The sequence below is a fragment of the Monodelphis domestica genome, chromosome 4 (assembly GCF_027887165.1).
Source record: "Monodelphis domestica isolate mMonDom1 chromosome 4, mMonDom1.pri, whole genome shotgun sequence".
NCBI classification, from domain to species: domain Eukaryota; kingdom Metazoa; phylum Chordata; class Mammalia; order Didelphimorphia; family Didelphidae; genus Monodelphis; species Monodelphis domestica.
Window position 1 is genome coordinate 392,928,708 of NC_077230.1, and position 276,847 is coordinate 393,205,554.

Sequence of the window (276,847 nt, forward strand, 5' to 3'; positions counted from 1 at the left end):
AGGGTTTAGGAGAAAAGAACAAATTTCTTTGTTTGGGGCATGTCTATCTATAGGACATCCTATTCAAGTTGCTGTCTGATAGACAATTGGAAATTTAGAGGCTGGAGGACAACAAAGAGGTTAGGACTGGAGAAGTAGATCTGAGAATCATCAACATAGAGATTCAACATTGAGATTATCTCAGTGAATATATCTAACTGCCCCTAAAGTATTATAAAATTTAATTTATAAAATGTCTAATTTTTTCAAAGTTCTCAAAATGTTTTATGTATTCATTCAAGATGATAAAATAAATTTGTCAGTGATGCCTAAAATATTCTGTGTGACACTGGGCAAGTCAATGAACCTTTTAATAGGAGGATCGAGGGAGCACAGTAGATAGAGAGTCAGGTCTAAAGATAGGACATCCTGGGTTCAAATTTAGCCTCAGACATGTCCTAATTGTGTGATCCTGGTCAAGTCCTTTAGCCCCCATTGCCTAGCCCTTGCCCTTCTGTCTTAGAGTTGTTACTAAAACATTACAATCATTACAACAGAAAGTAACAGGTTTTTTGTTTGTTTTTTTTAATGGAGGCAGCTAAGTGGCACAGTGGATAGAAAGCCAGATATGGAATGAGAGGAAGACCTAGGTTCAAATGTGACCTCAGATACTACGCAGCTATGTGACCCTGGGCCAGTCACTTAACCCCAATTTACCACTCTTCTGCCTTATCATCAATACTTAATATTGATTTTAAGACAGAGGTTGAGTGTTTTTTTTAATTGACCTTTTATTGGCTCAAGCAACTCTATAAGATTAGAAATTGCATCATCATCATTAATATTTACACAGTTCTTTAAGACTTGCAAATTGTTTTACTAATATTACCTCATTTTAGCTTCTTAGCAACCCTGTGAAGTAGGTGCTGTTGTTAATCTCATTTTACAGATGAGGAAACTAAGGCAGAAGTAGAGTGATTTGCCCAAGATCACATAGCTAATAAGTATCTGAGACTGGATTTGAACTTTGGTCTTCCTGACTCCAGGTTCAGGGCTGTTCTAACAAACTGTCTCAACGGTTGTCAAACTAGGTTAACATAGAAGGAATTTCCTTCCTGGGGATTCTCTACATTAACAGAATGACAGAGGACAATGACAACAAAGATGGAGACCCTGCTCATACAACTAGTCCCTGTCAGAGCTAGGATTCCAGCCCATGTCTTTGGACATCATGTCCACATGGTTGCACTACTTTGGGACTTTTCTGACTTCTCCAGGACCCCAAAAGCATCTTCAAAGGGAAATCTCATTAGCCTAAAAGGTCTCATCAGCCTTTGTACTCACACCTCACCACTACCTTCTGCCCCTGTGATTGGAGGGCTGAGCCATGAGCTCAAACCTGCCAACTCCTCATCTCACATGGCTGAACTTCTTTGGGACTTCTCTGACTTTTCCACCATGTTTCCTGCCTTCTGTGTTCTGTACTTTCCACTTCACTCCCCATCCCTCTTCAACTTCCCTTTGTGCATTTTCTTGCCCCATTAGATTACAAGCTAATAGGAGTCAGAGACTATCTCTTTTTCTTATTTGTATGCTAAGCACCTAGCACATTTATCTGACAAATAAGACCCACTAAATGTTTCTTGACTAACCATGCCCAGAAATCTCTGTTCTACATCACACTTTCAATCCTGGAATTACTGATAGTCAACATTTACTAAGTTCCTACCATGGGCACAGCTAGGCAGTTCAGTACATAGAATGCCAGGTCTGAAGTAGAAAGGTCCTGGGTTCAAATCTATGTTCAGATATTTTCTAACTGTATCATCTTGGACAAGTCATTTAATCCCCATAGCCTAACCCTTACTGCTCTTCTGCCCTGGAATGAATACACCATATTGATTCTAAGAAAGAAGGTAAGGATTCCCCATTAGAGTGAGTAACCTTATTAATCTTCTACCTTGGAGCTGATACTTAGCATCAATTCTAAGATAGAAGGTAAGGTATTTTTTTTTAAGTTCCTACTAACTGCAAACTCATTGTAGGAGAGAGCACTTAGCCACTAGGGTTCTCAGATGGAGCCTCAAGCAAGTGGCAAAAGCCAGAGATTCCAGGAGCTGTAAGTGTGGAAAAAGCAAATTCCAGACAACAAAAGACAGCTGAAGTAAAGACAAAAAGTCATACTGAGTTTGGGGAGCAGGCAAAGGGGCCAGTTTAGCTGGAGCATACATATGAAGGGGAATAACAAGAAAGAAACTTGGAAAAGTAAATAGGAGCAAGATCGGTTTTAATAACCAACTGAAAAGTTTGTATGAAATCCTAGAAGCAGCAGGAAGCCACTGAAGGTTTTTGAGTAGGGAAGTAACCTGGTCCAGATGAAATGTTTGGGGAATATTTGGTGTTGTTGACTTGGAAAAACATAGAACTACTAAAATAGTCAGGAAAAAAAACAAATCTTTAATCGGGAAGGAGACAGGTCCTTAATATTCAGCCCCACATAGAGCTGTGTAAAGGGAACCCCTTCCTCCCAGGGTCATGAACTTTCTTCTCAACTGACCTATCACATTAGTGTGGCTGGAGCACTCTAAACAGAAGTCACAGGTTAAGAGTCCTAGGAACATGACCCAGAACCAAGGGTTAGGGCCTGGGGCAGAGAGTCTTTGATTGGTTCCTGAGATGGGATAGACTAGCTCAGAGAGACAGGAAGGGACATGGAGAAAAGGGCTATAAAAGATGAAACCTTAGAGGAGACAGAGGGCTTTTGATGTGTTTGCTGGGATTGAGTCTTCTACTCTATTCACTGTTTGTAGCTCAGGCAGAAGACACCATCAAGGGCTGGGTAAGATTCTTGTTTTGAAGAAATTATCCAACTTCCATGTGGAGATAGGAACCTTGTTGGAGATCCAGCTGAAATTCTATGGACCAGAGGTTAGAGTGGTAGGCTAGGAAATAAATTTTCTACTTCTATCCTTCCTTATTTCTTTCTTATACTATATTTATACTAAATTAAATTGTTAAAAGCTACTATCATCCATCCTCGTGACTTAAGAGTTAATTTTATAAATGGCGACCACAACAAATTTTTTTACTAATATTATTTAACAAAACCAATTTCTAAATATTACATTAGCATATTAATTATTACATATTACATTTATTTTCATTATTACAAAGCCCAGAGCTAAATACAGAGTCAGAACTCTGGGGCTCTAAGGACAGTGTCTCTGAGAGAATCACCACTAGATGATACTCTAAGGAACAATAGAAGTTTGGGACTTACATAACTTTTGGGGAATTAAGTACAGCAAACATACTCCCATACACGGACAGTTTACAAGCAGGCTTGGGAAAGAAGATAGGGTATCAGGGAATGGCCTAACTTAAAATAGGTACAAAAAGGATGGTACCTGCCAGGTGTTGGCCTTCTTAGGAACTGATCTCTGATACAATGGGGGAAACTTCTAAGACAAAAAAGGTAATTGAGGATTTGAGCATTTCTTTTACTCCTATTCAGGACACTTAATGGAAATTTAGAGATCCCTGGTTCAGTCTAAGACAAAAATCAGTTTGGGACTTCCCTTAAAATCAAGTTCCCAAAAAATCAAGCCATTCTCCAATTGATAAATGGGCAAGGGAAATGGATAGACAGTTCTCAGATAAAGAAATCAAAACTATTAACAAGCACATGAAGAAGTGCTCTACATCTCTTATAATCAGAGAGATGAAAATCAAAACAACTCTGAGGTATCACCTCACACCTAGCAGATTGGCTAACATAACAGCAAAGGAAAGTAATGAATGCTGGAGGGGATGTGGCAAAGTAGGGACATTAATTCATTGCTGGTGGAGCTGTGAACTGATCCAACCATTCTGGAGGGCAATTTGGAACTATGCCCAAAGGGCAACAAAAGAATATCTACCCTTTGACCCAGCCATAACACTGCTGGGTCTGTACCCCAAAGAGATAATGGACACAAAGACTTGTACAAAAATATTCATAGCTGCGCTCTTTGTGGTGGCCAAAAACTGGAAAACGAGGGGATGCCCATCAATTGGGGAATGGCTGAACAAACTGTGGTATATGTTGGTGATGGAATACTATTGTGCTAAAAGGAATAATCAAGTGGAGGAGTTCCATGGAGACTGGAACAACCTCCAGGAAGTGTTGCAGAGCGAGAGGAGCAGAACCAGGAGAACATTGTACACAGAGACTAATACACTGTGGTATAATCGAACGTAATGGATGTCTCCATTAATGGCGGTGTAATGTCCCTGAACAACTTGCAGGGATCCAGGAGAAAAAAACACCATTCATAAGCAAAGGATAAACTATGGGAGTGGAAACACCAAGAAAAAGCAACTGCCTGAATACAGCGGTTGAGGGGACATGACAGAGGATAGACTCTAAATGAACACTCTAATGCAAATACTATCAACAAAGCAATGGGTTCAAATCAAGAAAACATCTAATGCCCAGTGGACTTACGCGTCGGCTATGGGGGGTGGGGGAGAGGAAAAGAAAATGATCTATGTCTTTAACGAATAATGCTTGGAAATGATCAAATAAAATATATTTTTAAAAAAAATCAAGTTCCCAAGGGAAATGGACAAATGTGGGGCTCCCAGAATTTACATTGACACTGTCTATGTGGAAGCTAGATTAAAAGGAAAAGTGGCTAGAAACAGGAAGATAAGAAGCCACAACAGGGAGGTGACCATGTCAGAGACAAAGGAACAGATGTGATAGTTATGGAGGTAATACAGAATTGGCAAGACTTTTTTTTAACAATAAAAGCCCCTACTTTCCATCTTAAAATCAATATTATTATGTACTGGTTCCAAAGTAGAAGAACAGAAAGAACTAAGCAATGGGAGTTAAGTGACTTGTCCAGGGTCACACAGCTAGGAAGTGTCTTAGATCAAATTCAAACTCAAAATTTTTTAATGTTTACAATGCCCTTCAAAATGTTTTATTGATGTTATTTTCTCTTTTTGTATCACCAATGCTTCTCAGGGACTTGCCTGCTCATAAGAAAACCCTCCCTTGTAACAAATAAGCACCATCAAGCAAAACAGATCAAAACATTAATATATCTGAAAATGGGTGACTCATTTTGCACTCTGCCAAGAGGCAGAAAGTATATATTTCACCTTCAGGCTTCTGACCTCATGCTTGGTCATTGCATATATTACAGGTGAGGCAGCAAAGCTCAGATAGGTGATGATTTGCTTGGTGTCACAAGCTAGGAAGTAGAAGAAATGAGATTTTTCACTCTGGTAAATTACACTCAGTGGAAATTTGATTATTTATTTTAGTCCAAGAAATAAGGTTCTTTTAGGGGGTGGGGGAAAGAATGTATTCTGAATAAGGGACTGCATCATTTAATGGAAAGGGGAGAGAATGACTCTAAAGGCATTCAAAATGTCTCCTAGGGCCTCTAATTTTGAGACCCTGAAATATATTGGTTGGCCTAGACCTGTGTTGGTGAAGATATGGCACTCATAACCTGCATGCTGGTGAGGGCTGCTCCATTACCCCTTCTCCATAGCACCTGAGGACATTTTTCACATGTCCTGCCCCTCTGCCCAGCAGTCCAAAGGGAGCACTACCTCCCTCCACTGTCTAGGGTAATGGGGAGGCAGGGCTTGTAGGCAGCTTGAAGGTGCAGTTTGGGCACATGATCTCTATAAGGTTTGCCAATGCTGGCCACAAGGAGTTGACTTGCATCATTCAGCATAGAGACAATAAACTCTTTTTAAAAAAGTTACCTTGGGGGCAGCTGGGTAGCTCAGTGGATTGAGAGCCAGGCCTAGAGACAGGAGGTCCTAGGTTCAAATCTTGCCTCAGACAATTCCCAGCTGTGTGACTCTGGGCAAGTCACTTCGCCCCATTGCCTAGCCCTTACCACTCTTCTGCCTTGGAGCCAATACACAGTATTGACTCCAAGACAGACGGAAGGTAAGGGTTTAAAAAAAAAATTATCTTCCATCTTGGAATCAATACTAAATGTTATTTCCTTTAAGAGAGATCAGTAAAGAAATCAATTCTACCTTTACAGAAAATGGTGACTTGAACTAGCTTTCCAAAGCCTTTCTCATACTGAAATCTTGTGGTTATCATTACAGATTTAAAAAAAACAACCCTTACCTTCCATCTTAGAATCAATACTCTGTATTGGTTTCAAAGCAGAAAAGCAGTAAGAGTTAGGCAATGGGAATTAAGTAACTGGTTTAGGGTCACATAGGTTATAAGTGTCTGGGGTCAAATTTGAATCCAGGACCCATCTCTGGGTCTGGCTCTCTATCCATTGCCCCTATTTGATAAACTCTAATGTCTCCCAGTATCTTCCAGGACCAAATGTAAATTCTCTGACTTTTAGAACCCTTCATAACCTGGCCCCTTCTTCCTTTTGTAGTCTTCACCCCCTTTTTTCCCCTACACATATTCTATAATCCAGCAAAAATTATCTTCTTGCTGTTCTATTTACAGGATGTTTCATCTCCTGGTTCTAGGCATTATCACTGACTGTCTCCATGCTTGGAATTGTTCCTTTCCTCACTTATATCTTACTAAAATCTCATCTTCTGCAAGAAACCATCCCCTGTCCTCTTTAATCTTAGTGCCATCCCTGTGAGAGTAGCTCCAATTTTCCTGGCCACATATTCTTTCTACTGTTGAAGAATTCCCTCAACCTCTTGGGACAGTCATGACCATCAGTGATGAGAAAAAAAAAGGTTCATTAGCAACCTAAGGAGTCTGTTCTTGATAAGATTCAGATTCCTTGGATAGATATTTGGTCTTTATAGGCTTTCAGGTCCACTTAGCTTACATAGCCAATTAGCAATATTCTGCAGCAATTTAGGATAAAGAATGACATTTTACAGGTTAGGGAGGGGTAGAGAATGAGCTTCTTGAGAGCAGGGAATCTATCTTTTCCTTTATATTCCTTGCTCTTAGCACATTGTTGTTCAATCTTTTTCAATCATGTTGAATTAATCGTGACCTCATTTAGGGTTTTCTTGATACTTGATACTGGAGTGATTTGACATTTCCTTCTCCAGCTCATTTAAAGACAAGAAACTGAGGCACACAGGGTCACACAGCTAGTAGAAAGTGTCTAAAGCTAGATTTGAACACAAGAGTCTCCTGATTCTAAGCCTCATGTCTACCCTCTGTACCACCTAGTGGCCATTTAGCATATGTACTGCTTGTATGTAATGCCAGTATATTAAAGGCACTTAATACATGTTTACTGACTTGACCAGAGACACTTAATATCGGCTAGAACCAGAGAAAGAGAGAGATTCGTTTGATTTTCAATGTGATATTTACAACTTGGAAATCAGCAAACTTTACAAATTGGGGCTTCATTTATTTTTTACTGATTATTTAGGCTTAGGTGAAGGAGAAAATGTTAATATCACAAGTTCAAAAGAAAAGTGTGTTGTGCGTTTTTTTTTTTCTGAGAGTTGTTAACTTGGAAATAACACAGAACTACCAAAGAAGTCAGAACAACCACTGTTTAATCAGGAAAGGGATAAGCCCAATATTTGGCCCTTTACTCAGAGTCTGGCACCACAACTTTTACAGGGTTTACACCCTGGACTCTGAGGACATTATCCCTGGGAGTACTCCCAGGAACAAAAGAATTTGGGGAACCTGTATACCATTTGGGGGACCCAGGGGCAGGGAAAGATGATTGATTGGCATTACTATGCTTACAAGGAAATAGGACTGAGTACAATCAAGCTTGGGAAAGGAATCATAGCCAGAGCCTTAGTACTTACAAAGGATAACAAAAGCATGGTCCCTGCCCTAGGGTGGGGCTTCTTGGGGAAAGGGTCTCTGATAAGGTGGGGAAGTCTACCTAAGACAAAAAGAGTACTTAGCATATGCTCAGCCCCACCTAACTGGGATTGTCTTTTACCTTAGAGTCCATTATTTAGTCTGAGCCTGCTAGCCTGAGATTCCCTCAATGGAAAAGGGAACCAGGACAAGCTTTGGGGTCACCAACTTACAAGCTAGTCCTAAAACTTGGGGTTCATCAGAGCATACTAGGCTACAAGTTTGGGGGCTTCTAGATTCCATGTTGACTGAGTTCATTGCTAAACATTTTCTGGAACATCCCTGCTTGATTCAAAGGAATCTGACCTGCCTGTCCACAATGGAAAGGCTCCTGAAAGCATATTTAAAAAACACAAATAAACAACCCCAAACAACCTTCCTTTTAGTTCACCTAAAAACAATAACAATTAAACAAAATATTTCTCATTTCTCCAGTCTTAAATCCTTGCCTGAAGAAAATAAATCTTATTAATTAATCTAATTAAATAAATTTAACAATCTAAATTAATTAATCAGACATCTCAGGGAAAAAAAAAAGTCTGCTACTAAAATCCTTCCTCTTAGATCTAAGTCCTTTCTTTTTAGGCAAGAATGTAATGAGTCAAGAATGAAAGCTCCCTAGAAAAGGAATTAAGGATAAAACTTGGATTTAGGAGAAATATCTCCAGTCTAGTTATAGTGGTTGCCTTCCTCTCTTTCTTCTGAAGGAACAAGAGTTATAACCCTCTCTAAAGCAATGCACTCTTTCCTCATTTCTTGAAGAGACCAGGGTATTTATCTAAAGAGAGAGGTCCTTTTGATTGCTTCTAGTCACTTGAGGGGAAATTACAAAAACAAAACAAAACTGAAATTGAGTGTTTTGGGAGAGTGATACTCTAGCCCTGTTCCTAAAAGATTAATTATTGTTCCTTTAGAAGAAATAAAAAGGAAACTGAGTTGTATTTTATTATAGTGAGATATTTTACTTTTCAAGATTCCTCTGTTATTTCAAAATGGTTTATGTTAGAAAGACATCTGTGAGAGCCTGAGAAGACTCTACCAAGTTTGGATAGTTCCTTCTCTAAATTAGAGATGCCTGGATTAAGAATCATGATAAATTAATCAAAATTGTTTGAGGCAAACTTATACTTAAAACTCAGATGCAGCATTAATGGCTTTTCCCTACTTTTCCCCTACATCTACCAAGTAGATGAGGCATGTCTATGTCTCAGATTTCAACATGTTTCTCTATGGATACTCTAGAGCTTGTCCTACAGTAGGTTTATCTGGGAAAGACAGTACTAAAGGACAATGAGCTGAGCCCAGAGTTGACAATGAATTGAGTGGGCTTGATTGCTTTTGGGAAATTGCAAAGCACTTTTATTGACCCCCAGCTTCCCAGAACAGCAAAGGCCCATCTTTACAACACAACTTACTGGAACTGTTATATGGCTAAAGAATAACCTCTGAAATGACCATCTCTGAAGAACTAAAGAAGAGCATCACCCAGAGGGCAATGGAAAGGTTCATGGTGGGTGAAAGATAAGAGTGAGTAGGCAGCAACATATAAACAATGAAGAATTCTTAAGAATAGGAGTAAAAGGGGGCAGTTGGTGACTATTGGATTGAGAACCAGGCCCAAAAGATGAGAGGTCCTGAGTTCAAATGTGGCCCCTAGCTGTGTGACTCTGGGCAAGTCATTTCACCCCCATGGCCTATCCCTTACCATTCTTCTGCCTTAGAACCAATACACAGTATTGATTCTAAGATGGAAGTCAAGGGATTAAAAAAAAAAAGAATAGGAGTAAAGGATTGTATGTTAGAAAGAGATGACAGCTCCAGTGCTCCCCTAATAACCTCATAAGATCTGAAAAAGGTGTCAACATGGAATTTAGGAATCCCAAACTTGTGGCCTAGTGGGATCTGATGAACCCCAAGTTTCAGGACTAGCTTGTAGAATGGAGACTCCAAAGCTTGTACATGTTACCTGTTCCCCCAGATGGGGTCTACCTCCCACTTGAGGTGGATGTCCATTGTCTGGTGAAGTGGGATCTTCCCTCAGAGGGAAAACTCTCATGTGACAAGGTCAAAACCTGGGGTTTATACCTCCCAACTAAATAAACTGAGGATTTCTATATTTCCATGTTGAAAAGACTTCCAAAATGAAATAAAGATGAACTAATATTGGATCCTAGAATCATTAGAAAGCCATTGGAATTTACTGAGTAAGGGAGTTAATGCTATCAGATCCACATTTAAGGAAACATATATTATTTTTTTTAGCTGCAATACTTCATATGATATTCATCATTTATTTATTTATTTGAATTAATTTAGTCAATAAAATCTATTCTTTTTAAGGCATGGGAACCAAGTAGGATGATACTGCAATGGTCCAGGAAAGAGATGATAAAGGTCTGAACCAAAGTATTGTAAATCTTAAAATTTCTTAGACTTATGAATGCTGGAAATTTCCCCATTGGGAAATTTCATACTTGAAAAAATTTCCTACTGATAGTAAGAACTCTATTGGAATATGAAACTCCTTGGCTTGGGAGGATCCTTCTCCTCCCTACTTAAGACTACTTTAGGACAGAAACCTTTTGCTAAACAATGGAAAGGGCTTTAACCTATGCTTAAGCATAGAACAGGAAGTTCTTTGAGTCATGATTGATTTTAGAATTGATACAATAGAGATACTTGGAATGACAGAACCAGGTCTTGGAAACTACAATCTCCACCCTACTCAGAGTAACAGGATTTAGGAAGGGCTGCAGCAAAGATCAAGATTTAATTATTTGAGAATATGACCTTCAACAGACATGTGCAAAGGGGCAGACCTCTGGGCAGTCCTGGGTTAAGCTAGAGCCACCATTGGCACAGGGGAGACATCGACAGTTATTGGTAGATGTGAGAACTGAGGGAAGGGAACTTAGGTTGTTTGCTTAAAGATATCGGGGTCTGAGGACTGGAGGAGGGTGATGTTCTGAAGGAGGTCTGGGAGGAGAGAGGTCCTGGAGGGAGAGCTCCTGGAGAGGTCTTGAAGGAGGCTGTGGAAGGAGAACTCAGGAGTCAGGAGGAGAATTCTCTGGAAACATTTCTTGAAAGGAGGCTCTCTTGAAGGTGGAGTCTGAGGTTGGCATGAGAAGCCTTACCTAGAGAGATCTTGGGTGAGTGATAAAACCAACTGACTGATTTATCTCTTAGGACTGAGGTCTAGGCCTTATTGGCTTGAGGTCCTTCATTCTTATTCCTTTCTTCCTTTCTCTCTTTTTCTATTGATTAATCAGTGTATTATAAATTAAATTTCTCTATAAAACCCAGTTGGCTCGGGCATATTCATAAATTGGGAATATATTCCCTGGCGACCATCTTATATTTATATAAAACCAAGACACAGTAGAAACCATATTTCAGCAGTCATAATTGTTATATATTTCCCTTGCTCCCAAACATTTTAATTATCACAGTTTATGGCTCCCACTCTCTTATCTACAACTATTTAACGCTCAAAACTATTATAAATCTGACAGTATTGGCTGTATGAGAAGAGAAGAGAGAAGGTCTTAGATACAAGAAATGTAGACACAAAAACAAGATTTAGCAACTGATTAGGTATATGGGTGTGTGATAAGGGATATGGGTATGCTGGGCGGAGCTTGTACTGAAGAACCAGCTCCTATGCCCTTTCCTGACCCCCTCACCCTGTAGACCCCCTGCAGACAAGTCACCACAACCTGTATACCTCTTCCCTGACCCCCTAGAGCCCCCACAGTCAAGTTACTGAAGAACCAGTAACCATACCCTGGAATGTGCTAGGAACTGATAAGGACCCCAGCCCCAGAAATTCCTGTGCACTCCACTACTACAAAAGTGTATAAAAAGCCTGCAAGCCCCAAACTGCAGTTTGTTTAATAAAACTCCCTTTTGTGTGTTACATTGTTGGTTATCTTTTCATCTTTGGGGTCATAATCCAGCACTACAGTACCTGTGAAAGCTGATTATTTTTCATTATGAGCATGTACACCTTAGAAATTGGCAAATGCTACACATTAGGGCTTGGTTTATTGTTTTATTGACTCTATAGCTTGAAGAAAGTGATGGAAAAAATGCTAACAATGCAGATTAAACTTAATGTGTCATTTGTATGGTTGTTAGTTATGTATAAATATTTTTCTTCTCAGAGATCCAGTTTTTAAACATTTACCTCCTAGTTAGAGATGTGAGCTGGAGATAAGGTTTCCAGGCTGCATGATTGGATGAATGGTGGTGTTCTAAGCAATAGTAGCAATTTAGGTGGCTAATGGATTAATAGCCAGGTCCAGAAAATGATAAGTCCTGGGTTTAAATCTGGCCTCAGACACTTCCCAGCTGTGTGACCCTGGGAAATTACTTAACCTGCATTGCCTAACCCTTACCACTCTTCTGCCTTGGAACCAATACACAGAATAGATTCCAAGATGGAAGGTATCAACTAGAAAAAACGCAGAACTATTAAATAGTCAAAATCACTCTTTTAATCAAGGGAAAAGGGGTTAGTGCTACTCAATAGGACAACAGAGCTGCTTCCCAAGACTGCACAGAGTCTAGACGCCCTGGTCTCTGATCCCTGGGAGTGCCACTGACTTGGGATGGACTCCAGGGAACAAAAGAACTTGGGGAACCTATATACCACTCTAGATGGCCTGGGGGGGTTTGGAGTGAGAGGGACAGTTGACTGACTTTACAATGGTAAGAAAGGAAAATGAGGAGTTCCAGATAGGAATAACAGTGAGGGGCTAATGATGCCCTATAATGGACACAAAAGGGAAAGACCAAACCCAGGGCTGGGCCACCTTGGTAATGGACCTTAGCCTAGGGGGAGAAACCAATGGGACAAAAGGGATGCTTAATATTGGGTGGGATTAGCTGTTCCCACCCAAACTACCAGGAAGTCCATTGTCTGGTGAAGTGGGACCTTCCCGCAGGGGGAAACTTCTCCTGTGACAAGGTCAAAACCTGGGGTTTCTACACTCAAACTAAATAAACTGGGGATCTCTAGATTTCCATGTTGACACAGGTAAGGGTTAAAAAAAAAGCACTAGTAGGGAAGTTTGGAAGATGAGTGGGTTTCAGAACAAAATAATGAAATGAGATCTGCCATTCAGATCACACCCACCCATGCTTGTTCACTACAATCTGTAACATCCAAAATGAAAAAGGGGGAGGTAGGGTGTTTACAATGTTCCCTGGCTTCAAGCTCAGATCTGAGCCTCTGAGAGGTGCCAAGGGATGCAAGGAAGTTTTCGATTTTCCCATCAGCACCTGTGTAGCTGCTGTGGGTGGTAGCAATTTAGGTTATAATCTACATAAAGGACCAACACTCAGTTCACTGGGGTGGAGGGAGGAGGGAGGAAGGTTCTATGACTTAACACAGTAAAGGGAGTGTCAGTGCTAGGGGATAAAGGCAGTTGTGGTTTGATTGTAGCCAAGTCCCATGATAATCTGTATCAGTAAAGAGGAAGGGGGAATGTGACCTGTTTTCCCATACTCTGACTGGTAGTTCATATACCTCTAGATATCAAGCCACACATCACCTGGGGTTACAGTGAGACTCCAGGCCTACCTAAAGGCCATTGATCTAATCAATCAATCAAGGCACTCCTATGCACTAGGAACCCAAGGGAGACTTAAGGCAGGAGCACAAAGATAAAGGAAAACCCAAAGACAAAAATGAAAAAATCCCTGCCCTTGAGGGTCTTACCTTATCTCAGGGGAGACCATGAGGACAAATATAAAAATAGATAGAATGTCATTTGGGGAGCTGGGGCACTGGCCTGTGGAAGGGTCAGCAAAGCTTTAATGTGGAAAGTAGTACTTTCCATCCCAAATGTTTACCTGGGCTATTTGTGCCCTACCTGTGACCTGGGATCCTTCTGAGCTCCTCATATTGGTTTGGTCAACCACAGTCTGGCACCCTGTATATTGACCCCAACGTGGTGATGCCATTTTGGTCCATTTGAGTACAAAGGACAATAACCAATCAACTGACTCAGCAACTAACCAGTACTTTACCTGAATGTCAAAAGAAAGAAAGCATTCTAAGGGGCAGGGGTGAAGATGGAGTGTATTCTAGGCATGGAGAATGGATAACCAAAGCTTTACTAGAGCTGTCTAATGGTAAATCTAGTTAAGATTATTAGTATTTACCAGTAAAAATCTAGTATAACTCCCTCATTCTAAGAGACTAGGAAACAGGTCCAGGAAAGGGAAATGACTTGTCCAGGGTCATACAGGGAGTAAATGACAAAGCCCATATATCTAAGGTCCCTTCCAGCTCTAAGAATGTTCAGTTCTGTTGTTCTTTCTAATATATTATATAGGAACCGCCTGCAGTTCCTATATAATGAACTTGTGGGTGGTGACCTGAGGAGGAGAATGGCGACTAGAGGAAAATGGATGAATAGATAATGAAGATAGAGGGAGAATCACTGGAATAAAGACTCAGAGAAAACAAGTTAAAACACGTGGGGTGCAGGGAACTCTGTTAATATCTCTCTTGATCATGATAACAAGAGGAGTAATTAGAAGTATGAGAAACAAGAGAATAGGTGGGGAGCTGGGAGCTCCGTAATTCTTCTCATGGGCCTGTGAGCCAAAAGATTAATGGGGAGCATGTGTGGCAACAGCGTCGCAAGAATCGAGCGGACATGAGGAGCAATATAGGCAAGACCAAGAGATGTAAGAATAAGAGGTGCAAGAGGCAAGAGCAAGAGAGCGGCAAGATAAGGCTCACACATGTTCCCCAACTTTTATTGGAGATTTTAGGAATGTAAAGTGGGAGGTGATTAATGAATATGTGATATGACATTGGTTTTAACATTGGTTGAATTGACAATCAGGAAATCAAAGAGGAGGAGATTAATCCAACATGTGCTTTGGAAAGGAATGTGGTCCGACAAGGCATGAGCCAGGACCTTTTGGCCAGTAACTCCCTGCTCAGGAATTCTCTTGTCCTTTGGACTGAAGATTTAGAAATGCAATAATCAACACTTAACATGGCCGTGAGTCTGGCATATGAATGCATAAAACACAATATCAATACATCAATCATACTTCCAAGATGCTAACATGCCTGATATGCTACATCTTAGAAAATGAAGGTTCCTAGGATACCTAGAAGACCATTTCATTTACTAGAGTCCCTTCTCTTTGCATGACTTCTTAGATGTTTCAGTGTGATGTCCTATAGTGGAAAAAGAGATGAACTTGGAGTTAAGAAGACCTCTGTTCACATCCTAACTTTGACACTTGATAGCTGTATAAATCGCTTATTTCTCTGAACATTAGTTTCCTTATCACTAAAATGGGGACAATAATACCTGCAGCATCACAACCTTAATACGGTTGTTATAAGATACAAATGAGAGAGTATATGTGTAATGAATTCATTTTAAGACTGGTGGTAGTGGAGGGAATATAATAGCTTCTAAAGTCCTTTTGGTTCCATCCTCTTTGAATTTAAATATTTTATTTTAAATGAAAAGTTCTGAATTCAATCAAAATTACTCTGAGCCTCTAGTTAGAAAAAATTCCAAACATTTGGCAGATCTCTGCCAAATCTTACATTTATATCTATCTCTAGTTTGATGCCTAACCTCTTTACAATTACTGTTGAATTCAATTTATTGGAAGCTAATTTATTGGAAGATAATGAATCCCAGATTGTATTAAGGTGAAATTGTGAAAAGACCTGATTTTTTCATGGATTATCCCTTAGCCTAAGGCCTCTGTTTCAGCAGAGGTATCTGTTGAATCAACATCTCTTGATATCTCTCTTCTCTTTTGGAGCTCCATCCTCTCTTTGATTCTCAAAAGATGTATAAGAAATTCCATCTTCTCTCCATTCTTGAATCCAGATTTCTCATAAAATGGCATTAATTAAATCTCTGGGTTGTATATGCCCAGTTCTGATTGATTAATTCAAAGAAATGTTTTTAGATTTGAAATAGGTCATTTCAACCCTATCCTTACATCCATAAGAGTAACCCATTGGAAAGAGTGCTGTATCTGGTATCAGAAGATCTGGATTCAAATTCTACCTCTCTACCTGTGTGACCTGGCACAAGTCATTTAACTTCTCAGGATCTTGCTTTGTTGTTTGTTTTTTTCCCCCACTGTAAAATTAAAGGGTTGTGACAGAGAATAGTAAGGGCAAACCTTTTAGAGACCAAGTGTCCAAACTGCAACCCCCACACCATATGAGAGCCCCCCCTCCAACCCTCCTTAACCCAGACAAGGGAGAGAGGAAGGGCTTCCATTGGGCTGCTGGGCAGAAGAGTAGCTCATGTGAGAAATGCCCTCAGGTGCTCATGGAGGGGGGGAAGGGAGCAGCCTCCTCTGTCATGCTCCAGCATGCGTGTCATAGATTCACCAGCATGGACCTAGGAGATTCTTTCCATCTATAAATCTGTGATTTGAAATATTAATTATTATTATCACTATTTATATGTCTCAAATAAAAATGTCTTGGAAAAACTTCCATTGTGTTCAGTTTAGGTTAAAATAGCTTGAAACTTCCTATATCTAGCAAACTGAAAAAGATGATAAAAGACAAGAAGACAGAAATATTGTGGGACTTGTGGAAAGGGAGGCACACTAATGCATTGTTAGTGGAGCTGTGAATCAATACAGACTTTCTGGAAAATAATTTGGAATTACAAAGATAAAGTAACTAAAATATCCATACCTTTTAATTCAAAGATTCCATTCCTAAGCATCTATATATCCCAAGAAGATTACTGATAAAAATAAAGGCTCAGCTACATCAAAATATTTATAGAATCTCTTTTTTGCAATACCAAAGAACTAGAAATAAATTAGATGCTCATAGGATAGGGAATGGAAACACTTTGTGATACATCTGTCTAATGGAATATTGTTATGCTATAAGAAATAATAAAGAAGATGAATATAGAGAATCATAGAAAAATTCTACATGAACCCATTGCAAAATGAAGTCAGCAGAGCTGGGAAAACAATGTACACAATGACTGAAACCTTTTGAATCAAAAGAACAACAAGAAAACAAGCCAACAATGAATGCTTCCAGATTATAAAGAATGATTAGGGGTCCCAAAGAAGAGATAGAAGAAGGCTACCTCTCCCCACTTCTTTGTAGAGCTGGGGAAAGTGTGTGTGGGTAAGGGAACGGTCCAGAGATATGGAACATTGTATATGATTGACAAATTTTTTTCTATGAACAGTTGATTTTGTGAATTTTTCCCCAAATTTTTAGCTTTCTTTTTTTTTTAAACCCTTACCTTCATCTTGGAGTCAATACTGTGTATTGGTAGCCAATACACAGTATTGACTCCAAGGCAGAAGAGTGGTAAGGGCTAGGCAATGGGGGTCAAGTGACTTGCCCAGGGTCACACAGCTGGGAAGTGTCTGAGGCAAGATTTGAACCTAGGACCTCCTGTCTCTAGGCCTGGCTCTCAATCCACTGAGCTACCCAGCTGCCCCCTTTAGCTTTCTTTAAAAAAAAAGTTCCTGGGAGCAGCTAGATGTCTCAGTGATTTGACAGCCAGGCCTAGAGACAGGAGGTCCTGGGTTCAAAGGCGGTCTCAAACATTTCCTAGTTGTGTGACCCTGGGCAAGTCACTTAACTCCCATTGCCTAGCCTTTACTGATCTTCTGTCTTGGAACCAATACACAGTATTGATTTTAAGCTGGAAGGTAAGGGTTTAGAAAAAATTTTTCTTTGCTATAAGTTTAAAGAATACAGTAGATTCCCAGACAGACTAGAGGCAGTTAAGTGATACAATGGACTGAAGGAGACAAGAAGATCTAAATTTAAATCTGGACTCTGGCACTTCCTAGCTGTATGAGCCTAGGCAAGCCACTTAAGCTTTGTTTGCCTCAGTTTCCTCAACTGAAAAATGGAGATACTAAGATTGCTGTGAGGCTTACATGAGATAATATTTGTAACATGCTTAGCCCAGTGCCTGGAACATGGTTGTTTGTTCTTCATTTTCAAAGAGGATTGGCAATTTGACTTGTGTACGAATTGGATTTAAGTGAGGCAGAGTTGCATGAACCTTGCTCTCTCTTCCAGCGTTCATTGTGGCAAGACAAAAGTCATGGCAGTGGCCCAGGATGCAGTGGATGGCCTTGGCGTCTTCCATGTCTGACCATGCTCTAAGCGCAGCACACCACCCACTTCAGCCACCCTCATGGCCATTGGAATAACTTGTTCTCATCTGCCTATCCTCCTGGGGGAGTCTTCACATCCCTACGTAAACAATCCCTTAACTCACTGCCAGGGCTGAAGCCTGTCAGTTACCTGGTTTAGCTTGTTGGCCAAGATGGCTTTGCCAAGGTGTGGCTAGAGCTTCTTGGAGCCACAGGTGAGAGCTAGGTGGAAAGGGGACCCCAAGGGTGGAAGAGCAGCCCTGAAAAAGGCTCGCAAGCCCACCCACTAGAGATGCTGATCTTCCTTGAAGCCCATTCAACACTCAAATATGTTTGTTTTTCTTACTGTCCCAACCCCAAGATTTGGCAGGGTGGGGTGGGAGAGGGGACACTAGGGGACCTATTAGAGAGCCAGGGGGAGCTATGGGAAGTTACTGGGTGCTTGCCAGACACTCTAGTACCTTTGTCAAGAAATGACCCCCCAAAATAGGACCCTGAAGAGTTGGACATGACTGAAAAGGCTGGGCAACAATCTAATCCAGTGGCAGTGTAGCTATTATATAAATGTTTATTCCCTTCCTTGGTTCCCTCCACTAAATGAAGAAGCCCCCTGGAAGTTAAAAAACCCCAACCCTGGGGCATCCTATGAGTAAGATCAGTAGTAAGAGCCCCAAATCCTTTTTCCCCAGGTGGGGGATTTGAATTTCACCTAGTCTCTCCTTCCTTAGGAGTCTTTCTTCTTGGCCAGGATCACAAATCAAGCTCCTTGGTCTAGGCAATTTGTCCTGGGGGGGGCGGGGCAGGCCCACAAGTGCTCTAAAAGCCCATTGGACATTACTGGTAGGGAAGACAACCCCTCATTCTCCTCCCAAAGGCCCCTATTTAGGAATATACATAGGATCAATAGGAAAGAATCAACATAAAAAAGGCATTGGAATTCAGAAGAGCTGGGGAAAGCTTCCTGTAAAAGGTGATTCTTAAAGGAGGCCAGAGGTATCAGTAGTCACTATGGAGGAGGAAGAAGAACATTCCAGGCATGGGAGACCATCCCTGAGCAAAGAGATGGAGAGTCTTGTTCATGGAACAGCCACAAGGCCAGGGTTTCTGGATCAAAGACTATGTGTTGGAGAGTAGGTATATGAAGCCTGGAATGATGGGAGGATGCTAGGTTATGAAGGGCTTTGAATGCCAAACAGAGCTTTTGTATTTGCTCATGGAGGAAATAGGGAGCCACTGGAGTTGGGGGGAGGGGGCAGGGAGAGAGACAGGATTGGACACCAGCTTTAGAAAAATCCCCCTGAGGGTTGAATGAAGAATAGATTGGTGTGGAGAGAGGCTTCAGGCAGGCAGATCCTAGTCCAGGCATGAGGTGATATGGGCTTACTCCAGAGTGATGTTAGTGTCAGAAAAGAGAAGGGGCATGAAATTGACAGGCCTTGGCAACAGATTGGATATGGGGAAGGAGGAAGGTGACAGGTGTGAGAAGTCAGCATGGGATGCCTGAGGGACTGAGAGGAAACTTTGTAAACATCTAATAAGATATATGGCATCATTGTTGTTATTCAGTCAAGTCCTACTCTTAGGAAACCATTTGGGATTTTCTTGGCAAAGATACTGAAGTGGTTTACCATTTCTTTCTCTGGTCCATTTTACAGATGAGGAAACTGAGGGCAAGCAGGGTGAAGTGACTTGCCCAGGGTCACACAGCTACTAAGTATCTGAGGCTATATTTGAACTCAGATTCTGTCTCCCTGACACCAGGCCCAGCATTCTTTTCACTCTACTAACTAGCTGGCCCTCAATATATATATATATATATATATATATATATATATATACAAAGTATACATAAGCAATATGAAATTTGAAAGCAGTAGGTAACAATTATCAGGTGGTAAATCCAGGAAAGGCTGCTTGTAGCAGATGGTATTTGAACTGAGTCTTTTTTTTAAAACTCTTCCATCTTAAATCAATTCTAAGTATTGATTTCAAAGCAGAAGAGCAGTGAGGGCTAGGCAATAGGTGTAAATGACTTATCCAGCTAGGACTTGAATCCAGAAGCTCTCACACCTCTCAGCTCTGAGCTTGGCTCTCAATCCACTGAGCCACTTAGCTGCCCTGGATAAAGGGATTTAAAAGCCAAACAAGGAATTCTGGGTGTTAGCAGGATGCCAGTGGATCTCCTCAAGCTGTCCCATAGTCAACAGTTCATCCTCAGGCTTCCTTTAATTCTAAGTATCTTTAATTTTCTCCATATTTCAAAATCATAAAAATAGGTAAGAATAACATGTTTCCCAATATGACTTTCCCAGCTTCTTAATATTGGAATGTGTGCTCTTCAGCAGTGTTGTATTTGGCCTTTTTGTTCTTTGGAGTTTAGCTCTAGCTGTGTGGCTTTCAGATTTAACTTTCCAAAGTTCAGTGCTTGAGATTCCCCCAAATTCCCATCATTCCATTAATCTTCCTTCGGTGATGAGGAGGAGGTAGTTTCCCGTTATGAAATTCTGCCATTTCAGTCAAGCCTATCATAATTATTACAAATCAGCGTCCTGCAGGCAGCTAGGTGACTCAGCAGATAGAAAGTTAGACCTGGAGGTGGGAGAACCTGGGTTCAAATCTGGACTCAAATATGTCCTAGTTTTATAACCCTGGGCAAATCACTTAATTGCTTAACACTTAGCCACTCTTCTTGGTTGGATGTTTGGTTGATGGAATGGTTGATGTATTAAATACTTGATCAGATCAGTTAATGATCAATGTATAGGCAGTTCTAAGGGCAAGAGAATTACTGGGCCTAAGCCACAAAGGCTTAGCCCTCACCTTGTCAAACCTCATTCCTCTGAAAGGGGCATGTCAGGTGAATCCCCACCTACTTTGATCTTGTCATTGACTATGGAACCAATGTGAATCAACTATGCTTTGTTACCTATTCATTGATCCTGGCAATCCACAATAAAGCCTGGGGTGAGGCTCTGGTTCTCTCTCTTGTTTCCTGCAACCTTGGAATTCTCCCTGCTGTCTCTTTTTGTCTTTCCTAAGAGCCACTCTTGGCCACCTGCTTTCTATCTCTGAATTCTTACTTCTATCTGTTCTCCTATTTCTCCTATTTTCCTTTAATTATTTTTCTAAGGAAAATATTATCAGGGACCAGTGCCACTCCCCATTTCAATTAACTTGTCTGTGTCTTTTATTTATCACCCATTTTCTCCGACTCCTTTCTCCTTCTCAAGCCCAAACCCACTAAGCAAATACTTTATGTAGCAGCCACTGGTCGGACTATTATACTTCTTCCTTGGAACTAATACTTAGTTGCTGGGAGCCATCAGTCCACTACACCTTAACAGAGTCATGAGTGGTAGCCGGGGAGATCACAGAGTGATCCTTGGTGAGATGTGATTGCCCACCCAACTCCCTTTACATGACCTCTTTCATCAATGCCCCTTACCTATGAATTGGCATGATTATTATTCCCCCTAGTCTCAAAAGAAATAGTGCAAGAGCAAAACACCTGTACCCTTTAATTCTCGAAAACATCACCAAAAGATCAGACCCTCAAACCCAATCCCCAAAAGACTATCATGGGTTAACTTTTAGTTAGGTACATAATTCCCAGCAAAACCATAGCTACAGGCCAAGCCCAAGAACTTTCCCACTCACAGATGCCTATTCTCATGAAGTCAGCACACAAATCAATCATAGAGGCCCAAGCGATAAGTACAAGTACATCAAGCTTCAGTATGCCTCAGTGACTCGATTTCACAAACCAGTAACTTGCCAGTGGGTAACTCCCTAGTAAGAACCCTGAGAAATGACCAGTCTAAATTTGAATTGTGTTTCCAGACCCCTCAGCCTGGATGATATGATTGTTGAATTGTCTTCCAAGAACTGCTGATTAATTATTCCATTTTATTAAAAGCAATACGTAATTTTCCTTGATCATTTGTAAGTTCAAAACTTCTCACAGGGTAATGAGAAAATTAAGCCACCTGTGATGAAATCATTTATCTTGTGTGCAAACTTTATTCTGTCTTTAATCACTACAAAAATATAGACTGTTAATCAAGTGATTTGTTAAAAGTTAATGTATCACTTTTCCAATTATCTCTCTGATTTTGTATACCTGCATGCCAAGAAAAGGGGTATAAAAATAAATCCCAGGCCTAGGAATGTCACCGCAAAGCAATCCCATGACTGTAATGATTAAGCTGTCTTCTGTTTGTTATTTTTGTTGACACCTGTAGGGATACCCTGGAGTCATGAGCAAGGATGGACTTTGCCCAGGGCACTCAGTATCCATTTAAATATAGAAGATAAGTGTCTGAAAAACAAAAAATCTTATGCCACTTATAAGGGCAGTTAGGGGGCTCAGTAAATTAAGAGCTAGGTCCACAGATAGGAAGTGCTGGGTTCAAATGTGGCTTCAGACACTTCCTAGCTGGGTAACCCTGGACAAGTCATTTAACCTCCATTGTCTAAGTCTTACTGTTCTTCTGCCTCAAAGGTAAGGGTTAAAAAACAAACAAATCAATATCATAGCAGAGCCTGTAATCTCAGGTAGGGAGGTGGCTGAGATTAGCAGATCTATTCTGAGCTGCAATGGGCCAGTTCAAACAGGGGTCTGTGGCAGTTAAAATTAGTTTTTCTGCTAGAAGTATTATATTTTATGAGGTTTATTAAAGATTAAGAATTTAAGAAAATACAAGTAAGAAAGCACGTGTCTAGGCCTAGAGAGCCCATTCACAACCACTCCCATCTTGCCTGCTAGGTAGAGAGCCATGTGTGCTCCGAAGCGGAAATAGGAAGAGCCATCAGTAGGCTTTTACAGCCAGTTAAATTGAAATTTTGATCTCACCCAGGTGAGGATCTCAGTGAGATTACAAAGCATTCTGGGAAGTGGCCAAGGACTTCTGGGGAATGAAGTCCGGGGTTCACATCTCCATTTTTACAGGTTTACACTAAGCATGTCACTAAGAGAATGAACCACAAAGCTAGAAGAGACCTTAGATCCTGGAATGTCAACGGCAAAAATGATTCTGCTTCTCCTTAGCCAAAATTGATCCATGTTCATGTAAGATCATAGAATGGGCCATTGGGCTATATATGATCATCCATTTTTTCTTTTAAACCCTTACCTTCCACCTTAGAAGCAATAATACTATGTTGTAGAACCAATAATACTATTGGTTCTAAGGCAGAAGAGTGGTAAGGGGTAGGCAATGGGGGTGAAGTGACTTGCCCAGGGTCATACAGGTAGGAAGTGTCTGGAGGTAAAATTTGAATCCAGGACCTCCCATCTCTAGGCCTGGCTCTCAATCCACTGAGTCGATGAGCTGCCCCGTGATCATCCATTTTTAGAGAGCTTCCAAGTTACTCCATTTGCTCCATCTTGGCTCTCTTTGTGAAGTTCTGCACTGTGACCAGTAGGGGGAGATGCGCTTCTTGCAACTGTTTTAGATTTAGTCTCAAAAGAAATTCAATGCATCTTTGATCTTACCAATATGAGCCTTCCAATAGGTCAGATTATTATTATTATTTTTAAAACTCTTTCCTTCTGTCTTAGTATCAATTCTAAGACAGAAGAGCAGCAAGGGCTAGACAATAGGGGTCAAATGACTTGCCCAAGGTCACACAGCTAGGCAGTGTCCAAGGCCATATTTGAACCCAGATCCTCTCACCTTCAGGTCTGGTGATCTATCCACTATGCTACCTAGCTATCCCCAAGTGTAGAGATTGTAATGCATTCATGCCAGCCGTTCCTATACCACTCTGTGATTTCCTAGAAAGCCTAGAATTATAAACTTAGATCTAGAAGTGACCTCATTCAGAAGACATTTGGTTGAATCCCCTCATTTTACTAATGAGAAAACTGAGGCTCACGGAGTTTAAGGGACTTGCCCAAGGTCATATAACTAGTAGGTTTCAGAGGAAGGATTTGAACCCAGTTCCTCTGACTCTAGAGGTAATAATATTCTTTCTACTGTATCATGAACTCACGGGTCCACCCAACATGCTTAGAGAATAGCCTGCATTCTCTTGATTTTATTTAGAATATATGGAACACACATTTGTATCTCTCAAACAGGATAGACCCATCTTTTTTTTGTGTGGGACCTTCTGTGTTTCTGAGACCAGGCCTTATTTCCATTCTACTGAAAAATTTCTTCTACCCACCTTTTGCACCTCTGCATTGTCCTTTAGGTAACCCTCAACTTGAGTCCTTTGGCATGATCAGAATATTGTTGCCCAAAATATGACTTTAGAACTTAACTCTATAATTTTTTAAAAAATTTATTTGGTCAATTTCAAACATTATTCCCTGCTTACAAAAATCATTTTCTATTCCTCCCTCCCCTCCTCCCACCCCTCCCATAGCTGACACTCAATTCCACTGGGTATTGCATGTGTCCTTGATCACAACCCATTCCCATGTTGTTGGTGTTTGCACTAGGATGTTCATTTAGAATCTACATCCCCAGCCATATCCCCTTGACCCATGTAATCAAGCAGTTGTTTTACTTCTCTGTTTCTTCTCCCACAGTTCTTCCTCTGAATGTGGATACTGTTCTTTCTCCTAGATCCCTCTGGGTTGTTCAGGATCACTGCATTGCCACTAGTGGAGAAATCCATTACATTCAATTGTGCCACAGTGTATCAGTCTCTTTGTACAATGTTTTTCTGGTTCTGCTCCTTTCACTCTGTATCACTTCCTGGAGGTTGTTCCAGTAGCTCTATAAGTTTTAAGATAGCTTTTGAGGGTTGTGGTAGCTGAAAAATTCAATAATCTGCAGCTAAATTAGTGGTTAATCAGTCAACCAACATGCATTTATTAAAAATCTACTCTGTGCCAGGCACTATGTGATGTCATATAAATTCAAAAATAAGAATGAAAGTCTGCCTTGTAGGAGCTAGATGGTGTCTTGGTCTAGGAGTGTATATTCTATAATTAATGTCATAGACAATGAGAGAGGATGACCAGACCTCAGGCATAGACTGAAATGTCCTGTTCCACATGCACATGGGTTGGAAGGCTGGCCTTTAATCTTTGGACCTGAGATCCAAGTTCTCTCTAGAATGTGAGCTCCTTGAGAGTAGGAACCATTTCAATTTTTTTGCTTTTGTATTGATGGGTTCTAGCACAGTAGCTAACATATAGGAGCTGCTGTTGTGTAATTGTTTCAGTTAAATCCTACTTTCCATGACCTCATTTGGGGTTTTCTGGGCATATACTGGAGGAAGTTGCTATTTTCTTCTCCAGTTCACAGATGAAGAAACTGAGAAAAATGAGATTAAATGACTTGCCTAGGGTCACACATCTAGGAAGTATCTGAGGCCAGATTTAAAATTAGCTAGAGGAGTCTTCTTGATCCAGGCTTGGCACTCTATCCACTGTGCCACCCAACTGCCCAGCACCCAGTAGTTATTTCATAAGTGTTTGTGGTTGGATTGATGCTTTTATTGACAAACATAGCTGTAATAACATTCTTAGAGGTGATACAAGGGTGAGAGCAAAGCTCATAGAGAAATAAATATATCCTGTATTGGTTTTATCATTGCAGGAGCTTTTGCTTTACCTATGTACCCTCCCTAGAGCAGAGAAGGTGCTAAACAGAAAGCTGTTGAACTATTGTTAACAGTAACTATCATTTATATAATATCTAAAAGTCGGTTATACATTTCACACATCTCACATCCTCACAACACCCTATGACATTGGCCCTATAGACACTGCTGTTGGCCTTTGACCAATGAGCAAATTGTGTCTTTGGCAGGATGACTCCCTCAGCTCAGAGATATCGGAGGCAGGATTGAAAGCCCTCAGTCTAAGCTGCTTCATCCAAAGACTTAATAAATGCAAGAAGGGGAAAGTTGGAGATAGCTTGGTGGTTCAGTGGATAGAAAGCCAGACCTGGAGATAGGAGTAGACTTCCTAGCAATAGGACCCTGGGCAAGTCACTTGACCCCCATTGTCTAGCCCTTACCACTCTTCTGCCTTGGAACTAGTATTTAGTATCGATTATAAAACAGAAGGTAAGGGTTTAAAAAAAAGAAGAAATGGAAAGTAGAGCTTCAAAAGAGGGGAAATTTCATGGCTATGAGAATTCCTATAGATTCCCCCCAACTTTTGGACAGTTCCAATTGTTAGGAAGTTTCCTTGCAACTCTAGACTTAAATCACTTTCTCCTTAAATCTGAAATTCCTTCCATTGCTCCCAGTTTTGCCCTCTGAGGATAAGTAGAACCAGTGTAGTTCCCTTTTCATGGGACAGACCTTCAAATACTAGAAGGCAGATAATGATAGTGATGATGATGGCTTGTATTTATATAGGGCTTTTAGGTTTGCAAAAGTACTTTACCTTTGTTAATGCATTTGATGCCCCCAATAGCCTTGGGAAGTAGGTTCTATTAATATCCATATTTTACAGATGAAGCAATTCAGGAACAGAGAATTACTTGCCTAGAGTCACATAGCTAGTATGTGTCAAAGGCAGTAGTTGAATTCAGGTCTCCCTGACTCCAAGGCCAGGACTCTATCCACTTCACTAACTAGCTACCCCAGATATTATATCATTTCTGTCTTTTTTTGTTCAGGCTTAATACCCCTATTCTTTTCAGTGAGTTTTAGATGGCATGGCTCTCAGGCTCTCCATGGCCTTCAATGCTTTTGTCTGGACACTGTTCAACTTAACCATGTCCTTTCCAAAAATCAGTCCCTTGAATTGAACATAATTCAAAGGGAAGATGGTCTGATGAATACTAAAAAGGCCAGAATTGCTCAGTTCTATCAAGACCTAAAAATAACATTAAAAAATGATATCACATTCAACAGAAAAGCTTGGAATGCTAAAGTAGGAAATCAAGATAATTGGAACAATAGGCAAATTTAGCTTTGGAGTATAAAACAAGCAGGGAAGAGACTAATAAAGGGTTAAAAAAGCCCCTTACCTTCTGCCTTAGAATTGATACTGATTTTTCCCCCCAGGGCATAAAAACAATAAGGTCTAGGCCCCTATTGGCAAACCTATGGCACATGTGCCAGAGAATACCAGAGGGGGCTTCTCCCATCTCCCTCTTCATGTATGCCTGAGGACATTTCTTAGATGACCCACCCTTCTTCCCAGAAGCCCATTGGTAGTGTTTCCTCCCTCCCCTGTCTGGGGGTAAGGTGGGAAGGCTCATGCAATATGATGGTTGCAGTTTGTGCACTTGGTCTCTAAAAGGTTTGCCATCTCTGGGCTAGGCAATGGGGGTTTAGTGACTGGTCCAGATTCACATAGGAGAAAGTGCCTGAGGCCAGATTTGAGTCTAGGACCTTTATCTCTGAGCCTGGCTTTCCACTGAGACACCTAGCTGCCCCACTCATGAGAGTTTTGTTGATATAACTTGCTAGTTATAACAAACATTCTTTTTCAACAATTTAGAAGATGACTCACAGACATCACCAGATAGCCAATATTAAAATCAGATTGATTATATAATTTGTAGTCAAAGGTAGAGAAGATAGTCAGAACAAGGCATGGAGTCAACTGAGGCTCAGATCATGAGCTTCTTATTGGAAAATTCAGACTTATATGTGTAACTGCAAAAATGTGGGTTTTCAAGACTGTGAAATGCCAAAACTGTAAAGATAATTTTTAGTGTCTTATTTTAAATAAAAAATAAGTGGTCGCCATGGGAAAAATTCCCAAATATGAAAATACCCAAGTCAGCTGGGTTTTATGGAGATTTTAATGAATACAAATGAAGGAATTAAGGGAAGGAGGAGAGAGAGAGTTAAGAGGAAATAGAAGGAAGGCCTGAGCCTTAAGAGAGACTAGTCAGTCTTTAATCACTCACCACAAGATCGTCCTAAAGCAAACTCCAGTCCTTCACTGAAATCCTCAACTCCTGAACTGAGTTCAGAGACCCAGCTCCTCCAAACTAACTCCAAACTCCAACTAAATTCAGAGAGCCAGCTCCTCCAAACTAACTCCAAACTACAACCTCCACGGCAAACTCCAACTAGTCTGAACTCCAACTAACTCAATTTTGAACTCTCCTTCCTTTTAAAGAAAATTTCTCTTGTGTCACCTCTCCTAAATTTTCACATCTACCAATCACAGTAGACGTTTTCCCCAGGACTAACCATTCTTAGTTCACATCTTTTCTTCTCACCTTCTCTGGTTAAACTAAAACTTCACACCTCTTTTGTTAAACTTGCCTTCTGTAAGTTGCTTGACCTTTTAGTGATTAATTTAACCTTTATAGGTACTTAGCATTCTTTTGTATTAGATCTAAAAATAGACCTAGCTTGGAGTTTTTGCTTCACTATAAGTATGAGTTGGGAACTTTTCATGTTCAGTAAGGAGTTTACAACTTTACTTTCCCCTAAAGTATGCCTAAGTTTGGGTAGAATAATTTTAAAGTACTCAATACATTCCTGACCAAGTACCTACATTATTACAATAGGGGAATAGCTTAACCAAATCTTCTAAGGTATAATCTGAGCAGTTTTAAGATTCACATATGGGAGAAAGTAGGAAAAACCATTACTCCATATAGGTATGAACTAAATAATATCCTTTGCTAATATGAAGTGCAAGCAATAAAAGAACTTAAAGGATTAGTTATGATATGTAGAGTGCCTGAATCCCTGTGGCCAGAGGTTTATAATTCTGTATAGGAGGCAGCAACAAAAAAACATCCCAATGAAAAAGATCAAGAAAGCAAAATGGCTATCTGTTGCAGCTTTACAAAAAGCCCAGGAAAGAAGAAAAGGGAAAGGGAAAGATATACCCAACTGAATGCAGAATTGCAGGGAACAACCAAGAGAGATAAGGTTTTCTCAAATGAGCAATGCAAAGAAATAAAGGGAAAAAATACAGAATGAGAAAGACAAGGAGATTCAAGAAAATTAGAGGTATCAGGGGAATGTTTCATGCAAAAATGGGCATAATAAAAGACAAAAATAATAGGGACTCAAGAGAAGTAGAAGAGATTAGGAAATCTATAGGAAAACTGTATAAGAAAGATCTAAAGAGCCACACTGGTGTGGTTATTCATCCAGAGTCAGACATCCTGCAGAATGAAGTCAAATGGGCTTCCTAAGAGAATCATTGCTAACAATAAGGCTAGTAGAAGGGATGCAGATAATTCCAACTGAACTATTTAGAATCCTAAAAGATGATGCTGTTAAAGTGCTGCACTCAATATATCAGCAAATTTGGAAAACTCAACAGTGGTCATTGGTTTGTGTTACTTTTATGGTTTGACTGAATATATTTAATTGGTTACAAGGGATTTAATTTCTAAATCCTAAAAATTAATTTCTAAAGTAAAATAGAATTTATGGTAGTTTATTTTACAATAGAGGAAAAATATTAAGGAAGAGAGAAAAGAGGAGTGAGAGAGAGAGGGAAAGCTCCAGCTTCCTCTAAGTCAGATAGCAATTGTAAGGCCCCAGTCAGGGGAAAGGAGTCTAAAGATGATGGACCTTTCCCAGAGGCTGAATCCTCCAAAAGGCCAAGGAAGGAAGTCAGCCTTTACACTCACCACGTGTCAGTTCAATTAGCAAGATTCTTTATCAGCCATCAACTCTAGCAGGCTCCACTCCAAGTGTGTCTCTTTCAAACTCCAACTGTCCCTCTTTACTCCAGGTCTCTTCACTCCAAGTGACTCTCTTCACTCTAAGTGACCCTCTTCACTCCAAGTGACCCTCTTCACTCCAAGTGTCTCTCTTTACTCCTCACTCTTCACTGTGTGTGTGTCTCTGTTTCCACTTTTAAAGACCTTTTTCTCTTGTGTCACTTTCCCTAAATTTTTACATCTATCAATCATAGCCAAGCTCCACTCCAGGACTGCCCACTCTTCCACATGTGGGTCACAGACCTCCCACTCAGTGTATGAAATGGGTGTTCATACCTTTTTGTGGTTAAAATCCAAAGTGGGTAGATCTCCATACTCAACTTTTAAATACTGTGCTTATATTTTGGGGGATTAAAATCTAAAAAATAGGCAGGGGATTACAATTTAATCTTCACAAGCAAGGAAGAGCTAAGTACCTTCATTGTTACAATCAGGGGAGAGCCAAATCCAATCTTCACATTTGGAAAAATTAGTTTATGTCCCAATTCTAAAGAAGGACAATGCCAAAAACTGTGTAAATTATTGAACTGTGCTCATTTCATGCACCAGCAAGGTTATGCTTATGATTCTGCAAGCTAGGCTTCAGCAATATGTGAACTGAGAATTACCAATAGAACAGACTAGTTTTCAAAGAGGCAAAGGAAATAGAGACCAAATTGTTAACATTCACTGGGTTACAAAAAAGACAAGGGAGTTCAGAAAAACATCACTGACTACACTAAAGTCTTTGACTGTGTGTATCACAACAAAATGTGGCAAGTCCTTAAAGAGACAGAAGTATCAGATCATGTCTGTATGCCAAAAGGCAACAGTTAGAGGAGAACATGGTTTGAAATCAGGAAATAAGTATAACAAAGCTATATATTGTTACCTTATTTATGTCTCTTATATGCAGAGTACATCATGTGAAATGCCAGGATGGATGAATCAAAAGCCAGTTGCTGGGAGAAATATCACCAATCTTAGATTTGTAGATGATACCACTTTGATGTTAGAAAGTAAAGAATTAATGTCTCTTGCAGGTGAAAGAAGAGAATGTAAAAGCCTGATTGAAGTTTAGCTTTAAAAACAACAACAACAACAAACTAGTATCATGGCAATTGGCCCTTTCCCTTCCTAGAAAATAGAGGGAGACGATATGGAAGAAATGCCAAATTTTATATTCTTCGGCTCAAAGAACACTGTAGATGGTGACTGCAGTCATGAAGTTAAAGGATGCATGTTTCTTAGAAGGAAAGCTGTGGCAAATCTGGAAAGCATACTAAAAAGTCGAGACATCACCTTGCCAAAAAAAGGTACATAAAGTCAAAGATGTGGTTTTTCTGTTGTGGGGGTGAAGAGGTGTACCTAGGGTTCGGGAAGGATATCTTTTTCAAGAATGCAAGACTCCAAAACTTAGCTTAAAAACAAAAAGAGAAATTTATTAAATTAGGAAGTAATATTGAGAATGGCCAGGAGGATAGCAAGGTGGAACAGCAAAATGGGGAGCAGTTCCTTGGGAGGATAGCATGAATGGAAAAGCTGTTCCCCCGTGAGGACAGCATGGATGGAAAGGCTATCCTCCAGAAGACATCAGTTCTGGGGATTTTATACTTTTTACAACAGAGAGTGTTAGTCACCCAGGCATTTGGTGAGGTGGGGTGATCATCTGTCTGGGGACATAAAGATTCCTTAGTTTTAGGGAACAAACAGATGTCTGAGATGTAGCCTGATAGGATCGACATGTAGCCTGGAGGTGCATCTCTGTCCATCTCAAATCTAGAGGACAATCAAAGGAGGACGAACATCTCAGAACCCTACAGGGGTCATTGGATGTTTTTAGGGTCAGAGTTATGAGGATGTAAGGGAGCAAGGGAGTTTCCCTGATAATAGTTTGCTTGAGTTTCTGGGGGTACAATGTCCATGTCATTTCCAGTAGTAATATATGACTATGAGAGTTGTACTCCATGGGAAGTTGAGTGCCGCAGAATGAATGCTTTTGAATTATGGTACTGGAGAAGACTAGTCCCTTGAACAAACAGTAAGGATCAGATCAGTCAATACTTTGAAATGAATTCAAATAATTCATTGGAAGGACAAATACTGATGCAGAAACTTAAAAACTTTAGTCACATCATGAGAAGACAAGATTCATTTGGAAAAGATTGATGTTGGGAAAGATTGAATGCAAAAGGAGGTTGGGATGGCAGAGGATGAGATGGATAGATAGTGTCATAGAAACAAGAAAATGAGAGGATTGAAGGACCTGGTGGGCTATGGAGTCACAAAGAGTTAGACATGAGTGAATGAATGAACAGCTATATATATAGTAGATCAGAGAGGATTATATATATGAAATTGTGAATCTGTTACATATGAAATTGTGAATCTGTTACAGAGAACTCTTTAAAAGTATGTAATATCATATTTTATATATGTTAAATACATAATAAATTCAATTTTGAGAATATTCCTGATTTTTTAATTTTTTAATTTTTTAAATTTTATTTGGTCATTTTCAAACATTATTTTTTGGAAACAAAGATCATTTTCTTTTCCTCCCCCCTCCCACCACCCCTCCCATAGTCGACACGCGATTCCACTGGGTATCACATGTGTCCTTGATTCGAACTCATTTCCATGTTGTTGGTATTTGCATTAGGGTGTTCATTTAGAGCAGTGGTTCTCAACCTTTCTAATGCCATGACCCCACAATACAGTTCCTCATGTTGCAGTGACCCCAAACCAAAAAATTACTTTGGTGGCTACTTCAAAACTGTAATTTTGCTACAGTTATGATTCGGAATGTAAATACCTGATATGCATTATGTATTCTCATTGCTACAAATTGAGGGTTGAGAACCGCTGATTTAGAGTCTCTCCTCAATCATATCCCCTCAACCCCTGTAGTCAAGCAGTTGCTTTTCCTCAGTGTTTTTATTCCCACAGTTTGTCCTCTGCTTGTCGATAGTGTTTTTTTTCTCATAGATCCCTGCGGATTGTACAGGGACCTTGCATTGACACTAATGGAGAAGTCCATTACGTATGATTGAACCACAGTGTATCAGTCTCTGTGTACAATGTTTTCCTGGTTCTGCTTCTTTCGCTCTGCATCACTTCCTGGAGGTCGTTCCAGTCTCCACGGAATTCCTCCACTTTATTATTCCTTTTAGCACTATTCCTGATTTTTTGAGATTCCTTCTAGGAAAGAGAGACACACACAGAGAGAGGGACAGAGAGAGCTTGAAAGTTTGATCCTGCAACAGTTTTGTGAGGAGTTGTTAAACCTGTTTTATAGAGGAGAAAACTGAGGCTGAGAGAGATAAAGTTACTTGCCTAGGGTCACATAACTAGTAAGTGTTTGAGAAAGGGTTGGGATATAATTAGCAACCTATCAGTAATCATTTATTAATCCCCTGGTATTTGTCAGACACTATTCCAGACACTAGGGATTCAAAGATGAAAAAAAGAGTCTCTACCATTAAGGTGCTTACATTCTAAAGGGAAAGATAATACCTACATATAAAAGAATATACAAATATAAAGTAATTTTTTGGTGGAGAGCATGAGAAGGAAATCAGGTAAGGTTTCACAAAGAAGATATCACAAGGGATTCTTAGAGGAGGAAGGGAAGAGAGAGGGTATGCTAGGCACAGAGATGAGATACAGAGGACCTTGTGTGAGGGACAGCAAGAAGGCCAGTTTGACAAGACTATACAGTTCAAAAAGGGGAATAATGTATAATGAGGTTGCAAATGTGGGTTTGATAATTGTGAAAAGCTTTAAATGTGAAAAAGAAAAATTTATATTTCAATCTGGATGCAATAGAGAGCCTTTGAAATTATTAAGTGACATGATTAGACCCAGATCTTTCTGACTCTCAGGTTGCACTCTTTCTTCTATGTCATGCCATACTTAGAGAGTATACTAAAGTCAGTAGTTCTGGGTTTGTATCCTGGTTCAGACATTTACTATTTTTGTGATTGCTCTGAAGATAGTGGAGCTTAGAGGCAGCTAAGTAAGATATAGAATATTGGGCTTGCAATCAGGAAGATCTAAGTTAAAATCTATCCACAGACACTTGCTACCTTCTGACCCTGGGTAGGCCCATCTACCTGCTTCTGTTTCCTTTTCTATAAAATGAAGGGTTTGGACTCCCAACTGTAAATCAACTGTCCTGATTTGTTTGTTTAACTTTCATCTTGTCTTAGAATCTATACTAAGTATCCATTTCAATGCAGAGGAGGGTTAAGGGTTAGGTAATTGGGGTTAAATGATTTGCCCAGGGTCACACAGGTAGGAAATGTTTGAGGCTAAATTTGAATCCAGGTCCTCCTTTCTCCAGGGTTTTATCCACTGAGCCAACTAACTACTCCATTCCTATGCTTAATCATTCAGTCTGGAAGTATTTATTAAGAATCCAGCAGATTCCTAGAACCCAGTTAAGTGCCAGGGACAAATATAAAGATCGAAACAATTTCTACTCTTAAGGAGTTTATAAATATATACAGTGTATAAATATAAAAGGAATAATTAAAATAGATACAAAGTAGTTAAATAGAAGGCAGTTTGGGAGGGAGGGCACTAGCAGTTGAAGGGGAGGATCAGAAAAGGCATCATCTGGAAGCCTTGTTCTGTGCCTTAAAAGGCTCATTATTGGTGGGCAGCTCATGGGTGCAAATGAATTGAGCACAGGGCCTAGAGTCATGAAGACCCGAGTCCATATCCTGCTTCAGACACTAGTTAGCAAGTCATTTAACCTCTGCCTCCCTCAGTTTCTTCATCTGAAAAAGGGGGATAACAGCACCTTCTTCCTAGGGTTGTTGTGGAAATCAAATGGGACAATAAATATAAATATAAAGGGGGCAGCTGGGTAGCTCAGTGGATTGAGAGTCAGGCCTAGAGATGGGAGGTCCTGGGTTCCAATATGACCTCAGACACTTCCCAGCTGTGTGACCCTGGGCAAGTCACTTGACCCCCATTGCCTAGCCCTTACCACTTTTCTGCCTTGGAGCCAATACACAGTATTGACTCCAAAAGGGAAGGGAAGGGTTTAAAAAATATATATATAAATATAAAGCTTGGTCCATGCTGTGTCATATAAATGTTTGCTATTATCATTGTTATTAACTGGGATAATAACTGCAAAGTGCTTAGCACAGTGACTGCCACATGATAAGGGTCATATAAATGTTAGCTATTATTACTATTCCATGTGAATAATGGCTATCATTATTAATTGGAAGGCAGTGTGGTTGGTGTATGTTGTTATGAACAGGCATGAAGGTCAATGCCTCAGGTGTTCCCATTTCAGGGTCTGGAATATACCCACAAGGCAACTTATTTCTTAGGCTTCTAACTCTAGAGGTGGACGAGGCCTTAAGGTCATCTGGAGACGTCTCACTCATTGTTTTGCAGCTGAGTAAACAGAACCACAAAGGAGTTAGGGATTTTTCGGATTTCCCGGGCTAGCTCTTCTCTCTATTCCTCCGGAGAGTCACTCTTCTTCCTAAATAAAGAACAATAACATAAGCAAGGGACGACGGGAAGAAGGTCTCAGGCCCCTCTTTCCTTCCTCTTGACCTCACCCTCCCTCTCTATTCCCTTCTCCACATGGCTCCTCTTTTGGAGCCCCGCCTCTCCACGCGAGGCAGTCTAACTTGGACCTCGTGTCTCCGTACGTATGTCCGTGCGTGCGTGCGTGCGCGCGCTGCGCCGTGCCAGTCCGGCCTTCCCCGGGCGGCCCGTGACGCATGCGCAGTCTCGCTGTCTTCCCCGGGCCGGAGCGGCGGCGGCGGTGGCGAAACTGGTGGCAGCGGCGGCGGCAGTAGCGGCGTTGAGCGGAGGAAGATGGCGGCTACGGGGAGCTCGGGAATCCGGTGGCCGTGAGGAGGGGACAGCGGGAGCGGCCTGGCCCGAGGCGCGGAGCAGCGCGGCGCCCTCCTCCCCTCCTGCCCTCCCCGGGTCCGTCGGTCCGTCGGTCCGTCCGTCCGTCCATCCGCGCGGCCGCGGCCGCGGAGCGAAGGCAAGAGCGGGCGGTGGCCGGGCCAGGTGAGGCCGCTCCCCGAGCGGGGGACTCGCCAGCACCCTGGGGCCCGTTCGGCTGGCGAGAGCAGAGCGAATCTCGGGCTAGTGGACCCTCCCCCCACCTCCTAGTGGGGAGACCCTGCCCAGTCTCCCCCGAGGTATGGGGCTCCTGGGCTCGCACGCTCCCATCCCCTGCCAGTCTCCCTCTTGGGGTGCGGCCCATCTCCCTGGACTCTCTTTCGGGGTTGGGAGCCCCTCTGCTCAACCTCCTTAGCCTCCCCTTGGAGGCTTCCCTCTCAAGGTGCACCTTCCTCCAGACTCTCCCCTTTGAGGACGCAATGTCTCTTTCTTTTCTCAAGTTTCTCCTTTGAAAGTGCAAACCCCTTCCCAGCCCCTCTTCTGAGGGTGCAAACCTTCTTCCTAGCCTTCGCTAGGTACAGTCCCCCTACCCACTCCTTCCTAGTGTCCTCTTTGAAGGCACAAATCCTTTCCTGCCTCCCCTTGATGGTCTTAACTGACCCCTCCCCCCCCCCCCCGCCCCGTGTCTCTAGCCTTCCTTCTGAAGGCGGTAGCACCCCTGTATTCTCACATTAGTGTCCCTCCCCTTCAAAGGTGTTGAGGCTCTCTAAGCCCAGCCCCTCCCTTTCCTTTTTGAAGATGTCTTGCCTACAACCCCCCTCCTTTGGCTTCTCCTTCTAAAGGTGTAAATGTCTGTCTTATGGGGACGACTCTTCGGTATCAGGGATCATTCTCTTCCCTCTCCCTCCCAAATTTCTGGACAAAATGAATGAAGGAAAAGAGGGAATGCAGTCAGAGAAAGAAAAAAATGGCTAGCCAGCACCGGGACACAGTATCACCAGCTATGCCCAAGAGGATGAAGGCCACCCCTGACTTTGATATCCCTGATTTTTCCCATATCCCGTTGGCTCTAGGACGAAGGGCTACCACTCCAAAAGGGTTCGAAAGATTCTGAAAGCTCTTTAAAAGACTTTTGACCTCTGAAGTCCCCCAGCTCTAAACCTACGATCCTAGGAACCTTTTTAGTTAGCCCCTTCAAAGTATTGTTCTTATTTGAAAGCGATGGGAGCTAGAGCTCTCCTTGGTTGAAGAAAGGAAAAGGGCTTGGGTGATGGAAAGCTTGTTTCTGTGAGGTGGTGTCAACTAATTAGGGAAATAAAGAAATAACAGTTGAAAGGTCTTGCTAGTTCTTGTCTCTAGGAATGTTGAGATCTTGTGTTTTAACTGAAGTTCACATTTGTGAGTGTCCTTTGATGCTGTTCAAGGATTAACCCCTTGCTTTGTCTGCTAAGTCTTTAGATTTACTTGATGTTTGGGGATTTTCTTTAATTGGGATGGTGTTTGGATTTAACTTTTCCCTTGTAAAATACTGGCCCCTGCAGTTGGAGATAAACTTAAGAGTGTGTCAGGATAGTTTTCACTTATTTTTGTAGCAATATTGTGTTATGTTTTTATACTGTTTTCCCCCCACCCCCCCCCCCCCCCATTGATTCTGGAGTTTTTATCTGACATTTAACTTGAAAGTGGTGCTTTGAGCTGGAATTATGCTGTGGGAAAATGTTAGTTAAAATGTTAGTACTGAATATTGAGCCTCCTCTAAATAATTTAAATAAAGTTAGATTGTAAGTTTTCCAAGAATGAGAAAATCATTTATTAAAAGGGGCAAAAGATTATTTGAAAAATATAGATTATTTAGAATTAACATTGAAAAATCTGACAGTGCAGGTTTCTATTTAGCACTGGTGACTTCTGTGTTAAATTCTTAACTTTGGTATAGTCATTTATATAAACTGATTAAATTTCTGGATCTTATATATTGTATCATTTTATACTTTATTTTCTATTTAAAGTATAGCTTTATTATAAGACCGTTATATAATAATTTATATTAATAGATGAATTTATTGTTTATTTCATCATATTTTTGATTGTCAAAATGAAGTTTTGGGTTGAATACCATTTAACATCAGGATATTTGCAACTCTGTTTATTTCTTTATTTCTTTCAAAAGCTGAAGTCTTTCCCATAGAGATTAGAGATTCTTAGGGGTTTATTGTTGTTTGCTATTGCTACGAGAATACCTGAATGCAGCAAAACACACCAATGTGGTTGTTTTAACATTATGCTGACTTGCTGAGAATATTGCATTGTTGTGCTGAAATATCAGGTTCTGGTGCAACTTCATGTCATCCATAGTTTCATTCCTTCTTTAGCATTCTGGTTTTGGGAGGAAATGTTTCCCAGACTCCAAGTCAGGAAAAGAAAATAAGCAGGAAAATTTATTTTAAGGGGTCTTCTCTATTTGTTATTTCTATTAGAAGGTAAAATCTTTGTTTATATAGAACAAAAGGCATTGTTTCCGTACAGCTCAGTTTGTAGTCCATAACCCAGGGTAAAAGAAAGGAGAATGCTGACAGAGCCTGTGGATTTGATGAGCTTTTTGAAGCAGCAGATGCAATGGCAGGTCTGGCCTGGGGAGGCTGGAAGATTCTGATATATTTTAGTTGTATGATCAAGGGCCAGACTTTTAACGCAGAAGATTGCTTTCTGAGACCCTTTTAAGTTATAGATGAATAGCTGATCTGTATCTTTTCATTCAGTTCATTTAATAAGTATTTATTAAGAGCCTATTATGTAAGGATAACTAGGTATCTCAATGGATAGAGTGCCAGGCCTGGAGTTCAGAGGTTCTGGGTTCAGATATGATCTGACATTTACTAGTTGTGTGACCCCAGGCAATTGCTTAATTGCCTAGCACTTACCACTCTTCGGCTTTGGAACTACTTCTTAGCATTGATTCTAAGAGAGAAGGTAAGAGTTAAAAAACATAAACAAACCTATTATGTGCCAGGCACTCTATTAAGATGTTGGGATACAAAAAAGGCAAAAGTCAGCTCTTGTCTTCAAGGAATTTACAGTCTGATGGGGAAGACGGTGTACAAATAAAGATGTACAAAGCAAGCTATGCATAGCACAGGTTAAATAGGAAATAATTCAGAGGGAAAGTATTGGAATTACAAGGGTTTAGTGAAAGGAGCAGAACCAGGAGAACCTTATACACAGAGATTGATACACTGGTACAATCGAATGTAATGAACTTCTTTCTACTAGCAGCAATGTAATGATCCAGGACAATTCTGAGGGACTTATGAGAAATTCAGAGGAAGAACTGTGGGAGCAGAAACACAGAAGAAAAACAACTGCTTGATCACATGGGTTGATGGGGATATGGTTATATATTTCCAAATGATTACTCTAGCTAGTGCAGTTATCAATAATATGGAAATAAGTCTTGATCAATGACACATGTAAAATCCAGTGGAATTGTACGTCGGCTATGGGGGGGGGGAGGAAAAGTACATGAATCATGTAGCCATGGAAAAACATTCTAAATTAATTAAATAAAAATTTTCTATAAAAAGGAATTACAAGGTTTGAGGAAGGCTTCCTGGAGATGGTGGGATTTTAGTTGGGTCTAAAGGAAGTCAGTGAGGAGGGGAGAACATTCCAGACATTGGATATGAAAATACCCAGAACTGAGAGATGGAGGGTCTTATTTGTAGAATAGGCAGAAAGTCTCCTATACTGGCAGTTCTCTACAAGGGATGAATACACAAGTCTGTACCAAAAATTTTGAGGTTCCAAAGACATTACACTTAAGAGCTAGGAGAGACTATAGAGACTATTGGAGCCAATCTTCCAATCTTCATTTAATGAACAAGAAAATTCATCTGTGTTTTAACAGGTTAAATGATTTGTCCCAGGTCATACAGGCAGAATGGGGAGTAGAACTCAGATCTTCAGACTTTAAGTCTAGTATTCTTGCCCCCAGACCATGATGTGTAGATTTTTGCAATTTTGTCCCTATTTTAAATCAGTCAACAATTATAAAAGTGCTTTATAAATTGAGTTAATTTGTAGTCTTACCCTAAATGCAGATTTAGGGGTCAGTTTGCAGGCAGTAAATATTTAAGTTCTTAGTGGAAATATCGATTTTTCAGGGGGTATATAATTTCTTTAAGAATAAAAGAAGTTAACATTGTCTTGCCCTTTGGGATTATATCATAGGATTTCTTTTCTCTTATTATATTCACTCATTGTTGTGACCTTTCTTAACTTAAGACTTTTAGCCTCTCAAAGTACAAGGGAGTCTTAGAATGTTTCTAAGAGTGAGTCTTATACAAAGCCAGCAAACACAAACATTACAATTGTTAACATGTCTTGGATTACCGAGGATTGAATGGTATCCTTAGGATAAAAATGACTTGAAGTAGTAATCCAGAACAAGAAGCTGATCATGTATGTTTATTTGATCACGTTCATTTATTTATTGAAATTTTTATTTAATTAGATGATTTAGAATTTTTTCCCCATGGTTACAAGATTCATGCCCCCCCTACCCCCCCATCTGACCCTCAATTTCACTGGGTTTTACATGTGTCCTTGATCAAAACCTATTTCCATATTGTTATGTTTGCACTAGGATCATGATCTTTTAGAGTCTACTTCCCCAGTCATAGCCCCATCTACCCATGTGATCAAGCAGTTGTTTTTCTTCTGTGTTTCTTTTCCCACAGTTCTTCCTCTAGATGTGGATAGAGTTCTTTCTCATATGTCCCTCCGAATAGTTCTGGATTTGATCACATTTATTAAAGAGTGGAATGTAGTTCTTCTTCAATTAGAAATATTAAGTATGTGTCTTTATCTAAAGTCTCTTCTCGATGTGTAATAGAGAGTAGAAATATATTTCTATAATATGGTCAAAGATTCTTTTGTGCTAAGAAAGAACTTTTGAACTTAAATAGCTGAGTGAAAAGTTTCCAGCTTATTAAGTAGCTGCTTAATTGACTTTAGCCTTCTGTGATATCAGTTGCAGAACAGATATTTATTTACAAAGATACTTTATGCATTTTAGAGTTAAGTAAAGTAATATGTTCATTAAGCACTCAGAATTTATAACCTAACAGTGAATACTTTTTTTAGGGTTTGGTGTGGTATTGTTCTTGATTGAGAAAGGACAATTTTCTTAAAAAAAAAAAAGTGACAGTCTATAACTACGTGTAGAGGGAAGTGAATTGCAGACCATAGTCATACTTTAAAATTGCTTAGTATTAGCTCACATTTCAACCTATTTTTAAATAATTTCTTGTGACATTCCTCCATGTCTTGTAAAATTTATGTTATTGGTGCCCCATAGCTTTGATTTTGCATTTTATGACTCATACGCTTAATGGAAAGCTGTCAAATTTGATTTAATTTAAAAATTTCCCCTGAATTAAATTTCTTCTGGAGCTTCATTAGTGAAAATTTTTTTTCTCCTACATTTCTTTTCATTTTGTGCCACTCTGTTCTGCTTTAGAGGTGGATGATTGTCTTTATCATCTAGTTTAAGAAGCTTTAGAGCTTTTTTTAGTGAGAAACTTGAAATTAACCATTATTTTTGAAAAACAAACCATTCGTAAGATTTTTTACTTTTCTGGAGTTTAGATGAAATATTAATTCATCTGCTAACTTTGTCTAGTCATAAAAAGAATTGACAATTCTAATTTCTATAAAAGTATGCAATTTTTTTAGATTTAAAGAAGAATGCATTCTTTGAGTGTATAGTATTTTGCATGTTTTCATTTAAAAATGTGTTAAGAAACTCAGTGTAGCATTATAGTCTAAATTTTTGTATTTCCTTCTTGATCTTAATTAACTCTAGCTTTTGAGGGTTTGATTTTTTTTTTCATGCTATATGCAAAGCAATTTTCCTATTGAAATAAATACTTGGAAAATAGCCTGGAGAATGATTAATCTTGAGATATTGTCAATAACATTTAATTTTTATTTTAAAAATAACCTGCTAGATTTGCAGGATAATAATTTCTCTGATTGAATATCATTTTAAAGTTTTTGTCAGTAATCTGTTTCTTTCCAAGAAACACAGTACTACGATCATTGTGTGTTCTTGTTGGATTGCCTCTTTAGTTTTCACTTGAAGATTATAGCTTCTTTCTACATAGATTCTTTCTGTATCTGAGTTTAAGAGAGCAAGTGTGTAGCTTATTGTGATGCCTACTAATTTTTGTTTTTCCTTTGAACTTTGCTTTATCAACTCTTTTCAGTGACCCATTCCTTACTCCAGTTCTGTATACTCTTTTGCTACAGATAGTGACCAGTTAAAAACAGATTATCATTATGTTTCCAGAATCATAGTCAGAAGTGACTTTAGAGTTTTTCCATTATAGAAATCTCTTGCATCATCTCTGACAAATATTATCCATTCTCACTTAGAAGAGCTCTAGGAATGGGGAAACCATTTCTTCTGAGATAGCCCATTTAACTTTTAGATAATCCTAAGTAGTAAGTTTTCTTTTAAATTAAGGTGGAATTCCATCTCTTTGCAACTTCCCTCATTACTTTTGGAGCCAAACAGAACAAATTGATTTCTTTTTCATGTGATAACCCTTCATATACTTGAGATTTTCACATCCCTCTGAGTTTTCTCCAGGTTAAAACTTCCCAGTTCCTTTATCTTCATGGACCTCTTCCATTGGTCTCCTTGACATCCCATTCTCTTCTCTGTATTCTCTCTCTCTCTCTTGTCATTGCCTTCCTGTAATGGGTGCCAAGTGTATAGTTCCTTCCTCTTTGGGTCTCTGTACATGGGCTATGCAACCATATATCACTCCATGTTGATTGTGACTGCTGTGTTACAACTCTTATGGAGCTCGCAGTTCACTTACGCCCCCCTCCCCCTATCTTTTGTTGTTTTTTTTGTAAATATAGCTTATTTAAAGCTATATCTATCCAACTTGAGTCTTGTACCACTGATTTTTTTTAACTTAAATTTAGAATTTTATACTTAATCCTATACTTTAAATCTTGTTAGATTTGGCCCATCTTTCTAGTTTATCAAAATCTTTTTGATTCTTATTTTGACAATCAGAGCTTTAACTATTTCTCCCATTTTTGTGTCTTCTGAAAATTCTGTTAACATTCTGTCTGTACTTTCCTATAGGTCAGTGATAGTGTTGAATAGCACAGGGCCAAGGGTAAAGATCCCTTTCCAAGTTGACATTGACTCATTAAACTGTTTTTTTTTTTTGGGGGGGTCTGATTATTCTATTAGTTCTTAATTCATATGATTATTGTCAGTTATTCCACATTTCATTTTTATGAGTCACATGAGAGACTTTAAAAAAATACTTAGCTAAAATCCATAAATACCATGTCTATTGCATTCATCTGATCCTGTCGAAAAGGGAAATCAGGTTAGTTTAGAAGTTAGAATATCAATTAGTTCTTTGGAATTCTTGAATCGTTTTGGTAGGAAAATTTAGTGTTTCAGTGAAGATTTGGTACCCAGGTCAGGCAGTACCTAGTTAATATATGAACTAGGAAAAAAATACATACACACACACACACACACACACACACACACACACACACACACACACACATATATACACACACACACACACATATATATATGTATATTTTTTTTAAACCCTTACCTTCCGTCTTGGAGTCAATACTGTGTATTGGCTCCAAGGCAGAAAAGTGGTAAGGGCTAGGCAATGGGGGTTAAGTGACTTGCCCAGGGTCACACAGCTGGGAAGTGTCTGAGGTCATATTTGAACCTAGGACTTCCCGTCTCTAGGCCTGGCTCTCAATCCACTGAGCTACCCAACTGTCCCCAATATATATATATTTTTGCCTAGTTTATAAACAGCATGTTTTCTGGAAAGAAATGCCAATATTTCTGGAAAATGTGGCTAAGGAAGGAATAGTAGTAAAGCATCTATTGAAGGTAGCTGGCAGAAATGTGTGGAGATGGAATATCTTGGTCAAGGAATAGCAAGGAGGCCAGTGTTACTGGATTGAGTACATGGGGTTAAATGTATAAAGGTATAAGAAAACTGGAAAGGTAGGAGGGAATCAGGTTCTGAAGAACTTTAAATGCCAAGCTGGAATTTCTATTTGTTCATAGAGGTGATAGGAAGCTATTAGCATTTATTAAGTAGGGATCAGACCTGTGTTTATGAAGATCATTTTAAGCAGCTGAATAGAGAATGAACTGGAATGAGGAGAGACTTGAGGCAAAGAGACCAATGAGTATTGCAGTTTTCGAGGCAGGATGTTATAAAGATGTGGAGCAGGATGGGAGCAGCGTTAGAGAAGAGAAGGGGCTGTATATAAGAGAAGTTGTTGTTAAGGTAAAAAGCAACAAACTTTGGTCAAACTTTGGGGAGGTGAGAGAGAAGTTGAGAATCTAGGTTGTGAGTTTAGGTAACTGGGAAGATGGTGGCACCATTGACAGTAAGAGACATGTTAGAAAGAAGGGAAGGTTTGGGGGAAAGGCATATTCAGTTTTGAGGAACATGTTCACTACAAGATGTCTATGGGATATACAATTTGAGATAAATAATAGATGGAGATTTGAGTTTAGAGATTATGAAAGAGGACTGGATGAATATGTCTGAGAATTTTTGGAATAGAGAAAATAATTAAATGTATGGGAGGTGATGAGATCACCAAATGATATAGTATAGGAGAAGAAGGCCCAGGACAGAGCCCTGAGGGACATCCCCAATTAGAGTGTGTGACCTGGACAGAGATCCAGCAAAGGATGGTGGTAGTCTCTCGGTAACCGAGTATGACGATTGTCTTTGTGCATGAAGATTTAAGTGGAAAAGTCGATGCACAGAGACAGTCCCACTCTCTTGGCGTTGGAAACCTGGGTCCAGTGGCACGAAAAGTCGTTACACCTGGAGACTTCCCCAGCTGCATTGGATGGCCATGTTGTCTTTTGTGCTCCAACAGGCCCTAAGCACTCCACAGTGCTTTGCTGCGTCGCCATCTCAGCCGTTGAACCTTCTTGTTGGTTTCTTCCGCCTGTTCCCCTGAAACAGTCTTCACATACTGGGTGAGCAAAGCCCTGGTTCACCATGACCAGATGGCTACCCTCACAAGTTTTAGCTGGCCTGTGGAAGCCATTGCCCGGGGTTTGGCCACTGCCGCATGCTAGCAGCTACTGGGAGCCACAAGTGAGAGCTGGGTGTCAGGTGGGGGTCAGAGGCCGGAGAGCTGCCCTAGGAGGGCATGACAAGCTCTCCATACCAGAGATATTACTCCTCCCTGAACACCCCATACACCCCCCAGCAAAGGATACTGAGAAGGATTGGTCAGTCTGTGCACAAGTATCAAGACAGGAGGTGGAGTGCCATGTATGGGAAATTGCAAATGGGCCAGTTGGAAGAGTGTGAAGGAACTGTGAAATGAACCTGGTAAGCCAGGTTGAAGCCAGATTATAAAGGGTTTTCAGTGCCAAGCAGAGAATCCCATATTCTCTCCTACAGATAAGAGCCACTGAAGTTCTAGGGAATGGACCCTGTCAGAGCTGAATTTAGGGGGATTCTTGGGGCAGCTATTGGGGATGGGGTGGGACAGAATTGGAGGGAGAGAGACTGGATGGAAAGCTGGGCTTTTAGAAGCTGTTGAAATAGTTCAAGTGCAAGGTGGTGAAGACTTAAACCAGAAAGAGGACTTGGAGTGGGTTGTGGGGAATGGTGTTGGAGGTAGATTTGCTCTCTAGGTCAGTTACTGTCTAGCTGTTCTAAATTAGGAATTATAGGATTACCCCCTGGCAAATGGATAGAGGAGTGAAGTTACTGTGCAGTCCAGTGATAACTAGTTTCCCTGCTGTGATTTGCCCAAGTTATTCAAGTTGTTTTCTGATGTAACTGCATTTTCACTTGCTGTTCCCCAGGTTAGGAATGCTCTCCTGATTCTGCTTCTTGGCTTCTTTCAAGTCTCATCCGAAATTCCACCTACAAGAAACCCTTTCCCCTTGTCCTTAATGCTAGTGTTTCCCCTCTAAGATTATCTTCATTTTGTCTTCTCTACCATAAGACCTCATTTTACTCAAGCAGTATGTTCTTTTTTTTTTAACATAACCAAGTCTATAGTTTAATAATGTGTAATTTTTGTATGTATATATAATTTGTAAGGAAAAACCTTGGAGGTAATGCTTTTCTTCACACAATCAGGTTTTTTGTTGTTGTTCTATTTAAAACATAAAGAGAAAAAAGATAACTAGGGTTTTTTCCCTCTCTCCTTCATGTTTTCATTCTTCAAGCCACTCCATTTCATTTATTTATTCATTCATTCATTCATTCATTTATTTGTTCATTTATTTATTTATTTTTTGTTTTTCGATTTGAACATTATTTGGTCATTTTCAAACATTATTCCTTGGAAACAAAGATCATTTTTTTTCCTCCCCCCCTCCAACTACCCCTCCCATAGCCGACGTGCGATTCCACTGGGTATCACATCTGTCCTTGATTGGAACCCATTTCCATGTTGTTGGTATTTGTATTAGGGCATTCATTTAACCAGTATGTTCTTAAGCTGAAAATTGAACATAGTAGCAAACACCAATATTTATTATTTCTTACACAAACATACCTAGGTACTTTAAAACTTTTCTTAGGCTTATCAGAGGCATTACTACTCTTGTATTTTGGGGCCATTATTAATAACTAAGTAGTGGTAATGAAACAAAGAGAAACATTGCTCTGACTTGGACACGACCTGTTACAAGGGAGAACTACAGACTAAGACTGATGCTAGAGCCAGTGTTTGGCACAAAACAATGTAGTGACTCACTAATGCTTCTCAAAGGGAGAATGAGCATGGTTGAGTGAACTGCTTCAAGGCTTTTTGCCTGGGAAAATGGCACTGATTTAGTAGGCAGTTAATTTTAATTTATGTATTCATTTTTTTTGATCCGTCAGTCATATATACCTGAACTTATGTGTGTTGAATTTACGTAAAAGGAAGTACTGCTCTACCTTAGTTTAGGTCATACACAGCCTCCCCAGCACACTGCAGTGGCTTTCTGATTGGTCTCTTTTTCAAGTCCCTCTTTTCCTATTCATCTACTATCCAGCTGCCAAAGGGCTTTCCATGTCATCTTCTCCCAACTGAGGAGAACTCCAGTGGCTCCCTGTTATTTCTAAGATCTAATGGAAGCTCCTCTGGAATTCAAACCTGATCCCTTTCCTAACCTTCCAGTCTAGAGTTATATACCTATATTTTCCCATAATATTTAAATATGAAAAGTCTTTTGTGTTTTGGAAAATTCAGGTGCTGATTACATTAAATCCAGAGTGCTGAATTATTCTTTCTCTAGAGGATATCCATTTATTCAGAATTTCCCATGAAAGATACCATATCTGGAGTGTCTAAGCCATACACATTTTGATTGTTCAGAGCTAAATGTACCAAGACTGCTAATTTCATAGCATTTTTCATCAGGAAAATTGCTGATGCCCAGGGGATTCTTTTTTTTTTTAATTAGACCATAAAAAATTATTGTCTTAAAGCTTTGTTAACAATAGAGAAAGTGGAAATAAAAAGGTTGAATTGGTGAGATTTTTAGTAGTTAACTGAGCAAATTGCCTTGTCTGACTTAGGCCTTAACCTGGAATTTACAATGTCTGTCATTAGAACAGCCTGCAAATTGTTTTAATCATGTACCCATATCAGTAGTAAAATTTTTAAGCATTATTTTCCTATAGATTTATAAATTATATATGTACTATCATACTAATATGTGTATAAAACATATATATATAGAATCTAAATTAAGAAAGAATGCAATAAAGATGATGTAATGGTTTAAATTTTATTTATAAATAATGCAAAAATTATTTTTTGTTTAGAGTGATGTGACTGGATATACTTCATTATTAAAACGAATTCCTGGGGAAAGCTGTGTGGCTCAGTGGATTGAGAGCCAGGCCCAGAGACTTGAGGTCTTAGGTTCAAATTTGGCCTCAGACACTTCCCAGCTGTGTGACCCCTTTGGCAAGTTTCTGAGCCTTCATTGCCTAGCTCCTACCACTCCTCTGCTTTGGAATTAATACACAGTATTGATTCTAAGACAGAAGGTAAGAGTTAAAAAAAATTCTGTACCTGGCTTTGGCAGAAAGATCAAGCTTATAAAATCATAACTGTTAGTAATTTAGTTAATTTGGTCATGTGGGAAAGTTTTCTTTTGGGAGGGGGCACTTTTATTTATTTTAAAAGAAAACCTTAACTTCCGCTTTAGAATCAATACTCTGTATTGGTTCTAAGACACTAGGCAATGGGGGTTGTGACATGCCCAGGGTCACACAGCTAGGAATTGTCCAAGATCAAATTTGAACCTAGGACTTCCTGTCTCTAGGCCTGGCTCTCAATCCACTGAACTATCCAGCTGTCCCTGGGGGTACTTTTAAATTGAAAGATGCACAATATAACAGTCACATGATAGTAATAGTTTTAGTAATATATTTATATCTATATATTCACTACACAAGATGCAAAAATAGGCAAAAAGTGAATTATTTCTGATTTTAGCCGAGCCAGAAAGCTTTTAATATAAATAATAGGAATCTATTTTTTTAAATGAAGTTCTGCTTAATGGGAAACATCTGTGATAGCTAAAATTTAGAATAGCTTAGGAAACAAAGGTTTGAGCTTTTGAATGTATCAATTTATTAAGTAATGGATGTCAATTGCATAATAAATTGGGACCAGGCCTCCTGTTTCTTTAAATTAAAATTTTTTGCTTGTTTGCTTTTTAGAAATTAAAATATATTTTATTTTCCCAATCACATGTAATATACATTTTCTGATAGAAGATCCAAATTGCCACCTTACTCCCTTTGCTTTGAGATAGTAAGAAATTTGATCTGGATTATACATGTATTATGCAAAACATATTTCCATATTGGTCATTATTCTAGGAAAACATTAATGTAAAACCCAAATCCCAAAATAAAATGTAAATGAACTAATGCTGAAGATAAAGTGCTTTGATCTGCATCTGACTCCAATAGTTCTTTCTCTGGAGGTGGATAGCATTCTTTGTCATAACTCCTTCAAAATTGTCCCAGATCATTGTTTTGCTGAGAGTAGCTAAGTTTTTCACAGTTGATCATTGTACAATATTGCTGTTTATGTGTACAATGTGGGAGATAGGTTTTTATGCATTAAAAGAAAACAATTAGCAGGACATAAACCAAGATATAAGATTGGGTAATCTGATTTGTAATTGGAGGAAAGATTCTAAACAAACTTTCCAGGTTGTGAGGGGGAGAGTAAAAAGATACAGTCCCTTATGTTCAGAAAAAGAGGTGTTCCACTTCCCTCAAGTATCTGTATTCAAAGGAACAAGGAAACTGACCAATACATGGCCAGTTTTCAGATAAGACACATATCGGTTGCTTGAGATGTACAATTGTTTCGTCTCACTGTGTTTCTGGTTGGTGTAACTCAGGTCTTTGGTTAAGGATCTTGAGACAAAAACCAGTTTTCTTCTTGCTAGCTATGTTTCTCTGGAATGATTTCCTGATTATATCTTTGCAATTCCAGTATTCTGTTCATAGTAGGTATTTTATAAATATTTGTTGAATTGCAGTCATGTTGTATATTTGTTCTTTGTTTTTGAAGATTAGTGACACCAATGAAGACCAGAGGGATGGCTTGATTTTCATCTGAATTGTATTTAAGTGAGGCAGAGTTGCACAAAATTGTCAACCTCCCTCTGTCTTCCAGAATTATTGAAGTCCAGTGTGTCAAGACAAAAATCAGGATGATTAGTGATGGCCTGGGAAGCAGATGGCATCTTGCATATCTGACCAAATTGTTAGCTGCCTTCATGGTTTTTGGAACGAATTGTTTCATATGCTCATTCCATAGGGGGAAGTATTCACATGCTTGGAGTAGACATCTAACTAACTGGTGGGTTTGAGACCTGTTGGCTACCCAATCTGGTTTAGCTCCTTTTGCTGGGACAGTTTTTACTGGCATGTGGCTGCTGCATAAACTACAACTTCATGGAGACACAGGTGAGAATTGGGTGACAGGTGGACACCAAATGTGGATGAACAGCCCTGAAAAGCTTATATACTTATATATTAGCTAAGATTTAATTTTAAAATTTTGCTGTAGTCTTGCAGAATAACTTAAGTTGAAGACTTGTCACTCAGAATTTTTGTTCGTGCTTTTATTTAGAATTCCAAATGAACTCTTCTTCATATTTCATTGGCATGTTTTAGTTTTCATTTCATGATTGCTTCATTGCTTTTTTAAAATTTGACTTTCCTTATTGGCAATTGCCTTGACCCTTGTTTTTATTTTTACTTTCCCAAAGGAGATCAATTTGTTTGCTTAATTCCATTGTAATAATTGACTTTCTTCCTTGATACAAATAGCAAAAATTTGATTGTGGTATGTATTTTGCTGAATAATGAAGCTTAAAACAATTTTATTTTTCTACTCTCTCAGCAAATATTTGAATGGTAGACAACAAAGCCCATTCTTTCAAAAAACTGTCTTGGGGGAACCTGAGCCAAGATGGTGGAGAAGGTACACAGATGCCATCTGATCTCTACCAAATTGCCCTCCCCAAAACTATGATATAATGTCTCAAAATGAATTCTGGAGCAGCTTAACCCACAAGAAGATGAGGTGAAATAATTTCTCAACCCAAAACAATTTAGAAGGCTGGCATGAAAGATCTATTATGCTGATGTAGAAGTAGAGCACAGTGCAGCATGCCAAGGCAGGCCCCCACCCTGGCCATAGGCCTTTTGGATGGTGAATCATCAACAAAGGCTTCTGGAGCTCTCCGCCACGGACAGTAAGAGGCATTGGACAAGTGTTTGGAAGATTGCAGGGGACCCTTTGCTGGCTCTGGGTACAAGATTTGTCACATTGCCTATATGCAGATCCAGGTTGCAGTACTGGATTGAGTTCCCAAGCAGGGGAAGGAGGAACACCAGCACACACCAGTGTTTGCAGCCACAGGGGAGCAGTGGACCTTGGTCACTGTTTCAAGGCAGAAAAGAAGGTTTGTGGTTACTTTCAGACAAGAGCACAGGCAGGTAGAGTATTAAAACACACTTCTCATTACATCATACCACCTTGGAAGAACTGAAAGCAGATAGATTTCTAGAGCCAGCTCTAAAGGTATTTGCACAAAGAGTCTGAAGTTTAGAATAGTGCTCCCTTTGCCATAGTTAGAGAGGCCAACTTTAACAGTATTTTAAGTTAAAAGAAAGATGCTTAAAAATGAGCAAACAAAAAATAGGAAACTCAACATGGAAAAGTTATTTTGGTGATAGGGAAGACGAAAACACAAACTCAGGAGAAGATAACAAAGTCAATACTGCTGTATCCAAAGCCTCCAAGAAAAATATGAATTGCTCTCAGGCCCAAAAAGAATTAATGGAGCAGTCTCAAAAAGGATTTAAAAGAGCCAATTAAGAGAGAAGAAAAAATTTGGAAAAGAAATGAGAATAATACAGGAAAATCTTGAAAAAAAAAAAGTCAACAGCTTGGACAAAGAGGCACACACACAAAAAAGCCCTGAAGAAATTAATATTTTTAAAACAGAATAGGCCACTTGGTAAAAGAGGCACAAAAATTCACCAAAGAGAACTACTTAAAAAGTAGAATTGGTGAAGTGGAAAAGGAGGCACAAAAGCTCACTCTAGAAAATCATGCTTTAGAAGTTAGAATTGGGCAAGTGGAAGCTAATGACTCCATGAGACATTAAGAAACAATTTTTTTTTCTTTTTTCTCCATGATGGAGCTATTCGACTTAAAAGAGAAAGCAGGAAGTCCCAGGACTATGCTTCTTGGAAGACTAGTCTTAAGAAATGCTCTTAACAGTCAAAAGAATATTACTTGGAGAGAAATTAAAAATTTAAATAAGCAAAATAAAATTTAAAAATGCCTTCATTTCTTAGTGTTTACTTTTAAAAGGGAAGGCAGAACATACAATTTTGAGATCCATCCAGTGGTCTCTCTGAGGGTCTGGGCTTACTCTATCCAGGTGTGGAGATTTTGGTCGAATAATGGAGTGAGAAGCACTCTGTGTTCAGTCCTACATGCGGAGGCATTACATAGTGTTCTGTCATGGCATGGAGGTTCGTTTATTATATAGGCTTAGTGAGTACATAGTTCTTTGGCACACAGTCAATTTTTCTACATATATATGTTTCCATTGAACTTAACAACAGACGTGTAGCCTAAGGAGATAGTCAATGAAACATTGTTGCTATAGATGAATGACATAAACAGGGTGATCTAGAGGTTAGTTTTCCCTAACCTGGAAGTTGACCAGTTAGGAGGATCATTGTTACTTTTGGTCAGCTTTCACAATCAATCACAGTTACTTAGGAGATGGGTAACAAAACAGCTAGGTACATGGTTAGAGGGCAATTTAATGACAGAGGAGATTTGGGCTTTTCCTCAATTTCCAAGTCACATTTTTCTTGTTTTTCACTCTGGTACTTGGAGCTGTTGCTCTGGTTATTTATTGTAACATAACAAACCAGCAAAGTGTGTCCTGTCGACTTGGCTTGAAGGTGATTGATGTTCTTGGCTTGTAATAGGAGTGAATGTGACTCCGTGGAGAGGGAAAGGAATGGGGTAATGGGTAGTGATCTTTAGGTTTTAATTCTGTGAATGTAATCTTTTAAGGTAATAATCTGGGAGGGGGATTAAAGTGGGATATATGTGTGTTAACTGTATAAGTATTTGCTCTCATATTATTTCTCCTGTATTGGTGAGAGAACAATAATCATAACAATTCCATTAGAGAAGTCACACGGGGGAGTGGGTGGGTGGGGAGGTTCCATGGGTGCCCTATTTTTCCAGAAAGTCGCTCTGGAACTCTGGAACTCACATGTGACCATGTCAGACAGTGTGGGATTGATAGTTTCCCACAGTACAATGAACTTGCAACATTATTTTTTAAATTTAAAATGATTATTTTTTTTTAAAACAAAAGACACTAATCAATTCTCAAACAATCTTCCTTAAAGGTATATTCACCAGGGCAGCTAGATGGATAAAGTGCCAGGCCTAGAGTCAGAAGACTTGTGTTCAAATTTGACCTCAGATACTTCCTAGCTGTATTATCCTAGAAGTCACTTAACCCTGTTCTCCTACTCCCATGTTGGTGAAGCTGTGTCATGGATGCTGGGGCAGTACTGACAGGGCTTCTCCTCTCTGTTCCCTTTCTCCATAGCATCCCAGGACATTTTTTGCATGCTTCACCCCTCTGTCTAGCAGCCCAATGCGGCCACTTCCTCTGTTGTCTGGAATAATGCAGGGGCTCACAGGCAGCTTGAAGTTGCTGTTTGGGCATGCGATCTCGAAAGTGTTTGCCAACGCTGTCCTAGCCTTTGCCCTTCTGTCTTAGAATTATTACTAAGACAGAAAATAAGAGTTTTTTAAAAAGTGTGTTCACCAGATATGTCTTCTTTACAGAAAGGAGTGATGTCTTTTAACTTTTGATAGTGGGCTGAATTGCTTTTTAAAGGAAAATTGTTAGTACCCTAATACCTACTCTTCTGATATTTGTTCTAATTTTGCGGTTTGTTTGTTGGAGATAAATTTAAATGTAGGGAAGGATTTAAGAACTTTTAAAATCATTGTTGAGTCATACACTATTTTTTAGAAGGTCTGAAGCTTATTAGTGTTTTACATGGAAAAGTATGCATACTATTTTAATAGTGTTCATCAATTTTGTAGCTAACAGCTCTCTAATTGATTTTGGAGTTAGTATAGCTGCAAAACCAGCAGAGGGGACTCAGAAATTCCTCAAATTCAGTGTCAGTAGTGCTTATAGAACTATTAAAAAAATTTGACCCCCAAAATTATGAATTTGTTGACTGGATTTTTAATGCTGTCTTCTTAGCATATGGAAGATTGTGCTTATTTTAATCTTAACGTAAGAAGCCTGTTGGATTGGTTCTTTATCTTAATATATGTAATACTTAACTTGTTTTGTTTTAAAAATCATTCTAGTTTGCAGGAGATATTTGGAAGTGTTTGTTTCATTCTTTGGTTTTAGTTTACTGAAAGCCTAATAAAGTATTGTTTTCCTAATTTCCTTAAAAAATAATATTTTATTTTTGTCCTCAGTCTTTCAAAGTTTGAATCAAATTTTCACCCTTCCTCTCCTCATCTCTTCCTGAGATAGCAAGCAATTTAGTATAGATTTCACATGTGTAATAGTGTAAAACATTTTTCTTTACTAGTCTGCATTCACATTTCTTCAGTTTTTTATCCAGAGGTGGATGGCATTTTTCATCATGAGTCCTTGAGTATTGTCATAGCTCATTGTTAAGAATTAGTTGTCTTTCATAAATGTTCCCTATATAATATTGTTACTGTGTATAATGTTTTTGTTCTGCTCATTTCAGTTTGCACTAGTTCAGGTAAGTCTTCCCAGGTTTTTCTGAAATCAGTCTTACCATTTCTTTCTAGTGCAGCACTATTACAGTCACATAACTCTAGTTTTCCTTATTTCCAGAAATCTTTAGGCATATGTCAAGTAAGACCATATAATTCTTTGAGTAAGGAAATAGCAATTTGTTAAGATAACTGGCAAATATTTTGTTAGAATGGTTTCCCTTTACTCCTAAAAAAACCAAAACCAAAACAAATCACTCATCCTGAAGTACTACATAGGTTAGGTAGACATCATGAAAGCCAGTGTATAGAAGGAGTTGACATGTTCTCTTTCTCCTTTGATTGTGGTGGTTTGCTGTGGAGAAAATTAAGAAAAAGAAAATGTTCCTCCAGTGAAACAAAAACAGATAAGAATTAGCATAGTGTGATTTCAAGTTTTGCTGTGATGACTTTATGAGCACTTCTGCTTGATGGGGGCATTTTCTCCACTACTGATACAGATTGCAGCTTGTTTTTACATATTCTTATTCTGTACAATTCTTATGTTTTTCATAAAACCTCCACTGAGCAACCAACCAGTGTGCTATTAGCTTTTTAATACTCAGTGGATACCAATGTGTTCTTTTTATTTAGTGTGATCAGCCTTGCCTGCTTTTAACACAGTGTAAAGAGCCTTGGCCTCCTGAGTTAGAGACCTGGATACAGATGTCACCTCTGGTGCTTGCTTACTGCTTTAGTGACCCTGGGTCATTTTCTTCATTTTGGTAAATGAGAGAGTTGGACTAGGTGGTATCTGAGCTCTGTTCTGCTCTAGATCTATGAACCTATGTTCTAGAGGTCTTTTACACTACTTTGCACACATAGTAACCATTATTGGTTACCAGTAGTTTCTATCCAGTGTGCCTTTCCTTATATCTTTGGTCTCTTGCAGTTTTGTTTCTTCTCAGGTTGCAGTGTGCCATGATTTGTATCTTGATAGCATTATGTTGATAATCTTGTGGGAGAAAGATGAAATTTTATAGCAGAGGCAGCTTAGGATCAGTAAAAGCACTGTACAGTTTCCTGAATGTGAAGTAGCTGATTCATTCCAATTCTGGTCCCAGTTCACTCTCTGTAGTGCTTTCCCAAGTTCTGTGCTCTCATGGGCATGTTGTTATCTGGGGATTATTATGTATTTGTTTTTTTTTCCTCTGTATGGAGTAAAGCTGGTCTATTTTGTTTGGCTGCTGCTTTTACTAAGGCCCAGTAGTATAGAATTTGATGAAGACATTATGTCATCTGCAACTAATAGGAGCATAAGGAGAGTTTTTCCAACTACTGGACTTTTCATTTTGCTTGAACTTTATGTAGGGCTTTGGTAACTCTATCTCTCCTCATTTAATGGCTTGCTTGATATTTATATGCAGAGGATTGTTGACTAAAGTTATGTTTGTGATTGCATTGTCAACTAGATGATGTGTTATCTATCAAGGAGTCTTATGGAATCTTGACATATATATGGGAGTCATAGGACCGTACATTCATAGATATAGATTTGGATGGACTTTGGAGACCATCTAGTTCACCTCCTCATTTTACAAATAAGGAAACTTAGGAGCGAGAATTTTTTTGGCCCTTTTGGGGATTTATTGAATCAAAAGCATTTTTTATATCAAATGGTGGAGTTTTATATTTTGTATACCTGTTAATCATTTCTATTAAGTACTCTGTTAAAGTGTCAGGTTTATAAATTAAAAAAATGAAAATGAGACAGTGTTTTCAAAGAGCTCACACTAGAATGGGAGAGATAGCACATGGCAAAATGAGAAAGTAGGCAATATCTGTCAGCATTTTCTGATGTTATAGGCATGCCATATAGTGATGGTGAACCTTTTAGAGATGGAGTGCCATCTCTGTACCCCCCTCCCCCAACCAAGTGCCATTTCCTCCTCCCCAGTGCTACTCCATGTTCCCCCCAACCCCTAACCCCCTTCCTAGACCAGGGAGGGAGGAAGTACTCCCATTATGCTGCTGGGCTGAGGTGTGGGGAAAGTGAGGAATGTTCTTAGGTGCATGGAGAAGGGGAAGGGCAACAGTTCTGTCCTGAAATCCCTCTGGCTTTCTAGTGATAAACTTTGGTTGGCAACTGCAGGAATGCCCACAGAGAGGGCTCTTTGTGCCCTTTTTGGCATATGTGCCATAGGTTTGACATCAATGCCATATAGTGTTTTGGGGGGCAAATAGAAAAAAATTCATTGATCCCCCCCCCCCCCTTCCCTCTTGGAGTCGGCATTGTGTATTGGCTCCAAGGCAGAAGAGTGGTAAGGGCTAGGCAATGGGGGTTAAGTGACTTGCCCAGGGTCACACATCTGGGAAAAGTCTGAGGTCAAATTTGAACCCAGGACCTCTGGTCTCTGGGCCTGACTCTTAATCCACTGGGCCACCCAGCTGCCTCCATTCTTTCTTTTTACATATCATTTAAAAATAGCTTCTTTTCCTTAGTCTTATCTAAGGTACTCCTTCAGATGTGACAAAGAGGGGAAAAACAACTGGCATATCAATTGCTTCTGGCATTTTCTGTAGCATTTCACATCCATAGCCTATCTATCTCTGACAAGAGGAAGTTGGTGTATACCTTTGTATATTTTTCAGGACCATGATTGTTAATGATACTTTCCCGTTTATGGGAAAAAAAGATTTTTATTGATACCATTTGTTTTTGTCACTTAAATTTCCCCTCTGTCTCCCTATCCCAAAAAGTTATTCCTTAAAACAAAAACCTTTTTAGTAAAAGAAAAATAACAAAAGAAAACATTAGCAAAATCAATTGATACATTGAATAAATTGTTATTGTTTTACCTATGAACACCCCTCTACGCAGACTTCTGCAAAAAAGAGATAATTTTTCATCTCTACTTCATGACAAAGTTGGTTTCTGGTAATGCTGTAGCATTCATTTTTGATTATATTGTGATGGTTCTTTCCATTTATATTGTAGTTGTGTATATTGTTTTCCTGTCTCTGCCAACCTCACTTTGTATTAGGCCATGTAAGTCTTTCTATGCTTCTCTGTATTCATTATGTTTTTCATTAAAAAAAAAACACAGTAATATTCCATTACATTCATGTACCATGATTTGTTTAGCTGTTTCCCATTTGATAGGCCAAATGCTTTTTTTGTTTATTTATTTAATTAATTGATTTAGAATATTTTTCAATGGCTATATGATTCATGTTCTTTTCTTCCCCTCCTCCCACCCTCCTCCCATAGCCAATGAACAATTCCACTGGGTTTTACATGTATCATTAATTAAGACTTATTTCCATATTATTAATATTTGCATTAGGGTGATTGTTTAGTGTCTACATCCTCAATCATATCTCCATCCAACCATGTAATCAAGGAGTTGTTTTTCTTCTGTGTTTCTGCTCCCACAGTTCTTCCTCTGGATGTGGATAGTGTTCTTTCTCATAAGTCCCTCAGAATTGTCCTGGATCTTTGCATTGCTGCTAGCAGAGAAGTCAACTACATTCGATTGTGCCACAGTGTATCAGTCTCTGTGTATAATGTTCTCCTGGTTCTGCTCCTTTCACTCTGCATCAATTCCTGGAGGTCTTTCCAGTTCACATGGAATTCCTCCAGTTCATCATTCCTTTTAGCACAATAATATTCCATCACCAACAGATACCACAATTTTTTAGCCCTTTGGGCATCCCCTTGTTTTCCTATTTTTTGCCACCATAAAGAGCGCAGCTATAAATATTTTTGTACAAGTCTTATTCCTTATTATCTCTTTGGGGTATAAATCCAGCAGTGATAGGGCTGGATCAGAGGGCAGGCAGTTTTTTTAACACCCTTTGGGCATAGTTCCAAATTTAGGCCAAATGTTTTGAGTTGTCCAAGATTCTAAAATGATTTGTGTGAAACATTTGCGTCAATGAGACTAAAAGTATAGTCCATAAAATTATCTTTGAAGTATTTTTATTTGCTACAGAATGAGAGGAGATAAAATTCAAAAAAGGAACCAATAGTAAAAACCCATAACTTCAAATATCTATACATAAATTCCTGATATTTAGGTAATATGCAAGAGTAGCCAGAAGTCCTAATGCAAAAGGGCAAATGTGAAAAAATCTAGTAACTTTGGGGAGGAAGTATGATAGAGAGCCTTTGAATGAAAGTCAGCATGATAATATAGCAATGTAATATATTCTGATTGAAAAAAAGGATGCAGTGTAGTTGGAATATATTGCACATTCCCAGGAGTTTCCAAAAGCCCTCATCTGTAAGTAGATGAAGAGTTCAGTTCTACAAAAAGAGTATAATTCCACAAGGGGAATGATACAGTAATGATGGGGGAATCTCAATTATTCAGATATTTGTTGGAGTTGTCTCTTTGCCAAAGGCAAAATAACCTTCAGCTTCTTGACTTGCCCAAGTGAAAATGTCTTTCAGAGGGTAGAGGTACCAGTAAAGGGAATCTTGTTTTGGATCTGATTATCCTTAGTAGGGAGAAACTGATTTTTGGAATCAATATTCACTGGACCCTCATCAAACTTGCATCCAGGTTTATTAAACGCCAAGTAGTGTGCAGAGCACTGCTAGCGCATTTTATGTCCTACTGACTTGTTCAGAATAACAGATAGTACTTAATTTAGTATTTAGAAAGTGTTATGATGCTTCTCATTTAAATTTTCAGACTTTGTTACTATTCTTTAATAAATAAAAGGACTTAATGAACCTTATTATTTCCTGCTGTGAAATTGATAAACATTGTCAAACAAACACATTTTCATTTGCCAGTGGCTATATCAAAAGGATTTATTTTAACAATGATAAGAATAGAAGGAATAGAATCTATTTTTGTCTTAGCATAACCTTGATTTTTTTCATAAAGGTTGCAGCAATTGAATACTACTTTTCTACTTTACTACTACTTTTTCATAGTGAAGTAATCTCAAAAATGTAACTTGGAATCATAGCTTTTTATGTGTTAATTAAAAACAATAATTTTATATTTTTAAACAGCTTTTTAAAAAATAGCTTATTAGAAGAGGTGTTAACTATTTCCAATGACTGTAACTGCAGCACTTCCATTTCTTTAGAACCATATTTCCCATGTTAGGTTCAATTCAAGTTTTTGTTAAGGACTTACTTCATTTGGTCCATGAGCTAGGTTCTGGGGGAACAAGAATTTAAAATGACATATTGGGGGACAGCTAGGTGGTTCAGTGGATTGAGAGTCAGGCCCAGAGATGAGAAGTCTTAGGTTCAAATCTGGCCTCAGACACTTCCTAGCTTTGTGATCCTGGGCAAGTCACTTAACCCCCATTGCCCAGCCCTTACTGCTCTTCTGCCTTAGAACCCATACCCAGAATTGATTCTAAAACAGAAGGTAAGGGTTTTAAAAAAATGACATGTTGGCTGCTCTTGGAGCTTCATATTAATGTGGATTCTTGTAGCAGCAGTTTTTAAAAGGTATTTTTAGTGTTTTTTTTGAAGTCTTATCCTTGATAAATGCAACACAATTGGCCAAATGTGTTTTCTTTTGTCATAATATCTGTTGAAACAGGATTTATTTTATCAGGATTTTTTTTTGTTATGTTTTGTTTTTTGAGCAGCATGCTTATGAATATTTATTCAGTTACCAGAGTGAGAATGAACTGGAAAGGCAGACATACAATTTGACTGACTCCAGGACCCCACAGAACGTATTGGAATATATTAAGAACATTTCTGTTTTTCAGTGCCTGAGGGATCTTGACTTGCTTCATATGAAGCCATGTATGTCTGTTTTTGTCCAAAGAGGCATCATAGTGTTTCTAATGCATATGTTCTTGCTTCTGAGGGCTTTCTGACATGTAGTATTCTTGAGTGGTACTTCACACAATCTTTTCTAATAGCCTTTTGATCTCTATTGCTTCAGGTTCTGATTAACCCCTCATCATTGCAACTTGATAGTAGTTACAAAGGAAAAGACAGTTCCTAAAAACCTAGGGATAGTCGTCTTATATATTTACTGTGTCCAAATTGGTGAGGAATTTTGTGTCAGTTTTGGTTTTGGTATTGAAGAGGACTTAATTTTAGAGTTCATTAAATTGTAACCTAGAATAGCAATATGGAACACAGTGGTATGATGGGGGAGGGCAACTTATTTTTATCTGGTGCTGTTCTTATATGTGGGTTGCTATAAAGGTTATATTAAAATAGATTGTTTAGAATAGCCTACACTAATGGCTTTTTCTTCCAAATTACCAACAAAAGCTTGGAAGGATATTAGTCATAACTTTAGGGTCAATTTTAAAGGGATACTGATTTTTTCCTATTCCCAGTTCTTTCTTTCAGCTTGGCTGCAGCATCTAATTAGATCATCTCTCTTTTCCTGCCCTTTCAGGCTTGATGTTAGTTTTTGCTCATTAGTAGAGATGAACAGAAATATGGAAATTTATTCCCGAGATTTCTGGTTTATTTTCATCACATGGTTCAGAGGTTGTCACATTTCCCATTGAAATTTAGCAGTTTTGATGGAGATCAGAACTTGAGTTTATGACTCCTGACAGACTTCCCTTAAATATCAACTTGTCAAATTTGAGCTAAGGTGTTGATAAGTAACCACACTGTGGTGCAGTACAAAGAATTTTGAATCCGGACTTAAATCTGTCTGTCATTTACTCTTGTGACCTTGGGCAAATCAGTCCCCATTTCTGGACCTTGATTGAGGTTAGACTAGATGAACTTTTCTGTTCTAAGTCTGGACCTGTGAATTGACCTCCTAACCTAAGTGTAACTTGCAAAATATGTTTCTTATGAATAAATTAACATAGAAGGTTATTGGTAAAGATAGTATTCAATCAATTGAACAGAGATTTATGAAGTGTTTGCTATGTGTAAGACACTGTGATATATGCTGGAGATAAAAACAAAAGTAATCACTACAGGGGAATGTACTACTGGGGAAGTGAACCCAGATGGAGATAGGGAGATAGCATATGATTATACCCAATTTAAGAGGCACTGACCATGGCAAAGATCAGGAAAAGCTTCCTGTTTTTCATGAAGTACCACCTAAGCTGGGCTACATCATCCACTTTACTGGTCCCAGCAATTCTGTAAGAAGGGAGAGGAGTATTCTGAACTGTTCCTGATATGGGTCAGTTCTCTAGTGGTTTAAGTACAATATCAGAACAAAATGGATTGCTCATAGATCATCCAACAGTTAATAAAAGTATACTTAGTTAGTTATAGCAGAAGAAGGCTATTCAACAAGGAAAGGCATTGAGGACACCTCAAAACTTGATTCAAATGAGAGGGGAGGGTTCCCTTGCTCCAGTTTTTCCCCAGCTCAGTATCATAGTACACCTAGAGCTAGCTTCTCTTTTGTTTTTTGTTCTAGACAAGAGGGAACTGATAGCAACAGTCTGAGCTTTTAAAACCCTAGAACCAACCAAGTCAATAGCATAAAAAGAAAAACTAGCTCAATTTGAATGGAAAGGAAAGGATTAGGATAATGCTCCTCTACCCCTTGGAAGTTTTAAAAAGTCTTCCAAGGACCTTCTACCAATTAAAAGACTTTAGGATTGCTACTGGTCAACCCTGACCTTCAGTAGGAAAGCGAAGAGAAAGGAATAAGCTTATATATAGCAATTTCTATGTCCTGGGCACTGTGCTAAGTGTTTTACAAATATCTCATTTGATCCTCAAGAAGCCTGATAGAGAAAGCAACAAGAAAAAAAGAGAAAAACCAAAACATAGCAAAAACAAAACAAAGTAACGGCTCCTCAATGGAGTGCTTAAATCTGGGAGAGTTCCTGGAAAGATTGAGGCTTGAGTATGAATAGTCTGGTCCTTGTGGTGGTTGATGGCAAGTTTTTCTAGTTCTCAATGTAAAAAGGTGACCAAAAGTAGGTGAACTACCAAGTATACTAGGGTTTTAACAAAGAGCACATAGAGATGTAGACTAAACACACATAGATATAAAAAGACACATATAAAGTTTACTTTGGAAAGCACTAAGCAGTTGGCAGAAGTGAATAGAGGAGAAGGAGGAGATGACCTTTAAAGAATTCATGCAGAAGATGGTGCTTGAGCTGAATCTTTCAGAAAACCAGGGATTTCAAGAGGTGGAGGTGAGGAGGAAGAACATGCTAGGCTTGGGCAACAGCCAGTGCTAAGGCACAAGGAGAGCAGATGCTGTGGGAAGCCCTGCACAAAGGTCAGTGTCACGAAATCATTGAATACATGGGAGAGAACAGGTGAGAAGACTGGAAGTTTAGGGAAGGGGTCAGATTTGAATTCTAGAGGAGCTTCCAATTGGATCTTAGAAGTAATAGGGAGCCACTAGAGTTCTCCTTAGTTGGGGGAGGATGACATGGTCAGACCTGCCCTTAGGAAAGCCCTTTGGCAGCTGGATGGTAGAGGAATTGGAGAGAAGAGGGACTTGAGACAGGGAGACCAATCAGAAAGCCACTGCAGTGTGTTGGGTGGGAGGCTGTGTATGACCTGAACTAAAGGAGAGTAGTGTGAACAGAGACAAGGAAATCTTGTAAGAAACTTGGCAGAGATCGGAATGACTAGATTTGGCAACTGATTGGTGAGTTGGGCTAGAGTGCAGAGTTGAGTTCACAATACCGGTTGTGATTGAAGGATGCTGATGCCCATCACTTCAGAAATAGGGAAACTTTGAAAAGGAATAGTTTTAGGGGAAAGAAAGAGTCTGTTCTGAACTTGTGGGTGATAGTGGGACTGGAGTTCTGGAGAGAGGATGTAGATATAGATGTAGTTCTGGGAGTCATCTGCCTAGAGATAGTATTGCATCTGCTACTATTGCTAGGAGGATCAAATATGAAATCCTCAAACAAACATTTAAAGACCTCCACAATCTGGGTCCCACCTACCTTTCTGTTTTTTTTCTTTATCATTCCAAACTCCCCTCCCTAGGGAACCTCCCCCCACCCCCATCTCTTGCTTCAGTCATTCTGACTTGCTTTATGTTCCCATTATATGACAATTATATCAGTTCCTTCTCTTTTACAAGTAGTCCTTCCCTTCACCTCATAGATACCCTAACTATAACTGACTGATGGTAGAAAAAAATGAAAAGGCTCAAGACCATACCCCACAATTCGTGAGCATAATATTGAAGAGGATTCAGCAAAGAAGACTCAGAATCTTTATCATTATCATAAATAGGCATTTATTAAGTTCTTACTATGACTCGGGCACTCAGTGCTAAGTGGTCGGGATGCGAAGAAAAGCCAAAACCCAAAACGTGATCTTAGCCCTCAGGGGAGCTCCCAATTCTATTAGGTGAGACAACATGCAAAACTAGGAAAAGCAGGCCCAGAAGAAAGGCTATTATTAAAAAGCTCGAAAGGAGAAAGTATTCAAGAAGGGTAGCCAGCAGGATCAAGTGCTCCAGAAAAGTAAGGAAGAATGAAAGTGCCTGACTGACTTGTGAATTCCTCCCCATCTCTATTTCGTGGCCTTTGCATCTGCTTTTTAACACAGTGCTTCCTGTCTTAGATATGGCATCTTAACGGGATATCCTGATTGGCATTTGCCCTATCTTGTAGGCCCAAGTTGTAGTTGCCTTTTGTTTGGACATCTGCTGAAAGTATTGAAAGAACATCATAGTTGAGCATGATATGCAGCTAAGGACTTTATAGTATTATTGTATTACCTTTTTATTATCCTAACATAAGTAGTTGTGGATCATTTCTTACAACAAACATCTCATTTTTTTTGGTATAAAGAATTTATTGTTTTTGGTATTTTCCTCCTGTCCTGATTTCTGACAATGTGTTTTTAAAGAATTAATTTTGACAGACTTTAAGTTAATGTGTTTAAGAATTCATTTTAGCAAAGTTTTACTAGGTAGCTTTAGTAGTTTGGCACTGTGCCAGGTGCTGGGGATACAAAGAAGAAAAAACCAATTTCTATTGCCATGGAGTTTACATTCTTACTGGGTAATATAGTATGTACGCAGAATAAATCCAAGAGCAGGAAGCACTTACAGTTGAGAGGATCAGGAAAGGTATCCTGTAGGAGGGGATACCTGAGCTATAGTTAGGGTATATGTGGAGGAAAGGAGAGAATATATTCTAGATAAAGGGAACTTTTTGTGAAAAAGAGGGAATTGATATGTAATGTCATACAGTGGGAACATCCAGTAGGTCAGATTGACCTGAAGCAGGAGATTGTGGGAAATTGAGTAATATGAAATAAAACCAGAAAGATAGATGGGACCCAGATTGTGGAGAAAGTCTTTAAATGTTTGGTTGAGGATTTTGTAGTTTATCCTTGATGCAATTAAAAATCATTGAAAGATTTTTTTAATAAGTGAATAAGGTAACATGATCAGATCTGTATTTTATAATGATCAGTTTGACTACTGCATTGAGAATGGATTGAGGAGAAAATGCACTAAGAGGCTTTGCAGTAGTCCAGGTGAAGAAGAAATGAGGGTCTGAACAAGGGTAGAAGGCTGTCTTCATTGGGAAAAGACACAGATTCAAGGTAGCAGGAGAATCAACAAGATTTGGCAATTGATTAGAGGCAGGAGATGAGGGAAAAGGAGTAGTCAGGAATGATGCCAAGATTATGAAGTGAGGCCACTGGAAGGTCGGTGCCATTAAAAAAATGGACATTTTGATCATCATTATCAATTTGAGATACCAGCAGTGACATCAAGGTAAACAATTGACAATGCTCTGGAGTTGAGGAGAAAGATGTTATCAAAATTTGTTTGCCACTTGCATAGAGAAAATTAAATTCTTGATAGCTGATGAGCTTACCAGTAAAGAGAGAAGGAAGAGGGCCAAAGAGGGGGAATTATCAGTGAGTGTGCAAGAGGAGAAAGATAATGCGGCAAAGGAGTCTGACTTGGAGCAAAGAGGTTGAATAGAACATGGAAGCCCAAAGAGGAGGGTATCTTTAAGGGTTTAAGGAGGATGAGGATTAGAAAAGGCCAATGGATTTAGCAGTTATGATAGTTGGTAACTTTGGGCATAGCAATTTAAGAGCAGTGATGGTTGGGAAAATGGATTGAATGAGATGGAGAAATGAATGGGAGGAAAAGAAATTAAAGCAGTGGAGTGGTGACCACCACTAATAGTTTGGTTTCTAATTTCTAGTTTCTAGTTTCTAATAGTTTGGTTGTGAAAGGGAGAGGAGATAGAGTATAATAACTTCAGGGAATGATAGAGACAAGGAAGAGGGAGACCTGTAGGTTTCAGAGGATAAAAGTTTAGGCTTCTTGAAAGAACTGGCTTTCTTAGCACTTCCTGATTTAAGAATAATATAGCTGACATATATACATCTTTTTTTTTTTTAGTGATCTTTTTTTTTTTTTAGTGATCTACATAGATTTTATTATTAGTTTCTCCTTACCATCTACAGTAAAGTAGTCCATTAGAACCAGTATTATAATCATCACTCCTTTACAGTGAGGCCCTGGGAGGTCTCACCTTAGATTACACATCTAGGAAGAGATTGAACTAGGATTTAAATCCAAGCTTTCTAAGTCCAAACTAAGTCTTTTATCCTTCATACCACAGCTAGGTCTCATGAGAAAATGAAGAATTCTTATAGGAGGACCTTTTTGAAATTAACTTGACAATTTGGTATCATTTAGAACCAAGCGAAGAAACAAGTTTGATTTACTGCAGCATACTGGTGGACAGTATGAGAGAAACCAAATTTCCATTTGAAGAATGTTGTATGAATGGTAGGGAGAGGTGAATGTTGTCATTCAAACTGGAAAATTAAAGTTATGATCTGTCAAGTAGAATGAATCCAAATCACTTTGTGCAGTTAAAACTATTATAGGCCAAAGATCTCTTGATTGGCTTAGGATAGTTGAGGGTCTGCTACCACAACAGTTTTGGATTTTTGATATTTTTGTTTGGAAATTTTGTCTTAGTGATATGGATCATAAGATCAAAAGATTTTAGAAGTTAAAGGGACACTGGAAGAATAATTTTTTAAAATTCCTGTACTGACCAAATTTCCCAAAATTTGTGTTCACTGGTCTTGGTTTCTCTCTTGCTTGATTTCTCTCAGTGACCAGCCATGTTAAGGAAGTTTTCCATTTAGCCAGCTGGCAATTTGCAAATTCTCATGAAGAAATAATTGAAATTATCTATGGATTTTGGGTCTTGTCAGTTATGTGAGATCACAATTTTCATTGTCTGGCTTTTTCTTCAGGAATGCTTAGAAATCTATTTTATTAAATGACCACATTTTCCCCAAATAAATACAGTCAGTTTTGATGGGTAGGTGATTCTTGGTTGTAAATTCAGTTCCCTTGCCTTCCAGAATATCATATTCCATGCTTTTCAGTCCTTCAATTTCGAAGCTGCCAGATCTTGTGTAATATGGACTGGGGCCCCATGCTATTTGAATTGCTTCTTTTTGGCTATTTGCAGTATTTTCTCCTTGGCCTGATAGCTCTTGAACTTGGCTATAACATTCTTGGGAATTGTCATTTGGGTATATATTGCAGAATCTGTGGATTCTTTCAATTTCTATTATCCTCTTGTTCAAGAATATCAGGCCATTTTTTCTTGGATAATTTCTTGTAATATGTCTAGGCTTTTTTTTTTTTGGTCATGACTTTCAAGCAGTCCAGTAATTCTTAAATTGTCTCTCTGTGATCTATTTTCCAGGTCATTTTTCCCCCCCAATGAGATATTTCCTATTTTCTTCTATTTTTTTTCCATTTTTTTAAAATTTTGTTTTATTATTTCTTGATGTCTCATGAAGTCATTAACTTCTATTTGCCCCATTCTAATTTTTAAAGACTGAATTTCTTCTATGACCTTTTGATCCTTTTCCATTTGGTCCATTCTAGTTCTCATGATACTCTTTTCTTCATTGGATTTTTGTGCCTCGTTTTTTTCCAGTTGTCCAATTTTGCTTTTTAAGCTGTTATTTTCTTTTTGTATTACTATAATTTCTTTTTCCCATTTTTCTCTGACCTATCCTATTTGATTTTGTAATTTCTTTTTGAGTTCTTCCAGAGCTTGAGACCAATTCCCCCCCCTTTTTTTTTTTTAAGTTTTGCATGTGATTGTTTGGATTTCACCATCTCCTATTGGTTCTGGGCTTTGCTCTTTATCCCCATAGAAATTTTTGAAGGTTAAATGTTACTTTTGCTGTTTGCTCATTTTTCTAGCCTCCTTATTTTTGGCCTATGGGCTGGGAATTCTGAAAGATGGTTGCTGGCTAGTAGGGATTGGCATGGTGAGCTATTTTTTCCCTGGGGCTAAGTCTTCACCATAGCAGCAGTGCAGACTTCTGGGCTTTATTACAGGCTGATGCCAGGGCCTGAGACTTAACTCTTTTTTTTTTAAAATAATATTTTATTTGATCATTTCCAAGCATTATTCATTAAAGACAAAGATCATTTTCTTTTCCTCCCCTCCACCCCCCATAGCCGACGCGTGATTCCACTGGGTGTCACATGTGTTTTTGATTTGAACCCATTGCCATGTTGTTAATATTTGCATTAGAGTTTCGTTTAGAGTCTCTCCTCTGTCATGTCCCCTCAACCGCTGTAGTCAGGCAGTTGCTTTTCCTCAGTGTTTCTACTCCCACAGTTTGTCCTCTGCTTATGGATAGTGTTTTTTCTCCTAGGTCCCTGCAGATTGTTCAGGGATATTACACCGCCGCTAATGGAGGAGTCCATTACGTTCGATTATACCACAGTGTATTAGTCTCTGTGTACAATGTTCTCCTGGTTCTGCTCCTCTCGCTCTGCATCACTTCCTGGAGGTTGTTCCAGTCTCCATGGAATTCCTCCACTTTATTATTCCTTTTAGCACAATAGTATTCCATCACCAACATATACCACAATTTGGTCAGCCATTCCCCAATTGATGGGCATCCCCTCGTTTTCCAGTTTTTGGCCACCACAAAGAGCGCAGCTATGAATATTTTTGTACAAGTCTTTTTGTCCATTATCTCTTTGGGGTACAGACCCAGCAGTGCTATGGCTGGATCAAAGGGTAGACATTCTTTTGTCACCCTTTGGGCATAGTTCCAAATTGCCCTCCAGAATGGTTGGATCAGTTCACAACTCCACCAGCAATGAATTAATGTCCCTACTTTGCCACATCCCCTCCAGCATTCATTACTTTCCTTTGCTATCATGCTAGCCAATCTGCTTGGTGTGAGGTGATACCTCAGAGTTGTTTTGATTTGCATCTCTCTGATTATAAGAGATTTAGAACATCAATATATTGATTAGAGTAGCCAAATCTTTTACAGATGATCGTCATTATAATATTGCTGTTACTGCGCACAGTGATCTCTTGATTCTGTTTACTTCACTTTCAATCAATTCATATAAGTCCTGGAATGTTTTTCTGAAAACACTTTCTTTGTCATTTATAACATAGTATTATGTTATATAATATAAGATAGTATTGCTATAGTTATAGTAATATAAGATAGTATTGCTATAGTTATAGTAATATAAGATAGTATTGCATCACAATCATACGTCACAAGTTGTTCAGCCATTCCCAAGTTGATGAATATCTCCTTGTTTTCAATTCTTTGCCACAACAAAAGAGCTTTTATAAGTATTTTTTTACATATAGGTCCTTTTTTTTTTCTTTGATCTCTTTGGGATATAGACCAAATAGTGGTATTGCTGGGTCAATGGGTATACATTATTTTAGAGCATAATTCTAAATTGCTCTCCAGAATGGTTGGACAAGTTCACAATGCTACTAATCATTTATTAGTGTACCTATTTTCCTCTCATACCCTCTAGCATTTTTTGTTTCTAATAGTTAGAGGTGGTACCTTGGAATTATTCTAATTTGCATTTCTCCAGTAAGTAGTGATTTAGAGTATTTTTTCATATGATTATAAATAACTTTGATTCCTTCTGAAAACTGCCTTTATAAGTCTTCAATTATTTATCAATTGAGGAATGACTTGTATTCTTACAAATTTGACTTTGTTCTGTACTCAGTATATTTTTGAGAAATCAGGTCTCTATCAGAGAAACTTGTTAAACTTTTGATTCTTGATCATTGTCTTGCTACCTTTTATTTTTATTTATTTTTAAATTTTTAATTAAAATATTTTTCCATAGTTACATGACTCATGATCCCCCCTCCTTGCTTTCTTCTCCCCTCTCCCAGAGCCAACAAGCAGTTCCACTGATACATGTATCATTGTTCAAAATCTATTTCCATTTATTCATATTTCCAGTAGAGTGATTCTTTAACATCAAAACCCTAATCACATCTCTATGGCACAATGTGGTTAATTATATTTTTCTAATGCATTTCTGGTTACACATTTCTTTCTCTATGTAGATATAGATAGCATTCTTTCTCCTAAGTTCCACTGGATTGTCCTGGGTCATTGCATTGCTAATGGTAGAAAAGTCCATTACTTTCAATTGTGCCATAATGTATCAGTCTCTGTGTATAATGTTCTCCTGGTTCTGCTCCTTTTGCTCTGCCTCAGTTCCTGAAGGTCGTTTCAGTTCACATGGAATTCCTCCATTTCTTTATTCCTTTGAACATAATAATACTCCATCACCAACATATACCACAATTTATTCAGCCATTCCCCAATCGATGGATACCCCCTCATTTTTGTCTTGATACCTTTAGCAAAATGCAGTTTCCCTGATTTTCTTTTTAATTATTTTTTTAATCCACTTTTGATTTTTCTGGATTATGATTATTATACTTGCCTTTTTTTACTTTGGCTGAAACATATTAGATTCTACTCTAGCTCTTTATTTTAACTCTATGTTATGTTGTACATGATTGTACATTTTAATTTCATATCAAATTGCTTACCTTCTCAAGGAGGGAAAAGGGATGGGAGAGAAAATTTTAAACAGAATTAAAATTTTTTTTATGTCAGATTTTTTTTACATGTAATTTGGAAAAATAAAATATTTTAATTCTATATTTTTTTGTCTCAAACAGCATATTGTTGGATTCTGGTTTCTAATCCATTTTGCTATCTGCTTTTGTGTTATGGGTGAGTGCCTCCCAGTCACATTGACAGTTATGATTACTAACTGTATTTCTCTCCATCCCATTATCTTCTGACTTTTTCTCTTTCTCTCTTTTTCTCCTGTTTCTTCTCAAAAGTTTTATTTTGCTTTTAACCACTGTCTCCCTCACTTTGTCTTCCTTATCCCCTTCCCTCAACTGAATGTGTATGCATATTTTTCTTTTGAACTGATTCTGATCAGTTTCAAGCACTGCCTGCCACCCTCCCAATCCCCATTTCCCCCTTCACTGTAAAAACTATTCCTTGCAGACTTCTTTTATGTGAGAAAAATTTTCCCATTCTACTCTTCCCCTGTTTCCCAATGCATTCCTTTTCCCTCTTAATTTATTTTTTTGGAGATAATTTCCAACATTTTCAACTTATACCTATTCCTCTTGTCTACATAAACTCCTTTTTAACTACCCTAGCTAGAAATGGGAGGTCCTGGGTTCAAATGTGACCATAGACACTTTCTAGCTGGGTGACCCTGGGCAAGTCACTTAATCCTCATTCTGGGGTGTGTGTGAAGATGGAGTATAGGAGGCCTAGCTGCATTGAAGGCTTTGTTGAAGTTGGATCAACATGAATTTCACCCAGGTGGCGAAACTGAGAAATTTCTTCCTCCTCCATTCAACTTGTGAGTAGCAGTGGAGGAGTTGAATAGGAGAGTCATCAGGGCTAAGGTTTGGGAAGTCAGGAGTTGTGATAAGAGGGAGGCAAAGGACTAAAAAACAGAGGGCAGTATAGAATTTGAAATGGAAAGCTATTAAGTTGAGACTGGAGAAGGAGGAAGTGGAATCAGCATGGGGAATATCAATGTTGAATACTTGTGTGACTTCTGTCCAAAAGCACTCTTTACCTTGTAGCAACAAAGACCCAAGCAGCTTTGATCCATAGCTGTGGGAAAATAACAATAGCCCTTTGTGTAAAATGTGATCTAGTTAATAAGTAAACCAATAACCAGATCAAGTAGTTTGGGGGGGGGAGGGCATACATTCTGCTTTTCATTTAGTACTGCCTACCAGAGACTGCAAATTGGAGTTTTAACTATTTTTAAGTGCTCAACTAAAGTTAATTTCTGTTATTAAAAATGAAAAGCTAAAAGATGCACCAATGCCAAATTGTTCTTTTTCCAGACTTCCTTTGTCATAATATTGACTGCTAGGAGCTTAGCAACCTCCAGATTTTGAGCACTTCTGTTAATGTAGATGATATATGAAATGGGCTGAAACACCTGCTAAGTGAATGTGTTTCTTACCCTTTACTACTACTTCTTTTTTTTTTTTAAACCCTTACCTTCCCTTTTGGAGTCAATACTGTGTATTGGCTCCAAGGCAGAAGAGTGATAAGGGCTAGGCCATGGGGGTCAAGTGACTTGCCCAGGGTCACCCAACTGGGAAGTGTCTGAGGCCAGATTTGAACCTAGGACCTCCCATCTCTAGGCCTGGCTCTCAATCCACTGAGCTATCCAGCTGCCTTCCCCCCCCCCCCCCCCCTTTACTGCTTGAGGAATAGCTGTGCTCTAAATGGCAGAGGTTTCATACCAGAGTAGTTAGTGGTTTGCAATATAGAGCCTTTGAAATGTCCTCTTTTTGGAAAATTGGTTTTACTCTCCTCTTCTAGCTGTTTCTGAAATTTTATCTCTTCTTCAAAATCCTGCTTAGATGTCATCTTCTTGGAGTATTTTCTTGATCTTTCCAGATGTAAGTAACCTCTTTTTCTTTTGAACTACATTAACTTAGAGAATTTCTTTGTTGAAATTATTTTTCTCTCCTTTAAGGTTCGCTTCAGATAGCACTTTGTTTGTGAAGCCTTTCCTCTGAGGACCTTATATGAATATATATGAAAGTGATATCACATATATAAATATATAAAAGTGATCACTTCAAATTTTCTTAGACTATTTTTTCTGGATTTCACCTTTGCCTTCATCTTATGTTACTTTGAAACATGCATTTGAAACATATGGGGTATCTTTTACCTACCTCTCTTCAGAGAGGGCCTTTCTATAATTCTAATGTTTGTAGATATTCTATAAGCAGCATTGTATAATGCAAAGAAATCCAGATTCTGAATTTAGGCTTGATATAACAATTTAGAACTATTCCAAAGTTGCATTGATGTTATGGTTTATATTAATGTTTAGTTCTGTGTACTTGTTTGTATGAATTAATAGGTAATTTCCTATACTCCGTATTTGTATTCCTTGTTATTTAGAAAAGCAAATGCTCACATTTATATATCTTTAAGGTTTGCAATACTATACCTAGGTTTTCTCATTTGATCTTCACAGTAACTCTGAGAGGGAGGTTCTTATCCCCATTTTATTTTATTTTTTTATTATCCCCATTTTAAAGGTGGGAGAAATTGAGGCTGAGAGATGAAGTGCTCAGGGTCACACAACTAGTAAGTGTCTGAGGCAGAATCTGAACCAAGATCTTCCTTACTCCAAGCCTAACACTATTGATATAGTAATATTTCATTACATCGATTTATTAATATTTTTCACCATTCCCTCCTAAATAGATAGGACTCTATTTTGTTTCTAATTTTTTTCTATGACCAGAAATACTGCCATAAATGTTTTGGTGCATATGAGATAGAAAGTTGTCTTTGATCTCTTTGACATATATGCTTCATAGTGTTTTGGGTCAGAGGGTACACAGATATTTTTATTTTTTTAGCATAATTTCAAATTGTTTCAAGAATTATTGGATCGATTAACAGAGCCATCATCAGCTTGTTACTTTTAGCAATGAAATGCATCTGTTCCCATTCTGAAAGTCTATAAATCTAATAATTCCTTGAATTTGTCCCTTCTTTTCCAAAGAATTAAAAATGTCTTCAATACAGTTGATATTTAATTTATATTAAGTTATTTGCTAGGAAAGAAATTATTTAGCAGAGTTTTAAGTGGAGATCTGTAGCTGCCTAGTATGAGGTCATGGGGTAGGTGTTAGATTTAAAATAGTTTTGAGCGTTAAATAGTTGTAGATAAGAGAGTGGGAGCCATAAACTGTGATAATTAAAATGTTTGGGAGCAAGGGAAATATATAACAATTATGACCGCTGAAATATGTTTTCTACTGTGTCTTGGTTTTATATAAATATAAGATGGTCGCCAGGGAATATATTCCCAATTTATGAATATGCCCGAGCCAACTGGGTTTTATAGAGAAATTTAATTTATAATACACTGATTAATCAATAGAAAAAGAGAGAAAGGAAGAAAGGAATAAGAATGAAGGACCTCAAGCCAATAAGGCCTGGACCTCAGTCCTAAGAGATAAATCAGTCAGTTGGTTTTATCACTCACCCAAGATCTCTCTAGGTAAGGCTTCTCATGCCAACCTCAGACTCCACCTTCAAGAGAGCCTCCTTTCAAGAAATGTTTCCAGAGAATTCTCCTCCTGACTCCTCCTGAGTTCTCCTTCCACAGCCTCCTTCAAGACCTCTCCAGGAGCTCTCCCTCCAGGACCTCTCTCCTCCCAGACCTCCTTCAGAACATCACCCTCCTCCAGTCCTCAGACCCCGCTATCTTTAAGCAAACAACCTAAGTTCCCTTCCCTCAGTTCTCACATCTACCAATCACTGTCGATGTCTCCCCTGTGCCAATGGTGGCTCTAGCTTAACCCAGGAGCGCCCAGAGGTCTGTCCCCTTTGCACATGTCTGTTGAAGGTCATATTCTCAAATAATTAAATCTTGATCTTTGCTGCAGCCCTTCCTAAATCCTGTTACTCTGAGTAGGGTGGAGATTGTAGTTTCTAAGACCTGGTTCTGTCATTCCAAGTATCTCTATTGTATCAATTCTAAAATCAATCATGACTCAAAGAACTTCCTGTTCTATGCTTAAGCATAGGTCAAAGCCCTTTCCATTGTTTAGCAAAAGATTTCTGTCCTAAAGTAGTCTTAAGTAGGGAGGATCCTCCCAAGCCAAGGAGTTTCATATTCCAATAGAGTTCTTACTATCAGTAGGAAATTTTTTCAAGTATGAAATTTCCCAATGGGGAAATTTCCAACATTCATAAGTCTAAGAAATTTTAAGGTTTACATAGGAGAGGCTGAATCTGGATTGTGGGGTCCTAGGACAGAACTTTGTCTATTTGTCTCTGCCTCGGAAGGGAGAGAACAAGAGACTCAGACAAGGAAACCTTTAAATTTGGCATGAAAATCACATGATTACATGCATCAAATGTAAAGATCTAAGATGCAATGATATTCTTCGTTAGTTACTTTTTGTACAATTTGTCTAAGTTAATATCTCAAAATATCAAAATGTCTATGTATTTTATAGGAGTAACTGATATTTTCATGGCTGAATCATTGGAATCAAAATGGAGCACTGTGCAAATTAGTGGTGAGCATATAAATTTCAGAGTAAAGCATTTGGGCTCATCCCAGGGTTCTTCCTATGACAGCTATGTGTAAAACTGTTATTAAAACATTTTTTATGTAAATGGAGAAAAAAATTGCACTTTCAAAGTAGGAGTTCTTATGGATTCCATGAACTTAACATTTTAAAAAATAAATTATTTAAGAAATATAATTAGTTTTCACTGTAATGCTTATTTTATGTATTTGAAAACTTTTTCCACAAAGGGTGTCCATATGTATTTCACCAGACTGTCAAAGAATCCATGACTCAAAAAAGATTAAGAACCCCTCTTCTAGAGACTTGACTGATATCTTTGAGGTTTACTTAAAACTCTAGAGCTTGTGAGATTGAATTCATTAAAGTTCACCATTGATATATAGTACAATTCCAATTGTGTTAGAGCCTTGCATTAATTGATAAATGGTTTAGTCATTCAGAATTGATCATCATACAATATTGGTGTTATTGTGTACAATGTTCTCCTCATTCTATTCATTTCACTTTGCCTCAGTTCATATAAGTCTTTTGAGGTTTTTCTAAAATTGTCCTGTTTATCATTTCTTAGGGAACAATAGTATCCATTACAATCATATTCCATAACTTCTTTAGCCATTCCCCACTTGATTGCCACCATAAAAAGAGCTGCTAAAAATATTTTTGTACAAATAAGTCCTTTTCCTCCTTTGATCTCTTTTGGATACATATCTAGTAGTGGTATTGCTGGGTCAAAGGGCACGCACAATTTTATGGCTCTTTGGGTGTGGTTTCAAATTGCTCTCCAGAATGGTTGTATTAATTCGTAGAAACTACCATTCTTAAATGCTATAAAAATTCCCTACCAATTTTTTGTTATTTCCCTTGGTTGTATTTCTAACTTTGTATTAGTTTTTTTCCTTGTACAAGAACTTTTAAAATTTGATGTAATCAAAATTATCCATTTAATTTTTCCTCATGTCCTCTGTTATTCATAAAGTCTTCCCTTATTTATAATAAGTCTGACAGGTAAACATTTTTGTGTTTCCCTAATTTATTTCCTTCCTTCCTTCCTTCCTTCCTTCCTTCCTTCCTTCCTTCCTTCCTTCCTTCCTTCCTTCCTTCCTTCCTTCCTTCCTTCCTTCCTTCCTTCCTTCCTTCCTTCCTTCCTTCCTTCCTTCCTTCCTTCCTTCCTTCCTTCCTTCCTTCCTTCCTTCCTTCCTTCCTTCCTCCCTCCCTCCCTCCCTCCCTCCCTCCCTCCCTCCCTCCCTCCCTCCCTCCCTCCCTCCCTCCCTCCCTCCCTCCCTCCCTCCCTCCCTTCCTTCCTTCCTTCCTCCCTCCCTCCCTCCCTCCTCTCTTTCTTTCCTCCCTCCCTTCCTTCCTTCCTTCCTCCCACACTCCCTCCCTCTCTCCTTCCTTCCCTCCCTCCCTCCCTCCCTTCCTTCCTCCCACACTCCCTCCTTCCCTCCTTCATCTTTTTCTTTCCTTCCTCCTTCCCTCCCTCCTTCCCTTTACCTTCCGATTGGTTCCAAGGAAGAAGAGTGGTAAGGGCTAGACAATGGGGGTTAAGTGACTTGCCCAAGGTCACACAGCTGGGAAATGTCTGAGACCAGATTTGAATGTAGGACCTCTCATTTCTAGGCCTGGCTCTCAATCCAGTGAGCTACTCAGCTGCCTCCCTCCTTTATTTCTAAATCAAATATTCATTTATTTTGGTATATGGTGTGAGATGTTGGTTTATGCCTAGTTTCTATCACATAGTTTTCCAGTTTTCCCAGCAGTTTTTGTCAAATAGTGTGCTCTTTCCCCCAAAGTTTGGATTTTTGGGTTTCTTGTACAGTAAAGTTGCAGTGGTCATTTATCTGTATGTTGATTACCATTGAGATGCTTCTTTATTTCTTAGCCAGTATCAGATTGTTTTGATGATTACTACTTTATAGTAAGTATATAGTAAGGTTAGGTCTCCTTTGGTTTTTTCTTCATTAATTCCCTTGATATTCTTGACCTTTTGATCTTCCAGATTAATTTTGTTATTATTTTTATCTAGTTCTTTGAAATAATTTTTGGATAGTTTGATTGGTATGGCACTAAATGGATAAATTAATTTAGGTAGGATTGACATTTTTATCATATTGACTTGGCCTATCCATGAGAAATTAATATTTTTCCAATTGTTTAGGTCTGACTTTATTTGTGATAAAAGTGTTTTGTTATCCTGTTCACTTTCCTGTATTCTCATGCACTCTGTTCATTTTAAGAGTATGTGAACAAAGTAAAAAAATTACCGGAAATACTGTTGTACTAAAAGTCTCAATTTCGCTTCAGTAATTAATATTGAGACCTAGTATGGTGTAATGGAAAGAGAATTAGATTCGGAGTTGAATCTTCCCTCTCTAAGTGGGATTGGGTTTTAATTCTAACTTTATAATTGATGTGATAGATGTATATGTGTGTGTGTGTGTGTGTGTGTGTGTGTGTGTGTATGAATATGAATTTTTCTGGGCTTCATTTTCCTCATCTGTCCTAAAGATGAGGAATGTACTAGAGGATTTACTCGATGATCTCAAAGTTCTCTTTAACTCTAATCCTGTGAGCTTATGATTGGAATATTTTGTGTTTGACATAATTGTATTTTTATTAGAGGCAGTAATACACGTTGCTATACTTAGTGTGCTTTTATAATGTGCAGAATTGTGGGCAAAAGTCAGAATGCTGCCACCCCTATTTCCTCTCCCCACATAGGCTTGTGGTACTGTGTATGGGATACTTATTGATCTTTCTCAGCATAAGACCATAGATCATTATGATGCCTCTATATAAGGAAAGGTAAAGGATGATTCCTCTGCTGCTTTCTTCTTTAGTCCTTTCTTAAGAAATGTCAGTGGTTAACTGGGACAGGTATTAAAGTGTTATTTGACCACATTAACTGAGTTTAAGTAGAGAAAAGTCCATTCATGAGACATCAGTGATTCTTCAATTCTTAGGATAGATTTTAAATTCCAGTTGCATATGGCAAACAAGCTGCCCACAGGCTGGGTGAGAAAAGATATAAAAGTGGTTTTAAATCTGTGACTGGGCCCTTCATCAGAGCCATGCCAGAGTGCTTCTGTGTTCCATTGACTTCTCTGTCTCCTTCTGCAGCCATCAAGGGGAATGCCATGGCCAGCTCCTCAGACAGTGAAGATGACAGCTTCATGGCCGTGGACCAAGAAGAAGCTGGGGTGGAGGGGACAATGGAGCAAGATGATGAGCCCCGCCCTGAACTGGAGTTTGAGGAGACTAGACATAACAGGTCTATGTCTGAGCTGCCTGAAGAGGTTCTGGAATACATCTTGTCCTTTCTCTCACCATATCAGGAGCACAAAACCTCAGCCCTTGTCTGCAAACAGTGGTACCGACTCATCAAAGGTATGGTTTGTGTCATGAAAATCTGCTCATCACACCTTTGAAGATCTGCTTTCATTTCACACCTTCAGCTTCAACTGCTTACACTCCTTGACTCTTATTCATTTGGCCTCTTTAGGTTCATTGTTATTTTTTTCATTGGGAGATAAGCAAGGTCAAACACTTTCCTTCGATCCATAGACTGGACCGGTGACCAGTTCACTCAGTTTCTTTGGGTGGCCCCAGAGATCAAAGGATCATAGATTGGGAGCTCGAAGAGACCTTAGAGGTCATTGAATCCAACTGCCTTATTTTATAAATGAGGAACAGGAGACCCAGAAGGAGAAGAGCCTTGATTGGTATGATAAATTGCCCATTTCTGCAATAAGGAAAGTTAGGGAGAAATCTGACATTGGCTGATCAAACTTAGATGGTTCTTAGCAGTGTGAAAGAGAAATTCTGTTCCCTAGGTCATGATTGCTATGAATGAGTGCTGTTTCTTTTACCTCCTCCCAGGCTCCTGCTCACTTTTCCACTAGCCAGCCTGTTTGTATCATTTAGTTCTTGTATAAGTTGGCTATCAAGTCAGGTTGCCAATTGTCTATCAGATGAGTTAGCATTGAGCCAAGTTAGTGTCATGTATCAAAGTACTCCTTTCACATGTGAACATTGAACACAGCAGCTAATACTGGCATGGGAGTTATATTCTTAAATGGGTGTTAGATAGTTCTAAGATGTATTCTTTGTCCTGTCCAGGGGTTACAAGCATTCTGTCAGAGCTCTTATACAACTCTAAATGGAGAGCCAAGGACTGAGTGTGTTGAAACTTCCTGGGTTGGCTGAGAGTGAAACTGGCATGACCCACTCACTTCTTTGAATTAATAGGCATGAAAGGATGATGGATATTGGTTTAAAGCTTTCTTCAAAAGCTGAGGAACGTGAAAAATAATGAGAGAGGTGAGACAGAAATATGTCGATTCATTTGTGTGCAATAATTTGGCATTCTTTTCATTTTTATAGAGAGTGAGAGGCCCTAACTATACTTAAAGGTCTCAGAGCTTTCAGATAGCATGTCTGTCAAACTCACCTTCTTAGAATAATAGGAAGCCTTGAAGTCCTGGTATCAATTGCAGCTATTTGTCTCCCTCTTTGAAGTGGTAAAATTGCTGTGAGATGCATCATCTTAATAGCCATTTTATCTTACTACTAAAGAGCCACATCAGCTATCTTCTTTTTCCGTTTTGAGTTTAGTAGGGCATCATAGTTTTTGATTCAGTCCCCTTCTTGTATACATAGATCATAGAAGCTCAGAGTTGGAAAGGCCCTTAGAGGTTCTAGTCCCTAACCTTTGTCTTGAATATCAAACTTGTGTTTCTGAAATCTCAACCTTCTTGAGCCATCTTCTCTTTTAGATTTGCAGATGAGGGATCATACCTTTCATTTTGAAATCTACTGTCTTAAAGTTTAGGGTTTACATTCTCATCTAACAAGTCTAGATTAAACATATTTTCTCTAAATTCATGCTCAGAAATGGATGGAAAATGTGGGCTACCTAAAAAGGCACTCCCTTACAAACGTGTTGCTCTTCAACCTTAATGATAAAGGTCAGGATATTTTGAAACTAGTCTCTTCTCTCCTTAACTAACTTTGAACTTGGGAAATCACAAAAAGAAAGGGTCATTAAGTTTCCTATTCACTCTAAAATGCTATTATTCATTATGACTTTTGATTTCTAAGGCAAATTAAGCATACACTGAAGTATTTCTCTTAATTTTTCTACAGGTGTGGCCCACCAGTGTTATCATGGCTTTATTAAGGCTGTCCAGGAAGGAAACATTCAGTGGGAGAGTCGAACTTATCCCTACCCTGGAACTCCAATCACTCAGCGGTTCTCACATAGTAAGTCCTTGATCAAAAAATAGAGGCTAGCGCTTCCTTTCTTAGAATTCAGTGCATCACAGTTCCAGAGGCTACCTTCAGGTTATATGTCTTATTTATCGTAAGGCGCACATTGAGGGAGAATTTGTCATTTTTGTTGAGATTAAAAAAACAAGTGCTTGAGTTTCTCTTCTTTTACTTTATTCCAGTGATGTGTTACATTTGCTCATGTACTTGGCTTCTGAAGAGTGTAAGGTTCTATTGTTGAAAATTCTAAACATCTATCATTATAAACATTAAAAAAATAAAGAGCTTTTTTATGTAAATAAGACTCAATATAGACCCTGTGGCATTTTTAGACACAGAAACTGAACATAACTGGATCAACATTAAAGTTTTGGCAACAAAGAAAAGACATGGGTGATTTCCAAAAATTGCTCAAAACAAATCTGAACTAGATAGACTCTAAATATGGAGTGATCTAGGATTGGTACTTTCTGTAGATCTTAGCTGATTAGTTAGTAGCTGTTCCAAACTCTCTTGTCTGTTACTAGAGTCTCAGTAGTACTTATAATACAAATTAGGCAGGAATACAGAATTGTTAGGAAATCTCAAGTTGTGTTAGTGTTCCCTTCTGGCAGAGGAACATGGTGGAAACAACAGAATTTAAATCCTTACCATTTCCTAAGCATTTTTTTCTAAGCATTTGTTAAATACCCACATGGTCTCCATTATTTTTATGAGTGATAACTGTATTCTTCCTTTTTAGGACTTTCAGTGCTGTATTATACTTTGGGAAAAGAGATCATTTTGTGTGAATGTGTGTATTTATCAAACTTTGAATGCAATTGTAGTTAAGTCTAATGAACCTTTCTATACCCACTTTTGTTGATATTTATTTTTTCTTCAGAAGAGATGGAACTACATTACTATTTTGAATAAATATTTAAGTATTGAATCTCTTGGCAAAGGAGTAAGTGAGCAAACTTAGATTCTGAAGTAAAAAAATTGTCAATTTTCTGTGGAATCAAATAGGACAGAGAGAAAGATGGCCCTCTCAAGGCACATCATATGTGTTCAATAAAAACTTTAATAACAATAGACTGACTTTCTCGTCCTTGATCAAGTAAGACTACTTTTGGTGCCTCTTAAGCAAACAATGGGTTGTATATATAAATTATTTAAGAAGGATGAGATTTAATTACTGTTCTTATTATCCATACTTTGGAAACAATTGGAAAACCAGGTGAAGCTGCTAAAAGAAATGGAGTCAAGTCCCATTCTGTTTTTGGCTTATTTACTTAGTGATTCTCCTGGGAACCATATCTGTCTTGAGTGTGTAAATAAGCTCTTAGTGTATATTAGGTTATGAGACTCCTGGAATCCTTAAGTCATTATTTATTAAGTGAATATAGAACACAGAAATATTTGGCAAGGAAAACTTGGGAGATGCTATGTGACATAGGTCTTTGAGTTCTAAATGAAAGTATGTGAGTTTTATTATGTAGGTATTATTTTGCAGATGAGCCACATAAGACTAGGAATTTTTCATCATTTCTCCTGAGGTCCCATTGTGAAATTTATCACATTCTACAACAAAAACTAATGACTATAGGTATTGTTGGCCTTTTCTTAAAGTACCCTTCCTTCTCCATGCCATAAGTTTGATGCTCCTTTGGGAGAAGGCCTGTTAAATATGGAATGAGCATAAGGTCTGTGGTCTTCGCATACTCTCAAAACTGAAAGGACTTCAGAGCAGTAATAACCTTTATAACACTCTGGACTAGAACTGATCATTCCATTTTTGCTTGAAAATGTCTGGTATTGAGGTACTTACTACCTCCAGCCATAGTCCATTTTGCTTTTGGACAATTAGGACATTTCCCCTTATGTTGGGCTGAAATTTTCCTCTCCATAGCTTCATCCATTGTTCTTAGTTATGTTGGGCTGAAATTTTCCTCTCCATAGCTTCATCCATTGTTCTTAGTTCTGCCCTCTTGAGAATAGCAGATTCTCTCTTTTATCTGACAGCTTTTCAGATGCATGAAGATAACTCCTGTGTTCTCTATAAGTCTTCTTCAGTCTTGATACCCAAAGTTCCTTCAGTTAGCTCTTATGTCACTTAACTGCCAATACCCCTAGTGGCTTGGATACATTCCTCTAGCAATAATCTATTTTGTTGATGCTTCAGACTATCGCATATATTGGTTCGAAAGGAAATAGAATGGAATTAATTAAGAGTAGAATCATAAATTTAGAGCTAAAATGAACCTTACAGGTCATTGAGTTCCACTTAGTCATTTTACAAATGAGGAGCCTTACTTACCAGAAAGGTGGTGAAGTGACTCTCCCATGGTCCTGCAGAGTTTGCGTATGAGGTAGGATCTGATTCCAGATGTCCTTACTTCAAGGCCAGCATTTTATTTACTAATAGAAGAAGTATGTATGGATACACTCCATGAAGTAGCTGTTATAATGTACAGTTTTATTGTGGGAGGTGGGGAAAGAAGAGCTACATTAGGCTGTTGCACAAATATTTTTGAAATGGAAGTGATTATATTGTAGTATGTAGGTATTATGAAATGTTGAAAGTATACCTTAATATTTTCCCTAGTTCACAGTGTGCTTGCTGTTTTTTCCTAACAACAAGAAGACAAAAGTTGAAGATGGAAATGAATATTTTGAAAAATTTTAGTTACAGTAAAAGAGTGTTTAGAAGTGCTGGTAGGATGAGAGAGGAAATAAGTGGTCTCATGTTCCCATGTTTCTCAGGATTACAAAGTATTTTCCTTTCAACAAACTTTTGAGGGAGCTAATACAGGTTTTATTGAGCCTGATTTACAGATGAGAAGGTGAAGCTAGCAGGAGAATGCTTATGCAGCAAGAATCTGAGTTTTCATTTGACCTCAGGTACCCTGATTCTCTTCTGGTTCCTTCATGGCAGCTGGGTTGAGCTTGAAATGAGGAGGGAAGAATGCATATATGAAGAGTACTTTCCAAGGGTTCCCCAAACCCCACATAAGATGTTCTTAGGGAAAGCAAAGATGGGAATCCAGTTAGGGAACCAAAGATGACTTGGACAAGACATTTCATAGGTGATGAAAAAGTCAGGGACAAAAATCAGGGTCTTTTCTTCAATCTTCAGTCAACTAGGTGACTTTGAGCAGATTGTTGGACTTGAAGTCAGGAAGCTGTGAAGCCTCAGGAACTCATTAATTGTGTGACCCTGGGATTTATTTTACTTCTGTCTGCCTCATTTTTTGCATCTGTAAAATGAGAATAAAAACAGCCTTGTACATCCCAGGACTATTGTGAGATTCAGATGGAATAACAGAAAGTGTTTGCAAAACTTAAAGAGCTCTATAAATACTATCTAGTTTTATTTTTGTCATTAACTATCTAGTGTTATTTTTGTGCTGGAGAGTCCCAATCCTAAATTGTCTTTTGAGATGAATCTATTAGAGTGTTGAAACAGTGGTGAATATACAACATGTGATGGACTTGATAAATTTATTAGATATAAAGAAATTACTAGGACAGATTGTCTTCCATTTATGCATTTTGAAGGAACTTATTCAGAAAGTCATAATTTTGTTGTTGTGCGTACTTATTTCAACAATGCACATCACACTTCACAAATCACTGGCTGAAGTCAAGCTGATGAGCTTATTTTCACTTAGCTAAGACAGTCTTTTGTGGTGCCCATACTTAAGTCTTTCCAGCTTGGTAGGATATACCAGGACTTACATTTCATTGGCATAATCTTTGGGAGGCCAGAATCCCTTACATGCCATCGTCTAGCATTCAGTGAAGCTAGAAGACCTAGAAGGGACAATTGGGAGAATTACAACCATGATTTGTTAGTTTTACAAAATGACCATTGATTAATGGATAGGAAGTGTGTATCTCTCTTTTCAGAGAAGGGCTTCAGGGGGATCCTGGGATCTTTAAATTAGTGGATCTCACTTTTTATATTGAAGAAACTACTAGAACCTATAATTAAAAAAAATAGTGATTGCTTAACCATATCCTAGGGAACACAGTTTTTGTAAGATAAGTGTTGTATTAATCTAGAGTCTGTAAATAATCATGTAACTAAAGGGGAATCTAATAGAGTTTAGACTTTTCAGAATCCCTTTGACAAGATTCTCTATCTATAAGGCTTCTTTAAACAAACTCACAGAGGCAGTAAAACGCAGATTATAATCAATCAACTGGGAATTAACTTAGAGACAGCTGGGTACTTCGTTAGGTGGGGAAATACTGGCTCGAATCATCTAGGGATTTGTGCTGGAACCAGTATCATTTGAAATTTTTACATATGATTTGGAAGATAAGATATGCAATGAAATATTCTGCCTTGCAAATTACATTATTGAAATAAAATGCCAAGAAGATGTCTAGAACCTATCTTGTAGGCTGACCAAAACCTAGTCCTTGAGTTTGACTCTAAATGAATATCAGAAAATCAAACTATTTTGGATCAGGGTGAACCTTAGAAATCCTCAGCTAGCCTCCTCATTTTATAGATTTAGAAACTGAGACCCCTAGAAGGAAAGTGACTTAGCTAAAGTCAAATACACTTTAAAATATAGCAGTTTGCTGGTACATTTTATTTGGACACGACAATTCTTCCAAGCAATACCTCCCCTCTTCAAAAAATACATTACACAAAAAAACAAAATACCTCACCCCGAAACATTGATAAAGTATAATCCTTGAGAGAAGTTTGTTATTGATGACTAAAGAAAAGTGTTCTATAACGTTGGTTATTAAATGTTGGCTCTTGGGTGCAATTGTTGCTTCTTCATATTTACTTTATTTACCTTGTAGCAAGCATTTTATAGCATCGTCTATTGGCTCTACTTTGCTCAGCATTGCTTCATTAAAATTTTTTAAAAATTTTTCATGTTTATCATTCATTATAGCCCAACAATATTCCATTATACTCACATACCATAATTTGTACAGCCATTCCCAAATTGTTTTTTATCAAAAATAATGTGATATGAACATTTTTGGGCATAGAGGTTTTTCCTTGTCATTAATTTCCTTGAATTTTTCTTGTATAATTCCAACTTGTTTTTAGAATAATTGGATCAATGTATAGCCTCTCCAGCAATCCATTATAAATGTCACATATATTCAGAGGGAAATAACTATGCTTTCATCACTGTTTGTTTTGATACTTATAAACTAGAAAAGATATTTAGGAGTTAGACATTATACAGCAGCTGGGTAAGCTTTGACACATCTGTTCTCAGTCTCTGAGCCCCAGTTTTGTCATCTTTAAAAGTGATGGGGTTGGACTAGACATTCTTTAAATCTTCTATTCCTTTTTTAAAAAAATTTTTAGTTAGTCAATTTAGAACATTATTCCTTGGTTACAAGAATCATATTCTTTCCCTCCCTCCCCTCCCCCCATCCTTCCGGTAGCTGATGAGCAATTCCACTGGGTTTTACATGTGTCCTTGATCAGAACTTATTTCTATGTTGTTGGTGTTTGCACTAGGATGTTCATTCAGAGTCTACATCCCCAACCATATCCCCTTGACTCATGTAATCAAGCAGTTGTTTTTCTTCTGTGTTTCTACTCCCACAGTTTTTCCTCTGAAAGTGGATAGTGTTCTTTCTCATAGATCCCTCAGGGTTGTTCAGGATAACTGTATTACCACTAATGGAGAAGTCCATTACATTCGATTGTACCACAGTGTATCAGTCTCTGTGTATAATGTTCTCCTCGTTCTGCTCCTTTCATTCTGCATCAATTCCTGGAGGTTGTTCCAGTCCCCATGGAATTCCTCCAGTTTATTATTCCTTTGAGCACAATATTATTCCATCACCAACATTTACCACAAATTTGTTCAGCCATTCCCCAATTGAAGGGCATCCCCTCATTTTCCAATTTTTTGCCACCACAAAGAGCGCAGCTATAAATATTCTTGTATATGTCTTTTTCCTTATTATCTCTTTGGGGTACAAACCCAGCAGTTCTATGGCTAGATCAAAGGGCACACAATCTTTTAGTGCCCTTTGGACATAGTTCCAAATTGCCCTCCAGAATGGTTGTATCAATTCACAACTCCACCAGCAATGCATTAATGTCCCAAGTTTGCCACATCCCCTCCAACACTCATTACTTTCCTTTGCTGTCATGTTAGCCAATCTGCTAGGTGTGAGGTGATACCTCAGAGTTAATTTGATTTACATTTCTCTGATTATAAGAGATTTAGAACACTTTTTCATGTGCTCATTAATAGTTTTGATTTCTTTAACTGAAAATTGCCTATTCATGTCCCTTGCCCATTTATCAATTGGAGAATGGCTTGATTTTTTTTTTCGTACAATTGATTTAGTTCTTTATAAATTTGAGTAATTAGACCTTTGTCAGAGGTTTTTGTTATGAAGATGGTTTCCCAGTTTGTTGCTTCCCTTCTAATTTTGGTTGCATTGGTTTTGTTTGTACAAAAAACATTTTAATTTGATGTAATAAAAATAAATTTATTTTACATTTTTTTATTTGAATAAGTTTATTTAGTCCATTTATAACATTATTCCTTGGTTACAATAATCACATTATTTCCCTTTCCACCCCTCCACCCACTCTTCCCGCAGCCAACAGGCAATTTCATTGGGTATTACTTGTATCCTTGATCAGAACCTATATTTCCATGTTGTTTACACTAGGATGTTCATTTAGAGTCTACATCCTCAACCACATCCCTTCGATCCATGTATTCAAGCAGTTGTTTTTCTTCTGTGTTTTTACTTCTACAGTGCTTCCTCTGGGTGTGGATAGTGGTTTTTCTCATAGATTCCTCCTAGTTGTTCAGGATCATTGCATTACCACTAATGGAGAAGTCCATTACATTCGATTGTACCACAGTGTATCAGTCTCTGTGTTCAATGTTCTCCTGGTTCTGTTCCTCTCACTCTGCATTCCTGGAGGTTGTTCCAGTACCCATGGAATTCCTCCAGTTTATTATTCCTTTGAGCACAATAGTATTCCATCAGCAACATAGACCACAATTTGTTCAGCCATTCCCCAATTGATGGGCATCCCCTCATTTTCCAATTTTTTGCCACCACAAAGAGCGCAGCTATGAATATTCTTGTACATGTCTTTTTCCTTTTGATCTCTTTGGGGTACAAACCCATCAGTGCTATGGCTGGATCAAAGGGCAGACAGTCTTTTAGTGCTCTTTGGACATAGTTCCAAATTGCCCTCCAGAATGGTTGGATCAATTCACAGCTCTACCAGCAATGAATTAATGTCCCAAGTTTGCCACAACCCCTCCAACATTAATTACTTTTCTTTGCTGTCATGTTAGCCAATCTGCTAGGTGTGAGGTGATATCTCAAAGTTGTTTTGATTTGCATTTCTCTGATTATAAGAGATTTAGAACACTTTTTCATGTGCTTATTAATAGTTTTGATTTCATTAACTGAAAATTGCATATTCATGTCCCTTGCCCATTTTTCAATTGGAGACTGGCTTGATTTTTTGTACAACTGGTTTAGTTCTTTATAAATTTGAGTAATTAGACCTTTGTCAGAGGTTTTTGTAATGAAGATTGTTTCCCAATTTGTTGTTTCCCTTCTAATTTTGGATGCATTAGTTTTGTTTGTACAAAAACTTTTTAATTTGATGTAATCCAAATTATTGATTTTACATTTTGTGATTTTTTCCCCCCTAACTCTTGCTTGGTTTTAAAATCTTTACTTTCCCAAAGATCTGATGTGTATACTATTCTGTGTTCACCTAATTTACTTATAGTTTCCTTCTTTATGTTCAAGTCATTCACCCATTCTGAGTTTCTCTTGGTGTAGGGTGTGAGATGTTGATCGAAACCTAATCTCTCCCATACTATTTTCCAATTTTCCTAGCAGTTTTTATCAAATAGTGGATTTTTGTCCCAAAAGCTGGGATCTTTGGACTTATCATAGACTATCTTGCTGAGGTCACTTCCCCCAAGTCTTCCACTGATCCTCCTTTCTGTCTCTTAGCCAGTACCAAATTGTTTTGATGACCACTGCTTTATAGTATAGTTTGAGATCTGGAACTAAAAGGCCACCTTCCTTAGCATTTTTTTCATTATTTCCCTGGATATCCTTGATCTTTTGTTCTCCCAGATGAACTTTGTTATGTTTTTTTGGTTGTTCAATTGGTATGGCACTAAATAAATAAATTAGTTTGGGTAGGATTGTCATTTTTATTATGTTAGCTGGTCCTACCCATGAGCAATCGATGTTTTTCCAATTGTTTAGATCTAGTTTTAATTGTGTGGAGAGTGTTTTGTAGTTGTGTTCATATAGTTCCTGTGTTTGTCTCGGCAGATAGATTTTTAAGTGTTTTATATTGTCTAGGGTGATTTTAAATGGAAATTCTCTTCCTAATTCTTGCTGCTGAGATGTGTTGGAGATATATAGAAATGCTGATGACTTAATGTGGGTTTATTTTGTATCCTGCAACTTTGCTAAAGTTGTTGATTATTTCCACTAGCTTTTTAGTTGATTCTCTAGGATTCTTTAAGTAGACCATAATATCATCCACAAAGAGTGATAGCTTGATCTCCTACTTTCTTTTGCTTCTCTAATTGCTACTGCTAGTGTTTATAGTACAATGTTAAATAATAGAGGTGATAATGGGCATCCTAAATCTTCTATTTCTTAAAGGTACACAGCTTATTGTGTTGCCTCAGTTGCTTCCTGGGTATCTTCCTGGGTATTTCACAAAGTGTGAAACCTAAAAAGTGTCCTTTGTAGTTACATTGATTCTGTACCAGAAGGGATTTTAAAAGGTCTCTTGTCTAACCCTTTCAGTGTACAGATGAGGAAGCTGAGGCCTAAGGGAATTAAATGACTTGTCCGAAGTATCTCAGGTAGTACTAAAACCTGGACCCTCTGCAGATCCATCATTTTTTCCATTGCATCATGCTAAATTATACACACATTGTATTGCCATGTGGAAATTCTTTAGCATATGGGTCAGAAGTCTGACCTTGGATGAGGAAAAATGTTCCATTTAGGTTCCACACTTTTTAGGTTTCACACTTTATTTTTTGACAAATAAGTAGGTGATGATTTTTGCTCCGAAAATTGTAAGTAGATTTTGCAGGTCTTTTTCTTTCAAAACATAACATTTTCATTTTTTGAAGAATCATAACACTATTAATATTTCCTAAAAATAGTTAAGCTTGCTATTGATGCTTATCAAATTCTCATTCTATTTGAATTCTAAACATAGTTATTTCAAATTACTTTCTTCTTAAAATTCTGTTGATGGGTGACTTCTGGTCATTGGAAACACAGTATGCAAACTTGCTATTTCAGTTTCATTAATCCTTAGATTCATTGGGCTGTTCCTTCTTCTTCCAGAAATCTTTCTTCAAAGGAAAATGTTGGTTGCTTTATTTTCATATAGGATTAAAAATACATGCTCTAAGGATGTTGTAGGGCCTGGCTGGCTCCAAAAAGAGGAGAGAATGTTTGCCACCTCTTGTAAAAATAAAGGTTCTGTGTTTTATTGCTGTTTGAAGGAAGTATCAAGTTTAAGAGTTGCTCTTTAAGGTGGGAAAGGAGGCCAAAAAAAATTTTTTTTTGTCTGAGAAATTATGAGTTCATGCAAATGGTGTTAATATTGAAGATACTGATTAGTTTCACAGGCTATGAAAGACTACTAAGCCATTTGGGAGTGCTATATTAAAATTCCATTAGAATTACCATGGGAAAGCATGTCTTTTGTTCAAGATACTAATTAGTCTTAAGTTAAAACTATCTTACCTGATTGTCAGGCTTAGTCATAGGTATAAAGGTTCATAGCCAGTAGGATCCCTGTCCTTTTAGTAGAGATTGAAATGTATCTATTGAAAAGGATCTTTTTAATTTTGACGAATTCATTACTACTGCTAATGATGAACAATTCTATAATGAGTTGAAGAACTACTATTAAGATTTTAATTTTTTATAGTAATTACATGGGGTGCACAGGGAGGGGTAGTATCTCTGGTATGGAGGGCTTGTTGTGCCCTTCTAGGGCAGCTCTCCGGCCTCTGACACCCAGCTCTCACTTGTGGCTCCCAGTAGCTGCTAGCATGTGGCAGCGGCCACACCCCGGGCAACGGCTTCGACAGGCCGGCTAAACCTTGTGAGGGTAGCCATCGGGTCGTCGACCCCTGGTGAACTAGGGCTTTCCTCACCCAGCATGTGAAGACTGCTTCAGCCGAACAGACGGAAGAAACCAATAAGAAGGTTCAACGGCTGAGAGGGCGACGCAGCAAAGCACTGTGGAGTGCTCAGGGTGTGTTGGAGCACAAAAGACAACACGGCCATCCATTGCAGCTGAGGAAGTCTCCAGGTGTAACGACTTTTCGTGCCACTGGACCCAGGCTTCCAACGCCGAGAGAGTGGGACTGTCTCTGTGCATCGACTTTTCCACTTAAATCTCTTTCACGCACAAGTGTCTTTGTGCACAAAAACCACAAAGTCAATTGTCATCCTCGGTTACCGAGAGACTACTACTACTACAGTCATTACTGTTGCATTCAGTAGAGTAAACATTTAAGACCTGTTGTATTCAGATTGCACTGGACTAAGTGCTCAAGGAGGTAGAAAAGTGAACAGGGCCTGGAACTGTGCTCTTTGTGGAGCTTACAGTTTAGATAGGTTATAACACATGAAGAGGAGGGTGTTGATAGTGATAATGAACATTTATATAGCTTCTACTATGTGCCAGTCAGTAATGAACACTTATACAGATATTTCATTTGAGCCACACAATAGCCCTGGGAAGTAAGTGCTATTATTATTCTCTTTATTGTATAGATGAAGAAACTAAACTCAACAATGGCCAAGTGACTTGTCCAGGGTCACACAGTCTGAGACCAGATTTGAACTTGGGTCTTCCTGACTTCAGGACACCTAGCTGCCAATATATAGAAATATGTAATAAATAGTATATAAATATTACATGTAATAGAAAACATGTATAGAATCAATATAAATTATATATGTGTACTTTATGTATAAACAGATATAAATAACTAATACAAAGTAGAACATTAGTGTATTAGCAGGTGTGAGGAAGTTTACATGATAGTAAGGCTGGGTAGTGTTGTAGAAAGTTTCTTGATTTTGAATTCTGGACTTGGCTCTACCTTTGCTACTCATTACCTTGGTGACCATGGCTAGAAAATGTCTCCTCTCCCCCTGTTTTCTTTTTTCTTAATCCCTTGCATTCTGTCTTAGAATTGATACTAAATATAGGTTCCAAGGCAGAAGAGCAGCAAGGGTTAAGCAGTTGGGTGAAGTGACTTTCTCAGGGTCACATAGCGAGGAAATGTCTGAGGCCAGATTTGAACCCAGGACCTCCTGACTAACCACTAAGCCACAGAGCTCTGCCCTCTTAATTTTCTTTACTAAAATATGAATGGGATAGGCTTAATCATCTCTAAGTTTCCTTCTAGCTCTTCAGCCTATTTTTGAACTTGCTGCTTTGAAACTTTAATAAAAAGGATTAAGAACATATTGGGGAAGATGTGGAGATATTTAATTTTATTTGCAGATATTTGGTACTGAGCCAGCCATTCAACAAATATTTAGTAAGTGCTCCTCTCCTGGAGATGTTAAAATTAAATTAATATCCAATAACTCCAAGTATTATCTTTTATAAGATTTATTAATAATCACTTGAAGTAGAAGAAACAAAAGGACAAAAGTAAAAACCTGAGTAAAATTTTCCTGCTTGGCACTCACCCCACTGCCACAGCCACATTTCTGAGAGGAGAGAGTGAGGGCAGAGCTACCTAAAATTTATATCTTCTCTAAGTTAGTAGTAGTAGTGGTAGTCTCTCGGTGATTGGGAATGACTATTGTCTTTGTGCAGTTTCATCTACGGTGTACCCTCATGTGGCTTTGGAGTCCAAAGGCTGAGGCGCACAGTTTGTGGCACATGGGGCATGGGACGCCAGTTGTTACGGGAGGTGCGGTTGTGGCCTGGTGTCGGCGTTCACGCGCAGCGGCAAGACGTCGACGTCGCTCATCTTCAAAGATGGTGGCGGCATGGTTAATGTGGGTCGCCAGCTGCTTCTGTCAGAGGCAGCGAGTTCTAGTTGCTTTGGTGTCATGCCAGCCCACTTCAAGTTGGACTTTAGCTGATCCTTGAATCTTTTCTTTGGTCGGCCTTGTTTCCTGAGTCTAGCTGACAGTTCACCATAGAATACCTGTCTTGGTATTCGCTGTGGATCCATGCGGATGATGTGTCCAGACCATCGTAGCTGGGTTTGGAGGACCATGACTTTGATGCTGGTGGAGTTGGCTCTGTCGAGGACTTCCTGGTTGGTGATTTGGTCCTGCCATCGGATCCTCATGATTGACTGGAGGGAGCGTTGGTGGAATTGCTCCAGCTGTTTCATGTGTTTCCGGTACAGTGTCCATGTCTCGCAACCGTACAGGAGCGAGCTGAGGACCACTGCGTTGTACACTTTGAGCTTCGTCGCAGTGCTTACACCGCTGTGTTGGAGGACTTTGTAGTGCAGCCGCCCAAGTGCCTGGCTGGCCTTTTGGATCCTGGCATTAATCTCGTGGTCTAGGGACCCATCGTTGGTGATGGTGCTGCCCAGGTACTTGAGAGGGTTGATGTTAGAAAGCTGCGTGCCGTCGATTGTAATGCACGGCTGGTTAGTTGGCCTCCCTGGTGCAGGTTGGAACAGCACCTCTATTTTGCTGAGGCTGATAGTCAGGCCAAACAGTTTTGTTGCGGTGGAGAACCTGTCCACAATGGTTTGGAGATGATTTTCTTGGTGGGCCATGAGAGCACAGTCATCTGCAAAGAGAGCTTCCAGGATGAGTCTCTCTGTTGTCTTTGTTTTTGCAGTCAGGCGGTGACGGTCGAATAGTGAGCCATCCAGTCGGTATTTGATGTAGACGCCCAGGTCTAGATCCATCACAGCATGTTGTAATATTTGGGTGAAAAATAGGTTGAATAGTACCGGAGCGATGACAGAGCCTTGTTTCACACCATTGGAGATGTTGAAGCGATCGGAAGTCTCTCCACCAGATAGCACTTCTAAGTTAGTACATTACATAGAAACACAAATGGGATACTGGGAAAGGGAGTCCTGGGGAGCAAAATTCTAATTACACAGCATCCTGTGTTAGGTGCTAAAGCGGTTGTTCTCAAACATGTTTTGAAGAGTGTCTGAGACTCTTTCAAGGGGACTGCTAGATCACAACTTTTTTCATAATAATACTAAAATATATCGATAGATAAGATCACCATAAATCAAAGCTCTTTGACAAGGAATTCTCTTTGAGAATGTAAAGGAGTCCTTAAACTAAAAAGTTTTAGAATTTGTGGGTGAGATAGAGTTTATATACAGAATACCAACTATCTCAAGGAACTTTTTTGTTTTAAACTCTTGCCTTCTGTCTTAGAATCAATACTATGAATTGGTTCTAAGGCAGAAGAGCAGATAAGGGCTAGGCAAAGGGGGCCAAATGACTTGCCCAGGGTCACCCAGCTTGGAAGGGTCTTGAGACCAGATTTGAACCTAGGACCTCCCATCTTTGGACTGGGCTCTCCATCCTCTGAGCCACCCAGCTGACCCCTTCATGGAACTTATAATCGAAGGCAAAATGACCTAAATGCCAATAACTTTCGTCTACAGTATTTCACAATAAGAACATCTAGCGGTAAATGTGTAAAACAGGATGCTGCTTGAGGAGTGAAGAGTGAGGCTGTGGTCATAAGAGTGGCTTAGGGAAGGACTCTCTTAGAGCAAGTGGCATCTGTGTTGGCTTTTCTGTAGGATAAGTAGGAATTTAGCAGCGGAAGGACTCTAAGCTAGAGGGTCCTTACTTTTGGGTCCAGGAGAACTATTTAGTTAATATTGTGATAACTGTATTTCAGTATAATTACTTTTCTTTGGAGTCCTCTATTTTATTCTATGCATTTGAAAACATGATTCAGGGAAGGGATTTATAGACTTCACCAGAGTGCCCAAGAGGCCTCTTTTTGCCAGACAAGGTTGCGAACAACTGCTCTGGATAGGGGACAGTGTGAACAGAAGCCCTGAGGAGAGCACATGCAGTCAGGGGACAGAAGATCTTCCCCTTGGCTTGGTTCATAGTTGTAGAGAGGAGAGTATTGAGATAAGGCAAGAGAGAGGGTAGAACCACCAGATTGCCAAAGGCTTTGAATGTTAGATAGAGGAGGGTAAACTTTTCTCTGCAGCTAGAAGGGAGCCAGTGATGAATTTTGATCAGAATGACATCCATAATCAAGATTTTTCTGTCACCAGCTGCATATAGTGGCAGGAGTGCAGGGATGAGCAAAGAAGGGGACCAGATGGATGGACAGATAGATAGCCATTTATTGGAAAAGAGATTTAGAGGTGGGAAAGACTTCTTAATAGACTAGGTTCATGGTAAAAAGGATTATACATTGTTGGTGGCATTGGGAGGAGATTAGAATAGAAGGTTGCTCAAGATGTTGTGGAGCACCTCCCTTTTTTTCTTCACATATCTTAATTTCCTGGACCAAAGTGTGTCCTGGACAATTTAACATTTTAGTTCTGGCATTCCTGCACTGGACCTCCTGAGCCCCTGATTGTTAAGTGCCTCATGTATTGAGCCTGTTGTATCAGGATACTCACTTTACTCTCCTACTACCCCTACCCCCACTCTAGCCACTCACTGCCCCTTTCCACTACTGGAACCGTAATGAAATCAATACTGGACTATACTGCCACTGCTCTAGGAATAGGATGTATCTTTCTGCTTCTTTATGAGTGGTTGATAATTCTTGTAGTTTTCCAACTCAAAACACCCTTCCTGACCTACTCCCCTATATATGATGTCTCCTTTATTAGAGGAAGTACTTGAGGTCAGATTTGAACCTGGTCCTCCTTACTCTAGGTACTCTATCCATTCTGTGTCTAGCTGCCTGGAACATTTGTTTTTGTATTCTGTAACTTAGCACTATGCTTAGCACATATTTAACAAATGTTGATTCATTCCTCAGTAGACCCTGGTAACTAGTAAAGAAACGAGAAGACTGACCCCAAAGTTTCTGAGGGTAGAAAACTGTGACTGAATGGTGTTGCTAAAGGGAGAAATGGTCAAGGAAGGTTTAGGGAGAAAATGATGATTTGTTGAGTGTAGGGTGTCTGTGCGATATCTAGATTGAAATACTGAGACAGCTAAATGGTCCAGTGGTTAGAGAGACAGGAAGTCCTAAGTTCAAGTTGAGGCTCAGATCCGTCCTAGTTTTGTGACCCTGGGCAAGTCACTTAACTCCCATTATCTAGCCCTTATTGCTTTTCTGCCTTCGAACCAATACTTAGTATTGATTCTAAGACAGATGGTAAAAAAAAAAGAACTACCCAAAGGCAGTTGGAAATGTGGGTCTAGGGTTCAGAAGATAGATCAAGAATGGAGGTATATCCAGAACTGAGCAATGGTTTTTGATACCTATAAATCTGTATGGTTCACTGAAGAGCCATCTGCTCTAATTACCCTTACAGTATAATTGATCTACAGGACAAGTTACAGACCAGACAATAGGAGGTTTCTCAAATAAGTTTTAACTACTTCCCCTATAGAATGAGGTTATTGTATATATGACTAAACACATTGCTTTATTGCCTCTAATTCATCCTGCAATACTGGCTTGCCTTAATAGTTATTCTTGTCAGTAAAGAATTGTGGCAGTGACATTTGGTATGTAACCAGTGGAATGCTTTTTCATTTTCTAAAATTTAATAAATGGTGCAAGAGTTTCAAATAAGCCTCAGAAGCAGTGACTTGCTAAATAGATTCTGACTAGATTTCTCTTTGGCCATTGAAGCCATAGTCCTAGCTCATTAAATCTCCTGGTTTCTTCTCTTCCTCCTTTTTATTTAACCCCTGGTTGTTCTGATCTATTTATATCCTACAGTTTTTATTCTTCTGTGTTTGTGTGAAAATAAGAAAGGAAGAGGTTTATGTTCTATATACTCTTCTTGAGATTTTAGAGTTTGATTATAGACTTGATGTTGACATTGCAAAGGATAATGAATAAATCAGTCTTAGAGCAAGAAGCATCTACAAAGCTTTACTCCCATACTTATTAAGTAACTAGGGCCAAACTTCCTTCTTTTTGCTTAGTTGGAGTTTAAATTTTTCCTGAGCTATTGCCCTTTTCCTGTTATGTGTAGCTTATCATTATAGTTGGGGCTTAATATCTACCATAAAGATTTTTTTCTTTATTTTTTAGTGGTAATGAAAATAATAGTTGTCATTTCTGTAGTACATTAAAGTTTATGTAGTACTTGTAGCTAAGTAAGGAAAGCAGCAGATGGTTTAAAGAAAAAGTTTCTGTTGATATCATTTGTTTTTTACATTATTGTAGCTATTCCTAATATTTCTCTCCATCTTTCCTTCCAGAGAGCCCTATCTCATATAGAAAAGAGGGGGGAAAATCTGTACAACTGATTAATACTTTGAAAAAGGCTGAAATCATATTCAGTGTGCAACACCCTTATAGTTTTAGAAAATGCCTGGGCCAATGAAAAATTATGTTTTTATAGACTGTATATTTCAGAAATAGGACTTGAAGCCAAGTATTCTAGACTTCTAAAGCTGGTCCTCTGTTCATTATGCTATGCTATCTCTTATGCAAATATTATTAGCCCTGTTTAATATAAGGAGAAATAAGTTTAGAAATGCCATGGTCATTTAGCTAGTTAGTGGGAATCTGAGATTCAAATCTAGGTCTTTTATTGCTAAGTCCTCACTACATCATTTTTTTTATTAAGGATTAGTAAATATGCCGGTGTGACTGTAGAATTTTCCTAGTGCATTTGTGACTTTCTTAACCCTTCTACCACCTTTTTAGAGATTAGTCACACACTTTACTATGATTTATATTGGGCTAATGTGGAACAACTTTGTAGGACTGGTTTTTTATTTTTTTAAAAATATAAAAATCCTTACCTTCCAACTTGGAACTGTGTATTGGTTCCAATGCAGAAGAGTTTTAAGGGCTGTAGAAATTTTAAAATGGTCATGTTCCTTTCCTTAATAACTTATGCAATCAGTGTATATATTTTTCAGAAGAGTATTTAAAAGTATATTTTATTATTTTGCAATTACATGTAAGAACAACTTTTACTTTTTCCATTTTATTTATTTGTTTATTCATTCAGTCATTTATTTACTTGTTTATTTTTAAGCCCTTATCTTCTGTCTTGAACTGTGTATTGGTTCCAAGGCAGAAGAGTGGTAAGGGCTAGGCAATGGGGGTCAAGTGACTTGCTCAGGGTCACACAGCTAGGAAGTGTCTGAGGCCAGATTTGAACCTCGGACCTCCCGTCTCTAGACCTGGCTCTCAATCCACTGAATCACCCAGATTTCCCCAAGAACAACTTTTAAAATTCATTAAAAAAAATTCTGAGTTCCAAATTATTTTCCCTACTCTCCAGAAAGCAAATAATCTGATATAGACCATACATGTACTGTTAGGTAAAACACATTTGCATATTAGTCATGTGAAACAAAATAAACAAAAAAAAGACCACAACTTTCAAAACCAAGAAAAATATATTTTTTTAAAAGTATGCTTTGATCTGCATTCAAACTCAAACAGTTATATCTCATTTTTCATCATTAGTCCTTTGGAATTGTCTTAGATTATTATTTTACTGAGAATAGCTAAGACATTCACAGTTGACCATCATTACAACATTGCTGTTACTGTGTACAATGTAATTTTGATTCTGCTTGCTTCACTTTATATCAGTTCATGTAAATCCAGGTTTTTTCACTATTATTGTTTGTCATTTCTTGTGGCATAGTCCTTCACAATTGCATTCCTCGGTTGATGGGTATGCCCATAATTTCCAATTCTATGACAGCACAAAAAGAGCTGCTATAAAAAGTTTTGTACCTGTAGGCTCTTTTCTGTTTGGTCAAAGGGTATGCACAGTTTTATAGACCTTTGGGCATAGTTCTAAATTGTTCTCTAGAATGGTTGGATCAGTTCATATTATATCATGAGAGTACTAATTTTCCTACATCCCCTTCCAATGTTTCTCATTTCTGTTTTCCATGTTATTAACTAATCTGATAGGTACCTTTGAGTAGTTTTAATTTTCATTTTTCTAATTAGTGATTTAGAGCATTTTTTCATATGACTATAGATAGCTTTGATTTCTTTTTTCTTGAGCATTTCTCATTTGAGGAATGACTTATATTCTTATAAATTTGACCTAGTTCTTTATGTATTTGAGAAATGGTACCTGGCAGACCCAGGTTTAAAAATCAGGTACAAATTATGCCCAACAGGCTTTAAAAGAATACATGCCTTTTGATCCAGCAATACCACTACTAGATCTATATTCCAAAGAGACCTAAAAAAACTGAGAAAGGACCTGTTTATACAAAAATATTTATAGCTGCATTTTTTTTTATAATTGGAAACTAAAGGAATGTCCTTCAATTGGAGAATGGCTAAACAAAATGTGGTATATGATGGTGATGTAATACTATTGTGCTATGTAAAAATTAATTTAGTCTTTAGTAATAGAAATATTATATTTTATGAGGTTTATTAAAAGTCAAGGAATAAAGAAAATACAAAATAATACGTGCCTAGGGCTGATTAGCCCATTCAACGTTTACTTAATACATCTTGCAAAAAGCAGGAAGGAGAAGAGGGCGAGGTAATGCCTACCGCTAGTTTAAATACTAATTGTGATCTCGCCCAGATGGGGACTCAGGTGAGATTATAGGGAATTCTGGGAACTACCAAGGACTTCTGGGGATTGAAGTCTAGGGTTCAAAATCTTCATTTTATAGCTATAAGGCATGATGAACAAGATGATTTCAGAAAGAACTGGAAGATCTATGTGAAATGATGCAGAGTGAAATGAGCAGAACCAGGAAAAGAGTATACACAGTAACTGGAAATACTGTAAGGTGATCAAATATAATAAACTTTGCTATTAACAGCAATACATTGATCTAGGACAATTCTGAGGGACTTGTGAAAAGAATGCTATCCCCCTCTAAAGAAAGAACTGTTGGAGCAGAAATACAGATGGAAATATATGATTTAGCACTCATTTATTTGGGTATGTGATTTGGGGTTTTGGTTTTATAAGATTATTCAGTTACAAAAATGAATAATATGGAAATATGTTTTGTGTGATAATACTTGTATAATCCAGTTGAATTGCTTGTCAACTTTGGGAGGAGGGAAGTAGACAGGAATCATGTAACTTTGGAAAACTTATGTGTAAATTTGTTATTGGAATAAAATAAAGATAAAACTAAAAAAAAAAGTCATATCCAAGTTCTGTGTTGTTGTCACTTTACCTTGTGACCATCTTCTTACAGTTGATGAAATAGGCTCTAGAAAGAAAAGTAGCTTCTTGAAAGTGTGACAGAGTTGGGAGCCAACCCAGGACCTTTTTTTTTTTTTTATAAGGCATATCCTTCATTTCTTTTTTGAAAATTTTATTTAATTAGTCAATTTAGAATATTTTTCTCCCCACCACCTCTTGTAGCTGACACGCAATTCCACTGGGTTTTGTATGTGTCCTTGATCAAAACCATTTTCATATTGTTGATGTTTGCACTAGGGTGTTCATTTAGAGCAGCAGTTCTCAACCTCTCAATTTGTAACAATGAGAATACATAATGCATATCAGGTATTTACATTCCGAATCATAACTGTAGCAAAATTACAGTTTTGAAGTAGCCACCAAAATAAGTTTTTGGTTTGGGGTCACTGCAACATGAGGAACTGTATTGTGGGGTCATGGCATTAGAAAGGTTGAGAACCACTGATTTAGAGTCTACATCCCCAATCATATCCCCATCAACCAATGTGGTCAAGCAGTTGTTTTTCTTCTGTGTTTCTGCTCCCACAGTTCTTCCTTTGGATGTGGATAGTGTTCTTTCTCATAAGTCCCTCCGGATTGTCCTGGATCATTGCATTGCTGCTAGTAAAGAAGTCCATTACATTCGATTGTACCACAGTGTATCCGTCTCTGTGTACAATGTTCTCCTGATTCTGCTCCTTTCACTCTGCATCAGTTCCTGGAGGTCATTCCAGTTCACATGGAATTCCTCCAGTTCATTATTCCTTTGAGCACAATAGTATTCCATCACTAACATATGCACAATTTGTTCACCCATTCCCCAATTGAAGGACATCCCCTCATTTTCCAATTTTTTGCCACCACAAAGAGCAAACTCCAGGTTCTTAGTTTCCATAGTATTTATTAATAATCACTTGAAATAGAGAAAGTAGATAAATTGAGATTAAAACCTAATCTAATCTAACTCTGACCACGTGTTTTTCCACATTGCTGTCTCTTTCAGCCGTGGTCCTCCACCGCTGCTGTCCAAGGGAATAGATAGAGACTGCTCCCTCACACCCCTTCCTTTAATCCTCTCTTAATGCCCACATGCATCACCTCTGCATTTATGTGACATTCAATCACACAGCATAGGCACAGCAGATGAGATGAGCTGGGTCAGACTGGCAGGAAGTCCACAATCCTTGGGGGGCGGATATCTATTTACACACCTGTCTTTCCTCCTGGTTTATCTTCTCACAATCCTCATTTTAACAATAAGAATATTGGGCTAGATGAGATGTTTTGACTCTTTCTAATCTGCCATTATTGAACTCTCATCTTCTTGAACTTTTTCCTGACCAGTCAAAAGGTGCATACTGTGTGGGGAGTGTGGGGAGAAAAGAATTAATTTGTTCTTCTCAAGGTGGGATTTCATTAGAGAAGGAAAATCTGTTGAATAACATCTCAAGGACATTTTGTTATTGCCATAGGCCTGTGGATTGAGAATTTTCTTATCTCAAAGAAAGCAAACCATTAGACTATTCTACCTCCTTATCTCCTCTGACCTTTAGAAGTCAGAAGAATCCCTCCTGAAGACAGCTACCTCTTCATCCACACACCCCCAATCCCCCCCCCTTCCTGGGGAACTTGTGATAGAACTCGTGCTTGGTGGGGTGGGGATGGCAGGGGCGGTGCTCACATTCATAACTTTTTGCTTTCTGATTGGGTAGTCTTTTGCACCCAGATTGTAAGTTCAGCCCCCAGACCATGGGTATCAAACAAAGTGAGTGGGGGTTTGCTTCAGACATCTATAAAATACTTGTATCTGCATCCATGTGTTGGGCATCCATTAGGGCATGTCCCCTTAGTCATGAGGAAGATTAAACCTTGTTTCTGTTCACTTAAATGGTCTATTTTTTTAAGCCATATCATCTCATACACATATAAAATGTTGTATTTGGAAGCCACTGCTCATGTGTAAGCTTGCTCTAAAAACCTATCACAGCTCTCTACATTGCTAGTCAATACCAACATACCTAAAAAGTTCTGTTCTGGTACTCCCTCCTTGGTAGTAATTTTTATTTCAGGAATCACTATGTAGGTTTGCTTGATAAAGTTTAATAAATCTGATGAGTTTTCAGTAGTGGGGAATCATTAGAATTCATGTGGTCTGAATAACAGACCCTCAGCTGGAGGTTCCTTCTGGGTTTTTATCTACTTTCCCCAACAATTTGTATGTAGATTTGTATCCTCACTCAAGATAGAATAGAAGGATGTCTTTTCTCTTTTTCTGAACTCAATTTTAAAATAGAGTTAAACATTCCAATCCTGTCCTTGAACCCCATCCCAAGGCTGGCTTTGTATGAGGTTTAAGAGAGAAGCAGCATTTTCTTATCTTTGTTCTTTCTTCTCTTTTTCTAGGTGCTTGTTACTATGATGCTAATCAGTCCATGTATGTCTTTGGAGGCTGCACCCAGAGCAGCTGCAATGCTGCCTTCAATGACCTCTGGAGACTGGATCTCAATAGTAAAGAGTGGATCCGACCTCTGGCTTCAGGTGAGAGACAACACAGTGACTTTTCTATCATTTATTGTGACCTCTTTTAGCACTCTTGGTGTGTTGAATCTCTCAAGTTTTTTCATATAACTGGTTTTGACAAGGGAAGAATACTTGCTGAGGTTTTTATATCGATAAGTCTATAATTTTATCATTAACACTGGTGCTTTCTTGGGATTTGCTGTGTGAGGACAGTCTTGTTTTCTCCAGGTCTCTTATAGGTGTGTAATGCTGCTTTGTGCTGGGCTTAAAACAAGGACAAAACAGAAACAACATCGTGAGAACCCTAGCTGACTGACAGGTGTTATTGTCCTGGGGCTAAGATCTTTTGTTGTTACTAGCCCAGATATTTGGGGAGTGTATTGGGATTTGTCTCTGCTTGTCTCTCTAAGAGCTGAGTGTGGGAATATTTCACAGTAAGTATATTCCTACCTACATGCCCCCTCTGTGCCAGAGTTCCCCCTCTTGGCTTGAAGATCAGTTATTTTTAATGTTTTCTTCAGTAATCACTTTTCAGAAGAATCCTATAAGTAAGGCTCTGGGAAGACAAAGATGAAAAGGACCTAGTCCCTTCCCTTAAGGCTCATGTGATCAGAGGAACGTAAGGCATAAGGGAGAATAAGTGACTTTTTCAAATCACTCCATAAGTGGTCATTGGCAGAGGTGGAATTTGGACCCAGATCCTCTAACTCTAAACCTGACACTTTGTCCATTACATTGCCACTATGATCACTAAAAAACAAAACAAAACATGAGAATGGCGAATATGAGAGGGCATGTGAAAGGAGAGTTCCAAGTAAAGTATTGTAGGAAATTTGAGGAGAGAGTATACTTTTAGATAAGGAAGTCAGGAAAGGAGACTGTGGATAATGTGTATATTATCTTTTATTTACAAAAACCTTATATTAGAGACTTTGTTTTGAGGTGGGGTGTGACACACACAAGTCTGGGCATTGGAAAACTGTATGGATCAAGGAAGAGAGATACCTGGGGCAGGGAGACACTGATGGACCTGATAAGAGGTGATAAAGACCTGAACTAGAGTGATAGTAATGTATTGTAGACAGAGTGGGATGCTTTTATGGGAGGAAAATCAACAGAACTTGATAATGGATTGTAAGTTTCTGTGGGAGGTGAATGAAAAGAAAGAGTCCAAGATGATCCCAGGGTTTTGAGTCTAGGGGACTGGGTATCTGGATGATGTTGACATTAATTGAAGTGTGAAGGTTTATGAGTAGTGGTAGGTTGGAGGGGGAGGGGGGAACATGGGCTTTCCTGCCTATTATTTAGAAATTTTGGGAATCATTAGAAAAGGGTGGTATAGAACCATCCTATTTCCGCTCTGGTGCTCTTCTAAATTGAGGCCAAAACGCCCAACAAATGAGTCCTTAGAGAGGGGTTTTTAAGGTGATTTGATTTTCTGATAAGTAACACTGGACTGTCTTCTGCCACTAATTTATATGCCTGGATGGAAAAACTTCTGTTTTTCACTTTGATTTCTAGACTGGATTGAAAATAGATCTAGGTTCTGGGTCAACTATGTTAACAGTTATCTTTATGATGTTGGACAATGAGTGTAATACAATCAAAACTTTAAAAGCCAGTTATGGTATAAGTAAGAAATAGCTAGCATCTGTGATAAAATACTGGCCAGGCTACTCAAATACTCCATCATTCAGCTGTGCTCCCCACCCCATTTCCAATCTTAATAGGAAACCATGGGAAGAGATTTCTGCCTTCTGGACTATATAGTCCAGTTATATTTCAAAAGAAATTTGTTCAGGATCCTTTTCTAGGCAATCATTTAGTAAATAGCTTAGAATTAATACAGTGGTTTTCTCTGTATGACCCTAGGCAAGTAATTTGATTCTTGGCTGCCTTTCTTTGCTTAACTGTAAAATGGGGGTTCATAATAACACCTACCTCCCAGGATTATTGTGAAGATCAAGTGAGATATTTGTAAAGTGCTTTGCACAGTGACTGGCACATAGTAAGGGCTTAATAATTCTTATTCCCTCCCTCCCTTTCTTCCTTCTTGTAGCTTTTTGATTGCTGCCATCTCTACATTCACTTTTAGACCCTCCATTGCCTAAATATACCTTTGACATTTCTTCTCCTTTATTAATCAGTAGCACTGTTAGAAGATAGGTCCTGTGAGAATATCATTTAGTCAGTAATCCCATGGGAAGATTCCCTGAGGAAATGTTTCTGCATGCTGTCATGAGAGCTGACCAAAATCAATTCTGACCTGAGACGTCAGTGACTGAACAAAAGATGGTTGTTGATCTGCTCTTGGTGAGTGTGACTCACTGGGTTTGGTGTTGAGGGTGGGGAGGGGACTCCCACAGGTCTTCTTGTGCTGATTATTTGTGTAGCTCTTTCTCTGTGTTTGTTAGGAGAGATAATACAGACTTGGTCTTCAGAAGCACAGTTTATTTAGTGGAGTAGACATGCTAGTAGATAAGTAGTATCCTTTGTAGATCCTTTGATGGGAAACAAAAAGTCTGAGTGGAGACATGGCTTTGGTGGTATTTTCTTTAATTAGCTCATAAATTCATGGAATGTTAAAGCTAGAGGGGATCATAGTTTTATCATCTGTCAAATGAAAGAGTTGGACCAGGTAATCTTTGAGACCTGATAGGGCAATTAAGTTGGTGTTAGATATGTAGAAGGGCAAGAAGAATGATAATATAATTATAATAATCTTGTCAGAATCCTATTGAAAAAGATGAGAATGAGGTAATAATGCAATATTTTTATTGCAGTATACAATATACAATATAATACAGTATACAATATACAAAATAATGTAATATATACAATATAATATACAATATAACTGTGGAAATTATGTAACACATTGTAGGTTGAAAAAATTTAGTATATTGGATATATAAAAAGACATGCAATAGCTAAAATTATGTATCAGGAGCTTTCTAGCTTTAATAAATTTCCATATTACAAATAAAAACTACATTATATCTTTGAGAATTCATTGAATTAACTATTTTGGAAATGGAATATCATAATCAGAACAGTTGTCCCAAATGCTTCAACAAACACTGATGCATAAAAATTTTAAGAAAAAAATTTTTTTTAATAATAATCCAAATATTTATATAGAATATGTATGGAATGAAAAGTTTTCAAATTGTAGAGACCTAGCAGACATGACGACTATGTGGGAACAGGACAAGGTTCATTTAATTCTTGTTGCCCTACTTGAGTTTACCTCAAAAGTGCTTTTGGTGAGGCTAGAAATGATGAGATTACATCCTAAAACTTTTATTCAGGTACAAAAAAAGTAATTTTTTCTCAAGTGTACAGCCATTGAAATAACACTAAATATGAAATCACAGATAAGTGATTTGTCCTCAAATTCTTTATTTCTAAACTTCATAAAAAAGATAATGAAATTTATTTTTTATAACACATTTAAAATATAACTTAAAATTTTATGGCATGTTTCCACATATGGAACATGTTGTCACTTGATTCTCAAAATCAGAAGCAAACGGTTTTCTTCCAGTAATATTGTATTGTATTTTTTTCCCTAATTACATGTAGAAATAATTTTTAACAATTGTTTTCTGACATTTTGCAATCCAGATTCTCTGGGAGTCCTCTCCTCCCTTCCCCGAGACTGCAATTAATCTGATATAGGTTATACATATGCTTTCATGCAATATGTACTTCTGTATTTGTCATGTTTTGAAAGGAGACACGTCACACATACAAGAAAAAACTCATCAAGGAAATAAAGTGAAAAATGGTGTTTTGTATTCAGTCTCCTGGCAGTTCCTTTTATGGCAGTAAATAGCTTTTTTCATCCTGAGCCTCTTGGAGTTGACTTGCATCCTTGCATTTCTGATAATAGGTCATTCACAGTTGGCCATTGTACAATATTGCCATTGATGTGTACAATATTTTGCTCACTTCACTTTGTATCAGTTCATGTAAATTTTTCCATATTAAAAAAAAATCCGTCTCATTATTCTTGTAGCACAGGTAGTATTCCATTACAATTATATACCACAACTTGTTCAACCATTCCTTAGTTGATGGGCATCTCCCTGATTTCCAATCTTTTTGCCCCTAAAAAAGAGCTGTTATAGATATCTTTGTACAAGTAGGCCCTTTCCCCCTATCTTTGATTTGGGATATAGATATAGTAGTTATATTGCAAGGTCAAGGGGTATGCATGGTTTTATAGACCTTTGGGCATGGTTCCAAATCAGCAAGCATTTTTAAGTGCTTAATATATTCCAGGAGCTGTACTTTATTCTTGGGATTCAAATAAAAACAAAAATAGTTACTGCTATAAAGGAGCTCACATTCTGATAAAGGGAGAGTAACATGCAAATAACTAAAGTTTAAAATATAGAGATGTTGTAAAATGGAAGGTAATTATATAGGAAACAGGCTAATAATAAGGGATACCAGGAAAGATTTCCTTCAGAATGTGGGATGAGTTGAGTCTTGAAGCTAAGAGTTAGGAATGAAGAGTAAGGGCATTTTAGCCAATTAGGATAACCAGTTGAAATGTATGGAATGTCACATTTAAGGAACAACAAGTAGTTGTTCATAACTGGAACATCTATAGCAGAATCATAAGGTATGATGAAGTGAAACATAAGAAAAATGGTAAGGAAAGGAGGAGTCAGGTTGTAAAGTACTTTAAATGTCAGATAAAAGGTTTTATATTTAATCTTGGAGGCAATAGGGAGCTCTTGGATTTTCATTGAGTAGAGGATATTTCACAACAGTTTGGATATGTGGAGTGAGGATGAGTGAAGATGACAAGGTTGTAAATTGGTAGTGCCCTCAGTAATAAGGAAATTGGGAAGAGGGCAAATGATGGGACAAGGGGAAGAAGAGATGAGGGATATTGAATTTGAGATGTCCAAAAGGTAGTTGATGATGAATTTGGAGCTCAGAAGATAGATTAGAATGTATACATCTGGGGCAGTTGGGTGGCTCAGTGGATTGAGAGCCAGCTTCAGATGCTTCCTAGCCGTGACCCTGGGCAAGTCACTTAACCTCCATTGCCCAGCCCTTACTGCTCTTCTGCCTTGGAACCAATACATGGTATTAATTCTAAGACAGAAGGCAAGGGTTTAAAAAAATTGTATAGCTCTGGGAACCATCTGCTTAGTTAATTGATAGATAATTAAACCCATGGACGTAGATGACATCACCAATAGAGAACTGAAAGGAAAAGAGAAGAGGGAACTCTTGGCAAATAGTACCAATTTTTTAAACATTTAAAATTGAAATGTGAGCCGAAGTCCTCAGCTAAGAAGGGGAAAGTATCATGTGAAGTAGAACTTTGCTGAAAAGGTTTGAAATGGCTGTTGTGATGAGTTAGCATTTCTACTTTTCCAAACAAATTAATTCAGTAGTTGTAAAAGGACTGCCTTGCTCAAGGGAGGGCCGAATTGAGGTTATGTAGCATAAATTTATAGTGTACCAAATCAGTAAGGTTTCATGTTTTTTGTTTTTTTTTTCTAGTTCCCTTCAGCAAAACATAAACGAAAGAATAGGAGGTGAGTGATGGGAGTAATCCAAAGTTAGGGGTTGGCAAAGTATCTTAAGTGATAGGGCAAAGAATTTGAGTATAGGGAATAGCATAGATTTGAATTCATTTGCCTACGGATAAAGATAGGGAAGAGAGCAGAGTGTAACCAGTGTATGGGGTGAAGGCCTGGGAAAGAACTGAAAGAAAGAGGAATTGGAGGTCATGGTGATGTTGAAGAACAGGTTTAGGGGTTGTTGGGCAAAAGGAAAGATAGAATGTGATGAAAGGTTATGATTAGATAAGGGAATTTCATAGTTGACAACATGAATTAAGGGTATGACTCTCACTATAAAATACAATAGAGAATGGGAAGTGAATAGATTAAGGGACTAGAGTGTTAAAGTAGTTGAGGGAATATAAATGTGTAGATTAAAATCCTTTAATATGAGGGCAGGAATTGTGGTGGAGACAGCTTAGAGCCAGGCATTTAATTTATTGAGTACTGAACAGGATTATTCTGTGCGACAATATGGCTGTGACTGTAAGGATTTGGATTAGGTGATAAAACATTTGGATAGCTTATACCTCAAAGGAAGAGAACATGTTGCTAGTGAAGGTCATGGAGGGAAAGTCTGGAAGTGGTAATGGAAATCCAGGGGTGTAGTAACTTCTTCACCATGACCTGTGAGTCAGGTATGTGAGTGAAAGTGCAGGCAGTACTGGAAACAGGCCAGGGATGCTTTGTTATCAAGTGAAAGGAGTCTTAAGTCTCAAAGATCTGCAGAAGATAGAAGACATGTGTAAGGAAAGGGTTTAGAGAAAAATAAATTTCTGAATTCACCCAGTGTCATGTGACTGATGTGTAAATAGTTGGGACTTTGAGGTCTTATTGGGAAAAAGTGCCATTTGGTATTGTATAAATGGAGATTTTGAGCCTTTGGACTTCATCCCCTAGAAGTCCCTTAGTATTTCCTAAAGTTCCATTTTCCTGCGTCCCCGTGTTTTGAGTGATTATATTTAAGTGGCTATAACTCCTTCCTCTTCCTCTCTTGGACCTGTGACCGAGCTAAAGTCAGGCAGTTCTTTTTAAAATATAATATGTAATTATTCATTATTAATTTTGGCAACCACGAAGGGACTGTGAATTCTCAAAAATTTTTGAGCAGATAGCCTTACAGTAAAGATATTAAGTTTGCCTGGTTGCTGCCCATCATGAGGTCCGTGGCAGGGTGTGCCTGCACTCCTGCCTGGCCCTGCAGCCTGTGCCTGTAGGTGCCTGTAGCTGCCTGTTGTTTCTCCTGTTCATCTGATTGGCCAGCATTCCTCACTGCTCTCCACCCAGCTTGGAGCCTCCTCTTGCTGAGACCAGACCTGCCACAAAGAGTCTGCCAATATCAGCCATTTTTTTTTCCACAGAGGGTGACATATAATAATCTTTCCACCCCAATCCCTTTCCATACTCCACGTGTGTGTTTCTAGTCTGCCGTAGCCATTTTTCAGTGTGGAGAAAAGAACCCCACACCTTCTAATTTTTAAGCAGATTTTTTTTTTAAAGCTGATCCTGGACTCCTAGTTTAGAAGGCTGTTACCAAAAGTTTTTCACAGGGAGGGATTTTCAATCTAAAACAGTAGATTTAAGGGGGCAGCTGGGTAGCACAGTGGATTGAGAACCAGTCCTAGAGACGGGAGGTCCTAGGTTCAAATTTGGCTTCAGCCACTTCCCAGCTGTGTGACCCTGGGCAAGTCACTTGACCCCCATTGCCTAGCCCTTACCACTCTTCTGCCTTGGAGCCAATACACAGTATTGACTCCAAGACGGAAGGTAAGGGTTTAAAAAAAAAAAACAGTAGATTTAAGTTGGTTTTGGGGAATAAGCCTGCTTTTTTTTCCCCTTCTTTGTCTTTCCCCAAATACCTAGAAGTATTTTTTTCTCTCATATGCAAATACACTATTGCATTCCCTTGAATTTTTGTCTCTTTCTGTTTACCCATTAAACAAACCCCATTCAGTGTCTTTCAGGAAAAATGCTATTGCAAAGCATGCTTGAAACTCTCTTTAACAGTTTGAGTTGGTAGAGCAAAAAAGTGCAGTTTGGATCTGCTTAATTCTTATCCTAGGAGTTTCATTTTCATTGGAGATTTCCCACTTTATTTCCTTCTCCTCAAGAATATGCCACAAGCTAGGCTGCTTATGCTACAAACCAATTGAATTGTTTTGACAAAGTCCTAAATGCTCTCAACATGCGGAGTGGAGATTCTGCCCTGTGCTTCTATGAAAAAATTCAGAGCGCTGACAAAAGACATCTAAATGGATAGTAAATACTGATGGAGGGGAAGGAAACTCATTTCATTCATTCATTCATTCATTTATTTATTTTGTCCTTTTTTCCATTTGAATAAGTTTATTTGGTCAATTTAGAATATTATTCCTTGGTTATAATAATCACATTATTTCCCTTTCCACCCCTCCACCTACTCTTCCCGCAGCCAATAGGCAATTTCATTGGGTATTACTTGTGTCCTTGATCAGAACCTATTTCTATATTGCTTTTACACTAGGATGTTCATTTAGAGTCTACATCCCCAACCTTATTCGACCCATGTATTCAAGCAATTGTTTTTTCTTCTGTGTTTTTACTCCCACAGTGTTTCCTCTGAATGTGGATAGTGGTTTTTCTTGTAGGTTCCTCCAAGTTGTTCAGGGTCTTTGCATTGCCACTAATGGAGAAGTCCATTACATTCGATTGTACCTCAGTGTTTCAGTCTCTGTGTACAATGTTTTCCTGGTTCTGCTCCTCTTACTCTGCATCAATTCCTGGAGGTTGTTCCAATACCCATGGAATTCCTCCACTTTTTTATTCCTTTGAGCACAATAGTATTCTATCAGCAACATAGACTACAATTTGTTCAGCCATTCCCCAATTGAAGGACAATTCCCCTCATTTTCCAATTTTTTGCCACCACAAAGAGCGTAGCTATGAATATTCTTGTGTCTTTTTCCTTTTGATCTCTTTGGGGTACAAACCCAGCAGTGCTATGGCTGGATCAAAGGGCAGACAGTCTTTTAGTGCCCTTTGGACATAGTGGATCACAGGGCAGACAGTCTTTTAGTGCCCTTTCGACATAGTTCCAAATTGCCCTCCAGAATGATTGGATCAATTCACAACTCCACCAGCAGTGCATTAATGTCCCCACTTTGCCACATCCCCTCCAACATTCATTACTTTCCTTTGCTGTCATGTTAGCCAATCTGCTAGGTGTGAGGTGATACCTCAGAGTTGTTTTGATTTGAATCTCTCTGATTATAAGAGATTTAGAATACTTTTTCATGTGCTTATTAATAGTTTTGATTTCTTTGGCTGAGAACTGCCTGTTCATGTCCCTTGCCCATTTATCAATTGGAGAATGGCTTGGGAAGGAAACTTTAAGAGGGATCTGGAAGTTTCTTGCTAACTATTTTGAATTTATTCTCCTTTAATAGTGAGCAAGTTTATTGGGATTGGTGAAAAGGATTCTGATTGCACTGCCTGTCTACACCTCCTCATTAGTTTATATTATTGTATTTGCTGATTACTTTAAAGTTTAAATTTTTTTTAAGTTTCTCTGTTTTAATTTAATCAATATCTTTCTGTAATACTGAATCATTTTAAGCTACTCTTTTTTGCCTATATTGTTCTTTAATTTGTACTTTTACCTCTGTTGACGAACAAAATAACACTGTATAAGCCCATGAACATCTTGCCAAAACTCTTATCACTTCATCCATTGAAGATCACATGCTGCCTTTGTTAATTTTCACATAGATGATGGTGGATGAATTTCAACAAAACTGGTTAAATTGTATGCAACCTTTAGAGAATTTAATAAGCTAAGAATTTAATTGTAATTTTAAGGGGTCTTCAGAAATAATTTTACATAACTAGTGGTTTCTGAATGGATGATATTTTATATTTATATATATTATAAAGAATGTTGTATTAAAGGTAGAGAAACAAAGAAATATTCCTACCAAGGTGTTTATATGTAATCAGGAAGCCAGAAAAAGAGCTCCTGCAAAACTCTTCATTTTAATTTACTTCCAGCAGAACAATCTAGATTTCTTGATGGTATTCTAGACCCAAATACGTTTTACTTTGTTTAAAAATATGTTTTCCAAGGTTGAAAGATTTGCTACATCTGTAAAAATTGTGACAAATATCCATCAGTTCATAGGTTTTTTTATGTCATGCAGCAGCTTATGTGAAATATGATACTGGGTTTGTTTTCTATTGTAATTAACTGGGTTATTGTAAATTTTGGGACTTTGGTACTTCTTTGAATATGTATTATCTACTGTGTATACTGTTTCATTCTGAAAGTCATTTTGTACTTGCACATGGCTGACACAATGTCACTGATTTTAAACTATATAGTTTTTGATTTTTAAAACTTTTTTATTGTTTTTTCTTGTATGTGCAATATAGTATCTGAGTTTTATTTTTTCTCTCCTTTTAGTATTTGAAGCACGTGTCAACAGTACTGAGAAGATTTTTTTTTTTATTTTGCAGTAATATAAGTTTTAAATACATTTGTTCTAATTAATGCATGCCTAAAAAGCTTTAGACTATAAAAATGATGCCATTGATTGTTTTAAAAAAAATTGTGGGACTTTGCTTAATGATTCTGTCTGATTCCAGGACAAGAGAATACAAAAAGAGCCATTGCACAGTGCCAAAGAAGCACAAAGCTAAACTTCATAGTGCCAATCGAGCATAAGGTTAAAGAGACCAACCAATCCTGATGGGATTGATGAAAATTTTGAGCCAAGTCAAGAAAACTTGAACTTGTTTGGGGGTTCGAGGTTGCAGCTGTTTAATGTGTTAAAGGCAGGTCTTCCTTGTCCCACATTCTACCAAGTATCTCAAATTTGGCTCCTACTTGGCTCCCATAATCTAGTCCCTTTTTCTATCTTTCATAATGTGGCAAACTTTCTGTAGTCCTGGCTACTGATTGGGTAGTGCATAGTTTCTTAAATCATTTTAATTGGTCCCTGGTTCAAGGACCTGTTTAGGTTTTTTTTTTTTTTTAACTTAGATTGTTTTAGACATAAAACTTTTACATTTTGTCTTATATCCACAAGTTATTTTTCTTTTATTTGGATTTTCTTTTGCAAATTGATTCATATACCTCATAACACAGCCATGCATCCCTGAGTGATCCCTGTGTTTGTTATTATTCACTTCAGGGGGGCCAAGTTATTGTTGTGAATTTTGATTTAAATTTGAGCAATTTTAGGATAAGAAACTTGCTACCTCCCAGAATCCAGAATGCCCCATGAAGATAGATGCCTGCAGAGACCACATGCTGCATCAGAAGATCCAGAGTGAATTTTGGGGTGTGACTTGAACAATGGGGAGTTGAAATGGTTTTGTTTTGAATGTATACTCTTATGCCAGAGGGGACTGCCCCCAAATTGGCTTTTTGTCAACCTACTAATCATTGGTTTTGTTCTCTTTTTCTTTTATCCACAAATTATTGCAATCTTTAAGTTGATTGTGTTTCCATGATCCTTTTGGGGAAACTGGTTTCTCAATAGGATCACAGGGGGAATGTCATGTGTGTAAATGGAGATTTTGAGCCTTTGGACTTCATCCCCCAGAAGTCCCTTAGTATTTCCCAAAATTCCATTTTCCTGTGTCCCCACATTTTGCTAGATTGTATTTAAGTGGCTGCAACTCCTCCCTCTTCCTCTCTTGGACCTGTGACCAGGCTAAAGTTAGGCAGTTCATTTATTTTAGTTATTATTAATAAAACTTTTAAAATATAATACTTAGGGATTGATTATTAATTTTGAAACCCACAGTATCTGTGTCACCATAATCAAGTTCCTTAACTTTCTTGAATGTGCTTTCTTTTTATAAAGTAATGGAGTTGGATTGAATGACCTTCCAATTTCTAGCACCAAATCTGTGATCGATGTTATATCTGGACATTCTTCAAATGTAATATATTTCTTGCTAAGATATAATTGTAATAGATTTACCAAGAAGAATGTGTATTTTAGCTGTTGGTCTGTGATCCAGTTTTCTGCTTTTGAATCATAAAAGTCAGAGATCTCAGAACAGGAATGAGTCCTGAGAAATCACCTGATCTATTTCCTAGATGACTTTATAGATTAGATAACTGAAATTTGGAGAAATTCAGTAATTTGGCTGAGGTTACATAACAAGTAAGTGATGATGAAGGGTAAATGGGACTGGAAGAGATTTTTTGCAAGCAAGTGAAATGTGCTTCAAGATGGACTCAGACTCTATTTGTCCCATTTGACTGTGGCCATGTAGAAATGGGGGGAATTAAGTAATCCACACTGACTCCATCTGTGTATTGTTTCCAAGTAGAAGAGTGGTAAGGGCTAGGCAATGGGGGTTAAGTGACTTGTTCAAGGTGTGATATGGAAATCACTTTAAAAGACTGATATATATTAATTTAAGGTCACCAAGGAATTCAGCTATATAATTCCTAAATGAAAACTCAAGTCAGCAGTCAACCTTTTTATGGTGTTTTAATTACAAACAGGAGGAAGAAAATAATGTGAGAGAGAGAGAGAGAGAGAGAGGGAGAGAGAGGGAGAGAGAGGGAGAGGAGAGAAGGAAATAGGGCTTAAATTAAATACCCACTCTACTTAGGCTGAGCCAAAGGCTCAAGGCCCTGGATAGCCGAGGCAAAGAAAAGAGATCAGTCCCTATCACTCACAAAACAGTTTGTGGGCTCCTCCACTCCAAGCACCAGGCTCCAACCCCCTTCTTCCCTCCACACAGGAAGTCCCCAGAACTCCTGAGCTGTCCTCTACCTCACTTCCTGTCTCTCACATGTGCCAATGGTGGCTCTAGCTTGACCTAGGACCGCCCAGAGGTCTGTCCTTTTTGCACATTTCTGTTGAAGGCCATATTCTCAAAGAATTAAATCTTGAGTTTTGCTGCAGCCCTTCCTGATCTTGTTACCCTGAGTAGGGTGGAGATTGTAATTTCCAAGACCTGATTCTGTTATTCCAAGTATCTCTATTGTTATTGATCAGGAAATAGCTAAATCCCATCTTCTAAAGAATGGTCTGAATAGGGTGGAGTGGTTTTGAAAATTCACAAAAGTCACACATCTGGAAAGTCTCTGAGGCCTGATTTGAACTTAGGACCTCCTGTCTCAAGGCCTGGCTCTCAATCCACTGAGCTACCCAGCTGCCCCCAAGAAATCCTTATTTTAAAAGTTCCTATGTTCCCACTTTTTACAAGTGAGGAGATGGCTAAACATAGTGATTTTTGACCACTTTCACTTTGGGTAAGTAAACCACAAAGCTAGGACTAGAACCTAGATCTTTTGACTCCAGATCCAGGGGACTTGCCAGTATTGTTGTGCGATCTAGGTCTGGAAAGGACTTCAGAAACCATCTAGCACAATGTCCCCTTACTTTCCAGATAATGTACCAGGAACCCAGAGAGGTATGTGCTTGACCACCCAGAGTTAAGAGCTGAGACCCATGACTTCTGCTCCAGGAGACTTTTTTCTACATCAGGTTTTCATTAATAATGGAAGTTTATCATTGTTCAAAGTAAAATGGTGCTGCTGGGCTGTGTGCTGACCCTTTGTTTCACTTGTCCCATGACTCAGAACGCAATTTTGGAAACATCATCTTTTTCAGCTAGTGCTTTATCATGGGTTATTTGGGAGATTGTTTTTCTTTTTTGTTAGAAAAGCAAAGGCCTCCTTACTGTTTGTTACTAATGATCACCACATAGGAGAGAGTAACAAATAAGTGCTTCTTCATCCATGTACTTACAGTCTGAGAGAATGCCCCCTCTATGGATTTCTCCAGAAATTGCATGTCTTTGCTACTTGAAAGAGAGTAGTAGAGGATTCACCTCTGCGAATGTCTCTGTGGTGAAAAAGGCAACTGTAGACTGGAAGAAATCTGAGGGTTAAATGATTACTGTCTGGAGCCTTCCCAGTCCTGTGACTCTTCTATAAGGGTATTGCCCTGAGGCTCCAGAAAAAATGTAAGTGGCCTGTACTTCAGAATAGAGTTTGGACTGGTGATTTTTTTTTCATTGTATATTTCATTAGGTTCTTTTTCAGTATTTTGAAATAGATATCTTTTCAAAATGTTATTTAAAAAGTACTTGATAGATAGCTGTATAAATTACCATCCATGCAAGAAAACACTGTACTGTCAAGTGAATATGATACTGGTGCTGGCTTAGTTGGTGACTTTGATATATATCTAAAGTTTGTTCTAATTGTCCTCTTTTTAAATGTGAATAGCTATCAAAATAATCAAACAAACAAACAAATTTATAAAGGGGCATTTAGGTGACAGAGTGGATAGAGCACCAGGCTTGGAGTAGAGATTCAAATCTGACTGCAGATACTTTCTACCTGTGTGGAAGTCATTCAACCCTGATTGTCTAGTGCTTGCTAATCTTCTATCTTAGAATTGATACTAAGACAGAAGGTAAGGATTATTAAAAAATAATAATAAATTTAGTGAATGGAGCAACTAATTTGATCTAGAGTCTTGTTGGAGAATCTTTCTGTGAACCCCTATTCTGGAGAGATTTGAGGGAGAAAGTACTTGCTTGGGGCTGCTGGACAGAGGGGTGGAGCATGCAAAAAATATCCTCAGGAACTGGGAAGAGAGGGAACTACACAGCATGAGTGTCTTCACCAGTACTGATCAAGACGATTTAAAGTATGTTTCAAGGTAACCTCTTGGCTTTTGAAAGTTGTAAAGTATTACTCAGAACTGGACAAGCTGAGCTTTGTATGTGTCAGATGTAAGGCTCAAACTCAAGCTAATCTCCTATTCCTGATGTCATGCTGCTCTGAGGTGTTTTCACAATTTCAAATGAAGTAAATTTGAATTGGATCTTTTTTAACTCTCACCCTTTAAAGCAAAACACCATGAAATTTTTTTGTTCCTGGGGTAGATTGCCTGGTGGATCACTTCAGTTGATGAGTTCTATACTATAGTAAGGCAGTCTGTTGTTTATGTTAAGTCTGGTGCCAGTGAATTTAGCCTCTGGGACCAGAGACCATTCGTTGCCTAAGGAGGGTCAAGCCCTGACCAGATTGGAAAAATAGAGCAAGTTAAAATTTCTGTGTCCATTAGTAGTGGGTTCAGGCCCATTAGTAGCTGCACTTCTATCCCAGGATAAGATGGGAAGGCTATCAAAATATAATAAAATGATTAAATAGTACCTCCCAGACATCACTGCCCATTGCAGACTCTTTCAGTATTGAATGGCACATGAGGCAATATTCTACTGTTTATGCAAAATTCAAGATAAAGAGATTAATTTTTCTTTATTTTGGATCAAGTGCCATTTTTTTAGCTGCGAAGCCATTTTGGTGGGTTGGAAAGACTTTCCAAAATACATATTGTAAGATAATGTGTAAAATTTAGCCACAGTTAGAAAACCAGGCCCTGAAGACTTGATAACAACCTTCCCTATTAAAAGTTTGTACTTTTAGGATATATGATTTTGTTTATATAAGAAAATATACTTTTTACATTATTAAAAATGAAAATCCCCAGATCTGCCCTTTGAGCATAGGTCCAAATTGCTCTCCAAAATGGATGACTCAGTTCACAACTGCCCCAAAGTGCATTTGTGTTTCAGTTTCCCCACATCCCTTGCAAATTTTGCCATTTTCCTTTTCTGTCTTAATAACTAATCTCTGTGGTGTGTGGTGGTACCTCAAAGTTATTTAATTTGCATTTCTCTAATTAATAGTGATTTAGAACTTTTTTCTTTTCATTCCTGAGTCCATTTTTTAAGTCTGTTCTATCTTTTAGGTGAGATCTGTCAGCATTTGTCCTCCCTTTGTCTTTACCCTGGAGAACCAGATATACTCATGACACCTGTGAACTAAGCAGAGGACTGGTTTTTCTTCAAAGTCATCAGGTCATAGCTTTAGATATGGAAGGGGGCCTCTAAGATCATTTAGCCTAGCCTCTTCATTTTACAGATGAAGACACAAACTTAGAGAGGTTAAGTAAGGTTGTACAAGTAGATGTAAGATTTGAACCCAGGTCTTTGGACTCCAGAGCATTAAAGAACCTGTGAACAGAAGGTGATTCAGCATTCAAGTTACTTGTCTCATAGGAATTTATAACATCTGTTTTGCTCAGTTGATCAATGCTTTGAAGGTCTATAAGGAGGAAAGAATGATGGAATGCGAGTGGTTCCTAGACCTGCAATTGAAAGATTAGGGAAAGAATTTGGTCATTTGTTTGCTTTACAATTCTTGGCTACTGTTTTCTAGTACTCTGGAATTAGAAAAAAGTCTTTCTTTTACATCATGTTTATGGTGCCCCCTGGTGAATATTTCTATGAACTACTGAGACCCCTGGTGGTGGGAACTAAAACTCAGACTGAAGTGAATGACATTTGCACACATTTGACTTTTTGGTTCCTCTTGGATCCTTAATCTAGAGTTGTAACAGACTGCTGAGGCCAGCTCTCTCTGACTTGGCCAAGGTCATGCAGGTAGCAAATATCCAAGGTGAGATTTGTCAGCCAACTAGTATTTAGTTCTTCCTGTGGGCCTGGTACTGTGCATGTGTGCTGGTGGAGCAGAGAAAGGTAGAAGACATTCTTTGCTGTCAGAAAACTCAGAGTCAAATGGGGGGAGGCAGCATCCAAACATCTACTTACAAACAAGATAGAGACAGGAGAATTTGGAGCTAATCAACAAAGGAAAGCTTTAGCACGAAGGGAGACTTTAGCAATGGCAGCCAGAAGGTGGAGAAACCAAGGACAAGAATTGCAAAGAGTTGGAGCATATTGTTTAAGGAACAGCAAGGAGGCCACTAGCACTGGATCTCCCAGGGGAAAGGGAGGGATATAAGGTGTAAAAAGATTGAAAATGTAGAAAGAGTTCTTCAGGTTATGAAGGACTTTAAACCTAAACTGAGGACTTGATATAGGATCCTGGAGCTGAAGGGAAACTATTGGAATTTGCTGAATGGGGATGGGAAGTGGCAGTGTCTGACATGGTCAGACCTGAATGTGTGGAGAGATACTTAAAGCTTAATAAACTGTGAAAGCTAGTAAGCGATCATATTCCTGACATTATCTGCAGAAAAGAATTTGCTTTTCACTGTGGGGACATAACACAGTCCCTAGGACTAAGCTCTAGGAGCTTAGCTTATCAGTAGTTTTTAAAAAATCTTACATTTCTGTAGCATTTAAAATATTTTTTCTCACAAGCCTCCTGGGAAGTGGTAAAGTAAAGCAGTAGCATTTGAGCTTTACAGATGAGGAGGCAAACTCAGAAGTGACATCACTTCCACATGGTCACACAGCTACTGAGAGCCAGAGGTGAGACTGGAAGCTTATGCATGCCACAGGGGTTTCAAAGAGGACTAGCACCTCTGGTTCACCCTTTCGAGGCTGCTTGCTGACTTTGTGTCCACCTGACACTCAACTCTCTCACCTGTGGCTCCAAGAAGCTGAAGCATTCACATTGACCACATCCCAGCAGGTAGACTAAACCAGGTTGAGAGTAGCCCAGGAGCCTCAAACTCTTTGATGAGTCAGGGGATGTCTATCCCAAGCATGTGAAGACTTCTGGGGGAAGGGGCAGATAAGAACAATTCATTCCAAAGACTGTGAAGGCTGCTAAAGCACACTCTGTGGAGCACTCAGAACTTGGTCTGACTCAAGGATGCCAAGGTTCTCCACTGCCTCCGGGGCCATCACCAATTGTCCTGACTTTTGCCTTTCCACTGGACTTTGATGACTAGGGAGAGAGTGAGGCTGATGACTTTGTGGAACTGCCACATATCTGATTCTCAAGCAAGTTTAGACCTCACCCATGATGTCATTGGACTTCTGTGAAAATGAAGAATGAACAATAGCTACCTTTTTAGGGGAGAGTCTGCTGGGAGTCTCATTGAACTGGAAGCCCCAGGGCATGGCCTAATCACCTTTGTTTCCTGCCACCTTTCCTGAGGGAAGAACTGGGGAGCCAGCAAGGTGTGGGGAGGAATTGCGAGGTGTAGGACCCAAGTCTCAGGGCTCCTTTATTCCCTGTGTCTGTACAAGTCACTGTCCCTCTTGAGGCCTCAGTTTCTTCAATAACAAATACTGTTATTACCTGCCTCACAGGGTTTTGTGAGGACCAAATGAGGTAATGTTGGTAAAGTGCTTTTTAATCATTTTGAATTAAATTTAAATTCAAAAGCTAACGTGACCATGTGTAAATAGAACCAAAGCTCTCATTCTCTCATGACTATCTTCAGCTACCACATCCAAAGGACCTTGTGATGCTCTGCACAGTGCTTTGTACAGACTGAGTGTTTCAGATAGACAGTATTGAATCCTGTCCATTGGAACACAAGAAGGAGGGACGATTTGGCCAGCGTGTCTGTCTTGGAATCTAGAGAAAAGTGGCAGCATGGATGATATATGGTGACTTGCTACTTCCTAGGACTACATCAGAGTTTCTAGGCATGTCTTGAGGAATGTGATGTTTTCCCATGTACTGTATGTAGGTAGAATGGTTACAAAATGCTTCTGCTGACAAAGGCTTGGTAACTCCCTCTGCAGTTTCCCTTTCCAAGCTTGGAGTTGTGTCCATAAGTCAGAGCTGCACTTTTAAAGGTTGTTTTAGGTCCTTGAAATCTCTGTAATTGGGAGTTACTGTAAACATGCTTTATAGTTGTTATAGTTGCTCTGGGAGCCATAACTTTTAATTTCCTGTATATTGTATGCACAAACCCCTCCCTGAATGTGGTCTAACATTTTTTGGCATTTATTTTTTCTTTTCTCCTGTGAGAAAATATGCCTTTTAATACTATGAATAAAACAGATCATTAAGTCCAGTATTTCATCAAGCTGCTTGTGGAAGTATAGGCTGAATTGATTTATTCAGGAGTATTCAAAATTCTTTCCTCATAAATCAGTTTTTATGTTAGCATTCATTGTAGCCTACCATTTATTCCTTGTTTCTGGGCTCATACAGCTTTAGGAGGAGTTGCCAGAATGCATAAATTTGGTAACCCCTCCCTTAATTTAAAAGAAAAAAAACTACTTAATTATCCACAGCAGCATTGCTATGTGTAACATTGCCCTGATACTCACATCATTGGAATTCTTTAGGGAGCAGTTACAGCAGGTATAACTGATTAATTAGTTAATATTGCAGTTTGAGATATTGGGACTTCTGAGCGAATTATTATATGTGGAAGAAGGTAGAAGACAGAGAGAGGGGGGTGGAGGGAGAGAGGGAGAGGAGCAGAGGCTATTTTCTTTCATTTTTACTGCCAGAAGAGGAGAACTGCGCAAGTGCAAGTAAACTTTTGCTTCCCTGAAAGTTAGATTAGGAATGACATCTTGTGCGTTTAGAAAGTCTTAAGGAACCCTGAGTTTGTTAAGTTGCATAACTGGAATTAACCTGATCTATGTAGATTTCTGCTGATCAGGATTTGAATAATGCAGTTATTTGGAGTGAGCCGGATCCCTGAGGCAAAAAAAAAAAGAAATAAAAGTTCTCAGTTGTATTGGGGTTCTGCTTTTACTTAATTTTAAAGATAAATAATTTGTTTTCCTTAAGATAGAATATCTTGATTAATGTGAATATGAGCAACTCAGAGTGTTCAAAATCTACATTTCTTGGTACTCAGTGAGGACCTTAGGCTTAGCAAGTGCTTTTGTGCCCTGACATAGCAAAGATATAAGATTTTATTTAAACTAAAAATAATTTAAAAATATTTTTGTTGTGTTATATTAGTACTCTTCTGAAACACATGTTGATTACTTAGCTTTGTCTGAACTAGTTAGTGTTGATATCTCCATTTATTGGAAGTAGTAACAATATGAATTTATGTGAGTGATGTATTAGGATCTTTTCTATGAATAGAAATGAAGCTAAATGATGATGATTGAGAGTATTTATATCTCTCCTTAAGGTTTGTGAAGAATTTTGTAAATATTTTCTCATTTTATCCTCAGAGCAACAGTAGGAGTTTAGTTTTCATTATTATAACTAAGTTAAAGATGAAAAAATGGAGATAGAGATTCAGTGACTGGCCCAGGGTTATATAGCTAGTAAATGTTTGAGGCCAGGCTTGAATTCATTTCAGTTCCAGCCCTTTATCCATTGAAAAGACATTCTTCTCTGTAAATTGACCCTTGGACCTTTCCAACGGGTATGGATTTCTTCTTTTTTTTTGGAGGTAAAAAAAATTACCATGAGGTTTAAAAAAGAAAGTTTATTGATGGCTTCCATTTTTTTTGTTCCAACATGTATCCAATATGTCCTTTGACTCCATGAGATTCTCCCTTGTTACTAAAATAAAATACCATAATCATGCCTAATGGTTTATACTGTATAACATTCTATGCCCATTGATCCCCTCCCCCACCTTTTTCCTGAGAGCAGGCATGATTTTTTCAGTGCAATGAGCATGTCACAGCATGCTTTTATGTGGAAAGTCTGACAGCTGAATAGTTTGGATAAATTGAGGAGAGTCAAATAGGCAGAATCATGAGATTGAACTACATAATGCTTGTCCTAGGTCTTTCTCCATTGAATAGGACACTTGCTTTTTATTCAGCAAACATTTATTAAATGCTTTTTGTGTGTAAGACCTGATGTTAGTCACTGGGGATAGGAAGATGGCAAAAACAACATACTCCCTACCCCTAAGAAACTTTAAACATAAGGGGGGAGGGTGGCATATATACAGATGACTTCTAAAAAGAGAGAGAAATGCAAAAGTGATCTAGGCAGAAAGGCTAAGAAATTTGAGGATGCTACGTAGAGGGGTCAGAGATAGGGAAGGATTCATAGAGGGAATAGCAACTGAGTTGAACTTTTTAGGAAAGAAGAGACTCTTCTTTGAACTCTTCTCTGAAACCCCAAAACAGACCATTTTTTAAACTTCTAAACCATTCTTATTTGAATCTGCAAACTTTTTAAAGTACTTTCTTTGTGTATACATAAAAGCTATAATTAATAAATTATGAGATTAAATTGAGATGAATTAGGGGAAAAACACATTTATCAAGCATTTTATACAAAGCACTGAACATTGGGGATAGAATAGAAAAGCAACCTCTCTGCTCTCAAGTAGGAATCACATTCTAATAAGAGAGACAACATAAAATATATTTAAAGGATTTCCTCTGCAGTCAGATAGAAACGCCCTATCCAATGATTCTTAGACTGAAGCAGTGAATCAGATATTAATTTATCTTCCTTAATGTTGTTTTCATTGATAAAGCCATAGCCATCTACCCCCATTCCCACCCCTTACCTTTTATCCTAATATCAGTTATAAGACAGAAGAGTAGCAAGGGCTATGCATTGACTTCCCCAGGGTTGCACAGCATGGAAGAGTCTGAGGCCAAATTTGAACCCAGGTCCTTCCAACTCTAGGCCTGGTGCTCTATCCACTGTGCTAACTAGCTGCCCTGCCATATCCATTTCTAATACTATGCCATTTGACAGTGCCAAAATTTTTTCTCTTGTATTTTTTCTTGCATTACAGTGTTCATTTTTTTTTTTCTTGTCTTCTGGGAGACCTATAATCCTTAGGTTTTCCCCTGTGCATCCTGTTTTTCAGATTAGTATATTTTACTTGGATAGAAAGTATATTTTCTTTTAATATTATTGGTTTTTTTCTTCTCCTAGTCTAGATTGACTTTTACTTCTTTATATTTGCATTCCCAATCAGTTGTTCTTTCTTTTGTTTCTTTGATGAGACTTCCCCTCAGAGATTTCATTTTTTCTATTCTATCCATTTTTTGATATACAGGCCATAAAATTATGCTCTCATAATTCTCATTTCTCTTTTAAATCACTCAAGAAAAGTGATTTGTGGGTGCCATGTTCTCCTCAAATTCCAGAGGGTTCTTTGTCTCTTCAAGTTTTGGATCACTTTCCTTTGTTTTGTAGTATTTATGTTTGTAAATGCCTACACTCATTTACTAGATCTGGAGCACATATTTCCTCCTGCTGTTAAAAACTTCCCTATTGATTTAGCTGCTTATGTTCAAAGTCTTTTGGGTTTTCTTCTTCCTGAGATCTTTGGTAAATTGTCTTTTTTCTCCCTCACTTTATTTTCCCCTATTGCTTACTTTCTGACTCCCTCTCTTCTTCTTTTTTTTTTTTAAATAAAGTTTTATTTAATTGGTCAATTTAGAACATTATTCCTTGGTTACAAGAATCATATTCTTTCCCTCCCCTTCCTCCACCCCCTCCCATAACTGTCTCAAAATCCCACTGGGTTTTACATGTGTCTTTGGTCAAAAACCCGACTCCCTTTCTTCTGCTGATTATTTCCTTAGGGGCTAGTGTTTCAGCCTCCTCTTGTGCTCATCATTCACCAGACTAGGTCTCTGCTCCAAGTGATCTTTGGGCAGACAGAACTGACTTCAGCTGGATGTTGAGCTTTTTTCTTCAGGCTAGGTAGAGTGCTGCCTAGGCTTCCCACATACAATGTCCTCCTTCTTTTCTGTAGCCCAACTTTTCTTTTTCTGTAGCTTGTGCTACAGATTGGATTGATTTCTGTAGTTTAAATATACAAGGCTTTGGGGGAGGTTCAAGGTATGGGTTGTATCTTTATTTCAAACTCAAACATGTATCCTTCCATTTTCCCTCTGTTCCTCTTCTCTCCTTCAGAGGACTTTTGCAATATAGAACACTGCCATATTGTTGACTGTTTTGCCCCCCTCAAATTTTTTTAACTTGGATCCTAGATCTCCATGGCCCTAGGAAGAAGGGGGGGCGGAACCAGGTTGTGGGGTTGAGATTTTTGTTTCAAGCTGGTGGGTTGGGCCCTTTCTTGAGTCTGCTAGTATAGTCCTGCTGGTGTGGAACATGGAAAGTGGAGCTGAGTCAGATAATGGTATGTATCAATTCATATTATTGGTTGTTGTTGTTTTTTTTTCCCCTCTTTAACCTTCTTTTGGTTCCTCAGAGGTGGAGATGAGGAAGAACATTCTTTGCATGTAGGACATTTAGTACAAAGGCACAATGATAGCATCACATGAGGAAGAGCAAGTAGGCTGAATGACTACATTAAGTGAAGGCGGGAAAGTCATGTGTTAAAAGACTGGAAAGATAGGAAGGGACTAGGCTGTGAGGACTTTGTATTTGATCCTCTTAGGATTAGGGAGCCATTAAAGTTTGAGTATGGGATCTACATTAAGCCAGACACTACACAAGGAAAGTCACTTTGGTGGCTGGGATGAATTAAGAGTGGAAAGAGGCTTGAGGTAGTGAGTCATTAGTAAATTATTGCAATGGTCCAGGTAAGAGCTTTTGAATGGCATGAACTGAAGTGTTGGCTATGTGAATCAAGAGCAAGAAATGTATATGAGACATGAAAAAAGATTTAGCCAGTGAATTAGATATGTGGGATGAAGAGAGAGGAGAATCAGGAATGACACTGAATTTGCCAAACCTAGGTGACAAGTAGTTATCTCTTTAACAGTAATAGGGGACTTCAGAAGAGGGATGGGTTTTGAAAAAAAGGTATTATGTTCTGTTTTGGACATGTTGAGAGGTTCCTGTAGGGCTTCAGTTGGCGTAGGCTTGGAGCACAGGAGAGAGCAATGACTGGACAAATAGATCTCAGAATCTTATGCACAGATATGACAATTGAATCTGTGGAAGCTGATGAAAGTAGCAAGTGTGACAGTGTAGAGGGAAAATAGAAGAGGGCCCAGGACAGAATCTTGGGGGACACCCACAGTTTTTTTTTTTTAACATATTTTATTTGATCATTTCCAAGCATTATTCGTTAAAGACATAGATCATTTTCTTTTCCTACCCCCCACCCCCATAGCTGACGCGTAAATCCACTGGGCATTAGATGTTTTCTTGATTTGAACCCATTGCTTTGTTGATAATATTTGCATTAGAGTGTTCATTTAGAGTCTATCCTCTGTCATGTCCCCTCAACCGCTGTATTCAGGCAGTTGCTTTTCCTTGGTGTTTCCACTCCCATAGTTTATCCTTTGCTTATGAATGGTGTTTTTTTCTCCTGGATCTCTGCAAATTGTTCAGGGACATTACACCGCCATTAATGGAGACGTCCATTACGTTCGATTATACCACAGTGTACACCCACAGTTTTGACATGACTCTGAATGAAGATTCAGCAAAGCATCTGAGAAAGAAAGATAAGTAGGAAGAGGAACCCAAGAGTACAAATTCCCCAAACCTAACTAGGAAAATATCCAAAAGGAGAAAGTGACAATGGTGTCTAATGCTTGGAATGGTTAAGAAGGGTGAGGATGGAGAAAAAGCCACTAGATTGGACAATTATGAGGAAATTGATTCCTTTGGAGAAGAGGACAATTACAGTTGCATGATGAGCTGGGCATCCAGATTGAAAAGGGTTTAGAAGAGAATTCTAAGAGAAGTAGAAGCAGCCACTATAGAGAGTTTTTTTCCTTGTTTTTCAAAGAATTTAATTGAGAAGAGAAGAGGGATACAGGACAAGAATACTCAGTTGCTGTTTATTCTGAGAGCCAAATTTTATTCCTATAGTGTATGTACATTCAGAAGTGAAGCTTCTCTTCATATTCACATACATATACATACACACAGTCACAAGATTTTTCATTTCCTAGTCCCAAAGTTACCACAATTTTGAATTACTGTACCCTGGAATTTTTTAAAAGATAAGAGAGACAGAGGGAAAAGGAGAGGGAGAGGGATGTATATGTATTTCAAAGTTTCTCTTAGATTGTGCATAGTGTGAATAAATCAATAATTGTCGAGCCTTATTACTGCATTATTTCAGATACTGAATCCCTAAAATAAATTGGTTCAGGAAGAAACTTCTAGGTATTTGGACTTGGCATCCAAAGAACAGGGTTCAAATTAGGACTTCTGTACTTATTGACTTTGGACCAGTCACTTGATCTTTTAGAACTTATTTCTTCATCTGTAAAATGTGAGTAATACTTGTATTTCCCAGATGCATTATGAAGAAAATACTTAATAAAATATATGTGTGGATTTTCATTATTACAACTATCAATTTGGTGTTGATACGAATACTGAGCAATATATATATATATATATATATATTTATATTTGTTTTTTTTAATTTTTATTTGGTCATTTCCAAACATTATTCATTGGAAACAAAGATCATTTTCTCCCCCCCCCCCCCCCCCATAGCCCACAAGCAATTCCACTGGGTATCACATGTGTTCTTGATTCAAACCCATTTCCATGTTGTTGGTATCTGCATTAGAGTGTTCATTTAGAGTCTCTCCTCAGTCGTATCCCTTCCACCCCTGTAGTCAAGCAGTTGCTTTTTATCGGTGTTTTTACTTCCACAGTTTATCTTCTGCTTGTGGATAGTGTTTTTTAGATTCCTGCAGATTGTTCAGGGACACTGCATCTCCACTAATGGAGAAGTCCATTACCTTAGATTGTACCACAATGTATCAGTCTCTGTGTTTGGGGTTTTCCTTAATGGACTTCCCTGACCAGCAGGGTCCCACAAGGGAAAGGGGCTCACCTTTGTGATGGGACCCGAGGAGAGGTAGGGACCGAGAACCAGGGTGGAAATGAAAGACAGGGACAAATCAGTGATTGGATAGGGCAGGCAATCCCTATGATTTTCCTTAAGGCGGAAAATGAGGATAATGGAATACAAGGTGGTTGAGGAGATTAAGATAGAGAATGAAGGCCGAGATGGTTACAGCCTCGGGGAAGGAGAAGGTCAAGAAGAGAGAGACATAGTCATCAAGGAGCCCAGTGGAGCTCCATGGAAGGGAGAAAGGCCAAGAGGAAGTTCATGGGATTGCCTCTGAATTTATTCATGTCCTGCTTGGGCGGTACTCCCAAGGACGTAGTAACCACATCACAAAGTATAGACAATTAAGATTGGGTGGCAAGGTAGAGGGAACACCTTTGGGCGTGTAGATTGCAAACCGCGCTTTCCCGGGGAATTGACTCCGAGCATGCTAATGAGTTTGTCTTAGCCAAGGGCCACATGGCCAGTTCAAGGTTACATTCACAAGCCTCATTGGTATAACCTTATGCTTGGAGACACAGTAATCATACAGTCATCTATATTTCATAGATGTGAATATGCTTGGGATGCTACATATCCCCCCCTTTTTTTTTAAATGAAAGGTGGTTGATATAGAAATGTGACCAAAATTAAAAATATAAAAATCATGTAGCATCACCAATTGATGCTTCAAGTGATTAAAAATAGATATTCAAAATATATTGCCAAAGCCTTGGCTGAAAAAAGTAAGTGTGATTATCAACAATAATAAAATCTTCCTCTTTGCTCATAAAGATTATTGCAAAGATAAAATGTGTTCTTAATACTAAACAATCAAAATCAAAGATAAAAATTTTCATAAACGATTGAAAATCATGACAAAAGTATTAAAAAAGTTTTCACTCTGATTAACCTGAATTATTGAGGTAGTAGTCCCTTAGGACATAGGATAGGTGCATTAGATTATCACCCACACACAGTTAGGATTACAAGAAGTTGCCAGTGCTTTTGTGGCAAGATAAAAGATGACTGCATCTGGATATGAAGGGGAATTTCCTTTTTCTCCCTTGTACTGATTATACATTTTAGGGATATAGCCGCCTAGATGCCTGCCACATGGCAATATGGTTGGACTTTGATACCTAAGCCACCTGTGAATGAGGGTGTCAAGCACCGTGTCCCAGGACCTCCAACCTCAGCAGCCCACATATATCCATCTTTTATGGAATATATGCCTGTGTGTGTGGCTTTGGCTATCCGGCCCATTGAGGTGTCTTCTGCATTCCCTTTTTATGCAATCAGTGATGGTTTCCCAGGATAGTCACCTGCAACTTTAACAATTGCTGTCATGTTCTTGTAATCTGATTCTGTTGGGTACATATTAAGAGAAACATTTGCACCTTCATAGCTCAGGATTAGAGTGTTAAAAGTACTTGAAATATTTTTTAAAATATAAGAGAAAAATGAAAACAACATAGTATAATCAAAATATTCAGAGAAAATAAAGTGAGAGCATCAAATCAAAATTGCTCAAAAGGATTAAAATGATATAAAAATGTTCTTAAAAATACTTTCTGTCTTATCCCCTTTTTTTTTAAATAGCATACCAAAGATATTAGCATCTTTTACATTTTTCAAATAGTAGTGCAAACATTAATACAAATATCAATTTTGCCATAAATATAACATTTTGATTTGTTGAAGACGTAACAAAAATGAAGCTAATGAAATGACTTTGTACATTCTGGCTGCATATTTCTTATATGAGCCTTATTTAAATCTCTGCTATAAATGAATTAATCAATATAATAACCAAGAATATAACATAACCGATGTTTGCAAAATTCATTCCACCAAACCAATGTTTGGAGTGATAGAAGCTTGAGTTGCTTTCTCTGTAGAAGCAATTTCTACAGTTACTTGATCATACAGAGTTTGATGTAACTTACTTTTCCTAGTTGTAAATGAGTAATATTCAATGTGCTTTTTCTACAATCTTATTAGTGCCAAAATTTTTCTTATTTTCAATACATACTCCAAAAAAGAAAATCCTTATTGTGTACTTTGCCCTTGCTCCATGTATGTATGTAATAACCTATTCCATCTAGGAGGTTCAACAACTGCGCGTCCACAGAGATTGTCCAACCTAGGCTTTACTGTCATGTACCAGAACGTCTTCCAGTACCTGAAGTGGAAGTTAATATAACCCGAATCCAGCGGCCGTCTGAATTCTGGGACTGGTGTTAGAGAGCAAGAAAGAGTTTCCATTAAGATGGGGTTTCAGGAGTAGTGATCAACAATGATGTTATCCTTTAACTACAGCAATGGCAGTTGGCACATGTCTACATAGATTTTGTCAGGAATATAACCTACACATGGATGTAGATGATCAATTTGGTCATTTCCAAACATTATTCATTGGAAACAAAGATCATTTTCTCCCCCCCCCCCCCCCCCATAGCCCACAAGCAATTCCACTGGGTATCACATGTGTTCTTGATTCAAACCCATTTCCATGTTGTTGGTATCTGCATTAGAGTGTTCATTTAGAGTCTCTCCTCAGTCGTATCCCTTCCACCCCTGTAGTCAAGCAGTTGCTTTTTATCGGTGTTTTTACTTCCACAGTTTATCTTCTGCTTGTGGATAGTGTTTTTTAGATTCCTGCAGATTGTTCAGGGACACTGCATCTCCACTAATGGAGAAGTCCATTACCTTAGATTGTACCACAATGTATCAGTCTCTGTGTACAATGTTTTTTTGGTTCTGCTCCTCTCGCTCTGCATCAATTCCTGGAGGTTGTTCCAGTTTCCATGGAATTCCTCCATTTTATTATTCCTTTTAGCACAGTAGTACTCCATCACCAACACATACCACAATTTGTTCAGCCATTCCCTAATTGAACGGCATCCCCTCGTTTTCCAATTTTTGGCCACCACAAAGAGTGCAGCTATGAATGCTCTTGTACAAGTCTTTTTCCTTATTATCTCTTTGGGTTACAAGCCCAGTAGTGCTATGGCTGGATCAAAGGGCAGACATTTTTTTTTCGCCCTTTGGGCATAGTTCCAAATTGCCCTCCAGAATGGTTGGATTAATTCACAACTCCACCAGCAATGAATTAGTGTCCAGCAATATATATATATATTCATATATTATATTCATATATTCATATTCATATATAATTCATATATTCATATCATATAACATATATGATCACGGTCCTGAAAAATTGATGGTTCTGAGCTAGTTTTTAAAAGCCATTCCTGGGGGCAGCTGGGTAGCTCAGTGGATTGAGAGCCAGGCCTAGAGATGGGAGGTCCTAGGTTCAAATATGGCCTCACCCACTTCCTAGCTGTGTGACCCTGGACAAGTCACTTCACCCCCATTGCCTAGCCCTTACCACTCTTCTGCCTTGGAGCCAATACACAGTATTGACTCCAAGACAGAAGGTAAGGGTTTAAAAATAAAAATTAAAAAAAAAAAGCCATTCCTAGTTATAGTGCCTAAGTGATATAATCATTAGAGAATGCTTATTTTTAAAAAATGGATCCTCTTTTCTTTACACATTTTTAGTGACCAGGTAAATCCACATTTTAGACAGCATGAAATGAAATTCTTCCTTAAAATAAGGTTTGGAAATGAAAAAAAATTTTTTTAGAGTTCTTTGACTTTGGATTTCCTTTGTGCAAAATGAGACTGATAATGTTATTTCATGTGACCTTTGGAAGGTCTTATAAAGTTTATAAAATTTTTCTACCTCTTCACCCTCAACAGCTAATATTGGTATATAAAACTGTAGTTATTTTCATGGTGGTCTTTTTGTAAATACTTGTCATTACTGTAATTCAAAATGACTGATAATTCTGTGACATAACCCCTTTGCCTCTAAAGAATATCTATGATATATAAGATAATACTGGTAAATCTTTAATAACAGATTCTCATGGGTGGAGGAGTGATGTATGCATAACACAATATAAGTTCAATCTGCTATATTAATGTTTTCCTATCGTTTTAAGTCTAGACAGTCAACAGAATAAAACAAGCATTTATTGCTGAGGTGTAAATGCTTACATGGAAAGTTTAACATTTGGCACTTGAGAGCAGATTCAATCTGACTCCAGCATAATCTTGGAGAAACCCTACTATATAACTGAAACTTTTTCTTTCTTCAAGACATTTTGATACCGTGTGACTAATGCAAAAGTAGAAAAAGATGAATATGAAGATAAGCATATGAGAAACACAATTTAATAAAAATAACAGCCAAAGACTTGTAGACTACACAGAAAACTCATGCCTTTATATGATGAATATTTTCTTTGAGAAATGATTAAGTGGGGGCAGCTAGGAGGCTCAGTGGACATAGAGGCAGGCCTGGAGATCAGAGGTCCTGAGTTCAAATGTGACCTCAGACACTTTTTAGCTGTGTGACCTTGGGCAAATCACTTAACCCCAGTTGCCTAGCACTTACTACTCTTTTGCTGTGGAACTGATACCTAGTATCAAATCTAAAACCAAAAATTCAAAATCAAAGAAAAAAGGAAAAAAATGAACCTGTAGGTATAGAGAATAAGGCAGGCACCAAATAACACTAAAACTGAAAATTCTATTTTACAACCAAAAAAAGATTAGTTTTTTAAAATTTATATATTGTTTTATTGTTAACTTGGTATAGGTATATATTTTAATTCATTCATATTAATTTTAGGAACATTTAAATCTGTATGATCTTTATATTTAAATAATTGATGGATTTTTTCTTTTATTAGATACAATAAAAGAAATAATATGAAGGTGATCAAATTAATGAGAACAAATTAAAAGATTAGTTCCTGATTGGACGTTATCCCTGATTTAGTTGTCTTTGTACTGTAAGACCCCAAACTTCTCAGGATAAAGATTAGAATTAGCAAAAAAATAAAAATAAAAAATAAAGATATGGCATAGAATTCTGAATTAATAAAATTTTTTTATGCTCTAATATAAATTTTTCCAATTACATGTAATAACAGTTTTTAGCAATTGTTTTCCAAGATTTTGAGTTCTAAATTCTCTCCTCTTCTTTCTCCCTTCCTCCCTAAGTTGGCAAGCAACTTGATCTAGTTTACACATGTGTGATCATGCAAAACATAATTCTGAACTATATTTAGTAAGCAATCGGAAATGAAAAATTAGACATGTATATCAGAAATGAAATAACACTTATTAAAGTAATTTTATACAGAAAATTAATGCTATAGATGTTGCTACAACAAGAAGACCAGAAGAGTTCAGAAAGTGTTTTAGTTATCAGCCATTTGACTAACTTGCCAAGTAGAGAGAGATGATGGCCAAAGGCAATGTACTTAGAACACAAATTCATTTCTACTGTCTTAAAATAAATGATAAATTATTATGAGCAGTATTAATAAAGCAAAAAGAAATAATGACATGTAAAAGCAGTTTAAGGAAAGCTTGGAAAGCAATCCAGGTAAGAAGTCATTCCAAGAGCATTAGAAACCAAAAAAGCCTTCTCTAATACATCCTCTTCTTTCTCTGACATTGTCATCAACCTGGTGTAGTCCCTCATATCTTCATGCCTGGATCACTACTATAACCTGCTGGTTGGTGGCCATCAAAGTGACTTTTCTAAAGTGCAGGTCTGACCATGGCATTCCCTTTCCCCAGTAGAAGCCCTTAATGTTCTCCTCTATCCTTCCCCTGCCCTTTATTCTGCTATCTAGTGACATGGACCTCCTTGCTGTTCCTTGAATAAGACTCTCCACCTCCCAACTTCATGTATTTTCCCTGGCTTTCTCCCATGTCTAGAATACTCTCTCACTTCATCTCTACCCGTTGCCATATCTTTTTCAATTCTTCTTAATTTTGGGGCATTCTGTTGATTATTTCCTCTTATCCTGTACACAGCACGTATATACATAATTGTCTTCATGTTGTCTCCCCCGTTTGATTATGAACTCCTTAAAGACAGAGCTCTCTTCTGCCTTTCTTTGTATCACTAGTGTTTAATACTGTACCCGGCACATAGTAGGTAGCTAATAAATGTTTATTAGTTGACTGATTAAATGTTCTTTCCATTATAGTCTTTTGGCCTCAGTTTCTTCACTTTTAAAATGAGCATAAACTTAAATGAAATATATAATTTTTTGATTCTCTTCTAGGAGATGATCTTTTGTCTAATAAGTAATTTGTCATGCTTGGGAGTTATATGTATCATGTTAAATAGCTAAATTGTAACTATTAGAATTTTTACTTAAGAGCTTTGTTGTATTCTGAATTGTGTCTCTTAACTAGAATTTATTTCCCTAGGAACTAGAAGCCTTCTCTTATGCTCCAATGAGATGCTTTTTCCACCACATTTTCAAATTCTGATATAAATGTATTTTGGGTAATATTTTTCTCAGAATTATTTGACTTTACTACCTCTGGACTCTTGCTATCCCAGGTCAGCCAATTCAAACTCTGTCATTATTACAATTTTGTAGAATCTTTAATTGGGGGCTGGGGGGTGGTGGTGGCGCGGACACAGGACCCACAACTTCCTGAGACACAGCCTAGGTTCTAACAACATTTTACCTTCATTACTCAACATTATCTCTGGCACATTATTACCACACAAAGGTGACCGTGGATTATCTGGATTTTAGGTGGACTTTTGCTCTAGAAAAGCTTTTACATCTTGGTCTATTTGCATTTGTTTTTAACCCATACCTTCTGTCTTGGAATCAATACTATGTATTGGTTCCAAGGCAGAAGAGTGGTAAGGGCTAGGCAATGGGGGTTAAGTGACTTGCCCAGGGTCACACAGCTAGGAAGTGTCCGAGACCAGATTTGAACCCAGGACCTCCTGTCTCTCGGCCCAACTCTCAATCCACTGAGCTACCTAGCTGCCCCCTCTATTTGCATTTCTCTTAAAATGTAGACATTGACATGGGTTCAAACCCCAAAGAAAGTAGACTTTTTAAAAGTGACCTATACCTCTAGCCTCAGGAAATTTTCAGATCATGGTTATACATATATATAGTGTGAAAACAAGGGACATTTTTGAAGGCTCATAAAGATTTCATCTCTTTCAGGCCAAAGACCAAACCTTTGGAAACACACATATAGTGGTGGAGCAAAGATGGTGGAATGAGGAAGCATTAAAGTCTAGATCTTGTGCCAACTTCCTTGACAATGGTTTAGAGACTTTCCAAGATTGAATCTGATTAGAAAAAAACAAGAAATCCTAGCTATTATTTCTTCAGCTTATGGTGGCTTGGGGAACCAATAGAGAAATCTGTGGACTCTGGAGAAGGTGTTTGACCAGGAATACAAGACTGAGGCAGTAAGCATTCTATTACCAAGAGATTGAGAGAGAATGAAGGCAAAGTACCAGAAAGAGATCTCATGAGATTCCCAAGTAAGCTATAGTAGAGGAATTGGTGCTAATAGGTGCTATCTGGCAGCTCAGGCACCTACCTCCCAATGTTGGATTATAGTTCCAGGTAGGAGAGGGATAATAGCTCTATTTGTGCACTGAGCATAGAACAAGTTCTGGGAATCAAATGGTAGCTGTGTGGGTGGTTCTGATTCCTGGAGGATTACAATGTTGTAGACCATAGGAAAGCTCTGAATCCAGAGGGCTTCTCAGAGAACCAAGTCAAGCAGCAGCTTGCTGAAACTTTTTTAAAAAAATTTTTTAAACATTATTTTATTTGGTCGTTTCCATACATTATTCACTGGAAACACTCATCCCCCCCCCCCCCCCATTTTCCCTCTCCCATAGCCGACGCATGATTCCACTGGTTATCACATGTGTATCGAATCCATTTCCCTGTTGTTGGAATTTGCATTATAGTGTTCATTTAGAGTCTCTCCTCAGTCTTATCCCCTCCAACCCTGTAGTCAAGCAGTTGCTTTTCATCGGTGTTTTTACTTCCACAGTTTATCTTCTGCTTGTGGATAGTATTTTTTAGATTCCTGCAGATTGTTCAGGATCACTGCATCGCCACTAATGGAGAAGTCCATCACCTTCGATTGTACCACAATGTATCAGTCTCTGTGTACAATGTTTTCCTGGTTCTGCTCCTCTCGCTCTGCATCAATTCCTGGAGGTTGTTCCAGTCTCCATGGAATTCCTCTACTTTATTATTCCTTTTAGCACAATAGTATTCCATCACCAACATATACCACAATTTGTTCAGCCATTCCCCAATTGATGGGCATCCCCTCGTTTTCCAGTTTTTGGCCACCACAAAGAGTGCAGCTATGCATATTCTTATACAAGTCTTTTTCCTTATTATCTCTTTGGGGTACAAACCCAGCAGTGCTATGGCTGGATCAAAGGGCAGACATTCTTTTATCATCCTTTGGGCACAGTTCCAAATTGCCCTCCAGAATGGTTGGATCAATTCACAACTCCACCAGCAATGAATTAATGTCCCCACTTTGCCACATCCCCTCCTTGCTGAAACTCTTTAACCAGAAAGAAACCAATATACCCAGGCCTGGGTCCAGAAACTTGCAGAACTCAGACAAGGTCAATGAATTGGCCTTCACCTGAATCACACCACTGGGGGGGTGGTACTGAAAGCTTGAAGATCATCAGCTGGAACTGTAAAAGCAGTGGAAAGATGTAAGAGTATAGAAGCTCAGTTCAGATATTCATACTCCTGCCCCCACCAAGAAGTGTCAGAGCCAAACACTAATATAAAGTCCAGAATCAAGAAGGAGTTTGGAAGAACAAGCTAACAAAAAAGAACCTGACCATAAACAACTATTATAGTGACACTGAAATTCAGGACACAAACATGGAAGAAGGAAATTACTTAAAAACATCTACTAGCAAAGACTCAAAGAAAAATGTCGTTTAGATAAAAGCCAACAAGAAATCCTAAGAGTTAAAGCAAGAGTTAGAGAAGAAGCTAAAAAATGATTTTAAAAACTATTTGAGAGCTGTAAAAGAAAGAATTGCAAAGGAGATGAGTTAGGGAAGAAAGCTATGGAAAGAGAATTAATAGCTTAGAAATAGAGGTACAAAACCTTACTGAAGAAAATAACTCCTTAAAAATTAGAATTGGCCAAATAGAAGCTAATGACTCCATTTAACATCAAGAAATAATAAAGTAAAAAGGCTGAAAAATTGAAGAAAATTTAGAAATGCTAATACTGTGTATTGGTTCCAAGACGGAGGAGCAGTAAGGACCAGGCATTGAGGGTTAAGTGACCCAGGGTCACACAGCTAGGAAGTATCTGGGACCAGATTTTAACTCTGGACCTTCTGTCTTTGGGTCTGACTCTCAATCCTGTGTACCACCTAACTGCCCCTGCCCCAAGATTGGCTTTTTAAAACCTATTGAAGTTTAAGTTTGCAAACACATTCTGTAGAATGTGAATAGTAGTGTTAGATGATTCATTTGGAAAGGTGCATCTTTAAAGATATACCTTTAATATCTCTGGTAAATAATGTGATCAGAAAGCTAAGTTCCACAATTAAGCACATTTGATTAAAAAAAAGGAAGAAAGAAATGAAATGTGCTTCACAGAAAAATCTAGGGAGAAATCTTGCACAAGTGAGTTTATCATAGAGTTATAGAATTGGACAGATCATAGAGGCACTCCCATCTAGCCGTAGCACATGAAGGTCACAAGAGGCAGGAGAGATTATAAACTGTGTAATTTATCCCTGTATGTTCCACTAGTAAACACTGAGCTGATATTTGTTTGATCTGTATGATCAGATAGACATTGCCTGCAGTCGAGGGCAGAGGGTAGAAGGAGAAAAGCTTTTACCAAGTGTTCCTTTGACTGTTACCAGGAGATAAGAGGGCAGTGTTTCTTCTGAGAATCACTTCTCCCAATAATGTATATTGAAGGAATTTTTCTAAAGGTTTAAAGCTTGAAGGGAATTTAGAGATTTTCTAATTCAATTTTGTTATTTTACAAATGGATAAAGGGCTAGAGGGTAAGCACTAATGGTACACATAGTAGCAGATTTAGAATTCAAATCTACGTCCAGTATTTTTATACCTGAGACATTGTCCCACACAATACTCTTAATTGGACCAGATTAAAATGTAATTGGGAAATATTGAACAAAGAAAAAATAAAAATGCAATAAAAGATAAAATTATTTTGTAGTTTTCTAAGTTAGTTTGTAGCTTATGGGGATACTTATGTAGAGGTTAATGGCATTTATTTCTGTTTGAATTTGGTACCCCTGATTACTCTGGACCATATTTTATGTTGTCTTAACCTCAATTTGGAGGCCAGAGAAGCATTGTGTAATGAGATTGGGCTAAACTCATGGCAAATTATGCAGTTTTCAATGACTCTTAGCTGCGTTATGTTACAGAAGCCATTCTCTTTTAACATCTGTTCTAGTGAGGGTAAGTGCTTATGAATCATGTAACAAATTGCTCTCAGGAGAATTAAGATTTCATGGTGATCCATAAATTTGCAGAATGCTTTCTTCACCAAGTTGTTTCCTTTACATTATCTCTTTCCATTCTTATCTCCTGCTTTCTTGCCTTCTTAAGTGTGTTTTTTCCCCTTTATATTAAAAATCCCCTGAGGGCAGGAACTGACTTTTTTTAAAAAAATTAATTGTACCCCCAGCCCTAAACATAGTATCTGGCACTTGATAAATGTTTCTGTATTAAGTTGGTCATCATATGAGTTGTTCTCCCAATTCTGCTTATTTCACTATATCAGTCCACACCGATTTTCCCAGTTTCTCCTAATTCATCATACTTGTCATTTCTTAAGGTATAATAATATTGCATTATATTCATCTGTTGTAGTTTGTTCAGTCATTCTCCAACTGATGGACACCCACTTAGTTTCTGTAACAGGCATTTTGCAGAATGATGCAATTTGTCAATATTCCCCTCCTTGAATTATGCTTCCCAACCTAAATTTGGCACTTGTGTATATGGTACATGGAATATGTAGAAAACTTGAAAAGGCAACTCCAGCTATGTGAATGTTGCACACATCACTGCAGATGGAGGCTTGTTTTAATCTCTCTTCAGATGGTTTTCCATCCTGGGGCCCCAACTGTGCGTCAATGCAGGGTGGTGGAGAGCATGGCAAAAAAGTCAAAGCAGAACATGGCATTGCTTCACAGTTTCAGCAGAATCTAGAAATGTTGCCTAATGCTGCTCCACCACAGTTGTTCATGTGTAAATCCTTTCTCCAATTTCACAGAGGCAGAAATCTTGGGACTTATCTAAACCAATTAGTAGTTTTTCTACAACATTAGTTTTGTGGAGTGCCAATCTGATTGTCAGTTTCCCACATCTTTCTCTTTGACTTTTGTCCTGTTTTGAAATATAATATCTACAGATTCTGTCTGAGATGAGATTAGGACAATGTTGGTTGGATTGAAAAATGAAGGCCATGTAGGTAGACTACTCTTTTGGGAATATGCTCATGTGGCTTGTCTTCTGGAGAACAAGAGTTTTTTTGTACCCATGATCCTCGATTAGAATTAGCATGTCTGTGTGTCTGTCTGTCTCCCCCCCCCCCCCCACACACACACATACAGAGTTCTTTTAAAAAATAAACAAACCAATTTGTTTTGAACTAAAACTTATACTTAAGCCATATTGAAATTACCCTCAGAAGTCCAATGGCTTTATCATTTTGAAGGTTAGCCAATTCCATTTCCCTAATTAGTGCAAGACTTTATAGGATTCTTGGGCATGGGAGTTAAATTTCATCATATTATTATCATGGTTATGCTTTGCTTTTTATTCGACTATGCAGGATCTGCTGTTGCCAAAGTATTTCATGTCTGTCCAAGTGCTCTCATTAAATATCTCATTATGTGTATAGGCCTGAGCTCATAATGTAGTAAGTAATTAGAATTCTTCACGTGGAAGTTGAATAACTACAAGTCTGTAGTAGAGGGAAATCCTGCTCAGGGATGAATTGATTTAGATGTTCTCTGAGGTTCTTAGGACCAGGGGAAAATGACTTATTCAAAATCATAGTCCATAGCATGGCCAGAACTAGAACATAAGTCTTAGGTGCAGTTTAGATTAGATGATCCAAAGCATAGATCTGATCCTGTTTGCGCACCCCACCCCTTTTTTTTATCCCTCATCAAGCTTTCCCTAGCATTGTCTTCCCCTACACTCTTAGCTGATACACACCTAGCCTCATACTACACTGAAAAAAACTTGAGCCATTCACCAAACCCTTTTCTCTCTTCCTCTTCTTTGTCTCACTACCCTCTTCCCCCACTATTTTATTCTTCTCTTCTGTGTCACATAGTTAGTTCTTCTCATTCCCAAGGTAAAGCTCAGATGATCACATTACATCTCATCTTTTTCAGCAGATTGTGCTCTCTCATCCCTGCTCTTACTAGTAGTCTTGCCCTTACCACTGACTTTCCCTTTTGCCTACAAATATATCTTTATCTTCTCTATTCTTTAAAAAAGAAAAGAAAACCTTTACTCCAACCATTCCTGCTAGCTGTCATTTTATATCTTTACTCCCTTTTGTGGCAGACCTCCTTTACAAAGCTATCTACAATTGGTGCCTCCTCTTCCCCTCTTCTCAGTCAGTCCTTTGAAGTCTGGCTTTTAATCTCATCATTCACCTGAAAAATATTCTTCCCAGAGTTACTAAGAATCTTAATTGCCAAATATAATGGCCCTCAATCCTTATTCTTCAGACCTCTCTGCAAGCTTTGCCACTCTCTTGGATAATCTTTCTTTAGATTTGTGTGGCTCTGTTTTCTTCTGATTGTCTTTCTACATATCTGGTGACCCCTTCTTCATCTCCTTTGCAATTTCTTTTTTTTTAATATAATTTTAAATTTTATTTAAAAATATTTTTTCTTATTCTCTTCCTCTCCTCTTCCCTCCCACATCCCAGAGCTGACAAGCAATTTCCCTGGGTTATACATGTTTTATCACTCAAAACTATTTTTTCATTTTTGTAAAACAGTAATCTTTTAAAACCAAAACCCCAAATCATATAACCATATAAACAAGTGATAAATCATATGTTTTCTTATGTATTTCTTCTCCCAGCCATTCTTTCTCTAGATGTGGATAGCATATTTTTTCATAAGTCCCTCAGAGTTGTCCTGGATCATTTCATTGCTTTTAGTATCAGTCTTATTACATTTGATAATCCCACAATGTTTCAGTTACTGTGTATAATGTTTTCCTGGTTCTGTGCATTTCACTCCAGTTTTTATAGAAATCAAGCAGTTCATCATTCCTCATAGCAAAAATAGTATTCCATCACCATCATTCATATACCACAATTTGTTCAGCCATTCCCCAGTTGAGGGACAACCCTTCATTTTCCATTTTTTTTGCCTCTACAAAAAGCACAGCTATAAATACTTTTGTACAAGCAAGTCTGTCCCCATTTTTTTTTATCTCTTTGGGGTACAAACCTAGTAGTGGTATTATTGGATCAAAGGGCATGTACTCTTTTTAAAGCCCATTGGGCAAAATTCCAAATTGCCTTTTAGATTGGTTGGGTTAATTCACAACTCCACCAGCAAAGCATTAGTGTCCCTATTTTGCCACATCCCCTCTAGCATTATTTATTTCCTTAAAATTGTCATATTGGCCAATCTGCTAGGTATGAGGTATGGTACCTCAGAGTTGTTTTCAATTGCATTTTCCTTATCAGGAGGGATTTAGAACACTTTTTCATATGATTATTGATATTTTTGATTTCTTCATATGAAAACTGCCTATTCATATCCCTTGACCATTTGGGAAATGGCTTGATTTCTTGAACATTTGACTTAGTTCCTTATATATTTGAGAAATTAGACCTTTGTCAGAGATCCTTTGTGATATCTTTATCCAGGTCACACTTACTAATCATGGGAGTCCTTCCCAAGGCCCTACCTGGGCCTTCTTTTCTTCCTCTTTAGTGTCTCACTTACTGATCTCACCTACTATGGGTTCAATCATCGTCTCTACAGATGGTGGTCTTGGAGTCAAGAGTTTTAAGAAGTCCAGGCCCAGTCACTAAGTACCTGTGTGACCCTTGCAAATCAGTGAACCTCTCTGTGCTTGTTTTCTTCCTTCTTCTTATAAAATGGTGGTAATAATACCATCTATCTCACAGGGTGGTTGTAAGAATCAAATGAATTAGCATGTAAAGTGTTCTGCAAACCTGATAGAGTCATATAAATGCTAGCTATTATTGGTGTCTTTATCCAACCCTGACCTCTCTCTGACTTCTAGTCTTAAATTATCAACTGGTTTTGACCATCTTAAACTGGGTGACCTAAAGATATTTCAAACTCATCATGTTCAAAGCAAAACTAATTCCCTTCCCTTCTCACCTTCCTAATTACTATGGAGAACACTTCTCTTGTCCCAGTCATCTAGGCTCACAACCTGAGTGTTGACCTTATCTCTTACACCCTCCCCACGTATCCAGTCTGTTACTAATAAGTCTTGTCATTTTTGCCTTTTACAACTTGTCTCCTTTTTTTTTTTAACCCCTTAGCTTCCATCTTGGAGTCAATACTATGTATTGGTTCCAAGGCAGAAGAGTGGTAAAGGGGTAGGCAGTGGGGGTTAAGTGAGTTGCTCAGGGTCACACAGCTAAGTGTCTGAGGCCAGGTTTGAATCTAGGACCTCCCATTTCTAGGCCTGGCTCTCAATTCACTGAGCCACCCAGCTGCCCCCTCTTTGTCCCCTTTTCAACACTCATACCATTCCCACCGTGGGATAAAGCCCTGGTTGCTTCATGTGTAGGCTTGTAGAAACCTTCTGCTAGATCAACCTCCCTCAAGTCTCTTTTCATTCCAATCCATCTTCCATTCAACTGCAAAATCCATCTACACCAGCTGCTCCCTGAAGTCCTTAAGAGCAATTAGAAAATCTACGTTTGGACTTTTAAGGCCCTTCATAGCCTTTTCTCTTCCTACCTTTCCAGTCTTACATTTCACTTACTCCCCTCCCCACATTCCAGCACCATAGGCTTTTTGGCTGTTCTTGGTATATCTGTCTCCCTTCTCTGGACTTTTAATTGGACATCTTCTCTTGCATGGGATGTTCTCTTTCCTCACCTCTGCCTCCCAGTTTCCCTGGCTTCCTTCAAGTGTAGGCTTTTCCTAGTCCATGTATTTCCCTCTCTGATTTCTACCTATCAAATGCCTTCTTCCCTTAGAAATTAGCTCCCATTTATGGTGTATATTATCTTATCTTAAGAGTTTGTGTGTTTGTCTGTCTATCTCATATGTCTATAGTCCTCCATTAAAATGTGAGCGCCTTGAAGGCAGACTATTTTTTTCTTTTTATATCCTCAGTACTAAGCACAGTGCTTGGAATTCAGTAAGCACTTCATAAAATACTTTTTATTGTTATATAGTTGTGGATACTATTTGCCTTTCTCAGAATCCTAATGAAGAAGACTTGTGTTACATAGGCCACTTCTTCACTAGTTAATTTGTGGTCTTTGTCATCCTCTCTCTCTGGAGACATTGTGGAAAGATGTGTGTAGTGTGGCCAGGACATGCTCTTCTTCAAGTGCCTACCTTGAAATCTATTACCTTTGCTTTAAACAAACATGGAGAAGAATTACATTTATACAAGTAATTCTTTGGGAGTATAGTGATTCATAGTAAGATTTCTTTAACAAACACTTAAGAAGACAACTTACAAAGCCCAACCCCCACTCTAATTTTTATGAACTAATCTATTATATAGAATTAAATACACCTGTAGTCTTGTCCTGTGGTTGCCAGAATAAATGTGGGAAATACAACACTAGATGGTGCAGCCGGGTAGAGTGTTAGGCTTGGAGTCAGGGAGACTCATCTTCCTGAATTAAAATCTTACCAAAATCACTTATTAGCTGTGTGACCCTGGGAAAGTCATTTAATCTTTTTTGCCTCAGATCGTCTTCTATAAAGTGAATTGGAGAATTATCAGTATTGGTTAAGTCACTGTTCTAATTAAAAAAAAAAATAGGCTTGATATACCCCACTGTTGCAAATTGCAGTCTTGTCATGAATTTCAAATAGATTTTTTTTTCCCTACAGTTGAAGTTACGAAATAGTTGAATCCCACCGTGGCTAGCATGATGATGAGCCTCTCTTGAACTTAAGCTGGTTTAAAAATAAACTTGGATAAAATACATCATTAGATCCATAATAGGACATTTTTCTAGTTTTATGCACCTTGCCAGAGCTGATGCTTTACCAGCTTAGGCTTAGAAGATTTAAGATAATTTTAATGCCAGATCAGACAAGGACTTAGAATAAAGTAGAATAAGAGTTGTTACTATTCCACTCTTGCAGAATCAGAAGAGACCTTTGGAAATGCAACGAATTTGAGAATATTGCTATTTTGGGGTTGAGTGACTAGGAAGAATTATTACCTATCTTTAATTTCTTCCAAAAAAGTTTTGATGAAAGCTTCATCCTAAAAGTGGATTATTGAGATTGCCATGTGCTGATTATCACATTAGAAGTTTTTGTACAGAGTTTAGAATGTAATTAGACAGACCTAGTTTGAGGGAAGGTGTATTTAATCCCCAAAGGTTACTAAGAAAAACAGATTGGATGGAGCAAGGTCACAGAAAGATAGGGAATGTAAAAACTACCTAGATTTTATCTAATTAAATTTAGTTCTCATTTGTTTTTTTGCTTCTCTGATTTAAGGTTCTTATACTGGAGGATTGGATAATGATTGTTTCAAGTTGACCCTGATATACTGGGTGTCACCAAAATCTTAGAGCTTAAAACTACATGAAGATTTTTGGGACAACTGTATTATCCCTGTTACTAGTCATTCATTAAATATTTTTGCTATTTAGAATTAAAGTGAAACCAAGTGTTGTGTGCATTTTTCTGATTTTGCCATTTTATTATTTTCTCTTAAGTTAATTTAAATATTTTAGAATTTTATTTTTTGGTTCTTTGTTTTTTTTTTTGGACTCTTCACAGTCCTTTTTGGAGTTTTCTTGGCAAATATACTGGAGTACATGTAAGGGTTATTATGGAAAAAATGCTCTTTATGTACAAATTTTACTAAATGACAAATCCAGAGCTATTTTATGTAGAGAACTCTGAGTGTAGCCTCTAGATATTCCTCTAAAGAATCCTTAGTTCCTTTTTAATGTGCTTCAAATGTGGCAGGGTAGGGAGAGAGGGAGAGGGAGGGGAGCATACCTACTTGCCTTTGTGACTATTTAAGCTCAAATGTGAAGAGGAGACATTTTGACCAAAAATTTAGAATTGTCACCCAATAGGCAGATTGCAAGGAAAGCTATTTAGGAAGGGGGCAGTTTCCATTAAACAGCTCAAAGAAGAGATGAGCTTTGAGGTCCTTTCCAATTCTGTGATTCTTCTGAGCTCATCTTCTTTCAAAGGGAACATACTCAAAATGCACTTCTTAGTGCTCTAACTACCAAAAAGGGACCTAAATAGAAACTGAAAATGAGTGGTAGTAATGCTACCCCCTGAAACTCTACTGGTTTTCACCTAAAATCTAGAGAAGCTGTTTCTCTGGAGACTTCATTAGGCCAGGGGACACAAGAGTATCTACCCATGTGGCTTCCTGGTTGCCCCACATTACAGAAGGACCAGATGATGGCAGATGTTCAATTTCTATATAAGTCAACACACTTCTAATCAAATGAGGGAAACTGCATTTAACCGAACCAGTGCTGCATTCTTGCTAAATATAATACCCCTTGTGTAATATGGTTAAATCAATTTTATTAAATGTTTGACAGTCTATTATGAGTACCTCATTTTATTTCAGTTCTGAACTTGAAACAACAGACTAGCCTGAGTTGGTACTGCTCTGGAAAATATGGGAAAAACAGAAAACAATTAGGATGTACTAACTTATTAAAATTGCTAAGACTTTTTCTTAATTTAAAATGTTTCCCATATAATATTTTTTAACACACAGTACAGAATTAGACTGGTAGAAGAACATTTAAGCATTTAAGAACATCAAGAATTTTAGGCTACTGTAAGAGGAAAGATCATAAAACCATGAAAAGGCTCAAAAAGAAAGTTCCTTTAAAAAAAAAAAGTGGTGGAGAAGGAAATTGCAAATCACTCCAGTATCTTTGCCAGGAAAATCCAAAGTAAGGTCACAAAGAGTCTGGCAGAACTGAAAAACAACTGAAAGATAACAAATTCTAAAATATTTAAATCAATTTGGAGAAAGATTAAGAATAATTACTGTCTAGAACCAGAAGGTAATAATTCATGTGAAATCTATTAATAGTTGATAAAATATTTTAAAATGAAATTTTGATAATTTTTAATACAGGGGTTGGAGCCGCATTCTGGTGAATATTGTATTACATAAGTGTGCTTTAAAGCATTTCCATTTATTCCCAATGGCAACAACAAATTACTTTGTGACTGCTGGTTGCTTTCTCTTTGTTTTATACGCTACTTTTTTTCTCTCAGTTCTCTAATCTTCCAGAATTTAGTATGGAATACTTACATCCGAGAATTTCAGAATTGGAGGGGACTTCTAATACACACTTGATTAGAAACCTTTGCATCATCTTGCCTTTGCTTGAACACCTCTAGGGAAGTGAAGCCCCATTACTTGTTCTTACCAGATCTGTCCTCTAGGATCAAATAGAGTAAATCTAATTCTGACTGTTCACTGCCTTCTTACATGGTTCCAGTCCAGTCATTCTGGCATCTTTCGTTTTTGCTTTTCACTAGTTGTTCTCCATGCATGGAATATACTATAATAGTTAAAATTAAATTATGAGGGGACAGCTGGGTGGTTCAGTGGATTGAGAGCCAAACCTAGAGACAAGAGGTCCTGGGTTCAAATCTGGTCTCAGATACTTCCCAGCTGTGTGACCCTGGGCAAATCACTTCACCCCATTGCCTAGCCCTGGCAACTCTTCTGCCTTGGAACCAATATACAGTATTGATTCTAACATGGAAGGTAAGGGTTTAACAAAAAATTAAATTTATAAGGTTGCTAGTAGCTTTAGTAGCTGTATTATATCAAAGTAATGATAGCAAAGAGAGGAAAGAGGCAAAGAGTTGATTAGCTTATTGCCCTATATGCTGTTTGATGCATTGAAATTCATCACTGACAGGGTTCCTTCAGGTTCCAAGCTCCAGCCAGAAGAGTGTGATCTAGTGGGAGCAGTGCTTTGGTCTTGCCTTATAAGCCATTTTCTCCACCCACTAGCTCTCTCAGGTCACATCTCAGGAACCAGTCATAGTTCCTCAATTTGTCTGGCACCACCCAGGGGGCAGTGCATGTGGGATCAGTTTCCTATCTCTTTCATTTCAACTTCCTTTCTCTGAGGGTTTGTCTATACTTGCACATCTCAGTGGTAAAGAATCTTCAGGTCACTGGTTAATGATGTCAAACAAAGTGACAATGGGGAGGGGAATTCCCTTCCCACAATACTTTCCCCTCAACTCATGAAATTCTTGGTTTCTAAAGATTCAATTCAAATTTTACCTTCCAAGTGAAGTCTTTCATGACTTCCACTTTCCACAACTATTAGTTAGTGCCCTTCTTCCCAACTGCCAAACTACTTAGTGTTCATTTTGTATGTATTCCATATGTACTAAAACATGTATGTGCTGCCTTCTTTATTATAATGTGAAGCACTTGAGGACAGGGACCTTCATTCTTGTCTTTCTATTATTAGCACACAGTACTTACTGAATGCTTGTTGAGTGACTGCAAAAGACAGTCTATGGAATATTAAAGGCAATTATTACACGCCTCTTCATGCTAGTCATCCTTGCTTCCTCCAACTGATTCTTCCATGGCATCTCCTCCAGTCCCTTCCCTGAACAGGCTTCCCTTTGACAAAGATGGTCCAGATTCAACGGCCTTCTTAGATGTTATGTCCAGACTTAGATATAGTATATCATACATTACTGTGCTATTACCATGATTTTGATTTTGCAAGAGTTTTTACAATATGTAAGAATTCATGTTAGTTGTGAAAACATGAGTAGTAAGGCTAGTCTTCTTAATAATTCAGAAATTCAATCTTTTGATATAGAATCATAATAACTAGATCTATTGGTTGGGTTTTCCAGGGATGTTGGGAAAGCCATATCTGGTAAGGTTTAAAGAAAAAAATCAGTTCTCAGGAGCCTTCCCAGACGGATGCCAGAAGAACATTAATAAGCATGTTGGACAATTCCTTCATAGGAAATAGGCATTGGAGACTCTTGCTTATTAATACCTCATCCATTCCTTTTAGAACTGTTGTTTGACATGGGACCAGTGGATTGGAATCAATAATTACCATGAGAAATCTTGTCTGGAACAGTATTTGTTCAGTAAAGGCTCCAAAATAGCAGTAGCATATAATATTCTTAGGAAGCTCACTTGGTAGTACACAATACTACTGCTTTTCCAGCACACCTTGTTGATAGCAATCCTGGACTGTATGAAGAGTTGCATCTCTTGGAATTATGTAGCAAGAAGAATGTCCTCTTTCTACCATATAGAGCCCCTTCCCATTTTTCCATAAGTCATCTGATTTTTTGAAGGCAGCTTAACTGAAGTATTAATTTAGAGGATTCTTAACTGGTTAGTTATGGCAAATTTAGGCAGTTACTTACATTGTGAACAAAGACAAAAATAGTTTAGATCAGTGGTGCCAAATTCATATAGAACTTTTAGCTTCATCAAAAACCACAAGTTAACATTATCTGTGTTGTATTTAATTTTTATTTACTTTCCCAATTACATTTTAATCTGACTTCTGAAGTTTGATCCCTTTGCCTTCCTTGTTACTGCTTACAGATTATTACAAAGAAAGACAAATCTGGATGATTATTTCAAGTAGAAAAACCCCAGCAAGATTTCTAAAAATTTTTTTTTAAAATATTTTCCCATGTTTATATGATTCATTTTCTCTTCCTCCCCTATTTTCTCCCCCCTCCCAGAATTGATAAGCAGTTCTATTGGGTTGTATAAATGTTATCACTTGATACCTATTTTCATATTAATTTTTTTTGCTACTGAGCAATCTTTTAAAGCCAAAACCCCAAACAAGATTTTGTTTTTAAGGGATAGTCTTTATACCAAAAGTTTGGAGAAATAAATCATTTTGGTATTTGTTGTGAATACCACACTGGGAGATAGATTAATTACAAATAAAGAGAACCTAATTTATTACAAATAAAGAAAACCTAATTTATCCCTGAGTTCTCAGACCAAAAAGTATCATTAGGAACCATTGAAGATTTGCCCCATTGCTGCTGGTTCAGGAATAGATATCTGTCTTTATAACCTATACATATATATATATACACACACACACACACACACACACACACACACACACTAAGGTTTCATGGTTTGGGGATTAATGTTGATTTATGAAGTAATTTGCACAAAATTCTCCCTTATTTTTGAGGTCAGGCAGTGACTACCCTGAAATCATGTAAGATGTAAGTGTCCCTGGTCTGTTCCATCCTGGATACCCATCACATTCCTTCTTAATCATCTTTATTCTATACTGAACACAAAGATATATTTATACATTTTCTATTTCTTGAAAATTAAGTATGTAATGTGTTTACCTCCTATGCTTCCAACTCAAGAATAAAGATAGTTATATTGGCATTTTACTCCAAGCTCTGTAGATAAAAATTTACTAGATATTTTGAGGTAATTATTGCTTTTTACTTAGTACCAAAGCAGTAATTTAAAGAGCTATGTTAGAAAGCTAGTAATTTCCTGTCACTGACTGACAGATGTTTTGCCCACAAATGAAAAATGCTTTCAAGCTTTGGATAATTATGAAGATATGCAGTTTGATTTTTCTCTTGTCACTTCAAAACTTGGTTTCATATTCCTGTTTTCTGGGCTTTGTGGCATAATTTTCTCTCTTCAGGGAAAAGATGATCCATGAACATCATGAGTACTATTTATGAGAAGACATCATCCTCTAATTATTAATGTCTTTGACTCCTTCTAGGTTCTTATCCCTCCCCTAAAGCTGGAGCCACTCTAGTCGTATACAAGGACTTACTTGTGTTGTTTGGAGGCTGGACACGGCCAAGCCCTTATCCTCTACACCAACCTGAGAGGTTCTTTGATGAGATACACACTTATTCACCCTCCAAAAACTGGTAAGCATTGCAGAAAAGATTCTTTGATTCTTAGGTCGGGAACCCTTTCCTCTGAAAGCAGTGAGGAAGGGCTAAGCACATTTTGATCTCTGAATAATGGAATATTAATTTTACTATAAGGAATTATGAATAGGAAGAATTCTGAGAAGGTTGGGAATACTTACATGAACTGATTCAGTAAAACATCCAGAAACAGGAAAACAACAGACATAATGAGAACAATCATGTACATGGCCAGAATAAAAGCCATTAACTTTAAGACCCAAACTTGTCTCCAAAAAGAGATGAGATTCATCCCTCCTTGGTAGAAGTGAAAGACTTGGCATATGGAACATTGCAGTGAATTGTCAGCTGATATATTGGTTAGTTTGTTAAATTCCTCTCTCCTTACCCCTTTTAAAAAATTCTGTTATAGTATTAGTTTGGTAGGGAGAGGAAGAAATATATTCAGAAATGAGATGATATAAAATAGAACTTAATAAAATTAAAAAAAAAAAAAACCAAAAACCAGTGACTTGTGTACTTGCCTTTTGAGATTAAATCAAAATTTCTTTTATGGAAAAAGTAAGAGTAATTGCTACCTCTAGTCCCCAAATAAGTGATAACAACCCTGTTGGTGCCCCAAAACCATGACTGCTCTTGTTCTTGGAGTGCCTTGTACCTTGAGACTCTGGCAATTTACAAAGCAGATGAGTCCTTATCCTCTCCTGTATTTTCCCAGTCTCCTTAATAGCTTGGAAGGTTTTTTTCTTACAAAATAAAAACAGTCTCCTTTCTCTGTAATAAAACAAAATGCTGAATATAGGAATGCTTGCTAAATGTCATATGAGTGGCTCATATGTATAAATGAGGAAAAATTGCTCTCTGTTCATTGTAGGGCTTATTCAGCAAATCAGTTTGGGGATATTGGGAGCCATGTGGTCATTTCATATTAACTACCTACAGAAAGAATGTAGATTTAGGGTTATGGATGTGGCATGGTAAAAAGGTGAACAGATACTCTGCTATTAAGATGAATGACTTCTGCTGTTTAAACTAGATATCCTCATTTATTTCTGTCATCTTTCAATAGGTGGAATTGCATAGTGACAACACATGGGCCACCTCCTATGGCAGGCCACTCCTCCTGTGTGATAGAAGACAAGATGATTGTCTTTGGGGGTTCCTTAGGATCCCGGCAAATGTAAGTATATGCAGCTTCTTTCTTCAGCTGAATTTTCATGTTCATTGCAGTGATGGGAACTGAGAGGTAGTCAAGAACCAATTTTCCCATGCATGCTTACCTCTATCCCTCCCCAGGTATCACTGAGTACTTTGTCTTTTAATTTGTTGATACATTTATCCTGTATTACTGTACATCATAAAAATCTGTACTGGGAATTTTCTCTTTGCACTCTCCTGAAAATAGCTTCATGTCAGAGGCCTTGCCTAGTTTCAGCACAGTATATAGAGGCAGTGGGGTGGGTAGATATTAGGCAGAGCTTTGGTCTTAGAGTTAAGAAGAATGGACCAGAAGTCCTTTAGACATTTACTAGCTGGATGACTTCGCCCTTCCTTTCCTGATCCTCAGTGCCCTCAGCTGTAAAAGGAGGAGATTAGACTCAAGGTCTCCAAGGTCACATCTAGCTCTCAATCTAGAATGCTCTGACTTTGTTCTGTAAGTAGCAGAGGGCTATAGGGCAGAGATCATGGGCAATTCAGCTCCTTTACAGAGTGCTCACTGGGTCTAGAGAGAGCACTGTGCTAGCCACTTGGGGAGAAGCACAGTTTAGAGGAGATGGGGTCTGAAGCGGGGATGAAAGGGGGATAAGAAGACTGACCTAGATATCATCATGTCCTTTTAGGTAGTCTAGGTAAATCCATTTGTTTTGTGAGGTGGGGACTGGGGAGGCTTCATAGAAATAGGTGGAGTTTGAGTAGGATTTAAAGAATAAGTAGGAATTCATCTTTTGACCAAGGAGGTCAGGGAGGCTAATTGGGAAAGATAATGGGAAGAAAAGGAGCAAGAGCAGTGTTGGATGTGACCATCTTTATCAAACGTTTTCAGTGTCTCTTACCTATTACTATGTCTAGGACATAGCCTAAGAGTAAGACAGAGTAGAATCCAACCATACCATTGTTTATGCCAGTGGGGATCAACCACAGGCACACTCAAGTAACTTTGCCCATTATTCTCAGAAACAGCTGTGGAATTTCCAGGAGTAAACCATTTTAGAAAAGGCACTTTCTCCAGGCCCCTAGAAATGTTGCCTGAGTCAGACATGTTCTGATCTTTACCTATAGAACCAACCCATGGTGGGATTATCCATTTAATCCTTATATATTCAGGAAGGTTATTTAAGTTTATTGAAAGTTGAGTTGAGTAGGAAGTCCTGAGTTCAAATTCCATCCCTGCCACTGATTATCTCTGTAATCTTGGGCAAGTCACTTACCTTTTTTCTGGACCTCAGTTTCCTTAATAGTAAAACAAAAGGGTTAGCATAGGTGACCCCTAATCTCCCTTCTAGCTCTAATTCTCTAATTTAAGAAACAGATTAGTCTAGAATTGACTATTCATAATAAAATGGAAACTGCTGCTTGCTGTAGGCAAGCCTTCACTCCCTTATTCCTTGTTAGGGAAGGTTAAATGCCATTGTTCCATTGAGACATTCATCTGCTATGTACCCATCTGGCATTCTTTAGCTTTTGTGAAATTGCCTTTTTTTTCCTCCTTAAGGAAAATTCATGAGCCCTTAAAGCTCTAGAAGGAGATAGGACTTGGTGTTAGACTGCTTTTATTTTCTTTCTTCTGGCCTTTGTCTTGAAAAGAAATAGTTTAGACTCCTTCAAAAGCTCCTTTGGGGGAATCATCATTTGCCTTGCTCTTGGTTAAGTTCCTTTGAATATTTGTGAACAAATCCTGTTACAGCAAAAGGGAGCTCCATGTAATGGATGGAGAGTATTGGACTGGAATCCAAGAGGCCAAGGGCCTGGTATTTGCCTTTGCTACTGATGGTCCCCCACAAAAATGCCATTCCTTCTAGCCTGCTTTTCTACCTTTGAAACATGCTGAGATTGTGGTGTATGTTATCTAATTCTTCTTAGCTCCAGCTCTCTATGATCTGCAGAGATGCTCACATATTTCACAGGTGTCCTGCCCATTCTATTAGTTATTTACCAAGGTCTCCGCTCAGCTTTGTATAATTATCTTTGTAATTGTGTTCTTATTTTCTAGGAGCAATGATGTTTGGGTCCTTGACCTTGAGCAGTGGGCCTGGTCCAAGCCTAATGTCTCTGGCCCCTGCCCTCACCCTCGAGGCGGCCAGTCTCAGGTGCCTGATAGTTACAGTTATTTTTCAACAGATTCCACAGCGTATTTTGATTGGGATCAAGGGTGGAGGGAATCAGGGGGAGTGAAAAGGGATCCTGAAGCAGCTACCACAGGATTCCATTAGGCCCTCAACCAAGGAGAAGTCTTTGTTCTCTTCTGTTTGAATTATATTTCCAGTTCCAAATGGATCTTGCTTATTTAGAATTGACCTGGATTTTGCCCCTCCTAAAGCTTTAGATTCACTTATTTTATTTGGCATGAGACTTTCATTGTATGTGATCTACATTTCTATTTTAATACATAACCAACTACAACAGCAATATGGTTGTTAAGGAAGCATATTTCAGTGCAATGTTAGGAAAAACGTCCTAGGTTCCCTTCAGTGGTCTTTTTGAGCAGAGGTTGAGTAACTTTGTCAGAAACACTGTGGAACAGCTAACTAAGAAGACCTCAGAGACTCATCCAGCTTTGAGATTCTGGGATTCTTTTATCAAGTGAATCACCAGCAATTTGTTTAGATTAAGTAATCAAAATTTTCATAATTATGGGGAATTTTAGGGGATATTGACAACCAGAGTGGCCAAATTTTCTATTTTGGGAATAATTTGGGTATTAAGTATATACCACCAAGACATAAGACAGATAATTATGTGTTAAAAGGGTGATTTCAAATTTCTTCTTTTCCCATCTTCTTTTGGTTTTTACAGATTGTCATAGATGATGAAACTATCCTAATCCTGGGAGGATGTGGTGGCCCAAATGCAGTAAGTATATAGAACACTGCCTAGGAACCAGGTGCTCTTGGAAACCATTTGGAAACCTGCTTCTTAGACCCCAAGCCACTGGGAGAACTTTGTTCTCACCTTCCTTGGGGAAAGCTAGGTGGTTGGGATGCTGCCGGGGAGCATCCCCTTGGGTTTTCACTGACAAATGAGAGCCAGTTAGGCAGTAGTTGAAAAAGCCCTACATGTAGGAAATACCTTGGATTGGTATCCTGGCACTAACACTTGGTGTGTGGCCTTGGGGGAACCTCCTCTTCTGGCCTCTAGGACCACAGCTTTTACTGCATTTCTCCAGGGCTCTTGTAATTATAGGAAACACCATGGAAGTGGGAGTATTTGGTAATTTCAGTATAATGTCAGGTTTCTGACTGACTCTCTCTGTCTCTGTCTGTCTGTCTGTCTCTCTCTGTCTCTCTGTCTCTCTGTGTCTCTCTCTGTCTCTGTCTCTCTCTGTCTCTGTCTCTCTCTGTCTCTCTCTGTCTCTCTCTCTCACTCTCACTCTCACTCTCACTCTCACTCTCTTTCTCTCTGACACACACACATATACACACCCCTCTTTCCTGTTTCACAAACACTTTACATAGCTGTGTCTTATGCATAATAGGTATTTTGCAAATGTTTGTTGAATTGAACCATAGAGGCCTTCAAATTTGGATCATCTTTGATTCACAAGTCATAAGCTAGATGTCAGTTCTTTTTGAAGACCTGTCCCCTGGCCCTGTGTCCCTGGGAGAGCCTCTGTGCTTTGTTTCTCTTTATGAAGTATCACACATCCAGCCTGAGCTGCGGTTATGTCTCGGTTTTTCTTACAGCTGTTTAAGGATGCTTGGTTACTGCACATGCACTCCATCCCTTGGACCTGGCAGCCACTCAGGGTAGAAAATGAAGACCACGGAGCTCCAGAGCTGTGGTGCCATCCAGCGTGCAGGGTAATTACCAACATGGGGGAGGGAGTGTTGGCATTGATATCCAAGTTAGCTTTTCAGGCTTTAGAGAAGCCTGTGTGAAAAGGGAGGTTTTTTCTATATGGCGAGGTGATCTGTTAGCCTCTCTCCATCATTAAGTAAATAGATGCATAGTACTATAGCTCTGCAGCAGCTTTCTCATAGATGCTATTTTGGTGTTATTACAACAGTATCTGAGAGAGCACACATTCACTCAAGAAAGAGCATGGACTTTCTCAGTGCAGGACCACAGAATCCAAGAGCAGGAAGGACCCTCAGACAAGACTCTTCTATAATATCCCTGGGAGGTGATTCTCTAGCTTCTAGAACACCTTCAGTGAAAAGGAACCTACTACTTTCTTTAAAAATTTTCTTATTGATATCTTTTTTTTATTTCTCCATAATCTCACCTGGTAGTCCTTCCCCTTCCCCTACCCCAGAGCTATCCCAATTACTGAGAATATGTTTAACAAAACAAAAAAAGGAAAAATCAGTCAAACTAATCAGTCTTGAAAAATGTATGCAGTGCTCCAACACTCCTGGCCCTTTCCCCTCTGCAAAGGAGTAGGTTGGAGATGCTTTCTCATCTCTGATCTTCGGGGGTCTCTCCTTTTTTGTATTTCTAATTCTGTACCATTCATTTACTGGGACTTGTGGGGTTAGCTCCTTCTATTTATGTTGTTGTAGTTGTGTATGTTGTTTTCTTGGCTCTACTGGCTTTTTTCAGCATTGGTCCATGAAAATGTCTTCACGTTTCTTTAAATTGGTCATTTCTCAAGCACAGTAATTTTCCAGTTCATTTATTACCATAGTTATTTAACTGTTCTCTAATCTAAAGGCATCTTTTTTATTACCAATTCTCTACTCACAAAAAGTGTTGCTATAAATATTTTGGTGTATGTGGGAACTTTTTATCAGTCATTTCCTTGGGGTATGTGCCTGGTAGTGGAATCTCTCAGTCAAAGGAGATAAATATTTTAGTCACCTTATTTGCATAATTACACATTTTTCCCACTTCAGTTGATGGTGCTAATTCACAACTCCATCAGTAAGGCACTGGTGTGCCTAGCTTCCCATAACACCTCTAACATTGACTTTCTATCTTTCATTGTCTTTGCCAATTTGCCAAGTCTGAGATGAAAACACAGGCTTGGTTGAATTTTTACTTTTCTTATTAAATAGTGATTCTTTCACATGGTTGCTAAAGAGTTTCAAATTCTGCTTTTGAAAACCATTTCTATCCTTCAACTCCTGGGAGATGACTTTTAGTCTTTTATATTCTATTAGTTATTTCTTTATCTAGGATACAAAACTGTTATCTAAGAAATTTGATATAAAGATTTTTTTTTTCTTGTTTGACTTCTTAATTGTCTCATCCTAGATACATTAATTTTGTTTGTCTAGAAACATTTCAGTTTCACATAATTGAAGCCATCTATTTTATCTTTTGTAATTGCCTCTGTCTCTTGTTTGTTTAAGAATATATTTGCTAATCCTAGGTATAAAAGGTATATGGCCTATTTCTCTTTGAATATTTTGATGGTATGATTTTAACATTAAAGTTAAGTATCCTTTTTGTTTATTATAAAATGATCTAAGACTTATTTCTGCCACAGTGCTTTTTCAGTTTTCCGAATAGTTTTTAATCAAATAGGGAGTTCTTAATGTAATTTATATTTCCCAGGTTATTGGACACTAGTTTGTTAAATTTCACATTTCTGATTGTACCAGATCTACTTTGTTCCACTGATTTATCTGCCGATTTTTAACCAATACCAAATGAACCCACTGCCATCTGAGACAACTTGTTTAACTTTTGGAAAGCTGTAGTTGACTTTTCCTCATATTCAAAGCTAAATCTAAATCTGCCCATGAAACCTTACATTATTCTTCATGCTGACCTGTGAGACCAAGCAGATAGGATAGTCACCTTTCTTGTTCAGGACAATGTATCTGTGAAGATGGCCTGGGTCAGCCTGTTAAATCATTGTTTGAAGTCTGTTAAAATCCTCTTCCTTGCCTTTTTCACTCTGCTTTAGGCATGAGAGGTGCAGAAAGGACTAGCTGGGTGGTAATTCTGTAGTCGTGATCTATTCCGTCTATCCTCAACTTCTGTAGCTCTGTGTGTGTGTGTGTGTGCGCGTGCGTGCGTGCGTGCGTATGTGTGTGTGTGTGTGTGTGTGTGTTTTAACTTCCTATAGAATCTCTCTTTTTTTATTCTTGTTAAATTTTATTTTATGAGATTCAGACCATTATTCCAAACCTGTTGGGTGCAGTAACAGAGTTGATAAATATTTCTGTCTTTCAGGTAGGCCAATGTGTGGTGGTCTTCAGCCAGGCTCCCAGTGGAAGAGCACCACTCAGCCCAAGCCTGAACTCTCGCCCATCTCCCATCAGTGCCACTCCACCGGCTCTGGTTCCTGAAACCCGAGAATACCGCTCCCAGTCTCCAGTAAGGAATATGGATGAAGCGCCTTGTGTCAATGGTCGATGGGGAACCTTACGCCCCAGGGCACCAAGGCAGACACCTTCAGGATCCCGGGAAGGGAGCCTTTCCCCTGCCAGAGGTGATGGCTCACCTGTCCTCAATGGTGGAAATTTATCTCCAGGAGCTGCAGCAGTTGGTGGGGCCTCCCTGGACAGCCCTGTTCAGGCAGTCTCTCCAAGTACCCCATCATCAGCTGAAGGCTTTGACTTAAAAATGGGGCTTTCTTTGGTTCCCCGACGAGGTTCCTTGCCAGATCAGAAAGACTTAAGATTGGGATCGATGGATTTGAATTGGGATCTAAAGCCTGCTTCCAGCAGTAGTCAGATGGACGGCATGGACGCCAGGACAGTTGGGGGCAGTGTGAGGAATCCTCCAGAGCAGACAAATGGAGTCCACACCCCGCCCCACATGGCCAGTGCTCTCACAGGAGCTGTGTCCCCAGGTGCCCTCCGACGGAGCCTGGAAGCTGTCAAAGCCCTCTCCTCTAAGGGCCCACCTGCCCCTGCAGCCCTGAGTCCCCCACTGGTGTCTTCCCCTGGGTCCCCGGGGAGCCAGAGCATGAGCAGCGTCGAGACGGTGCCCATCCCCCGCCCAGGGCCTGCCCAGGGTGATGGGCACTCCTTACCTCCCATTGCTCGGCGCTTGGGCCACCACCCACCTCAGTCTCTGAACGTTGGCAAGCCCTTGTACCAGAGTATGAACTGCAAGCCCATGCAGATGTATGTGTTAGACATTAAAGACACAAAGGAGAAAGGGCGAGTCAAATGGAAAGTATTTAATAGTAGTTCTGTGGTTGGCCCACCTGAAACCAGTCTGCACACAGTGGTGCAAGGCAGGGGGGAACTCATCATTTTTGGTGGCCTCATGGACAAGAAACAGAATGTGAAGTACTATCCCAAAACAAATGCCTTGTACTTTGTGCGAGCAAAAAGATAATAGGGCAGAAACATGGTCCCAAACCTTTTTCCTTTCTGTGGCTTTGAATTTTACACTGTCATGCAGGCATTCAAACTGTGAATTGGGAAAACAAAGAATTAAGTGGCCCCACAAACCAAAACCCCAATTCCCAATCCAGTGCTCGCTCTGGGCTAGGGTCAGAGCCCCATTAAAAAAAGCAAATTATATAAAGTATCTATATCTATATCTATATCTATATTCTATAGCCAACTCTGTTTACAAAAGGGGAGAAATCTCCATGCTGGTTCAGATAAAATTGTTGCTGTGTTTTAGCAGAGGCTCTGATGCCTTTTTCTATTCTGCTGGTAATTAGACCAAGAATTTAGGGAACAGATCACCTAATATCAGTTCCCTTCCAAGAGAACTGAAGAATCCCAGGTAAGGAGAGCTTCATGAGGAGGTGCCATGAGCTCATGCCCCTTGACATAGTAGTGCGTACAAGGCCAAACCCGGTGTCTGCAGAAAAGCTGGTTTCTTTTCTCCTCCAAGGGCTACAGGAGGGATGGTGGTGAGAAATGGAGGGGACAGTGAGGAAAGGAAGTTGTTTCATGTTTTTGTGCAGGATCATCATCTTGTGTCCAAGTCCTGGGGCTCGCTCTGATTGGAAGAAGCAAGGCTAAATCATTTGTGTCTGATTATGAAATCTCTTGACTATCACATTTGGTTGTGAGTTGCCAAAACCCACATTCCCTTACTTGCTTTCCCTTAAAATGCCAGTCTTATGGAATCTGCCTTTCCTTCTTGTAGGATTTCTATGCAAATGTGGGTATTTGGGGATTTTTAAAGCCCTACACATCACTTTGCAGATGAAGGTGAAGTTGAGGCATGGATGCCTAAAAGAGAAGCTTAGATAATTCTCAGAAATATTTGGGGGGGCTTGATTTTTTTATCCCCAGCATCCTTAGCAAGCCAGTGGATGATTCAAAGATGCTTTGAATCAGAGGCTTTACACCTAAGATATTTTTAGCACCTTAAAATTGCTTTCTCTTTTACATCAGATGTATGCAGCCACATTTGTAAAGGATCTAAGTTGGAAGACAGATACTGCTTGTTCTCAGAAAGGGTTTGTCTCATTAGATGGATAGGAAAGCATCCTTTTCTCAGAAATTGTGTTTTTGTCCTTTCTCATGCAGCAGCTGTGTTTTCTGGTTTGCCATCAAACGTGAGATTATGTTCAAGCTGTGGTGGAGTTTGTGAAACATACTGTTGACATCAGTAGGAGGCTTTATCCAACACAGTCCTGCAGCGAGCTCCAGCATCAGTTAGATACAGCTTGGGTACTGTGTTTCTTTTCTTAGATAAATTGTTCTCAAGTGGATGAGCTCCTCAGGCAGTCTCTAAAGCCTTGGACCAGACACAGGAATTACTGGCAGAACATGATTCTAATGGCATCAGCAGGCATCAGGCCGATCACTTAATTTTGACTATTAGTGATTTTATCATCTGATAGAAGGAGAAGCAGTTTTTCACCATAACATTTCAAGTCTCGTTTTTAAAAATGAAGAGTTGCTTCCCCTTTAACCTTGTTGGAGTTTCCCAAATGCAAGTGATTAGAGACTTGACTTGTGCTAGTTCTGGTGGTTTGGTTTTTAGCCAACCTTTGGAATTTTTTTTGATGAAAAAGGGTCATCCTTTTTCTCATAGTACAATATGCAGAATCTTCCTTTCTCTCTACTCCCTAACCTGTAAAATCTGGTTCTGACAGAAAAGCTCTCCTGTTGCCAGTTCCCATCAGCAGGGTATGTGTGTCTGAGAAGCTATTCCATCTGAACTGAGTAATCCTCACATGTGCCTACTTACTGTATTACCTGGCTAATTAAAGCTCAGCATGCACCTCCTCCAGAGATAACCTGTTTAGGGGCTTTTTCCAGTTCCCATTTGGCAAGGACTGTTAGGTTCTGTGGGGTCTCCAGTCATACTGAAAATATATACTAGAGGAATAGAGATTTAGCCATGGTTATTACTAGAGAGCAGCTTTATTCATGAGATTGTGTTTGTGAGCAGAAGTTGTCTCCACACTAATTTCCTCCTGAAACATAATTAAGCATCTGGAAGATAGGGAGTAGGGTGGGAGGGCAGGAATCTCTATGAAGGGACGAAATCACATCATTGAAAGAAACCCCATCATTCTGCTCTTTTGACTTTCTAACTGGCCATTATTGCTCCTAGATACTCAGAGAGGAGGCAAAGGAAGGGGGAGGGAGGGAGGTGGAGGCAGACAGACAGACAGACACACACACACATACACATGGGGGGAGGGGAGGAGAGGGTGAGTGAGTGAGAGTGTGAGTGTGTGTCAGTCTTCCTTCTGTCCAGGAAAGTTAGCATGGTTCCAGCCTAAAGGAGAATACAGTGTTTGTTCTACACACAATCCAAAACAGCATTTGTTTACAGCTCTCCATGTCACCTTCCTTCTCCCCACACATCAGTCTTGGTATTGGCTAGGTGACATCTGCTTAATGTTCCCTGAACCTGGTCGCCACCAAACTTCAGCAGCACCATTGCCAAGCGTCATCAGGGGCTAGTCAAGAAACTTGAGCCTGATCAAGCTGGACAGTGTGGACAGAAAGCCAACATCATAACCAAGATGGTTGTCTCCTCAAGACCACTTGAAAGCCGTGTGTAGCGTGGCCCATCAGGTGGAGAGCCGAGGCGAGTGTTTCCATGGTGCATTGGACAGTCTCAGCTATATGAGACTTCACCGTCACTCTGTCTCAATACCAACTGCGCCAATTTTGTCTTAAGATCAACTGAGAAAAACGAGACAAAACTTATTTTTAAACACACCTCAGGAGCACCTAAAATGAATATTTATCAGTATTTAAATATTTAAGATAAATTTGAAGCTATACTTGAAGCTTTAATCCCTTCCATTCCTGCAAGAGTGCCTTCAAGATTCCCGGCATTGCATTGACTTTGAAATTCACCTCATTAACTCAGTAGCAAGATTGTCAGTATGTTCCCGCCCTCCCATGGACAGGACCTAAAATTCTTTCATCCCATTTAATATATGCAGCCCGGGTTTGGGGGGGATGGATGAGGGTGGGAAGATTTGATTGCACATCTCCATTGTTCTTCCAAATGGGGGGAGTGGGAGTTGGGCCTCTTTGGGAAGAGTCCAGAATATGTCTACATAGAAACGAGGTGTCCTTCCCTCCCCCCTCCTTTTTCTTTTTCTTTTTTTCTTTTAAGGCAAAGTTAGATTACTCATTCTCCCAGGCTTCTGTTGTTTGCATAGCTTCTTTTGGGGATGCTTCAGGTTTACAACAAAAGGTGAAACTATAATAAGTAACCCGAGAATGGCATTGAGACTTTGATATTTTGCTTCATTAACTTGGAAGACAAAAAGCTTCTAGCAAGTGGAGAATGAATGCCTTCCCTACCTGTCTCTCTTGATCTTTCTGCTTTGCTTCTTTCCTTTCCCCTTTGAGTGACATCCTGTCAGTCCTCGTCCCTGTGGTGATCCAGGCATAGTGATGTACCCTGCTTTGCATCATGTGTGGTCTCTTACCAGCTCATAAGTCTAATGGAAAGGGTCCCAACAACCCCCCAGCCCAAATCGGAGGAAGTCCTGACTTCCCTTTTCCTGCCTCCTGCTCTGCCCCTTCCCCCACTTCCCCACCACGTGTTGCAGAAGGCATGTTCTGCATGGTTACCAGTAAGTGACTCCCACAGTGGTTCATTATAAAATGGGGGAGAGCTCTTAGAGTTGACTTCTCTGCCCATTCCACTCCTCTTGCACCCACCAGGGTTCCTGTCAGTGCATCCAGCCTGAGCTCTGATAGAGCTGGGTGGGGCTGTGAGTTTACCTGTACACCTCAGGGTCCCAGATGACTTACCCTGGAATAGTCATTTTAGGCACACAAGTGTAGGAATGATTTCATTGGTATTTAAATTGGTGTCAATTTCATTTTTTGTTAATGTTTTCCCCTGATGAATTTTTAGCAATTTAAAAAATAAAAAGGAACTATGGAGAGAATAGTTTCCATTTATTATTATTATTATCATTATTATCCCTCCTCCCATTCATGGCATGGAGTTGACCTTGGTTTTTCAGGACTATGCTGTTGGGGCAGAAGATCTGGCAGATACAGGTCACAGAGGCTTCGGACTCCCTGATTGTGCCTGCAGCCTGAGAACTAGCTCAGCTAAGTGTGGACAGGGTCATCCCTGTTAAGCTGGCCAGTAGAGGCTGGGTTCCTTTCTTGTCCAGGTGCAGACAGACTCCTGTGCCTCGTCGAAAACCAAAGACTATTTTGTATTTGTAAATAATTTTGAGAGCTTTGAATACTGTGATGGCATTTGAGTTAAGGCATTTCCAGCTATTTCACACCGATATGTATTGAACATTGAACCTAGTGGGGTAAGGAATAGGGGTGTGGGCTCTATGTCTCTCCATTAAACAATCACCCTTAAAGCTTCAGAGCTGCCACCCCCCCTCCCCCAGAGCACCTAGGAGAAATGATGCAGGTATCAGGGCATTCTGGGCTTTATCCTAGTGTGACCTGGAACAATACTGAATGATCAGTCAAACGTTTACCAAGCATCTCAGGTACTAAATACAAAAGCACAGCCCTTAAGGAACTTCTGTCTTTCAGGAGACCACATGTACGTAGATAGATGTTGCCAAAATAAACAGGGTGCTTTGGTAAGGGGATGCCACTGGTAGCTGGGGTAGCAGGAAAGACCTCCTGTGAAAGGTGGCCTGTGAAATGAGCCTTGAAGGAAACTGAGATGCTGAGGAGAAAGGAGTAGGGAAATGTGATTTTCAGGCATGAATGAGAACTAGAGAAAGGCTGGTTTGGACCAGCATGTCTAAAGGAGGGTTGTGAAGGGCTTGACATGCCAAATAGAGGAGTTTAGACTAGAGTTTACAGGGGAAAAAAGTGCCTGATCTCTGCAGACCTGTGCTTTAGGAAAATCATTGGCACCTTTACAGAGGATGGACTTGAATAGGGAGAGCCTGGAGGCAGAGGTGCCTGTTAAGACATTCACAATAGCCCAAACGGGAGAGATGATGGCTTGAACTAGGATGATAGCTGTGTAAGGAGACAGACAGTCAGTAAAAATTAAGCATCTACAGTGTGCCAGGCATTGTACTAAGCACTGGAGATACAAAAACAAGTTAAAAAATAAAAGGCAATCTCTGCCTTCAAGTAGTTTATAATCTAATGGAAGCAGACAGCACAGAAAGAGAAAGAGGAAAGTACTGGGTAGAGGCATGGTTGGAGAAGTTCTATGAACTTCTCTGGAAGTGTTGGACATGGGGGATGGGGACATATCCAAGGACTGAGCCCAGAGACCCTTTTCTAAAAAGTAGTGATAATGTCTTGAAACTTTGGTGATGAGTATTGGTTCCAGGGGCAGCTAGATGGTGCCAAGACTCTTCCAGAGGTCAAATACAGCCTTAGACACTAGCTGTGTGACCCTGGGCAAATTACTTAACCCTGCTTGCCTCAGTTTCCTTATCTATAAAATGAGCTGGAGAAGGAAATGATAAACCACCCCAGGATCTTTGCCAAACAAACAGAAAACACCCCAATAGGACATGAGGTTGGACCCTGCTAAATAGCAACACAAATGTGTTCAGAAATTAGCATTCAGTATTTTATCTATTTTTCCTTTCCCCAGCATGCCCACATATGTGTGTGCGTGCACATATGTGTGCACATAAACACACATTTTTTTTCCATTTATACCCAAGCCAGTGTTTCAGTTGTCATTCTAAGTGAATATTATATAGGTTACACTGAACTAGGTCCTAAGGGATCTCCAAAGAATAGTGCTCACAGCTCACAGGAGGGAGGGACCAGCCTAATACAAATGACTAGACATTGCTTTATAACTGATCAAAGGGCTTCATCCAGAGTACTTAATTGGCTCCAAGAGAGGGAAGATTCTTAGAGGTCACTCACTCACTACTATACAAGAAGCCCTAAATCTCTTGCCTCTTCCAATCCTGGTTAGCTACTGTAACAGTTAAAATTTAGGGAAACTGAGGCAGGTGGAAATTAGTTTCTCCCTGCAAGGAGTATTATATTTTTAGAGGTTTATTTAAGATTGAGAACCTAAGAATATACAAGTAAGAAAAGCAAGTGTCTAGGCCAGAGAGAGAGAGAGAGAGAGGCTAGACACAACCACTCCCATCTTGCCTGCTAGGTGGAGAATCAAGTGTGCTCCGAATTGGAAGTAAAAAAAGGAAAAAAAGAGACCCCACCTACAGGGGAGAACCTTTAAATAATATTTTGCTCTCGTCCCAGGTGAGAATTCAGTGAGATTACAAAGCATTCTGGGGAAGTGGAGCACGGACTTCTGGGGATTGAAGTCCTGGATTCGAGTCTATTTTTACACTACCAGGAGCAATGTCAAAGAACTGCCCGGATTCTAGCTGATTAATTACTAGTTTTGTCACACCTTCTTGACTTCAACTCACTTCCGGTCACTAGGCTGTGTAGGGATCAACTTTTGCTTTACAGATGTGGAAATGAAGGCCTCCTTAAGTCCACACAATGTGTATGGGGCAGAGCTAAAACACAAGCCTAGATCTTCTCGATTCCTAGCCTAGTTCCCTATCACATGTTGTCTTCCCAGGCCAAAATAGCAGCTGGGGACAAATAAAGGAGGAAACAAGTAGGTGTCCTCATTTAAAATAAGGAAGTTGGATTTGATCCCTAAGCTTTATCCTAACATTAAAATGAGTAATATCTTTGTTTATCACTAGTGGGTCATTTGGGAATAGGCGTAGGGAGGGAGGGAGCCGACTTGAGGGCAGCTTGAAGGTGTAGTGGATAGAAAGTCCTGAAGATGGGAGGTCCTGGATTCAAATTTGACCTCAGACACTTCCCAGCTATGTGACTCCAGGCAAGCCACTTAACCCCCCATTGCCTATCCCTTACTGCTCTTCCTTGGATCCAATTGATTCTAAGGTAAGAGTTTTTAATAAAGAAGAGTCTGATAAAAGCTCCAGAATTAGCTTTGTTGAACAAAACCCTGCCAAGTGCTGACCATGAATCCACGCCTCCTCTATCCCAGTAGTCTTATCATGACAGAGGAATTCAGGCTGATGGTCCCAGCAATTCAGTTAAACAAGCTTTAAACATATATATAATATGTGTCTGGAGCTGTTTGGTGCTAAAGATACAAAGATAAAAATAAAACCAAAACCAAAACCCTCAAGTTTTTGTTCTACTTGTAAAAAACATACCCAGAAAAGTAAATAAATTAAAAAAAAAATATATATATATATATATACACATATATGTGAAGGGGGCAGCCTAGATTGAGAGCCAGGTCTTTAGAGATGGGAGGTTCTGGGTTCAAATCTGATCTCAGACACTTCCTAGCTGTGTGACCCTGGGCAAGTCACTTAACCCCATTGTCTAACCCTTACTGCTCTACAATATATAATATTTATTCTAAGGCAGAAAGTAAGGGTTTAAAGAAAATTGTTGCTTTGGAAACTAGAAAGTTTTTCTTTTTTAAACCCTTACCTTCCGTCTTGGAGTCAATACTGTGTATTGGCTCCAAGGCAGAAGAGTGGTAAGGGCTAGGCAATGGGGGTCAAGTGACTTGCCCAGGGTCACACAGCTGGGAAGTGTCTGGGGCCAGATTTGAACCTAGGACTTCCAGATTTGAACCTAGGACCGCAAGTTTTTTTTAAAAAGAATTTATCCTCTCTAAGAAAGTACAGTAGACAAAGCCAAGGTGTAGGTAGGGACTGCCACACTCAAGGCTTTGTAAAATGGGGATAAATCAAAGCATGTTAGATTCCTAAGGTAGCTAGAAAGCACAGTGGATAGAGCACCAGGGCCAGAGTTGGAAGGAACTGGTTTCAAATCTGGCCTCAGACACTTTTTTTTTAACCCCTTACCTTCTGTCTTGGAGTCAATATTGGCTCCAAGGCAGAAGAGTGCTAAGGGCTAGGCAATGGGGGTCAAGTGACTTGCCCAGGGTCACACAGCTGGGAAGTGTCTGGGGTCAGATTTGAACCTAGGACCTCCTGTCTCTAGGTCTGGCTCTCAATCCACTGAGCTACCCAGCTGCCCCCTCAGACACTTCTTATCTGTGTGACCCTGGGCAAGTCACTTAACCCCCCCAATTACCCAGCCCTTACTACTCTTCTGCCTTAGAATTTCTACTAAGACAGACGATAAGAGTTAAAAAAAAAAAGACACCAGATTCCTCTAGGAGTAATGACTCCCTGGGCTTTCTGTAGACAAGGAAGGAAATCAGTTGTTGGAAGAAGGCTGCCCTTTTCTGAGGAATGAACAAAGCAAACCCTAAGAGCTGGGGGAAAGTGAGTTGTTTGTTTAATCAAATCCTGTGGCTTCCTGTTCTCTGCCAACCTAAGCCTTCAGTGGCCTTCAAGAGCCCAGTGTGTTGAGCCAACATCAGCAAACCTTTATTAACATCTAATTCATGCAGCTCCAGATGGAAAGAAAAATGTCAGCGACAATCCTTGCCCTCCAGAATGTGCATTCAAAGAGAAATTGTCTGGAAGTGGACGGGGAAAGCCAGATTCAGAAGAGAACAAAGCGAATTCTGACCGTCAAGGTTCTGGTTAACTCAAGAAGCTTTCTGGGCCTGTTTTCTGGTCTGAAAATCTGGGAATTACATAGATGGACCTTTAAGATCTTTTCCAGTTTTAAATCCTATCACTTACAACTCTAGGAATAAAAACTGGAAGAAAGAAGCCCAGTTTCAGTAGGGAAGGACCATTAGTACATTTTCTTCATTGTGTTTGTTTATGCCACTAGTCCCAAAGCTAATTAGTAAGGATTCTGCCTTGATTGCAAATATCAGATAATGCAGGCATTTGGGCATTTTATAATCACACTGAATTTTATACTCTTCTCCCAAGTTCAATCAAGGCCGAGATAGACTTGACTTAATTTTTACCCTCAAGAAGGGGGGGGGGGGCAAGAGTTTTGAGTAAAAATGCTCTGGAAGGAGATCAGCACTTTTTTTTTTAACTTTCTCTTCTGTCTTAGTGTCTGACCTTTTGTCATCCTGATTTCCCTCTTCTGGATACTCTGGTCTATGAGTTGCTTTCCTTAAATGTGGCCCCCTGAACTGACCACGTACGTGCTCCTTACCTAGCTAGATGGGGCAGAATATAGTGGGACTGTTGTTTCCTTGTTCCTGGGGGCTGTTGTTTTTGTGAGATCCGGCCACACTGGACTCCTTCCTGTTCTTCCAATAAGGCATTCTGGGCATTTTCTTTGGCCATCCCTTGTTCCTAGAATGCTTCCCCTCCTTATCTCTACTTCCTGGCATCCGTTCAAGTCCAAGCTACAATTCCACCTCCCACAGGAAGCCTTTCCTGATCTGAGTTCATGTTAGTGCCTGCTCTCAGTGGATTATTTCCAATTTATCCTCTGATAAAATGAGCTTGTTTGCTCAGAGTTGTTGGTGTGTTATCTCCGTCAGTAGACTTTGAGCTCCTTGGGAGTAGGGATAGGTTTGTGCCTTTCACTCCATCCCCAAAACTAAGGGAGCTTAGTAGGTACTTAATGTTTATTGACTGACCCCTGGGCCTAAAGTGTCATTAACACAGAGTTTGCAGTCCACTAAAACTCCTGAAGTCTTTCCACAGGGACTTCTCTTTAGCTATATCTCCCCCATCTTGTATTTGTGAAGCTGATTTTTAAAAAACCTTTACTTTCTGCCTTAGTAACAACTCTAAAACAGAAGGGCAAGGGCTAGCCAATTGGAGATAAGTGACTTGGCCAGGGTCACATAGCTAGGAAGGCCACATTTGAACCTTGGTCCTCCTGACTCCAGACCTATTGCTCTATCCACTGTGTTAACTAGTTGCCCCACTGTAAATGATATTAAAAAAAAAAACAAACAAACTCTTATCTTCCATCTTAGAATCAACACTGTAGGCAATGGGGATTAAGTGACTTGTCTAGGGTCACACAACCGGGAAGTGTCTGAGGCTGAGGCCAGATTTGACCCCAGGACTTCTTGGCTTTAGGCCTGGCTCTATCCATGGAGCCATTTAGCTGCCCTTCTGCAGCTGATTTTTAGACATCCAAATGGAAAACATTTATCATCTAACACATTTTGTTTCATTTCATTTGACCCAACACTCAAGCCTGTTGGACCCTTTGAATCCTGGGTCATCTATTATGGCTCTTTTTCCTGATTTTGTGGCATCTGCCAACGTAAGCCTGGCAATTCTATCTTTAAATCGTTAACAGAATTGTGCATTTGCCCACACCCCAGACCCTCTGTGAGTGGTTTAGGCATGGCCCAGGAGAGGGCTTACACATGAGGATGAAAGCTGGAAGGGGCCTCCTTTTACAGAGGATGAAATTGGGACCCTGAAACAAAGTGATTAGCTCCAGGTCACACAGCACATTTGTAGCTTGCTTCATGTTGGCAATGGTCCTAGTCTCTGTGCCCTCCACACTCCCATCCAAAGCGTGCGTGCACACACATACACACACACACACACACACACACACACACACACACACACAGTGCTGCCTCAGAAACCCCAACCAGTCCTGGGGAAAGGAAGGAGAGGGGGCAGAGGGGGCAGCGTTTGGACAGCCCACCCTGGGTCCTTCCTGCCACATCACGGGCATAGTGCCTGTGGCTGAGGATGCTTGTTGGGTTCCAGTTTCTGCAGATATGAGAGCAGGGACTGACCTTCTACCTGGTGCCAGGAAAGAGAAGGACAGGAAGACAGAGCCAAGGTCAAACTTCCCATCTGCTGAGCATTTTCAACTTGATTTTTTTGATTTGGAAAAGGAACACAAAATTCAGATGATGCAAGCTCTGCTGGGACACGTGGGGAGCTATAAAAAGCATCAGGAACATTCAGGAGGAGTTCACAAAGCAGCCACAAGAGGACACCCCATGAATTGCTTAAAACTAATCCTGTCTGAGATTCAGTTAAAAAAATAATCTCTGGGGCTTTGGCATTTTCCTCCTAGTAACTGGATGTGCCAGTATGGTTATGCCCATTCAGCAGAGGTGGCAACTGGGGCTCTGAGGGCTTGTGACTTAGCCTAAGTGTCTGAGACTGGATCCCAAGCCCCTTACTCTGGCCATTGTGCCCCACTGTTGAAGGTCATGGCATAAGGGGGCATAGAGGATCAGAGAATGGAATGTTCCAGAGCATCTAGTCCAAATCCTCCATTTTGTAGATTTAGCAAAGTGCCCACTCTGGCCCCTGAGCTAGGTGCTAGGGATACAAAGAAAAATGAAACAGCCTTCTGTTCTCATAGAGGTTACATTTTATCTGAAGGGGAAACCGAGGACCAGAGACGAGCCCATTGCATCATTCATTAGCAGAACCAGAACTAAAATCCAGATTAATCCTTTCAACCCTGTGCTTTACACTATAGCATCTCAGTAAAAACAAGCCTATGAGATGTTTTCGAGGGGTTCTCCTATACATTTATCTCCTTTGAGGTCCCTTGTAAAGCAGGTAATAGGGACTCCTTTCTATTTTACTGAAGGGGAAGTTAAGGCTCCAAAAGGCAAAGAAAGAGATTTACCCAAGATTAGAATCAGGTTCAAACCTGCTACTTTTGAATATCTCCCTTTTTCCCCTTCTGAAAAGGAATGGGGAGACTCAAGCTTTATTTTGCTTTCTCTTCTGCTTAATGGCAGCTTCAGGCTTGGGAAAATTGCTTAGCAATTGGGCAGCTTCTGGCCCAGGATACCCCTCCTGCAGTGCCTATCTAGCCATCTTTAGTAAATGCCTAATTATCTTGGCCAAGTCTGCTTGGCTTTGCCAGGCCTAAGGCTGGGAATCCATCTGTTCCCTGCCGTTCTCATGCATTGAGAAAAGAGTTGTTTTGGTTTAAGGGCCAGGGAGTGTCCAGATTCCAGAGACATTGTCTAGACCTGTGTTGGTGAAGCTGTGGCATGGGGGCCAGGCCACACAGGGAGGGCTGCTATGTTCCCCCACTCCACAGCACCTGAAGACATTTTTTGCCCCTCTGTCCAGCCGCCCAGTGGGAGCACTTCCTCCCTCCACTGTCTGGGGTAATTTGGGGGGTTCACAGGCAGCATGAAGTTGCGCTTTGGGCACGTGATCTCGAAAACGTTTGCCAAAGCTGGTCCTAGACCATTACAAGAGCAAAGATTTAGAGTAGAGAGACCACAGGGCCATCTAGTCCAACTCCCTTGTTTTATGGAGGAAAAAGGTGAAGTCCTGAATCATGGAAAGACTCACAAGGATGGTGAGCGGTATAGATGGGCTATGAACCTGTGTTCTGGCCTTCAGTCCATGTCATGAATGACATAGTCTCATTGTAGGCAAGAGGTCAGGGAGGACACAAGAGGGTCAGGTAAGGTTCTGTAGAGAAGCAGCCTCTAATCAAGGCCACCAAACTCATTCCCCCTGCCTCCCCAAGACCCAGGAAAGGCTTTGTACCCTGAGAACCCTGGTGCATATGCTAGTTCTCGGTGCCACTGACCATAAGTCTTCCCAGAAGGAATTCTTGGATCCCAGGCTTCTACCTCTCTTCCTTTCCTAACCTAGTTTCCTAGGGGCTGTTCTGAGGGGAAGAGAATTATCCCTCCCCTGACCCCACCTAGCCATTGAGTCACAACCTCAGAGATCTTTATGCTCTGACAATTGAATGGACCCATGATCTCACCCCTACTACATCACAGGCACAGTTCTTAAGCCCTCCATGATCCAGGAGGATGAGTGCACTCTAAAGAGGCCCATCCATGTCACAGAAAGCATCCCATACCGAGTCCAGATCGAAAAGGGAGCAAAAATGCCTCATGGGGTAGTAGAAAGATGGCTGGAATTGGACTAAAAAAACCCGAGTCAGCCCTGCTGTCACACACTTAGAAGCATTTTTCTAGTGTTACAAAGGTGGTAAAGCACTTTATAAAGATTATCTCATTTAACCCTCACAATAACTCTGGATTTATTGTTCAGTCCTTTTTTCAGTTGTGTCTGACTCTCTTTGGGTTTATTCTTGGCAGAGATACTTGAGTGTTTTGTCATTTACTTCTTCAGCTCCTTTTACAGATGAGGAAACTGAGGCAGACAGATAAGTGACTTGCCCAGGGTCATATAGCTAGTAAGTATCTAAGGCCAGATTTGAACTAAGGAAGATGAATCTTTTTGACTCCAGGTTCAGCGCTCTATCCACTGTACCACCTAGCTCCCTTGGGAGGTAGGGGCTATGACCACCCCCATTTTACAGATGGGGAAACTGAGGCCACACAGCTAGTAAGAGTTTGAGGCAGGATTTGAACTCAAGTCTTCCTACCAAAAGTCCAATGCTCTATCTACTGTGCCACTTGGTTGCCTTAGCTAAATGATTTATTAGCAAATCACTTAACCTGTCTGGGCACAACTCAGAGATATCCCTGAGGAGTCAGGCTTCATCTGAGCCAGGAATCAGTGAGATCACGGGAGGCACTCTGGTATCACCTGAACTGTTTGGTTCAATAAATGTATGTTGGGTGCCTGCTGTGTACCTGGCTATGTACTATATAAAAATAAATTGGAAATGAGCTCCCACTGAGTTTATGGTCTGCCCAGCCTAGTGCCAGGCAGATCAGACTTAATAAATAAATGACTGATTGATTGATTGGAAAAAACAACACTGGCCCAAGGAGTGACTAGGAAGGAAGTGCCAGGAGAGGGCTATGGGAAATTGAGCCAGTGAGAGACAATAGAAATAGGTTTCTGTTATTATTGTTATAATTTTTTTAATTAGACAGGAAGGGGGATCAGCAGATGTGAAATGAACTTGCAGGCAAGGCTACTGTATTGTTACTTTCACTTAATGACAAGGGACCCCTCACCCAGGGGGTGATGGGTAACTGTAATAAAGTAACCAAACGTATCCCCAAATCTAGGAAACCCCCAAGGTCCAGGGGCAGCGAGACAAGTTCTTTCCCACTCAGGAGTCTGCAAACTTGTTTTAAAAGTATTTTGGTAACTGTACTTCAATAGGATTCATTTCCTTTGTAACATCTTGTAACCAGTCTTCTTCTGAGAAGGAGGAGTCGGTAGATACACTACTAGAGATGGAGAAACTATACTATAGATTCTTGTCAGGGTTGATACATTTCTTTGGAAATGTCAGCTTTAAAGAACCTTTTTTATGACGAACAGAAATTTCTCTGAATCGAATGTTGGCTGAGACTGGGAAATTTTAAAATATTTTTTCATTGGAACCTCGAAAGAAAAGAAAATGTGAGTAGCAAGTGGTCATCTGGGATCAGGCATCCGAGCCGAGCCCTGAAGGGAGAGATGGATGGATGGATGGATGGATGGTTAGGGATGAGGTTTTCCCAAGCATGGGCAGGATGAGAAGGAGCCAGTTTGTCAGCTCAGCTCTGTAGAATACTTTAAGGGAGAGTTGTGTGAGATAAAGCTGAACAGGGAGTTGGGAGACGAGTCGGGAAGCGCCTTCACTGCTGGGAAGAGGAGGTTGTTGTTATTGTTCAGTCATGTCAGACTCTTCCTGACCCATTTAGGGTTTTCTTGGCAGAGATACTGGAGTGGTTTGAGATTTCCTTTGCCAGCTCATTTTCCTGATGAGAAGACTGAGGCAAAGGGGGTTAAATGCTTTGCCCAGGGTCACATAGCTTGGAATTCAGGAAGAAGATGTCAACCAGTTAAATGTTTCAAGCACTGAGGACCCAAAGATGAAACATCCCCTTCCATCCTCCATCTTCAGATGCTACTTTCTATTTACATAGGAGAAATCTTGTTTGAATGCAATTATTTGCATGTGGTTTCCCTATTAGAATGTAAACCTCTCTAGGTGGTTCAGTGGTTAGAGTACCAGAACTAGAGGTGGGATGTCCTGGCTTCAAATCTGGCCTCAGATACTTCCCAGCTTTGTGACCTTGGGCAAGTCACTTGACCCCCGTTGCCTAGCCCTGACTATAATTCTGTCTTAGAATTGATAGTAAACAGGGGCAGCTAGAAGGCTTGGTGCCAGGTCCAGAGATGGGAGGTCCTGGGTTCAAACCTGGCCTCAACCACTTCCTAGCTGGGTGACCCTGGGCAAGTCACTTGATCCCTGTTGCCTAGCCCTTTCCGCTCTTCTGTCTTAGAACCAATACACAGTATCAAGTTTAAGACAGAAGGTAGGGATTAATAAAAGCAGAATGAAGGCCTCTTGAGGCCAGGAATCATGCTTTTTTCCTTTCTATCAATCCCTGGCACCTAGCATAGCGCCTGGAACATAGTGAGTGCTTTAAGAAATATTGGTTGACTGACTACCTAGGAAAAGCTTATATTAGTAGATCAGATACTTAATAAGTGACTGATTGATTGGTTGGAGAAAAGCCACCCTGGCCCAAGAAGAGCCTGGGAGTGAAATGCTCAGGGAAGTGAAGTCACCCAGTAGGCAATGGGGAGCTACAGAAAGCTTTTGAGAAGACGATTGGTAAATGCCACCTTCAGAAGAGAACTTGAATGACGCTTTGGAGGGCGGATTTCAGAAGGTCTAACTTGGAAGCAGAAAGACCAGTTAGGAGGCAGTTGCAATACTGGAGGTAAAAAGAGGTGAGGACCTAAAAGCGGGGTGGTGTCAGCAGGAGGGAAGGGCTGGCAGAAACAATGGCACTTGGCAGCTGTTTGGTTGGGGGTGGAGGGAAAAGGTGAAGGTGACTCTGAGGTTAGGTGCCTGGGTGGGGTCAATCATCGAAGTCATGAGTTGGGAAAGGACAGAGGCAGGATGTGGAGGAAAATGAGTCTGTTCTGAACATATTGGCTGGGAGGTGCTCAGAGAGTATCCAGCAGGAGATCGGGGGTCTGGGAGGAGGCAAGTTTGACAGTCCTCTCCAGAGGGATGAGGTCACCAAGCAGAGGGGACTGATGGAAAGCAGGAAGGGAAGAAGCCCAAGGTGAGGTCTTGGAGGATAATGATAAATGGACAAGGGTTTATGAGTCTCCTAAGAGATGGGGCCCTGGGCTAAGTTCTAGGGATTCAAAGACCAAAGGAAAGATAGTTATTGCCCTCAAAGGGTTTACACTTGGGGGCAGCTGGGTTGCTCAGTGGTTAGAGAACCAAGTCCAGAAATAGAAGGTACAAATCTGGCCTCAGACATTTCCCAGTTATGTGACCTTGGGCAAGTCACTTGATCCCTGTTGCCTAGCCCTTACCACTCTTTTGTCTTCAAACCAATACACAGTACTGATACTGATGATTCTAAGATGGAAGGTAAGAGTTAAAAAAAGGAGAGAACTTACACTCTAATAGGGAGATGACATAAAATATAAAAGTATATTCAGAATATATATTAAATGACCTTAGGAAAGTCACTTAACCTCTGTGTGCCTCAGTTCTTTCAACCACAAAATGAGCTGGAGAAGGAAATGACAAACCACTCCAGTATCTCTGCCAAGAAAACCCCAATTGGGGTCATGAAGAGTCAGACTTGACTGAAAAACAACTGAACAACAAGGTAGTTTTGGGAGGGAGGGTGCAAGCAGCTGGTGGGGTGGGGATCAGTGATATCTGGTCAACAAGCATTTATTAAATGACTGGAATTAAACAGCTATCCTCAGCATTTAGCAGGGTATGCCTGGCACCTTAAAGGAAAGGCAAGGGGGCAGGTAGGTGGTTCACTGGATAGAGAGCCAGATCTAGAGACAGGAGATGCTGAATTCAAATTTGACCTCACATACTTCCTAGCTGTGTGACCCTGGGCAAGTCACTTACCCCTCATTGCCTAGCCTTTACCACTCTTCTGCCTTGGAACCAATACACAGTATTAGTATTGATTCCAAGATGAAAAGTAAGGGTTTAAAAAAAAATTATCTTATACACAGGGATTCTTAGCTTAGCCTAGCCCAATGAAACATGCAGGTGAACCATTAAGATAATTACCTTTGTCTTTAGAAGTAATGGGATTGGTTCAAATCTGGCCTCACATACTTCCCAGCTGTGTGACCCTGGGCAAGACATTTTATTTTTTTTTAAACCCTTACCTTCTGTTTTGGAGTCAACACTGTGTATTGATTTGAACCCAGGACCTCCAGTCTCTAGGCTTGGCTTTCAATCCACTTAGCTACCCATCTAACCCCTCTGGGCAAGTCATTTAACCCCCATCACCTAGACCTTACTACTCTTCTGCCTTGGAACCCATACGGAATATTGTTTTTAAAATGGAAGGTAAGGGGGGCAGTTGAATAGCTCAGTGCATTGGGAGCCAGACCTAGCTAGAGACAGGAGGTCCTGAGTTCAAACATGACCTCAGACACTTCCTAGTTGTGTGACCCTGGGCAAGTCACTGAACTCCCATTGCCTAGCCTTTACTGCTCTTCTGCTTTGGAACCCAAACAGAATATTGATTCTAAAATGGAAGGCAAGGGTTAAAAAAAGACAAAATCAGTCCCTGCCTTTAAGGAGCTCACAGTTTAATGCAAACAACCTCTGTACCAAGCTATGGATAGGACAAGAAGGAAATAATGGGCAGAGAGAAGTCACTAAAATGAAAGTGGATTAGGAAAGGCTTCTTGTAGTAGGTGGAATTTTAGGTGAGATTTGAAGGAGGCCAGAGAAGCACAGGAGTAGAGATCAGAAGGGAGAGAGGATAGCTGAAAAATGCCCAGAGCTGGGATGAGGAATATCTTGTCCCGGATCAGCCAGGAGGCCAGCAGCTGGATCAAAGAGAGAGTAAGGAAGGTTTTTGGAAGAGGACCAGTGCCATCACGTCAATGTCTTCACTTGCTTGTCAATTGCCTTGAAGTGAGGCAGAGTTGCACAAGTCATCAGCCTCCCTCTCTCTTCCAGTCACTCATGTCCAGTGGCAGGACAAAAGTCAGAAGAACCTGGGATGGCCCTGGACAAGGCGGATGACCTTGGGGTCTTCCATGTCTGACCAGGCTCTAAGCTCTCCGAGGCGCCTGTTTCAATCGCCTTCCTGGCCTTTGGAACAAATTATTCTGCTCTGCCCATTCTGCCTGGTGGTTTTCCCATGACTGGGGGAGACACTCCCCCATTCCCTGACAGGTTGGAGGTCTCTCAGCTCCCCTCAGCCTGGTTTAGCCCATCTGTGGAGATGATTTGTGGGGGTTCCATGGCTCTGAGTGAGCCCTGGCTTCTCGGAGCCACAGGGGAGAGAGCTGGGTGGCAGGTCGTTTAAGTCCCCCAGTTTAACTTCCATTCCAGGAAGATTTTCACAGTACAACACTAAAGGGATTTTTCTGAGCACTGAAAAGTCGAGTGAGCAATTAAAGTCAACATAGCTTCATCAAGAAGAAATTAAGCCAGAGGGCAGCTGGGTGGCTAAGTGGATGGAGAGTCAGGCTTGGAAATAAGAGGTTCTGAGTTAAAATATGGCCTCAAGACTTCCTAGTTGGGTGACCCTGGGCACATCACTTAACCCCCATTGCCAGCCCTTACTGCAAATTCATAGTTTATAGCTTGCCTGAAAGCTACTCTGGGATCTGTGCAGCCCTGGATTGTCCTTGGTTAATCTCATCCCGAATTTAACCACTCTGAGCCTCATTTTACCCTTCTGTATAATGGGGAAGGTACCATTAGATTGACAGTTCTTAACTTTTTTTTTTTTTGCATCACCATAATCTGGTGAAGCATATAGTCCTCGTCTTAGAGCAATTAAAAAAAAATTTTTTTTTCCCCTTCTGTCTAAGACTCAATACTATGCAGTGTTTCCAAGGCAGGAGGGCAGTAAGGGCTAGGAAATGGGAGTTAAGGGACTTGTCCAGGGTCACACAGCTAGGACATGTCCGAGGTCACATTTTGATCTAGGACTTTCCATCTCTAGACTTGGCTCTCCATCCTCAGAGGCACCCAGCTGTCCCAGAACAATGTATAAAATAAAATATATGTGAAAACCAATTATATTAAAATGGATTTATCAAAAGGGTGAAAACTCAGGTTCCGGATCCCTAGGTTAAGATGCTTTTGACCACATGATCTCTAAGAGCCCTATTTCAGGGGAGGATTAATCTGGGAAATTTTCCTGGAGGCGGTGAGTTTACTTTTGAACTGAGTGTGCAAGAGTAGGTAAGAACTGGGAGCAGAAGCAATTTCAGGTATGTATTGATTGGCTGGAATGGCATAGCTACAGTTGCTAGAGCGAAAGATCCTTTCGCACATGAGGATGAGTGTTTGCTCCTTTAAGAATTCCAGTTCCTGCTCGCCTGCTACTCAGACCACCAAAGGCTCCACTTCCGCCAGGTCTGCGTCTGACTTCACTACGCACCTGCAGCCCCGCCCCCGGACCCCATTCTGTGGTCTGAGACGGAAAAAAAAATCCTCTCTATGCAGGCACGCGCACTGGAGCATTTGTTGCCATGGTGAGAACGCAAAGGAGTCCTGAGAAGTAGGAGAACGTCCTCCGCCTTTCCGTCTCCATAGTAACAGTAAAGTCCCAAATCTCGCGAGCTCTAGGAGTTCTCTTCCGACTTCTGGAGCTGGATCCCGGGGCGGAGACGAGCGTGCGCGGTGAAGTCGTACTTACCCCGTGTAGAAGCTGGTACCTTCGGTGTCTAGCTAATAGGAGTTGGTGAACAGGGGCTTTTAGAGGGTGCAGTGCAGGGCAGGTGGAGGAGAGGGGCGAGAATAATTGCTCTCTTTGAGCTACAAAAAAAGGAGGGCCAGTGAGGGGAGGGTAAGGTTTCTGTCGCCCTCTAGGGGTAGTGAGAAGAGGGGGTTTGTCAATGGCCCCCTGAGGCAGGGAAGAAAGGGGATCCTGCCATTGTTCTCCTGCGGTGCAGGAGGGAAAGGCTTTGTCCTTCACCCTTCCCCTCCCCCGCAGAGGAGAAGGTTCCCAGGAAGGAGGGATCTTGTTATAATTTCCCTGGGTCATTTTGGGGCAAGAGAGAGAGACCTTGTTAATGTCCCCCTCAGGTTAATATCCTCCCCTTTCCCTCCCTCCCCTCCACAGGAGAGGATGCTGTATTGTGCCCCTAGGGGTAAGGGAGCAGGGATCCTGGCTGTGGCCTCTGGGAGGATGGGGTACTATTATTGTCTCCCTAGGGTAACGGGAAGCATCTTGTCTGTGTCCATCTGGGGAATGAGAGGGAGGTAGAGGGAAGCTTTGCTAATGCTGGGCCAGTGAGAGGAGGCTGGGTGGTGACTTGTAACTCCCCATCTGGGGCCCCGGATCTAGAGCGTGGCTCTTTAAAGATACCCCAGGAAGCAATATAAGGCTAAGGGGGTCTTGTGTTCCCCCTGGAGATGTCTCCCTGGGCAGGGAGAGAATGGAGGGACTGTGTACTTGCCTCTTTGGGGAAATAAGAGCTTGGGTCAGGTAGATTTTCCTCTTTGAGAGACAGAGAAGGGATAGTTAGAGACTGTTTTTCATTAGGTCTTCCCATCAATGTCACAGGTCTGTTGTACTTCAGTCTCCTCAGTCCTCTGGTGAGAACGGAATATCTGGGGAGGGCCATGGCCCGGCTCCCAGCACCAGGCTCTGTGATTGTCCCTGACTGGCATGAGAGCACAGAGGGCAAAGAACATCTGTCATGCATCCTTCGGAAGAACCGGCGAAGGGTGTTTGGTGAGTGGTAACTAAGCCAGCAGAGGCCAGGGACCCAGATGGGTGCTAATCCCATTTCTACACTGTGTGACCTTAGGCTGGAACCTCTTGAGGCTTCCTTTTCTTTCTCAGAAAAAATTAAGAGGTTGGACTAGGTGAGCTCAAACTTTGTCTTTCCATGTTCTGACTTTCCATGACTCTTCTCAGGGCTGTTGACTCCCAGAAGAAAGTGATCTGGTTATCTTTGATCTCCCATTTGTCTTCCCTGCCAGTTGTAAAGCCTTAGGGGATGGCCCAAGGAATAGGATATCCATCAGATTTGAGAAAAGAAGCAGGATATGGGAGCCAGAAGGAACTTTGGAACCCAACAATGTAAACATAATTCTGAGATCCAAAAGTCATTAGTTTGCAGAATGGTGAAGTTCTGTGGGATCTTAGAACAGGATGTCAGAGCTGGAAGGACCTTATGACAAACAATGTCCGAGCTGGAAGGGACCTTAGAGTGTAGAATGTCAGTGATGGAGAGATCTTAGAATCTAGTGTTTCAGAGTTAGAAGAGACCTTGGGGTGTCGAATATCAGAGCTGGAAGGGCCTTAGGATAGAGACTGGGGGAGGGGTGCTTAGAACACAGAATGTCAGAGTTGGGAGGAACCCTATAAATAGTCTCTTCTATCCTCATATTTTACAGGTGAAGAAACTGAGTTTCAGAGAGGAAAAAGTGTCTTGTCAAAGTTACACCATAACTCAATAGCAGTGTCAGAAAAGCTAGTGCCCATCCCCTGAGGTTTTTCTTAAGTCTTGGTTTTGGAAGGGGCTTCAGAGATCATCTAATACAAACTTTCCCACGTCTGCAAGAATTGGGTCATCCCTATCAGGGCTCTTCATCTAGTCTAATTAAAATGTATGTTGAATGCATTCATACATTGAACACACACGGTATCATTGAAAGAGCCCTCATCTGGAAGTTAGGAATTCTGGGTCCTAGTCCCTGCAGTATCATTAATTTCTTCCCCTCTCTGGTCCTGAAAAATGGAGAGATTGGACTGGATGGTCACCAAGCTGGGAAAGGGCTTTGCTTTCAGGGAGTGACTGTCTGAACCAGGGATCACTTATTCCCCTAGGACTGCTAGAGAGGCCTGTTCTGCCGCCTCAGGTGGCTGCCGACACTGCGAGCTACAAGATTTTTGTTTCTGGGAAGAGTGGGGTGGGGAAGACAGCCCTTGTGGCCAAGTTGGCCGGCCTGGAGGTTCCTGTGATACACCATGAAACAGTAGGTAAGTGGTGTTGATAGGAGGGGTGGCCTTGGGTCTGAAATAAGGGACTAACAGCCTCTATTATCTTTTTAAAACTCATCTCTGGGGGGCAACTAGGTGGCTTAGTGGATTGAGAAGTCCTGGGTTCAAATGTGTTTTCAGAGACTTTCTAGCTATGTGACCCTGGGCAAGTCACTTTACCCCCATGGCCTCACCCTTACCACTCTTCTACCTTGGAAACAACACACAGTATTGATTTAAGATGGGAGATGAGGGTTAAAAAAGAAACAAAACAAGCCCAAAGCCATCTCTCCTGGAGAATCTCCTCTGATTAAATTGGGGTCCCTAGCTCTATTCCCATAGACTCATGTATTTCTGGCCCTCCTCTGATGTTTGGCTGTACTTATTGCCGGGTCTGTTGTGTGCTTCTGCCCTTTGACAGGTGCCCAAAGCAGGTGCTTCCTGTGGGCAGGGCTCCCTCCGCGCCTCAGGGCCTGCTGAAGGGGCACACTGTCTCCTCTAGAACCTGCCCCTGGCTCTTGGCCTTCTTCTTCCTGTCCTGTCTGGAGAGCTGGGGCTGGGGCAGGGACAGGGAATGGAGGCATTGAGCGACCCCTTTCCCCAGGTATCCAGACGACAGTAGTGTACTGGCCCGCCAAACTGCAGGCCAGCGAACGAGTGGTCATCTTCCGCTTTGAGTTCTGGGATTGTGGAGAAGCGGCACTCAAGAAATTTGATCACATTTTACCTGTGAGTGGGGGTGCAGGAGAGGGACTGAGAATGCTTGTGCTTGGTGTGCTGTTCCCTTCCCCCCTTAAACTGTAAGCCTCCTCAGGACCAGGGCTGCTGTGTCTATACTTTCTTTTTTTTTTTATGTTATTTTCTATTCCAGTAATTGGCTTTAGTTAGTTGTTTTTTTTTAAACCCTCACCTTCCATCTTGGAGTCAATACTGTGTATTGACTCCAAGGCAGAAGAGTGCTAAGGGACAGGCAATGGGGGTCAAGGGACTTGCCCAGGGTCACACAGCTGGGAAGTGGCTGAGGCCAGATTTGAACCCAGGACCTCCCGTCTCTAGGCCTGGCTCTCCATCCACTGAGCCACCCAGCTGCCCCCTGTGTCTCTACTTTCCATCCAGCCTGGTGCCTAGCCCAGTGCTTGATATGTAGAATGCATGAATGAGCCAGGTGGGTGCCCCAGAGCTGTCCTGGAAGGTGGGAGGAGGAGACAATGCAGGTGAAAACCCTTGGTGCTTATTCCTGACCTGAAGGGGCCGGGGCACCCTGAGCCATAGCTCGAGGAGTCCTGGGAGGAGCCGTGGCTCACGGAGGGAGGTGTCGAGGCTGTCCCCAGCGTTAGTCTGAAAGCTCTCTGTGGAGAGGCCGGGTGGTGTCGTGGACCGTGGCACCCGCCAGCTTTGGCTCCTCGCCTGTAAAACGGAAGGGTTCGACTCGATGACGTCTAGGGCTTTTCTGGCTCTAAATCTATGCTCCTGTGATCTAGGCCTGCAAGGAGAAAACAGACGCCTTCCTTTTCCTCTTCTCTTTCACCGACCGGGCCTCCTTCGAAGACCTCCCGGCTCAGCTCTCCCGGATTGCCGGAGATGCCCCCAACGCCGTCAAGATGGTGATCGGCTCCAAGTATCCTCGCGGCCTCTTCTCGTGCGTCATCCTGGGCCCGGCAGAGGGGCGCGAGGCCCTGGCGGCTCCGTCCGTTTTCCCTGGTCCAACAGGCCCCTCCCTCCATTTGCTTCCACACTCTTGGGTCAGGAGAGGAAAAGTCTCGAGGCTTTGAGTAAGAGAGAGGCAGGGAGGCTCACTGGAGAGACCCGGATGAGGTCCTGCTCCTTAGATTCCCCGTGGGCCCGGCCGACTCCAGGAGAGAGCGAGACCTGCAGGCCGACTTCGTCTTGACTTAGACAGCCACAATTTGACATTAGCGGTGTTTATTATGTTGTCATTTGTTTGGATAGGCATTTCCCAGTGACGTCTTCATCCGGTTAGGCTCCTTGTTAGGAGTTCTGGGTCAGAGCCTTCCGGCAGCGCTCCAACATAGATAATGGTCGTCCTCGGTGCCAGGCACTGTGCTAAGTGCTGGGGATCCTAATGGCGGGAGGGAAGCACGAGAGGTAGACAGGAGGGAGAGGGAGGGAAGGCAGGAAGGCCACAGGCCCGCCCTGCCCTCAAAGAGCTGACTGAATGGCAGAAGGTAACTTTAGGGAGGGGCAGCTCTTGAGCTCAGTGAACTGAGAGCGAGCCAGGCCTCTATAGAGACTGGAAGTCCTGGGTTCAGATCCCAGCTGTGTGGCCCTGGGCAAGTCACTTAACCCCCACGGCCTAGCCCTTACTGATCTACTGCCCAGGAACCAATAGATAGAATTGATTTTAGGAAGATGAAAGCTTTTAGAGGAAGGTAAGGGTTTAGAAAAAAGGGGTGTGGGGTACGAGTGGGGAGCACTTGCTAGCACAGCGGATAGGAGCTGGGCCCGGAGCTGGGAGGTCCTGGGTTCAAATATGGCCTTAGACACATTCTAGCCGTGTTTCTTTGGGCGAGTCCCCCGATTGCCTAGATTGCCCCGATTGTCCTCATGCCTTAGACTCGACTCCGGGTCAGAAAATAAGGATTCAAAACCACGTATGGGAACTTGCCAGACCAGGCCCCTTTGCAGAGGGGCAGCCTCGAGGATCCTGTTCTTAACTGTGTGAACTCTGCTCAAGCCATGCAGAAAGGGCGCTCTGAGTTGGGAAACCTCGGCCAGGGACCCCGGCACGAGGGATTCCTGCCCGGGCTCCGTGAGCCCCGAGGTTCCTCCTCATGAAGCTCAGCCTCTCCGAGGGTGGCGGGGAAGCTGATGCCCAGGGAGCTGTCCTGGGGGAGGCGGGAGGAGGCCGAGGCGCTCAGCTGGCCATCCCAGGGAGGTCGGGGAGGCTTAAGGGCATTGGGAAGGCGATGCTCTGCTTTCCTTGACTGCCTCCTCATCAGGTTTGATCAGTACATGCACACGGACGTTCCGGAGCGGGACCTCACAGCTTTCCGGCAGGCCTGGGAGCTGCCCCTGCTGCGGGTGAAGAGCGTGCCTGGGCGCCGGCTGGCCGATGGGCGCACCCTGGACGGGAGGGCTGGTCTGCTGGATGTGGCTCATATCCTCAATGGCTTGGGGGAGCACTTGTGGCACCAGGACCAGGTGGCGGCCGGGCTTATCCCTGGCCCCAGGAGAAGCCCCCAGATGGCGGTGGGTCAGGCTCTGGACGGGGCGTCTGACAGGAGGGGCTCCCAGGAGCAAGACTGAGTGGGGAGAAGCAGATATGCTTGGGACAGAGGCATGGAGAGGAGTCCCAGGTGTGACCTTAAACTTGTCACTTCACTTTTTTTTTAAACCTCTGTTTTGTCTTAGGATCAATACTGTGTATTGGTTCTAAGGCAGAAGAGTGGTAAGGGCTGGGCAATGGGGGTAAAGTGACTTGCCCAGGGTCACATAGCTAGGAAGTGTCTGAGGCCAGATTTGAACCCAGGACCTACCATCTCTGGGCCTGGCTCTCCATCCACTGAGCCACCCAGCTGCCCCCTGTGCTTTGATTCCTGATCACAGTTTTCTATTCTGTAAAATGGAAATGCAGTTATCCTATCTCCCTCACAGGGATGTTGTGGAGAATGCATTTTTCTGGCCTTAAATTGCCCTGGAAACGCCAACTGGTGCAAATCCCTGAGGCAGGCTGGGACTTCGTGTCTGTGGGATAGCAAAAGGGGGCCTCTATCTGGACTCCGAAGGCTCATGCTTGAATTCTAGCTCACCACTTACTACCTGGGACCTGAAGCAAGTGATTTCCTGCCCCGAGACACCTCTTCCTCCACTGTAAAGTGGACCAGACAGTCTTGGGTCATTTCTGACCCTGGGAGGTGAGAAGGGAGGACAAGGTCCAAGCCCAGGCCCATCAGCGGACTAGCCCTAGGAGGTGTGGGGGCCTGGGTTCAAGTTCACATTTTGCTGCTGAGTGCTGCCTGACCTCATATGGTCATCCGTCTTCATTTGTCCTCAAAGGCCCACCCATCCACCTACCAGAGCCTCCGCCTTCCCTCCTGGACCAGATGGCTTGATTCAGAAGTTTGGGGAGACCTAAGGGAGGAGGGGAGGGCAGGGGCTGGACCAGGCAACTCTGGCATGAGTAGCATTGGAGGTGGCCCAGCGGCTACAGCACATCTGTAAAATGAGTTGGAGAAGAAAAGGCCTTTATTCATATCCAGCCTTAGACTCTAGCTGTGTGACCCTGGGCCAGTCCCTTGACCCTGCTGGCCTCTGTTTCCCACTCCGAGGACATTGCCAAGAAGATCCCAGATGGCGTCCCGAAGGGCCAGACTGGACAAGGACCAGGAAATCGGTCAGAAGACAAGTCTGATGGGGCCTGAAGGTGGGTGGAGCAGGGAGAGATGCTCTATAATAGACCTGGTGGATAATATTCATTTTGGTGTGTAATCCTCTGTTTTAGGCATTAACATTTCCTCAGAAGGGCCTGGGACCAAAATAGGGCTGGGAGCCCTGATTTAGAGGCTGGGGGACCCCGAGGGTATGGAGACCCTGTTCTGCCCCCTCTATGCTGATGGTGGAGGGATCCTAAACTCCTGGCCAGCACTGCAGCAGCTCCTCACTCTGGTCTAGGCCACAGCTCAGCACTAATAGCTTCCTGCAGGCAGCTGGGCTAATGCTGCAAATTTGGGAGGGAGGGACTGCGGGGCCCTCTGGCTGAGCTTTATTTTTCCTAATAGTGGAGCCAATGCAAATGGCAGAACCGCTGCCCTGGAATTGTAGTTGGGAAACCTGGGTTGGAGGCTTCTGACCCAGGAGGCAGAATCTTGACCTTCTCTGAGCCTCGATTTCTCTGTAATATGGGATGTTAGTACTTGGATTAGCCACTTCCCCTGTTGTGGGTTAAGTGCTTTGTGACCATTAATGCATAGTGGGCAATTAGGTGTTTCAGTGGATTAAGAGCCAGGTCAAGAGACAGGAAGTCCTGGGTTCAAATGTGGCCTCAGACACTTCCTAGCGGTGTGACCCTGGACAAGTCACTTATCCCCATTGCCTAGCCCTTACTGCTTTTCTGCCTTAGAACCAATGCATAGTAGTGATTCCAAGATGAAAGGAAAGAGTTTGAGGGGAAAAAAAGGTTTAAAAAACCTTTAAAGCATGCTGCCAGTACTGGGGGTGGGGAGCCTTGTTTGAAGTCAAAGGTCAAGGGTTTAGTTTCCCTCCCTAAGGGAATGGGAATTAGACCCAATCTTGCTGGGTCTAATTCCTTTATGTGCAAAATGAGGGGTTTGGTCTCCAATCTCTGAAGGTTCTCCACCTCTAAACTGATGCCCTAAAATAGGGAGACTACTAGTGGTAAAGCCTTTGAGGCTCTGCCTTGGGCAAAGTGGAGAGGACCAGCCCCAACCAGCTTCTCTGGGTCCTTTACTGCCCTCTCTCCACCCCATGCCCTTTTCTCTTTCTGAGAATGATGGGGAACCACTCTCCAGTGGCACAGAGCCAGGATGCAGAGTCCCCATCTTGGACTCTTGGGATCAACAACCAAGTGCCCCCTGTAACAGATAAACCAACACCTGGGACCCTCTAGGGACCCAGGCTTCTTGGGTGCTCAGCCACATGTAGGAACGGGTGACTGGGAGGGAAGGACCCCTCCCATTTTCACCAGTGTTCTGTGGGGTGAGGGGATGCATTTCTCCTTTCTGCTAGGATGTTGGAGCAGGATGGATATGGAGGCTGCCCTCCGCCTGGGGAACCCAGAGGCTTTGCCTTCTCTGCCTCCTCCAGGAGATTCCCTAGATGTGCTAGTCTCTTCAAATGTGTATGTGTAGTTGCAGAAGTCAGAGCAGGAAGAGCCCTTAGATTGCAGAATGTGAGAACCAGAAGGGCCAGCTCTAGACTGAAGAACTTTAGATCGAGGATCCACCTTAGAACTCAACTATTCCCAGAATCCAGAGCTGGGGGGCTTTAGTAGCCAGCAAGATGAATCCATACTAAAAGGAATGTATTGTAACTTAAGGAATGGTTCATCCAGCCTCTACTGGAAGACCTCCAACAAGGGGGAACCCCGCTCCCCAGCTCCTTGGGCACTCAGCCATCTCACTTTTGGACAGCTCTAATCACTGGGCAGCTCAGTGGTGCTGTGGAGAGAGCTACAGGCTGAGAGTTAGGAAGAACTGAGTTCAAAAGTGATCTCATATACTTATTGGTTGTGTGACCCTGGACAAATCACTTAACCATGTTTGCCTCAGTTCCCCCATCTGTCAAATGAGCTGGAGAAGGAAATGGCAAACTATTTCTGTATCTCTGCTAAGAAAACCCCAAATGGCATCACAAAGAGTTGGACACAGCTGAACAATTGTTGGGAAGAAGTTTCTTCTGTCATCAAATCCAACAATCACCCATTTTACAGGGGAAAAAAATTGAGCCCAGAGAAAGGAAATGTGTTCCTGGTCACATTATGTAAGGTCCAACTGACCTAGAACACATCTGGTCCCTTCCACTGTGCCCTGGCAGATTCTGCTGTGCTCTCCCCTCAATTAGATGGAGTGTCTATTCTATTCAGTGCACTCATCCCTCTCACATCACTTCCTTTGCGTATGGCATAAGGAAAAAGAAACAAAAACCAAGAAACAAACCTCTGGATCTGGAGCTGGAATACCAGTTCTAAACCTAGGGCTGCCAGTGATCAGCTGTATGACCTTTGTCAAAATCTTTTTCTTTACTAAGCCTCAGTTTCTTCCTTTGTAAAATGGGGGCAATGGATAGAGTTTTGGGCCTGGAGTCAGGAAGACCCCATCTGCTGAGTTCAAATCTGACCTCAGACACTTATGAACTGTGTGACTGTGGGCAAGTCACTCAATCCTATTTGCCTCAGTTTCCCAATCTGTAAAATTACCTGGAAGAGGAAATGGCAAACTAGTATCTTTGCCCAGAAAACCCAGAAATGACTGAACAACAAAAGTAATATTTCCACTTTCCCTTGCCAGAGGTATTATGGGGAAAGAGCTTTGTGCCATGTTATATAATAAACACAAGCTGTTATTATTGATGACTCCTTGGGACCCCATCTGTAGTGGAGCCCAACCCTCAGGAGCTAGATGGTTGCTAGGATGTGAGGAAATACGGTGTAGCAGCAGCCTCCTTCCTCCCTCGCTCCTGTTCCCAGGGATGCTGCTGAATCAGAGAAGAATTTCTTGAGCCCCAGTCCCTGAGTTCCCTTTTCTCTCCTTGGTCTGGGGACTACTAGAGCCCCCCGATCCTTCTGTCAGAAGAATGAAGAAGAAAGAGTCCAGGAAGCAGGATGTCCAGTTGCTGCTTGATTTGGAACAAGGACCAGCTCCTCTCCCTAGGGGGTCTCTGCGGAATGGGGTGCATCGTGCTACTGCCCAAGTGAGTGCCATGCCCAGGGTTGGGGTGGTGGTGCCACTGAACTGTTAGGGCCAGGAAAAAGCAGACCTGGGTTACTGCCTCCTCTCATCCCCCAGATGCCCTCCTTGACTCACTGGCACCCCACAGAATGGATACTGGGGGAGGGAGGAAGATGCCATGGAAAGAACACTAGCCTGAGAGTGAGGAGCCTGGGGTTCAAGTTCAGGATTCACCAGTAATTAACTATGATCTTGGGCAAGTCATTTGCTGTTGATGGATTTGTTTTCTTTTCTGTAAAATTAGGGCATTGGTCCAGGTGATGGATGAGGTGAAGGGCTCCAGCTGGGGTGTGTTGTTGGGTAGGGAGCAGTGAGGGGACAGACAGCATGCCCATGTGCTGAGTGGGGACCTCCCAGCTCCCACCTCTTCCAAAGGGGTAAGGATGGTGTGATTGCAGCAAGTGAGATGGTAGCTCTTTGGGTATCTTCCTAAAATTTGTCAAATATCTCAGAACCCCAGAACTACCTGAAGGCTTAGATATACCTCCTGGCCCACCCCTCACCCCCTTTCAGTCCAATCTGTTGGAGAGAGAACACCAGAAGAAAGAGATAAGATTTGCATAAGATTTGAATATCCTATGATTGGCCCAGCCCTCATACTTCCTTTAAAAATTTATTTATTTTTTAAACCCTTACCTTCCCCCTTAGAATCAATATTCTGTATTGGTTCTAAGGCAGAAGAATGATCAGGGCTAGGCAATGGGGATTAAGTGACTTGCCCAGGGTCATACAGCTGGGAAGTGTCAAATTTGAACCCAGGACCTCCTGTCTCTAGGCCTGACTCTCAATCCACAGAGTTCCCTAGCTGCTCCCTATACTTCCTTTTTTGTGTCTAGGTTGGTGGGGCTCTACCTTTGAAGATTTAGCCCCATATTCCTCCTCCACTCCCATTCTAGATTATCAAGGTACTTTACCAGGGTGTAGAGTTGACTGGAGGCAGGACTAGAGGTCCCTTTCCCACATGAAACCCAGTAGATGAGGAAAGACCAAGGACTGGGGAGGGCTGAGGGATTCAGGGGAAGTTTGAGAGGGATAGAGTTAAAGGCTTGGAGGAGAAAAATGGCTATGAGGAAAGTGGGAGAAGCTGTTGACTAGGGGAGGACTGAGAGTGGCGGGACCGAGATGACTAAGATGAACCACATCCCAGCCACTGAAGAAGGTAGGGGGCAAAGTTGTTGAGCTTCGATCAGGGATCAATGAGGCAAGTATAGGGGGCTTGGCATGGTGCTAGGCACATAGGAAGAGCTGTATAGTGTTAGCTATTCTTGTGTTTGGAAAATGGAAGAGGGGGGAAAGACTGGAGGAAAACAACTGTTCTAATTTTCAAAGGGAGAGAATGGAACCCTCAAATGGTAGCTTGATGAGTTTGGGTGTGATTCCTGGCAACATTCTAGAGAGCCAGGTCCAGAGACAGGAGGTCCTGGGTTCAAATTTGACTTCAGACATTTCCTGTGTGATCCTGGACAAGTCACTTACCCCCATTGCTCAGCCCTTACTGCTCTCCTGCAGGAGGCTTCTGGGAAAGGAAGCAATGATCACTAAAGGCCAGCACAGCTTCATTTGCTCAGCCTCTTGGGGACTCTCTAGGCAAAAAGTCCTCTGGACATCCTAGAATGGAATCTCATTGAGGGCAGGAATTTTCTCACTTGTCTTTAAGTCTCCCCTTTAACACCCAGCACAGTGCCTGGTACATAATAAACATGTTTTAAAATTCTTTTATTCATTCATCCATCCATCATAAGCAGATTTTAATTTCCTCTTTTGACAGGGTTACTAGTCTGGAAAATCAGAAATGCTATCACCATAGCTTAGCTAGATTTCAGCAAAAATATTTGAAAGGAGGCAGCTGGGTGATTCAGTGGGTGAAGAGCCAGGCCTAGAGACAGGAGATCTTGGATTCAAATCTGACCTCAGATATTTCCTAGCTGTGTGACCCTGGGCAAGTCACTTAACCCCCCATTGCCTAGCCCTTGCTTCTCTTTTGCCTTGGAACCTATATACAGTATTGATTCCAAGATGGAAAGTTAAAAAAAAAAAGGGAAGTCTCTCATGCTATCTGTATGGACAAGATGCAAGATACTGGCAGGATGAGAGTAGACTTTGGGGAATTTGGAAATGATTGAATTTAGAAATGAACGAATCCCCGTTGCCTAGCCCTTACCACTCTTCTGCCTTGGATCCACTGTGCGGTATTGATCCCAAGGTGGAGCAAATAAATGGCCGGTCCCAAAGAGTAATCGGCTTCAGCTTGGAGGGTGGTGTCCAGTGGAGTGCCCCAGGGAGCTGGGCCTGGCCCTGGGCTCTTTCACGTCTTTCTCAGTGACTTGGACTCACCAGATTGGTGGATGATTTGAAGCTGGGAAGGAGAGTTATGTTAGCAGACAGGGCGAAGGTGCCAAAGGATCTCTCCAGGATAGAGGCAAACTAAGATGAAAAGACAGGGAGAGAAGAGAGGGAGGAATTGCTTTAGTATAAGAAGATCGAGGAGAATTAAATGTTACCCCCTATACTTTGGGTTAGACAATGACTTCATCAGTAGACTATTGGGTAGACATGACTGGAGAACATTCTAAATATCTGAGAGTTGTGGGCAGCTGGATGGCTCAGTGGATTGAGAGCCAGGCCTAAAGATGGAGGTCCTAGTTTCAAATCCGGCCTCAGACATTTCCCAACTGTGTGACCCTGGGCAAGTCACTTGACCCCCATTGCCTAGCCCTTACCACTCTTCTGCCTTGGAGCCAATACACAGTATTGACTGCAAGACAGAAGGTGAGGGTTTAAATTAAAAAAAAAAATATCTGAGAGTTCTGTTGAATTTCAAACTCAGTCTGAATCGACAGTTTGCAATGGGTTTTGCCAGGCAGATTTGGGCTTCATGTAAGGAGAAACTTCCTGCCAGTAAGAGCCATCCCAAGATGGCACGATCTGCCTTGGGAAGCATTGAGTTTTCCCTCCGTCGAGGTCTCCTAGCAAAGGATGGGGATAATCGCTAACTTGTTAGAGATTCTGGGCAAAGGACAGGTGGCCTTAGGGATTTCTTTTCAGCTCGAATTCTTGGAAATCTAAGAAAGATGAGTGGGGAGATGAGGGCTGGGGAAGTTGGGACCCGGGAGAAGGATGACTGGGGAAGTGGAGGACTTGGGGGAAGAAGAAATGACTGGGAGGAGCGGGAGGCTTCCGAAAGTCCCTTGGGGGAGGACTAGGGAAGAGGCTGAAGAGGTAAGGAAAGTCTGAGGGGAGAAGGATGTGGGGTTTCTGGGGGGGGCTTCTCTCAGATCCCTGACAGCAGCTCCATTGTTCGAGGCTCTATAGTTAGCAGGCAGTAGGAGGTTGGGTGGGAGGGAGGGGCTGGCGCAGCTGGGACTGGAGGTGGAGTTGGGCACAGTATAGTACAAGCTGCATCTCTAGCTCAAATTCCCCCCCTCTTCCCCACCCCAGGAGTGGCAGCAAGAGGAGGAGGGTAACCCCATCTGCTCCCCGTGCTCCCGTAGCTCTTCTCTAGACTCCAGGGGCAACTATTTCCGAGACGGGAAAACCAAGATTGGTGAGAAGTTGGTGAGAGGGAGATGGGGCAACCCTTTAGGGCCCACGCCCCGACGGGGGCAGTCCAGGGAGGGCTTCTCTGCATCCGTCCTACCTCTCCGTCCAGCCCTGCACACACATCTGGCACTGGCAAGTGTCTCCTTCGATGCCATTCCAATTTCCCCCTTCCCTCCCACGTCATTAGGTCGAAGGACAATGGCTTCAATTCCCTGTCACTGAATGAGGTCTCCCCATGTCCAAACAAGAGTTGGGGAGAGGGAAATGGTGCGGGTGGGGGAGATGTCCACCGAGGACCCTCCTTCCAACAGACTTTGTGCTAGTGTGGGAGGAAAAGCTGTGGCTCCCTGGGAGGGGCGCCCTGGCAGGGCTCACTAAGACTGAGCGACAGAGGCGCCAGCAGCAGAGATGGCGGGGGAAATTCCAAAGGAATCTTCAGGCAGCGGGGCTGCTCCTGGAGGAGGTGAGGCCAGGTCTGCTGCTCGCCCCTGGGTGCCTCCTCTGGATTGAGTGGTCTAGGGCTCCTCCAAGCTCTGCCTTTCCAAGTGGAGCTCCGACTGAGGCAGCGTTTTGTTCCCACGGTGCCAACATGGTGGGCACACTTAAGGCAGTCCTCTGCCCTGCTCCATGCTCTAGGGCACCGCCGTCCTATCACCAGACCCCCAGGCTTACCCCAGCTTGACAGCATCAGACGTTGGGGTGTTTGCCCTACTCCAGCTGGATTTGTGCCCAGTGCCATAAGTCCTTCTTGGAGCCCTATTTCGGAGGACTCTTCTTCCTATCTTGCTTCTGGGGTTCCCAGATTCTGGGATCCTTCCCTCTTAGCCCCCAGCTGTCAGGTCAGAGTACGGACGTGGGGGTGGCTGTCTGGATAGGCAGGTGTTTGGGGGCTGGAAGGTCTGGGCCTCTGATTGTCTCCATGTCCCTAGGAGGAGACCCCTGGGGAGCAGAGGGCGGTGCACTACCTGAAGCTGAGTGCCCCCTGGGAGGTGCTGATTTACTACGCAGAGGACCTCTGCATGCGGGCACCCCTGCAGGTGGGCTGTGGGCATGGGCAGACTCGGGGCCTCCGAGACAGTGGAGCTCCCCAAACTGGATGTGAAGGAGGCTGCGGGGATCAGGACAGAGGAGCCCTGCCTCCTGGGGACCGAGGGAGCAGCGGTCCTGGGGGGTGGCCAGTAAGGGCTGGGAAGAGACCAGGAAAGGCTCTCCGCAGGTCCAGCCCAACCCAGACGCAGATGGCTCCGCTGAGATCCTGCGTCGCCTCCGCCTCCCCAACCTCTTGCAACAACACGTACCCAACAAGCCCTTGGGCTTCTACACGTGTGCCTTCCGCCGGTCCAAGCTCAGCAAGTGAGTAGCAACCCCCTGACCCAAAGGCCAGGGCCTGCCCTTCCACCCACTGCCAAGCGCCTGCACGGCACCAGGCCCAAACCTTCCAGCCCCTCCAGAGCCCGCCAGCAGAAGAGGCGAAGCCGCGTCGGCTCCGAACGACCCAGAGAGCGACTCGTTCAAAGGACACCAGCCCGACGCAGCTCCCCCCAGTGTGGGGCTTGGCGCGTGCTGGGAGGTATCGGTGAAGTCCGGCTGAACTGCGCCCTGCCATCGATGGAGAGCTCTTCCGTCACCAGGCCCTACTGGAGCGGCGCCAGGTGTGGGGGGATCCTTCCTCGCTCGCGGCCATCATGAACCCTGCCTCCTCGGCTCCGGGGGCTCAGTCCAGCGAGGCGGCTCCGGGCCGGGCGCTGGGCTGGAGGGTGGCAAGGACGCGCCCTCCTTTCTCCTCGTTGCGCTGCAGGGGCTCTCCCTCTGCGCTTCTTTTGCGTCATTCCATTTATCTAGAAGTCGTTTCCTCTGACTGAATGTCAGCTCCCTGGGGGCAGATACTACTTCCTTTTCATACTTCACCCTCGGCGCCTGGCACCCAGTGGGTGCTTAATAAACGCTTACCTATGGGGGCAGCTGGGTGGCTCCGCGGATTGAGAGCCAGACCTGGCGTTGGGAGGACCTGAGTTCCAACCTGACCTCAGATACTTCCTAGTTGTGTGACCCTGGGCAAGTCACTCAATTCCTTTGCCTAGTTTGCCCTTCCATCTTAGAGTTGTTACTAAGCCAGACATTCTGGGAGGGTTACAAACCCTCTTTGGTTCCTCCTTAGTTTCGGGGGGTTTATACTAGCAGTCAAAATTTAAAATTGATTATTTATATTAAACACAATTTATAAAATAAAAACAATATGAGAAAAGGAATGAAAACGTTTTAGTATTATTATGAAAACTGACAGCCCTTCTGAAAAGATCTCAGGGGCCCTTTTGGGATCAGAGCTATCCCGCAGTGGAATGAGTGAGTTTCCTGTTACTGGAGGTATACAAGTGATAGCTGGATGAGGTCAGACCCAGGAGCCTCTCAGGTCTCTGCCACTGGGCAGCCTGGCTCTGGGCCTGGGTCAGCTCTGCTGGGCATGGGTATTTCTGCTCGCTTCCGCCCTGTCTCCGGGGAGACGTCAGGGTTGTGAGCCAGCCTGGGCTCTGCCTCTCCCGCAGGTTTGTGGGCAGTGATGCCCCAGAGTCCTACTTCTCCAACACCCAGAGACACCGTGTGGTGAGTGACTCCCAGTCAGGGAAAGAGGAACGGAATGGGGGCTCTGATGGCCCTCCCAGCCGGACAGCCGGGGGTCTCTCCCTCTGCAGGTGGCAGAGATCCTAGCCCGCACGGCATATGGGAAGAGGAAACACGCAGAGATGGGCATTGCCCGCCTGCTGGCGGAGGGGGTCTACACTGCTGCCTTCCCCCTGCATGAGGTAGAAGCTCCCCCAAGGGGTAGGCATCTCCCTGGGCATCTCCATCCAAGGCATGGAAAGCTTCACACCCTCGAATGCCAGCTCTGAGAAGCTGCCGTGGAGGGATTTGGCCGCTCCTGGCCACACGTCCTGCCTCTCTTCCTTCCCAGGGCCCCTTTGAGCTGCCTGGGTACCCTGTGCCTGGGGCAGACCTGAACCCTCGACAGCTGCTGTATTCCTACTGGGCACGCTGGCGCTGTTGGCACAAATACCAGCCTCTGGACCATGTGCGCGAGTATTTTGGGGAGAAGGTGGCCATCTACTTTGCCTGGCTAGGTGAGGCGGTCGTAGGGTCAGGGGCTGGGTGCCCGCTTGGATGCTGGCAGGCTCTTCTCACCCTGCTCTCTGCCTTTCCAGGTTTCTACACTGCCTGGCTGCTGCCTGCTGCCATCGTGGGCACCTTGGTCTTCCTCTCAGGCCTCCTCACCATGGGCACCAACACCCCTGCGTGAGTGTCCCCGGGGCATACCTGGAGTAGGCTAGCCATGTGTCTGGGCAGACATCCGGGAACTAGATGGGGGAGGGCAGGTAATGTGGCATTTCAGCCAGCCCCGGCTGCCCTCTGCCTTCAGGAAGGAGATCTGTGCCAGTGGAGGCACCTTCGTCATGTGCCCACTCTGTGCCACCTGTGCCACCTGGAACATCTCAGAGATCTGCCCCATGGCCAAGGTGAGCCAGAAAGAGGTGTTGTGGGTTTGGGATGGGGGAATCTGATTCTGCTCGACTTAGAATCCCACCCTGGGGTAACCAGAAATTAGTCTTTCTCCTTCCCAAGCAGTTATCCCACCTGCCAAACAAACTTCCTAGTGGATGTGCTGACCAGGGAAGTGGATTAAACCCCAAGTACACATGAACTAGACTTTAGATGCATGCAACTACTAAATTGATATTCCTTAAGTCTCACTATGTAAGCCCCTGCCACTGCACCCTTAGGCCTGTCCCTGAACATATTGTCTTACCCAATTGGAGTGTGGGCTTGTTTAACAACCAGGACCACATTGCTTTTTCTGTTTATTTATTCAATTCTTGTGACAGCACCTGGCACATAGTATAAAACATTTAAGTGCTTTTGTAAAAAAATACTTTTCATTTTTTCTTGATTCACTCCCTTGCTCAAGAAGCTGGAATGGCTCCCTATTGCCGTGATAAAAGAGAAGCTTCTCTTTGTAGCAGCCTAATTCCTTTGAAATCCAGTTCTAATATTTTTCTCTAGACATATTACTTGTACCCTGTGCATTCCAATCTGACACAGCATTTTGTCTCCTGATGGTGCTCTCAGTCCCCATGCCTGGGATGCTCCACTCCTTACTAACTCCTCCTAGAATCCCCAGATCTGTTCAAGGATCAGCTCAGATGCCACGACCTCCCCCTTCCTCTCCCCATCCCCCATGAGTACTCACTTGGCAATTTACTTTGCATGTATTTTGTATTTCTGTGCATGTGTTGCTTTTCCTCGCTAGACTCTAAGCACCTTGGGGCTATTTTGATTTTCATCCCCATATCACCAGTGCCAAGCATGATGACTGGCACACAGTAGGTATTTAATAAATATTTGTGGAATTGAATTCAGTGGATAGCATGGTCCCCCAGGATCGTGGTGCGGTGGCAACATGTTATATTTGCAGTCAGGAGCGGCAAGTTTCAATCCAGGCTTTGCAGGTGGCAAGGAATAGAGTGTTGAACTGGGAGTGGAGAAGACCCAAGTTCAAGTCCTACCTAAGACCCATATTAGTTTAGTGCCTCTGGCTTATCTTCTCTTGGGCTCCATTCTCTTACTTGCAATCAGGGGATAATAATTGTGTCTCAGGGAGGATCAAATGAGATCTTAGCAAATCTCAAAGTGTTATTATATCACTGCTAACTATTATTATTATTATTATTGCCTACTAGCTGGGTGATCTTGGGCGAGGTCTTTCTTCTCTCTGGGCTTTAGTGTTTTTATTTGCAGTTCCACTAGGTGGTCAGTAAGGCCCATATTGGCTCCGGATCCAGGATTCTGTGAGCTGTAACAAGGCTCAGGTCTGAGGATCCCAGGCCCATGCTGGCTCCCTCTTTGTTTCCCCCATAGCTGGGCTACCTCTTTGACAATCCAGGGACTGTCTTCTTCAGCATCTTCATGTCCTTCTGGGCCATGGCCTTCCTGGAGCACTGGAGACGGAAGAATGCCACACTGGCCCATCACTGGGACTGTGCAGATTTCCAAGAAGAGGAGGTGACTTCCCCCTCCCTGCCCACCACACTGGACTCATTCCCAAGGTCCAATTCCAGTGCCACATTCGCCCAGGATGACCCATTCTCCATTTCCCCAATTTTCAGAGGCCCTAAATTCTAGACCTCCCATTTCTTCCATTTCTTGGTAGTTCTATTCCCAATGATCTGTTTGAAAAGATTGACTAAGTCGGGGCAGCTGGTTGGCTCAGTGGAATGAGAGCCAGAACTAGAGAAGAGAGGTTCTGGGTTCTAAGCAAGCCTCAGGTACTTTGGGTGACTCTGGGTAAGTCACTTAACCTCCATTCCCAAACCTTACTGTTCTTCTACTGTAGAAACTGAGGCAAACAGGGTTAAGTAACTTGCCTGGAATCACCCAACTAGTAAATGTCTGAGGCCAGATTTGAACCTAGGAAGATGAGTCTTCCTGAATCCAGCCCTGATACTCTTCATTGTACCATCTAACTACTCTTAGAATAAGATATATACAGGACAAATTGCACCACTGTTCTCTGTGAAGATATGGCAGAAACCCTGAATGGTGGCCATTTGGGATCAAGACAGATTGGGTCTACACCCTGGCAGTGATGTAACTGTTCCTATGAAGGTTAAAAATAGACAGAATAGGGGGCAGCTGGGTAGCTCAGTGGATTGAGAGCTAGCCCTAGAGACAGGAGGTCTTAGGTTCAAATCTGGCCTCAGCCACTTCCTAGCTGTGTGACCCTGGGCAAGTCACTTGACCCCCATTGCCTAGCCCTTACCACTCTTCTGCCTTGGAGCCAATGCACAGTATTGACTCCAAGACAGAAGGTAAGGGTTTATAAAAAAAAAAATAGACAGAATAGCCTAGGGCTACAGATTGGCCTCACTCAAAACTCTTGTGCCCATCAGCTTGAGCTAGAGAACAACAGAGTAAATGGTGCTCCTTCAAGATGTCAAGATGTGTGATCGCATCAGAAATACCAGTTATCCCACCTGCCAAACAAACTTCCTAGTGGATGTGCTGACCAGGGAAGTGGATTAAACCCCCAAGTACACATGAACTAGACTTTAGATATAAAATACTCATTTTTTATTGTCCAGCAGCATAACATCAATGGAATTGGAAGCAAGACTTACTGGTCAAAAGCAAGGGCTTCTTTCTACTCTTTGTCAGTAATATCCGTGGCTCTCAGCTATAAAGTGGCATATTTTAGATGAACACAGGGAAATCTTGAGAAGTCATTTCCTACTTTAATCCAGATTAGATGAAGCAAGAGCAGAAATGGAGGAGCTTCTTAAATCAGTGGAGGGAGAAAGAACTGAAGAATTTTAGGTCATTAAAATCATATCAGGATTCCAGAAGTGTAAAAATAATGGCCATGGCTGGAGTGATTTTGAAAAGTAGATCATCAGGGACAGCTAGGTGGGTCAGTGGATAGAGACTAGAAGTCCTGGGTTCAAATTTGACATCAGACACTTACAAGCTGTGTGATCCTGGGCAAATCACTTAACCCCCATGTCTAACCCCGATTGCTCTTCTGTCTTGGAACCAATGCACAGTATTGATTCTAAGATGGAATGGAAAGGTTTTGTAGAAAAAAAGGAGATGGGCATACTTAGACTGGAATTTCTAAAAGCCCTTTTTGAGTTGGGTAGCAGGAATCCAACCATTTGATCAATTATGCCAAACAGAGGGATTCAGAAATGTTACATCTGCTCTATTGTGAATGAACACAATGTTTCCAAGATATTTGACAGAGTGTTACAGGATTTCAGGATTTATGCAAAAGAGTATGTACTTTGGCCATTGGCACTAAGGATCATAGAAGGAAAGGTGGAGTGATCTAGTAATACTCCTAAGTACATGGGTCAAATACCACCATGGCAGAATTGACTTGAGGAAACTAATGGGGACCAGCAGAAAGACAATGAAAAATTACGTCCATATCTAATTGGTGTGTTCTGTAGAAAACATGAACACCATCTTACCCAATTGGAGACATCCCAAAAGAGGTAGGATAGAATCCAAAAAGCAAGAATATTTAAAAAATTATCAACATCTTTAACAATTAAAGTCACAGGGATTGCAATGAAGATTATGATGCAAAGAACCAAATAAACAACTGAGTATCCATCGAAAACTTGATCACAGAGACTTGGGAAGATTACAGGAGAATTCTGAAAGAAAGAAGATGGAAAATTCCTGGCTATGCAAATGGTTACACAACAAAAACATGTCAGATCAAACAAGAAATAGAAAGCATTCCCATCATTACAGTGATAAATGACAGTACAGTTGTGGCAAGGGATGATGTAATGGAATCTTCTAGCTTCCCAGCAAAATGGAAAAACAATGAAGTATTAGAACAGGGACATCATTATAGACAGAAACTATTGTTCATGACTGCCTAGGTGTTACATAGACACATAGATATCTAAGAATGACAATTTAACAGATACTGCCATCCCAAATATTTGTAATTTCCAAAATGCATGGAATATAAAGCTTTCAAAATATAGAGACTTAGTGGGAGGAAAATCAAAACCAGGTGGGGAAAGGAGGTGGGGTTGATCATTCTCATCATTTTGCCAGCTGCTGGAATTCCTGGAATGCTTGCAGTGAGTCTGCCAAAGTTGATTAACATTCCAATACCCTTACTTAAATATGAAATACAATATTTTATTCTCACCTGAGCCATAGTCTAAAGAACCTAAACTCTAAAAGAGTAATTGTAGGATGATAATTTGGCCTTGGGCTGTTTCTGTCTGGACCCCATCAAAAAGGATGAGGAAAAGACAAACAATCATGGTAGTAATAAGAATCATGGGACCATAGATTTAAAGGTAGAGAGGTCAAGTTATTTGCCCCATGTCACACATGCAATATGAGACAGAGTCAAGATTTGAATCTAGGCTTCCTTAGAGGCAGCTTGGAGCTTGGAGTCAGGAAGACCTGAATTTGAATTTGTCTTTAGACATTTACTGGCTGCAAGACCCTAGGCAAAGTCACTTAAATCTCTACCTGCCTCAGTTTCCTCAAATGTAAAGTAGGAATAATAACAGCATTATCTTGCAGGGTTGTTCTCCTGGGATTATTGTGAAGATCAAATGATATAATATTTATACATAGTAGTTAGCACAGGGTCTGGCACCTAGTGGGTGCTATAGAAATACTTGTTCCCTTCTTTCCCTTCCCTTTGGACTCCAGATCTCTTGTTGTTTGTATTCTTGAATTGAGTGATTTGAGAAGGGAGATATCATTGAGCAGGGCAGATCAGAGAAGACGTCTTGGAAGAGGTAAGGTCTGAAGGATGGGACGATTTGGACATGGAAGGGTATTCCAATTCCAATTGGAGATGGGGGAAATGGTAGGAGATCCAGTTCCCAATATCCATAAGCTCCAGGCCATCAGGAACCTTACCCTCAATACAACCAGTTTTCCTTAGTTTGTCCCTTCTCCTTTCTCCTTTGGTATTGAACATTCCCAGGCTATTCAGGATGTTCAGCCAGCTGGCCAGACCCTGATCTGTCCCCTATCTTTGGCAGGAGCGTCCCCGCCCAGAGTTTGCAGCTATGGCACCTCAGATGGCTCAGAACCCGGTGACTGGACTAAAGGAGCCCTACTTTCCTCCTAGAGCCCGCCTCTCCCGCATGGTCACTGGGTCCATGGCCATCCTTGTCATGGTGAGCTTGGAGGTCAAGGGAAGGGAAGGTCAAGGATGGCCTCAAGCTGGGAGGGTCCAGAGTGGGAAGGATGGAAGAAGGCTTCACCAGCAATGTAGAAGTGGGGATGAGCAGCTTTCCCTGGGGAAGTGCCCCAGGCCAAATCTGAGCAGGCATTTCCCAGGCCCTGACTCTCTCCTGCTTCTGACCCACAGCTGTGTGTGGTGATGATCTTCCTAGTATCTGTCATCATGTACCGTGGCATTGTCAGCATCGTGATGTTCCATACAGGCAACCCTGTGCTCATGACCCAGGTGAGTACCTGTTACAGGAGAGAGAGGGGAAGAAGAAGGCCATTCCCCCTCTTTATTCTCTTCCTTCTGTTCCCATAACTGGCCACTAGGCAGTTGGTATAATGGAAAAACCAAAGACCTGAAGTCTTACTTGTTGGGTAACTTTGGGCAAATAATTTCTCTGGGCCTCAGTTTATTCCTTTGAAAAATAAAGGGGCTGAATGCAATGATCTCAAAAATTCCTATTCATGCCTGAAATTTTATATTCTAAAGATTTTCCCAGCTCTAACATTCTATGTTCTAAGGGCCTTCCCAACTCTGACTTCCTCCAGCTTTGAAAATCTACGTTCTAGGCCCCCTCAGCTCTGACATTCTCTAAGGTCCCTCCCAGGTCTAAACTGGGTCACCCATTCCATCCCACTCCTAGGAGGCAGCTCCTTGAGTGCTGGTTGCCTGGTGTTTGGTTCTGCAATGAGCAGTGAGGTCTAAGTTCCTGAGGGGAGATGAGTAGGCTTGGGGGTGTGAGTTGTGTGTGTGTGTGTGTGTGTGTGTGTGTGTGTGTGTGTGTGGGTCCTGGGCAAGGAAGGGCAGGCAGTCCCAGGTAACCAGCCAGTGACTGCTTTGCAGGCTGGCAACATTGCCAACATCAGCAGTACCTTCCTCAATCTAGTACTGATTCTCCTGATGGGAAAGGTGTACACGTCGCTGGCGGAGCAGCTCACCAAATGGGGTCAGTATGGGGCGGTAGCAGGGCCAGAGCAGGGGGTCATGGGGGAGGCTGGTGGTATTTGTCCAATATCATCACAAAGCAGTTCAATCACATATACAATCTCAGAATGGAAAGCCACTGGAAACCATTTCTAGACCAAACTTGAATAGGGATGTATCTGACAAAAGGGCAACAGACTTTACTTGAAGTCTTCCAGTGAGCTCAGGGGGTCTGAGCTCAAATCTTGGTTCTGTGACTTTGGGCAAGTCATTTCATGTATATGAGTTTGTTTTCTCATCTGTAAATTGGTGGAGTTAGATAATCTTCAAAATTCCTTCTGGGTCTAAATCTGTGATCTTATGAACTTTGATTTTGTCTTATGACTGCAACTCCTGGGGTGGGAACTCCTTTCACCAAAGCAAATTGCACCATTTGTAACTTAGTACCCGAACCCCAGAGAATTGGCCAAGGTTCACTCCAGCTAGAAATCAGAAGTAGGACATGAACACTGGACTTATGACTCCCTTTGGTCATCCTGCCTCACTAGTAACAAATAGCTCTCCTACCAGCAATCTCCCAAGATAGCTCATTCCACTTTAGGATAGCTCCAATTTTACAAAGAGCTAATGCCTCCCCTTCTTAATTCCTTGCCCATTGAGAAAGTAAAAAAGACGAAACCTCTTAGAAATATTATCAATTTCTGCATTGGCCATATTGAAGCAAAAAAAAAGGAAGAAAAAAGAAAGATAGAGAGAAAAAGAGAGAGAGGGAGGGAGGAAGGAAGGAAAGAAGGAAAGAAGAAAGGAAAGAAGAAAGGAAGGAAGGAAAGAAGGAAGGAAAGAAAATAGGTTTCAGTTTGTATTCTGAGTCCATCCATTTGCTATCTGGTGAGTGATGGAATCACAATGGATCATCATGTTGATCAGAGTTCCTAAGTCTTTCAGAGTTGATTATCTTTACAATATAGCTGTTGCTGTATACAGTGTTTCCCTGCTTCTGTTCACTTCACTTTGTATCAGTTCATACAAGTCTTTCCAGGATTTTCTGAAAACACTCCTTTCATCATTCTTATAGCAAAATAGTATTTTGGGTGGCAGAATCTATAGTCTTGTTTCTTCTCTATCATGGTCACCCTTTCCTGGACATGCTTCTTCTTGTCAATGTCCTTGATGAAATGGGATGCTCAGAAGTGAACCCAGGACTGCAGTTGGACCCTGATGAAGCTGTAGGATTAGCAGACATCATTCCAAACACTCTACCACAATTAATATACCCGCAAGTCACGCTGTCAATCAATAGACATTTACTGAGTGCCTCTTTTGTGTCAGGCACTGGAGAGGCAGCACAGCATGGTGGTGAGAGGGCCAGCCTTGGAATCAAGAAGTCCAACATTCAAGTGTGATACATATTGGAAGAGGGATGGGACATAGCTTGCTTGGAGCCAGAGAGAAGCACTAGAATCTATAGAAGGAAGTTTCTGAAAGATGAATATAGGATCCACAGGAGGAAATTTTGCTTAGTCAGGTCTGGTCTATCCCACTCCAGGGAGGCACCTCCCTGAGTCCTGGTCCCCTGGTGTACATGAGTTGTGAGGACCAAGTTCCTGTAGGGAGACGAACACACTTGAGGGCGTGAGTGGTGTGGGAGGGTTCAGAAATGGGACTGGCTGCCTTGGGAGGTCATAGGAGCATGGCTTAGAGCTAGAGGTCATCAAATCCACCCCCTTCATTGGACAGATGAAGGAATTTAGGTACAATGTGACTTGCCCAGAATCACACAGCTAATCAGTGTCAAGAGAGATTAAGACCAAAGTCTGCCTATACCAAGTCCAGGGTCTCATCTTCTTTACTTCCCTAAAAGCCCCCTCACTGGAGATCTTCAAGCAAAGGATGCTTGTATGCCACAGAAGGAGTTCTAATTCAAGCACAGGTGGAAATGGATGGCCCCTATGGTCCCTTTCAACTCTGACATTCTAATTTTCTGAGACCCAAGGGCAAATTTTACCTCTCTTGTCATTGTATTTGGGGCTCATGGATCCCCAGAACCTATGGGGCTATGAAATGCCCCTGAGGGGTTTTAGAGAAGGGAAGGAAAAGCAAGCCAGAAACCAACCCCTTTGGGCAATATTGGGGACACCAAGAGAAGCAAGAAAGATGAACCATGCCAGGCATGGGCTTACTCCCTCTCCAGCTTGACCTCTGATTGCCTTTAATTTACTTCCATTCAACAAAATCCCTTTCCCATAAATCCCCAGAGATGCATCGGACACAGACCCTTCATGAAGATGCCTTCACTTTTAAAGTCTTCATCTTCCAGTTTGTCAATTTCTACTCTTCCCCCTTCTACGTGGCCTTCTTCAAAGGCAGGTAAGGGGATGTGGCAGCTGGACCGGAATTTCAAATGTGGCCACAGATTCTTCTTAGCTGTGTGGCCCTGGACAAATCATTTTACCGCTGTTTTCCTCAGTTTCCTCATTTGTATAATGGGGAGTCCTACCTCCCAGGATTGTCTGTAAAGCACCTGCAAATGTTAAAGTTCTGTATAAATGCTAGTTATTATAATGAATCCTAGAGAATTCCCTGAGATGTAAGCCAACTTGCCCAGCTCTGGAATTCCGTGTTCTGAGATCCCTCCTAGCTTTGATGTTCTGTTTTAAGGCCCCTCTGTGTTCTAACTCCCTTCCAAACATTGATGTTCTGTGTTCTAAGGTCTCTCTCAGCTCTGATATTCCATGTTCTAAGACCCTTCCAAAAACTGATGTTCTGTGTTCTAAGCCCCTCCCAGTTCTGATATTTTGTGTTCTAAGGACCCTCCAAATTCTCATATTCTTTGGCCTCAGATTCCTCCTAGCTTTGAAATTCTATGTTTTTATTTTATTTTTATTTTTTAGAATCGAAAACTTTTATTTAATTAATTGATTTAGAATATTTTTCCATGGTTCCATGATTCATGTTCTTTCCCTCCCCTCCTCCCATAGCCAACAACCAATCCCACTGGGTTTTCTGTGTCTCTTTGATCAAGACCCATTTCCATATTATTAATATTTGCATTTGGGTGATCTCTTAGAGTCTACATGAGATTCTATGTTTTAATGGCTCTTCCGACCTAAATTTTTTGAGTTCTTGGCCTATTTGTGAATAGATTTTTGGCGTGGTGTTGGCCAGTGAGTCCAACTGGTGGTTTGGCCCTACAGGTTCGTGGGCTACCCTGGACAATATGGCACACTGCTGGGCATGAGGAATGAGGATGTGAGTAGCTCTTGGGCAGACAGACAGGCCCAGGAGGGCCCCTTGCCCTAACCTTGCATGCTTCCCCTGCATCTCTGCAGCATCTCAAGGCCAGGTTCCATACATGAAGGCCAGGAAGCAGAAGGTCACAAGGAGAGTTTCCCCCAACCCAGTGCAAGCTCTCTAAGGACGAGGACTTTTCATCTTGGGCTCTGTGGCCCCAGAGTGTGGCACGTTGGGGGGTGGTGTTTCAAACCTTTTCTTTAATCAGGCGTGGGGATCTCCTTGGTGAGGAAAGTAACTCCATCAATGCAGGTGGCCACCTGCAATTTCTAGTCATAGACAGTTGCCTGGAGCACCGAGAAGTTTAGTGACTTGCCCAGAGTTACACAGCCAGCAGGTGTCCGATACAGGCCCCAAACCCAGGTGTTCTGCTGTGCTACAGGCTCTCCTTTAGCAGGAACCTTTAAGTGCTTCTTGAAAGCATCAAGGCGTCTCGTGCCAAGAGGTCTGAGAAGGTGGTACTGGCCTTCTCCACCTGGGAAGTGTGGGAAGATGGCATTGCTCCCATCCTGTACCCAGAGGGCACGGAGAGTGATGGGGCTTCTCTGGTGCCCACAGTGTGGACCTGGTGGCTGCCTCATTGAATTAGCTCAACAGTTGTTCATCATCATGGTGGGCAAACAGCTAGCCAACAACGTGGAGGAATTCGTCTTGCCGTGAGTTTGCAGCGGGCGTGGAATGGGTCAGGGAGCCCCAGGCGGACGGCGCCTGCAGAGTGAGGGATCCAGGCCCTGTGGGCCAGCAGGATTCCCTAGCCTCTTCCATCCTTCATGTCCACAGGAAGATAAAAGCCTGGTGGCAGAAACGGCAGCTGGCGGGGCTGTGGGGAGCCCAAATGGGGCATGACCCGAGACGCTGGGAGGATGACTATGAGCTCATTGAGTGCGAGGGGCTGTTTGAGGAATACTTGGAGATGGGTGAGCTGGACACCACTGGGGGAGGTGGGAGTCCATGGGAGAGGCCAGGCGGCTTTTGAGAGGGAGTAGGGCCACGCCATGGTCCATGGCAGCCGAGCTCCCACAAACCCAATATATGCAAGACCAAGCAGTCACAAGGCGGCTGGGTAGCCCAGTGGATAGAGTGCCTAGTCTGGAGTTGGGAGGTCCTGGATTCAAATGTGACCTCAGACCCTTCATAGCTGTGTGACCTTGGGCACTTAGCCCTTCTCGCTCTGCCATCTTAGTATTGATTATTAGACAGAAGGTAAGGGTTAAAAAAAAAATCAAGCAGTCACTCAACAAGCATGTACCCATAACCTAGACTGGGCCAACCAAGCAACTGTGCTAGGTACTTGGGAAACCAAGGCAAGAAATGAAATAGTCCTTGCTTGCAAAGAAGAGCCTACATTCTATTGAGAATAACCCTCCTCTTCCCCTGTGCCCCGTAGTACTGCAGTTTGGCTTCATTACCATCTTTGTGGCTGCCTTCCCCCTGGCACCCCTCTTTGCACTACTGAACAACTGGGTGGAGATCCGCCTGGATGCCCACAAGTTTGTGTGTGAGTACCGACGGCCTGTGGCCGAGAGGGCCCAGGGCATCGGCGTCTGGTTGCTCATCCTGGAGACCATGGCCCATCTCTCAGTCATTGTCAATGTGAGCCAGGGTCCTGGGCAGGGGAGGCAGGGATCAGGGATTCCGAGTCAGAAGTCTGAAAAACGGGCATCAGTAATGAGAGCTCAGACACTTGGGGTACAGAAATCTCATATCAGGTCCTGGGGACCGGAGTCTAGAAATCGGGGTTTGGGCATCCTGGCCTCCAGTCAGGTATTGGGAAACAGTGATTGGCCCTCCAGGATTAGGAATCAGGGATCAAAGATGGGGAATTAGAGGTCAGAGCCCCAAAGTTGTCGCTCAAGACCTTGGGAGCAGAGATGGAGGATGAATTGAGATCAGGTGAAGAATTGGGGATCCGATCAAAGCTCGGGAAGCAGAGGCTAGAAATTCTTGTTCAAAAATCAGGGATCTGAGAGCAAATAAAGACTCGGAGGTGGGAAATTGGATGTTGGGGGTCAGAAATGGGCGATCTGCGATTGGGAATTGGGGGTGAGAGATGAGGAACCAAGCAGAGGTTTGGAACTACACTGGAGAGTCAGAGAAAGGAAGTAGAAAGAGGAGGGTTCCCCGGGCCACTGGAAGTTGGGGCCTCTCTCCTAGGACCTCTCCCTGTTCCCCAGGCCTTCCTCATTGCCTTCACCTCGGACTTCCTACCCCGGCTCCTCTACCAGTATGAGCACCACAGCCATCTGCAGGGCTATGTCAACTTTACTTTGGCTCAGGCACCCCACACATACCTGGCCCAGGGCAACCATACCCCCTGCAGGTCAGGGAAGGGATGGGATGGAGGGGCAGGAGGGGCAGGAAGAGGCATGTGTGTATTGGGATGCCCATGGTGTGCCTTCTTTCCTCCTTTTGCTGACCACAGGTATAAGGCCTTCCGAGATGAAACTGGGAATTTCACCCTTTTCTACTGGAAGCTGCTGGCTGTGAGACTGGGTTTCATCCTGGCCTTTGAGGTAGGAATCAGAGCCTTCCCATCTTCTTCCTCTTCTTCCCCCCCCCCCCATCCCCTGGCAGGGACCACCTCCTCCCGGTTGCTGCTGGACAGATCCATCCTTGGTGAGGATGATGACTCCATGGGATGGAGGGAAAATGTCTTAGGACCGTAGTTAGGACTTAGAGATGGAAAGAAACTCAAAGGCCAACTAGTCCAACCTCCTCATTTTACAAAAGGGGAAACTGAGGTCCAGAGATGGGGAAATGATCACAGAAAGTCATAGAGCTAGTGTCAGAGTTGGAGTTCGACAAATTAAACCCCTCAGATGAAAACTAAATTAGAGATCCTAATAATTAAAGGAAAAATGAATCAAAGTGAAAGTTAAAAAATTATCAAATTAATAAATAAGACTAGAAGCTAGTACTTTGAAAAAACAAATAAAATAGACAAAGTACTGGTCAATCTCATAAAAAAGGAAAGAAGAAAACCAAATTAACAGTATCAAAGATGAAAAGGGAGACCTCACCTCCAGGGAGGAGGAAATGAAGGTAATCAGAGTTGGGGTTCGAATCTCCCTGGTCCTCAGACTCCTCATCTTTAAAATGAGAGGGTTAGACCAGCTGGCTTTTGAGTTGCCTTCCTAGATCTGTCTGTAGCTATGAATAGTAGGAAGAAATTCCCATTTCTTAACACTTTAAAGTTTACAGAGTGCTTTTCTCACTTCTATCCAATATATCCTGTAAAGTGGTTATTTTAATTCCTGTTTACAAAGGAGGAAACTGAGCCTGGGCAAAGTGACTTGCCCAGGGTTACCCAGCAATGACCAGAATGCAGATTGGGACCCAGGTCTCTCTGGGCTCAAAGTCCAGCCTCTCTCCATTGCTTCTCTCTTTCTACCTCTCCTTGCTAAGCAGCCGAGCCTGGAGCCATTCCCGGGGCAGAGGGTGGCTAGCCCTGCTGGCAGATCCCAGGTGCTCCGGCTCTCCTCTCCCTCCTGGTTCCACACCCTTATCCTCATTCCCCTCCATCCTTTGCATCTCCCCCATCTCTCTGTCTCTGTGTTCTCCACAGCACGTCGTGTTTTTCTTCCTTCGGCTCATAGCATGGCTGGTGCCTGATGTGCCTGCAGAGCTGGCCTTGCAGGTGAAGAGGGAGCGCTACCTGGCCAAGCAGGCACTGGCAGACAACCAGGATGCCCTGTTTTCGGTGAGGAGCCTCTGCTGCCAGGATGGGGCTTTGCCCCTCTGTGTCCTGGCTCTTGTGGGGCCCTTTGGTCATAGATTATAGGAGTTACAGCTGAAGAAGCAATAGAGATCATCTACTCTAGCCCCCTCATTCTAGAAAGAAAGAAACTGAAGCTAAGACAGGAGAAGGGACTTGTCTAAGGTCTTATGGGTATAGCCCCCTTTGGGATCTGAACCCAGGGTCCATGTCTCCATCCAATTCTCTTTCTACTAGACCACTTTTTTTTAAAACCCTTACTTTCTGTCTTAGTAACAACTTTAAGATAGGGAGGCAAGGGCTAGACAAACTGGGTTAAGTGACTTGCCTAGAATCACTTAGCTAGGAAGTGTGAGGTCAGATTTGAATCCAGGTCCTTCCAACTCCAGGCTTGAAGCTCTATCCATTGTGCTACCTAGCTGCTGCTCCTCTTGTCCCTGGCCATGGAATCATAGACAGGGGTGGATGGGATCTCTGAGGTCATTTAATTGACCTCCCCCATTTTACAGATGAAATAACTGAGGCTCCGAGAGGGTCAACGATCTGTTCAAGTCGTGCAAGTGATACGAAGCAGACTGAAGGATTGATACCCTGTGACTCCAAATGCAGACATTCTTCAGGCATCCCCAGCTGTGCCTGGGAGGCTCTCCAAAGGGGGTTTTCCTGTCTCCCCAGTGCAGCAGGGCTCCTGCCCCTTAAGCCCCTGTAAGAAGGTCCACTGAGATGGAAGAAGCTGATGCTCGGAGGAAATTGTCCTACACCGGCCTCCAGTGGGGATCAGAACCTGCAGCAAGTGCCGGAAGCATCTCGAGTCCTCTGATCTTTGCTCACCACCCCCACCTTTGTAGCTCCACTTTTTCTTTTCCCCCAGCACCAGGCAGTTCTTACAAGTCTGCTGAATGAGTGAGTGAATGAATGAATGAATGAGGACAAGAATGGCCAGAGGAAGAGGTAGGTCTTTGAGAGTGGCAGCTCCCAGCACTTGGCACTTCCTTGGAGTCCTAGAATTGGAGGTTATTTTGGCCCCTCCATCTCGCTGCTTCTCCACCCTTCTTTCCCCTTTTTGGACCCTACAGAAGAGCCCAAGGAAGCTCCTGGACCCTCTCCAGCAGCCCGGCCTGGCTTCTCTTCTCTCCTGGCATGGGCCACTTTCTCCATCTTGTACCACTCTAAACTACCAATAAATAGCGACTGTGAGCTGAACTACAGGACTCCTGTGATGGGGAGAAGTGGGAGGGGAGGAAGCAGAGACAGTGTGGACTTAGTTTGGAGTGGGTGAGGGGGAGGCCGGAGGAGATGGCTCTGGAAGAGGGGCCCAAGGGCTGTGGCATCTGTCCCAGGAGGATCTTACCCACCAGGGAGGAAGAGCCCCCCTCCCATTGCCTTGTGACACCTCAGGGTGGGGGACAAGTGGCAGCCTTTGTAGCCTCTGCCCCATGGTACCTCCTCCCCCCAGAAGAGGGAAGTCAGTGGAGGGATGAGGTCTGAAATCTCCCGGCTCTCCATCCCTGAAGGGATAAGGTGGCAAGCATCCTGGATCAAAGACCCTAACCTGCAAAGGATGCTTGAGATCATCTGGTTCAGTCCTTCTTGTTTTACAGAGAAGGAAACTGAGGGCCCAGAGAAGGCTAGCAAGTTGCCCAACAGCAGGACTAAAATGTAACCTCCTGGGCTCTCTGACATCAGCCTTGGGGCTGCCTCAGTCCTACGGGTTCTGACCCTCCTACCAGAAGAGATGACAGGGATTTGAGGCCCTAATGGCTCATCCCATCCCTCTGTCTCCCATTGGGAAAGAGCAGCAGGGGCCTCCCCTATAACCTAGCCTTCAGGGCTTCAATCCAGCTGGTTCTGTGAAAGGGTCCCTGGGTGACCTCCTCCCCTGTTGAGGCTCCAAAGGTACCTTGAAACAGCATTCAGAGCCCCCGTGGTCACAGGAGATGCTTCCTAGGATTCAGAGCCCCAAAAGGCCTCAAGACAGGTAGAAAGTACCATCCTCCAGGGCAGGGACTATCTCTTACTTTGTTCTATAATGCCTAGAACATACTTAAGTGCTTAATAATAAAAGTTATTGAAGATGCCAGAGTTAGCAGGGAGTTTAGAACATAGAATGTCAAAGCTGGGAGAGAGCTTAGAACAGATAATGTCAGATCTAGAAGATCCCTGAGAACCCAGAATGTCAAAGTTGGGAGGGTTCTAAGAACCCAGAATGTCAGAGCTGGGAGAGAGCTTAGAACAGAGAATGTCAGAGCTGGGAGAGACCTTAGAACAGAGAATGTCAGAGCTGGGAGAGACCTTAGAACAGAGAATGTCAGAGCTGGGAGAGATCTTAGAACAGAGAATGTCAGAGCTGGGAGGGAACTTAGAACAGAGAATGTCAGAGTTGGGAGAGACCTTAGAACAGAGAATGTCAGAGCTGGGAGGGATCTTAGAACACAGAATGACAGAGCTGGGAGGACCTTAGAACAGAGAATGTCAGAGTTGGGAGGGATCTTAGAACACAGAATGACAGAGCTGGGAGGACCTAAGCCTCAGGCATCACTCCTTTTACAAAGGAGTTGACTGAGACTGAGAGAAAGCAAGTGACTTGCCAGGAGGCAGTAAGAGATGTCCCAGAAGGGGTGGGGGCTGCCTGCAGCAAATATTGGGTAGGAGTCTAGGAGAAGTTGGGGGACCCCCAGGACCCCCATAATACCTAGGGCCTCATCCTGGGATCCCCCACCCATCTCCCAGGACACAGGGTTTCCATTGTATTGGGCTTCCCCCTCCTTTCTCCACCCCTGCCTGCTCCCCACTCCCACCCCAGACTGGCCAAACCTGTTCTGGAGATGGAGGGGGGGGCAGGCAGGTTGAAACAGCACAGCTTCCCCCTCCCCCTCTTGCTTCCTTCCCCACACACAATACCCCAGGCCCTGAACACAGGCATCCATACCACCGGCTCAGAACTGTGGCAGGCCTGGGTCATCTCCCATCACCACTCCCATCCTCTCCCCTCAGGCCTGGATGCGCCATCTCCCTTTCACCCTTAGGAGCCTGGGGTGTATTGGGATACCCAAGGGACCGGTCCAACGGCGTCCGCAGAGGACAGGAGCCAAGATAAGGTACAGTCCCTTCCCCAGGCCGAGTCTGGGCCCTCAAGCTCAGCAGCTGGCCATCAGCCTCTCTCCTACCCCCTCTTCACAGGCCCTGGGCTTTCCTCTGAGATGGGCAGACCCGGCTCCCTGCTGGCCCCCAATCTTCTCTCCTCTGCTTCTTACCCACCATCTTCCATCCTTCTACTCCCTTTTCAGGCCAGACTCTCTGTTTTGGTTAGCTCAGTCCTCTGTTTGTTCTGAGCTGGGCAGGTAAACATCAGCAGGGATCCCCTTAGTTTGGGGCAAGTGGGTCAACAGGGCCCTGAGGACAGGGGAGGTGGAGTCAGGGGTGGAGCTGCAGAAGGAAGGCTTGCCAGGAGGCCTGGGGCAACTAAACAGAGAAGGGTCTGGATTTGGGAGGACCAAGAGGGAAGTAGGGGAGCAGAATAAAGAAGTAGGACTCAGGGGATCTGCATTCCAGTCCTGCACATCTGACATTCTGGGTTCTAAGGATTCTCTCAGCTCTGACATTTTGGGTTCTGAGGATTCTTTCACTTCTGACATTCTGGGTTCTAAGAGCTCTTCCAGCTCTGACATTCTGGGTTCTAAGGACTCTCTTAGCTCTGACATTCTGGGTTCTAAGGTCTCTCCCAGCTCTGACATTCTGGGTTCTAAGGACTCTCTCAACTCTGACATTCTGGGTTCTAAGGACTCTTTCAGCTCTGACATTCTGGGTTCTAAGGATTCTCTCAGCTCTGACATTCTGGGTTCTAAGGACTCTCTTAGCTCTGACATTCTGGGTTCTAAGGACTCTTTCAGCTCTGACATTCTGGGTTCTAAGGACTCTCTTAGCTCTGACATTCTGGGTTCTAAGGACTCTTTCAGCTCTGACATTCTGGGTTCTAAAGATTCTCTCAGCTCTGACATTCTGGGTTATAAGGACTCTCTTAGCTCTGACATTCTGGGTTCTAAGGACTCTTTTAGCTCTGACATTCTGGGTTCTCAGATCCCTCCCAGCTCTGACATTCTGGGTTCTAAGGATTCTCTCAGCTCTGACATTCTGGGTTCTAAGGACTCTCTTAGCTCTGACATTCTGGGTTCTAAGGTCTCTCCCAGCTCTGACATTCTGGGTTCTAAGGATTCTCTCAGCTCTGACATTCTGGGTTCTAAAGACTCTCTTAGCTCTGACATTCTGGGTTCTAAGATCCCTCCCAGCTCTGACATTCTGGGTTCTAAGGATTCTCTCAGCTCTGACATTCTGGGTTCTAAGGACTCTCTTAGCTCTGACATTCTGGGTTCTAAGGTCTCTCCCAGCTCTGACATTCTGGGTTCTAAGGACTCTCTTAGCTCTGACATTCTGGGTTCTAAGGTCTCTCCCAGCTCTGACATTCTGGGTTCTAAGGATTCTCTCAGCTCTGACATTCTCTGTTCTAAACTCTCTCTCAATTCTTGTATTCTGGGTTCTAATCTCTGTCCCAGCTCTGCCATTCTGTGTTCTAAGGAGCTTCCCAGCTCTGTCATTCCCTGTTCTAGGCGTCCTTCCAACTCTGATGTTCATTCTGTGTTCCAAGGCAGCAATGTTCAGCCCTTCTGGAAATGCACTTCCTGGGATTTGGGGCCTTCTGGTTGGGAATCACTGTTCCTTTCCAGCTCTGACTCCCTACGGTTCTGAGCATAATAACAATGACAAAATCCATGTACATATCAGCACAAATCAGTGTGTATCAGTTTAAGGTTTGCTCATAGCTTTGTGTGCAGGATCTCATTTGAACCTCGCCTTGGGCAGTAGGTTCTGTCCATTTGACACCTGGGCAGACGGCGATGGCCCATTTTACGGAGGAGGAAACTGTCTCAAAGAGATTATGCCTCTGGCTCGTGTTCACCCGGACAGCAAGAGCAGGAGGCAGGTTTTGAAGACTCGCTCTAGGAAGGGGCCGGAGATTCCTCTCTGCCAAGCCTGACCATAGCGTACAGGGCTACGGGGCGGCCCCCTCTTAGGGCCTCACCCCGGCACAGTCGGGGAGTCTGCTCAGTTGTGCCTTTGGGTATTTGGCCTTCTGGCTCCTGGACCTTCCCTCCTCCTCGAGCTGTGAGAGGACAGGCTGCTGATGGCGTTGTGCTCTGCACACACGTGTTTGGGAGCTGGAAGGAGCCTTAGACACCACTAATCCATTCTCCCTCCCTTGCTTACGGAGGGGCCCAGAAGAGGGAAGTCCCTTGACTATGTGCACTCAGGGATTAAGAGATCCCTGAGGATCCTCAGTGAGGCAGAAGAGCTGAGGGCCAACGCTTGGCCCTCACCCCTCACTTCTTGGCAAGGTTGTTATTCCCCTTTCCGGGTCTTAGTTTCCTTCTCTTTAAATGGGAAAGGGGTGAGTTTGGGGTTTTCTTGGCAGAGATACTGGAGTGGTTGGCCATTCCTTCTCCAGCTATTTGGACAGGTGGGGAAACTGAGGCACACAAGGTGAAGTGACTTGCTCAGGGTCACAAAGCTGGTGAGGGCCACACAGTCCATCAAGTCTTACTGCTTCATTTTATAGGGGAAGATACTGTCACCACTCACCCCCTAGCCGCTACCTCCAGTACACTATTACAACAGACCAGGGTGAGGTGATGAGGGCCCACACCAAAGGGGTGGTGCTGCTGGAGGAGAGAAGGGGGCATATGTGAGAGATGCTGCAAAGGTGAGGTTGGTGGATCTTGAGGGTGGGGAGGCTGAGGGTCAGGAGTCAAGTTGAGAGCCTGGGGAATTGGGAGGGTGTGATGTCCTGCATACGAATAGGGAAATTTGGAATGGAGGAGAATTTAGGGGGAAAGAGAATACATTCAGTTTGGAATATGTTAAATTTAAGATGTCTATGGGGAGGGCAGCTGAGTAGCTCAGTGGATTGAGAGTCAGACCTAGAGATAGGTGGTCCCAGGTTCAAATCTGACCTCAGACCCTTCCCAGCTGTGTGACCCTGGGCAAGTCCCTTGACCCCCATGGCCTAGCCCTGACCACTCTTCTGCCTTGGAGCCAATACACAATATTGATTCCAAGACAGAAGGTAAAGGTTTAAAAAAAAGAGTGTCCTTCCGTCTCTGAAGGTTCTCGGCTAAGAGGGCAGAGGGAAGGGGAAGCCATGGGAGGTTTGAGGGAGGATGAAAAGGTTTTGGAAGGGTCTCTGTGGAGAGTGGGAGAGTGAGTCGATGAAGGAGATAGAGAAGGATTACCAAGCAGCGGTGAGGACCCACTTGAGGCTGGGTGACATAAATTTGTAGTGGACCCAATCATAAGAACTGTGTGATCCTTCACTAACAAAGATGGCACAGGGTGGGCTGGGCAGGGTGCGATAAGAAGACTAGGGACTTAAGGGAAAAGAATGGTGGAGTTGAACTGGTTCACCAAGGAGTCAGGATGGGGCAAGGAGAAGGGAATGGCCTGGAAATGGACCGTAGGATCAAGGTACTGAAGATGACCACGTGGGCAAAGAGGAGGCTTCGAGGGGAGGGAGAGGGAGAGGTGGAAAGCCTTTAGGTAATGATCAGATGAGGGGATTTCAGAATTCTTAAACGTGGAGATTGTGAATGATGGACATGGAGGTAGCACATGAGGTAGCAGCAAGATCAAGGACGTGACCATCTTTGTGTATGACCAAGGTTGGGTAGGAGTAGCCTGTGGGAAGAAATTCAATGGAAAAAGTGGAAATAAGGGTGTTTGAAGGAGTGCCACTTTTAAAAAAATAGTTGTTTTTATTTAATCTTGGGAAAACAAAGGGAGATGCTGGAAAAGGGGTTAAAATTAGTGGAGGGCACAGTCCACAATGACATTCAGCAAAAGTTATGGACTTTGAAGGAGTTGTCAGTATGTATGTTGAAGTCCCCTAGAATCAGGGCAGGATATGACCTTGGTCAAGTCATTTAACCTATATGTAAAAAAGAGCAGGTTTTAAACCGGATGGCCCCTGAGGTTACTTCCAGCACTGCATCTATGATATCAAGTCACTCAAGCATCATACCTCAGTTTCCTCCTCTGTAAAATTAGGGGGTCAGATGAGGTGGCCTCGGAGGTCGCCTTCTACCTTCCCACCTATTCTTCAGTGACGTTGGCCTCCTTGGTATTCCTCACACATTCTCTCAACTCCAGGCATTTCCCCTGACTGTCTCTTATGCCTGGAATGCTCTCCCTCCTCATCTCAGCATCTTGACTCCCTTTAAGCATCCCTTCTAGAGGAAACCTTTCTCCGTCTCTCAATTCTGGTGGTTTCCTGCTGATATCTCCGAGGTGTCCTCCCTCTAGCTTCTTTTGGGGTAATTGTCTCCCATTAGACTCTGAACTCCTTGAGAGCACAGATTGGGTTTTTTGGATGTTTCTTTGTGCCATCAGGGCCAAGTAGGGCATTAATACAAGTTCATGGATTGACAGAGCCTGTGGCACTGCTAACTTGCTTTGTCCAGGGCGGGTCACTCTCCTGGTGCTTTCCTGGGCTTTGTTCTTGTCTTTCTTCCCAGCAGCCCTTCCTCAGCTGCGTTTTCCCCAGCTGCCCGCCTCTGCTCCCTGCCAGGGCTTATTCTGCTGATGGGGATTCTGGCACAGGTGGACTTGGCACAGATTGGACTCAACTCAGGCCTCCACTTGCCCCTTGAAATTGGTTTCCAGCTGAGTTCAGGGGAAGGGGGGCTTGTGAGTGGGGGCTGTCTGCTCCTCTGGGTCCGCTCCTGCCCCCTGACCTGAGGTGCTCCTAGTAGGCGTGGGAAGGCCTCTGGTCATCCCCGGTCCAACTCCTTTCTCTAACTCAGGAGACTCGTGGCTTAGCGACCTTCCGGGCTAGGGGACTGGGGACCACTCGGACCTCAGCTTTGCTCAGTGACAGTCCCTGGCCTTAAGACTTAGGGTCCCCTCGGGGGTCTCAAAGCCCACAGATGGGTTTTTCCTACAGCATCAGGGAGAAAGTAGAGATGGTCCAGGCTCCGATATCCCACACTCACATGAATGTGCACGTCCCTAATGTACCCCGTACTCACCCTACTGTCCAGTGCTCATGCCCACCCCACACCCTTCTGATTCACTCTCACAGCCTTGTGACAAAACACAAGCCCACCTTGATTAAGATTGATGGATTATTCGCACACAAACATTCCTACACTAAGTGCCTTCCCTTCCCTTCCTACCACTCAGCCAGGGTGGAGAGAGAATTAAGAGGCAAAACAACTGAGTCCCTGGTTGCTGCCCCACGGACCTCAAGAGGAGACTCTGGGAAAGGGCCCCAATGCCAGGCTGAGAGGGCCAGGGACCAGAACCTTTGGAAGCTTAAAGGACCACAAAACAGAACATGGGAGCTGGGAGGGAGCTTAGAACCCAGAATGTCAGAGCTGGGAAGGAGCTTAGAACCCAGAATGTCAGAGCTGGGAAGGAGCTTAGAACCCAGAATGTCAGAAATGGGAAGGAGTTTAGAACCCAGAATGACAGAGCTGGGAAGGAGCTTAGAACAGAGAATGTCAGAGCTGGGAGAGACCTTAGAACAGAGAATGTCAGAGCTGGGAGAGACCTTAGAACAGAGAATGTCAGAGCTAGGAGAGAGCTTAGAACAGAGAATGTCAGAGCTAGGAGAGATCTTAGAACAGAGAATGTCAGAGCTCTGGGAGACAACTTAGAACCCAGAATGTCAGAGCTGGGGGGAGACCTTAGAACAGGGAATGTCAGAGCTGAGAGAGACCTTAGAACAGAGAATGTCAGAGCTGGGGGAGACCTTAGAACAGAGAGTGTCAGAGCTGGGGGAGACCTTAGAACAGAGAATGTCAGAGCTGGGAGAGAGCTTAGAACAGAGAATGTCAGAGCTCTGGGAGACAACTTAGAACCCAGAATGTCAGAGCTGGGGGGAGACCTTAGAACAGGGAATGTCAGAGCTGGGAGAGACCTTAGAACAGGGAATGTCAGAGCTGAGAGAGACCTTAGAACAGAGAATGTCAGAGCTGGGAGACAACTTAGAACCCAGAATGTCAGAGCTGGGGGGAGACCTTAGAACACAGAATGTCAGAGCTGGGAGAGACCTTAGAATACAGGATGTCAGAGCTTGAAGGGAGCTTAGAACACAGAATGTCAGAGCAGGGAGGAAGCTTAGAACCCAGAATATCAGAGCTGGGATACTTGTTAGAACAGGGAATGTCACAGTTGAGAATAGCCTTAAAGATCACCTTCAACCCCTTTCCTTTATACAGAAAACACTATAATTTGCAAATTATTTTCCATCATTTCATTTAAGCATCAAAAGGCCCCAGTGGGCTGAGGAGTGATGGATGATTGTAGAACTGGAAATAATTTGTCAGTCACTCAACAAACATTTATTAAGCACCTACTATGTGCCAGGTACTTTAATAGCCGTTGGAGACGCAAAGCCAAAAAATAAGAAACTTCCTGCCTTCAAGAAGCTTATTGTCTCCCGTGGCCTCCTTGCCAGCCTGGGACTGGAGTCAGGGGGTCATACGCTTCTAGGGCGTGAGAGGCAGAAGGGATCTCTGAGATAAAGCCCCCTCGTTTTACACATGAGCAAACAGGCCCTGAGAATGATTTGCCCCAAATCATGCCAGTCCCGTAAGTAGCAGAGTGGGGATTTGACCCAGGTCTCTGACTCCGGGTGCATCATTTTCCTCATTGAACCAGGTTGGTGAGGGGAGACAATGGCTGAGGCGGGGGCTGGGTGGGGGGGACCCATCCCCAGGTAGTTTGGGGATTGAGTTGGCACCTGTGGCCATTGACTTCTACCTTCTCTGCTCTGTCGCTTCCAGGAATTTGGGGTGGGAGGAGTGGGAACAGGAAGGAGGTTCAGGGGACCCCAGGGCAGCAAGAAAATAGAGGTGCTTGTCTGGAGGGTGGCCCCTGGGGCAGGCAGCTGTCTTCTCCTCCTTCGTCTCCTCTCCAGGGCCCTGGCTGTTTTCCTCTTTTGTTCCACGTCTCTGACAATCTTTCTGTCTCTTTGTCTCCGTCTCTGGACTTGGTGATCTCTGCACAGTAGTCGTCTCCGTCTCTGATTTCTCTCTGTGTGAGAATCTCTTGGGGAGTTCTGTCTCTGAGTGTCTGTCTGTCCTCCGGTAGCTTTCTCAGTCTGTCTGTGCCGCTGAGTATCTTTCTGGGAAACTAACTCTGTCTGTCTGTGTCTGTGGGTCTCTGCGCCTCTGCCCAAGTTACACGCTGTCTCCGAGGGTTTCCTCATCTCTCTGTCCCTGCCCCTCTTTCTGGCCTTTTCTCCAGGAGGCTTGCCCAGTGGGCGGGCCTGGTTTTTGGGGGGCCTCTGGGTTGGGGGTTGGTATTTCTGCCTCAAGGGAAAGGGAGATCTGGGTGGTTCTCCCCCTTCTCCCTGCCATAGAGCAAAGGTGGGGCAGGCCAAGCCTCTCCTCCCCCAGCCCCAGCCCCAGCCCCAGCCCCAGCCCCCGCCCTTCTCTCCCTTTCCCTGGCTCACCGCAGTCTTGATGAATCAAACTCTTTGTCTGGGTGGGAGCTCCCAGTGCCAGCTGTGCAGAGCTGGGCTTCCCCAGAGAGCTTCTCCTTGGGCTGAGCAGAGCCAGGCAACAGGGTCCTGGGCAGAGGAGGTGAGGCCTTGGAGGGTGTGTGGGACTGGGGAGGGGGAGGCAGGGGGAAGGGCAGAGGCTTCTCAGGTTGGTGGGCCTCAACAGGGACAGATTCCTTCCTATGACTTCCTTTTTGTGCTGTTCACAGCTGCCAGGGCTAGGAGACAGATAGGTGGTGGGGAGGTTCACCCCCCTTCCCCTGCCACTGTAATTTCCTGGAACTCAGTTTCTTTATCTGTAAAAAAAGAAAATCAGAGTAGGTGATCTTAAAGGGCAGTGCAGCTATTATCTTCTGTTTCTTAGGTCTCTTCTAGCTTGCACATTCTGTGTTCTAGGCCTCCCCCTAGCCCTGCTATTCTCTGCTCTAAAGTCCTTCCCAGTTCTGACAGCCTCTGTCCTAAAACCCCCGTCAGCTCTGATATTCTTTGTTCTACCAACCAGCCTTGATATTCTATGTTCCAAGGATCCTCTTGGCTCTGACATCGTGTACTCTCAAGGCTCTCCTAGTGTTGACATTCTGGGTTCTAAGCTTCCCGTAGCCCTGGCATTCTCTGTTCTAAGCTCCCTCCCAGCTCTGACATTCTCTGTTCTAAGGGCTCTCCCAGCTCTGACATTCTCTGTTCTAAGCTCTCTCCCAGCTCTGACATTCTCTGTTCTAAGCTCTCTCCCAGCTCTGACATCCTCTGTTCTAAGGTCTCTCCCAGCTCTGACATTCTCTGTTCTAAAGTCTTTCCCAGCTCTGACATTCTGGGTTCTCAGAGCCCTCCTAGCCCCGGCATTCTCTGCTTTTAGGGTTCTTCCCAGAGCTGACCATCTCTCAGCTCTGACATCCTGTGCACTCAGGGCCCTCTCAGCTCTGGTTTTCTGTGTCCTAAGGGCCCTTCCAAATACAAATGCTTTCGTGCCTCCTGGGGAACCGTGTCTTAGATGGGGTAGGGCTTCTGACTTTCTCTTCTTTCTCTCTCTCTTACAGGCCTAAGTGGACTGTGTAGCCCCCAGGCATGGACTACAGACCCTCTCCTAACTTCCAGCCTCATCTGGCTGCCTTTTGCTATGGGGGGTCTCAGACAGGGCCCCTAGGGGCGATCCCAGGGGGACCCACCAAGGGCAGAGAGGAGTTGTCTCCCACCGCCCGCCACCCCGTTGCTGTGTGCCAGCAGGAGAGCCTGTCCTTTGCTGAACTCCCAAGCCCCTTTGAGCTGGGCCCCTGGCCTCTGGAGGTCCCAGCCACTTCTCATGGGCTGCTGTGGCCGCTTCCTGTGGGGGCTCAGGACACCAGACTCCCTACCAGGAAGCCATCAGCCTTTGGAGATGATGCCCTCAGTGAGTTCCTCGGAGGACCCCGGAGTCCCCAGCATCCAGAACCCCAACGCCGCACCAGCCTCAGTTCTGAGAAGGAGAAATCTGCTTGTGAGTTCATTTCTTTCTCCAGTCTAGGAATGCTATCAGGGGAGCCGAGCAAATCCATTAGAGATGAGACAGAAAACCCATTTGGATAGTCTTTAACTGTTTCCAGAGTATATGCATTAGGTCATGCGATCCTTACAATAGCCCTATAAAGTAAACAGAGCAGGGATTATTATTTTTATTTTACATATGAAGAAACTGAGCCTCAGAGAAAGAAAGGGGTTTCCCCAAGGTCTCAAACACCCTGGTTTCTGGGTCCTCTGGCCTATTCTCTCTCTCTCTCTCTCTCTCTCTCTCCCTCTCTCTCTGTCTCTCTCTCTCTGTCGCTGTCTCTCTGTCTGTCTCTCTCTCTCTGTCTCTCTCATTCTCTGTCTCCTTCCCTCTCTCTCTCTCTGCATCTGTCTCTCATTCTCTCTTTTCTTCCCTTTCTCTCTCTTTCTCGCTGTCTCTCTCTCTGTCTCTCTGTCTCTGTCTCTGTCTCTGTCTCTCTGTCTCTCTCTCTCTCTGTGTCTCTCTCCCTCTCTCTCTCTGTCTCTCTCATTCTCTGTCTCCTTCCCTCTCTCTCTCTGCATCTGTCTCTCATTCTCTCTTTTCTTCCCTTTCTCTCTCTTTCTCGCTGTCTCTTTCTCTCCCTCTCTCTCTCTGTCTCTCTCTCTGTCTCTGTCTCTCTGTCTCTCTCTCTCTCTGTGTCTCTCTCCCTCTCTCTCTCTGTCTCTCTCATTCTCTGTCTCCTTCCCTCTCTCTCTCTGCATCTGTCTCTCATTCTCTCTTTTCTTCCCTTTCTCTCTCTTTCTCACTGTCTCTTTCCCTCTCTCTCTGTCTCTCTCTCTATGTCTCTGTCTCTCTCCCTCCTTCTCTGCCTCTAAGACTAGAAGTTAGAGAGGAGGGGTCAGCCTTCACTGGCAGAAGGAATCTTCTTGTCTGGGGGCTCCCTATGCCAGTGAAATCACCAGCACAATCACTATCCTCATCTCCATCATCGTCATTGATGTTCAGGCCTCAGATGCTATAAAAGTGGTAAGTCAGTTAACCTCAGTAGCCACTCTTCTGTCTTAGAACTGATACCCAGGAGGACCAGGTTCTGCTTTGCAACTGCAAAAGTTACAGTTTAAGTGATTTTCCCAGTGTGACCAGCCACTAAGAGTATGAGGTTGGACTGGAACCCAGGCCCTCCTGGATTTAAGGCCAACCTAGGGGCAGCTAGGGGGTGCAGTGGATGGAGTACTGGTCCTGGAGTTAGGAAATTGTTCAGTCATTTCAGTGGGATCTGAATCTTCCTGATCCCATTTGGGTTTTTCTTGGCAAAGATACTGGAGTAGCTTATCATTTCCTTCTCCAAATCACTTGACAGATGAGGAAACTGATATCAACAGGGTTAAATAACTTGCCCAGGATCACACAGTTAGCTATTAAGTGTCTAAAGCCAGATTGGAACTTACGATGGGTCTTTTTGACTCCATGCTTGGCACTAACACTTAAGTTAAACTAGCCTCAGACACTTACTAGTTGTGTGACCTTGGACAAGTCATTTGACTCCCTTGGCCTCAGTTTCCTCATCTGTAAAATGAGCTGGAGAAGGAAATGGCAAACCAATCCAGTATCTTTGCCAAGAAAACCCCAAATGGAGTCACAAAAAATTAGACACAACTGAAACGACCAAACAACTTTATTGACAGAACACATCCTACCTCCCCAACAACAACAACAAGGATAGATTTTCTATCTGGAGTCCATCAAAGATGAGAAAATGAGAAAAATGAGGTGAATAGTAGTCATAAAAAACAACAATAATAATAACAGGATGGAGTCCATACAATAATAATAATAACAGGATGGAGTCCTAATGATAATAATGATGATGATGATAACTTGGTGATAAATATCAGTGTTTCTATGGCACATCCTATTTCCAGGCCCTGTACTAAGCACTTTGCAAATGTCTCACTGATCTTTACAAAAATTCTTCAAGGTACATGCCATTATTATCTCCATTTTACAATTGGGGAAACTGAGGCAGAGGTTAAATGACATGCCCAGGGTCACACAGCTAGGTAGTGTCCAAGGCCAAATTTGAGCCTGGAACCTCCCATCTCTAGGCTTGGCTTTTAAACCATTGAGCCAACTAGCTGCATATTTTTGATGACAGAAAATTCTATCGTTTATAGGATTCTTGGTCTTTTCTTTGCAATAAGTTCAGATTGCACTTTATAGATGGGGATCAAAGCTTTGGGAGGGCAGTTACTCATGGGCTAGGGGGAGGTGTGTGAGTGGGCAGTCCTAGGTGCACTGCGGAGACGTCAAGGTGCCCAGATGCCCCTTCTGTGCCCAGTATTTTGGGGAATCTAAGCCCTGCGCTTTCCCACAGGGAGGAAGATGCGAGTGTATCAGAGGGAAGAGGCCGATGCTGTCTTCCCTGAGGTTGGGGCCGGGGATCCTCAGCCGCATCCTGCTCTGGAACTGCCACGGACCCTGGGAATGGCAGTGCCCTCCCAGGTGGGCACTAAAGAGCCAGAGAGGAGACGTTTCTCAGCATCAGAGTTGATGAATCGACTTCAGTCTGCCCAGAGAAAGGCCACTTTCTCCCTGCGCCTGGGCAAGGGCCTGACCAAGGACCGAGGAGGGGTCTGGGCTGCCAGGGAAGGTACCAACTTCAGATAATAGACCCAGCCCCTAGAAGGTTTTCAGCCAGTGAATACCTTAAAGATAATTCTGTCCAACTCTACCATTGTACAAATTGGGAAAACCGAGGCCCAGAGATGTTAAGAAAGTATTTATTCAAGATCATAGAAATCATAGAATCACAGGCTTGGAATTGGAAGGGATCTTAGCAGTCATTAAATCCAACCTCCTTCTGTTTACAGATAAACTGAGGCAAAGAGTAAGTGACTTGGCCAATGCCACATAGTAAATGTCTCAGATAAAATTCAAACCCAGAGGACACTGGGCACAGGGGAACCAAACTAGGGAATCCTTGTCACTGCTTAGGGGGGACTCCTGACTCCAGCCCAGTGAGCCACATTGCTCAGATAGGAAGGAATACTGCCTAGTCTAATAGGACCTGGGTTCAAATATTGCCTTTGATGTTTCCCTTGTCCTTTCTTTGGCTCATTTTCTTTTTCAGTAAAATGAAGGAATTGAATTTAGTGGCTTGTGAGGTCCTTTCCAGCTTGAAACCTCTGGTCCCAAGTCACTTTGCCCTTCTTTTCCTTAGTTTCCTTACTTTTAAGATGAGGGGGGTGGGCTAGATGGCTTTTGGGGATCCCACTAGCTCTAGGGTATTAGAGCAAACCATGTTGTGGCCATCATTAGCATCCCTCATGGGTCCTGGGCACTGTGTCCTGCTGCCTGTTAGGAAAGAGTTAAAGTTGGTCCCTTACACTGCCCAATGCCTCCTGTGACCCCCCCAAGTTCCCTGGAGATCAGACACCCTGAATTGGCAGTAAAAACACCGGAGTCCCCTTGCTCTATGAAGGAGGAATGAGAGAAAATTCCCTGGGACCATTTCTCAGCCTTGCTGGCTTTGGTTTGGGGTAGATGGAACATAAGCATCCCTAAGATCAAAGCAAAATGCAAGGTGGGCACTGGTGCCATTCCTGAGTCTCACCCAATACAGGGAGAACCCCTGAGAAGGAACAGAGCTGCTTGGAGACAAGGGTGGATGACCTCGTGCCCCCAGCCCCAAGTGGTCCTGGTGAGAGAGATGGCTGCTGGCCCGGTACCAGGTAACTTCCCCTCTGGATGTCTGGACCTCCCAGGCAGCACCAAAGGCTGGGCAGGAAGAGGGTAGGTAACTTGGTGTTCCCATTTCCCCCAGGCCTGACCCAGTGGAGGAAGCAGCCCCCAAAGCTTGGATACCTCATGAGCGGCGCCAGTCACGTTTCCTCCTTAATTGTAAGTTGAGGAACTACTGTCCCTGAACTGGCCAGGGCAAGAGAGGAAGAGACAGAGCCAGGGCCAGAAAGGAGGAGGAGATCTAGAGAAGTAGAGGGAGACCCAAGAACAAGAAACAACGTAATCTGGACAGAGACCTTAGAACCTAGAATGTCAGAGCTGGGACAGAACTTAGAACATAGAGTGTCAGAATTGGGAGAGACCTTGGGACAGAAAATATCTGAACTTGGAGGACCCTTAAAATAGGGAAAATCAGAGCTTGATGGGGCCTTAGAACAGAGAATGTCAGAGCTGGGACACAGCTTAGAACAGAGAATGTCAGAGCTGGAAGAGACCTTAGAATGTCAGAGCTGGGAGAGATCTTAGAACAGAGAATGTCAGAGCTGGGAGAGACCTTAGAACAGAGAATGTCAGAGCTGGGAGAGACCTTAGAACAGAGAATGTCAGAGCTGGGAGAGACCTTAGAACAGAGAATGTCAGAGCTGGGAGAGACCTTAGAACAGAGAATGTCAGAGCTGGGAGAGACCTTAGAACAGAGAATGTCAGAGCTGGGAGAGACCTTAGAACATGGAATGTCAGAGCTGGGAGAGACCTTAGAACCCAGAATGTCAGAGCTGGGAGGACTCTTAGAACAGAGAATGTCAGAGCTGGGAGAGATCTTAGAACAGAGAATGTCAGAGCTGGGAGAGACCTTAGAACCCAGAATGTCAGAGCTGGGAGGACTCTTAGAACAGAGAATGTCAGAGCTGGGAGAGATCTTAGAACAGAGAATGTCAGAGCTAGGAGAGACCTTAGAACAGAGAATGTCAGAGCTGGGTCAGAGCTTAGAACAGAGAATGTCAGAGCTGGGAGAGACCTTAGAACAGAGAATGTCAGAGCTGGGACAGAGCTTAGAACATAGAATGTCAGAGTTTGGGGAGGGGTGCTTAGAAGAGAGAATGTCAGAGCTGGGACAGAACTTAAAACCTAGAGTGTCAGAATTGGGAGAGACCTTGGGACAAATATCAGAACTTGGAGAGTCCTTAAAATAGGGAAAACCAAAGCTTGAGGGGGCCTAAGAACACAGAACTTGGAGGGTCTATAGAATAGGGAAAATCAGAGCTGAGAGGGACATTAGAACACAGAATGTTAGAACATGGAGCCTTAGAACTGGGAGAAGAACCTTAGAAACCATTTGGCTGGGAAAGGAAGCTGTTGGATCTTCAAGGTCAGGGTGCTGAGGGTGAGCAGGGTGAGCTGTGAGGACTAAGGCTGCCCTCCTCTTCCCCAGCTATACTGTATCAGGAGTACAGCGATGTGGCCAGTGATCGGGAGTTGCAGAGGCAGAAACACGAGGAGGATGCCTTGGTGGAGGAGGCAGAGGGGGAGGAGGAAGGGCCTGGCCCACCTCGGGCCAACCTGTCTCCGAGCAGCTCTTTCCGTGCCCAGCGCTCAGCCCGTGGCTCCACCTTCTCCCTGTGGCAGGACATCCCAGACGTGCGGAGCAGTGGCCTCTTGGCCATCATTGGCCTTCAGGAATGCAAGCTACAAGAGGTGCTGGGGGCCCAGGAGCCTTGGGATGCATAGAGATGACTCAAGAGCCTTGTGCAAACCAGGGCCCTGGGGGAAATGGATCCAAATCTAGTGTAGACCTCAGGGGTGCCCGTCTTGGGTAGAATTCTTCAGGGAACCCTGGGAAAGAGGTTGGTGGAGGGCTTCCATGCTCAACTGGATTGCAGTGGGGGCTGTACTGAACTTACTCACGCTGTCCTCAACCCAGAGAAGCTGATCCAGGGCTCCTGAGGAGCTCAGGGAGAAATGAAACTGCTCATGCCTGTTCTCCTCCCCATCCTTTCAAGGCCAGGTTTGAGCTGATCACATCAGAGGCCTCCTACATCCACAGCCTCTCTGTGGCTGTGGGCCACTTCATGGGCTCCACGGAGCTGGCTGAGTGTCTGGGGGCGCAAGAAAAGCAATGGCTATTCTCCAAGCTGCCAGAGGTCAAGGCCACCAGCGAGAGGTGAGGTGGGGCCTGGGGCTGCCCTGAGAGTTTTAGGGTATGGCATAAAGGTCAAAATATGGGGTTTAGAGTTAGAGGCTTTTGGGGTTTGAATCTTGGCTCTGCTACTGACTAGAGGCAGTGTATATCACTTTTATTCTCTGGCCTCTGGCAAATGTGAGGCTTGGATTAGGCCTCTGCTATCTCTGATACTCTGGGTTCTAAGGACCCTCCCAACTCTAATATTCTGTATTCTGAGTTCCTTCCCAGATCTGACATTGTGTTCTAAAGACTCTCCAATTTCTGATATTCTCTGTTCTAAGCTCCCTCCCAGCTCTGACATTCCCTGTTCTAAGGTCTCTCCCAGCTCTGGCATTCTCTGTTCTAAGGTTCTTCCAGTTCTGACATTCTCTGTTCTAAGGTCTCTCCCAGCTCTGACATTCTCTGTTCTAAGGTCTCTCCCAGCTCTGACATTCTCTGTTCTAAGGTCTCTCCCAGCTCTGACATTCTGTGTTCTAAGATCCCCCCAGGTCTGACATTCTGTGTTCTAAGGTCTCTCCCAGCTCTGACATTCTCTGTTCTAAGGTCTCTCTCAGTTCTGACATTCTGTGTTCTAAGATCCCCCCAGGTCTGACATTCTGTGTTCTAAGGTCTCTCCCAGCTCTGACATTCTGTGTTCTAAGGTCTCTCCCAGCTCTGACATTCTGTGTTCTAAGCTCTCTCCCAGCCCTGACATTCTGTGTTCTAAGCTCTCTTCCAGCCCTGACAGTCTCTGTTCTAGGTCTCTCCCAGCTCTGACATTCTCTGTTCTAAGGTCTCTCCTAGCTCTGACATTCTCTGTTCTAAGCTCTCTCCCAGCTCTGACATTCTCTGTTCTAAGCTCTCTCCAAGCTCTGACAGTCTGTGTTCTAAGCTCTCTCCCAGCCCTGACATTCTGTGTTCTAAGCTCTCTTCCAGCCCTGACAGTCTCTGTTCTAGGTCTCTCCCAGCTCTGACATTCTCTGTTCTAAGCTCTCTCCCAGCTCTGACATTCTGTGTTCTAAGGACTCTCCCAGCTCTGACATTCTCTGTTCTAAGGTCTCTCTCAGTTCTGACATTCTGTGTTCTAAGATCCCCCCAGGTCTGACATTCTGTGTTCTAAGGTCTCTCCCAGCTCTGACATTCTGTGTTCTAAGGTCTCTCCCAGCTCTGACATTCTGTGTTCTAAGCTCTCTCCCAGCCCTGACATTCTGTGTTCTAAGCTCTCTTCCAGCCCTGACAGTCTCTGTTCTAGGTCTCTCCCAGCTCTGACATTCTCTGTTCTAAGGTCTCTCCTAGCTCTGACATTCTCTGTTCTAAGCTCTCTCCCAGCTCTGACATTCTCTGTTCTAAGCTCTCTCCCAGCTCTGACAGTCTGTGTTCTAAGCTCTCTCCCAGCCCTGACATTCTGTGTTCTAAGCTCTCTTCCAGCCCTGACAGTCTCTGTTCTAGGTCTCTCCCAGCTCTGACAGTCTCTGTTCTAGGTCTCTCCCAGCTCTGACATTCTCTGTTCTAAGGTCTCTCCCAGCTCTGACATTCTCTGTTCTAAGCTCTCTCCCAGCTCTGACATTCTGTGTTCTAAGGACTCTCCCAGCTCTGACATTCTGTGTTCTAAGTCCTATTTCACCTCTAAAATGGGACCCCATGTTCCCATGGTTGGGCTTTTCTGTCTTTTAGGAATTGGCAAAACTCCTCCTAGGGCACATTTGTGAGTCCAGAGGCTCCCGCTTACCTCTGCTTTCTCTTGCCTCCAGAATTATCCCTAAGTCAGATCTTTGGGCTCAGAAGACAAGGTCTTTGGGGTAGGGAATAGGGAGCTGTTAAAAGCAGAAATGAGGCCAACATCTTCCCCTGGAATGGGGTCCTTCTCTTCCCCAGGAAGCCAGGACCCAGCCAATTGTGTCCTCAGTCCATTCTATGCCACTCCCCACCTTGTACCCACTAAATTTTCTCCTGCCCTCTTGCCCCATCGCCATGACACTCCACAGGTTTCTGTTAGAGCTGGAGCAGCGACTAGAGGAGGACATACTTCGCTTTTGTGTGTGTGACATCGTCCTGCGCCACTGCCCGGCCTTCCGGCGTGTCTACCTGCCTTATGTCACAAATCAAGCCTACCAAGAGCGCACCTACCAGCGACTGCTGTAAGTGCCAGCGGATGGGGATGGGCACCGGGAGCTGGGTACAGGGGATATGATGGGTGATTTGACCTTTATGGTAGGTGGGCATAGAGACTGGTGGGTAGAGATTGGCCCAGAACCAGAGGGCACAGGGCTTTCTCTTTGTCTCCCTTACTGTGGACCCATGCAAAATACATCCCATTCTGGGGCTCAGGGAGGCGATAGTATCTAGCCTGAGAGCCTGGGTGGGAGGAGAATATAGGGATCACCAGCAGGTGATTAGCAATAATTAATAATAATGATGTAGTGAGAGTTGGCTGGCAGAGGACAGGCCAATCTTTGAAGCATGTGCAGATGGCAGCACAGCGTAGAATTCTATATTCAGAGTCAGCAAGTCCCGAGGTCAAATCCCACCTTGGCAGCTGGTTGCTTTGTGCTCCCAAGAGTCACTTTGCCCCGTAGTGCCTCGGTTGCCCCATTTTTAAACCGAGAGGGTTATACTTAATGACTTCTAAGGTTCACTTCCAATCCAGGATCCCAGGGACGGATATTTCCCATCTAGCTTTAGCCCAAGCCAACATGGGCAAGCTTGAGGGAACCTATTTCTGGCCATGTGTGATTGGTGGTGCTCTTGCTATTGACAGTGATGACGAAAAGTTGTCTAATTGTGGAGCTGGGATTGTTGATGGTCACAGCTCAAGGGTGGTTTACTGGAGTGATAGTGGCCGCCATAATAACCGTAGCTAACATTTATTTAGCACCTACTATATGCCAGGCGCATGGTAAGCATTTTACAAATATTCTTTCATTGGATCCTCCCAACAAGTCTTCTGGGTAGGTGCTATTTTTATCCTCCTTTTATAGATGAGATAACTGAGGAAAACAGAAGTTAAGTGACTTGTCCAGGGTCACACAGCTAGGTAGTGTCTGAGGCTGGAATGGAACTTGGCCTGGAACTCTATGTAATGCACCACGGGGCTTTAGCATCCCTTGTAGCAGGATGGGCAGCCCCTGAGAGCAACGAGAGGAAGTTCCAGGGAGTATGGTCCTTCATAGAGAAGTCCTGGCTATAGACTCTGGACTGGCCCTCAGAGCCCCCTTAATGCTCTTAATTGTATGTCTCCTTATATTGAAGCATTCACTTTGAAGTGAGAATGTTTGAAGCTAGCTGGGGTCACCTGGACAGGATTATATTCTGGAATCCTCATTCACCAAAAGCCAGGAAGGAAGGAGACAGAGGTGGCAGCCCTCTCTGGCCTCAAGGTGACTCTGACTAGGTAGAAGATCAGCTGGCCGCCAGCTTGAAGCAACCCCACTTCCCTCTCCCCAAAGGGAAAGGAAAAAAGGGACAAGACATTGGAAGACTTCTCACTGAGCTTTCGCATGTTGCCTTGGACTGAAACCAGGGAAGGATTATATATAGTACCTGCTTCCCCATTTTGCAGATGAGAAAACTGAGGCAGGCAGAGATTAAATGACTTGCCCAAGGGTCACACAGTAAGTGTCTGAGGTGGGATTTGAATTCAGGTCTTCCTGACTCCAAGTTGGGGATTTGATTATCCCAAAAGCAAGTGTGAAGCTCCAAGTTAGGAGACCAGATTGGCTTCTGTCACTTGGTGCTCTGTGACTCTGGGGTCTTCTTTAAGCTTTCTGATTGTCAGTCTTTTCCTCTGTAAAGAGAGGATGGGGCACCTGACTTACCTCCCTCCCAGGACTGCCAGAGACAGGGTTCTGTAAATAGTGAATCCCTAAATGAAGGTGAGCTTGAGCTCTCACTTAGAAGTACAAGATGTGTCCCTGCCCTCAAAGGGCTCCTAGTCTAGTGAGTCAAAGAAGACATAAACACGAATAAATGAGCATTTATTGGGTTGTGTGTCAAGCACTGTGCTGGGCACTGGGATACAAAGAATCTAGAGGATTCCTGCCCTCAGGGAGCTTATATTTTAATAGTAGGAGACTGGGTTTCTAGTCTAGGCTCTGCTGTGTGACCATATCTAGGGGAGGATGTCCAGGAAAGGGAGTTTCTGCCTGGGGAAGCCCAGGGATGCGAGTAGAAGCATAGGGAAGCCTATTGCCATCCCCTTGCCAGAGCTGGAAAAGATTGGGGTGGGGGAAGCTCTTACAGAATCGCAGCAGCCCAAGACGTCTGGGGTGGTTGGATATGATGCATAGCCTTCGGTCAAGCTGGATATGATCCTCTGGGCAAGTCCTCCCTCCCTCCCTTGCCAAACAAGCTTAGCCCCAGGGCAGAGTTCCAAGAGGAACTTGCCCAGAGAGGGAAGCTCAGGCCCTGGTCCAGGTGGGCTTGTTCCAGGCTGGGAGGTGGGGGCAGCAGCAGGGTGGAGAGGAAGATGTTCCAAGATGGCCAGGATGGATGGAGGTGAATATGGGAAACATCATTCACAAAGGCTGGATGTCCTAAAGACCAACTAGTTGGTGTAGATGTTCAGAGGAGGAGGAGGAGACCACTGTGGTTGGCGGTGGTCAAGGAAGGCTTCCACCTCCTGGTAGATCTTGAGTTGGGGTTTGAAAGAGGGGCAGGATTTGTTGAGCTCTCTCCTATAGAGAGGATGTAGGGAGGTACTAAAGGTGGCGAGTTCCCTGTCTTTGGAATTCTTCAACCAGGCAATGGCTGATCTGTTTGTTGGGGATGTCATAAGGGGAATCCCTGGCCATGTATGGGTTGGATGAGGTGGTCTCTTAGGTCTCTTCTATCTCTGATTCTGTGAGAGTATGAGTGGGGGTTAGGGAGTCTGTGATTAGTTCCCTATCCTTTCTGCTTTCCAGACTGAAGAACCCCAAGTTTCCTAGTATTCTGTCCCGGTTGGAAGAGGCCCCCATTTGCCAGCGCCTGCCTCTTACATCCTTCCTCATCCTGCCCTTCCAGAGAATCACCCGCCTGAAGATGCTAGTGGAGGTATCTGGACCAGGACTGAGTTCTTAGTGTTCTTTTCTTCCTTAAAGTGTCCCTCTCTGAGGCAGCTAGGTAGCAGAGTGGATAGAACATTGGGCATGGAGTCGGGAGGACTTGGGCTCAAATCTGGCCTCAGATACTTTCTAGCTATGTGACTCTGGGCAAGTCACTTAACCCCAATTGCCTAGCCCTTGTCACTCCGCTATCTTAGAACTGATACTAAGAGAAGATAAAGGTTTTAAAAATTATATTTGGGGCAACTAGGTGGCTCAGTGTACTGAGAGTCAGGTCTGGATATAGGAGGTCCTGGGTTCAAGTACATCAGATACTTCCTAGCTGTGTGCTCCTGGTCAAGTCACTTGACCTCTGTTGCCTAGCCTTTACTGCTCTTCTGTCTTGGAACTGATACTTAGTATGGTCTCTAAGACAGAAGGTAAGGGTGAAAAAAATGGCATCCCTCTCTGTCTAGAATGTGTAGCATCCACCCTCCCCCTGACCAATAGAGTGTCAGCTCTCCAAGGGCAGGGGCTCATTCCTGTTTGCCTTTATATTCCCAGCCCCTGACTTAGGGCCCACCACAGAGTGGGCCTGTGGGTTGGGGATTGGATCAGGCAGGGACCAAGCTGAGGACCAGGTTTAGCAAGGATGGAGATAACGCCACGGGGCATCCTGGGGGACGAGAGAGGCCAACACTGGTCCCAGCATCTAACCCCTAGTCTGGGAGGCCCCAGTCCCATTCCCAAGAGCTATTGTGGATTTCTCTAGGAAGTTAGCTATTGGGGAGGAGATGGGGACATCCGGGCAGTGATGCTTGTCCAAATAACTTTCCCACTGCTTACAGAATATACTGAAGAGGACTGGACAAGGCTCACGGGGTGAGGACATGGCCACCAAGGCCTTTAATGAACTCAAGAAGGTGAGCGAGCGGGCCCAATACCCATTCCCATCTCCATGGTTCCCATGGTCCTCCTCACTGGCACCTCCCTTGACTTGACTTGGACTTTCCCAAAGGGATTAATTTCTATCTCTGAATTTGGTCCAGATAGGGGTGAGGTGCCCATCCAGGACCACGCAGCAAGTCAAAGCTTAGCCAAAAAAACAAAAACCGGGGGAAGCTGGGTATCTCAGTGGATTGAGAGCCAGGGCCAGAGACAGGAGGTCCTGGGTTCAAATGTGACCTCAGACACTTCCTAGCTATGTGACCCTGGGCAAGTCACTTAACCCCCATTGCCTAGTCCTGACTACTCTTTTGCCTTGGAACCAATACACAGTATTGATTCTAAGATGGAAGGTAAGGGTTAAAAAAACAAACAAACAAAACCAAACACCCTGAGGTCCTGACTTCCCAGGGAAGACTCCTGGCAGATGGAGTCTAGGCTCTAGCTAAGTTCCCCCTACTCAGGGATTTCGGTCTTGACTGAGCTGATACCCCAAGCCACAAAATGACCACAGTGACCAAAGGAAGTCTCAGCTGAAAAGAACTTTAGAATAGAGAGTGTGAGAGCTGGGAGAGATCTTAGAACAGAGAATGTTAGAGCTGGGAGAGAGCTTAGAACAGAGAATGTCAGAGCTGGGAGAGACCTTAGAACAGAGAATGTCAGAGCTGGGAGAGACCTTAGAACAGAGAATGTCAGAGCTGGGAGAGACCTTAGAACAGAGAATGTCAGAGCTGGGAGAGTCCTTAGAACACAGAATGTCAGAGCTGGGAGAGATCTTAGAACAGAGAATGTCAGAGCTGGGAGGGATCTTAGAACAGAGAATGTCAGAGCTGGGAGGGATCTTAGAACAGAGAATGTCAGAGCTGGGAGAGACCTTAGAACAGAGAATGTCAGAGCTAGGAGAGATCTTAGAACACAGAATGTCAGAGCTGGGAGGGATCTTAGAACACAGAATGTCAGAGCTGGGAGAGACCTTAGAACAGAGAATGTCAGAGCTTGGAGGGATCTTAGAACAGAGAATGTCAGAGCTGGGAGGGATCTTAGAACAGAGAATGTCAGAGCTGGGGGAGACCTTAGAACACAGAATGTCAGAATGGGAGGGACCTTAGAACAGAGAATGTCAGAGCTGGGAGAGACCTTAGAACAGAGAATGTCAGAGCTGGGAGAGATCTTAGAACAGAGAATGTCAGAGCTAGGAGAGAGCTTAGAACACAGAATGTCAGAGCTGGGAGAGACCTTAGAATAGAGAATGTCAGAGCTGGGAGAGACCTTAGAACAGGGAATGTCAGAGTCAGAAGAAGGACCAGAGCCCAGGTCTCCTGACTCCCAATGCAACTTTCTCCCACCCCACAAAACTCTGGTCAAAATAGCCTTTTATTCTGGGTTCTGTTTCATGTTCTTCCTCTGAAGGGAAAGAGGGCCAGTGGTCAGTGTCCTGCCGCCTCTGAGCTCTGGGTTTTCCCCTCTCCAAACAGCACCCAGCTTAGCCCTAGACTCCTGGGCCCTTCACTCCTGGGGGCCACATATGAAGGGGGCAGCTGGGGCTGGGGCCAGGCTCTAGAGGGCAGAGGCTCCTGGAAGGTGACCTCTCCCTTGGCCCCCTGCCCTCCCCAGCTGGTCCAGGAGTGCAATGCAAGTGTGCAGTCGATGAAGAGAACAGAGGAACTCATCCATCTTAACAAGAAGATTCATTTTGAGAGTAAGGTGAGGTCCTTTAGGGGAGAGTCCAGAGACCCCAGAGTGACTCGGGGTGGGGACTGGGGGAGATCAGGGAACCCTGTTTTCCCAAGGGGATCCCAAAGCCCCTCAGACAGCCTCCTACCTTCATGTTATGGGAAACTGGCTCCAATCCTGGATGGACCACTTCTTAGCTATGGGCAGTTCTGCAAGCCTCAGTTTGCTCATGTGAAAAATGGGGATCACGATACCAACACTATTTCCATTCTGGGATGGTAACTATAATGGCCCATTTAAAACCTGGTTCCTCAGTGCTTTAGAGACATGAATCATTCTTCTGATGCCCACTCCCCCTCCTCAGATATTCCCACTGATCTCCCAGTCCCGATGGCTAGTGAGGCACGGGGAGCTGGTAGAGCTGGCACCCTCCACGATGCCTGCTGCCTCTGCCACCAAGCCCAAACTCTCCAGCAAAGCCATCTACCTGCACGCCTTCAATGACTGCCTGTTGTTCTCTCGGAGGAAGGAGTGAGTATTTTAAAGTTTTATTTTAAAGTTAAACTTTAAAATTTAAGTAAAAAAATAAAACATTTAAAAAATAAAAATTTTAAATTAAAAAAATTTAAAGTTGGACACCTACTCCATCACTCAATTAGCTAACCAGCAAAACTTGCCTGGACTCAGGCCACCAGGGGAACAGGGACACCTGTAATTAACCTTTGGCCCAAGCTGGGCCCTGGGAGGACAGAAAGGGAAGTTGAGGCAGGATTCCTGTCCTCTGGAGTTCCCCAGGCTCCTTAAGGAGATGCTACCCACATCTTGGAGGCAGAGAATTCAGCTGAAATGGGTGGAACTGCTTTTCCTCTGTGCTGTCTGGGTGCAGACCTTTCAAGGCCTTCCAGGTCTAAATCTCAAGTACCATTGATGGGATGCAGGAATTCCAAAGAGGGAGGGAACAGCAGGGCTCGTGAGTTTCCTGGCACCAGAGAGGGGACTTGGGCTGAGCTGGCGCTTGAAGGCAGTCCAGGTAGGGCTTGAATAAAGGGAGAAGATCTCATGTGATCCTGAGGAAGCCCTGTCCTTTCTGTTCCTCTGGTGTCTGGTCTGTAAAACGGAGGTGGGCTATCTGGTGCAGAGCTGGAGAGGGCCCCCAGGACCAGCTGATTCAGCCTCCTCGTTTTTCAGAGAATCAGAGGTCCAGTTTGGGGGCTGGAGTGAGGCTTCTCCCATCTTGGAGGGGTTTAGAGTTGGATCCGAGGCTGATCTGGCTCTTCTCTGGCTCTTCTCTGGCTCCTGCAGGATGGGGAAGTTTGCTGTCTTTCTTTATGCCCGGATGCCCGAGATCCAGGTGAAGGACCTGAGCTTGAAGCCCCAAGGAATCCCAGGCCAGGTCTTTCTCCTCCAGTTCCTTCAAAAGTGCCAGCCCAAGAACCAGCTCCTTCTGAGGGCTCAGACAGAGTGAGTGCCCTCTCCTGAGGCCCATTCTCTGGCTGCCCACTTTTCCCTCTTTGAGGCTGGGGCGACTGGCCTGGAGCTTAGGGCTGACCTAGCGAAGGAGGAGGCACAGGTTGGTTGTCCCATCCAGGTGAACTCTGGCTTCAGCTGGACAGTTGCCATCCAAGGCCAGAAACAAGTTGTCCGAGGAATCCTCTGACTCTTCTCTTACCCGGGCATCCAAGAGGGCTCTTGTGGCATGTGTGTGTTCCCGCTTTGTGAATCTATCTTCCAAGATCCTCAGGGGGCAGAGGGTAGCCTGGGCTCACACTGTGGGAGGGGATGGTCCTGGGAGCTGCAAAGTGTAAGCCTTAGCTTCTGAGCCCCAGGACAGGCAGGGTGGCCAGACTTTGGGGAGACGGTCCCTTGGGCAGCTGCTGGGCCTCTGCTGTCCCCCCAGAAGTGAGAAGCGGCGATGGATCTCAGCCATGTGCCCTTCCAGCTCCCAGGAGGACAAAGATGCCATCAATGAGAATGAAGGTACTGCTTCTGGAGCCCTCTCCATGCCCATACTTGTGTTAGAGCCCCAGAACCTAGAAGCTTATAAGAGCTCATTCCTAGGGGCAGCTAGTGGATAGGCTTCTAGACCTGGAGTTGGGAGGTCCTAGGTTCAAAACTGGCCTCAAATACTTCCTAACGTGTCCTTGGGCAAGTCACTTAACCCCAGTTGTTTAGTCTTTACTGTTCTTCTGCCTTGGAACCAATATTTAGCATGGATTCTAAGGCAGAAGATAAGAGTTCTAAAACAATAATAAGAGGGGGAGGGATTGGATCAGTAGATTTGGGAATGATGTGCATAGATCTGGTCATTGAGCTGGAGGGGATGGAGGAGATTTCCACCAGAGAGAGCAGAGAAAGAAGGCAGGGGAAGAAGGCTCAGGAACCACCAACCTCAGTGGGCAGGAAAAGAAAGAAGCTGGAGTAAGGAACAGAGGAGTGGAAGCCATGTCTAGGCCCGTCCCCTCCTGCCCTGACCCTGCCTCTGTCCCTTTGCTTTGAACCCCTCTCTCCCCGATGTTGCTCACTTGCAGACATCCCCCAAGTGCAGTGCATCAAAGCCTACAAAGCCCTGGAACCAGATGAGCTGACCCTGGAGAAGGCCGACATCCTGGCTGTGAAGACCAGGACCAGTGATGGTGAGAGCTGCAGAAACCCCTGAGCCCTGCTGTGGAGCTGGTGGGAGGGCATTTCTGGGGAGGTTATACAAACCATGATCTTATGGGAATCTTATGCTGATGTGGTGACACGCCTTCATATACCTGGGACAGGAGACGTCCGGTAAGCTATAACTGGAGAGAATTAGATTAGGGAAGAGGAAAGGTCTCCTATGACGGGATCTCGGGATTCTGGGACATCGGTGGTGATCATGCATTTTTGGTGTTATTGCTCAGTCACTTCAGTCACATCCCACTCTTTATGATCCCATGTAGGCTTTCCTTGGCAGAGATCCTGGAGTGGTTGGCCATTTCCTTCTCTGGCTCATTTGACAGAGGAGGAAATGGAGGAAAATGGGACTAAGTGACTCTCCCAGGTCACCCAGCTAGGAAGTGTTGGAGGATGGGTTTGAAATCCCATAGTAGTCTTCCTGACTCCGGGGTTAGCGCTCCAGGTACTGTGCCACCTTGCTGCTCCAGTGTAGCTTTCAAAACAGGATAAAATTCAGGATTGACCAACATCACTACAAAGCCCCTAGTAAATCTGACTCCTACAACTACAGTTTAAAATCATCTCTAATGGGACTGGGTGAGGCATCATCCTTCCTGCAGACAAGGGGAGAGAAAAGATGATCCCCCCTCCCCCATCTTTCCTCTATCAAGCTTCTGCTAGCTACTTGTTCCTTAACCTTTTCAGGGCAGATTTGTAGAGAAAGGAGTCCATAGAATGTCAGAACCAGGAGACACAGAACACAGGATGTCAGAGCTCAGAGGAATCTTAGAACACAGATTGTTAGCTGGGAGGGGACCTTAGAACCCAGAATATCAGAGCTGGGAGAGATCTTAGAACAGAATGTCAGAGCTGGGAAAGATCTTAGAACAGAGAATGTCAGAGCTGGGAGAGACCTTAGAACAGAGAATGTCAGAGCTGGGAGAGATCTTAGAACAGAATGTCAGAGCTGGGAGAAAGCTTAGAACAGAGAATGTCAGAGCTGGGAGAGACCTTAGAACAGAGAATGTCAGAGCTGGGAGAGACCTTAGAACAGAGAATGTCAGAGCTGGGAGAGAGCTTAGAACCCAGAATGTCAGAGCTGAGAGAGACCTTAGAACCCAGAATGTCAGAGCTGGGAGAGACCTTAGAACAGAGAATGTCAGAGCTGGGAGAGACCTTAGAACCCAGAATGTCAGAGCTGGGAGAGACCTTAGAACAGAGGATGTCAGAGCTGGGAGAGAGCTTAGAACAGAGACTGTCAGAGCTGGGAGAGACCTTAGAACAGGGAATGTCAGAGCTGGGAGAGACCTTAGAACAGAGAATGTCAGAGCTGGGAGAAAGCTTAGAACAGAGAATGTCAGAGCTGGGAGAAAGCTTAGAACAGAGAATGTCAGAGCTGGGAGAGAGCTTAGAATAGAGAATGTCAGAGCTGGGAGAGACCTTAGAACAGAGAATGTCAGAGCTGGGAGAGACCTTAGAACAGAGGATGTCAGAGCTGGGAGAAACCTTAGAACCCAGAATGTCAGAGCTGGGAGAGACCTTAGAACAGAGGATGTCAGAGTTGGGAGAAAGCTTAGAACAGAGAATGTCAGAGCTGGGAGAGACCTTAGAACAGAGAATGTCAGAGCTGGGAGAAAGCTTAGAACAGAGAATGTCAGAGCTGGGAGAGACCTTAGAACAGAGAATGTCAGAGCTGGGAGAGACCTTAGAACAGAGGATGTCAGAGCTGGGAGAGACCTTAGAACAGAGGATGTCAGAGCTGGGAGAGATCTTAGAACCCAGAATGTCAGAGCTGGGAGAGACCTTAGAACCCAGAATGTCAGAGCTGGGAGGGACCTTAGAACCCAGAATGTCAGAGCTGGGAGAGACTTTAGAACAAAGAATGTCAGAGCTGGGAGAGAGCTTAGAACAAAGGATGTCGGAGCTGGGAGAGACCTTAGAACAGAGAATGTCAGAGCTGGGAAAGAACTTAGAACTTGGAATGTCAGTGCTGGGATAAGTCTTAGGAGCTGGAATGTTAGAGCTGGGAGAACTCTTAGAACACAGACTATCAGAGCTGGGAGGGGGTCTTAGGATGTCAGAGTTGGGAAGGGCCTGAGACAATCTCATTCACCCTATTCATTTCATAGTTGAAGGAACTCAGGGAATAGAGGGAGTTTGCTTAAGGTCCCATATTAGGAAATGGTAAGATTCAAATCCAAGTCTCATGGCTCCAACACCCTTTCCACTATTAGCAGGCTCTTCCCCCCAGTGTTAGGAGCTTTTCCAGGCCCATACAGCCCAGATGCCAGCTAAGGGAGGGTCCCTGGTTCTTGTGCCTGCAGGGTGGCTGGAGGGAATCCGTTTGGCAGATGGCGAGAGGGGCTGGGTGCCCCAGGCCTATGTGGATGAGATCACCAGCCGTAGTGCCCGTCTTCGAAACATCCGGGAGACTAGGAGGATTGAGAGTGCCACCAACAAGCTACAGGGAATTGCTGCGTGATGGAGTAGGGAGTGGGAGCTCCCCGAAGGCTGTGACTTTTAACCCTCCATCCCACCCCACTGGCCTCTGTGCTTTAGACACTGCCCTCCCCTTGGCCTCTCCTGGAGTTGTTCCCTGGTGGCTCTGAGACAGGACACCCACCCTGGCCTGGAGGAGCTTGCCTGGCTGGCACATATGAGAGGGCAGATGATTGGACGGGAGTGCCCTCTAGCTCCTTTAGCCTTAACTTCCTCCAGGATGCCTGGGATGGAGAGAGCGATGGCAAGTCTGTTAGTCTCTCCTGGGGTTGGGGAGGGGAGGCTTGAAGTGAGCTTAGGGAGCTTGGACACTGACCGGTGAACCCTCTGGGTCTCTCAGCCCTAATTTTGCTCCTTTGGGGCAAACTGCTTTAGTGACTAAGGTGGGGAAGGACATGGCTGGAACCTGCTGAATGGATTCTTCTTCCTTGACAACCCAGTCTGAGCTGGGCATTCTGTAGCATTAAATGACCTGCCTTTGATTACTTGGGCTCCTTGCCCTGACTGAGGAGAGAGGGCTCGATGATATCTTGGAAAATCTCAGGCCTGGGGGACCTGTCCTGGGGGAACCCCTCTTTCTGGAGCACTCTTTATTTTATTTTTTAAACTCATACTTACAGAAGGGCAAGGGGTAGGCTGTCAAGGTTAAGTGACTTGTCCAGGGTCACACAGCTAGGAAATGTCTGGATACAAATTTGAACTCAGAACCTTCTGACTCTAGTCCTGGTGCTCTACTCAGGGTGCTGTCTAGCTACCTGGAGCACCCTTTCTTGATTGGTGAAATGAGGTCAGGCAAAAGCCAAAGCATCATAACACAGAAAACATGGAAGTGACCTTTTATTAAAACTAGACTATCAGCTGAATGTGAGAGCTGAAAGAAAACATTTGAGCACTGAATGTCAGAACAGAACAAGATGGTAGAACATCCAGTATTGGAGCTGGAAAACACTTGGGATCACAGACTTCAAGCTGGAAGGGACATCAGAGGTCCTAAGGTCTAACCTACTCATTTTACAGATGGACAAACTGAGACATAAGGAAGTTAAAACACTCACCTCCAAGTCACACAGATAGTAAATATCTGAGAAGCTTCTGAACCCAGTTCTGGACTCCAGGACCGATGTCCATGGCTGATCCTCAACACTGAGAGTGAGGAGAAATCTTAGAGCATTGAACGTCAGAATAAGAAGAGAACTTAGCCCATTGAATACGAGAGTTGGAAGGGGTTTTCGAGATAGTCTCATTTGGTCCCCTCCCTTTACAGATGTGGAAACACTCAGAACAGAAAAGTGACTTGGTATAATGGAAAGATCACCATTTGGAATGAAAAGATGCGAGTTCTAATCTCAGATCTTTTATTTCTGCCCTGTGTGTCCTTAGGCAAATCACTTCACCTTGGACCTCAGTCTCCTCAACTGTAAAGTGGGAATACTGCCTAACCAGGGAATTGTTGGGAAGACCAAACAAAATAATACATGTAAATAAAGCATCTTAAACTGGAAGGACATTGATAAGCTGGAGAGGGTCCAGAGGGGGACAAAGGCCTTTGGGCTTCTGACATGTGGATGGGTTGAAGAATCTGGAGGTGCTAAGCCTGAAGAAAAGAAAACTGGAGTGTTGGGTGTTGGAGAGTGTCTAATAGTTGTCTTGGTTCTAGGGAGGTGGTTAATAGTTGTTTGGGTACTGGGAGGTGTCTAATAATTGTCTTGGGTTTGGGGAGGTGGTTAATAGTTGTCCTTGGGTGTAGGGAGATGTCTAATAGTTTGTCTTGGGTGTTGGGAGATGTCAGTTATCCTTGGTTGTAGGGAGGTGGTTAATAGTTTTGTCTTTGAGTGTTGGGAGGTGTTAAAGGACTTGTCCAGGGTCACACATAGAATTTGTCTCTGAGATCAGATTTGAACTCCAGACTCATCGGTCTATCCACTGTACCACCTAACTGCCTTGGAAGAGATGTTCTTTACCATCCTTTCCAGTTCTAAATTTTATGATTCTTTGGTGCCAGGAGAGTTGTCAGGTAGATGGTGGGTGACTTGACCAAGTCGTAAAAAAGAAGGGAAGCTTCCTTCTTCTTCTTTTTTTTTTTTTAAATAAAGGGTTGGTTGGTTCGTCTCACTGGTTAGGATGGAGTACCAGTGGAGAAGTTGAGAGGACCAAGTGATCAGGGAAATCAAGGTCAACCCTGTTGATGGAGGGATGATGGCAGCATCTCTCCCTTCCTCTGGTGAACTGGAGCAGGGGTTTGAGATACCCTCCAGAGAGAAAGAAAGATGACTTTCCCTCTCTCCTTTCTTAAGGGATATCTGACAGACTAAATCCCTTGAGTTGCTCAGAGAGCAAAAGCCAAGAAGAAGAGATGTCAGTTCCCGTCAGCAACTTCTGAGGAAGGTTTTTACTCCATCTTCCTCAATGGGGAACATGTGGTCGATCTAGCCTGGTCTTGCCACAGAAAGGGACCAGACTCAAGCTTTGAGCCCCGGCCCCAATTGCCCAGCACCCTTCTTGTTGTAGAGGTAGGCCAAACCCCAATCTGACTTAGAACTGAGGATTTATTGAGGGGATGGGGCAATATAAGGCTGAAGGAGAATGGGAGGAGGATGCTCTGATCAAGAGGCTGGTGCCCGAGCCCACACACTCCTCAGCCCCTTTCCCAACTGACTGTTCTCCTTATGATCTCTAAGCTACTATAGCCTAAAACTAAATCTTAAAGCAGTTCAGGGAAGGCAAGGAGAGACCAAGAAGAATCAGGAGGGCTGGACTTGGAGTTTTTGAGAGAGAGTCCAAGCCAATATTTCCTCTGGGTCTGTGAATCTTAGAACAGTAGAATGGATTTCTTTGGAGAATAGTTTCAAGAATTAAAGGCAGGAAATCTGGGTCTTCTCTCATGCCTTTAGGGCTCCCTTCAGCCACTCAGAACTGAACTGATCCGCTTTCACCCAAGGGCTCTTCAGAAAGTCCCCTCCCCAGCCAACAGTTCTCTCCCATAATCCCTTGCTATCCAAACTGTCACTCCAGCTCCTGTCCATCAAACTTAGGATTCCAAAGCCTTCCTTGCCAATCCCAACAAACGTAATGCAGCCAATCTGTGTCAGAAGCCCAGTTTTTATGTCTCTAAAATTAATCTCCATACTTCATACCACAATGCTTCAAGTGTGATGAGTTCCATTTTACAGGTAAAGAAAATGAGGTTCAAATAGGACACACGATTTGCTCAAAGTCACACAGCTAGTAAACAGTTATAGGGAAGTCAGGATTTGAATCCTAGTCTTCTTGGCTTCAAGTCCAAAGACTTTTTTCTCCAATAAGTTACCCTTCTAAACTTTAAGAATCCTCTCGGGGTAAGTGGGTCATCTAAGGCACTGCCAAGACCCTTAAGGTATTGTTATTCAGTTGTTTTTCAGTAGTGTCTGACTCATGACCTCCTTTTGGGTTTTCTTAGTAGGGATATTTAAGTGGTTTGCCATTTTTCCAGTTCCTTTGACAGACAAGGAAACTGAGGCAAACAAAGTTAGCTGAATTGCCCAGGGTCACACAGCAAGTAAGTGTCTGAAGCTAGATTATAACTCAAGAAGATGAGTCTTCCTGACTCTAGGGTTGATGCTCTATCGACTGCGCCTTTGAGCTGCCCCCCATCAATCCACTCCTCCAGTATCTTTGCCAAAAAAACTCTAAATCAAGTCATGAAGAGTTGGACACAATTGAAGCAACTCAACAACAAAAGTTGGAGTAGTGGATAGAGCTTTGAACTTGGAGTCAGGAAGAACTGAGTTCAAATCCTGTCTCATATATTTACTGGCTGCTTTGACACATATTGGTCCCTCTTGGCTGAAGTTTTCTTCTCAGTAAAATGAAGAAAATAATAGCACTAATAGCACCTAACTCCTGGGATGTAATTATAATAAGATTATATGCAAAGTATTTTTAAATCATAAGACAATAAATAAATGTTAACTATAAGTAATATTATATATTATCTAGGAAATTCCAGCCTTTGTCTTTCATCTGAACCAGAGTATGGTGCAGACAGACCATGAGATAGCATTATATTCTTATTATAACAACTAGCATTCCTGTAAGCTTTAAGGCTTACAAATCATTTTACAAACCTTATGGGAATTTGAGTCTCATAACAATCCCATGAGGTTGGTGCCATTATTATGGCCCTTGGAGAGTCCCAAGATCCTTGATTCTGAGCTGGAAGGGACCCTAGAGGTCAAGGAGACATTGGAATATTACGTATATATTCGAATGATCTATAATATCTAAAATAATATAAAGATTCCAAAATCTAGAAGCCAAGGCAAACCAAGGAGACATTGGAATATTATATATATATTCAAATTATCTGTTATATAAAAATAATATAAATATTCCAATATCTAGAAGCCAAGGCAAACCAAGGAGACATTGGATTATTACACATATATTCAAATTATCTATAATATCTAAAATAATATAAATATTCCAATATCTAGAAGCCAAGGTAAACCAAGGAGACACTGGATTATTACATGTATATTCAAATTATCTATAATATCTAAAATAATATAAATATTCCAATATCTAGAAGCCAAGGCAAACCAAGGAGACATTGGATTACTACACGTATATTCAAATTATCTATAATATCTAAAATAATATAAATATTCCAATATCTAGAAGCCAAGGAAACCAAGGAGACACTGGATTATTACATGTATATTCAAATTATCTATAATATCTAAAATAATATAAATATTCCAATATCTAGAAGCCAAGGCAAACCAATGAGACATTGGAATATTATATATATATATTCAAATTATCTGTAATATAAAAATAATATAAATATTCCAATATCTAGAAGCCAAGGAAACCAAGGAGACCCTGGATTATTACGTGTATATTCAAATTATCTATAATATCTAAAATAATATAAATATTCCAATATCTAGAAGCCAAGGCAAACCAAGGAGACATTGGATTATTACACGTATATTCAAATTATCTGTAATATAAAAATAATATAAATATTCCAATATCTAGAAGCCAAGGAAACCAAGGAGACACTGGAATATTATGCATATATTAGAATTATATATAATATCTAAGAAAATAGAAATATTCCAAAATCTAGAAGTCAAAGTAAGCCAGGTAGCTTTAATTAAGTGCTGACTATGCTATAGGAACTGGGCTAAGCCAAAAAGAATGATCAAGCCTGTCTTCAAGAAGCTTACATTCCAGCTGGGGAAGACAAAACCTAAAAGTCAAATGGGGAGGGGGACCTGAGTTCAAGTGTAATCTCAGACACTTCATAGTTAATGTGACTCTGGGTAAATCACTTAATCCCAACTGCCTAGCCCGGAATGGTCTTCTTCTGCCTTGGGATGGGCACTTGATGTCGATTCTAAGACAGAAGGTATTAAGGACTGAAAAAAAGGCAAATGGAGCAGGGGAATGGTGGTAAAGATCTAAGCATCCACAGCAAAATCACTGAGCCTTGCTTTAGCCACAGAAATGTGAATGTCTGAGGTGTAGCATCCCAAGCATATTCACATCTATGAAATATAGATGACTGTATTACTACTGTGTCTCCAAGCATGAGGCTTTACCGATAAGCTTTGTGAAGGTAACCTTGGCCTGATCACGAGACCTATTGCCCAACACAAGTCCATTAACATGTTCGGAGACTTGCCCGGGAAAGCGTGGTTATGTCCTACACGCCCAAAAGGTGTTCCCTCTACCTTGCCACCCAATCTTAATTGTCTATACTTTGTGATGTGGTTACTACGTCCTTGGGAGTACCGCCCAAGCAGGACATGAATAAATCCAGAGGCAATCCCATGAACTTCCTCTTGGCCTTTCTCCCTTCCATGGAGCTCCACTGGGCTCCTCAATGACTATGTCTCTCTCTTCTTGACCTTCTTCCCAGAGGCTGTAACCATCTCGGCCTGCATTCTCTATCTTAATCTCCTCAACCACCTTGTATTCCATTATCCTCATTTTCCACCTTAAGGAAAATCATAGGGGTTGCCTGCCCTATCCAATCACTGATTTGTCCGTGTCTTTCATTTCCACCCTGGTTCTCGGTTCCTACCTCTCCTCGGGTCCCATCACAAAGGTGAGCCCCTTCCCTTGTGGGACCCTGCTGGTCAGGGAAGTCCATTAAGGAAAACCCCACATGAGGGAGGATCAGAATTTATGTGTTCCTGACTCCCAGTCCAGTCCACCATCCCAAAATGTCTTTTGAAGAAAATGGAAGGGGCAGCTAGACTGGATATCCTAGGTTCAAATCTGGGCTCAGACACTTCTCAGCTGTGTGACCCTGGGCAAGTCCTTTAACCCCCATGGCCTAGCCCTTACCTCTTTTCTGCCTTGGAACCAATACATGGCATTGATTCTATGACGGAAGGAAAGGGTTCTTAAAAATGGAGGCTCAGGGTCTGAGAGTTATAGGAAAAAGATTTTTGACTTGAGATGAGAAGTGCCTAGTTATCAGACAGGGGACAAGGAAGGGGCAGACCAGATTAGTGGTTGTGCTTGCCTTGTTCTCCCCATTCTAAGGCCCTTTTGCCATCTAAGTAACTCTCTTTTCCTCCTATTTTACAACCGAGAGGGAGCAAAGTCCAGGGCTCTTAAATGGCAGGTGCCCACCAGCACGTGGGGGTGGGGGAAGGTATAGTTGGGCAGAGCCAGCAATTCTGGGGGGGGAAAGACATCTCTGGAGGATGGTAGGAATAGGAATGAGCCAGGGCAGTGCATCCCCTGTCACTGGACGCATTTAAGAGGAAGATGAAAGACTGTGTATTAGGGATACGGTAGAGGAGATTCCTAAAATGACCTCCAATATCCCTCCATCTCTGAAATTCCCAGATCGTACGAGCATGAGTCCATATTGGCACAATGGGAAAAAAGTCAGCTCTTAATTAAACCTGCCCAAGCATATCTGAATCCTGGCAAGAAACCTGGAGGCTTGGGCCAGCCAGCCGGGTTGGAGAGCACTTTAGGGCATCATCAATGCCAGCCTAAAGGAACCTGGCAAGACCCAGGCCCCCTGACGGGTAGTAGAAGCCCCTGCCCAGCCTAGTGTTCTTGCTCTCAGCCATCCTTATTCTGACCTTCTGCCAGAGGGAAACAGGCCAGGCTCTTCTGCCCCTCTGCCCAAGGATTTGCCCTCATGCCTGTGGGCATCTAGCTTGAGCCAAGGATCCCCAGGTTGGCTTTTCCCTGTAAAAGGATATAGAAATGAGGGCAGCTAGGTGATCCAGTGGACCGAGAGCCAGGCTTAAAGATGGGGAGATCCTGGCTTCAAACCTGGTCTCAGATACTTCCTAGCTGGGTGACCCTGGGCAAGTCACTTAACCCCCATCATCTACCTCTTACTGTGCTTCTTCCTTGAAACTGATACTTAATATTGATTTTGAGACAGACGGTAAGAGTTTAAAAAAAATATGAAAATGAAGAGGTTAGACTTGATAGTTTCTGGGGCTCTATCTGAATTTTAAGGCTCCTCCTAGATAGACAGACGGACAGAGAAAACATTTAGTGCTTCGTGTATGCCAGGCACGATTCCAAGCGCTGAGAATACAAATTCAAACAAGCAACAAGATAGTTCCTGTCTCAAGGAGTTTATATTCTATTGGGGATAGACAGCACATGAAAAGGATCTTAAAGCAGGGAGTGGGGGGTCAGGGCTGGAACAAGACAGTCTGGGACATCACAGGCTCATCCTTTTTAGAGGAGAGCATGATGGCTGCTCAAGGTGCTTCTTTGAAGGAACAGTGGTTCAGAGAGGAACTCACCATTCAGAGGAAGAAGCCAGAGGCAAGGAAGAAGCCAAGGTGGTGCCTTTACCAGTTTGAGAAGATGGGCTCTGGAGCAGAAGAGGTCAGTGGTACGGGGAAAGTTCCAGCTCTGACACTCTCTGTTCCTCCCAGCTCTGACATGCTGTGTTCTAAGGTTCCTCCAAGCTCTGATATTCTCTGTTCTAAGGTCTCTCCCAGCTCTGACATTCTCTGTTCTAAGCTCTCTCCCAGCTCTGACATTCTCTGTTATAAGCTCTCTCCCAGCTCTGACACTCTCTGTTCTAAGTTCTCTCCCAGCTCTGACATCCTCTGTTCTAAGCTCTCTCCCAGCTCTGACACTCTCAGTTCTAAGGTCTCTCCCAGCTCTGACATTCTCTGTTCTAAACTCTCTCCCAGCTCTGACATTCTCTGTTCTAAGGTCTCTTCTAGCTCTGACATTCTCTGTTCTAAACTCTCTCCCAGCTCTGACATTCTCTGTTCTAAGCTCTCTCCCAGCTCTGACACTCTCTGTTCTAAGCTCTCTCCCAGCTCTGACATTCTCTGTTCTAAGCTCTCTCCCAGCTCTGACATTCTCTGTTCTAAGCTCTCTCCCAGCTCTGACATTCTCTGTTATAAGCTCTCTCCCAGCTCTGACACTCTCTGTTCTAAGCTCTCTCCCAGCTCTGCCATCCTCTGTTCTAAGCTCTCTCCCAGCTCTGACACTCTCAGTTCTAAGGTCTCTCCCAGCTCTGACATTCTCTGTTCTAAGGTCCCTCCCAACTCTGACATTCTGTGTTCTAAGGTCTCTCCCAGCTCTGACATTCTGGGTTCTAAGCTTCCTTCTAGCTCTGATATTCTGTGTTCTAAGAACTCTCTCAGCTCTGATATTCTCAGTTATAAGATTCCTCCTAGCTCTGATATCTTCTGTTCTAAGTTCCCTTCCAGTTCCAACATCCTGTCTGTTCTAGGCACCCTTCAGCTCTGACAACCTGGGTTCTAAGCCCCTTCCAAGTTCTGACATTCTCTGTTCTAAGGGCCATCTTCCACTTTTATACATTCTATGTTCTAACTTCTTCAGTTCTAATTCTAAGTTTAGTTCTAGCTTCTTTCAGTTCTGAGATCCCTCCTAGTTCAAGAATTCTGTGTTGACCAGTTTCAGACACAATTCTTGATTGTATGACCCTGGACAAGTCACTTTACCCCCATTGCCTTGCTCTTACTACTCTTCTGCCTTGGAACCAATACACAATATTGATTCTAAGATGGAAGAGAAGGATTTAAAAATAAAAGAATTCTGTGTTGATTCTGGGGAAATGAAGGGTGAGAGAATCTTTGGGTAGACCTCAGGGAGAAGAGGCTGAGGCAGGGACATTCTTTCCTGGGATGTAGGAACTCATTTCTTGAGTGTTCACTCAGTATTTGGCCAGGCTCAAGAAACATGAGATGATGGGCCTCTGGGGAGTGGGCCTAGTTGATTTGGCCCCTTAAATCCCATGTCTTCATCTTGGGCACCAAGAAGATGAAAAACATCTTGGGGTTTTAGTGAACCACATCCAGAAAGTTGGCACCATTTTAGATTAAACTGACATATTTATATAATACTCTATAACATTTGCACCTCCCAGAACATCATTACATCTGAACGTCTTTACAGTAGTTCAACAGGTTTTATTTATTTCACAAGAACTTTTATTTCCTTTTGACATAAGAGGAGTCTCCAAAAGGTCATATTGTTGTTGCCGTAATTGTTGGAGGCAGAATCCAAACTCAAGTCTTTTTACCTCCAATTTGTGAGCTTTTTGAAGGGAGGGACTGATTTTGTTTTTTATTATGTCCCTCAGTGCTTAGCAAAGATGACCCTTAGAAAACAGAATGTCAGAACTGGAAGAGCCTTAGAACAGAGAATGTCAGAGCTGGGAGAGATCTTAGAGCCCAGAATGTCAGAGCTGGGAGAGAGCTTAGAACAGAGAATGTCAGAGCTGGGAGAGACCTTAGAACAGAGAATGTCAGAGCTGGGAGAGACCTTAGAACAGAGAATGTCAGAGCTGGGAGAGATCTTAGAGCCCAGAATGTCAGAGCTGGGAGAGAGCTTAGAACAGAGAATGTCAGAGCTGGGAGAGACCTTAGAGCCCAGAATGTCAGAGCTGGGAGGGACCTTAGAACTCAAAGCAAAGGCCCTTGGTAAATACCCTTTAAATGTTTGCTGACTGAGTGTCCAGGAAGGGACTAGATTGGATGGCCTCGCCACTTTTCACCACACTGTTTCCCCAGGAGGCACCTCTTCAGAAGAATCCTTTGAGTCCTGGTTCCTAGGATGAGGGTCCTGAAGTACTGCTATGCTCTTTGATGCTCATTCCTTCAGGATTTGGAGGCTTGTGTTCATTTCTGGCTTACCTTTTAGCAAGTCTTTTTTTTTTATCCTTTTCCCATCTTAGAATCAATAATAAATATGGGTTCCAAGGCAGAAGAACAGTAAAGACTAAGCAATGGGAGTTAAGTGACTTGGCCTCATGCTCTCTATCCACTGTGCTACCCAGCTGTCCCTGATAATCATTTTATTAAAGGTTTGTTTTCTGCCAGGAATTATGCTAAGTGCTGAAGATACATAGAGAGGCAAAAATATGATCTTCTCCTTGGCATGTGTAGAGGGGGACAGTATTTTGCTTCATAGAAGGAAATGTTTCTGAATAATCAGAGTTATTTGAAATCAAAGATGGACTGCCTCAGAAAGCAGTGAGTTCCTCAGTGCTAGAGGTACTTTGGCGGAGGTTGGATAACCATTTATTTATTAGTTAGGGATGCTATAGAGAGGATTCTTTTCTACTCAACCTGGACCTATGCACGCTTTCTTTCCTGTTAGACAGAAGGCTTAGCTTAGCACAGTGCCTGGCACTTAGAAAGTACCTATTAGGGGGCAGCTGGGTAGCTCAGTGGATTGAGAACTAGGCCTAGAGATGGGAGGTCCTGGGTTCAAATTTGGCCTCAGACACTTCCTAGCTGGGTGACCCTGGGCAAGTCACTTAACCCCCATTGCCTAGCCCTTGTCATTCTTCTATCTTAGAAATGATATTAAATAGAAGGTAAGGGCTTTTAAAAATAGTTTGATGTCATCAAGTTTTATTATGACTCTTGAAAGTTCTATGAAAATGAGAGCTGTTCATATCTAAGTAATTCAGGTGTCAGAGCACTCCTCCTGACCCAAGAGCCTGAATAGAATTTTGGGGTTCTCACAAAATTCCTCTGATTTACCTTCTCCCCTAGGAGAACCCTCAAATCTTCGTTTTTTTTCTCCTTTTGTTCTCCCCAAAAGGTTCTCAGTTCCCTTGCAAGCACTAAGGCTAACCAGGTCATTAAACATAAATGAGGTTTTATTTACACAGTCAAAGATACAGAAGGAACAGACACCCAAGCCCCAGAAAGCATTTGTAGCCAATACTTCATAAATAAGCCTTTAGCAACTCAAAAGAACCATTTCCAAAAAGCCCAAAGGAGCATAAAATGGTTCTTCCAACTTAGAATTTGAAATAATTGGCTATTCTCAGACACTTATCTCAGAGCAATCATGAGTGTTTTGAAGGCAAACAACCTTCTCCTGTGCTCTGTCCTGCCATTAAACCCCAGACCCACACAGTCCAGGTGACTCACAGTGGCAGTGAAGGGCAAGGTCTGGGTCTGCTCTCCAGGTGGTACCTTTGGGCTCCCTGGGCTCCTTCTTCAATTCTTGAAGCTACACCCACACACAACTCAGTGCCACCATCATTTCTTGTTTCTGTTGAGGGCCAGCTGGGACTGAAATTCTATTTTCTGGCAGCTCCTTCACTCCAGACCCAAGAGGATACAGGGCCCTCCTGTGCAAGCTTCTCTCTAGCTCCACCAAAGCTCAGTGTCTCCAATTCCTTCTTGCACCTTCAATTCCTCAAGGTCTCTTATATTTGGAAGCAGTTTTATTTATACATATATACATATACTTATACATGTATGTATACACACACATATATATACATACATGTATATATACACATACATTGTTGTTGTTAAGTCATCCTTTGGTTGTGTCTGACTCTATCACCTCATTTGGAGTTTTCCTGATAAATATCCTGGAGTAATTTGTCATTTCCTTCTCTAGCTCGTTTTATAGATGAGGAAACCGAGGCTAGTAGGGTTAAGTGACTGGCCCAGGATCATATAACTACTAAGTGCTGAGGCCATATTTGAACTCATGAAGATGAGTCTTCCTGGCTTCAGGCCTGGCACTTTATCTATTATGCCACCTAGCTGCTCTATCTCTATCTTTAACTCTATCTCTATCTGTATAAATCTATCATCTATTTATCTCTCTATCACTATCTATCCATCTGTCTCTCTCTGTCTATCCATCCATCTATCTATCTATCTATCTATCTATCTATCTATCTATCTATCTATCTAGTAGAGCTACAGAGATGGGAGTGGGAGAAGGGAAAGAGAAGGGAAGCCCTAAGGGAAATAGATAGTGATCCCAGTGGTACTCCTGATACCTGGGTCAACCTTCTAGGAGTGGGGGTGGGGACTGAGCAATCAGGGGATGAGGTGGCTCAGACAGTAACAGCACCCAATGTGTCATCATTTACACCTTGGCCTGGATTTGAACCTGTCCCCAAGTGACACCTTTCAGAACCTGTTGACCCAGGTCCCTGTTAAAATCTCTCCAGGGAAGGAAAGAGCAAGAGGAAATGAGTTGGAATGGGTAGCAGGATGGACTTAGGTTGGACATAGCCAGGACTTCCGTACTGCAAGTATTGTTGCAAAAAGCCCCACAGGTAATGGAGGGAAGAGGTGGAGATTCCCTCCCTGGGGATCCTGAAGAACAGGTTGGATGGTCCTGTCTGTTTAGAGATGTGTTGGGTGTTGGAGGGAGGAGGGGACAGACTAGGTGACCTTTGAAAGTCCTTTCCAGCCCTAAGAGTCATCTACTTGGGACCTTGCAACTCACAGGAGAGAGTGACCTGAGGATAACTAGTTAGAAGGGATTGGAGTTGGGCCAGAAGGGTGAATAGCACCATGGTGTGGAAGAACAAGCCCTGGATTTGGGGTACTAGGAAATTTGGGGGCTCAAGGAGCCAATTTCACATGACTAAGATGGAGAAGGAAGGGCTAGATTTCAGCTCATCTGAAAATCTGTGTGTGTGTGTGTGTGTGTGTGTGTGTGTGTGTGTGTGTGTGATTAGTAGACTGCAATTGTAAAACAATGGTGTAACATGTCTGCTTAAAAAAATCTTTGGAGGTCTTAGGCAGTGTCACATTAAGAAGGATACTGTGGAAGTAGCTAGGTAGTACAGTGGAAAGAGCACCAGGTTGAGAGATGGAAAGCTCTGGGTTCAAATCAAGTCTCAGACAAATGTCTGAGTGTGTGTGACTTAGCTGTGTGACTCTGGGCAAGTCACTTAACCCCCATTGCCTAGCCCTTGCCACTCTTCTGCTTTGGAACCAATACACGGTATTCAATCTAAGATAGAAGATAAGGGTTAAAAAAAAAAAAGAATATTGGCAGAAGAACATCCCTATGATGGCAACCAGGATGGAGAGGGTTCTCTGGCTCATGCAAAAATATGAGCCCTGGTTGAAGGAATGTGGGCTGTTTAGCTTGAAGGGAAATCTTGGTCACTGACTTCAAGTATCTGCACATTGTCATTCTTAAGAGGAAGCTGATTTTTGCTCCTTTATCCCAGAGGGCAGAAATGGGAGCAATAGGTGTAAACCTCAAGAAACTAGATGTAGGCTTCCTATAAAGAAAAACTTCCTAACGTGATCTCTTAATGTCTGTCCAAGGAGGTCATGACACATTCTCTCACTGAGAGTCTTCATGTGACTCCCTAGCCTTCAACAAGAGGTTGGGGTTGGATGACCACTTGTCGGAGCTAGATAGAAAAATTAGCATTTATTAGGACCCTACTGTGTGCAAGGCACTTTGATAGGGGAGGGGGATATGATGACAATTGTGAAATGGTACCTGTCCTTGACAAGCTTACAGTCTAGCCAAAGAAAACATCATGCCTAGCCACATACAAAGCAAATACAAAATAATTGGGAATGGGCTATGCACTTGGAGAGATTGAGGAAGACTTCATGTAGCTCCCTTGAAATTGGCCTTGAAGGAAACTAGAGGTTCTGCAAGGTGAAGAAGGAGGGCCCTCTAGAACTGCCAGTGCACAAGCACAGAGATGAGAGATGTAGAAAGGCCATGCATAAGGAACAGTAAGATCCAGAGCTAAACATTGTTGATAACCATGATGGTATGGTTACTAACACCCTGGAGAATGAAGTCAAGTGGACCTTAGAAAGCATCGCTATCGATAGGGCTAGTGAAAGGGATGGAATTCCAGCTGAGTTATTTAAAATCCTACAAGATGAGGCTGTTAAAGTGTTGCACTCAGTATGCCAGAAAATTTGAAAAACTCAATAGTGGCCACTAGATTGGAAAGATTAGTTTATATCTCCATCCTATAGAAGGACAGTGCCAAAGAATGAACAGATTACCAAACAATTGCAATCATTTCACATGCAACAAAATTATGCTTGAGATTCTGCAAGCAAGACTTTGGCAATATATGAACTGATAATTACCAGAAAAGTAGCCTGGTTTTCAAAGAGGCAGATGAATTAGAGACCAAATTGCCAGCATTCACTGGCTTATGGGGAAAGCAAGAGAGTTCCAGAAAAAAACAAAAACAAACAAAAAAAAAAAACCATGCACTTCTGCTTCATTGACTACACTAAAGCCTGATGGTGTGGATCCCAACAAAATATGGCAAGTCCTCAAAGAGATGGGAGTACCTAATCATCTTATTTGATTCTTGAGGAACCTGTATGTGGGCCACGAAGAGACAGCTGGAACTGAATATGGAACCACTGATTGGTTTAAAATTGGGAAATACCATCACCTTATTTAACTTAATACATCATGCACAATACCAGCTGATGAATTAGAAGTCCAAATTAAGGTTTCTGGGAGAAATATCAACAATGTCAGTTTTGCAGATCATGCCTCTCTGGTGGCAGAAAAAGACAAAGAATTAAGAAGCCTCTTGATGCTGTTAAAGTGCCGCACTCAATATGCCAGCAAATTTGAAAAACTCAATAGAGGCCACTGGATTGGAAAAGATCACTTTATGTCCCAATCCTAAAGAAGGGCAATGCCAAAGAATGTACAGATTACCAAAGAATTGCAATCATTTCTTACAGTCTTGATGAGATGAAAGAGGAGAGCATAAAAGCTGACTTGAAGCTTAACACTAAAAAAACTAAGATCTTAGCCACTGGCCCCATTTCTTCCTGGGAAACAGATGGAGAAGAAATTGAAGAAGTGCCAGATTTTACCTTGTTGGGCTCAAAGATCACTGAAGATGGTGACTGCAGCCATGAAATTAAAAGATACTTGCTACTTGGAAGGAAAGCTGTGGAAATCTGGAGAGCATACTAAAAACCAGAGATATCACCTTGTCAACAAAGGGTCTTATAATCAAAGCTATGGCTTTCCCAGTAGCAATGTATGACTGTAAGTGTTGGACTATAAAGAAAGCTGAGTGCTGCAGAATCATTGCTTTCAAATTGTGGTCCTCGAGAAGATTTATTTTCTCCAAATTCCATCCTAGAGAAGATTTTTGAGAATGGCTTGGACAGAAAGGGGGTCGTATTTTTTTTAAACCCTCACCTTCCATCTTAGAATCAATGCTGTGTATTGGCTCCAAGGCAGAAGAGTGGTAAGGGCTAGGCAATGGGGGTTAAGTGACTTGCCCAGGGTCACACAGCTGGGAAGTGTCTGAGGCCAGATTTGAACCTAGGACCTAGGTCTCTAGGCCTGGCTCTCAATCCACTGAGCCACCCAGCTGCCCTGTTTGGTTTTGATTCTAAGATGGAAAGTGAGGGTTTAGAAAAGAAGTAACAAGAGCCCAACCTTGATTGATTGATGCCTGTGTGACGGAAAAGTAAGAGGCATGTGTGGAGGTAGAAATAATAAGATTTCACAAATGACTGGGTATGGGAATGTTGTTATTCAGTCATTTTCCTCCAAGGCCAACTCTTTGTGACCCCATTTGAGGTTTTCTTGGCAAAAATACTGGAGTGGTTTGCCATTTCCTTCTTCAGATCGTTTGTTAAATAAAGAAACTGAGGCAAACAGGGTGAAGTGACTTGTCCAGGGTCACACAACTAGTAAGGTTTGGGGCCAGATTTAAACTCAGTAAGATAAGTCTTCCTGACTCCAGGCCTGGCACACTATCCACTGTGAAGGAGAGAGAAAGGTGTCTTGGCCAGCTACAGGTTGGGCTAATTGTTCTGAAGTCCCGGTCAACTCTCATTGCCTTCTGTTTTTACATTTTAGCCAAATTATATACGATGCAGTGAAAATGTGCTCAGCAAATTGTCATTTTTGTATCTTTGGTCATTAAACTGTCAAGAGTATACAATTCAGCAACAACATATCTGCCGGTAGAGATTCATTAAAGAGATACTATTCTATCAGACTTTTAAATTAAAGGTGTAGGGAAAGTCCCATTCTGGGTGCCAAATTATAGTTTCTATGAGCTTCCAGGGTTCCTTAGTGACTGAGACTTGAGAGTAAAAATCTGATTTTTCCCCTTAAAAAATACAATCATTTATGTAAATTTTCTACCCTATCACCTGAAGAATTTTCATTTTTGCGCCTTCTGTCTTATAAATTTGGTGGGGGAAGACAGTTTCTTTTACATGTAAATAACTCTTGCTCTGAACATCAAGAAAAAAGGCTTTTAAAAATGTGGTCCCTGTTATGTTTAACTATGAGGCCTCTCACTGGTGTAGGCCACTTACTGCCTGGGAGGACTTTGACCCCATTACTTCCCCTCTGTCAAGCTTCAGAAGGTAAACCTAATTTATCTCTAAAATGCCTTCCAGTTCTGGCATTCTCTGATCTAAGGGAAGAAGGAGAAGGAGATTGTGGATTCAGGCTTGGAGAGGTGTAGACTAGTGAAGAAGGCCAGAGACCGAATCTGAGAGAAGAAATTTATGGAAAATTTGGAGAAGAATCTCCAGGTCTAGATACTTGGTCTTGGTTCTTGGTCTACCCTGTGGTTCTATGAAAGAAAGTGGAAGGGAAGAAGGATCCAGAAGAATGATTTGTAAATTCCTTGAGGGAAAGGACCCATCTTTCGCTTCTTTTTCTTTTTTTAAAAATCCACAATGCTTAGAATAGTACCTGGCACTTTGTAGGCCTTTATAAATGTTTATTGATGGATGGATGGATGGATGGATGGATGGATGGATGGATGGATGGACGGATGAAGGGAGGGGAAAGTAAAAGGATTACGGGATGGATCAAGGAGGATCAAGGAATAAAGACCTGAAAAGGATGATTCCAAGAGGAAAATCCAAAAAAGTCAAGAGGAAGCCAGCCTGAAAAGAACAATTAGAGGGTTCAACACACTCAAAGAATGGCGTGATGAATGGAGCAAATTGGAGGGCCAGATAAGAGAAGACAAGAAGGAAGAGGGGAGGATGTAGCTGTGGAGTTATTGAGAAAAGGAAGTTGTGGCATCATCAAATTATTAAGAGATGTAATTGGCTATAAAAAGGTTGGCCAGGTATTTAGGGTTGAGGCGCAGGCAATAAAAAAACAACCCTAACAAGGCTGAAAATCCCAACCAGTAGGGAGAGGAGGAAGGATTGTGCAATGCCTTACATCAAGCTTGTCATGTTTGTGTTTCTACTCTGGCCCAGGGAGTGTTATCTATAGGCCAAGTGTAGGCTGCTCTTTCCCCTCCTCTCCCCCCCCCCCCCCATGAAGGGCCCGGAAGAACACTTTTCCATGCATCAGGTTGTTGGGACAATGAAGTATTTATTGAGAAAAGAGGTTTCAATGGGGGTGGGGCAGGGGAAGGATCTGAGGGGGAGGAATGGAGCATTTGTCAAGGGGTTGGATTGTGGAAGTGTTTCCGTAGAATTAAGAGAGGGCAGAGAAAGGACCAGCTGAACCATTGGCTTGTAACACCGATTGGGGTATGTGGGGTGTTTGAGGGGACCACACCTCTGGTGGGAGGGCCTGCTGATTCCTTTTTGGGGCTGGTTGTCCACCTTTGGTGTCCACCCAACTCTCACCTGTGGTTCTGAGAGCTGGAGTGGGTGCAGTGGCCACAATCCTGTAAAACCATCTCAGCGGATGGGATAAACCAGGAGGAGGGTACCAGACAGACCCCAAAGCCATTGGTGAATTAGGGGGCTGTCTACCCTGAGCACGTGAAGATTTCCCCAGGAGCAGGGGCAGATGAGAATAATTCCAACAGCCATGAAGCAGACTCGATGGAGTGCCAAGAACCCGGGCAAACATGGAAGATGCCAAGGTCATCCACAAGGTCATCACTGGCTTTTGTCATCACTCGGATGATTCTGGAAGAGACAGTGAGGCTGACGACTTTGTACAACTCTGCCTCACCTAAATCCAGTTCACGAGCAAGTCAAGACATCACCCTGTGATGTCATCGGTCCTCTTCGAAAAAGAAAGATGAACAACAACAATTAGAAGTTCTTTCTGAAGAGGAAGAAGCGGGATGCTCAGAGGAGGAGGAGGAAGAGGAGAAGGAGGAGGAGGAGGAAGCTACTTGTTCTCCCAAGAACATCATGGAACCACAGACGCTATCAAATGAGGGCATCCAAGGAGGGTCAGAAGGAGAGATGAAAATAGTAGTTGGTGATTCCCAGATTGGAGGTGGGAGGAAGAGGAACTGAGGCAGAACTCTGTCAACCTGCTAACAACAACAGAGAAATCTGTTGTCTTCCCTGGGCATATACCCAAGACATAACAGAGAATCTCTCAAGACTTATCAAAACATATGACAACTACCCACTTAGGGTGATTCATGTGGGTAGAAATGATACCGCCAGAAGGAACTTACATACCGATGATTGTAAAGTCTTGGGCAAGAAATTGAAGACCACATGGGCACAGCTTGTGTTTTCTTCACTGTTGGCCATCGAAGATAAAGGATGCCAAAGAGGAAGTGAACAACAGCTGGCTAAGAAGATGGCGTCTGAAAATAGACTGCTGGATCATGGTTTACAGTGGCGAGCCTGCAGATTTCTCTCCAGAGATGGAGTTCCCCTAAAAAGTGGCTTGTAAAGTTGAGATTCAGCTAGGTAGTATGGCAAATAGGATGCTGGACGTGGAGTCAGAAAGAGGCCACGGGGAGTTTGAGAAATACATCCCATGCCTGGAACCGGGACATGATTTTGTACTGATGGGGAACTTCCAATATCTCAACATCTATTAGAATTCTTTATGCCCAAAGTGGAGCCATAAATATTTTCTTGAAATGTCTTTTTTTCCCCTTTTAAACCCTCACCTTCTGTCTTAGAATCAATACTGTGAATTGGTTCTAAGGCAAGAGAGTGGTAAGGGCTAGGCAGTGAGAAGTCAAGTGACTTGCCCAGGGTCACACAGCTAGGAAGTATCTGAGGTCAGATTTGAACCCAAGACTTCCTGTGTCTCAATTCACTGAGTCACCCAGCTGCCCCCAGAAATGCTAAAGTTTTAAACAAGCTCAGGCTAGAAAGGCAAACTGAGGACCACAAAAAGGAATTTGTTAAAGCCTAAAGAAGGGATTAAACCGTTGGGTGGGTTGGATGTGATGATGGTTAACTGATAACTGGTAAGAAAGAAAAAGCAAAGATGTTGACTTATTACTTTTTTTTTCAGGGAGTATGGGCTTTATATTAGAAACAGAACAGAAATGATATTAATAGATATTAATAAACTCAATGGTTCACCCAAGAGAGGAGACAGTAAGAGAGCCCCTACCTGTGTTTGATGACTCAATGACCTACTGTGGCTCAGATGAAGTCCATCTTGGAGTCCTTGATAGAACTGGTAGGTGTGATTGCTGAACCACTTTCAGGGATATTGGAAAGTTATGGAAAAATGGGATCACAAGATTGGTGAAGGGCAAACGTGGTCCCTGTTTTCAAAATAAGGAAGAGATCAGACTTTACAAACTACGGAGCAGTGAGCTTGATTTTGGTTCCTGGGAAAATTCTAGAAGGGATCATTCAAGAGGAAGTGGACAAACATCTGGAAAGGGAATCAGCAAAGCATGGTTTTATGGAGAATGAATGGGTCCTGCCAGACTCATCTTATCTCCTGTTTTTGGCAGGGAGAATCATTTAACTCACAAGTGAGTGGGAATGTCACAAGTATTTTAGCTAGCTTTTAGCAAAGTTTTGAATGAAGGATTTCATAGTATTCTTGGGGAGAAGATGGCTAGATGAAGTCTAGATGAAGATCCGGTTAGATGGATTCCAAGCTGGTTAGATGATGGGTCTCAAGGAATAGTCATCTATGTGTCTTCCGCCATGATATGAGATATGAAAATATATATCACATGAAAGTGTGGGTCTAACCTATATCAGATTATTTGAAGCCTATGGGAGTTGGGGAAGGGTAGGGAGGGAGAAAATCTGAATTCAAAAATGTCACAAAACAATTGTCAAAAATTGTTTCTAATTATAACTGAAAAAAATTTAAAAATTAGAGGAAAAAAAAGAATAGTCATCAACAGCTAATATGGACTTGGCAAGAGGACTCCTGTGGAGTGCCTCCGGGTTCAGGTCTTCGTCCCAACCTATTTCACATTTTTATTATTGACTTGGATAAAGGCAGAGATGGCAGGCTCATCAGATTTACAGATGACACAAATCTGGGAAAGATTGCTAAAACAGTGGTTGATTGAGTTAAAGTCCCAGAAGAACTTGTCCAGCCAGAACACTGGGCTGAATAGAATAAGAGGAAATTCAATTTCATAAGGACAAGATGGGGAAATAGACTTAGATTTTAAAAATACTTTTTTTTCCCTGAAAAAGATCTGTGGGTTTTAGTGGACCAAAAGCTCAATAAGAGCAACCAAGACAATTTATTAATCAATCTAAGACAATTTATTGGGCTTCATTGAGAGGAATATTCTGCCTTAGTCTGATCATCTAGAGTATTGTGTTGAGTTCTTTATAAGATGGACAGCACAGGGGATAGCCAGATAAAAGGCCTGGAGCTGAGAGATGGAGTGTCTTCTTTATGGAGCAGAAGGGGGTTAGTGGGGGGAATGGGAGCAGCAATAAAAGGGTACATGGTGGGGAGTAAGGTGTAGGGGGGGCCAGGTAATGAACGGCTTTGAATGCCAGAGAGGATTTTGTATTTGATCTTGGAGAGAGCTTCTGGAATTTATTGAGTAGAGGGGAGACGTGAACAGACCTGCTCTTCAGGAAAATCATTTTAGCAGGTAATTGGAGGATGAATTGGAGTAGGCAGGGATGGGAGGCAGACAGAACCACCAGGAGGCTGTCAGGGTTGGATGGACCAGATAGACACTAAAGTCCTTTCCACCTCCCACATTCTATGGTTCTGTGATTCTGTCCCTCCCTCTCTGGTGAGATTGTTGCTGTTTAGTCCTTTTTCAGTTGTGATTCCCATTGGGGTTTTCTTGGCAAAGATACTGGAGTGGTTGGCCATTTCCTTCTCCAGTTTATTTTACAGATGAGGAAACTGAGGCAAACACAGTTAAATGACTTGTCCAGGGTCACACAGCTAGTACGTATCTGAGGTCATATTTGAACTCCAGGCCTGGTGCTCTGTCCCTGAGCAACCTAACTGCCCTAATGAGATCAGGGATTAGAAATGAGGATTTAGAGACTGCGACCAAGAGACCTCACTACTTACTCTCTTTGGTTTCAAATCCAGCTTCAAGTTAGTGTACTTGTGTCGACCACAAGGGGGCAGCAGAGTCCCAGGTCTAAGTACTCTTTGGGCAAAGGGTTCGCTTTGGCCCTATTTGGAAGTTAAATTTAGGTTCTCTTCTCACCTCTATCCTTTTTCACCTTCTTTCCTACCCAGTCAGCCCTTCTGCAGGCTCTTCAGGGCCCATGGGGCTCTCTGTCCTTGGCCCCCTGTTTGGAGCCCTTCCTCCATATTTGTTGGCCAACATGGTACCAGTGGTGTAGACCAAGACCTCATTAAAGTCGTAGGACCTGGATTTGAGTCTCCATCTTGCTTTGTGGCTTTGAGGGGGTCCCTCGCCTTCTTTGGGTCTTGGTTTCATTCTCTATCAAAAGAGAGCCTTGACTTAGATGTTCCCAAAGGTTCTGTGCAGCTCCAGTGCCTGCCACAGTGCAGCCTGGGGTGAGGGGACAGTGGGAAGGAAGAGCACCGTCTGGGGGCTGGAGGACATCCACTGCTTCCACCCATGTGGCTTCGGGCACCCTGCTTAAGCCCTCTGGGCTTCAGGTTCACGTCTGCAAAATAGTTTGGACCAGATGACCTCCGAGGTCCTTTCCTGCTCCAAATCTCTGACTGGCATCGCCAGGCGCTCACCCTTCCCAGATAACAGCCCTACTTTAGGTTTTGAAACCTTCACTTTCCATCTTGGAGTCAATACTGTGCATTGGTTCCAAAGCAGAAGAGTGGTAAGGGCTGGGCAATGGGGGTCAAGTGACTTGTCCAGGGTCACCCAGCTGGGAAGTGTCTGAGGTCAGATTTGAATTCAGGATCTCTTGTCTATCCTCTGAGCTACCAGACTGCTCCCCATTTCTACCTTATTTGCTGAGCTTTCTAGGAGCAACCTGGGAAAGATTCTAAGAGTGGGAATCTTGGTCCCTGGAAAGTCTTGAGGGGCTGGGTGACTTTGAGTCCTGGGTAAGACTGTCCTTGGACAGGGCTGGGTCAAGGAAGATGGGAGCACAATCCCTGGCACAGAGCCGGGGCTTAGGGACTGCTCAGTGATCGACTGATGGGAAGATGTGGGAGGCCACCGTCACCACTGCCCCCCCTTTCCTACTGCACCCCTCTACGCCTCCTGAAGTGCTCCGAACCTTCCAATCTCCTTCCCATTGCTGGAGGAAGAGGTCTGTGGCCTCTCCTTGTTAAGGGGCCACCAGAGCTGGGATCTGCAGGGAGAGCAACATCATGGCTCCCCTCTTTAGCCTCTAGTCTGAGTCTAAGTTGGCAGGAGGTCATGGGCTAAGCTCCCAAGCAGCGCTGAGTTCTCCCCTGCCCGACCAACTCTGCCTCCCGCCATGGCCATTTCCCTTGGCTCCCCTGTCCGGGTCCAGCTTCCCAACGTTCCCTGGACCAGGTCATAGTGACCCAGGACCTTTGAGGTGGAAAGAACATTAGTAGGAGGGGCAGCTAGTGACTCTGTGGACTCCAATCTGGCTTCACACACTTCCTAGGTGTGTGACCCTGGGCAAGTCACTTCCTCCTCATTGGCTCTTACTGTTCTTCTGCCTTAGAATCAATATTGATTCTAGGATGGAAGTAAGGGTGTGTGTGTGTATATATATATACCCTTATTTATTTACTCAGAAGTATTATTTACTTATATTTATTGATATTATATTACTTTATATTCTATATACTTATTTATATATTATTAGATATAATATATTTATTATATATTTATTTATATGTATTCTATAATTATATTATCATGTTTATTATGGGTTGATTTATATGCATTATATGTTTATGTTTATTATATATTTACTTGTATATGTTATATATTTATATTATATATTTAGTTGTATGTATTATATATGTATTTATATTATATTTATTTGCATGTTATATATTTATTTATATTATTTTTATTTGCATGTGTTACATAGTTAGTTGTGCTTTATATAGTTATCTATTTAGTTGCATGTGCCATCTGTATATTACACATTCGATAATGCCCACCTCATTAGAACCCGAGCTGGGGTGGGGCAGGAATTCCCGTCCCTTCAGGGGAGCCCCTTGCCCGGGAGGCAGATTCACCCGGGCCTCTGGCGCCCCCCCTCTTAGCCCCTCCCCCCCCTCCCCCCCCCCCCTCCCCGCAGCAGGGTGTGGGGAGCGGCGGGCTGACAGCCCTCACCTTGATCCTATTATCAGCCTCCAGAGGTGTGACAGCGTATAACAGAACGCCCTGTGACTCTCCTCTCCCACCCCCGGCCCAACCTCTCCTTGGAAGGTTTCCCTGAAGGCTCCCAGCCTCTGGGCTGCACCCTGGTTCGCGTCTCCCTTGGGGGGGAGGATTGGGCCGTGGCCCAGGCGTGCCCTCGGGAGGGGAGAGGAGCAGCCCCCCCCCCCATTCCTCTCTGCCAGGGGCCAGTGAGGCAGCAGCCCCCTCCTCTCTTCAGGCCTGCGGGAGGGAAGGGAGAGGCTGGGGTGAGAGGGCAGGAAGGGAGGAAGAAGCTAAGGGACCCAAGGAAGGGGCCACAGGCTGGGCTCCGGGGGGAGGGGAGGCCTGATGACCCCCACCATGTTGTCTCAGTCTCTCCCTGGGGGGGAGCCCCTATTCCTGCTCCGGAGGCCTGGAGGCCCAGGGTACAGAGATGCAGAAAGCACTGAGTAAGGACAGGAGTGGCGCCTCTCCGGGGGGGATGGGGATTTCATGGGGACAGTCAAAGCCCCGGCTCCCTTCCCCTCAGTCCCACAGCTGCCAGGGAGTGGCAGGCGGCCTCGACCCCGTGGAAAGAAGGCCGCGAAGGGATGGGCTGCCGGGGGAGCCCTGGGACCCTGCCTGGGCCTCAGTTCTGCACCCGCTCTAACCCCGCTCCCACGGGCCAGGGGCCCTCCCAGAGCTCCCCAGGCTCCCCGACAAGGGCCGCTGCCATTGTTGACTCGGCGGATGGGCTGCTGTCTAGGGGCTGACACGGAGCTGGCATCGGTACAGGATAAACTCGCGGCTTCCGGGGCCTCCGCTGAGGCCTGGCTGGGAAGCCCCGGGGCTGGCGAGGCTCCCGTTCCCTGCCCTTGTCAATTGTCTCCCTGGCACTGCCCTCTGTGGCCGTGTGAATCTCCCTCTTCCCTGCCCTCTCTCCTTCTCCCCCTCTTCTCCAGCCTGCCTGCCCCTCCCGGCTGGCACCCCCCTCCCCAGACACATCCTCTCAGCAGCTCCTTTGGGTGCCAGCCGGCTTGCCCTGGGAATGTGGGTTTGGCGAAAGCGGGCGGCTTCCCCGGCGCTGGGGGATGGGAGGATGGGAAGGGGGGCCCTTCTGAAGGCTCCCCGGCAGCCTAGGGCCTGCAGGGAAGGAGGGAGAGCAGGACTCGCTCTTCCCATGTTCCCGGGAACACTAATCAGCTCAGCGTAATTATGTTTAACACTCAGCCCTAATTGTTTACTTGTGAAATAAGCCAGTCTACCGGGTCTCTTACTTCACCCCAGCGCAGAGCCCCGGAGGCTAGGCCAGGCCTGGCACCCCTACCCCAGGGCATGGGGCACCAGGAGCCCCCGGATGAGAAACCACAGGACGGTGGTCTTGGGGACGGGAGAGCTTGGCTCAGCTGGTCCCATTGACTGAATCCCTGGAACACTTGTTAACAGAACTTGATGACGGGGAGGCCAGAGCGAGATCTCAGCTCTGCCCCTTGCCGACCCTTCAGCCTTGGAGAGGCCACGTCCCCTTCTAGGCCTCAGTTTCCCCATTTGTACAAGGAAGGGTTTGGACTACAGGATCCCAAGGGTCGCTTCTGGATCTAAATCTTTCCTCCTGGCACCCTAATCCCAGGCACAGGGAGCAGACAGGCTGGCTTGGCTAAGGCCTTGGCCCCCAGGGCTGGCTGGAGGCCCAATGGCCTTCTCCCATCCTTCCTTCCTTCTTCATTTGTGTGTGAGAATGGATGAATGTAATCCTTGGGAGACTGAAGACAGAGGCTGGCCTGCCAGGGGTGGGGGTGGGGGGAGAGTGGGTGTGGGAGTTGAGACCAGAGAAGGTGAGACCTGGGAGGTAGTTCCATATATGGTGCCTCCTTCTTCCTGCCCAAGATCACTTTCCGATGCTGGAAAGCCTCCTTTCTCTCTGAGTCCTCAGAGCTCAGGGCTGGAGGCCAGGACAGTGAATCCTTAGGCTACCTGGGTCCATTCCAGGCCGGAACTCATGGGGTTGTGGGATGGAGTTTGGAGGAGCTGTTGTTGGAGCAGAGAATGTCAGAGCTGGGAGAGACCTTAGAACAGAGAATGTCAGAGCTGGGAGAGACCTTAGAACAGAGAATGTTAGAGCTGGGAGAGACCTTAGAACAGAGAATGTCAGAGCTGGGGGAGACCTTAGAACAGAGAATGTCAGAGCTGGGAGAGAGCTTAGAACAGAGAATGTCAGAGCTGGGAGAGACCTTAGAGCAAAGAATGTCAGAGCTGGGAGAGAGCTTAGAACAGAGAATGTCAGAGCTGGGAGAGAGCTTAGAACAGAGAATGTCAGAGCTGGGAGAGACCTTAGAACAGAGAATGTCAGAGCTGGGAGAGACCTTAGAACAGAGAATGTCAGAGCTGGGAGAGACCTTAGAACACAGAATGTCAGAGCTGGGAGAGACCTTAGAGCAAAGAATGTCAGAGCTGGAAGAAAGCTTAGAAAAGAGAATGTCAGAGCTGGGAGAGACCTTAGAACACAGAATGTCAGAGCTGGGAGAGAGCTTAGAACAGAGAATGTCAGAGCTGGGAGAGACCTTAGAATGTCAGAGCTGGGAGGGACCTTAGAACACAGAATGTCAGAGCTGGGAGAGAGCTTAGAACAGAGAATGTCAGAGCTGGGAGAGAGCTTAGAACAGAGAATGTCAGAGCTGGGAGAGACCTTAGAGCAGAGAATGTCAGAGCTGGGAGAGACCTTAGAACAGAGAATGTCAGAGCTGGGAGAGACCTTAGAACAGAGAATGTCAGAGCTGGGAGAGAGTTTAGAACAGAGAATGTCAGAGCTGGGAGAGAGTTTAGAACAGAGAATGTCAGAGCTGGGAGAGACCTTAGAACACAGAATGTCAGAGCTGGGAGGAGGCTTAGAACAAAAAATGTTAAGAGCTGGGGGGACCCTTAGAATCCAGAATGTCAGAGCTGGGAGAGAGCTTAGAACAGAGAATGTCAGAGCTGGGAGAGAGCTTAGAGAAAAGAATGTCAGAGCTGGGAGAGAGCTTAGAACAGAGAATGTCAGAGCTGGGAGAGACCTTAGAACAGAGAATGTCAGAGCTGGGAGAGAGCTTAGAACAGAGAATGTCAGAGCTGGGAGAGAGCTTAGAACAGAGAATGTCAGAGCTGGGAGGGAGCTTAGAACAGAGAATGTCAGAGCTGGGAGAGAGCTTAGAGCAGAGAATGTCAGAGCTGGGAGAGAGCTTAGAGAAAAGAATGTCAGAGCTGGGAGAGAGCTTAGAACAGAGAATGTCAGAGCTGGGAGAGACCTTAGAACAGAGAATGTCAGAGCTGGGAGAGAGCTTAGAACAGAGAATGTCAGAGCTGGGAGAGAGCTTAGAACAGAGAATGTCAGAGCTGGGAGGGAGCTTAGAACAGAGAATGTCAGAGCTGGGAGAGACCTTAGAACAGAGAATGTCAGAGCTGGGAGAGACCTTAGAGCAAAGAATGTCAGAGCTGGGAAAGAGCTTAGAACAGAGAGAGTCTGAGCTGGGAGAGACCTTAGAACAGAGAATGTCAAAGCTGGAAGAAAGCTTAGAAAAGAGAATGTCCGGATTGGGAGAGGTCTTAGAACACAGAATGTCAGAGCTGGGAGAGAGCTTAGAACAGAGAATGTCAGAGCTGGGAGAGAGTTTAGAACAGAGAATGTCAGAGCTGGGAGAGAGCTTAGAACAGAGAATGTTAGAGCTGGGAGAGACCTTAGAACAGAGAATGTCAGAGCTGGGAGAGAGCTTAGAACAGAGACTGTCAGAGCTGGGAGAGACCTTAGAACAGAGAATGTCAGAGCTGGGAGAGAGTTTAGAACAGAGAATGTCAGAGCTGGGAGAGAGTTTAGAGCAGAAAATGTCAGAGCTGGAGAGACCTTAGAACAGAGAATGTCAGAGCTGGGAGAGACCTTAGAACAGAGAATGTCAGAGCTGGGAGAGACCTTAGAACAGAGAATGTCAGAGCAGGGAGAGACCTTAGAACACAGAATGTCAGAGCTGGGAGGAGGCTTAGAACAAAAAATGTTAAGAGCTGGGGGGACCCTTAGAATCCAGAATGTCGGACTTCCGGTTAAGATGGCGGCTTAGAGAAAGCTGAAGTTCAGATCTCCGGAAAACCCTTCCCGACCGATCTCAAACTAGAAGCTCCTAAGGCGCCGAAATTCAAAACGATCAACAGCACAGACCCTGGGAACCCTCCTCCTGGACCTGGACCCGGTTCAAAAGGTACGGCTCCCCTTAAAAGCCAGAACCCGAGATCCCTCGGACCTCAGGGGTAGGAGCGCAGAGTCCAAGGCTCCCGGAAGCGGCAGCCGCGCCGGGCTCAGAGAGCAGGGTCTGAGGAACAACAACCCTCAGGGTCTTTTACCCAAGTCCCAGTCCGGGTGAAAGTTACTGCCTGGGGCCTCCGCTGCAAAGAGCTGGTCGGTCCGGGTGAAAGTTACTGCCTGGGGCCTCGGCTGCAGAGAGCTGGTCAAAACAACAGCAACCCTCAGGGCGGGCAAGACAGCCTCACGGGCTGGATCCTGCTATCCAAGTCTCAGTGAAAGTCTGTGCTCTCGGAGCTTGGGGAAGCGGCAGCCCATCCCCCCGCAGGCCGACGAAACAGCCTCACGGCCAGGGATTCTGAAGGCAACTTCCGGAAATCGAGCCAGGGGGAGAGAGTGGCCTCGTGGTCCGACCCTTCCATTCCAGTTCCAGTGAGGCATATTCAGTTTAACCCAGGGAACGCTCATAGAACCAACATCTGCCCAGGACTAAAGCCACTGATCACCAGACAAAGACAAGAAAAGCCAATCCTCCACGTTCAGAGATGACAAATTCCACAGAAGCACAGAAGCCCCAAAATACCAAGAAAAATAAGAAGAAAGGGGCGACTCTGGACACATTCTATGGAGCCAAAATACAAAATACAGAGCAGATAGAAGAAGATATACAAGAAAATTCTCCAAAATCTTCCAAAGGAAATAGAAACTCTCCACAAACCCATGAAGAATTTGAATCAGAAAGGACCAAAAAGATGGAAGCCCTCTGGGAGGAAAAGTGGGAAATGATGCAAAAGAAATTCACGCATCTACAAAACCAGTTTGACCAAACTGTAAAAGAAAACCAGGCTTTAAAGCAAGAACTAATAAAGCAAAGCCAAAACACCAAGAAATTAGAAGAGAACATAAAATATCTCACCGACAAGGTGATAGATCTGGAAAACAGGGGGAGAAGAGAAAATTTAAGAATAATTGGACTCCCAGAAAAGCCAGAAATAAACACCAAACTGGACATGGTGATACAAGATATAATCAAAGAAAATTGCCCAGAGATTCTAGAACAAGGGGGCAATACATCCACTGACAGAGCTCACAGAACACCTTCTACACTAAACCCCCAAAAGACAACTCCCAGGAATGTAATTGCCAAATTCCAAAGCTATCAAACAAAAGAAAAAATCCTACAGGAAGCCAGAAAAAGACAATTTAGATATAAAGGAATGCCAATCAGGATCACACAAGACCTTGCAAGTTCTACGCTGAATGATCGTAAGGCATGGAACATGATCTTCAGAAAGGCAAGAGAGCTGGGTCTCCAACCAAGAATCAGCTACCCAGCAAAACTGACTATATACTTCCAAGGGAGAGTATGGGCATTCAACAAAATAGAAGACTTCCAACTTTTTGCAAAGAAAAGACCAGAGCTCTGTGGAAAGTTTGATACCGAAAATCAAAGAGCAAGGAATACCTGAAAAGGTAAATATTAAGGAAAGGGGAAAAATGTTATCTTCTTTTACTCAAACTCTCTTCTATAAGGACTACATTTATATCAACCTATGTATACTAATATGTGGGGAAAATGTAATGTATAAATAGGGGGTAAAGAAAGACCAAATAGAATAATGGTTCTCACACAAAGATTCACAGGGGAAGGGGAGGGGAAGAAAACTCCTATAAGAAGGAGAGGAAGAGAGGGGGGGGGGGGTTACTTAAACCTCAATCTCAGGGAAATCAACTCTGAGAGGGAAAAACATCCAGATCCATTGGGATCTTGAATTCTATCTTACCCAACAAGGGTAAGGAGAAGGGAAAACCAAGGGGGGGAGGGGGAGAGGGAGAACAAAAAGGGAGGGAAAGAGAGGGGGGAGGGGGAGGGAACAAAAAGGGAGGGACTAAAAAGGGAAACATCAAGGGAGGGGACAAGGGGGACTGATTCAAAGTAAATCACTGGACTAAAAGGTAGAGCCGAAGAAGAAAAGGTTAGAATTAGGGAAGGCAATCAAAATGCCAGGGAATCCACAAATGACAATCATAACTTTGAACGTGAATGGGATGAACTCACCCATAAAACGTAGACGAATAGCTGAATGGATTAGAATCCAAAACCCTACCATATGTTGTCTTCAAGAAACACACATGAGGCGGGTTGACACCCACAAGGTCAGAATTAAAGGATGGAGTAAGACCTTCTGGGCCTCAACTGATAGAAAGAAGGCAGGAGTGGTAATCATGATATCTGATAAAGCCAATGCAAAAATAGACCTGATCAAAAGGGATAGGGAAGGTAATTATATTTTGTTAAAAGGGACTCTAGACAATGAGGAAATATCATTAATCAACATGTATGCACCAAATAATATAGCACCCAAATTTCTAATGGAGAAACTAGGAGAATTGAAGGAAGAAATAGACAATAAAACCATACTAGTGGGAGACTTAAACCAACCATTATCAAATTTAGATAAATCAAATCAAAAAATAAATAAGAAAGAGGTAAAAGAAGTGAATGAAATCTTAGAAAAATTAGAATTAATAGACATATGGAGAAAAATAAATAGGGATAAAAAGGAATACACCTTCTTCTCAGCACCACATGGCACATTCACAAAAATTGACCATACATTAGGTCACAGAAACATAGCACACAAATGCAAAAAAGCAGAAATAATGAATGCAGCCTTCTCAGATCACAAGGCAATAAAAATAATGATTAGTAATGGTACATGGAAAACCAAATCTAAAACCAATTGGAAATTAAACAATATGATACTCCAAAACCGTTTAGTTAAAGAAGAAATCATAAAAACAATTAATAATTTCATCGAGGAAAATGACAATGGCGAAACATCCTTTCAAACCTTTTGGGATGCAGCCAAAGCGGTAATCAGAGGTAAATTCATATCCCTGAATGCTTATATTAACAAACAAGGGAGAGCAGAGATCAATCAATTGGAAATGCAATTGAAAAAACTCGAAAGCGATCAAATTAAAAACCCCCAGCAGAAAACCAAATTAGAAATCCTAAAAATTAAGGGAGAAATTAATAAAATCGAAAGTGATAGAACTATTGATTTAATAAATAAGACAAGAAGCTGGTACTTTGAAAAAACAAACAAAATAGACAAAGTACTGGTCAATCTAATTAAAAAAAGGAAGGAAGAGAAGCAAATTCACAGCATTAAAGATGAAAAGGGGGACAGCACCTCCAATGAGGAGGAAATTAAGGCAATCATTAGAAATTACTTTGCCCAATTATATGGCAATAAATACACCAATTTAGGAGAAATGGATGAATATATACAAAAATACAAACTGCCTAGACTAACAGAAGAGGAAATAGAATTCTTAAATAATCCCATATCAGAAATTGAAATCCATCAAGCCATCAAAGAACTTCCTAAGAAAAAATCCCCAGGGCCTGATGGATTCACCTGTGAATTCTATCAAACATTCAGAGAACAATTAACCCCAATACTATACAAACTATTTGACATAATAAGCAAAGAGGGAGTTCTACCAAACTCCTTTTACGACACAAACATGGTACTGATTCCAAAACCAGGCAGGTCAAAAACAGAGAAAGAAAACTATAGACCAATCTCCCTAATGAATATAGATGCAAAAATTTTAAATAGGATACTAGCAAAAAGACTCCAGCAAGTGATCAGAAGGATCATTCACCATGATCAAGTAGGATTCATACCAGGGATGCAGGGCTGGTTCAACATTAGGAAAACCATCCACATAATTGACCACATCAACAAGCAAACTAGCAAGAACCACATGATTATCTCAATAGATGCAGAAAAAGCCTTTGATAAAATACAACACCCATTCCTATTAAAAACACTAGAAAGCATAGGAATAGAAGGGTCATTCCTAAAAATAATAAACAGTATATATCTAAAACCAACAGCTAATATCATCTGCAATGGGGATAAACTAGATGCATTCCCAATAAGATCAGGAGTGAAACAAGGATGCCCATTATCACCTCTACTATTTGACATTGTACTAGAAACACTAGCAGTAGCAATTAGAGAAGATAAAGAAATTGAAGGCATCAGAATAGGCAAGGAGGAGACCAAGTTATCACTCTTTGCGGATGACATGATGGTCTACTTAAAGAATCCTAGAGATTCAACCAAAAAGCTAATTGAAATAATCAACAACTTTAGCAAAGTTGCAGGATACAAAATAAACCCACATAAATCATCAGCTTTTCTATATATCTCCAACACAGCTCAGCAGCAAGAACTAGAAAGAGAAATCCCATTCAAAATCACCTTAGACAAAATAAAATACCTAGGAATCTATCTCCCAAGACAAACACAGGAACTATATGAACACAACTACAAAACACTCGCCACACAACTAAAACTAGACTTGAACAATTGGAAAAACATTAACTGCTCATGGATAGGACGAGCCAATATAATAAAAATGACCATCCTACCCAAACTTATTTATCTATTTAGTGCCATACCCATTGAACTACCAAAATACTTCTTCACTGATTTAGAAAAAACCATAACAAAGTTCATTTGGAAGAACAAAAGATCAAGGATATCCAGGGAAATAATGAAAAAAAACACATATGATGGGGGCCTTGCAGTCCCAGACCTCAAACTATATTACAAAGCAGCAGTCATCAAAACAATTTGGTACTGGCTAAGAAACAGAAAGGAAGATCAGTGGAATAGACTGGGGGAAAACGACCTCAGCAAGACAGTATACGATAAACCCAAAGATCCCAGCTTTTGGGACAAAAATCCACTATTCGATAAAAACTGCTGGGAAAATTGGAAGACAGTGTGGGAGAGACTAGGAATAGATCAACACCTCACACCCTACACCAAGATAAATTCAAAATGGGTGAGTGACTTAAACATAAAGAAGGAAACCATAAGTAAATTGGGTAAACACAGAATAGTATACATGTCAGACCTTTGGGAGGGGAAAGGCTTTAAAACCAAGCAAGATATAGAAAGAATCACAAAATGTAAAATAAATAATTTTGACTACATCAAACTAAAAAGCTTTTGTACAAACAAAACCAATATAACTAAAATCAGAAGGGAAACAACAAATTGGGAAAAAATCTTCATAGAAACCTCTGACAAAGGTTTAATTACTCATATTTATAATGAGCTAAATCAATTGTACAAAAAATCAAGCCATTCTCCAATTGATAAATGGGCAAGGGAAATGGATAGGCAGTTCTCAGATAAAGAAATCAAAACTATTAACAAGCACATGAAGAAGTGTTCCACATCTCTTATAATCAGAGAGATGCAAATCAAAACAACTCTGAGGTATCACCTCACACCTAGCAGATTGGCTAACATAACAGCAGAGGAAAGTAATGAATGCTGGAGGGGATGTGGCAAAGTAGGGACATTAATTCATTGCTGGTGGAGTTGTGAACTGATCCAACCATTCTGGAGGGCAATTTGGAACTATGCCCAAAGGGCGACAAAAGAATATCTACCCTTTGACCCAGCCATAGCACTGCTGGGTCTGTATCCCAAAGAGATAATGGACACAAAGACTTGTACAAAAATATTCATAGCTGCGCTCTTTGTGGTGGCCCAAAACTGGAAAACGAGGGGATGCCCATCAATTGGGGAATGGCTGAACAAACTGTGGTATATGTTGGTGATGGAATACTATTGTGCTCAAAGGAATAATAAAGTGGAGAAGTTCCATGGAGACTGGAACAACCTCCAGGAAGTGATGCAGAGCGAGAGGAGCAGAACCAGGAGAACATTGTACACAGAGACTAATACACTGTGGTATAATCGAACGTAATGGACTTCTCCATTAGGGGCGGTGTAATGTCCCTGAACAACTTGCAGGGATCCAGGAGAAAAAAAAAACACCATTCATAAGCAAAGGATAAACTATGGGAGTGGAAACACCGAGAAAAAGCAACTGCCTGAATACAGAGGTTGAGGGGACATGACAGAGGATAGACTTTAAATGAACACTCTAATGCAAATACTATCAACAAAGCAATGGGTTCAAATCAAGAAAACATCTAATGCCCAGTGGACTTACGTGTCGGCTATGGGGGGTGGGGGGGAGGAAAAGAAAATGATCTATGTCTTTAACGAATAATGCTTGGAAATGATCAAATAAAATATATTAAAAAAAAAAAAAAAAAAGAATCCAGAATGTCAGAGCTGGGAGAGAGCTTAGAACAGAGAATGTCAGAGCTGGGAGAGAGCTTAGAGCAGAGAATGTCAGAGCTGGGAGAGAGCTTAGAGCAAAGAATGTCAGAGCTGGGAGAGAGCTTAGAACAGAGAATGTCAGATCTGGGAGAGACCTTAGAACAGAGAATGTCAGAGCTAGGAGAGAGTTTAGAACAGAGAATGTCAGAGCTGGGAGAGAGTTTAGAACAGAGAATGTCAGAGCTGGGAGAGACCTTAGAACAGAGAATGTCAGATCTGGGAGAGACCTTAGAACAGAGAATGTCAGAGCTAGGAGAGAGTTTAGAACAGAGACTGTCAGAGCTGGGAGAGAGTTTAGAACAGAGAATGTCAGAGCTGGGAGAGATCTTAGAACAGAGAATGTCAGAGCTGGGAGAGACCTTAGAACAGAGAATGTCAGAGCTGGGAGAGAGTTTAGAACAGAGAATGTCAGAGCTGGGAGAGAGCTTAGAACAGAGAATGTCAGAGCTGGGAGAGAGTTTAGAACAGAGAATGTCAGAGCTGGGAGAGAGTTTAGAACACAGAATGTCAGAGCTGGGAGGAGGCTTAGAACAAAAAATGTTAAGAGCTGGGGGGACCCTTAGAATCCAGAATGTCAGAGCTGGGAGAGAGCTTAGAACAGAGAATGTCAGAGCTGGGAGAGAGCTTAGAACACAGAATATCAGAGCTGGGAGGGATCTTAGAACAGAGAATGTCAGAGGGAGAGAAGCCTTAGAGATCACCTCATTTAATCCCCTCATTTTGCTAATGAAGAAATGGAGGCCCAGAGAGACTTGTCCAAGGTTCTACATGTAGTCCTCAGCCTATGGAAATCATTTACCTCTAGAGGCTTTGAGCCCTGGCCTACTGGGTTGTACAGCAGAGGTAGGGTAGGGGTCGAGGGAGGGTAGGAAGGAAGGATCTGCCATGGCTCCCCACAGTCTAGACTTCACTTGTCTCTTTAGGAGAATGGAAACTTCCCCAGAAATCAATCCCATGACCTAAAATCCGGGGGCCAATAGGGTTTGGGATTCACTCTCTGTCCCAGGAGGCAGAGGACCCTGTCCTGGCTGAGGCCACTGACAGCAGCTTCTTCCTTTCCTGGCTGAGAGGTTGTTTTCACATTCCTGAGGCCTGCGTCACCCTTGCCGCCACTGCTGGCCAACGGCCTTCACTTCCTTCCTCTGCTCAATTGGCTGGAGGGGCTGGGAAGCCTGGTCATACTCATCTCTCCTTCCCCTTCCCTTATATTGGGCCTGGAGCCCCAACAAAGACCCAGAGGGAAGTGGGGGGGCACAAATTGGGCCTTTCCTGCCTGGGGTGACCTATAATTTTAAAGGCTTTGCTCCTAGGCAGTAGGTGGTCCCATAACCTCTTCCTATTGGTCTACATATTATTATTTCCAAGCCTGGGCTTGCATAGGGTGAAGACCCCTCTAAGGCTATGCACCCTCCCTGAAGCAGGCTGGTCCAGACCTAGGAGTACCCAACTCATATCCCTTTAAGAAGAGGATTCATGCCTCCCAGCAGTCTGTGCCTGCCTGTCAGTGTCTTACCCAAGATGGATTGAAATGAATGACAGATCACAGGGCAGTTGTCTGAGGGCCAGGCTACCCTACTGATACATTTCCTGGTAGGTCAATGATAACAAGAGACAGGTGCCATATGAACCACAATATTTATAGTGGTACTTTTTGTAGAAGCAAAGAACTACAAACAAAGCAGATACTCATTGACTTAGGAATGACTATAGAAACAGAAAGAAAGAGCAGCTACGTGGCTCAGTGGATAGAGATCCAGGCCTGGAGACAGGAGATCCTGGGTTCAAAGTTGGTCTCAAACTCTTCCTAGCTTTGTGACTCTGGACAATCCACTTAACCCAATTGCCTAGTTCTTACTACTCTTCTGTGTCGGAAGCAATACACAGTATTGATTCTAAGACAGAAGAAAAAGGTTTGAGAGAGAGAGAGAGATAAAGAAAAATAAAGGAAGGAAAGAAGGAAGAAAGAAAAGAAGGAAGAAAAAGAGAGAAAGAAAGAAAGAAAAAGAAAGGAAGGAAGGAAGGAAGGAAGGAAGGAAGGAAGGAAGGAAGGAAGGAAGGAAGGAAGGAAGGAAGAAGCAAGCATTTAGGTGGCACAGTTAATAGAGCTCCAGACCTGGAATCAGAAAAACTTGAGTTCAAATCTGGTCTCAGACACTCGCTGGGTGTCTAGGCAAGACACTTCACCCTGTTTGCCTCAGTTTCTTCATCTGTCAAATGAGCTGGAGAATGAAATGGAAAACCACTCTAGTATCTGTCAGGAAAACCCCTAATGGGATCACAAAGAGTTGGACACGACAACAATGAAACAACAAATATGTTGAATGGAGAGAATCATGGAAAGATCCAGGACTGAAACTGACTAAAGTAAGCAGAGCCAAGAAAGGGACACTCACAGATAGGCAGATATACACACACAGACACATGCTGACCACCACAATGTACTTAGAAAGAACAACCCCAAAACAACTAAAAGTCAATGTTGGAAAATTATAAAGACCTGACATGGCCCTAAAGAAGAGATATGAGAAGCCATCCTCCCCTGACTACTCTGCAGAGCTGGAAATTTCATACACACACACACACACACACACACACACACACACACACACACACACACACATATTTGCATATTTTTCTTGATGTATTGGTCACTTTTGCTGAAAATTTTCCCTCTTCCTTTCCTTCCCTCCCCCAAAATGATTCTTTGTTATATAGAATGTCTCTGAAAGGGGAAGAAGGGAGGACTTACGGACATTTTAAGAGATAGAAAAACAAAATGCATCAATAAAAATTATTTTTTAAAAGTTTGATTCCATTTTTCTCAGGAACTAAGTGGAAGGATGGAGGGAAGAGCACACTCAGACTTTTCTCTGGCTTGTCAGTAAATATCCCTTTGTAAAAAGGAAAAAAGACAAATAGGAATAATATAGAGAAACAATATAGGCAGAATGACAGATGCAGAGGGATGTCCCCAGAACTGGAGAAAGAATATACACAATGGTTAGTTACTACAATGAAAAAAAGAAAGATAACAAAACAAAGCAATTGGATACTTCTCATGGAGAAAGGACCCACAGGGTGGCTATCTGAGGGGAGAGGAGAGTGGGCCTCATCAGAGTGCAAGGAAGGAGACTTAGTGGCCAGTTGAGTCTTCATTTGATCTTTGTATTGAGGGAAAGGACAAGAGAGAAATGGGAGTCTTGGATTTGAAACCAGATCTAGGTCTGAGTTTTGATTCTGCCACTAATTTAGCATATGACTTTGACAAATTACTTCTCTATAGGTCTCAGTTTCCCCACCTGTAGAATGAGGAGTTTGAGTCAGATGATCTCTAAGGTCCATTCCTGTTCTAATATTTTAAATTCTAAGTTCCCTTCCAACTCTGCCATAGTGGACAAAATGCTTAGTCTTGAGTCAGAAAGACCTGAGTTCATATTTACTCAGACATTTACTAGCTGTGGAAAAGTTACATAAGTGCTGTTTGCCTCAGTTTCCTCAACTATAAAATGTATAATAATAGCACCTAACTTCTAAGGTTGTTGTGAGGATCAAATAAGATATCTGTAGGCTATGTATCATGCTACCTGGCACATAGTATGCTTAATAAATCCTCCCTCTCTCCCTCTCTCCCTCTCTTCCTCCCTTCCTCCGTTCCTTTGTTCCTTCGTTCCTTCGTTCCTTCATTCCTTCCTTCCTTCTTTCCTTCCTTCCTTCCTTCGTTCCTTTTTTCCTTCCTTCGTTCCTTCGTTCGTTTGTTCGTTCGTTCGTTCGTTCGTTCGTTCATTCGTTCCTTCCTTCCTTCCTTCTTCCTTCCTTCTTTCTTTCCATCTAAAGGCCCTGTCACACTTGACATTCTAAGTCCCTCTCAGATCTCACATTCTGGAAACTGAGTTTCAGAGGCTCCTTCAAGGTTAAATAACTTACATGATGGCAAGCAAGAATCAGGATTTGAATCCAGGTGCTGTGCCTCCAGCTCCAGTGTTCTTGTCACTCGCTAGGCTATCTCAATGTTCTGTGATCCCATCTAACTGGGACATTCTGTGACTGTCATTCTAGTTAGCCCTTGGAGTAGGAGAGCATCCTCTTTTGTGAGCTGTAGCAGCTGGGGATGACATGAAGCTTTGGAGACTGGTTTAGGGATGGCTGGGTGGGGGCTTATGGATCCTGCCCCATTCTTTCCACAGAATCATGGAATTTAGTGCTGGAAGGAATTTTTGAGATCATTTAGTCCAGACCCTTCATTTTACAAATGAGGAAACTGAGGCCCAGAGAGAAGTGATTTGCCTGTGACCTTCTGACTCTTAATTCAATGTTCTTTCTGATACATTGCTCCTGCCCCGCTTTCCTCATACCAGGGGAACCCAGGCTCCTCAGAGCTTCCTCACCCGCACACACCCAAATCTGCCCGGGATACCTACCCCCCCAGGAGCAGAAGGGCTTTGTGGGGGGCTGTTTCTCCATTCAGCCCCTCACCTTTGGGCAGGTCACGATTTGAAGCTCATAAAAACTCGCCTTGTCCCTTGTTCCTCAGCTTGCCAGAGTAGGAGGGTGGGCACTTGAGGCACCAGGGAAGAGGACTGGGGAGTCATACTTGTAAGAGATGGGGAACAGGGAGGAAACCAGGAAACCACAGTAAAAACTGAACAGAGCAGGTCCTGGCAGGTCACTTGTCTTTCCTCCTCCCTGACCCAAGTTTCCCTGAGACACTTGTTCTTCCTTCCCTCTAGCCCAGAGGCTTCTGGGTAAAGCTGGGTGGGCGGTTGGTCAAATGATGGAGCCCTGGCTTTGGGGACCCGGCTGTCTGTGAGCTGTGTGATGGTGGGTCCTCTTAGAACTTCAGTTTCTTTCTCTATACAGTGATGGCCTCGAAGGTCACTTCTCAGCCTGAAATACTGCAGTCCTAGGCTCAGAGATTGCTGAGGTTGGGAGCTTCCCCACCGGAGCCTTGGACTCCTCAGAAGGGCCATGCTTTCCCTGGGCCACCTGACGAGAAGTGCTGGGACGAGAATGGCTAATGACGGGAGCTTGTCCCAACCTGGATAGACAGGCTTAGCTGCCCCAGTCACTCTAATCTTCCTCCTTGGAGGCAGCTTAGCTCTTGGCATCGCCTGAGTGGGCGGAATTCCCCAGAACTCCCTAGACAGCCAGGTCCCCAGCCCCTGATTCCCCGAATCCAGCCCAGGCACCATGGGTGGGGTAGGGGACCTGCTTTGGTGCCTTGGGGAGGGGGTGTGTTCTGGGTGGAGGCTGGGGGATGGGTTCTGTTCCAGGCATGACGTCAGGAAAGACTTCTAAACAATTAGAGGTTTCCCAAAGTAATCGCCCCAGGAGGCATTAAGTCCCTTGTTAATGGAGGGGTCCTGTCAAGTCAAGAATGGCAACTAAGTGGCCAATAATAGTAATACCTAATATTTATATAGCACCTACTATGTGCCAGGCACTGTGCTAAGTGCTTTACAAATATTATCTCCTGGGCAGCTGGGTAGCTCAGTGGATGGAGAGCCAGGTCCAGAGATCAGGTTCAAATGTGGCCTCAGCCATTTCCCAGCTGTGTGACCCTGGGCAAGTCACTTAACCCCCATTGCCTAGCCCTTACCACT

The 276,847-nt window shown here is 42.3% G+C and overlaps 4 protein-coding genes across 10 annotated transcripts; all 4 read left to right on the top strand.

The window, feature by feature from the left end:
* The first annotated feature begins 35,299 nt into the window (after positions 1 to 35,299).
* Positions 35,300 to 160,964, top strand: FBXO42 (F-box protein 42). Of its 3 annotated transcripts, none has more exons than XM_056795716.1 (10): positions 35,300 to 35,628; positions 77,368 to 77,634; positions 79,393 to 79,509; positions 101,256 to 101,390; positions 148,351 to 148,504; positions 149,577 to 149,687; positions 151,719 to 151,815; positions 152,522 to 152,578; positions 153,409 to 153,525; positions 155,849 to 160,964. In XM_056795716.1, exons 2-10 carry the CDS (start codon positions 77,385 to 77,387, stop codon positions 156,962 to 156,964), a joined length of 2,154 nt encoding a protein of 717 aa, XP_056651694.1. In that variant the 5' UTR covers positions 35,300 to 35,628; positions 77,368 to 77,384; the 3' UTR covers positions 156,965 to 160,964. The 3 variants fall into 3 exon arrangements, with proteins under 3 accessions (XP_056651694.1, XP_056651695.1, XP_056651693.1); XM_056795717.1 differs by having other exon boundaries at positions 35,300 to 35,602; XM_056795715.1 differs by having other exon boundaries at positions 35,330 to 35,762.
* A 15,352-nt stretch (positions 160,965 to 176,316) lies between these two features.
* CPLANE2 (ciliogenesis and planar polarity effector complex subunit 2) lies at positions 176,317 to 183,156 on the top strand. 4 transcript variants are annotated; one of them, XM_007491652.3, is made up of 6 exons: positions 176,317 to 176,440; positions 177,296 to 177,466; positions 178,568 to 178,720; positions 179,325 to 179,449; positions 180,202 to 180,338; positions 181,681 to 183,156. In XM_007491652.3, exons 2-6 carry the CDS (start codon positions 177,355 to 177,357, stop codon positions 181,985 to 181,987), a joined length of 834 nt encoding a protein of 277 aa, XP_007491714.1. In that variant the 5' UTR covers positions 176,317 to 176,440; positions 177,296 to 177,354; the 3' UTR covers positions 181,988 to 183,156. The 4 variants fall into 4 exon arrangements, with proteins under 4 accessions (XP_007491714.1, XP_007491713.1, XP_007491715.1 ...); XM_007491651.3 differs by having other exon boundaries at positions 176,389 to 176,814; XM_007491653.3 differs by having other exon boundaries at positions 176,389 to 176,575.
* On the top strand, positions 183,001 to 207,590 carry LOC100026508 (anoctamin-7). The gene is made up of 24 exons (XM_056795718.1): positions 183,001 to 183,104; positions 185,967 to 186,109; positions 189,586 to 189,691; positions 189,999 to 190,150; positions 190,617 to 190,724; positions 190,904 to 191,040; positions 192,231 to 192,288; positions 192,378 to 192,488; positions 192,638 to 192,803; positions 192,885 to 192,975; positions 193,100 to 193,196; positions 194,596 to 194,739; positions 198,264 to 198,401; positions 198,596 to 198,694; positions 199,301 to 199,403; positions 201,637 to 201,748; positions 202,576 to 202,630; positions 203,231 to 203,328; positions 203,453 to 203,589; positions 204,060 to 204,265; positions 204,847 to 204,992; positions 205,095 to 205,185; positions 206,238 to 206,372; positions 206,897 to 207,590. The coding sequence occupies exons 1-24, from the start codon at positions 183,032 to 183,034 to the stop codon at positions 206,903 to 206,905; spliced, it is 2,715 nt and encodes a 904-aa protein (XP_056651696.1). The 5' UTR covers positions 183,001 to 183,031; the 3' UTR covers positions 206,906 to 207,590.
* A 1,573-nt stretch (positions 207,591 to 209,163) lies between these two features.
* Positions 209,164 to 238,584, top strand: ARHGEF19 (Rho guanine nucleotide exchange factor 19). Of its 2 annotated transcripts, none has more exons than XM_007491654.2 (16): positions 209,164 to 209,485; positions 217,977 to 218,413; positions 220,776 to 221,051; positions 222,024 to 222,132; positions 222,225 to 222,301; positions 223,572 to 223,834; positions 224,140 to 224,300; positions 226,286 to 226,438; positions 229,202 to 229,331; positions 230,170 to 230,244; positions 231,881 to 231,970; positions 232,305 to 232,471; positions 233,243 to 233,401; positions 233,838 to 233,917; positions 234,469 to 234,573; positions 236,908 to 238,584. In XM_007491654.2, the coding sequence occupies exons 2-16, from the start codon at positions 218,005 to 218,007 to the stop codon at positions 237,063 to 237,065; spliced, it is 2,412 nt and encodes an 803-aa protein (XP_007491716.2). In that variant the 5' UTR covers positions 209,164 to 209,485; positions 217,977 to 218,004; the 3' UTR covers positions 237,066 to 238,584. The 2 variants fall into 2 exon arrangements, with proteins under 2 accessions (XP_007491716.2, XP_001377114.2); XM_001377077.3 differs by lacking the exon at positions 209,164 to 209,485 and adding an exon at positions 216,898 to 217,024.
* The last annotated feature ends 38,263 nt before the right edge of the window (positions 238,585 to 276,847 follow it).

What these genes read in the sequence shown, in the direction of transcription:
- CPLANE2 (XM_001377047.4), top strand. Translation starts at nt 176,858, where the DNA reads ATGCTGTATTGTGCCCCTAGGG. An exon ending in GAACCGGCGAAGGGTGTTTG is followed by an intron (nt 177,467 to 178,567) that starts GTGAGTGGTAAC and finishes TTATTCCCCTAG; the next exon opens with GACTGCTAGAGAGGCCTGTT. An exon ending in AAGATGGTGATCGGCTCCAA is followed by an intron (nt 180,339 to 181,680) that starts GTATCCTCGCGG and finishes CCTCCTCATCAG; the next exon opens with GTTTGATCAGTACATGCACA.
- LOC100026508 (XM_056795718.1), top strand. Translation starts at nt 183,032, where the DNA reads ATGGCGTCCCGAAGGGCCAGACTGGACAAGGACCAGGAAATCGGTCAG. An exon ending in TGGGCATGAGGAATGAGGAT is followed by an intron (nt 202,631 to 203,230) that starts GTGAGTAGCTCT and finishes TGGTGCCCACAG; the next exon opens with TGTGGACCTGGTGGCTGCCT. An exon ending in ATCTCTCAGTCATTGTCAAT is followed by an intron (nt 204,266 to 204,846) that starts GTGAGCCAGGGT and finishes CCTGTTCCCCAG; the next exon opens with GCCTTCCTCATTGCCTTCAC.
- FBXO42 (XM_056795716.1), top strand. Translation starts at nt 77,385, where the DNA reads ATGGCCAGCTCCTCAGACAGTGAAGATGACAGCTTCATGGCCGTGGAC. An exon ending in TATTCACCCTCCAAAAACTG is followed by an intron (nt 148,505 to 149,576) that starts GTAAGCATTGCA and finishes ATCTTTCAATAG; the next exon opens with GTGGAATTGCATAGTGACAA. An exon ending in CTCGAGGCGGCCAGTCTCAG is followed by an intron (nt 151,816 to 152,521) that starts GTGCCTGATAGT and finishes TGGTTTTTACAG; the next exon opens with ATTGTCATAGATGATGAAAC.
- ARHGEF19 (XM_007491654.2), top strand. Translation starts at nt 218,005, where the DNA reads ATGGACTACAGACCCTCTCCTAACTTCCAGCCTCATCTGGCTGCCTTT. An exon ending in TGAGAAGGAGAAATCTGCTT is followed by an intron (nt 218,414 to 220,775) that starts GTGAGTTCATTT and finishes GCTTTCCCACAG; the next exon opens with GGAGGAAGATGCGAGTGTAT. An exon ending in CCTTTAATGAACTCAAGAAG is followed by an intron (nt 230,245 to 231,880) that starts GTGAGCGAGCGG and finishes TGCCCTCCCCAG; the next exon opens with CTGGTCCAGGAGTGCAATGC.